Source organism: Hemiscyllium ocellatum, chromosome 35 (genome assembly GCF_020745735.1).
Source record: "Hemiscyllium ocellatum isolate sHemOce1 chromosome 35, sHemOce1.pat.X.cur, whole genome shotgun sequence".
Taxonomy (NCBI): Eukaryota; Metazoa; Chordata; class Chondrichthyes; order Orectolobiformes; family Hemiscylliidae; genus Hemiscyllium; species Hemiscyllium ocellatum.
The window spans coordinates 12,623,548-12,890,501 of NC_083435.1; the positions used below are offsets into that span (position 1 = coordinate 12,623,548).

The following is a 266,954-nucleotide window of genomic DNA, read 5'->3' on the forward strand; positions in this document are numbered from 1 at the left end:
CCTATGCCGTATCTGCTCCCAGGAGGACCAGTTCCACCGCAAAACACACCAAATGGCCTCCTTCTTTTGAGACCACAATTTCCCTTCCCACATGGTTAAAGATGCTCTCCAACGCATCTCATCCACATCCCACACCTCCGCCCTCAGACACCACCCCTCCAACCGTAACAAGGACAGAACCCACCCCCCCCTTCTGTGCTCACCTTCCACCCTACCAGCCTTCACATAAACCAAATCATCCGCCACCTCCAAACGCACCCCACCACCAGGGATATATTCCCCTCCCCACCCCTTTCCACCTTCCGCAAAGACCATTCCCTCCATGACTACCTGTTCAGGTCCACACCACCCCAACAACCCACCCGCCCATCCTGGCACTTTGCCTTGCCACCACAGGAATTGCAAACCTGCGCCCACACCTCCTCCCTCACCTCCATCCAAGGCCCTAAAGGAACCTTCCACATCCATCAAAGTTTTACCTGCACATCCACCAATATCATTTATTGTATCCATTGCTCCCGATGTGGTCTCCTCTACACTGGGGAGACTGGACGCCTCCCAGCAGAGCACTTTAGGGAACATCTCTGGGACACCCCTCACCAATCAACCATACCTTCCTGTGGCCCAACATTTCAACTCCCCCTCCCACTCTGACGAGGACATGGAAGTCCTGGGCATCCTTCACCACTGCTCCCTCACCACCTGACGCCTGGAGGAAGAACGCCTCATCTTCCACCTTGGTACACTTCAACCCCAGGGCATCAATGTGGACTACACCAGTTTCCTCATTTCCCCTTCCCCCACCTCACCCCAGTTCCAAACTTCCAGTTCAGCACTGTCCCCATGACCTGTTCTACCTGCCTATCTTCCTTTCCACTTATCCACTCCACCCTCCTCTCTGACCTATCACCTTCATCCCACCCCCATCCACCCATTGTACTCTTTGCTACCTTCCCCTACCGTCCTCTCACTTATCTCGCCACCCTTCAGGCTCTCTGCCTGTATTCCTGATGAAGGGCTTTTGCCCGAAACGTCGATTTTCCTGCTCCTCGGATGGTGCCTGAACTGCTGTGCTTTTCCAGCACCACTCTAATCCAGAAAGGATTAACACTCCAGTGCGTCCTCTATCGCCACCTCGCGTTGGATTCTGCGATTGATAGCCGGAACGGAACAAGTGACCATCTTTGGGAACGTCCAATTTTGATTTCGCGTTTTTGCTATCCGAAATTGAGCAGCCGTTTCTGTTGCTTGTTCATGTCCAACCCTTGTTCAAGTGTTGCCATTATTTTTTAGGTACATATATTTGACTTGAACGCGGGGGTGTCAGGACCATAATTTCTAAATGTGCAAACAACGGAAGTACTCTGAACTTGGAAAAGAATAGTGATAGCTATTCACTAGTGGCACGTCGGCATCGCTGGCTGGACCAGCATTTATTGCCTGTCTCTAACTGCCCGAGAGGAGGTGGTGGTGAGCTGCCTCTTCAACCTTCTGTAGGTAGATCCACAAGACATTGGGAGGGAGGTTCGGGATTTTGAGCTGGCGACGTTAAACTTAAGGTGATGTAACAGAAACAGGTTTCATAGAGCCCTTTGGATTCCTTTCCTCAGACTTGAGTGCTCATAGCCCGATCTAATTAATTAGAGACACAAAAAAAACTACTGCAGATGCTCGAATCCAAGGTAGACAAGCAAGAGACTGGGAGAACACAGTAAGCCAGGCAGCAACAGGAGGTGGAGCAGTTGACGTTTCGGGCAGAACCCTTCTTAGGGACTTCATGACGGTGGCACGGTGGTTAGCACTGCTGCCTCACAGCGCCAGAGACCCGGGTTCAATTCCCGCCTCAGGTGACTGTGTGGAGTTTGCACGTTCTCCCTGTGTCTGCGTGGGTTTCCTCCCACAGTCCAAAGATATGCAGGTCATGTGAATTGACCATGCTAAATTGCCCGTAGTGTTAGGTAAGGGGCAAATGTAAGGGTATGGGTGGGTTTCGCTTCAGCGGGTCAGTGTGGACTTGTTGGGCCGAAGGGCTTGTTTCCACACTGTAAGTAATCTAATCTAATCAATTCTCTGTGTATATTTAAGACACGTCCAAAGAGTGATATTCAGCCTTCGACCGAGAAAACGAGTGGAAGGTGAAATTGACCCGAAGGAAAGTTCAAAACGTTTGATAACGAAACGAAATCAATTTAAGATTTAACAAAAATTTGAAGACAGGCGACAAGAGAGATCGATGGTGTAGGGCTTGAGTCAAGATTAGAGTGCTGGAAAAGCACAGCAGGTCAGGCAGCATCCGAGGAGCTTGAAAATGGACGTTTCGGGCAAAAGCCCTTCACCACTTCCGCCTGTGTAGGGCTTGACCCAGCCCATCGATGAGTTGCAAGCTACTGACTGAATCATTCTGTCACCAAAAGGATGACACTATTGAGTTTGCCGACAGCCTTCTCTTTATCGCCCAGACATTTAAGCCACGAATATGGCAGTGGTTTCACCTAAAGTGGCCAAATCCTACATAGACCCCGACACAGATGCAGAGCGTGGATGTGAAATCGCCTGAGGGAAGTCTTGTTTGTTCCAGCGAAGAGCTGGAATTGGTTTGTATCACTTGTAACACCTTCCTCTCTCCCCTCCCACACCCGCGCCCCTCCCCCCACGTCCCCAAGAGTTTTGGTTTGACTAACCGCAAACACGTCCGACTAACGCCTCAACAAATGAAATTCAACTTTGATCATTGTCTGAGCATGTTTCAATGGATGTTTAAAAAGCAGTAGGTTCATCCCTCAACTCGGTCATATTGTGGCTGCTGATATTCACCTTTAAATATAATGAGGGCCTGTTATTTGCTCTGGCACATCGGTTTGCAGATTTAGAGCCATCCCTCACCATCATCACATTCCGATACGCAACACGCGCGACGCAATTTGACCAGTCATCGGTGCAAACGTTCTCGCTGTTTCTCGATGACGGTCACTTCGTTTAAGCTTGTTGAGATAATTTGAAATGCAACCTACGAATTCCGCATGGACGCTTTTAAACATCCAGATTCTGGATCGGCATGCAAAGTTTGCTACCTATTTCTAGACATCATTCAGCATCAACGTTTGAAAATTAAGTTTTGTTTTTTTTTCCAGCCAAGTTAAACGCACCGCGGCAGAGGTGTTGCTTTGATCGATCGCAAGCACGTCAGAGTACCGCCACCGTGCGTCTGTGGAGCAACATTACAGGCAGGAAGGACCCCTGGGCTCTACCCAGTCCCTCTCTACAATTGAGCTTCTATTTGTTTCTTCTCTCCCTCTCCTTCTTTCCCCCAGACTGAGACTGACCCCCATCAGTTTACAGCTGGCAGGAGGCAGGGGGACGGGGTGAAATTATGGAATGGATCTGTCAGTGCCCTTTAATCCCGCAGATTGTCAGCGGGGCGGAGTTTTTCCCGCCGTCATTCCCTCCCGGATTGAAGATGGGAAAGAGCCTCTCAGTGAAAGTGTGGGTGAAAGTGTGGAGATGGGACATGGTGTCCGCATTGTAAAATGACACCTGTCCACCCTCATAGTCCAGGAAAACCCCGATCTTCCGGGGATTCACACTCGGGAAGGGGGGGGGTGGGGTCAGTGAGGGGGAGGTGGTGGCTAAGTAATCACTTCCCTCGTAACAGCCTCACAATCCAGAATCCGGTCGCAATTCTAAACTCCACTTTTCCTGTTCATAGACTCTCGGTGTTGAAGAAAATGTCGAGAGGCGGACCTTGAGCATTAACCAGATTATTACAAGATGGATCATGGGGATATCCTCCGTCCGAACGGTGGCTCGATGGAATCCCGGAGTACAGCAGAAAGTTACTAACTTAGATAGAAATCAAGATAGAAATTGAGTATGATATGGAGCAAAAGTGTACTAGTTTATTTGAGGCGGAAGTCAGCATTTCTAAACAGAGAGATTGCAGAATTTAAGTCATAGAGTCATCGGGATATACAGCACAGAATCAGACCCTTTGGTCGAACTCGTCCAAGCTGAACAGATATCCGAAATTAATTTGGTCCCACTTGCCAGCATTTAGCACATATCCCTCTGAACTGTTCCTATTTACATACCGATCTTGATGCCTGTTAAATATTATAATTGTACCAGCCTCCACCACTTCCTCTGGCAGCTCATTCCATAGAAGCACCACGCTTTGCGTGAAAAAAATTGCCACTTAGATTTCAATTATATCTTTCCTGTCTCACTTTAAAAGCTATGCCCTCTAGTTTTGGACTCCCCTCCTACTGGGCAAAAGATCTTGTCTATTTACCCTTTTCATGCCCCTCCTGATTTTAAATACCTCTGAAAGGTCACGGCTCAGCCTCCAAAGCTCCAGGGCAAATATCACAGTCTTTTCAGCCTGTCTCCATAGTTCAAACCTTCCAATCCTGGCAACATCTTGCAAACTCATCCTGGAGTCCAGTGACTAGTGGTGTACCGCAAGGGTCGGTGTTGGGTCCACTGCTGTTCGCCATTTTTATAAACGGCCTGGATGAGGCCATAGAAGGGTGGGTTAGTAAATTTGCAGAGACACTAAGGTCGGTGGAGTTGGGGATAGTGACGATGGATGTTGTAGGTTACAGAGAGACATAGATAAGCTGCAGAGCTGGGCTGAGAAGCTGAGAAGTTTCATATGGACAAATATGAGGTGATTCACTTTGGTTGGTGTAACCAGAAGGCAAAGTACAGGGCTAATGGTAAGATTCTTGGTAGCATAGATGAACAGAGAATCTCAGTGTCCAGGTACACAGATCCTAGAAAGTTGCCACCCAGGTTGATAGGGTTGTTAAGAAGGCATACAGTGTTTTAGCTTTTATTAATAGAAGGATCGAGTTCCAGAACTATGAGGTTATGCTATAGCTGTACAAAACTCTGGTGCAGCCGCACTTGGACTATTGTGTACAGTTCTGGTCACCACATTATAAGAAGACTGTGGAAGCTTTGGAAAGGGTGCAGAGGAGATTTACTAGGATGTTGCCTGGTATGGAGGGAAGGTCTTATGAAGAAAGGCTGAGGGACTTGAGACTGTTTTCGTTGGAGAGAAGAAGGTTGAGAGGTGACTTAATAGAGACATATAAGATAATCAGAGGGTTAGATAGGGTGGCCAGGGAGAGCCTTTTTCCAAGTATGGTGATGGCAAACATGAGGGGGCATAGCTTTAAATTGAGGGGTGATAGATATAGGACAGATGTCAGAGGTAGTTCCTTTACTCAGAGAGTAGTAAGGGTATGGAATGCTTTGCCTGCAACGGTAGTAGATTCACCAACTTTAAGTACATTTAAGTCATCATTAGGCAAGCATATGGACGTACAGGAATAGTGTAGGTTAGATGGGCTTCAGATTGGTATGACAGCTCTGCTCAACATCGGGGGATGAAGGGCCTGTATTGCGCTGTAGTGTTCTATGTTCTATAAACCTTTTCTAAACCCTTTCAAGTTTCCAACATCCTTCCTACTGCATATTCCTATGCAGTATTCCAATAGTGGCCTAACCAATGTCCTGTACAGCCAAAACGTGACCTCCCAACCCCTATACTCAATGCACTGACCCACAAAGGCAAGCATTCCAAACACCTTTTTCACTATCCTATCCACCTGCAGTTCCATTTTGAAAGAACTATGAACCAGCACTCAAAGTCTCTTTGTTCAGCAGCACTCCCCAGGACTTTACAATTAAGTTTATAAATCCTGCTCTGATTTGTCTTTCCAAAATGCAGCACATCACATTTATCTAAACTAAATTCTATCCACCACTCCTCAACTCATTGGCCCATCTGATTAAGATCCCACTGTACTCTGCAGTAACCTTCTTTGCTGTCCATTACATCTTTAATTTTGGTGTCATCTGCAAACTTATTAACCATACATTCTATGTTCGCATCCAAATCATTTGTATAAATGATGAAAGGCAATGGACCCAGCACTGATCCTTGTACACCACTGGTCACAGGGCTCCAATGTGAAATTCCACCCTCCACCACCATTCTTTGTCTTCTGCCTGTGAGCCAGTTCTGTAACCAAATAGTTAGTTCTCCCTGAATTTCATGTTGTCTAACCTTGCTAACTGGTCTACTATGCAGAACCTTACTAAATGCCTTGTTGACTTCCACATAGACAATGTTCACTGGTCTGCCTTCATCAATCTTCTTTGTTGCTTCTTCAAGAAACTCAATTAACTTAGTGAGACATGATTTCTCATGCACACAGCTATGTGGACTATCCCTAATCATTCATTGCTTTTTCAAATACATGTCCCTCAGAATCTACTCCAGCAATTTACCCAACACTGACATCATGCTCATCAGTCTATTGTTCCTTGGCTTTTCCTGACCACCATTCTTAAATAATGGCAGTACATTAGCCATCCTGCAGTTTTCTGACACCTCACCCATGGCCATGATACAAATATCTCAGCAATGGGCTCAGCAATCACTTGCCTGGCTTCCCACAAAGTTCTAGAATACACCTGATCAGGTCCCGAGAGTTAACCACCTTTGTGCATTTAATTACATCCAGCAACTCCTCCTCTGTATTATGGACATCTTTCAAGATTCGCTATTTACTTCCCCAAGTTCTCTATCTTCCATATCCTTCTCCACAGTAAACACTGATGCAAAATACTTGCACTGATGCAAAGTGATTTGGATGTCTTGGTACCCTAGTAACATCATGCAACTACAGCAAGTGATTGTGAAAGCAACTGAAATGTTGCCTTTTATTATGAGAGGAGTGGAATATAAAAGTGGGGATGTTTTACTGGCATGACCATATCAAGAGTATTTACATTGGCATGACCATATCAAGAGTATTGTGCAAAGTATTTGTCTCCTTATTTGAAAACATAATTGATTTAGAATCTGTTCAGAGTAAGGTCACTCAACTTAGTGTTGGGATGAAGACCTTGCCTTGTAAAGAAATATTAAACTGGACAAAGCAGCTGAATTTACCTTGGCACTGAAATGGCAATGACAATGGCAATCACAGCACTGCAATGTCCTCTTTTATTGTCTGGCATGGTTGTGATGGTGATGGTGTTCCTTTGGGGGTGTCATGAGCTGAATTGCTGCAATCCTTGCTGCAAGAACACCCTCAGTGCTGTTAGGAAGGGGTTTCCAGGATTTTTATCTGTTGACTTTGACAGAATGACAATGTAGTTCCAAGTCAGGATGATGTGTGGCATGCAGGGGAAACTGAGATGATGGTATTTCTCTACAGCTACTGCTATTGTATTGCTGGAGTTTGACGTTGCTAGTTTGGAAGGTGCTCTTCTAGACTCTCCCCATCCTCTTACAATAGTACCAAATTTGAAAAGGTATTCCAAAGATAAGTCATATTCATGCTCATCCAATTGCATCTTAAAACATCTCAGGCACCATCATCATAGAGTCATAGTGATGTATAGCAGAGAAACAAACCCTTTGGTCCAACCCATCTATGCTGACCAGATATCCCAACCCAATCTAGTCCCACCTGTCAACACCCAGCCCATATCCCTCCAAACCCCCCCTATTCATATACCCATTCAAATGCCTTTTAAATGTACCAATGTACTAGCCTCCACCACATCCTCTGGCAGCTCATTCCATACTCGTACCACTCTTTGTATGAAAACGTTGCCCCTTAGGTCTCTTGTATATCTTTCCCCTCTCACCCTAAACCTATGCCCTCTAGTTCTAGACTCCCCCATCCCAGAGAAAAGACTTTGTCTATTTATCCTATCCATGCCCCTCATGATTTTGTAAACTTCTATAAGGCCACCCCTCAATCTCTGAGGCTCCAGGGAAAACAGTTCCAGCCTGTTCAGCCTCTCCCTATAACTCAAATCCTCCAACACTGGCAACACCCTTGTAAATCATTGGATATGTCCCATTTCTCTGACAGGACAGATTCAAGATCTCTGTCCAGCTGCATGCAACAGAACAAGTTGCATTGGAAGTGTTCCACATTTCCTCTGGGCCACATAAAGTCTCATTGTTTCAGGTAGAAACACTGGCATTGAAACATCCTGCTGATAACACCTACCTCACCACTCCCCTACCATTCCCTACCAAACCCAGGTAAAATACTTATGTTCATATTTCTCAAATAAACCCAATGGCAAAGGAACTAAATGGGCTTCAAAGCCCAACTTATGTGACCGTACTGTCTGGAAATGCTCTCCATTTTTACATTTTTGGTTCTGGTGGTTCCTCTGGAAACATTGTTGAACCCATCAGCACTAAGTGCAGTGTAATGAGAGATTTCAATAGAGCATGGAACTCACATTTGAGAGGACATTGGGCTAACCCATCAGGAATTGTTGATAGATATTTCAATAGGCTGATGATTCTAGACTCCTCTATTGTTAACACAACTTTGAAGAAGCACTGAGAGTGGTAAGGGCACACAATGTACTCCAAATCAAAAACTTCAAAGTCCATCAACAAGTATGGTTCCATAGCACCACTCTGAGCTAGAGGAGTACTAAAGGGCCTGTGGTAAATGCTAAGGGAACCAACAAAGGTGTGAGGGGGTGGCAGATGCTCCTTGAAGTTAATTTAACCAATCTACCTGTCACAAAAAGAAAATTCTAAGTTTAGAAGTGACAAGCAACAGCCCTTGTGGAGACAAAGCCCCTTCTTCACATAGAAGATACTTCCCATTTGTCATGGGGCAATACCATCAAGCTAAATGGAACAGAGTTCAAACAGTTCTAATAACTCAAAATCCCATGATGTTGTGGACAATCATCAGCAGAAATATATTTTTCCATTCTCCACCTTTATCACCATTTGTAAACTATTCTACCAAAGATGAATTCATAGCACTAACTGTTTAAATATTTAGAGAATTAGTACGGAGACTCAAACACTGTTAGCACCTGATGCCGCTCTGTCAATGGGAAGTTCAATGGCCCTTTACAATCCACAGCTTGATAGACACCATTCACCCAGGTCAAACTCTTACATTAATTTTCCTCATTATAAACCCAGTTGCAAAGGAACTAATTGGGCTTCCAAGCCCAAGTTATATGATCATACTACCTGGAAATGCTCTTCATTTTTACATTATTTTGTTCTGGGGATTCCTCTGGAAACGTTGTTGAACCCATCAACACTAGATGTAGTGCACTGAAGGGATTTCAGTAGATCATAGAACTCAGATTTGAGAGAACATTGGGCTAACTGTCAGGAATTTTCAGTAAATATTTCAATGAACCCGTTCAGGTCTCTCTGAAGTAGGAGAGACTTGAACCGAATCCCTCTAACCCAGAGATAGGTGCACTTGCATTGTGCCACAAGAACAAATTATCAGGAAGACAAACAGATACTGTAGCACATATGTTACTTGGTGGTTAATATGTCAAATGGCATTAGTCACCTTAGTCAAGAGAAGAGACTGTGGAAATTGCAAGTCTGAAATGTATACTCTTATTGGAGTATAGAGAAGATAATTCCCACCAAATGATTTAATACAGCCACAGACAGGGATAGCCTGAAACGTAGGAAAAGCAAGTTGACATGACAAGTAGGAACAGAAGCAGGCCAGTCACCCTATTTAGTCTGCTCGGCTATTCATTGAGATCACGTCTGATCTAATAATCCTCAACTCCACATTACTGTCTTTTCCCATAACTCCTAATTCCCTTTGTGATTAAAAATCTGTATCACATCCTTGAATATACTTAATGACTCAGCTTCATAGACAATAGACAATAGGTGCAGGAGTAGGCCATTCAGCCCTTTGAGCCTGCACCGCCATTCAATATGACCATGGCTGATCATTCCTAATCAGTATCCGCTTCCTGCCTTATCTCCATAACCCTTGATTCCACTATCTTTGAGAGTTCTATCCAACTCTTTCTTAAATGAATCCAGAGACCGGGCCTCCACTGCCCTCTCTATGGGAAAGAATTCCACAGACTCACCATACTCTGAGAGCCAAAGAGCCAAAACAATATTGCTATCTACACATCCCTGACTTCTTTCTACTATGGAAATGTACAAGGTAGAAGTGTGGAAGGGAGCAAGGAGTGGGAAACAGGGCATCTCCCTGACATCTCAGGCAAGAATGGCGTAAATAAACGGCAGGAAATGAAAGTGAAAAAAAAAGCAACAGTAAGATGAATTTATACCATCTCAAGAGGTATCATAAATTTACAAAAAAGAATCTTCGTGTCTGCAGTGTGACCCAAAGCCCTTCAGAGCCTGTGAAGTATTTATGAGCAATTGTCATTGCAGTAAAGTTGGACGTTGGGAAACCAAAATTCAAACTTAAAGTTTGGACAGACAGCATTGTGATGATGGCTGCTTTCTAGATTAGATTCCCTACAATGCACGAAAAAGGCCCTTTGGCCCAACTAGTCCGAAGAGTAACCCTTCCAGACCCATTTCCCTCTGCCTAGCACCTAACACCATGGGCAATTTAGCATAGCCAATTCACCTAACCTGCACATCTTTGGACTGTGGGAGAAAACCCAGAGAAAACCCACACAGACACGGGGAGAATATGCAAACTCTACACAGACAGCCGTCTGAGGCTGGGAGCGAACCTGGCGCTGTGAGGTAGCAGTGCTAACCACTGTGCCACCATGAGGAAGATTGCCGCAAACTAATTACTAGGCAGTGCACTAAGTCAACTAAATCCTTCAATTATGACAGATGGCCTCTCTTAGAAAGATTGTATTATCAAATCTGCAGACTTGTATTCAGTGGTACTTGGACAGGTCATACACAACTGCCCTTTGGATGAACAGTGGTGATTTCACCTGTGTGTTAAATGACTCCAGGTTGCACTTTGCTGTAATGTTCTATGTTGAGAATACCCAAAACATATTTTGCAGATGCCAGATAGTAGTTTGGTAGGTATTGGTGGGAATGAGGTAGTTTAGATTTTGGTAGAAATCTCTGGCATGATGGGACATAAATCATTCTTGAATACTTTGTGCAAAGGTTCCCAAATGGAGGAGTAGTATCTGACAGTAATAGTGACTGCAAGAGAGTCAATATTGTATGTGGGATGTATCAGGACTTGTGAACAGCGTGGTATATGGTGCATTCATCCATTTCTTGCTATCATGTGGTGTCAATTGAATTTGCAGAAAACTGCCATCTGTGATGCTGTGGGCTTCAGTCTAGATGGATCATCCACTTGACACATCAGGCTGAAAGTGATCACAAATACTTCAGCTGCACAGTTCCCCTATCATATTACGAGGACCTCCTCCTCATCCTGTAACTATTGCATGGTCAGGATTCATGCATTACTGCTACTGATCCACTCTTTGTGAGGAATATGAAGATGCCCCATCCAGGGTATATTTGCGAACGTGCTACCACTTGTGATTCATCCAAGTGATGTTTAAAATAAAGTACTAACTATAGGTCATTCTGCTATAACACGACGGTTGTGTTCCTCTTCAACTTTGCGCTATAGAAAATTATGCAATGGAAAGCTGCTATAGAAAATTGCAAATAGAAAATCACTCTACCCATTCAGTAGAAAGTTCACGTTATCCAAACAATGTCCACAATTAATCAATTTGCATTATAGCAAATTTGCACTGACGAAACACATGTTATAGCAGAACGGCCTGTATTCATTAACTAAGGGCAATCTATAAGTGGTAATCACAAGGAGGTTTCCTTCTTCCAGTTTGCTCCATGTCATGAAACTTTTCAGTCTTCATCAAAATTAAGAGCTACGAAGAATGCACTCTGTCTATTGGACAGCATTATGTCATTATCTCTTGTGGATCTACCTGGAACATGCCAGGTAGAGTGATGGAGGCTCTGAGGCATTGGTCATAAGGCATGCATCAGTGAGAATTACTATGTCTGGCATCCATGAAGTGGAGATGCCAGTGCTGGACTGGGGTAGACAGATCCAGAAGTCACGTGACACCATGTCATAGGCCAACATGTTTATTTGAAATCACAAGCTTTCGCAGCATTGCTCCTTCGTCACTTCACCTGACGAAGGAACAGCTCTCCAAAAGCTTGTGACCTTAAATACACCTCTTGAACTTTAACCTTGTGTCATGTCACTTCTGACTATGTCTGGCACTACTATTCTACATTAATCACCTTTTCAATTTTCCCAGAAGCGCCCTATATGATGGAAAGTATAATCTTGCATGGTTAATTCGGAAGAGTATGTCATTGTCATTTCAAAGAATGATATATCAACTTTACTGTACTGGTTTGAAATAACTAAAAGGTTGGCTAGGCCATTTCAAAGGGCAATTAAGAGTCAAGCATTATGTCTGAAACATGCAGGCATTGGTAGGTCAGTGATTAGCACTGTTGCCTCACAGCACCAGGGACATGGGTTTGATTGCACTCCCAGGTGACTGTTTGGAGTTTTCTTCTCCCTGTGTCTGTGGAGGGGGGTTTCTTCCCTCAGTCCAAAGATGTGCAGGTTAGGTGGATTGGTCATGTTAAATTGCCCTAAGTGTGCAGATTAGGTGGATTAACCACAGGAAATGCAGATTCACAGAGGTGAGATGTTCTCTGAAGAGTTAGTGAGGACTTGATGGGCTAAATAGCCTGCTTCGACACTGTAGGGATTCTATGATCTGCAGGGCAATGCAGATTGCAATGGAAATATATATTCCTTCAAAAACCTTTTAGACTACCTCCAATTTCCAAATTTGTCTCCAGTATTCCTATGCTCCTGCCCTCAAATAACTTCAAATTTTAAACAACTTGTTCTAAATTGAACTACAAGACTGCAATTTGCTGCACTACAGGCTTATCAACTTTCCTTTGCTATGGTATTAGATTCTGCACAGATGTCAACTCTCTTCTGAACTGAATTACAACTGATTTTACTATAATCTCCAGACTTTTTGCAGCTTATTACTGTGATGGACCCAACTTCTGGTCTACTGAAACTCTGCATTTTTTATCACTGCACACCGAACTTCCTGTTTCATAGCAAAATCAATGGATCTCTCAACTTATGTCCTACCAGATCTTTCCAAATTTTGGGACCCCCATCTCAAAAATGCCTACCCTCAAACCTTTTGTCTTTGCACTTGTACTTTCCAATTGTTGCACCATCGTAATTTCTTAAACAAAATCCTTTAACGAGCAGTTACTTCTGAAATTCAGATCCAAATTCCAGCAAAGTTAACCAGATATTCTTTGCTGCCATAACCCAAAAGTTACACTACTAAAGGTCAGAAATAACATATCATACTAAAGCAAATATCTTCATTTGGCCTTCCAATTTCTTGGACCTCTGTATAGTTGTTAAATTAGCATTTCCATTCACCTCCAAATGCTCTCCACTGTCCTATATAGTGGGACTGGAAGAAAGTGAGGACTGCAGCTGCTGGAAATCAGAGTCGAGAGTGTGGTGCTGGAAAAGCACAGCTGGTCAGGCAGCATCCGAGGAGCAGGAGAATCGGCATTTTGAGCATAAGCTCTTCATCAGGAATGAGGAATTCCTGGTGAAGAGCTTATGCTCAAAACACCGATTCTGACTGGCTGTGCTTTTCCAGCACCACACTCTTTCTTGCTCACACATTTTCCTATCTGACTAGTCTTTGTCAATGGCTTCTCATCCCACCTTACACTGCACTACATTATTTTATACTAACTGACATCTTAAAAATCTACCTGTAGCCACTTGGTAACCAAAGGTAGTTTTCAGATGTATATGAATGAATGAATGATTTATTGTCACATATATCTATGCAGATACCATGATAAGTGTTCTGTTGCCCACAATCCAGTACCATTTTGAGGTACAAGATGAAAATAAAGTACTTAAATAGAGTTCACCTTCATCGGCCAGGGTCCCAAACAAGACTCCAGGACTTCTGCAAGGTCCCGGCTCTGAGCCTCCCACAACCAATAGCTCCTGCTCCAGGCACCAATATTGCAGCATTCGAGACCCACCACCACAGAAAGAATCCACTGTCTGCACCTATTGCAGCCCAGGAGTCTCTGCTCTACCATCATTTTAGCTGGTGCCTCGCCACCATTCCAGGAGTCCATACATTGGGCCTATGAGCCAGAAATCACCACCAGTACCGCTCTGGCCTCCCTGTGACATCAAAAAAATGGGAAAAAATACAAAAGGAGCGAGGAAAGAAAGCGCCAGTCTGGAGTGAGCCAGTGTTCCACACTGTTTCACTTATCCACTATATCTCTTGAACAATCAATTGCCAAATTATTGTCAGATAGCTTACCAGTTACAGAGGACCCAGAGTTATTTCAGCTTATTATTGGAAGAGTTCATGTTTGGAAATTGTCAACAACTCTGTTGCATTTTTCTCATTGCAACCCTTCCTTTACCATTGTCTCATTGTACCAGACCTCTTGCTCTCCTTTTCATTCTGGAATTGCACAACAGAAAGCAATGAATCTAACTCTCTAGTACATAGTTCCAGAGATGTAGAGGAAAGGATAGCAAAGATTATTCTGGATGGGAGTCATAGTAATGGAATAGTTGTTGTGGGGGCTTTAACTTTCCAAATATCGACTGAAAATACAATAGTTCAAATACTTTAGATGGGTCAGTTTTTGTCTAATATGAACAGGAGGGTTTCCTGACAGGTCTTTAGACAGGCCAACAAGGAGCGAGGCCACATTGGATTTGGCACTGGATAATGAACTATGGCAGGTGTTAGATTTAGAGGTAGGTGAGCACTTTGGTGATAGTGACCACATTTTGATTATGTTAGTTTATCGATGGAAAGGGATAGATATGTACTGCAGGGCAAGAGTTATAGCTGGGAGAAAGGAAATTATGATGTGATCAGGCAAGGTTTAGGATGCATAGAATGGGGAAGGAAAGCAGGAGACGGGCACGATTGAAACGTGGAGTTTTTTCAAGGAATAGCTACTGCATGCCGTTGATAAGTATGTACCTGTCAGGCAGGGAGGAAGTAGTTGAGCAAGGGAGCCGTGGTTTACTAAAGAAGTTGAATCTCTTGTCAAGAGGAAGAAGAAGGCTTATGTAAAGATGAGACATGAAGGCTCAGTTAGGGCACTTGAGAGTTACAAGTTAGCCAAGAAGGATGTAAAGAGAGAGCTAAGAAGAGCCAAGAGGGGACATGAGAAGTATTGACAGATAGGATCAAGGAAAATCCTAAAGCTTTCTATAGGTATGGCAGGAATAAAAGAATGACTAGAGTAAGATCGGGGCCATTCAAGGAGAGTAGTGGGAAGTTGTGTGTAGAGTCAGAGAAGATAGATGCGCTAAATGAATATTTTTGTCAGTATTCACACTGGAAAAAGACATTTTTGTTTGCGAGAATACTGAGATACAGGCTACTAGAATAGACTGGGTTGAGGTTCACAAAGAGGAGGTGTTAGCAATTGTGGAAAGTGTGAAAATAGATAAGTCCTCTGGGCCAGATAGGATTATCCTCGGATTCCCTGGCAATCCAGGAAGGTGTTTGCAGAGCCTTTGGTATTGACCTTTATGTCATCTTCAACTACATGAATATTGCCAGAAGACTGGAGGATAGCAAATGTTATCCCCTTGTTCAAGAAGGGGAGTAGAGACAACCCTAGTAATTATAGACCAGCGAGCCTTACTTTAGTTGTGGGTAAAGTGCTGGAAAAGGTTATAAAAGATAGGATTTGTAATAATCTAGAAAGGAATAAGTTGATTAGGGATAATCAACACAGTTTTGTGAAGGGTAGGTCATGCTTCACAAACCTTATTGATTTCTTTGAGAAGGTGACCAAACAGGTGGATGAGGGTAAAACAGTTGATGTGGCGTATATGGATTTCAGTAAGGCACTTGATAAGGTTCCCCATGGGAGGTTATTGCACAAAATATGAATACATGGGATTGAGGGTGATTTGGTGGTTTAGATCATAAATTAGCTAGGTGAAAGAAGACAGAGGGTGATGATTGATTAGAGATGTTCATCCTGGAGTTCAGTTATGAGTGGTGTACCGCAAGGATCTGTTTTGGGGCCACTGTTGTTTATCATTTTTATCAATGACCTGGATCCGGGTGTGGAAGGATGGGTTAATAAATTTGCAGATGACACTAAGTTTGGTGGAGTTGTGGATAGTGCTGAAGGATGTTGCAGGTTACAGAGGGACATCGATAAGCTGCAGAGCTGGGCTGACAGGTGGCAAATGGAGTTTAATATGGAAAAGTGTGAAGTGATTCACTTTGAAAGGAGCAATAGGAATACAGAATACTGGGCTAGTGGTAAGATTCTTGGTAGTGTAAATGAGCAGAGACATCTTGCTGTCCACGTGCATTGATCCATGAAAGTTGCCACCCAAGTTGATAGGATTGTTAAGAAGGCATATGGTATTTTGGCATTTATTGTAGAGGGGTTGAGTTTCTGAGCCATGAGGTCATGTTACAGCTGTACAAAACTCTGGTGCCGCCGCACTTGGAGTATTGTGTGCAGTTTCGGTCACTACATTATAGGAAGGATGTGGAAACATTGGAAAGGGTACAGAGGAGATTTACCAGAATATTCCCTGGTATGGAGGGAAAGTCTCTTGAGGAAATGCTGAGGGACATGAGGCTGTTTTCATTAGAGAGAAGAAAGTTGAGAGGTGACTTAATTGAGACATATAAGGTAATCATAGGGTTAGATAAGGTGGACAGTGAGAGCCTTTTTTCTTGATTGGTGATAGCCAGATTGAGGGGACATATCTTTAAATTGAAGGGTGATAGATAAAGGACAGATGTCAGAGCTGATTTCTTTACTCATTTGTAGTAGGTGCATGGAATGCCCTGCCTACAACAGCAATAGACTTACTAACCTTAAAGTCATTTAAATAATCATTGGATAAACATATGGATGAAAATGGAATAATTTAAGTTGGATGGGCTTCAGATTGGTGTCACAGGTCGGTGCAACACTGAGGGCCGAAGGTCCTGTAATGCATTGTAATGCTCTATGTTCCATATTATCTCAAGTACATGTATATCATCTCGTCCCTATGTTCTCTATTGAGGCATTCAATTTAGATTCCTTCATTTGATACGTCATAGCTCTCTTCCTTTCTGTAGCAGTCAGCATCCCTCTCACACCACACTCTTTACCATCACCATCATCTGTGGGTGGGGGTTACCTTTTGTTATTTGAGCATGAGATGTCAGCATCGTTGACTACACCAGCAACTATTACCTATCATGTTTCAAGCTTGAGAAGGTACAGGTGAGCTTCCTCCTTAAACTGCCTGTATGCATGGGCTACAAGATCATCCACAGTGTTGTTTGGTGGGAAGATCTATAATTTCTAACTCAGCTACAGTAAGGGAATAGTTTATATCTTAGAGGTGAACTTTTACATGGTGTTTCTCATACATCTTTTATCCTAGACGTTCGAGGTGGTACAGGTTGTGTGTTTGGAAGACATTCTAGGATTCTACGATTCTAGTTGTGTTCCTAAAATGCATCTTACAACTGGTGCATTGATTTCTTCTGAGCCCCCAGAAAAACTGTGCTAACTAGTGCTCTGTGGATCGACTCTCTCCCAGAGAGCAGAAATACTGGAAAAATTTTGTCATCTTCCCACACTCACTGCCCTGTTTAGTCCTCTATCCTCCTGCTCCATTCCTTCTAGAGACTGTGTCACCAGGCAATGCACTATTTTCCACCACACCACCTCTCTTGAAACCTTCTGACACTTTGTCACTTGCTCTTCTAATCCTGTATCTTCCCTTCTTTCATATGAACCTCTCTCCCTCCCTTCCATACACCTACTCAAACATCCTTCTGTATCACTGTAACGCGCCCCTTCAAAGCCCCTCGTCCTATTCCCTCCCTGACCAATCACCCTTTTTCCCTCTATAGCTACTTACACAAATCGTTTCCATCATTCTCTGTAATCACCGACTATTTTCACTTTTCCCAGCTCCAGCCAGACTGACTTTGGATCCGAACACAGCAAATCCCCTGCTCATCCTGTCTGAGGACCGGACCAGTGTGAGATTCGGAGACAAATGGCAGCCATATTCTCAAACCCAGAAGACGGTTGTTAATGTGCCTGCATCTTGAAAATGGAGGGACTCATGTCAGGGAGGCATTGCTGGGAGGTAAAGATGGAGAACAAAACTGAATGGATTGTGGGAGTGGCTCAAGAGTCTGTGAACAGGGAAGAGGTGATGAATCTGAGTCCTAAGACAGAATATTGGACAATTGGGTTAAATCCTGGAAATGCTTATTTTGCTGCCAGCTCCCCAAGATCTAAACGCCTCGCCCAGGTATAAATCCACAAAAGATCGGGGTTTTTGTGGACTATGATGGTGGACAGGTATCATTTTACAATGCAGACAACATGTCCCATCTCTACACTTACACCCACACTTTCACTGAGGGGATCTTTCCCTTCTTTAATCCAGGACTGGATGAGGATGGAAAGAACTCTGCATCGCTGACAATCCGCTGGATAAACAATCATTAAGCACCCATATTTTTACATAATTGAATGATCCACTGAGACAGGATAAATGATTGAGATAAGTGTTTACACAAATTAATTGATTGGGTTAGATGACAAGAACTATGAACAAGAGTGGGCCATGAAGCCTATTCTATCAATCAGCTCCATTTTCATGTTCCTGGATTCCCTTGGAGGCCAATAATCTGTCTATCTCATGCTCATTGACCAAAAGGGCATTCACATGCAAAGTGGGACAGACACTTGCAAAGATTTGTAACTGAGTTGGAGTACTCATTTAAGCCATAAATAATCAGCCACTTCTGTCGTCTGCGTTTTAGACTTTCTCGACGAGAGAAAACAACCATCACTTTGTAATGAACCAGACTTTATAAAAGATCTTAAAGTAAGGGAACCCTTAGGAAGCAGCGATCATAATATGGTAGAGTTCAGGCTGCAGTTTGAAAGAGAGAAGGCAAAATCGGATGTAATGGTGTTACAGTTAAATAAAGGTAATTATGAGGGCATGAGAGAGGAACTGACAAAAATAGACTGGAAGCAGAGCCTAGCGGGGAAGACAGTAGAGCAAAAATGGCAGGAGTGTGTGGGTATAATTGAGGACACAGTACAGAGGTTCATCCCCAAGAAAAGAAAGATTATCCAGGGAGGGATTAGACAGCCATGGCTGACAAAGGAAGTCAGGAAATATATTAAAGAAAAAGAGGGATCCTATAAAGTGGCCAAGAGCAGTGGGAAATCAGAAGATTGGGAAGGCTACAAAAACAAACACAGGATAACAAAGAGAGTAATAAGGAAGGAGAGGATCAAATATGAAGGTAGGCTAGCCAGTAATATTAGAAATTGTAGCAAAAGTTTCTTTCAATACATAAGAAACAAACGACAGGCAAAAGTAGACATTGGGCCACTTCAAATTGATGCTGGAAGCCTAGTGATGGGAGATAAGGAAATAGCAGGAGAACTTAACAAGTACTTTGTGTCAGTTTTCACAGTGGAAGACATGAGTCATATCCCAACAATTAAAGGGAGTCAGGGGGCTGAGTTGAGTATGGTTGCCGTTATAAAAGAGAAAGTGCTAGAAAAGCTAAAAGGTCTTAAAATTGATAAATCTCCTGGCCCCGAAGGGATACATCCTAGAGTTCTGAGAGAGGTGTCTGAGGGAATAGCAGAGGCATTGGTTGAGATCTTTCAAGAGTCACTGGAGTCAGGGAAAGTCCCAGATGATTGGAAGATCGCTGTTGTAACCCCCTTGTTCAAGAAAGGATCAAGACAAGAGATGGAAAATTATAGGCCAATTAGCCTGGCCTCGGTTGTTAGTAATATTCTAGAATCCATCATTAAGGATGAGGTTTCTAAATTCTTGGAAGAGCAGAGTTTGATTAGAACAAGTCAACATGGATTTAATAAGGGGAGGTCATGATGAACAAACCTGTTGGAATTCTTTGAAGAGGTAACAAGTAGGTTAGACCAGGGAAACCCAGTGGATTTAGACTTCCAAAAGGCCTTTGATAAGGTGCCACACGGGAGGCTGCTGAGCAAGGTGAGGGCCCATGGTGTTCGAGGTGAGCTGCTCGGATGGATTGAGGATTGGCTGTCTGACAGAAGGCAGAGAGTTGGGATAAAAGGTTCTTTTTCGGAATGGCAGCCGGTGACAAGCGGTGTCCCGCAGGGTTCAGGGTTGGGGCCGTAGCTGTTCACATTATATATTGATGATCTGGATGAAGGGACTAGGAGCATTCTAGCGAAGTTTGCCGATGATACGAAGTTAGGTGGACAGGCAGGTAGTACTGAGGAAGTGGGGAAGCTGCAGAAAGATCTAGACAGTTTGGGAGAGTGGTCCAGGAAATGGCTGATGGAATTCAACGTGAGCAAATGCGAGGTCTTGGACTTTGGAAAAAAGAATACAAGCATAGACTACTTTCTAAACGGTGAGAAAATTTGTAAAGCCAAAGTACAAAGGGATCTGAGAGTGCTAGTCGAGGATTCTCTAAAGATAAACATGCAGGTTGAGTCCGTGATTAAGAAAGCAAATGCAATGTTGTCATTTATCTCAAGAGGGTTGGAATATAAAAGCACCATTGTGCTACTGAGACTTTATAAAGTTCTGGTTAGGCCCCATTTCTGGTGTCCAGTTTTGGTCCCCACACCTCAGGAAGGACATACTGGCACTGGAGCGTGTCCAGTGGAGATTCATACGGATGATCCCTGGAATGGTCGGTCTAACATACAAGGAACGGCTGAGGATCCTGGGATTATAATCATTGGAGTTTAGAAGATTAAGGGGAGACTTAATAGAAACTTACAAGATAATACATGGCTTGGAAATAGTGGACGCTAGGAAATTTTTTCCGTTAGGCAAGGAGACTAGGCTCCGTGGACACAGCCTTAAAATTAGCGGGGGTCAATTCAGAACAGAAATGCGGAGACATTTCTTCAGCCAGAGAGAGGTGGGCCTGTGGAATTCATTGCCGCAGAGCACAGTGGAGGCCGGGATGCTAAATGTCTTCAAGGCAGGTATTGATAATTCCTTGAGACATCAAGAATCTAAGGGCTACGGGGAGAATGCTGGTAAGTGGAGTTGAAATGCCCATCAGCCATGATTAAATGGCGGAGTGGACGCGATGGGCCGAATGGCCTTACTTCCACTCCTATGTCTTATGGTCTTATAACCATTCATGTCTATCCTATTTGAATCTGACAACTGAATCTTCCCTATTTCAGTTACATACTCCCTCGTTCCTTTGAACTCCAAATATTATTGGCCCAATTTGCTCAGCCTGCCAGCATAGGACAGCATAGTACATTCCTGATGAAGGGCTTTTACCCGAAACGTCAATTTTCCTGCTCCTCGGATGCTGCCTGAACTGCTGCGCTTTTCCAGCATCACTCTAATCTAGAATCTGATTTCCAGCATCTGCAGTCATTGTTTTTACCGAGCACAGGACAACCCTTTTCTCCCAGAAAGGAATCTATCATCAATTGCATCACTGAACTATTTCTCACACTTATTTTTTTTTTTGAAACTAGATCCGTGGCTGTTGACAGTCTGAACCATGAATTGACCATTTTATATGCTATCATTTCAATTGTTAAGAATCTTGAATTCAGTGTAATATTTATATATTTGCCTTGTATTGTAGAAAATAATCACAGTTTAATCTATATTATGGATTAAATAAGAAACTAAGCAAGGGAGGACATCAGGTTTAAGCATGTTTCTATATTGGGCTGATTAAATACTCCAAGAAACAGCTAGTCCTCTGCTGCGGGTTTGATTCTCTTCTTCACTGTTAATAGAAACAAAAAATATTTAACAGCAGTCAATAAAACAAACACTTCAATTTACTACTCAATGTTGCTCAGTTACTTTTAAGAATATGTTGCACCTCTGCTCCTGGAAATTCATTTGAAATTGAAAAACTACAAAATGGGATTATATGGCAGATGGATGGCAGCATACAAATCAGAGAAAAAAGTGACATTGCAGCCCAAAAGCCTGGAAAATAATAGTAACATGTCAAATGATTCCGATTTGCAAAAAAATTTAAGAAAAAGTTTCAAGAATGCACATAAACTAATGAAAATAAAAAGATGTAAATCTAATAACAAGGGTTGAGCCATTCACACTGGATAAAACAAACACAGGTTGAGTGGTCAGACTGGTACTTAATATCAACAGTGAACCATTCGGGATCTGTGACTGGAAGATTTACAAAGAGACACAAGGTCAGCAAGAAACAGATATAAGTGCTGGTGAAACGCAACAGGGAATGCACTGATGACAGGAAGAGTCGAGTCATAGAACCGTAGAGATGTACAGCACAGAAACAGACCCTTCAGTCCAACTCATCCATGCTGACCAGATATCCTACATTAATCTACTGCCATTTGCCAGCACTTGGCCCATATCCCTCTCAACGCTCTCTATTCATATATCCATTCAGATGCCTTTTAAACATTTTAATTGTACCAGCCCCCACCACTCCCTCTGGCAGCTCATTCCAGATATACATCACCCTCTGCGTGAAAAGGCTACCCCTCTAGGTCCGTTTTAAATCTTTCCTCTCTCACCTATGCCCTCTTGTTTTGGACTCTCCCACCTCAGGGAAAAGATCTTGTCTATTTACCCTATCCATGTCCCTGTTGTTAATTAATCTTGATCATAAAGATTATAAAGTTGTCTTGTTGACTCTGCACCAATTTGTTTGTGGTTCAGGTAGTAATCCACAGATTATTGCCTTTTTAGTTCAGCCCATGGCTGCTCATATTCTCTCAGCAGAACCTTTTCCTATTTATGATCCAGACAACTGGATCTTTCTCCTCCCACTCCAAATTCCTCTGCAGCTCATTGGTATTAGAACCGGATAAAAGCATTCCATTACGTTCTACTATACAGCTAGATTCTGACTGATTTCTACCTCACATATACCCGTTTTTGCTCTACATCACATGCTGATAATAAAGTGATTCTGAATGTGGTTTGACAACTATAATCCATGGCTGATCTGTGACATATTGCTTTTGTGCATCTTGATTTGGCAACAAAAATTTTGGCGGCTGTTGGCTCATGGGTTATGAGATCAGAAATACGAGCAGTAGAAGCCTTTTGATAATAATCAAAGTGAGAAACTTTCACAAAAAGTAACATTGGGAAAAGGCCAGGATTAACAAAGGATGTAAATGTATTAATTTTTGAATTAAATACTATCAGAGTGGAGTTTAAAAAAACAAAATTACCATGTTATCATGAGCAAGGTGAATACATTCTGTTCATTCAATTTCATCTTGAGCTCAGGGTCAAGGAATAGTTCAGCACAGAAGAAGCCCAATTTTCCCTGTGCTGGTTCTTTGGAACAGCTCATTTATTCCCACACGAACCTTCCTCCTCACCTCCCCGAAAACTCATTCTTTTCAAGTACAATGCAATTGTCCTACAATTATGATGCAAGTGTATGAATGATTAACACATTGGTTACAAACTGCTTTTTCTGTTGTCCAGTATTTTAATGAAGATATTGTTTCATTTAAAATAAGCAGTTTCCATTAAAATATGGATAAAGGAATTTTGAATGACTCGGGTTATGTTATTTTCACCCAATGCAATTACAGGGTCAAGGGATTCAATGTAGAGCAGCCACTCACCAGGTCTGAACCATTGTGCAAAACACAAAGTGGATTTTTAAAAAAAAAAGTTTCAATTTGTAAAAGCCTTTCGCCACAACAAAGTAACACATCTGATGGATTTCAAAATTTGGTTCAGACTTGGGAGAAAATACAATCTACAAGAGTAAATTACTGAGAAACAAGAAGAGCACATCATTTTAAACTTCTCTAGTGGGGGTTTCCATACACAGCTCGAGAACAACATGCAGGATTTTCAGTTTTCTTTACCAAATACCAAGATTTAATCTCTCTTTTTGGATTTCTTATGCTTGTGCTTTTTATGCTTTTTCTTCTTGTGTGATCGTTGAGTTTTTTCCGAATGTTTGTGCGCCTTGGGGGCTGAGCGGTCCTCCTCACTGCTCGAGTCTGACGATTCAGAAGAATTAGAATCAGAGGAAGACAACTTGCCTTTACTTTTCTTCTGCTTCTTTACTTTATCCTGTAGAAGATCAAACCTTTAGTTGCACCAATATTTCACAAATAGTCGCTGTTGCCTTTCAGAAAACAGAGACTGTACGTTGCTAAAACTGGGCTACGGTTATTTTGTCCTTTGAAATAACTCAGCAGGTCATAACTCTCCTGGTTCAAGGTTTGACAAACTAAACCAGATGGGTCACTGAACTGCCCTAGAAATAATGTTGCTTTCCTGGAATTAAACTAAACTTGTTTCTGCACTCAACTCTAGTGCTTAAACAAGAAGACTTACTTCTCGTAGATTCTTCTGAACTGAAAATAAAGCTATTGGCCTGACTTGTTTAACTGACTTGCCATAAACTCAATAATATAATTACCTCCTCAAAAAGCACGGGAGAGACTCCGCAGTTCTGGCAGCATTCATAGAGTGAAACAGAGGTAATGTTTAGGTCACTGGACTCAAAACATTAACTCTGTTTCGATCTCTCTCTCTCTTTAGATACTGCCAGATCTGCTGTGTTTCTCTTGCATGTTTTGTTTCAGACTTCTAGCATCTGTAGTTCTTTGTTTTTATATTAATAAGAATGTTTTTCTATTAACACGATAGGAATTAGCAGTCACTGCAATTGACAAATTCTGGACTAAGTCAATATCCCAGAACGATTTGGATGTGAACATAGGAGGTATGGTTAGTAGGTTTGCAGGTGACACTAAAATTGAGGTGTGGTGGACAACGAGAAAGATTACATCAGAGAATAATGGGGCCTTGATCAGATGGGCCAATGAATCAGGAGTGACAGGTGGAGATTAATTTAGACAAATGTGGGGTGCTACATTTTGGAAAGGCAAATCAGGGCAAGACTTATGCACATAATGGTAAGGCCCTGGGGAGGGTTGCTGAACAAGAGACTTGTGGAATGCAGGCACACAGTTCCTTGAAAGTCGAGTCCCAGGTAGAGAGGATAGTGAAGTAAGTGTTTGGTATGCTTGCCTTTGTTGGTCAGTGCATTGAGTATAGGAGGTGGGAGTTCATGTTGCAGCTGTACAGGACATTGGTTAGGCCATTTTTTGGAAAACTGCGTGCAATTCTGGTCTCCCTACTATAGGAAGAATGTTGTGAAACTTGGAAGGGTTCAGAAAAGATTTACAAAGATGTGGCCAGGTTTGGAGGATTGGGCTATGGAGAGATGCTGAATAGGCTGGGATTGTTTTCCCCAGAGCGTCGGAGGCTGTGGGGTGATTTTAAAATTATGAGGGGTGTGGCTAGGGTAAATAGGCAAGGTCTTTTCCCCAGGGTAAGAGAGTCCAAAACTAGAAGGCATTAGTTTAAGCTGAGAGGGGAAAGATTTAAAAGGGACCTAAGGGGCAATTTTTTCACACAGAGGGTGGTGCATAGATGGAACAAGCTGCCAGAGGAAGTGGTGGAGGCTGGTCCAATAACAACATTTAAAAGACATCTGGATTGGTATATGAATAGGAAGGGTTTACAGGGATATTTCCCAAATGCTGCCAAATGGGACTAGATTAAGTTAGGATATCTGATCAGCATGGATGAGTTGGACCATGCTGAACAGTTCTATGACTATGATTTCCTGACCATTTCTTGTGTACAAAAGCACTTCACAGAAATAACTAAAATTCATCTGTTTCTACTTTGAATTCCAAATTGTGCGTATACACACACTCACATATGTAAAATACATCTTTCATCACACTCTCTATTTAATTTTATTATAAACTTAAACTGGTTTCCTATAATCCTATGATTGTTGAATTCAGTTTTATAGATTCCTATGAAGATAATAAGGTCTTAAGACGTTGGAAAGTCAGACTCAATAAAGTATGGAGTTGGAAAAAGCACAGCAGGTCACGCAGCATCAGAGGAGCAGGAGAGTTGACATTTCAGATTGGGACCCTTCATCAGGACTGGGATGGGGAGAGAGAGGCTGAGAAATAAACAGAGGAAGGGGATGGGGCTGGGGGAAAAGGTAGCTGAAAATGTGTTGCTGGAAAAGCGCAGTAGGTCCTTGGATGTTGCCTGACCTGCTCCGCTTTTCCAGCAACACATTTTCAGTTCTGATCTCCAGCATCTGCAGTCCTCACTTTCTCCTGGGGGAAAGGTAGGCTGGATGGCGATAGGTGGATGCAGGTGATTGTGATTGGTCAGTGGGAAGGTTGGAATGGATAGCTAGGAAGGAAGATGATCCTTCTAGGTCCTACTAGTTGCTGTCCAATTCATTGTACTGGAAAGTGGATCACATCAAGAAGGGACTGAGCTGGATGATCATACTTCTGCAGTCAAAAAACACCTGACAATGATCTCTGACTGTCATTTCCTGTAAACAACTTCTTAAACAACTACTGATAAACACTGCACAACTACATTTTTGCATTTTAATTCTTCAAGAGGATTGTAGTTTGAATTTTTCATTGTGAATCTGCTCCTTAATTGAAGTACTGCATTCATTCCAATGTTGCAGAATGTATGTGACTCACCTTGCTAGTCTGCAGAAATATCAAATCAATAGGTTTCCTCAAGAATCAGTTCTACCACCAACCCTTTTTAGTTCACACACACAATTTTCTCCTGACTGGATGGTGGAATTTCACCTGTGCTGAGGCCAACGACTTTACTGTCGAAATATTCATTCAAATCAGTGAGTTGTCCATCTTGTAACTCACATCGATGAGAGATGTGAAACTTGATGCAAAATACTGGCTGAAACAACATTTTCAATACAGTATAGCCCAAACATAACTTTCCCAATGTTACAGCACCTCATGAATCTTTATTTTTCCATACCTTAAATGGTCAACATCGTAAAGAGCACAGTCTAAAGAGTGCATCACCCATGCCTGGCCATAGCCTACAATTAAGGAATCAATTTATTACATTACATTATTAATTTTTTCTGATTTGTAGCAATCATTAACCTGAACAACAAACGATCCTTGATTACATTCACTTTTCACTTCAATGGCAAGAATAGTGGTCAGAAGATGTTGACCAAGCCTGGAATACCTTCCAAACCCGGGAATTCTATCACTTACAAACAGAAGGGCAGAAGCATGGGAACACCACAATTTGCAAGTTCCTCTCTAAGCCACACACCATCCTGATTTGGGATGACATCACCATTCCTGCACTGTTGCTGGGTCAAATCCTTGAACTCCCTCCCTAACTGCAATGTGCATACTTCCACCACAGGGATTGCAGTGCTTCAAAGCAGTTCGTCACCACTTTCCCATGAAGCAACTAGTGTTGGGCAATAAATCATGATTTTTCTAAGGATGTACACATCCCAAACAAGAATAACAAAAAGAATAAGCTCAACATCATTTCTGACCCAATGGACCATGATTTCGCTGCTCAGGCTGCTGCCTGAACTGCTGTGCTCTTCCAACACCACTAATCCAGAATCTAGTTTCCAGCATCTGCAGTCATTGTTTTTACCTCGTTGATTTGGACCATGAACAAGGCCTTACTTGGCCAGGTCATGCTTCTAAACTGCATCTGAACAGGGCAGAGACAAAGCACATCAAATCTTCACCAGCTTTATGACACCAGCAACAAATATTCTGGCAATCAAACATAAACCTGATGAGACCGCATGTCGCTGAATCATGTCCATTAACTAAACTATCTGATGTTTTGCATGCTAGTGAGCACAGCTCTCTCAGATAGTTGGAATTATAGACTGAATATGCATTCGCTAAATAATGAGTACCTTCTTTTTCTTCTTTGGAGGCTGAAATTCAGATTGGCTGGCGCTGTCAGCTGGTTCCACCTCATCATCAGGAACGAGACTGTACTTAACGCCACCAGGCTGCATGAAGCAGTCTTTCGCAAAATGTCCTAGCAAAGAAAACAAAGTTAGCCTAAGGTCCTTCTGAAATTGTCAGGCATTTTCCTTAAACACAAAACATTTTGTTCAACACAGGAAAAAAGAAATGTGACTTAAATGAGTGAAAGTTAATTCAAACTCAATTGCATCAGGCTAATTTATCACAGAGACCATCAACACTGGGTCCAAACCTGCCCTTAAGCATGTATTACCTTGGTGCTATGGTGAGGCAGGTTGGATGGGAAATGCATCACTCAATCATCAGCTACAATAATCTAACTAAATTTCCACTTCTTAGCTTGGTAACAGTGAGCTTTTCACTGCATAACAGCATGTGCCAGGCAGCAGGACCTTGTGGTCTGACCAGCTTACAACCCCATTCTTACTATGTATGCTGCCATCAAATGAGAATTTTTAGGTCGTATTTCTTCTGGAGCAGTAATCCTGAGGTCAGGATAATGACTTTGCGTTCAAATTTAAGCACACTGCAGCTCATGGAATTTAAATTCAATTACTAGACAGGACCATGACAATTATCAGGGATTGTTGTAAAAACCCATCTCACGCAGTACTGTCTTTTGGGAAGGAATCTGCCATAAATATGACAGGCTTACGTGTGACACTGGTTCCACAGCATGTAGCTGACTGCCAATCTCTCTCTGAAATAGCCTAGCAAGACACTCAGCTCAGAGGCATTACTCATGAGGAATGGGAAACAAATGCTGGAATTGCACAGGCATTCACATTCCATGAAAGAACAAAGAAAACAAAACCATTAGCACAAAGACAAATTGCTCTGCACCTATATAAAAGGATAAAGCTGAGTTAAAAATTAAAGTTCTAAATGGGAGTAAGGCTAATTTTGACAATATTAGGCAAATAAATATGTACTTTATTGAAGATGATGTTTCAGCCAGTATTTTGCATGTCACTCATCGATGTGCGTTCCTGGGTGGATGACTCACTAAGATGAGTGAATATTTTGACAGTAAAATCATTGTCCTCAGCACAGGCGAACTTCTACAATCCAGTCAGGAGAAAATTGTGTATGTGAACTAAAAAGAGCTGGTGGTGGAACTTGATCTTGAGGAAACCAATTGATTATTTCAAACATTTATCAGGAGAGGCTATTCGCAGGTAAAGCGATGGTCGGAAAGTGGGAGATCTCCAAAAAATGAGGTAGCCAGAGCCCAGAGGCACTATAGCCCAGTTAGTGTGAAAAGCAAGGCTGGTAGGTATAGGGAATGCTGAATGACTAGAGAAATTGAGGCTCTTGGAAAGAAAAAGAAGGTGGTATACGGTAGGTATAAACAACTGGGATCAAGTGAATTCCTCAAGGACTGTTACACTTAATAGTGTGGGCCTGGGGAGTTGCTGAGAAAAGAGACCTTGCGGTTCTCAGTAGACTCACAGGTAGACAAGCTACTGAAAATGATATTTGGTATGCTTGCCTTTATTGGTCAGTACATTGAATATAAGAATTGGGATGTCATGTTGTGGTAGTACAGGATACAGTGGAACTTCAAAATTATCCGAATATCAATTATTGGATTAATTGGGGGTGGGACAGGGTGGGAGCAGGGGGGGGGGAAGAGGTTGAGGGATGGGCATGCGTGTTGGGGGCGCAGACAGGGTTGGAGGCAGGCGGGGTACCAGGGGCTCGCGTACGGTGTGCTGCTGACTAGTGTCCTGAACGGGGAGCAGACTTCACAGAAAATTCCGAGCTGCAGAGGAAAACAATTAACCGGATAATCAATTATCCAAATGAAATAGTGCCCATCCACCTCATTCAGATAATCGAGGTTCCTCTGTATTGGTTAGGCCAATTTTGACATACTGCATTCAATTCTGGTCTCCTCTGAAAGATGGCATAAAAGATTTACAAGGATGTTGCCAGAGTTGGTGGGATCTTTTTCCCCAAAGTAAGGAAATCCAGAACTACTGGGCATAGGTTTAAGGTGAGAGGAGAAAGATTTAAAGGGGACCTAATGGGCAACATTTTCATGCAGGTGTGTTGTTTCAGTGTGCCAGAGGAAGCAGTGGAGGCTGGTATAATTACAACATTTAAAAGACATCTGGATGGATAGATGAATAGGAAGGGTTTACAGGGATATGGGCCAAGTGTTGGCAAAGGGGACTAGAATATCTGATCAGCACAAATGAGGTGGACCAAAAGGTTTGTTTCTGTGCTATGCAACTTTATGGTGCTACAGGTGCAACGCGGTTTCATTCTTAGACGTGATTTGGAGATGCTGGTGTTGAACTGGGGAGTACAAAATTAAAAATCACACAATACTAGATGATAGTCCAACAGGTTTATTTAGAAGCACTAGCTTTCGGAGCACTGCTCCTTCATTAGGTGATTGTGGAGTATAAGATCGTAAGAGACAGAATTTATAGCAAAATTTTACAGTGCAATGCAACTCAAATGCTACCTGAAAAAGATTTGGATTGTTTGTTGAGTCTCTCATTTTTTTTAGAATGACTATGTTGGTTTCAGTCCTTTCATACATAAATCCCAGACATGTTTTAAAATTACATTCTCAAGTGAACTCTAACAATAGTGCTATGTCAGCTCAGATAACACATTAAATGTATACGGTTAAAGTCTGTTTGTCTGCGTTCCAATGTTCAGATTGATTCTGAGATGAGATTAGATTCCTTACAGTATGGAAACAGACCCTTGGCCCAACAAGTCCATGCTGAGTCTCAGAGTATCTCACCCAGATCCATTCCCCTACATTTACCCCTGACGATGGGCAATTTAGCATGGACAATTCACCTAACCTTCACATCTTTGGATTGTCGGAGCAAACCGGAGCACCCGGAGGAAACCCACGCAGACACAGGAAGAATGTGCAAACTCCACCCGAGGTGGGAATCGAATCTGGGCCCCTGGCACTGAGGCAGCAGTGCTAACCAATGAGCCACCGTGCCACCCCTGTATTCTATATCTAAAAAAGGGATTTACAGAATCTTAAATGGATTCATGCAGTTTTTGAACAAAATAAAATGTAATTCTGCAAGTACAAATTCACCCCACAAATCTTTACGCGTGTACGTGCATGGTGGGCTGTAAGTGTCTGTGAGAGTGCATGTGTATGTGTGCGTGAGTGTAAAGGGGTATACATCTGTGAGAGGTACCTATGTGGGTGTGAATGTGGAGGAGTGTGTGTGTCTGTGTCTGTGTCACTGTAGTGTTACATGAACCCAAGGTCCCAGTTGAGGCTAGCTCCATGGGTACCGAACTTGGCTATCAGCCTCTGCTCAACCACTTTGCGTTGTTGCCTGTCCCGAAGTCTGCCTTGGAGGATGGTCACCTGAAGGTCTGAGGCCAAATATCCTGGACTGCTGAAGTTTTCCCCGACTCAGAGGGAACACTCCTGTCTGGTAATAGTTGTGTGGTGTCCATTCATCTGTTACCATAGCCTCTGCTCGGTCTCGCCAATATACAATTACTCAGGGAATCCTTGCCTGAAGTGTATGAAACAGACAACGTTGGCCGAGTCACATGAGTACCTGCCACGTACATGGTGGGAGGTGTCCCCACGTGGAATGGTGATATCCATGTCAACACTCTGACGCATCTTGCAGTGTCTGCCGAAACAGGGTTGTATGGTGTTGTCCTGAAAACTGAGCTGACATGCCACCTCCTATCAGTAAAGTTCACTTGAGAATATAACTTTAAAAAAGTTCTGGGATTTACATTTGAATGAACTGAAACCAACATAGTCACTCTAAAAGATGAGAGACTTAACAACAATCCAGGTCTTTTTAAATGTATCATTTTAGTTGCATCACACTGTAAATGTTTGTTCTACTTTCTACATCTTACGATCTTATACTGCATAAACACCTGATGAAGGAGCAGTGGTCCGAAAGCTAGTGCTTCCAAATATACCTGCTGGACTATAACCTGGTGATGCGTGATTTTTAACTTTATACATCCTTAAATAAGTATCAATCTTAAAAAGGAGGCAAAACCACTTAACGTCCTACAGTTTGAGATTGACAAGAAATTTACTGACTCCCCAATTGACGCAGTTAAAATTACAAACTCAAAACAGAAACTGCTGGAAAGGCTCAGCAGGTCTGGCAACACCCATTAAGACAAATCAGAGTCAAAATTTCGGGTCCAGTGACCCTTCCTCAGAACCAGAATTAACAGCACTTACCAAGGTCCCCAAAAGGATGTATTTAAGCTATTATTTTAGAAACTCCTAACATCAAATAAAAACAATTAGGACATGTTGCATACCTTTACATCCACATTTTTTGCAAACTGTGTTTAGAACGGCTTCAAGTTTTATTTTCTGCCCTGTAAAATCTTTGAACTTGCGCTTCCTTCTTTCATCCTGGCTGCAAACAAAAATCCCATAAAAGGTAGTATTAATCCCCTGTGGACAATAATATCATGCCCATTTATCCTCCATTTTCTCTTCTACGCAGCCTCTAGTTGTAAGAGCGAAGCTCCATTTTTGCGTGTCACACACCATCATAAATCCGAAACTTTATTCATCTCATTCTGTTAAGCAAATTATTCATTTGAAACACAAAATTAAAACAGAAAACACATGCTGAGAAGGATCTCAGGTTTTGCTAAATGGTCAAAAAATTCCAAGCTTTGGGAAGCTGAGCGACAGATCATTGTGCACTGATTCAGTTTTTCACAATTATCATACTACTTTGTGGATCATTGGAATCTTTTCTGAATAGAAGCGACCTGTACAAGAAGGATGGATTGCACCCGAATTGAAAGGGGACTAATATACTGGCAGGGAGATTTGCTAGAGCTGTTCAGGAGGATTTAAACTAGTAAAGGTGGGGAGGTGGGGGTGGGGGTTGGGAAATAGTGAGGAAAAAGATCAATCTAAGACTGGTACAGTTGGGAAAGGCAGCAAGTCAAACAGTCAGGGCAGGCAGGAACAAAGCAGACAACAAGGTAGGACTGATAAATTAAATTGCATTTACTTCAATGCAAGAGGATTAATAAGGAAGGCACATGAATTCAGGGACTGGGGTATCATAGCAATTACAGAAACATGGCTCAAGGATGGAGAGGACCTTCAACTTAATGTTCCAGGATACAAATGCTATAGGGAGGATAGAAAGCGGGGGGGACAAGAGAGGGTTAGCAGTGGCATTTTTGATAAGGGATAGCATTATTGCTGTACTTGGGGAGGATATTCTGGGAATAATTCCAGGAAAGTCATTGTGGTGGAACTAAGAAATAAGAAAGGGATGATCACTTTATTGGGATTGTATTATAGACCTTCTAAAAGCCAGTGGGAAATTGAGTAACACATTTGTAAGGAGACGTCAGTTATCTTTATGAAAAATAGGGTGGTTATGGTAGGAGATTTTAACTTTCCAAACATAGACTGGGACTGCCATAGTGTTAAGGGTTTAAATTTGTTAAGTGTGCACAAGAAAGCGCTTAGTAGAGAGCAATCTGTTAAAGTACGGACAAGAAAATTTTCTGGTTAAGTATGTGGATGTACCGACTAGAGAGGGTGCAAAACTTGAACTTCTGTTGGGAAATAAGGCAGGGCAGATGACTGAGGTGCCAGTGGGGGAGCACTTTGGGGCTAGCAACCATAACTTTATTAGTCTTAAAATACTGGTGGAAAAAGAATAGACCAGATCTAAAAGGTGTAGCTCTAAATTGGAGACAGGCCAATTTTGACAGTATTAGGCAAGAGCTTTCAAAAGCTGATTGGGGATAGATGATTGCAGGTAAAGGGACGGCTAGAAAATGAGAAGCCTTCAGAAATGAGATAACGAGAGTCCAGAGACAATATTCCTGTTCGGGTGAAAAGAAAGTCTGGTAGGTGTAGGGAATGCTGGATGACAAGAGAAATTAACCTTCTTTTGGTTAAGGACAAGAAGGAAGTGTATATCAGGAATAAACAGGAAAAATTGAGTGAATCCTTTTAAGACTGTAAAGGGAGTAGGAGTATACTTCAGAGGGAAATCAGGAGGGCAAAAAGGAGACATGAAACAGCTTTAGCAAATAAGGTGGAGGAGAATCCAAAGGGATTTTATAACTATATTAAGGACAAAAGAATAACTAGGAAGAGAATAGGGCCACTCAAAGATCAGCAAGGCAGTCTATGTGTGGAGCCGCAGGAAGATACTAAATGAGTATTTTACATCAGTGTTTACTGTGGAGAAGGACTTGGATGATACAGAATGTGGGCAAACAGATGGTGACATCTGGAAAAACGTCCATATTAGAGGAGGTGGTGCTGGATGGCTTGAAATGCATAAAAATGGATAAATCCCAGAACCCGATCAAGTGTACCCTAGAAATCTGTGGGAAGCTAGAGAAGCGATTGCTGGGTCCCTTGAACAAATATTTGTATCATTTATAGTCACAGGTGAGGTGCCGGAAGACTGAAGGTTGGTTAATGTGGTGCCACTATTTAAAAAAGGTAGTGGGAAAAATAGGGAACTATAGGCTGGTGACCCTGACATCACTGGTGGGAAGTTGTTCGAGGAAATCATGACAGACAGGAATTACATGTATTTGGAAAGGCAAGGACTGATTAGTCAGCATGGCTTTGTGCCTGAGAAATCATGTCTCATAACTTGATTGAGGTGTTCGAGGAAGTAACAAAGAGGATTGATGAGGGCAGAGCAGTTGATGTGATCGATATGGATTTCAGTAAGGTGTTCAACAAGGTTCCTCATGGGAGACTGGTTAGCAAAGTTAGATCTCATGAAATACAGGGAGAAGCACTTATTTGGATACAAAACTGGCTTGAAGGTAGAAGACAGAGGGTGGTGGTGGAGAGTTGTTTTTCAGACTGGAGGCCTGTGACCAGTGGAGAGCCACAAAGATCGGTGCTGGGTCCACTACTTTTTGTCATTTATATAAATCATTTGGATGTGAACATAGGAGGCATATTTAGTAAGTTTGCAGATTACACCAAAATTGGAGATGTAGTGGACAGCGAAGATTACCTCAGAATACAATGGGATCTTGATCAGATGGGCCAATGGGCTGAGGAGTGGCAGATGGAGTTTAATTTAGATAAATGTGAGGTGCTGCAATTTGGAAAAGCAAATCAGAGCAGGACTTACACACATAATGGGAAGGTCTTGGGGAGTGCTGCTGAACAAAGAGACCTTGCAGTTCAGGTTCATTGTTCCTTGAAATTAGAGTCTCGGGTAGATAGGACAGTGACGAAGGCTTTTGATATGTTTTCCTTTCTTCGTCAGAGTATTGAGTACAAGAATTGGGAGGTCATGTTGTGGCTGTACACTACATTGGTTAGGCCACTTTTGGAATATTGCATGCAATTCTGGTCTCCTTCTCATCAGAAGGATTGTTGTGAAACTTGAAAGGATTCAGAAAAAAATTACAAGGTTTTCTTTTAGATTAGATTAGATTACTGACAGTGTGGAAACAGGCCTTTCAGCCCAACAAATCCACACCGACCCACTGAAGCACAACCCACCTAGACCATTCCCCTACATTTACCCCTTCACCTAACACTACAGGCAGTTTAGCACGGCCAATTCACCTAACCTGCACATTTTTGGACTGTGGGAGGAAACCAGAGCACCCGGATGAAACCCACGCAGACATGGGGAGAATGTGCAAATTCCACACAGACAGTCGCCGGAGGCTTGAATTGAACCTGGGTCTCTGGCGCTGTGAGGCAGCAGTGCTAACCACTGTGCTACTGTGTTGCCAGGGTTGAAGGATTTGAGCTATAGGGAGAGGCTGAATAGGCTGGGGCTGCTTTCCCTGGAGCATGAGAGATGAGGGGTCACCTTATAGAATTTTATAAAACCATGAGGGGCATGGATAGAATAAATGGACAATATCTTTTCCTGGGGTGGGGGAGTCCAGAACTAGAGTGCATAAGTTTAGGATGAGAGGGGAAAGCTATAAAAGGGAGCCAAGAGGTAACTTTTTCACACAGAAGGTAGTGTGTGTATGGAATGAGCTGCCAGAGGAAGTGGTGGAGATTGACACAATGACAACATTTAAAAGGCATCTGGATGGGTATATGCATAGGAAGGGTTTAATGGGATATGGGCCAAGTGCTGGCAAATGGGACAAGATTAGGTTAGGATATCTGGTCGGCATGAACAAGTTGGACTGAATGTACTGTACATCTCTATGACTCTATGTTACAAGAAAACAAGCCAAAGCCTTGATCAAAAACACATACTCAAGAATAACGTTATTTGGATCGAGGTCCTTCCCAGATCCCTGATTAACAGCCTTCATTGAAAGAGAAAGCTTGACTTTGCCATCCTTTACCTTAAAACAAAAGCTTAGTTTTAATTGTCGTCATATATCATACACAAGAGCTTCATCCCAAAAAGTAAACCTGCCGTCGTGTACATATAAAGAGCAGGGACAGTATAATGTAAAGAAGGATAGATTTAAGGATGACTGCCCACCCCAGCCTTTCCATGTCCACATGGATACTTACAAACCTGTTCCATTTGCAACTGTGCCCTGTTCTAATGAGAGGTCACCAAGCTGAAAAATTAACTTGGTTTTCTTTCCTGATAAACCGGCCAGACCTGTTGTGTATTTCCATAATTTCGTTGGGATAAATAACAAAAGTGAAGCTCTATGATGGGCTGGAACGCAGGTGAATTTAAATGACGAAAAGGATGATGGCACAAAGTAAAAAGAGATGGTAATCAGATGGATATAAAAAGATTGGTTTAAAAGGATGCAACACCTTGACAAACAGTTGCCACTAATTAAACAAAATGTGAGGGTGGTAGAGTTACTGTTCGGAATTAATTTTTCTCATTTTGTCATTTAATTTCTCCTACTTTCTGCCCTACCATTCCTTACATTTTGATCCTCCTTCCTCTCTCCCTGCTTTGTTGTGAGGAATGATTGCCAAACTTCTCTCGGTTAGCAGCTGACGCGGTAACCTCAGCATTTTCAAGTTCATTAAAAGTGCTTGAACTGAAAGAGTCTTACAAGCACCATGACAAAATTGTTCATCCATTTATAATCAACATCTACTAAATTCTGCTGCACTTTGGAAACACAGCAATTTATTCCACAGACCAGCAGAGGAAAGAAACTGGAAAAATGACCTCAAGATTGCATGCAGCTTCAACAGTATCCAGGGTTAGCACCTGTACCTCTTTCCCGATTACTTTAACCCAGACCCTTTCTCCAACATCAACAATCTCAGAGGGATTATCCACACGGCTTGCTGACATGTGTGACTTGTGGACCAGACCTGAAAAATAATACAAGCATTCCGTCAATTGATCCTAGCCACACAACATTGGGTACTGGGCACATCACTCAGTAACTTTCACTGCTATGGCAGAGCTCCCTATTCTGTTGAGATTTCTTACATATACTACTGAGACTGCTACCTTGCCTTAAAAGAGTGAGCTTTGAAAAATTCACAACTGGCATCAAGTATTGAATGAGGCAATTTCTAAAACAGGGAATATCAAATTTTGCAAGAGTCACAATGATGTTATATGTTTAGTATTATTCAGTGATTAGAAAGGATTTGTGAAGTTTACAAATGTCATCTAAGTATAAAACAATAAAATATACATATTGTGCACCAAATTGTAGCAACACCTTACCTTGTCGCTTGCAACCCGGAATTTTAATAAATGCTCCATATTCTTTTACAGATGCAACCTGAAAAATTAATTTGAGTTGAATTTTTTTGCCACCAGTCAGAACTGAAAGAGGGTTATGGACAGTGCACATAAGAATGTGTGTATACATCAAAAGATATACCTCGCCTTGTAATGTCATGTACAGTTCAGGCAAGTCCTCCATCTTTATACAACCTACAGTACATTAAGAAAAGAATAGAACCCTTGAAAGATGCTTGAGATGACGACCATATTCCAGGTAAACATTTATTTCAAACTGTCTTCTTCTATCAGAAAGCTCTGGATTAAAGAAACAAAAATATACAGGTTTTGAAAACATGCACTCAAGCATCTGGTGCAATTCTGACAAAGTTGCATTTCCTGATCACCCGCAAGTGACGTTGGGTCTTAGTGAACTGCTGTAAATCATGTAATTTCATTAACCTGCAATTCCTTCAGCAACAATTAATTATCCCAAATCAGAAATACTATGTACAGCAAAGTCCTATGGAGAAATTACTTGTTACATTATATCAGCTTATTTGGATCCAAAGAAAGGGAATTCATGGAACGGTGGATCCAAAGAAAGGGAATTCATGGAATGCTTATAGGATGGCTTTTTGGAACAGCTTGTCATGGAGCCCACAAGGGAGCAGGCTATTCTGGACCTAGTGCTTTGTAATGAACCAGACTTTATAAAAGATCTTAAAGTAAGGCAACCCTTAGGAAGCAAGCGATCATAATATGGTAGAGTTCAGTCTGCAGTTTGAAAGAGAGAAGGCAAAATCGGATGTAATGGTGTTACAGTTAAATAAAGGTAATTATGAGGGCATGAGAGAGGAACTGACAAAAATAGACTGGAAGCAGAGCCTAGCGGGGAAGACAGTAGAGCAAAAATGGCAGGAGTTTGTGGGTATAATTGAGGACACTGTAGAGATGTTCATCCCCAAGAAAAGAAAGATTATCCAGGGAGGGATTAGACAGCCATGGCTGACAAAGGAAGTCAGGAAATGAATTAAAGAAAAATAGAGATCCTATAAAGTTGCCAAGAACAGTGGGAAATCAGAAGATTGGGAAGGCTACAAAAACAAACACAGGATAACAAAGAGAGAAATAAGGAAGGAGAGGATCAAATATGAAGGTAGGCTAGCCAGTAATATTAGAAATGATAGTAAAAGTTTCTTTCAATACATAAGAAACAAATGACAAGCAAAAGTAGACATTGGGCCACTTCAAACTGATGCTGGAAGCCTAGTGATGGGAGATAAAGAAATAGCAGGAGAATAGCGGGCGGCACGGTGGCACAGTGGTTAGCACTGCTGCCTCACAGCGCCTGAGACTCGGGTTCAATTCCCGACTCAGGCGACTGACTGTGTGGACGTTCTCCCCGTGTCTGCGTGGGTATCCTCTGGGTGCTCCGGTTTCCTCCCACAGTCCACAGGTGAATTGGCCATGCTAAATTGCCCGTAGTGTTAGGTAAGGGGTAAATGTAGGGGTATGGGTGGGTTGCGGGTCGGTGTGGACTTGTTGGGCCGAAGGGCCTGTTTCCACACTGTAAGTCTAGTCTAGTCTAGTCTAGTCTAATCTAATCTAAAAACTTAACAAGTATTTTGCGTCAATCTTCACAGTGGAAGACATGAGTAATATCCCGAAAATTAAAGGGATTCAGGGGGCTGAGTTTAGTATGGTTGACATTACCAAAGAGAAAGCGCTAGAAAAGCTAAAAGGTCTCAAAATTGATAAATCTTCTGGGATACACCCTAGATTTCTGAGAGGGGTGGCTGAGGAAATAGCAGAGGCATTGGTTGAGATCTTTCAAAAGTCACTGGAGTCAGGGAAAGTCCCGGATGATTGGAAGATCGCTGTTGTAACCCCCTTGTTCAAGAAAGGATCAAGACAAAAGATGGAAAATTATAGGCCAATTAGCCTGACCTCGGTTGTTGGTAAAATTCTGGAATCCATCATTAAGGATGAGGTTTCTAAATTCTTGGAAGAGCTAGTAAGGGGAGGTCGTGATGAACAAACCTGTTGGAATTCTTTGAAGAGGTGACAAGTAGGTTAGACCAGGGAAACCCAGTGGATGTGGTCTATCTGGACTTCCAAAAGGCCTTTGAAAAGGTGCCACATGGGAGGCTGCTGAGCAAGGTGAGGGCCCATGGTGTTTGAGGTGAGCTACTGGTATGGATTGAGGATTGGCTGTCTGACAGAAGGCAGAGAGTTGGGATAAAAGGTTCTTTTTCGGAATGGCAGCCAGTGACAAGCGGTGTCCCGCAGGGTTCAGGGTTGGGGCCGTAGCTGTTCACATTATATATTAATGATCTGGATGAAGGGACTGGGAGCATTCTAGCGAAGTTTGCCAATGATACGAAGTTAGGTGGACAGGCAGGTAGTACTGAGGAAGTGGGGAAGCTGCAGAAAGATCTAGACAGTTTGGGAGAGTGGTCCAGGAAATGGGATGGAATTCAACGTGAGCAAATGCGAGGTCTTGGACTTTGGAAAAAAGAATAAAAGCATAGACTACTTTCTAAACGGTGAGAAAATTCGTAAAGCCAAAGTACAAAGGGATCTGGGAGTGCTAGTCGAGGATTCTCTAAAGATAAACATGCAGGTTGAGTCCGTGATTAAGAAAGCAAATGCAATGTTGTCATTTATCTCAAGAGGGTTGGAATATAAAAGCACTGTTGTGCTACTGAGACTTTATAAAGCTCTGGTTAGGCCCCATTTGGAGTACTGTGTCCAGTTTTGATCCCCACACCTCAGGAAGGACATACTGGCACTGGACCGTGTCCAGCCGAGATTCACACGGATGATCCCTGGAATGGTTGGTCTAACATACGAGGAACGGCTGAGGATCCTGGGATTGTATTCATTGGAGTTTAGAAGATTAAGGGGAGACTTAATAGAAACTTACAAGATAATACATGGCTTGGAAAGGGTGGACGCTAGGAAATTGTTTCCATTAGGCGAGGAGACTAGGACCCGTGGACACAGCCTTAGAATTAGAGGGGGTCATTTCAGAACAGAAATGCGGAGACATTTCTTCAGCCAGAGAGTGGTGGGCCTGTGGAATTCATTGCCGCAGAGTGCAGTGGAGGCCGGGACGCTATATGTGTTCAAGGCAGAGATTGATAGATTCTTGATGTCGCGAGGAATTAAGGGGCTACGGGGAGAATGCTGGTAAGTGGAGTTGAAATGCCAATCAGCCATGATTGAATGGCGGAGTGGACTCGATGGGCCGAATGGCCTTACTTCACTCCTATGTCTTATGGTCTTATTGGCTCTTGGCTAGCTTCATTAGAAAAATGTGCTGGAGAGAATAGAGATGTCAATATCTCCCAGTGTAGCTTTTATAAAGCTTCCATTCATGAAAAACTGTGCAAGTACCAGCCAGCCTTTTGACTGAAACAAAAGATGTTGCATTTCAAAATTCACATCATTTATCCTTGAATCATAGAATCTATACAGCGTGAAACAAGCCATTCAGCCCAACCAGTCCATACCAACTCTCCAAAGATGAACACACCCAGACTCATTCCCCTACCCTACTAATGCACCTAACCTCCACAACTCTGAACGCTATTGGCAATTTAGCATAGACAATTTACCTAACCTGCACATCTTTGGATTGTGGGAGGCAACCGGAGCAAACCCAGCAGACACAGGGAGAATGTGCAAAAATAAAGGGTACATATGAAAAGTAAATTCAGACTCTCACTATCTGAAGAGTTATTGGAGCCTACTGCAAAGGCTGAATCACTAGTTATAGTGTTCTACAATCTGAATCAATGTTGTTAACTAGCATGCAACTGCTTACCTAACACTTTTCAGGCTGTTTGTTTGTCATTGTGAGTTGCCTCTGAGCCAACCCATCTCAGCACTTTTCTCTTTATATCTATGGTTACAGGTACATTACTACAGGTATCCTAATAAGCAACAAGTTTTATTAACACTTGCTCTGATGTCATGGTCAGCAATGGCACTCACTACTAACTCTGAAGAAAGTTCTCCACAAAGATCAAGATATCTCAATGGCATGAGTTATCCTTTCCTAATCAATGTTGGAACCCGATGCCTCGGCATGCAGCAGCACTGATGTTCGTAAGTAGATCTGAAAGCAGATAAACCTCTGATCACAATTAAAATTTCACACACAATAAACCAGAAAATAAAAGTGCATGTCATGTCATTCAGTTTCTCTGAATACTCATATAAGAAAACGAAATATTGTAAATGGATTCAGGTGAATGTTAAATCAGAGGCAATGCTTTCATGGAATATATACTTTTTTCAAAAAGAAGTATTAATATGGAAAGATCTAATATTCCACAAACATAAAAGAAAGTTTCAAGTGCTTTTGAGGTTGAGAAGCAGTGTCCCTACTTATGGACCAAAAGGTTTAAGTTTATCCAACCTTCTATAGGAGTGTGTTCACAACATGCCTGATGACACTTTCAAAAAATATACAAGTAAGTTTTTTATGGTCAAGGAAGTGCTTAGCAGGAGCTGTGAAGTTAACACAACATTATCAATGCATTTACAGTGCACTGTATAGAATATGAATCTTTCAAAGGGTTTCCATTTCACAGAAGGGAGAAAGGCAGCCAGTGCTAGAGTGCAAATTCTCAATAATGCACAGAATTTTCCATTGATTGCACTCTGGGGAGTGATTCCAGCACTGTATGCCGTAGGGAACTGAATAATTACAGTCATGATTTGGAGGTGCCAGTGTTGGATTGGGGTAGTACAAAATTAAAAATCACACAACATCAGGTTATAATCGAGAGTGTGGTGCTGGAAAAGCACAGCAAGTCAGCAGCATCCAGGGAGCAGGAAAATCAACATTTCAGGCAAAAGCCATTTCAGTGGAGCAGCGCTCCGAGAGTTAGTGCTTCCAAATAAACCTGTTGGACTATGACCTGGTTTTGTGTGATTTTTAACTGAATAATTACAGGACTTTTGTGTTATTCTGCACCAATATGGACATGCTGTTAGATTAAGTGCAGGAAGAGAAAGTGAGGACTGAAGATGCTGGAGTTCAGAGCTGAAAATGTGTTGCTGGAAAAGCGCAGCAGGTCAGGCAGCATCCAAGGAACAGGAGATTCGACATTTCAGGCATAAGCCCTTCTTCAGGAATAGATTAAGTGCAGTAATGAGCACAAACACACAGTTTCTCCACTGTTACCAATTCAAACTCTGGGCAACAAATGAGCAACAAAAGATGTTCAAGATCACATTGCTCTCACATCCAAATCCTAATGCAAGTGAAGGGAAGAAACCAGTTTAATCAAACCTTACCTAGGCAAGCCTTTTATGTAATTTTGACACAGAAACATAATTTCACAAAGTGTCCCTCTGTTTAGTCTCTCCAGGTTCTGCCAGAGCTGCTGATTTTATCTCAGGCCTCCAGCATCTGAGGTCTTTTATTTTACTGTATTGTACTTTCACAGGGATTCCTTTGGGACTCCTGATGCACATTCTGCAGTATAACTGGAATCCAGCAGTTGTACATGATGCTTTCCAGCTACCAGTCACTACAAGGTGACCTCAAACTAAATTGCCAGGTTAAATAACTGGCCAGTTAATCAGAACATCACAGACAACACACACAGGTAAAGACAGAAACAAAAATAAGTTACAATATCATCCACAAACCAAGGGCCTGGTCAACCTGGAACCTTCACCAGCTGGAATCGATGGGGCGGGGCCTCACGCGATGTGACTTGCACCCCGTTTGATTGGCGTCGCGGTTCTCCAATCAGCTCCGGTGCACATGATACGTCTCCGCCCATCCCGTCTTGATCGATGTCGAGACTGACCAATTGGCGCCGGCTCCTCCCTGTTCCGGTGAACCAATGAGGAGCCTCGTTGTTGGGAGGTAGCGGCATGGTGACGAGCCTTGCAGCGGTAGGTACAGGAAGGTGATTTAATGGAGGCCAACATGTTCTGTTTAATGGCTTCTGACTGTTGGACGGCAAAGCAGTCAAATGATTGCACTTCGTCATCCGTGTGTCAATCTAGAACTAGGTGCACAAATTAATAAATGAGCGACTCGCTAGCACCCAGAGGCATAATTAAAAATCACACAACACCAGGTTATAGTCGAACAGGTTTATTTGGAAGTATTAGCTTTCAGAGCCTTCATCAGGTAACTCCACATCATGGCAACCCAGAGGCATGTACAGCAGCAGCAGCAACGACAACAACAACTAGCTCCGAAAGCTAGTGTGCTTCCAATTAAACCTGTTGGAATATAACCTAGTGTTGTGTGATTTTTTAACAACAACATACTTAGCGTCATCGAAGTAAACAGCCCCTTCAGTCCAACTCGACCGGATATCCTAACCTAATCATTTGGTCCATATCCCTCTAACGCCTTCCTGCTCATGTACCCATCCAGATGCCTTTTAAATGTTGTAATTGTATCAGCCTCCACCACTTCCTCTGGCAGCTCATTCCATACACGCCCCACCTTCTGTGTGTGAAAAAGTTGTCCCTCATGTTCCTTTTTAAATCTTTTCCCTCACGCCTTAAACCTATTCCCTCTATTTTTGTACACTCCTACCCTGGGAAGAAGACCTTGGCTGCTCACCCTATCCACCTCTCCCTCTTAATTTTATAAATCTCTATAATATCACCCCATAAACTCTGATGCTCCAGGGAAAATGACCCCAGCCTGTTCAGCCTGTCCCTTGTAAGTCTTTTATGCACACTTTCAAGTTTAACAACATCTTTCGCATAGTGGGGAGAGCAGACTTAAATGTAGTATTCAAAAAGCAGTCTCTCCAATGTCCTGCACAGCCACAACCTGACCTCTCTCTTAATGTATGCAATGTAATGACCAATAAAGACAAGTATAACAAACACCTTCTTCACTACCCTGTCCATCTGTAACTCCACCTTCAAGGTACTCTTATTCAGTCATCAGTGGGACTGCAAAAGTCCATTGGTTGTAAACTTAGAGTGAGGGAGATCAATGTTCTTGGACATTGAAACTCAGCAGGGCATTGCACAGTTTAGGTGGCAGTTAATTCAATAGAATAGATTTTGAGCAAGAAATGCATGGGAATAGATCTAAAGTAAGGTCAGTCATAGGGTGACAGACAGGAAAGATTAAATGACCAGAAATGACACCATTCTGATGATGGGCTTTTGCCTGAAACATCAATTTTTCTGCTCCTCAGATGCTACCTGACCTGCTGTGCTTTTCCAACACCACTCTAACCATGACCAGAAATGTTGTTCCACCGCAGCCAAAGGGAAGTGGAGGTGGGAGAAGGAAACGAAAGATGTCACATAGATGAGTTAACTGCAAGAAAGGTAAGAGAGATAGGCAGCTAGTGCAGGAGCCTTCTGTGGCTATACCCATTCCAAACAAGTATGCTGTTTTGGAAAATGTAGGGGGTGATGGATTCTCAGGGGAATGTAGCACAAACAGCCAATTGAGACTGCCTCTAATGCAATGAGGGGTATGTTGGGTTCTAAGAGATTAATTGTGTTAGGGGACTCTCTTGTGCAAGGTACAGACAGACGTTTCTGTGGCCAGCAGCGAAAAATCAGAATGGTATATTGCTCCCCTGATGCCAGGATCAAGAATGTCTCTGAGAGGGTGCAAAATGTTCTCAAGGTGGAAAAGGGCCAGCAAGAGGTCCACATTGGAACCAACAACATAGGAAGGGAAAAGGTTGAGATTCTGAAGGGAGATTACAGACAGTTAGGCAGAAATTTAAAAAGGAGGTCCTCAAGAGTAGTAATATCTGGATTACTCCCAGTGCTACAAGCTAGTGAGGGTAGGAATAGGAGGATAGAGGAGCTGGTGTATGGGAGAAGGATTCACATTTTTGGACCATTGGATCTCTTTTGGGGTAGAAGTGACCTGTACAAGAAGGACGGTTTGCACCTAAATTGGAAGGGGACTAATATAGTGACAGGGAGATTTGCTAGAGCTGCTTGGGAGGATTTAAACTAGTAAGGGTGGGTGGTGCAGGGAGATAGTGAGGAAAGAGATCAATCTGAGACTGGTACAGTTGAGAACAGAAGCGAGTCAAACAGTCAGGGCAGCTGGGACAAGGTAGGACTAATAAAGTAAAGTGTATTTATTTCAATGCAAGGGGCCTAACAGGGAAGGAAGAGAGCTTCTTCAAGGAAGGCATCCTTGCAAGAGGATTCGCAGTAGGTTAAAATGTTCGAGGAGAAAGTGAGGTCTGCAGATGCTGGAGATCAGAGCTGAAAATGTGTTGCTGGAAAAGCGCAGCAGGTCAGGCAGCATCCAAGGAGCAGGAGATTCGACATTTCAGGCATAAGCCCTTCATTCCTGGAGAAGGGCTTATGCCCGAAACGTCGAATCTCCTGCTCCTTGGATGCTGCCTGACCTGCTACACTTTTCCAGCAACATATTTTCAGCTCTGATCTCCAGCATCTGCAGACCTCACTTTCTCCCCGCCTAACAGGGAAGGCAGATGAACTCAAGGCATGGTTAGGAACATGGGACTGGGATATCATAGCAATTACAGAAACATGGCTCAAGGACGGGCAGGACTGGCAGCTTAATATTCCAGGATACAAATGCTATGGGAAGGATAGAAAGGGAGGCAAGAGAGGTGGGGAAGTGGCATTTTTGATAAGGGATCGCATTACAGCTGAGCTGAGGGAGGATATTCCTGGAAATGCATCCAGGGAAGATATTTGGGTGGAACTGAGAAATAAGAAATAGATGATCACCAAATTGGGATTGTATTATAGACCCCCTAATAGTCAGAGGGAATTTGAGAAACAAACTTGTAAGGAGATCTCAGCTATCTGTAAGAATAATAGGGTGGTTATGGTAGGGGATTTTAATTTTCCAAACATCGACTGGGACGGCCATAGCGTTAAAGGTTTAGATGGAGAGGAATTTCTTAAGTGTGTACAAGAAAATTTTCTGATTCAGTATATGGATGTACTGACTATAGAAGGTGCAAAACTTGACCTATTCTTGGGAAATAAGGCAGGGCAGGTGACTGAGGTGTCAGTGGAGAAGCACTTTGAGGCCAGCGACCATAATTCTATTAGATTTAAAATAGTAATGGAAAAGGATAGACCAGATGTAAAAGTTGAAGTTCTAAATTGGAGAAAGGCCAATTTTGCCGGTATTAAGCAAGAACTTTCAAAAGCTGATTGGGGGCAGATGTTCGCAGGTAAAGGTATGGCTGGAAAATGGGAAGCCTTTACGGGCGGCACGGTGACACAGTGGTTAGCACTGTTGCCTCACAGTGCCTTAGACCCGGGTTCAATTCCTGACTCAGGCGACTGACTGTGTGGAGTTTGCACGTTCTCCCCGTGTCTGCGTGGGTTTCCTCCGGGAGCTCCGGTTTCCTCCCACAGTCCAAAGATGTGCGGGTCAGGTGAATTGGCCATGCTAAATTGCCCCTAGTGTTAGGTAAGGGGTAAATATAGGGGTATGGGTGGGTTGCGCTTCGGCGGGTCAGTGTGGACTTGTTGGGCCGAAGGGCCTGTTTCCACACTGTAAGTAATCTAATCTAAAAAAAATGTGCTAACGATAATCCAGAGAATGTATTTTCCTGTTAGGGTGAAAGGAAAGGCTGGTAGGTATAGGGAATGCTGGATGACTAAAGAAATTGAGGGTTTGATTAAGAAAAAGAAGGAAGCATACGTAAGGTATAGACAGGATAGATCGAGTGAATCCTTCAAAGATATAAAGGCAGTAAGAGTATACTTAAGAGGGAAATCAGGAGGGCAAAAAGAGGACATGAGATAGCTTTGGAAAATAGAGTTAAGGAGATTCCAAAGGGATTTTACAACTACATTATGGACAAAAGGATAACTAGGGAGAGAATAGGGCTTCTCAAAGATCAGCAAGGCGGCCTTTGTGTGGAGCCGTAGAAAATGGGCAAAATAGTAAACGAGTATTTTGCATCAGTGTTTACTGTGGAAAAGGATATGGATGATATAGAAAGTAGCAAAATAGATAGTGACAACTTGCAAAATGTCCATAATACAGAAGAGGAAGCGCTGGATGTCTTGAAACGCTTAAAGGTGGATAAATCCCCAGGACCTGATCAGGTGTACCCGAGAACTCTGTGGGAAGCTAGAGGAGTGATTGCTGAGCCTCTTGCTGAGATATTTGTATCATCAATAGTCACAGGTGAGGTGCCGGAAGACTGCAGGTTGGCTAACGTGGTGCCACTGTTAAGAAGGGTGGTAAGGACAAGCCAGGAAACTGTAGACCAGTGAGCCTGATGTCGGTGATGGGCAAGTTGTTGGAGGGAAACCTGACAGACAGGATGTACATGTATTTGGAAAGGCAAGGACTGATTAGGGATAGTCAACATGGCTTTGTGTGTGGGAAATCATGTCTCACAAACTTGACTGAGTTTTTTGAAGAAGTCATTTACATAAATGATTTGGATGCGAGCATAAGAAGTTTGCAGATGACAACAAAATTGGATGTGTAATGGACAGCGAAGAAGGTTACCTCAGTTCACAACAGGATCTTGATCAAGTGGGCCAATGGGCCAAGAAGTGGCAGACGGAGTTTAATTCAGATAAATGCGAGGTGCTGCATTTTGGGAAAACAAATCTTAGCACGACTTCTACACTTAATGGTAAGGTCCTAGAGAGTGTTGGTGAACAAAGAGACCTTGGAGTGCAGGTTCATAGCTTCTTGAAAGTGGAATCGCAGGTAGATAGGATAGTGAAGAAGGTGTTTGGTGTGCTTTCTTTTATTGCTCTGAATGTTGAGTACAGGAGTTGGGAGGTCACGTTCTGGCTAGGCCACTGTTGGAATATTGCGTGCAATTCTGGTCTCCTTCCTATTGGAAAGATGTTGTGAAACTTGAAAGGGTTCAGAAAAGATTTACAAGGATGTTACCAAGGTTGGAGGATTTGAGCTATGTGGAGAGGCTGAATAGGCTGGGACTGTTTTCCCTGGAGCATCAGAGGCCGAGGGGTGACCTTATAGAGGTTTACAAAATTATGAGGGGCATGGATAGGATAAACAGACAAAGCTTTTTCCCTGGGGTGGGGGAGTCCAGAGCTAGAGGGCATAAGTTTTGGATGAGAGGGGAGAGATATAAAAGGGACCTAAGGGGCAACGTTTTCACGCAGAGGGTGGTACATGTAGGAATTAGCTGCCAGATGAAGTGTTGGAGGCCAATATAATTGCAACATTTAGAAGGCATTTGGATGGGTATCTGAATAGGAAAGGTTTCGAGGGATATGGACTGGGTGTTGGAAGTGGGACTAGATTGAGTTAGGATATCTGGTTGGCATGGACAGGTTGGACTGAAGGGTCTGTTTCCATTCTGTACATCTCTATGGCTCTATGTGCCTCGATCAGGTGAGCTGCCTAAAAGAAACACACCCTGATGGATTATGTATAAGAGAATTGTGCTGACTATGGTGCTTTAATGGCTAAAAGCCCTGTTGAGAGTCACACGGAGGCATTCACCTAGGCCAGCTTTGGAAAGTGAAACTAGCAACTTTATAGTGGTCTCAGAGTTTGTGGATTGCACTCTCAACAAATCACTAGATCATAAGTTCAAGTCCCTCGCATATGAGAATCTAGTCACAAAATACACTTCCTCTACGGTACTGACAGTATAATGACTGTCAGCATCATTATACCTTCCTCATCTGAAACTGAGGTCCTGTTTCAGGCAAGGCATAAAAGGTCACATGGACTTATTCTATGACGAAAATATAAAACAGTGAATATTATTCAGTCCCAGACCAAAATATAAGAGTGAACTCTTACTCCAAGTATGGAAACAAAAACAGACAGGTTACAAGTACGTAACAGTTAACAAATAACATGTGGAAAGGAACAGTGGATCCATCAGTTTTGTGATCTTTCATCCAAATTGGTAAAAGTTAAAAATAAAATAGACGTTTGAGCAAGAATTGGGTGGGGAAAAAGATAAAATGACGATGAGAGTAAAATGCTTCCAGATTAAACTGAATGTTGGGGCATTGAAAGAAACAACAAAATGTGCCAAAAGCAAGAGTGATTATGGTCTGAAATTGTTGAGCTCATATGGAGCCCAGATAACGTGCTATTTCTCAAACTTCCATTGAGCCTGACTGGACCAATACAGTAGCCGTGTGTGTGGTACTAGAAAAGCAAAGGAGGGCAGGCAGCAAACGAGGAGCAGGAGAATTGACATTTTGGGCATAAGCTCTTCATCGGGAACAATACTGAGGATTGAAATGCCAGTGTGAGAGCATGGACAAGAATTAAAATAACAGACCACTGGAAAACCTGGGTGTTGAATGAAAGTGTGACCATATGTTTGGTCTCCCATGCAGTGTAGGTCATATTATCAGCATAAGGCAGGATAGAAGAAAAATTAGAGAAAGGGTAAATGGCGACTGTTGGATGGGAGGGAGGCAGCAGCTGGTATCAGTCTTAGTGGTCAAGAGGTTGGTGAGTTCCTCACACTTGCTTTCAGTGACAAAACTGAAGGCAGCAAACCTTCATAGAAATAACTAATTAGTGTAATGTTTTTTAAAACAAAACAAGTTGACACACTGGGTTCAACACAAACCTTGTTTTAATAATGATTTTATCCAGAATACAACTCCCTTTAATTGGGTTTTTGATTACTAACATCTGCAGAAACTTATGCCAATGAGGATGGTTCTACCTTGGATATTACTAACAACAGGATATGGACATACAAACAGAAAACAAGTTTCAGGCATTTGGCCCATCAAGCTGACTCCACTTAATAAGTTCAATACTGATCTGATTGATTCTAACTACAAATCCATTTTCCTTTCTATCCCAATACCCTTTTACCTCCCCCAGCCCACTCCCATTTACCAATAATCTGCATATTCCCCAAAAGAATTGAAGGCCTTCTGCTTACACTACCTTTTCAGGAAGTGTTTCAAAGACTCATGACCCTTTGAGAAAATATCTTGCCTCATCTATTTTCAGTGGGTGACATCTTTTAAACAGTGACCTCTTGCTCTAGATTAACTGTTAAAGGAAACATCATTTCCACATGAAGCCCGTTGAGACCTCTCTGATCTTGTACATTTCAATCAAGTTACCTCTTACTCCAAGTTCCAGTAGATACCAGCTTAGCCTATCCAACTTTTCTCCATAAGACAACCCACCCATTTTATAGGTATTCTCTTATCTGATCTGAAAAATGTGTCACTGGAAAAGTGCAGCAGGTCAGGCAGCATCCAAGAATCGACATTTCGGGCATAAGCCCTTCTTCAGGAATGAGGAAGGTTGCCAAGCAGGCTAAGATAAAAGGCAGGGAGGAGGGACTCCTCTACAGGTGCTGCCAGACCTTCTGAGTTTATCCAGCATTTTCCCTTTTGTTGGTTATGTCTTTAGCTCCTAAGGCCATAAACTCTGGAATTCCTTTGATAAAAATCTCTATTTCTGAATCATTTCTCTTCATAAGAAACCCTACTATAAATCTACTCTTTGACCAACATTTTGGTCACCACACATAATATTTCCTTATATGTCTCAATATCAAATGTTTCTGTATGACACCCCTGTGAAATTGTTAAACAAAAGGAAGCATTCAGAGTCACACAGCACAAAAACAAACCCTTTGATTCAACAGGCCATGCCGGCCATAATCCCAAACTAAACTAGTCTCACTTGCCTGCGCTTGGCCCATATACCTCTAAACATTTATTCACGAACTTAGTGAAATGTCTTTTAAATGTTGTAACTGTACCCGCATCCACCACTTCCTCTGGAAGTCCATGCCATACATGAATAACACTCTGTGTAAAAAAATTGTCCCACATGTCTTTTTAAAAATCCTCTCACCTTAAAAATATGTCCCCAGTCTTGAAATCCCCACCCTAGGGAAAAACACCTGCCATTCACCTTATCTATACCCCTCATGATTTTATAAACCTCTTATGTCATTGCTTAACCTCCTACTCTCTAGTGAAAGAACTCCCAGCCTATCTAGCCTCTCCTTATAACTCAAACCCTCTATTCCCTGCAACATCCTGGTAAATCTCTTCTGAACCCTCTCCATCTTAATAATAACTTTCGTATAACAGTGTGACCAGAACTGGACACAGTACTCTAGAAGAGTCCTCACCAATGTCCAACCTCAACATGACATCCCAACTCCTCACTTCAAAGGTCTAAGCAAGAAGACAATCATGGTAAACGTTTTCTTAATCATACTGTCTACATATGACATAAACTTCAAAGAATTGTGAACTTCAGGATCTCTCTGTTCGCTATTACCCAAGACCCTACTTTTAATTGGATAAGTCCTGCCCTTGTTTGTTTTACCAAAATGCAATACTTCACAATTATCCAAATTAAACTCCATCTGCTATCCCACAGCCCATTCAACCGACTGATCAAGATCTCTTTGTAATCTTAGATAACCTTCTTCATTGTCCGCTATATCAGCAATTTTGGTGTCATCCACAAACTCACTAACTATGTCATAGAGTCAAAGAGATGTACAGCATGGAAACTTGTCCATGTCGACCAGATCCTTTAAATTAATCTAGTCCCATTTGCCAACACTTGGCCATATCCCTCTAAACCCTTCCTATTCATGTACCTAACCATCCAGATGCCTTTTGACTGTTGTAATTGTACCAGCCTCCACCACTTTCTCTGGCAGCTTATTCCATACATGCACCACCTTTCGTGTGGAAAAGTTGCCCTTTAGGTCCCTTTTAAATCTTTCCCCTCTCATCCCTAAACCTATGTGCTCTAGTTCTGGACCCACCCAACCCAGGAAAAAGATCTTGTCTATTTATCCTACCCATACCCTTCTTGATGTCTTCTATACTCTCATCTAAATCATTCATATAACTGACAAACAAAAGTGTACCAAGCACTGATCCCTGTGGAATACTGCTAGTAACAGGCCTCCAGTCCGAAAAGCAACCCTCCTCCATCACTCAATCTCTCCTGTCTTTAAGCTAATTTTATATCTAATTGACAAGCTCATCCTGAATCCCATGTGATCTAACTTTACTTATTAGTCCACCATGTGGAACCTTGTCAAACACGTTACTAAAGCCCAAGTAAACAATGTCTAGCGCTCTGCCCTCTCGATTCTTCTTGGTTACTTCATCAACAAATTCAATCAAGTTTGTGAGCCAGGATTTCCCTCACACAGAACCATGTTGATATCCCTAATCATTCCTTGCCTCTCCATACACATATCATTCCTAACTTTCAGAATTACCTCCAATAATTTACCCACCAAAGTCAGACTCACAGATGTATACTTCTCAGGCTTCCCCTTGCATTTCTTCTTAAACAAAGGCATAACATTAACCACCCTCCAGTCATCCAGTACCTCACCCATAGTTATAGATGATAAAAATATTCCTGCAAGGTGCCCCACAATTTCCTCTCTACCTTCCCACTTTTCTTGACTTTTTTTTAAAAAAAAACTACATGAACAGAAGATTATCTTGTTGACTCACGCATATATTAATGTTACTTCCTCCAGACGTTCCCAACCTACCAAAAAACATTGTCATCATATGGGCTGCAGTGGTTTAAGAAGAAGGCCCGTTTTCGTCTTCTCAGGAGGTAACTGGGGACTGATAACGTATGTTGCTTTTACCCGTGATGCCTATACCCCATAGATTGAGTTTGTTAGTTTAAAAAGCTGTATGTGCAAAATGCCTCACAGAGTTAGTTGTTTCCAAATAATGTTATTTGACAATAATCAGAGAGGATTCAATTTAGCAACCAGAAAACTTTGATAATAACCCAGGTAAAAGTGTAAGAGGTTTATATTTTTTTGTTTAAGATATACTTGCTTTGGAAGCAGTTCAGAGAAGATTGATCACGTTTTTTGCGGAACATTCGAAACATTACAAACAGGAATCCTACAGCCCAGGAAACCTTTGGATGGTAAGTGACGTCAGTGCGCAAGTTAAATGTTAAGTGACACGCAAGCACAGTTGGATTGACAGGGGTGTTTCCAAGACGTCCAATTTGGAGAGAGATACGCATGCGTGACCTTGGCTCAACACAACTTTTGAGGATCTAATTTCCCTCCGAAGCTGCTGAGAAACTGAGCAATTTCTGATTTTCAACATCCACAGTTTTTTGTTTACAACTGAAAAAAAATCTTGCAATTGGGCATGGAGGAACTGGAGCCAGTGGCTGAATGCAGAGGCTTCAGAAATGCCCAGAATCTAAGAAATGTTACAGCATGGAAGGAGATCCATTATTCCTGCACTAGCTCCTTCAATGAATATCATTACATTGTGCTAATCTCCTGCATTTGCCCTCCTTCACACACTATTTTTGTCCAAATAATCATCCAATGCACTCTTGAATACTACAAATAAACCTGCCATTGTTGCTCTTCTAAGCAGTGCATTCTACCCTAAACACTTGCTGAGTGAAAAAGTTTTTTCTCACTTCACATTTGCTTCTTTTGTAGATCATTTCAAATAGAGAAAAAGACAAGACCACCTTCTTGGTCTTGGTCCTTCTACAGGTGGGAAATCTCTCTCCCTATCTACTCCAATCCAGCCCAGTCATGATTTTGAAACCTCCCTCAGACTGCATCTCAGCTGGATATCGTTGCTATCATAGAGGTATGGTTCAACAAGGTACAGGACAGTTAGGTCAATGTTCTGGTGTGTAGAATCTTCAGATGAGATAGCGAGTGTAAAAGAGAAGGAAGTGTGGCAATATTAATCATGGAGTCAGTTACTTCAGTCATGAGGGATACTTTACGAAGTTCCTCAAATGAAACCACATAAGTAGAATTAGATCAAAATGGGGCAGTCACTTTGCCGGGGATATATGATAGACTCCCAAATAATCGGAAAGACCAATACTTATGCAAAGTTCAGTGTAAAAATAGCAGGATAAGGATATTTGGGGATTTCAACTTCTCCAGTATTAATTGGATTAAACAAAGTGTGATAGGCTTTGAGGGGGTGGAATTATTAAATTTGGTTCAAGACAGCTCTTTAAGCCAGCACATCTGAAAGGGCTACAAGACTTACAAGGTGGTGATGCACCTAGTTTTAGGGAAGAAAGCTAGGCAAGTGGTAGGTATGGAGGAGGGAAGCATTGCAGTGATCATGGCCAAGATTCTGCATGATTTAATATCAATAAAGTCAAAGATAGACTAGAAATAAAGGTGCTGGATTGGAACGAAGATGAATTTATTAAAGTAAGACATGATTTGGGCCCAATAGGGAACAAGGTGGCAATCTGTGTCTGGAACAGGAAGCTGAGGTTTTAAATGAATGCTTTACATCTGTATTCAATGTAGAGAAGGACAATGTAGATATAGAAATTAAGCAGGGGAAATATGAATGAGCATTGACATAGAGGAGGTGTTAGCAGTATTAGTAGGCTTGAAAGCAGATAAATCCCCAGGCCCAGCTGCAATGTATCCCACGCTCTACGAAAGGCAAGGGAGGAGATTGCAGGGGCTCTGACATTAATTTTCAAAAGCTCTATGGCCACAGGAAGAGTGGTAAAGGACAACTGATGTGGTACCATTATTCAAGAAGGGTAAACCAAGAATGTACAGGCCAGCAAGTCTAACATCTGTGGTAGGGGAACCATTAGGAAAAGATCTGAGGGACAAAATTAATCTTCACTTGGAGAAGCAAAGATTAATCACGTATCATCACCATGTCTTTGTCAGGCAGAGATCATGCCTAACAAATTTGATTGAATTTTTGGAGCAGGTGATTTAGTGCGTCAATGAAATTAATGCTGTTACATAGCCTTCAGTAAGGCTTTACACAGAGTCGTGCTTGGAAGACTGGTTGAGAAGTTAAGGATAATTGGGATATGGGGAAAATTGGATCTGAAATTGGCTTACAGGCAGTAAAACAGATAGTTATAGTCAAAGGGTGTTTTAGTGTATGGAAGCTTGTATCCAGTGGTGTGCCACAGGGTTCAGTAATGGATTCCTTGCTGTTTGTTGTGAATATTATTGATCTAGAAATGAAAGAACAAGGTGTGATTAGAAAACTCCCAGACAACATTGTAATCATATAAACTTCAGAACATTAATAACTGTTCACACATTGAAGGAAACAACAAAGATAGACTAAAAGCAGCAATAACTCTGTCTGGAATAAACTATGAAGGGAGAAAGACAAGCTCATGTTGGAATTGAAAGCCGTTAGCCACGCCTGGGAAAAGGAGTCGAAGCTACATGAACAAGCTATTTTGACACTTGCTTGATAATTGGATAGGTGGACGGGCAGATGGATGGATGGAGGGATGAGTGAATGAATAGATGAATGATTGAATGTTTTATTGTCACATAGAGTCATAGAATCATAGAGATATGCAGCATGAAAACAGACCCTTTGGTCCAACTTGTCCATGCTAGCCAGATTTCCTAAATTAATCTAGCACAATTTGCCAGCACTTAGCCCATATCCCTCTTAACCGTTCCTATCCACATATCCATCCAGACACCTTTCAAATGTTGTAATTGTACCAGCCTCCATCACTTCTTCTGGCAGCTCATTCCATACATGCACCACCCTCTGCATGAAAAGGTACTCCTTAGGTCCCTTTTAATTCTTTTTCCTCTCACCTTAAATCTGTGACCTCTAGTTTTGGACTCCCCCACCATTCAGGATGTCTAAGGAGATGCAGTGAAAAGTGTTCTGTCACCACAATCCAGCACTATTTTGAGGTACAAAAGAAGAAAAAGGAAGTAGTTAAATGGAGCTCATCTTCATTGGTTGAGGTCCCAAACGCAGCTTCAGGATTTATGTAAGGTCTCTGAATGGTCCTCATTCCAAGCCTATCATAGCCAGGAGTAGCCATTCCACCATCACTGCAGCTGATCCCTGGCCACCGATTCCAGGAAACCACACATTGGGCCTAAGAAGCCAGGAGTCTCCACCCCAGTCACCGCCAACACCACTTCAGCCTCCCCCAACATCAGGAAAATGAAGAAAAGAAGAAGGAAAAGAAAAAAGATGAAAAGGAAAAAGAATAAAAAGAACATGGATGGGCCTACCCTGCTGGTGCCACCATATTGATTAGCTGGTTTACACTCTCCTCCACACTGCTAGGCACTCTCTCTCTCCTCTGTGCTGCGAGGCGCATGCTTTCCTCCAAGCTGCAGGTCGCATTCTCCTGTTGTTGTTGCTGCTGCTGCTGCATATGCCCAGAGGGCCAGGCCCACTCTCACCTCATCAAAGATGCCGAAAAAGCTTTTAAAGAGGAGAAAATAACAAAAACAAAAGTAAAAGAAATAAAAAAGAAACAAGACCAGGAGCTTGAAAGCTGCAATCATCTTCCATTTCAATCTTGGAGTTCTTTACTGCACTGCTGAAGAACTGAAGAAGATAGTTACAAGAAAAAATGTGTCTTCAAACTGAGACTCAAATCCCAAATGTAACAGGCAACAGGGAAACTACTTATTGAAGAAAATAAGCTGCTGACTTGATGTTTCAAGAGGAGTAGTCAATAATTTGGATGAAAAACTCAAAAGAATCATGAATAATATCGCATCATAGACCTGAAGGATGAAAATCTGTATAAGAATATGACTCCATAATCCTTCATTAGGAGAACTTCAAAAAACAATTTTGCACAAGGATCGAACCATGGATACTTCCAGAGACAGACATTGTCGGTTGGAATCATACCTAAATTCCACTATGAAACAAGTAGTGGGAGAAAGTGAGTACTGCGGATATTGGAGATCAAAATCGAGAGTGTAGTGCTGGAAAAGCACAGCAGGTCAGGCAGCATCCAAGAAGCAGGAGAATCGATGTTTCGGGCATAAGCCCTTCATCAGGAATTAAGCTTATTCCTGATGAAGGGCTTATGCCAAAACATCAATACTCCTGCTCCTCGGATCCTGCCTGACCTGCTGTGCTTTTTTAATCAGGTAGTAGTCAACGTGAGTTGCGAGTGTGATCTTGCTAACTTGACGAGTCTTATATTGTTGCTACATGCAATTGTAGCAGCTTGCAACTGCTCAAATAAAAAATCATTAAAGAGGAAGACCAAAAATACAAGCACAACCAATGAAACAAAAGGTGCACAGAATTTAGCCAAAAAAGCAAGGCACACTGGGAATACCTCAGCCAAGACATACAGACACAGACAGACAAGTTCGGCAGGGGACAGACCTTTGCAAGGTTCAAGCCAAGACAATTGAAAACCAAAGAGGCATCAGAACTAATTAGTAAGTGTAAACGGACTGTTTAGCATTTCCTGACAAACAAAAGTAAGACTACACACGTGGGACAGACGAGTCTTTGTAAAACAAAAGACCAAGTGCATATTCTGGTCAAAAACTAGACACCCAGGTCCTCCAAAGCAGACTCATCAAAGGGTTCACTTGTTAGTAAGCCATTGAAAGCCACTTACAACATTTCAAGGTGATAAAACCAATTGTTTTAAGAGTCAGAGGCTGATTCACATATTGGGTGAAATTTCAGATTTTACATCAGGAGGAATGTCAAGATCTCGGAGAGGTTGCAGAAGAGATTAACTGAGTTGTTACCAGGACTTAAAGGCTTCAGTTATATAAACAGATGAGTGAAACTACAGCTCTTTTCATCAGAGAAAAGAGTCAGCGGGTATCTGAATGTGGAATTATTCACAATTTTTTCAAATAAATGAAGAAAAATGATGTGCACTCTTTGTTAGTCAGAAAGTAGAGAACATAAAATTAATATAACTACCAAAAGACTGTTTATCTTGAGCCCAGTTAGACCTGTTATGAACACCAGCAGAAACAAATTCAAATTTACATTGAAATCAAAGGGGTGGTGTGGTGACAAGGTGGTTAGCACTGCTGTCTCACAGCACCAGGAACATGGGTTTGATTCTACCCTTGGGTGACTGACTATGTTGAGCTTGCACGTCCTCCCCGTGTCTTTGTGGGTTTCATCTGAGTGCTCTGGTTTCCTTCCACAATCCAAAGATATGCTGGTCAGGTGAATTGGCCATGCTAAATTGCCCATAGTGTGAGGTGCATTAACCAGGGTTAAACATAGGACAGGGGAATGGGTCTGGGTGGGTTACTCTTCAGAGGGTCGGTGTGAACTTGTTGGGCCGAAGTGCCTGTTTCCATACTGTGCGGAATCTAATCATGGGCAGATTAGGTGGATTGGACATATTAAATGGTTTCTCCTCAGTGTAAACTTGATTGTGTGTGAGGATGCATAATGTTGTAAATTCTTTCTCATGCATACAGCAGGCTCACCCTTGTAGACTGTGCTCATTTGTCTAACAATCAAATTAATGGATCAATTTCTTCATGCAAGTAGATCCATCAGAGTGGTTTTGTAGGCAGAGTCCCCACAGGCCAAACCAAGTTCATTTCTCTATATTGAGAACACTGGTTTCCCAGCAGTGAATTGGGAATACCATTGGTTATATGCCTCCAGTCCGAAGAAAATACATTAACCATGACCGTCTGTTTACTGCCCTTTACCCAAAATCCAATGCTGCCTTATTATCTTTAGTACTGTGATCTTTAATTTAAACTTTACTTAATTTAAAGTGCCCAAACCCTGTAAAAGTCTCACATATCCACTCTGTAATATAATGAGCTGAAAATGCGTTGCTGGAAAAGCGCAACAGATCAGGCAGCATCCAAGGAGCAGGAGAATCAATATTTCGGGCATGAGCCCTTCTTCAGGATTCCTGAAGAAGGGCTCATGCCCGAAACGTCGATTCTCCTGCTCCTTGGATACTGCCTGACCTGCTGCGTTTTTCCAGCAACACATTTTCAGCTCTAAACTCCAGCATCTGCAATCCTCACTTTCTCCTGTAATATAATGAATACACTCTGTGCATCCTGTAAAGTACCTACTGATTCTTTACTTCATTATATTATCAATGTAAAATGGGATAAGTGGCATGATGGCTCAGTGGTCAGCACTGTTGCTTCACAGCACCAGGCACTTGGGTTTGATTCCAGCCCTGGGTGACTGTGTGGAGCTCTGATGTTTTCCCGGTGGCTGCATGGGTTTCATCTGGATACTCCGGTTTCCACCAATAGTCCATAGATGTGAAGGTTAGGTGGATTGGCCATGATACATTGCCCCAATATGTCTTGGGATGTGCAGGCTGGGTGGGTTGGTCATGGTAAACATGGGGTTACAGGGATAGAGTGGGGGTCTGGGTGGAATGCTATAAAGAGGGTCAGTGCAGACTCAATAGGCCGAATGGCCTCTTGTCCACTGTAGAAAGTGAATATAAGTGTGCACAAAGTAGCAGTTTTGACATATGTATTATTAATCTTACATGCTGCATGAAATGGTGAGCACCAACAAATTTTCTTATATACATTAACCCATATTTTGATTCATTACACTGCTTTTGAAGTCAGTGTGTTTTTATGTAGGTCTCATATCCATGGATTAGCCATGGGGAATGCAGGGTTCCAAGATTTGGGTGGGATGATCTTCATAGGGCTGGTGTGGACTCAATGGTCCAAATTGCCTTAGCAGGGGGCACAGTGGCACTGCTGTCAGAGTGCCAGAGACCTGGGTTCAATTCCTGCCTCAGGCGACTGACTGTGTGGAGTTTGCACATTGTCTGTGTGGGTTTCCTCCGGATGCTCCAGTTTACTCCCACTATCCAAAAATATGCAGATTAGGTGAATTGGCCATGCTAAATTGCCCATAGTGTTAGGTGAAGGGGTAATTGTAGGGGAATGGGTCTGGGTGGGTTGCAGGTCGGTGTGGACTTGTTGGGCCAAAGGCCCTGTTTCCACATTGTAAGTAATCTAACCTCTCTAACTGTCCTAAATACCAACAGTAACATAATTTTTAACCTTAAGCCTTCACTTGCCCCCAGACCATGATCCTAACATCTGTCATTGTTTCCTAGTTGAATCAGTCAAATTACTAATTGTGATGTGAATGGGACTGATATAAGACCAGAAGATATAAGAGCAGAATTACGTCACTTGGATCATCGTGTCAACTCTGCCAGTTGATCAGGACTGATATGATATTCAACCCGATTCTCCTGCCTTTTCACTGTCACCCCATATCCCCTTACTAACAGGAACCTATCTATCTCTGTCTTAAATATATTTGATGGCTTGGTCTCCACGGCAAATATCACGTTATTTTAAGTTCTGCTACTCACTGTAGGATGAAAATTATCTGTTTCACTGAAAGCACCTTCAGCTAAGACCGATCATATTCGGCAGGGCAAAAATTAGGACTGTAGATGCTGGAAACCAGAGTTTAGATCAGAGTGGTGCTGGAAAAGTACAGCAGGTCAGGCAGCATCCAGGTTTCAGGTAGGAGGAAAAACATTATGATCCTTTATTGCACAGAATGCATCCAGGTCCAATTATGTATTTTTGAAAGTATATTTTCGATATCAATTCATTCAGAGATGTTGGAACAAGTGGATCTTGAAACCAAATGGCCATGCTCAGAGGCAGGGACTCCACCACTGTGCTGCAAGAGCCCGAAAAGGGGAGATACGTATGTTTTCATTCGTTTATCCCTTCTCCAAACAACCCGTTCAGGGACGTTATAATACACCTCTGGAACAAATGGGAATTGAAGCCATGCTCAGAAGCAGGTCAAAGTACCACTGACCTCCAGGGGTGAGGGACCTTCAGAGCCAGTGGATTTGCTCCGCCACGATCGTTCCACACAGCCCATTGTAAACTGACTGAGTGCGCAGGCGCGGTCGGTTTTCGGGGTGGGGGGAGGGAAATGTGGTGTTTAGACATGCGCAGTGAGGAGATGGAGGCGGGCTAAAACTGCTGGAGTCCCTCGTTCGGCGGAACGGAGCACGTCACGGTCGTATCCGAACGGTTCAGCAACCATCCGGGGTAGTTCAGAAGCCGCTCAGTAACAGCCCAAAGGCTCTTTCTGCATTCAGCGGTGTGCCCTCATCGTCTGGCGTCGGGACGGATCAGGAAATGCGGGGTTCAGTCCGGACTGGGTAATCCCGGCCAGCCGGCGGCCATCTTGGTAAAGGAGGTGGTGTTTGAGGAGGAAGCAAGACTCCGCCGCGCTGCAGTACAGGCGAATCTCACGATCCGCGGGGCTAGCATAGAAAAACAATTGAAAGCAAGCAAAAAAACAATTTGCTGGGAAATTCAGCAGGTCCTCGCAGCACCTGTGGAGAGATGAAAACAGAGTTAACGTCTCTAGTCCATTGACATTTCTTCACGACATCGGTTTGTTAAATTTTGACAAACAGAGCAGGAGAACTGAAAACAGACCGCCTATACCTGGGTTCTGAGGAAAGAACTGGTGAGGATGGAGCAATGGAGTCTGATTTCGATGCCTGAAATTGGGAGACAGCATGGAGCACAGATTGTTGAAACAAATGGTGTTTTTTTTCTTATAGAATCCCTACAGTGCAAAGCAGGCCATTCAGCCCATCGAATCCATACTGACCTTCCAAAGACCACCTCACCCAGACACAACCTGTAACCGTAGCTTCCTCATCGCTAGCCAACACATCTCTGGATATTATGGGCAAGTTTGTTCCGTAGAAACAAGGCAAAAATCTCTCATGAATTTACGCGAAATAAACTTATAAACGCTTTTTAAAATAAGATTTTAAAAGATGTTGATTGCAGGTGGGAAATTCAAATTATGCATGATGTCATTCTCCGACAAGTTCATTCGATTCATCAGGGCCTGAATGCCATTGTTCAGCAATATGGAAAGTGAAATGTTTGCTGGTTGTAGAAATGTATTTCTCATGTCTGCCTGACTGGAAAAACAGTGGGATACATACAGCCGAGTAAGTGGGTTCCAGTACATGGACTGTGGAAAGAGCTTTAATCAGTTACAAACCCTGAAAAGACATTCCTTGCAAAAAGCACCTGTAGATGGATTCTGTGTGTTTATGAGGTTTCAACTGGTCATTCAACCTACAGAGAGGCAAAGATACATGCACCATGGAGAAACCATGGAAGTGCGGAGACTGTGGAAAGGGATTCAATTACCCATCTCTGCTGGAAAATCATCGTCGCATTCACACTGGGGAGAGGCCTTTTGCCTGTTCCATGTGTGGAAAAGGATTCACTCAATCATCCAATCTTGTAACACACCAGCGAACCCATACTGAAGTGAAGCCCTTCACCTGCTCTGTGTGTGGGAAGGAGTTCGCTCAGTCATCCAATCTCCTGACACACCAACGGGTTCATACCAAGATGAAGCCATTCACCTGCTCCATCTGTGGAAAAGGATTTAATCATCCATCCAATCTGCTGAAACACTGTCGAATTCACAGTGGGGACAAGCCATTCACCTGCTTTGTGTGTGGGAAGGGATTCACTCAGTCATCTACACTCCTGACACATCAGCGTATTCACACTGAGGAGAGGCCGTTCACCTGCTCAGTTTGTGAGAAAGGATTCAATCATCCGTCCAACTTGCTAAAACACCAGCGCGTTCACACTGGAGAGAGACCGTTCACCTGCTCCATGTGTGGGAGAGGATTCACTCAGTCGTCAACCCTTGTGATACACCAGCGAACCCACACTGAGGCAAGGCCTTTCACCTGCTCTGTATGTGGGAAGGGGTACATGAATTCATCCAAACTCCTGATACATCAGCGAATTCATACTGGGGAGAGGCCATTCAGCTGCTCCATATGTGGAAAGGGATTCATGAGTTCATCCATTCTGCTGACACACCAGCGAATTCATACTGGGGAGAGGCCATTTACATGCACTGTTTGTGGGAAGCGATTCACTCAATCATCCAACTTGCTGAGTCACCAACGACGTCACAAATGACTGCAGGAGTTGGATTGCGATTTCATTACTGCTACTAATGTTGTCTAGTACTGAGTGACATTTATTCTGACAGATTGGATTTGTTTCTGTTAATGTTAATGATCCTTGTAACTGGAAAGTGTTTCGTATTGCAAGCTGCTTTGATTCTGCCTCGGTCCCCAAGTTATTTGATTTCTTATCCAATAGCAAGAACTAGATGGACAGAAATTTCCTCCAACCAAAAAATGGTAAGACTAAAATAATTGATTTGAGCACTGGCTCTGAGCACCACTTCCTATCCACTGACTCCATCCCTTTTCCTGAAAATGGTCTGCGATTAAGTCAGTCTTCTGCTTACAGTGTCACATTTTAATTATGAGATGAACTTCCAACCTCATGTTCTTTCCATCATTTCGACCGCCCATTTCCACCACCATCAAACCACTTGAGTTCACCCCATCTTAGTCAAGATTAGAGCAGTGCTGGAAAAGCACAGCAGATCAGGCAGCATCCGAGGAGCAGGAAAATCGACGTTTCAGGCAAATTTGCTCAGTTCTGCTGAAATCCTTGTTCATACCATTGTTTCATCTAGACTCAATGTTTTTGCTTTAACTTTCCCAACTGATCTTCCATATCTTATCCCTTGTAAATTTTTGTGTCATCCAAAACTCAGCTGCCCATGTCTTAACTCACAGCAAATCCCAGTTCTCCTTATCTCAGGTGCATGGATGTGAATTGGCCTGCAGTCATCTTGACTTTAAAATTCTCAGCATCATTTTAAACATCTCTTTGGTTTTGTCCTTCCTATCTAATGTACTCCTTCCTTTGAAACCTATGCAATATTTGCAATCCTCAAATTCTGGCCTCTTGTGTGTTCCCAATTACAAATGTTTCTCCATTATCAGCCAGCTCTGCAATTTCCTCTCTATATATGTCTGCCTCTCATCCTCAGTTTCCTCCTTGCAGCCACTCCTTAAACCAAATCGTCAACTGAGCCTTTGGTTGTCTGACCTATTTGCTTCTTTGTGACTCATTGTCAAATGTTGTTTTATAGTGTTTCTGTGCAGTCTGCATTACATTAAAGGTACTATGTAAGTACAAGTTGTGATATTATCTGTTGCTGATTGGGCTGTCAAGGCTGCAGTTTCATGAGCCTGTCTTGAAGGACAACATCCATGATTATTGCCTATAACTGAGAGACTCTAATCAATAATAAGTTTGCAACTATAATAGCAGCTGTTAAGTTAATCCTTTGGTCTTTGGTACAGTTCCATGCCTAAAAGATTCCAAAGTTTAACAGCTGCAATTGGGAAGTGCTGCTTAATCCTTGTGGATAATTCTCACTGACTTGCATATTCTCATAGTAGCATTTCTGATATCCACCAGTAAGAAGGAAATTGAGAATTGGTGAAGAACTGGCAGCACCCTAGTTTTTCCCTTCGATCTGGTACAGAAGTCCAATTTGAACAGTAATAGAAAATGCTCATTCTGAGTTACAGACTGAAATTCATCTGTCTGTGCCCATGGAACTGCTTCATATCCAATAAGAGGAAATTTGTGTCTTTGGGTTTGGTTTATGTCATTCGAGAGAAGATTGGTGTCAATGTGCAGCAGGTAGTAAAGAAGACAAATGGTACTTTGGCCTTCATTGCAGGAAGTTTTGAGCACAGGAACAGGGACGTGATATTGCACTTATACAGGGCCTTGGTGAGGCCACACCTGGAATATTGTGTGCAGTTTTGGTCTCCTTTTCTGGGGAAGGATGCTCTTGCTCTAGGGAGTGCAGTGACGGCTTACCAGGCCGAATGTGGGGGTGGTGGGACTGACGCGAGGAGAGGTTGGCTAGGTTAGGATTGTTTTCGCTGAAGTTCAGATGAATGAGGGGGGCATTTCATATAAATTTATAAAATTCTAACAGGACTAGACTAGGTAGATACGGGGTGGGGGTATTGAGAGTGTCGACAGTTGCTGGAAACGCACAGCAGGTCAGGCAGCATTCGAGGAGCAGGAGAGTCGACATTTTGCGCCAGAGCCCTCCACAGGAAGGATGTTTCCAATGGTGGGTGTGTCCAGAGCCAGAAGTCACCGTCTGAGGAATTGGGGTATACCACATAGGACAGAGATGAGGAGATATTTCTTCACCCAAAGAGTGGTGAGCCTGTGGAATTCATTAATACAGGATATAGTTAATGGCAAAACAGTAACTGTATTAATGAGGTGGTTAGATATAGCACTTGGGGTGAATTGGATCAAAGATTATGGGGAGAAAGCAGAATTAGATTATTGAGTTGGATGATCAGCCATCATCTTGATGAATGGTGGAGCTGGCTTGAAGGGCAGAATGGCCTCCTCCTGCTCCCATCTTCTATGTTTCTGTGACTGTGGGATTGCTTTACATCTGTTAAGAGGTGTTTGGTACCAGTGATTGTGTGATTGGTTTGTGTCAGCTAAAAGGAGTTTGGTGTCAGTGATTTGTGGGATTGGGTTATATCAGCTGAGAGGAGATTGCTATCTATGATTTGTGGAGATAGTTTCTCAATTTAAATCACTCTGATCAGATTTCTGCCCCATGGAAGTTCTAATCTGTGTTACAATAACAGTTAATGTGACTGTGATGGCGGTAAAGCTTTTCTTCTCGACCTGTTCACCTTTCTACATGCGGTAATCACGTATGGTGCTATGGTCTACACGGACTTTAGCAAAGTTTTTGGTATGTTCGCTCATGGCAGACTGGTCAAAAGAGTAAGATTCTACAGGTTCCAAGGCAAAGTGGCACTTCGGATCCAAAACTGGCTGAGAAACAAGAAGCAGAGGGCCAAAATAAAGGGATGTTTCTGTGACTGGAAATCTATTTCCAGTGGGATGCTGCAGGTTGTGGTCTAAGTGATCAATTTAGATTTAAATATAGGGGAAATAGTGAAGGTGTTTATGGATTACACAAATTGCTCGAGTGGTAAATAGTGAGTAAACTGCAGGAGGTGAATAACAGATGGTCAGGTGGACAGAGCAGTGACAAATGAAATTCAGCCTAGTAAAGTGAGATAATGCATTTGAAGAGGGCTTACGTGTCAAGAGATTATTCTATGAATGAAGGATTTTGGAAAGTAATGATGGTCAACAGGACTTTGGTGTACATCTCCAGAGACAGTGAAGGTAACAGAGCAGTTAGATAAAGTGATTTGGAAGGAATATAGGATACTTGCCTTTATTAGCTGAGGCATAGAATAGAAGAGCAGGGAGATTATGTATAAAACTGTGCAAAACTTTGATTAGGCCACAACTGGGGTCCTGTGTGCAGTTATCATCACAAATTATAGGAAGGATATGATTACACTGGAGACGGTGCAAAGGAGATTTACCACGATATTGTCTGGGTTCAAAGTCCTGAACTATGAGGAAGGATCAGATAGACTAATGTTGTTTTCCTTACAGCAGCAAAGATTGAGGGGGATCCTTAAGTATGTCTGTGAGGGGCATAGAAAGGCTGGATAGGCAGGCCCTTTTCCCATTAGTCAAGGCGTCAATAATCAGGGGATGTTGATTTAGAGTAAGAGGTAGAAAGTGAGAGGGAAAATTGAGGATAGATTTTGTTTTCAGCTAGAGTGTATTGGGAATCTGGAATTCTTGAAAGGGTAGTTGAACCAGATAGTCTTGTAACATTTAATCAGTGTTAAGATATTCACCTGACATAACTACAGGGTCTATAGGTCATGAGTTAGAAAATGGTATAAAGGTAGCTGGATCTTTGTTAACTAATGCAGAGGTGATAGGCTGATTGTCCTCTTGGTCTGTAAACATCTGAGTTGTTAGTGCAATGCACTGGATTTGGCTTTGTTAATTAGTATTGCAACAGGGTCCTTGTATTATTTCTCATTTGCTGTCTCAAAGATCAAAACCATTTCATTCAGATTTTTGGCAGCTTTTGACAGAGGTTAGTTAAGATTTTTATTGTAGACCTTTGCGTTCTTTCATATTGTAACATAATCCTTACCAATCTACATCTGTTTGACAGTATAGGTAAGAATCACCATCGCACAGCCTTTGTGGAGATGAAGTCCCACCTTCACATTTTGTGTGGTATTATCACCTTACTAAATGGGACAGACTTCCAACAGATCTAACAACGCAAGACTGGGCATCCATAAGGCTCCATGGACCGACAATAGCAGCTGAATTGTATTCCAGAGCAATCTGCTGTTTTATGGCCTATAATATACTCCCACTCAACCACTTCAATCAAACCAGAGGATCAACCCTGGTTCAATTGAGAGTGTTGGAGGGCATTCCAGGAGCAACGCTGAAAATGTGTTGCTGGAAAAGCGCAGCAGGTCAGGCAGCATCCAAGGAACAGGAAATTCGACGTTTCGGGCATAAGCCCTTCTTCAGGAAGGCCTTCTTCCTGAAGAAGGGCTTATGCCCGAAACATCGAATTTCCTGTTCCTTGGATGCTGCCTGACCTGCTGCACTTTTCCAGCAACACATTTTCAGCTCTGATCTCCAGCATCTGCAGACCTCATTTTCTCCATTCCAGGAGCAACAGCAGGCATACCTAAAAATGAGGTGTCAAGGTGGTGAAGCTACCAAACAGGACCACCTGCATGTCAAATAGCATAAGCTACAAGTGATAGACAGAGCTAAGCAATCCCAATGGATGATATTTAAGCTCTGCAGTCCTGCCACATCCAATTGTGAATGATGGTGGACAACTAAAGAACTCATTGAAGGAAGAAGCTCCACAAATATTCCTATCCTCAAGGATGGAAGAGCCCAAAACATCAGTTCAAAATGATGAGGTATTCACAGACATCTTCAACCAGAACTGCCAAGTAGATATGGCCCTGAAGAAGGCCTCATGCCCAAAACGTCGACTCTCCTGCTCCTTGGATGCTGCCTGATCTGCTGTGCTTTTCCAGCAACACATTTTCAGTTCTGATCTCCAGCATCTGCAGTCCTCACTTTCTCCTGCCAAGTGGATAATCCATTTCAACTTTCTCCAGTAGTCTCAACGTTGCAGATATCAGTCTTTATCAAATTTGATTCACTCTACCTGATATCAAGAAATGGCTAGAGGCTTTGGATGCTACAAAAGCTACAGACCCTGACATTATTCAAGCAATAGTACTACAGACTTGTGGTCCAGAACTTTCAGCAAGTCTGCCAAGTTCTTACCTACATAACAATTTGGAAATTTGCCCATGTACATCTTATACACAAGAAGCAGGTTCCATCCAACCCAGCCAGTTACTGCCCCATCAGTCTATGCTCGAACATCTGTAAAGTGATGGAAAATGTCAACAGTATCAAGCAGCTCTTGCTCACTGACAGCCAGTTTCAGTTATGCCAGGGCCATTCAGCTCTTGATCTCATTGCAGCCTTGGTTCCAACATGAACAAAAGTGCTCAATTCCACAGGTAAGATGAAAGTGGCAGCCCTTGACATCAAAGCCATAGTTAACAGATGCAGCATCAAAAATCCTGAGAAAAATCAACAGGTACTGAGAGCCCATTCTCCCCCGGCTGGAATCATACTTGATAATAGGGAGATTGTTGTGGTGTTGGAGGTCAGTCATCTCAGCTCTAGGACATATCTGCAGGAGTTCCTTAGAGTAGTGAAATTGGCCAAACAATCTTCAGCTGCTTTGCCAGCCACCTTCCCTCTGCGATACTGTCAGAAGTGGGATGTTCACTGATTATAGCATAACGTTCTGCACCATTCATGACTCCTCAGATAATGAAGCAGTGCATGTTCAAATGCAACAGGATCAGGACAATATCTAAGCTTGGGCTGACAAGTGGCAAGTAATGTTCGCACCATACAAAATAGCAGGCAATGACCTTCATGGACTCATGGTGAAAATGGCAATAGCTTAAGTGTATTAAAGACATTTTATTCTCATTTTGGATTTTTAAACTCTGTATTCCCATGCTTTTTTTTTACTATTTCAATACTGTAACAACACTTTAAGTATCTGTACCTAGGTATTGCTGAGAGGTGACATTACAAACTTTTCATGGCAGTCATTCGAGTGCATGTGACAATAAACGCTGTTCAAATAAGAAATTATCTAACACTGCCCCTTGAGAAGCAATGATGCTACCATCATTGAATGCCCCATTGTTAACATCCTAGGGGTTACCATTGACCAGAAACTCAACTGGTCACCACACAAGAGCAGGTCAGAGGCCAAGAATACTGCATTGTGTAACTCATCTCCCAGTTCCCCAAAGCCTGTCTACCATCTAAAAGGCAGAAGTCAGGAGTGATGGAAGACACCACATTTGCTGGGGTGCGTGCAGCTCCAACATTACCCAAGAAGCTTGACAGCATCCCGGACAAAGCAACCTGCTTCATTACCTCCACACCCACAGGCATTCACTTTCTCCGCCATGGACTCTCAAGTAGCAGTAATGTTAAAAATCATACAACACCAGGTTATAGTCCAACAGGTTTATTTGGTCTATAATCTGGTGTTGTGTGATTTTTAACTTTTCCACCCCAGTGCAACACCGGCACCTTCAAATCATAGCAGCAATGTGTACTACCTACAAACGGCACCGCGGCAATTCATTAAAGATGTTTAGGCAGCTCCTTCCAAGTCCACAATCACTTCCATCTAGGACAACAGCAGCAAGTACATTGGAGCGGTATTGTTGTAGTCACTAAACTGATTAAACAATCATCACTTCATTGGGATCTTTCTACTTGCTTTGCCGCTACTTTGGCAATATGTGTTTAGTTTTCTGCTGGAATTCAAACTGTATGTGAGTTGTAGCAAGTCGTGTCTATGGTTGCATTGGTGGTTCAGTGGTAGAATTCTCGCCTGCCACGCGGGAGGCCCGGGTTCGATTCCCGGCCAATGCAGTGTATCCTATTTTTTTTTGCAGGGCATAATGGAGTTTAGCAAGACAGGATATCTGTTTCGCTTGCCGCGCACTCTCCGGTTTACTGCCTCGATAAAGATCAAGCAATTGTTCACTCAGCGTGGTGAATCTTACAGAAATTTCAACATCACACTCTGCAGGCCCAAGTTTTGAGCATTTTCAACACAGGATCCATAGGTTCCTAGGAACGAATGACTAAGTGAAAGGAGGATAGTGTCGGAAAATGGTCTTTTTCAGATGATCGGTCGTGATCCCGGAATGATGGGCCAGACTCGATTCGCTGAATAGTCTGATCCTGTGTGAGCCTGTCACTATCACTGAGAGAGGCACTCTTTTCGAGTGAAAGATTGTTGTGTTGTCAGTGCCTGACACAGGTCAGACTTTCAATGTACCCTCAAAGCAAATCAATTGGGGAAAAAATGTTGCTTCTGTCTGCTATGGAAAGAACTTTTCTATGCCAGAGAAAGTAGTGGATGCAGGTACAGTTTCAATGTTTAAAAGACATTTGGATAAGTTCATGAACAGGAAAGGTATGGACCATGAAAGATAGACGAGACAAGTTTAGTTTGGGAACATGGTCGACGTGGATTATTTGAATCGAAAGGTCTGTTGACTCTTATGACTGTATACATCATGTGGACTGCAGCGGTTCAAGTAGGCAGCTTGTTACCACCTTCCCAGCGGCGGCTAGAGTTACCAGCAATAAATGCTGGTTAGCCAGCCAGTTCCATAAGTAAATAAATAAAAGGTGTTGTGTTTCAACATTTATATTCCAGGAAAGTATGTCTGAGAAACAGAAAAGACACAGGCTAAAAAGAACTAAGCAACTTCACAAAGTAACATTTTGCACGTTTTATTTTCTTTTGTTAAAGGTGCTGTATGTACATTGTACGTGAAGAAGGCCCATGAAGCCAAGCAGAAGACAGTCTGTCTTTGGAAACATTTCAAAGATGCATTGTTTATAGAGAGTGGAGGTATGAAATGGATATTCTCACCCCTACATTCACACATCTTCTGTCATCTATACCAGAACATTTTCAATGTGCGTGACCACCTTTTATGATATTCATAGTAACTTGAAATAAATCAAATGTTACTATGAAATATTGAAGAATCATCGTTTAGAATGGAAATGATGACGAAAACGTTTTTAAAAAGAAAAAGGAAGCAAAAAATGCATATTTTCATGGGGCCTTGACAGTGCCAACATTGAAACGATGCTTCTGCCTTGGCTGATTAAACTGGGCACACAGTAAGGAGAATGTGGGGCACAGTTTGGTATAAGGGACCAACTATTTACAACTGAGATGAGGAATTTCTTCTTTCAAAAGGTTGTGAATCTTTGGAATGCTCTTCTCCTAGAGGGTTGTTGATGCTCCGTGATTAAATGTATTGTTGGCCAGAACAGATAGGTTTTTTGTTGCCCTTAAACTGGATGGCTTGCCAGGGTATTTCAAGGAACAGTTAAGAGTCATTGCTGTAGGACTGGAGTTATAGGTAAGCCATACCACGCAAGGGTGGCTTATTTTCTTCCTGAAAGGACATTGTTAACCAGATGTATTTTTAACAAAAAATAAACAGCGACAACTGTCTTCGCTGAGATAAACTTAATATTCCAAACTTTAATAAATCATCTTAAGTTCCACTTTTGCACTTAACCAGCATTTATGGACCATTCTTAATTGCTCAATAGGCAGTTAAGAGTTGACAACATTGCTGTGGGCCTGGAGTCACATGTAGGGATAACAAATAAGCATGGTTGTTTCCTTCCCTCAAGGACATTAGTGGACTAAATAGTTTTTCTCTCTGACAGTCAGGTTTCATGATCATTATTAGAGGCTTGGTAGAATTTGAACACATCATTGCTTGGATGTCTGGATTACTAACATAGCAATAATACCACTAGATGGTAGTGATGGAATCAAATCCTGTACCAAGAACTGGTTGCTGGATTATTAACAGTCACATCACCATCTCCCTTAATTCCTGCAGCTCACAGCACATTCTACCCAGTAAGTTCCTCTCTACAATTGAACTTAAATTTGTTTCTTCTCTCCCCCTCCTTCTTTCCCCTTCAGCCATATACAGTTCCTTGCTGATCTTTCAGTTCCCAGTTCGGATACAGGGTTTATTCCCAGAATGTTAACCTGGCTTCTTTCTCCACCTGTAAACGAGAGTGACCGACCCCCATCAGTTTACAGCTGACAGGAGACATGGGGCCGGGGTAAAATTATGGGATGGATCCGTTAGTAACATTTAATGCTGCAGATTGTTAGAGCTCCTGAGTTTTTTCCGTCTATATTCCATCCTGGGTGAAAAAAAGGAAAAATTCTCTCAGTGAAGGTATGGGTGAAAGTGTAGAGATGGGACATGTTGTCTGCATTGTAAAATGATACCTGACATCCTCGTAGTTCAGATAAACCCCGATTTTCTGGGGATTCACCATTGGAGTGAGATGGGTAGGTGAGGGAGAGGTGAGCGCAAAATAATAATTTCCAAATTCCAGCCACAGAGTCCAGTAACCAGATTCTGGGCTCAGGTCAATTTCTCCTTTCCTCGCAACAGACTTTCGAGCCACTCCGATAATCCACTGAGTCTTATTCCCCACCTTCACTTCCCAGTAATGTTGCCCTGATGTGAATCCTTCTGATCCCAGGACGGAAGGCCAGATATCAAACTTCCCTGAATGATCAGGGAGCCGCTGTGGTATATCTCCGAGTCTCACACTGGTCCGGTCCTCAGACAGGATGAGCCGAGGATTCTTTGTGTTCAGATCCAGAGTCAAAGAGGTTGGAACTATGGGAAAATACAAATGATCATGATGAAAGTCTGGTGGATAGAGTAGGTAGTCTGTATGAATGGAAGCTGAAAATTTGTTGCTGGTTAAAGCACAGCAGGTCAGGCAGCATCCAAGGAACAGGAAATTCGACATTTCGGGCCAGAGCCCTTCATCAGGAATGAATCAGGAATCATCATTCCTGATGAAGGGTTCTGGCCTGAAACGTCGAATTTTCTGTTCCTTGGATGCTGCCTGACCTGGTGTGCTTTAACCAGCAACAAATTTTCAGCTCTGATCTCCAGCATCTGCAGACCTCACTTTTTACTGTCTGAATGGAAAGAGAGAATGGGCTGGGAGCAGAATGAACAGGAGGAGGTGGGAGGAGAGTTGGAGAGCAACAGGGGAAGGTGCCAGATCAGGGAGTATGAGTGATAGGAGAGAAAGTGGTCTCAGAGAGGATGGAAGAGAACAAGTTTGTGTGGACAGGAAGTGGATTTTGGGAAGAGGAAGAAGAGGGACTGATAGCTCAGGAATTGTACAAGGGAAAGGAATGGGGCGTGGAAAGAGCACAAGGAAAGAGTGGGTTGACGGGTTGGAATTGGAGAGGGCAAGATGGCTGGAGTCAGCATGATAAATGGAATTGAGCTAGAGTGCATGTGAGACAGAAAATAAATTAGGAGCGAGGAAGGGATAGCTTGAGGCTGAAGACAGAACAAAATTGGAAGGAAGAGTGAAATATAGGGCAAGAAAAATGACAGAGGTGAGCAATATTATGAGACAGGACAGTAGAGTAAAAATATCAGAGAGGAAAGAGGGTTTGAGAGGAATAGCAGTGAGAGATGGTGTGCAAAATGAAAAATGAAAGTGAAAGGAAGAAGAAAATAGAGTATTGAGACAGAGAGAATAGAATGTCATAGAATCATAGATTCCCTACAGTGTGAAAACTGGCCATTCAGCCCAACTAGTCCACACTGACCCTCTGAAGAGTATCCTACCCAGAAGTATTCCCCATTACTCGACACCTACCCCAGATGAATGCACCTAACCTACTGAGCACTATGAGCTATTTAGCATGGCCAATTCACCTAACGTCCACATCTTTGGATTGTGGGAGCACCCAGAGGAAGCTCACATAGATACTGGGAGAATGTGCAAAGTGAGGCAGGAAGGAAAGTTGAGGAAGCAGGCGATAAGTGAAGAAGAGAAAGATAGCAAGAGATGAGAGAGCTGAAGGGAAGAGACATAGTGGAGGCTAGAAAGAGAATGGAAGTGGGAAACAAGAGAATGGGGAGGGATATTTAGTGATGGAGCACAGGACAAACTGTAATAGAATAGATTTTTAAAAGAAGTTTTTAACAATGAAAGAAAACAAAGCAACTGTGCCATGGTTTTGTGCTGCAGAAGGTGAAATTTATAACAAGGTCTGCAGTTATTTCCATTAACTTCACTGAAAATTTAAATTGTGTTCAATGGATGCAGAATGTTTTATTTAACCACTGATCTTGAAGTGACTGTTTGAATCCCCATCAGGACTATTGCAAGTGGTTATGATTAGATTAGATTCCTTATAGTATGGAAACAGGCTCTTCGGCCCAACAAGTCCACACTAACCCTCTGAAGAGTAACCCACCAAGACTCATTCTCCAACCCTATATTTGCCCATAACTGATGCACCTAACACCATGGGCAATTTAGCACAGCCAATTCGTTTGACTTGCACATCTCTGGATTGTGGGAGGAAACCCATGCAGACACAAAGGCAATGTACAAACTTCACACAGACAATCATCTGAGGCAGGGATCGAACCTGGATCCATGGTGCTAACCACTCATCCACTGTGCCACCATGGTTATACAGACAGTATAACTGTCTAGAAACCCAGTGGTTAATCTGAGCCTCCAAAATGCCTTCAGTCAATTCCAAAATATATTTATAGTGAGACAAATGAATCTAAAATGAATATGCAACTTTTACCGGGGTTAATGGAGTCTATCATTTATTTCCAGGCTGTGTACTGTAAAGGCCCATTAAACTTTCCAAGAGAAAAGGCGACATCTGTTACAGAGAATGTATGAGAGTCCACACTATTCCTGCGAATATTAAACAGATGATGTTGTAAATTTGTGTTAATGAAAATATTTCAGTAATGATGCAAATATGAAACCATGCCAATTTTCCTTTTGTACAGTGCTTTCCTTTTAAAGCAAATGTGAGAGAAAATGAATTGTTAATCTTGTTTCTATAACTGAGCAAAAGACAAAATTCAAGGACATGGAATCAAAATGCTCACGTTAAGGGAAAGGCTCATGATGTGATAACATTGGTTGCCAAGACACCACATACCACAGGGGAAGATAAGCATTTAGCCTGTGCACTTGTAAATGAAGATAAATTCTGAACATATTAGAAGCTGTTTTAGACATCTAAGTTGCAGCTTGATGTTTTAGCTTAATGTATACACTTTAACATCACTCCCATCATATTCCCTGCACTCCTCTACTTATGACTTCTTCACCATTTCTGATTTCAGTCAACACCACCAGCTCAGGGGTTCACTCTGAAAAATGCTACCTCTTCACAATTTTTTCCTCTAAAGCCTTCCTCAACCATTTGCATTAATATCTACTTACGTGGCTCAATGTTAATTTCAGTTTTATGATGTTTCTGCGAAGTACCTTCAGATATTCTATTTTATCAATGCATTTCTATTAAAAAGGATAGGTGTACAGGAGGAAAGAAGTCTTGCCAAAATTCTACATATTGTTTTGTAAGTTCTCATTTGGAGTACTATGTGCGTTTTTGACTCCGCATTGCTACAATAGAAGTAGTGTCTCCGGGATGACCAGATTGTTCAATGGTAAAAGTCTGAGTGACTTAGGTCTATGTTCTCTGGAGTTTACAAGAATGAGAGGCAACCTCATTGAGGCATGCAAAACTCCATTGTAGCATGATAGGGTAGATGCTGAAAGAAATTAATACATAGGGTACAGTCAGGACAATGGGCTGATCATTAAGGATTTTTAATCTTCCTTAACACAAAAATTACTTATTGAAGATTTCTAAACATTTTAATGGAGCACAGTGTAATCAGGTGGGGAGGGATGTACCATTTTCTTCGTATAGCCCATAATGGCATTTCTGCCATTAGCCATGATTGAAGACTGTTCAAGATGCCATTCCACCCTTGTGGCAGAATGTGACAGTAAAGCCTCTGGTTCTAAACAAGGACAGTAAATATAAAATGCCCTATTTACTTTAACTCACGCCGTGCCTGAGATCTGATTTATTTAAAGTAAGCCATTCTAAGATTTAATCCGATGATGTGAGGTCTGACTGCAGTATAACACAGTTGCATTCACTTGGTATCACAGGAAACTTGAAAGGGCTTAGAAAAGGTTTACAAGGATGTTGCCAGAGAGGACTTGAGCTGTAGGGAGAGGCTGAATAGGCTGGACCTGTTTAGCGAGAACGTCGGAGGCTGATGGGTGACATTTAGAGGTTTACAAAATCACGAGGGGCATTGATAAGATAAATACACAAGGTCTTTTCCCTGGGGTGGGGAGGTCCAAAATGAGAAGGTAAAATTTAAGAAACCTAAGGGGGAGGTTTTTCACACAGAGGATGGTGCATGTATGGAATCAGCTGCCAGAGGAAGTGGTGGAAGCTGGTGCAATTATAACATTTAAAAAGCATCTGGATGCGTATATAAATAGGAAGGGTTTAGAAGAATGTAGGCTAAGAGCTGGCAAATGGGAGTAGATTAGGTTAGGATATCTAGATGGCACGGACAAGTTAGCCTGAAGGTTCTGTTTCTGTGCTGTATCTCACTATGACTATAACTATGACTGATCGGAAGTGTGAAGGTTTTTTTTCATATATTCATGGGATGAGCATTTAATTGCTTGCTATGTCATTGTTATTGCCAATCTCAAATTGTTCTTGTGAAAATGGTTAGAGGTGGGCCATTTCCTGGCATTTGTATTGTGCAATCGTACTTGCTACTTAATAGTCAAATTCCTGAAGAAGGGCTCATGCCCATAATGTCGATTCTTCTGCTCCTTGGATGCTGCCTGACCTGCTGCGCTTTTCCAGCAACACATTTTCAGCTCTGATCTCCAGCACCTGCAGTCCTCACTTCTCCTACTTCATAGTCAAAGCCTGGACATTGTCTAGGTTAGATATTTTCTATACAACCTTTGCTGAAATGTTTTTAAAAATCTCTAGTATGACTTTAGCCCAGAAGTCCTGGCTCAGAAATAAGAGTTGCTCCCGTTGTATTGTCCAAGATATTGTCACAGACCCAAACATGTTCTGCTGCTTCATCATTGACCTTCCTTCCATCTTAAAGTCGGAAGTGGGCATTTTTGTTCATAACTGCATAATGATAGCACCATTCACAGCTCCTCAGATACTGAAGCAGACCATGTTAAATGCAGCAAGCCAATGTCATCTGACAAATACAACCGTATTCCTTTGTGCTAGGTATGAATCCAACCAACGGATAAGCAAAGATTGTGAACCTACTGAGTTCTTCAAAATCGAAGGTCATTAATGTTCTAGCATTCAATATATTTGAGGCTGGATTGTAGAAATGGTTGTTATAAGTACAAAACCAATGGATGGGCAGGAAAGTGAAGTTCATCATTAATAATAGTGGAGCAGGCTTGATCTGTGGGCTATTCCTACCACCATCTCTATGTTCTTGTGTTTATAAATATGAGTTGTGTTGATTGTGTGCACATAACATGTTTATGTTTTAATTAACAAAGAACTCATTTCCATTTTAAGAATAGCGTTCTCCACTTGGTCAGGAACCATGTAGGCAAACTATAATTTGCAAGTAATAATTTTGGGTCTAGAATCCAAGTTGTATTATTTACATTTTATGTTATGAAATTTTTAAAAAGTGTTTAGATAAAATCCAAGAGTGATGAATTATTGTAATAAAACATATACATAAAACATAGAGTTATACTTCTGATGTGGGTTTGCTCGCTGAACTGGAAGGATCATTTTTAGATGCTTCATCACCATACTAGGTAATATAATCAGTAAGCCCCTGGTGAAATTCAGTCAGCTATAGTTGCACAGCTAACAACTCTGTCGACCTGATTTTAAGTTTGAATGACTTAAAATTGGGCTCAAACATGAATGTGTCATGATAAACAGGTAAGAATTGTTGCAAAGCACCACTTTCTAAATTATTTTTCCAAAACAAATGTCTAATTTCAGTCAAGAAAATGTCCTACCTTCCATTCCAGGAAACGCTGTCCTAGAATTAACAAAGAAGAAAAGTTAGTAGGATGGTAACATATTGAGAGGCGCTACAAAAGTGTTGTTGAAGTTGATAATTTGGATTTGAGGGAAGCATAAATTGGTGCAATTTAGAAAGGGACTTGGTGAATTCAATTAAATAATTTTAAAAGAGAAGCAGGGACTGAGAGACCTGTTGGGTCACACACCCAAAACATCAAAATAATTAATCAAAGAACCATCCTTAAATTCTGATTTTTGATGATTTGGAATGTTTGAATTGACGAGAGAGTAGGGGGTAGTATTTTCAATAGTAATTTTCATAAAGGATTTAAATGCATATTTGAACAGATAAATCTCACGTTCTGGAGCAAGAGTAGGATTAGAGTCAGAGAGCGTGGAAACAGACCCTCCGGTCCAACCAGTCCACGAGACTATGTTCCTGAAGTGGACTATTCCCACCTGCCTGATTTTGGCACATATCCCTCCAAACCTTTCCTATTCACGAAGTTATCCAACTGCCTTTTTAACATTGCAACTGAACCAGCATTCTCCCACTTTCTCTGGCATAAGCCAGTTCTTTCAAAAGTAGACGGAAGCCCAACTTTTCTTTCCCCCAGTTGTTTTCTTTTCACGGCATTGCATTGAAAATCTAATCTTTGTGTCAGGCACTGAGACCGCAACAGGCTTTCTACTCGAAAAGCTTAGACAGCGACAGTGACAGCGGCAGTCACACAGGGATAGGCCATTCAACTATGAAGTCTGGCCCATCATTCTGAGATCACGGCCGGTCATCTCAAGACCATTTTATGACACTATGTCAATTTTATTTAATGCCGTTACCTTCCAGAGACCTGTAGATTATGGAATGAAAATATGAAAATGTTGAACCTGCAGAGGCGTGTGGGGTAGAGATTTCTGTTAGATTCCGTGAAGGAATACCGGCTTGGTCTTTATCGTGGCAGGAAATTGGAGAGTTTGAAGCCAGACGAAACAGGCATCCGATCTGGCTGAAGTAGATCATTTGAAGTAAGAAAAAGCGATACCATGCATTGGCCGGGAATCGAACCCGGGCCTCCCGCGTGGCAGGCGAGAATTCTACCACTGAACCACCAATGCAACTGCTAGCGTGAGTTACTACAACTCTCCTAGAGTTTGAATTCCAGCAGGGAATTAAACCGGTCTTGTTGAAAGAGTGGAAACCGACTGCAATCTCCAGCACCCCCAGCCCTCACTTTCGCCATTGCTGATATAGCGAGAAACCAAGTAGGAAAATCGCAATGAACCGCTGTTTCTTTAATCGGTTTGGTGACTACAGCAGAACCGGCCCCGAATACACTGACACAAGACTGGTTTGCTAAAAGGTTTCAGGGAGCTAAGCCGCGATAGTAGGATCCCTCACCTTCAAAAATGTCAGCTCGTCTTGCTGCTCCATTTGTTTCTGCAACTTTGAGAATTCATCTTCAATAGAATTTATATTCTGCTGGATAATCTCAAGATTCCTCTCAATAATCACCAGAATCCTCTTCTCTTCTTGTCTGAGATCTCTGAGTAAACGCTGCTCTTTCTCAGTGAGAATCTGGTGCATTTTAGTGAACTCGGATGTGATGTGGGTCTGCAGACTGCTCGCCTGTTCCGACCAAATGAAATGTGAAACCTCATTAACGTCCCGCCAGAAAGGGAACAGATCTCAGAAAACCAGAAACGAAAAACAGAAGTTGCTGGTTGAACTCAGCAGATTGGCAGCACCTGTGGAGACATGGTAGCGTTTACAAAAGTTAGTTAACAGAGTTAAAAGGTTGGGGTGTTTGTTAAAGCTAACGTGGGGGCGGGGGGAGGAGTGAATGATAGTGGAAGTGTAGGGGCAAATTACTGCAGATGCTGGAATCTGTGCTGAAAACAACAAATGCTGGAGATCACAGCGGGTCTGGCAGCATCCGTGGAGAGAGCAAGCTAACGTTTCGAGTCTAGAATTCACTCTTCACCAGGGTTGGACAGACAAAAGAATGGTAAAGGTCAGTCTGGGGTAATCACTATTTGCTAATTGGGTCGTGGTAGCTCCCCATGTGATGACATGGCCTGGTGCTCAAGCCAGGCCATTAATTAACTTGGTATTAAACTGCTGCAGGGTTCTCCAAGCGGAAAATGAGACCATGGATGCTTCATCTCCACCGATCGTTTACTCCTCCCTTCCTACCCCATCTACAGCACATACTGTAAACCAGTCTCGCTACTGTTCTCGCTACAACCAGTTCTGAAGAAGGGTCACTGCATCCACAACGTTAATATTGGCTTTCCCTCCACAGATGCTGCTGAGCTTTTTCCCATCAGTTTCTGCTCTTGATTCTGATTTTCAAAATCTCCACTTCTCTCTCCCTCCACTCGCCCCCTTCCCCTCTCCCGCAGAAAATATCAGCAGAGGAAGAGCTCACCTTAATTTGGGAAATCATCCGTTTCTGTTTCTGTTCCGTTTTTACAATGTGGGATTTCTTCTGTGTGAGAGAATCTAAGGAAGCTTTCAGCTGATCCTGGCATTGGGTGAAAAAAAAAATACGGGATGAAAGCGTTTGGGTGAAAATCTGTTGAAATCATCAGATGGTCAAAACTGTTTCCATTTTACCTTGTAGTTTTCAATCGCCGCTTTAATCGGCAGGAGGCGGTGGCCTTGGTGTTCCCGCAAATCTCTGCAAATGTTACAGATCAATTTCTTGTCCGTTTCACAGAACAGCTTCAGTTCTCTCTGATGCTCCTCACAGTGGGGTTGGCCATCCTGCTCTTTTGGTTCCAGCTTTATTTTTCGCGCTTTCTCGGCCAGGTTCGCCAAGGACCGGTTCACCCGGATACTTTGTTTTCCACACTTCTGTCTGCATTGCGGGCAGTTCATCTTCTTTTTCCAACACTGAGAGATACAGGAGCGGCAGAAGTTATTCCCGCACTCCAATATTACCGGATCGGTGAAGAAATCGAGACAAATGGGGCAGATTGCCTCCTCGGTCAAGCTTTCGGTCTCTTCTCTGGAAGCCATGCCGAGCCCAGTTTTCTGTTTCGATTTTTCTGCACCGCTGGGCGACCTGAGTTCGACGAGTGCCCAGTGAAATTATTTGCAATGCTCATAGAATTACACCGGTGGAGATCTTGTGGACTTTTGCTCAGAGAATCAAACCCAGGAACAACATCGAGGATGAACAGCGTTAGTTAATGGTGTTTAAGTAGAACTCTGGTCTAGAGGCTGGACCTTCAGGGGAGTGGCGACGGTGAGAGCCGGAAACAGGCGGGGATTGTTTGTACACTTTTGAACTCGCTGCTGATGACGAACGCTGCCGAAACCTCTAAAAGATGCGGATCCTGAAACTGAATTGAGCTGACGGCTGCGGCCCTAGATGTGCAATACTTCAATTAGTATTTGAATCGCTTTATATAACTGGGGCAATTAAAGCCTTTTCGAGGGTTTAGACCTGTGTGACATTCGATTTCATTTGCAAAACCAGAAGACTTCCATTTATGTAGCGCCTTCCTTGTCCAAAAGCAGCGTGAAAACGACCAAGCCCTTGCGAATTTCAATTATTGTGGTGATGTAGAAACCAGAACAAAGAAACTTACGGCATCAGAATCTGGCTTATAGGTATCAGTCTTTTTTTAAAAAACGTTTTTAATTACCTCTGTGGAATAATACCACAGAGAAAAAAAACTAGGCCTCAACATTAAATCTTGTGGGTTTGAAAAGAGACTCGCTCTGTCCCACATTCTGGGAGAAAGTGAGGTCTGCAGATGCTGGCCATCAGAGTTGAGAGTGTGTTGCTGGGAAGCACAGCAGGTCAGACAACATCCGAGGAGCAGGAAAATCGACCATTCGGGGCCGGGACTCTTCATCAGGAAGCACCGAAACGTCGATTTTTCCTGCTCCGTCGATGCTGCCTGACCTGCTGTCACACATTCTCTCAATCCCTCAATTGTTATTATATCCATAGGTCCCTCCATCTCTCCTATACTCCTCTCCCTCACAAACGATGCAACCACTATGCCATAGCTGACACGTCCCCTTTGCATAAGAGGCGGTGAGGCCCTTGCTTGAAGGTTTCTACGAGATCAAGTCTGATGGAGTACATTTTCTATACAAAGCGAATCCTGTCAAACAATGAATGAAGCTACGAGTTGACAGCAGGTGGAGAGCCCTCGAAACCCAAAAAGAATCAGAAGGTGCTGGAGAAACGCCACGGATCTGGCAGGACTAATGCAGAGAGAGAGAAAAAGATGTCAGCATTCTAAATCCAGTAACCCCTCAGAACAGGGGCACTGGGCGGGAAGTCCTTGGCTTTGTTTTTCTGTCCACAGTTGTCACCTGGTTTTCTGAGTCTCTACAGCTCCTTTTGCTGTTTTAGGTCTCCAGTATCGGCAGTTTTGTTTTAGTTTAGTAGGCCTTCCGGGTTTGTTCCACCATTGATCTTATTCCCCCACATTCCTCACCCCTCCCCCTCCCCCGACCCTGGTATGGTTTGCATAACCAACCCCACTACGCATGGGCTTCTGCGATCCAAGTAGTGGCGCAGTGGTTAGCCCTGCGGCCCCACAGCGCCCGAGACCAATTCTGGATAAAAGCAAATTACTCAGGATGCTGGAATCTGAAACCAAAAGATAAAATGCTGGAAAATCTCAGCGGGTATGGGCAGCATCTTTAAGGAGAAAAAAAGAGCTGCTCGCTATTGATCCTATCCATGCGCCTCATGATTTTTTTTAGATTACGCTCCAGATAAAACAGCCGCAGCCTATTCAGCCTCTCCCTATTGCTCATCTCTGGCAACATCGTTGGAAATCTTTTCTGAACGCTTTCAAGTTGCACAACATCCTTCCGAGAGGAAGGCGATCAGAATTGCTCGCAATATTCCATTTCTCGACTTGATCACTGGTAGACAAAATCAAGGACAGGAAAAAGGAGGCAGCAACTAACTGGACTTTGAAAATCTCCGTGAAGGTTCACAGGAGGAATGGGGAGAATGAGTGGAGGTTCTGTTGCTCTCGGCAACAAAGCAAGTACCCTGCCAACCATAAAAATCTCTGGTGTACAATCGCGGATCTCTAAACGAACTTGAGCAAATGAGCCCTTTGCTGGTCAGGTGAATTGGCCGTGCTAACTTGCCAACGGTGTTAGGTGATTAGTCAAGGGTAAATATAGAGTAGTGGAACCGGTCTGGGTGGGTTATTCTTTGGAGGTTTGGAGTGGACTTGTTGGACCCAAGGGCCTGCTCTGTACTGTATAGAATGTAATCTAGCTCTCCGTCGTTCATCCGAGATGATTAAGTGGTCCAAAATGAGATGAGAGGAGTCAATTTAGAAAATCAATTGTTCCAACAGTAACTTATTCCACCCACTCAACATGCAGTGGCAAACGCAATGAAAATATTTTCATTTGGACCAATTTTTAACTTTGTACATCTCAGTCCAACACCAGCATCTCCAAATCATTACATGTGGACAGCTGTCTTCCGAGATACCAGGATGGACAAATTGCTCCACACATCAGAGGATACATTTTTCAAGTACAAGAACGGAAGTTACTGGAAAACTGGTCAACGGAGCCGAAAGTATAACTTTGATTTCTCGTCACAGATGCTGTCAGACCTGCTGAGCTTTTCCAGCAAGGTCTGTTCTTGTTTCATTGCGATTTTGCTACTTGGTTTCTTGCTACATCAGCAATGGAGAAAGTGAGGGCTGCCGATACTGGAGATTGGAGTCAGTTTCCAGCGCCACACTCTTTCAACAAGACCGGTTTAACTCCCCGCTGCGATTCAAACTGTAGGAGCGTTCTGGCGAAGCCCGCAACGAGTTGCATTGGTGGTTCAGTGGTAGAATTCTCGCCTGCCACGCGGGAGGCCCGGGTTCGATTCCCGGCCAATGCATCGCCGAGATTATTTTTACTCCAAATGTTACATGGTGTAACAGAGTTCAGCCACATCGGATGCCTGTTTCGTCTGGCTGCAGACTCTCCTATTTCCTTCCACGATACAGACCTTGCAGGAACTTGTTCACTCAGCGTTTGGAATCTGACAGAATTCTCTACCTCAAACGGCTCTGCAGGCTGAACTTTTAAACATTTTCATAACATAATCTCTCGGTTTCTGGAAGGTAATGGCATTGAATAAAATGGACATAGTGCCATGCATGCAGCGGCAACTACCATGAAAATATTTTCATTTGGACAAAATTAAAAATCACACAACACCAGGTTGAAGTCCAACAGATTTAATTGGAAGCACAACCACCTGATGCAGGAGCAGCGCTCCTAAAGCTAGTGCCTCCAATTAAACCTGTTGATCTATAGCCTGGTGTTTTTTTGATTTTTAACTTTGTACACCCCAGTCCACTCCGGCATCTCCAAATTATTGCATTTGAACAGCTGTCTTCCGTGATATGTACAAAGTGCTCCACACATCAAAGGAAGCATTTTTAAGTACAAGAACGGAGGTTACTGGGAAAACGGTCAACGGAGTCGAAAGGTTAACTTTGATTCCTCTGCACAGATGTTGCCAGCCTTTCTGTGCTTTTCCAGCAACTTCTGTTTTCGTTTCTGATTTCCCGTATCCGCAGTTCTTTCGGTTTTCGTTTTCTTGAAGTGTTCTTGCTGTCGTCATGATGTGCAGGTGTCAGTGTTGGACTGGGGTGGAAACAGAATCAGTCAACTGGAGCAGAACACCCTTCCGTCAGGGGTAAATATAGCTTGGGGGAATGGGTTGCTCTTCGAAGGGTCAGTGCGGTCTTTTTTGGGCCGAAGGGTCTACTTCCACATTGTAGGGATTGTATGATTAATTGTGCCGCCAGTTTTGTTCAGTTCTCGTTGACGGAAGGGTGTTCTGCTCCTATGACTGATTCTGTTTCCACCTCAGTCCAACACTGGCACCTGAACATCATGACGACAGCAAGAACACTTAAAGAAAACGAAAGCCGAAAGAACTGCGGATACTGGAAATCAGAAACGAAAACAGAAGTTGCTGGAAAAGCACAGCAGGTCTGGCAACATCTGTGCAGAGAAATCAAAGTTAACCTTTCGGCTCCGTTGACCGTTTTCCCAGTAAACTCCGTTCTTGTACTTAAAAATGCTTCTTTTGATGTGTGGAGCACTTTGTACATATCACGGAAGACAGCTGTTTAAATACAATGATTTGGAGATGCCGGAGTGGACTGGAATGTACAAACTCAAAAATCAAAAACCACCAGGTTGTAGGTCAACAGGTTTAATTGGAAGCACGAGCTTACGGAGTGCTGTTCCTAAATCAGGTGGTTGTGCTTCCAATTAAATCTGTTGGACTTTAACTTGGTGTTGTGTGATTTTTAAGTTTGTCCAAACGAAGATATTTTCATGGTAGTTGCCACCTGCATGCATGGCACTATGTCCATTTTAATTAATGCCATTACCTTCCAGAAACCGAGAGATTCTGCTATGAAAATGTGCAAAAGTTAAACCTGCAGAGCCGTGTGGGGTAGAGATTTCTGTCAGATTCCAAACGCTGAGTAAACAAATTCCTGCTTTGTCTGTATCATGGAAGGAAATTGGAGAGTCTGCAGCAAGTCGAAACAGGCTTCCGATGAGGCTGAACTCCTTTACACCATGTAACGTTTGGAGTAAAAAAAAAGCGGAGCAATGCATTGGCCGGGAATCGAAACCGGGCCTCCCGCGTGGCAGGCGAGAAATCTACCACTGAACCACCAATGCACCGGCGGCCAGCTCCCGGCGAGAACTTTACTACAGTTTGGACTCCAGCAGGAAACCGAACCGGTATTGTTGATTTCCCGTACTGTGGCGCAGCAAAGTGACTCCAATCTCCAGCGTTTGCAGCCCTGACTATCTCCATGGCTGATATAGCGAGAAACCAAGTAGGAAAATCGCAGTGAAGCGCTGTTTGTTGGATTAGTTTGATTTTATCTGAACACTGTTTTTTTTATTTCACAATATATAAAGTAAATAATAAAACTAGGATTCTAGGCTCAAAATTATTACTTGCAAATTATAGTTTGCCTAGATGGTTCCTGACCAAGTGGAGAACGCTGTTCTTAAAATGGAAATGAGTTCTATTTTAATTATGACGTTAACTTGTTATGTGCACACAATCTGCACAACTCATATTTATAAACACGAGAACATAGAGATGGTGGTAGGAATAGCGCACAGATCAAGCCTGATCGCTATAGTTAATGATCAACTTCACTTTCCTGCCCATCCGTTGGATTTGGAAGCATACCAACCATTTCTCCAAACCAGCCTCAAATACAATATAGAACGTGGAACACAGAAAAGTACAGCACAGAACAGGCCCTTTGGCCCACGGTGTTGTGCCGAGGTTTAATCCTAATGTAATGTAACCTACGCAACCCTCAACTCACTGCTCTCCATGTGCACGTCCAGCAGTTCCTACAATGCCCCCAATGACTTTGCTTCCACCACCAGAGCTGGCAACCCATTCCATGCATTCACAACTCTCTGCGTAAAGAACCTACCTCTGACGTCTCCTTGATACTTTCCTCCTCATATCTTCAATCTATGACTCCGGCTATTGACTCTGTCTGTGCCACTCATTATTCAAAGATATTCAATGCTAGAACATCAATGACGCTCTGTTGTGAAGAACTGAGTAGGTTTAGAATCTGTGTTTATCCACTGGTTGGAGTCACATCTAGCACAAAGAAAGTCGACTGCGTTCGTCAGAGGGCATTGGCTTTCTGCATTTGAACCTAGCAATGTCTGCTTCAGTATCTGAGGAGTTGTCAGTGGTGCAATCGTGAACAAAAATGCCCACTTCTGAGTATATGACAGAAGGAAGGTCATTGATGCAGCAGCAGAAGATGTTTGGATGAAGGGGTCGATTTTGCTGGTCCTCGGATGCTGCCTGCCCCTCTGTGCTTTTCCAGCACCACTCTAATCTCATTCGGAGTATGGAGTCTCGCCCATCATTCTGGGATCGCGGCCGGTCATCGGTCATCTCACGATGTCGATTTTACTTTATGCCATCAAGAAAATGGGACCTGCAGAACGGCGTGAGGCAGAGATTTCCGTTGCAAGCCACACGCGGAGTGAACACATTCCCGCCCTCAGGAAATTGGCGAGCCGGCAGCCATGCGAAACAGACCTCGCATCTGGCCGAACTCCGTTATACTGTGCAGCATTTGAAAGACAGCAGGCTTACATGCATTGGCCGGGACTCGAACCCGGGCCTCCCGCGTGGCAGGCGAGAATTCTACCACTGAACCACCAATGCACCGGCGGCCAGCTCCCGGCGAGAACTTTACTACAGTTTGGACTCCAGCAGGAAACCGAACCGGTATTGTTGATTTCCCGTACTGTGGCGCAGCAAAGTGACTCCAATCTCCAGCGTTTGCAGCCCTGACTATCTCCATGGCTGATATAGCGAGAAACCAAGTAGGAAAATCGCAGTGAAGCGCTGTTTGTTGGATTAGTTTGATTTTATCTGAACACTGTTTTTTTTATTTCACAATATATAAAGTAAATAATAAAACTAGGATTCTCGGCTCAAAATTATTACTTGCAAATTATAGTTTGCCTAGATGGTTCCTGACCAAGTGGAGAACGCTGTTCTTAAAATGGAAATGAGTTCTATTTTAATTATGACGTTAACTTGTTATGTGCACACAATCTGCACAACTCATATTTATAAACACGAGAACATAGAGATGGTGGTAGGAATAGCGCACAGATCAAGCCTGATCGCTATAGTTAATGATCAACTTCACTTTCCTGCCCATCCGTTGGATTTGGAAGCATACCAACCATTTCTCCAAACCAGCCTCAAATACAATATAGAACGTGGAACACAGAAAAGTACAGCACAGAACAGGCCCTTTGGCCCACGGTGTTGTGCCGAGGTTTAATCCTAATGTAATGTAACCTACGCAACCCTCAACTCACTGCTCTCCATGTGCACGTCCAGCAGTTCCTACAATGCCCCCAATGACTTTGCTTCCACCACCAGAGCTGGCAACCCATTCCATGCATTCACAACTCTCTGCGTAAAGAACCTACCTCTGACGTCTCCTTGATACTTTCCTCCTCATATCTTCAATCTATGACTCCGGCTATTGACTCTGTCTGTGCCACTCATTATTCAAAGATATTCAATGCTAGAACATCAATGACGCTCTGTTGTGAAGAACTGAGTAGGTTTAGAATCTGTGTTTATCCACTGGTTGGAGTCACATCTAGCACAAAGAAAGTCGACTGCGTTCGTCAGAGGGCATTGGCTTTCTGCATTTGAACCTAGCAATGTCTGCTTCAGTATCTGAGGAGTTGTCAGTGGTGCAATCGTGAACAAAAATGCCCACTTCTGAGTATATGACAGAAGGAAGGTCATTGATGCAGCAGCAGAAGATGTTTGGATGAAGGGGTCGATTTTGCTGCTCCTCGGATGCTGCCTGCCCCTCTGTGCTTTTCCAGCACCACTCTAATCTCATTCGGAGTATGGAGTCTCGCCCATCATTCTGGGATCGCGGCCGGTCATCGGTCATCTCACGATGTCGATTTTACTTTATGCCATCAAGAAAATGGGACCTGCAGAACGGCGTGAGGCAGAGATTTCCGTTGCAAGCCACACGCGGAGTGAACACATTCCCGCCCTCAGGAAATTGGCGAGCCGGCAGCCATGCGAAACAGACCTCGCATCTGGCCGAACTCCGTTATACTGTGCAGCATTTGAAAGACAGCAGGCTTACATGCATTGGCCGGGAATCGAAACCGGGCCTCCCGCGTGGCAGGCGAGAATTCTACCACTGAATCACCAAAACACCGGCGGCCAGCTCCCGGCGAGAACTTTACTACAGTTTGGACTCCAGCAGGAAACCGAACCGGTATTGTTGATTTCCCGTACTGTGGCGCAGCAAAGTGACTCCAATCTCCAGCGTTTGCAGCCCTGACTATCTCCATGGCTGATATAGCGAGAAACCAAGTAGGAAAATCGCAGTGAAGCGCTGTTTGTTGGATTAGTTTGATTTTATCTGAACACTGTTTTTTTTATTTCACAATATATAAAGTAAATAATAAAACTAGGATTCTAGGCTCAAAATTATTACTTGCAAATTATAGTTTGCCTAGATGGTTCCTGACCAAGTGGAGAACGCTGTTCTTAAAATGGAAATGAGTTCTATTTTAATTATGACGTTAACTTGTTATGTGCACACAATCTGCACAACTCATATTTATAAACACGAGAACATAGAGATGGTGGTAGGAATAGCGCACAGATCAAGCCTGATCGCTATAGTTAATGATCAACTTCACTTTCCTGCCCATCCGTTGGATTTGGAAGCATACCAACCATTTCTCCAAACCAGCCTCAAATACAATATAGAACGTGGAACACAGAAAAGTACAGCACAGAACAGGCCCTTTGGCCCACGGTGTTGTGCCGAGGTTTAATCCTAATGTAATGTAACCTACGCAACCCTCAACTCACTGCTCTCCATATGCACGTCCAGCAGTTCCTACAATGCCCCCAATGACTTTGCTTCCACCACCAGAGCTGGCAACCCATTCCATGCATTCACAACTCTCTGCGTAAAGAACCTACCTCTGACGTCTCCTTGATACTTTCCTCCTCATATCTTCAATCTATGACTCCGGCTATTGACTCTGTCTGTGCCACTCATTATTCAAAGATATTCAATGCTAGAACATCAATGACGCTCTGTTGTGAAGAACTGAGTAGGTTTAGAATCTGTGTTTATCCACTGGTTGGAGTCACATCTAGCACAAAGAAAGTCGACTGCGTTCGTCAGAGGGCATTGGCTTTCTGCATTTGAACCTAGCAATGTCTGCTTCAGTATCTGAGGAGTTGTCAGTGGTGCAATCGTGAACAAAAATGCCCACTTCTGAGTATATGACAGAAGGAAGGTCATTGATGCAGCAGCAGAAGATGTTTGGATGAAGGGGTCGATTTTGCTGGTCCTCGGATGCTGCCTGCCCCGCTGTGCTTTTCCAGCACCACTCTAATCTCATTCGGAGTATGGAGTCTCGCCCATCATTCTGGGATCGCGGCCGGTCATCGGTCATCTCACGATGTCGATTTTACTTTATGCCATCAAGAAAATGGGACCTGCAGAACGGCGTGAGGCAGAGATTTCCGTTGCAAGCCACACGCGGAGTGAACACATTCCCGCCCTCAGGAAATTGGCGAGCCGGCAGCCATGCGAAACAGACCTCGCATCTGGCCGAACTCCGTTATACTGTGCAGCATTTGAAAGACAGCAGGCTTACATGCATTGGCCGGGAATCGAACCCGGGCCTCCCGCGTGGGAGGCGAGAATTCGACCACTGAATCACCAATGCACCGGCGGCCAGCTCCCGGCGAGAACTTTACTACAGTTTGGACTCCAGCAGGAAACCGAACCGGTATTGTTGATTTCCCGTACTGTGGCGCAGCAAAGTGACTCCAATCTCCAGCGTTTGCAGCCCTGACTATCTCCATGGCTGATATAGCGAGAAACCAAGTAGGAAAATCGCAGTGAAGCGCTGTTTGTTGGATTAGTTTGATTTTATCTGAACACTGTTTTTTTTATTTCACAATATATAAAGTAAATAATAAAACTAGGATTCTAGGCTCAAAATTATTACTTGCAAATTATAGTTTGCCTAGATGGTTCCTGACCAAGTGGAGAACGCTGTTCTTAAAATGGAAATGAGTTCTATTTTAATTATGACGTTAACTTGTTATGTGCACACAATCTGCACAACTCATATTTATAAACACGAGAACATAGAGATGGTGGTAGGAATAGCGCACAGATCAAGCCTGATCGCTATAGTTAATGATCAACTTCACTTTCCTGCCCATCCGTTGGATTTGGAAGCATACCAACCATTTCTCCAAACCAGCCTCAAATACAATATAGAACGTGGAACACAGAAAAGTACAGCACAGAACAGGCCCTTTGGCCCACGGTGTTGTGCCGAGGTTTAATCCTAATGTAATGTAACCTACGCAACCCTCAACTCACTGCTCTCCATGTGCACGTCCAGCAGTTCCTACAATGCCCCCAATGACTTTGCTTCCACCACCAGAGCTGGCAACCCATTCCATGCATTCACAACTCTCTGCGTAAAGAACCTACCTCTGACGTCTCCTTGATACTTTCCTCCTCATATCTTCAATCTATGACTCCGGCTATTGACTCTGTCTGTGCCACTCATTATTCAAAGATATTCAATGCTAGAACATCAATGACGCTCTGTTGTGAAGAACTGAGTAGGTTTAGAATCTGTGTTTATCCACTGGTTGGAGTCACATCTAGCACAAAGAAAGTCGACTGCGTTCGTCAGAGGGCATTGGCTTTCTGCATTTGAACCTAGCAATGTCTGCTTCAGTATCTGAGGAGTTGTCAGTGGTGCAATCGTGAACAAAAATGCCCACTTCTGAGTATATGACAGAAGGAAGGTCATTGATGCAGCAGCAGAAGATGTTTGGATGAAGGGGTCGATTTTGCTGGTCCTCGGATGCTGCCTGCCCCTCTGTGCTTTTCCAGCACCACTCTAATCTCATTCGGAGTATGGAGTCTCGCCCATCATTCTGGGATCGCGGCCGGTCATCGGTCATCTCACGATGTCGATTTTACTTTATGCCATCAAGAAAATGGGACCTGCAGAACGGCGTGAGGCAGAGATTTCCGTTGCAAGCCACACGCGGAGTGAACACATTCCCGCCCTCAGGAAATTGGCGAGCCGGCAGCCATGCGAAACAGACCTCGCATCTGGCCGAACTCCGTTATACTGTGCAGCATTTGAAAGACAGCAGGCTTACATGCATTGGCCGGGAATCGAACCCGGGCCTCCCGCGTGGCAGGCGAGAATTCTCCCACTGAACCACCAATGCACCGGCGGCCAGCTCCCGGCGAGAACTTTACTACAGTTTGGACTCCAGCAGGAAACCGAACCGGTATTGTTGATTTCCCGTACTGTGGCGCAGCAAAGTGACTCCAATCTCCAGCGTTTGCAGCCCTGACTATCTCCATGGCTGATATAGCGAGAAACCAAGTAGGAAAATCGCAGTGAAGCGCTGTTTGTTGGATTAGTTTGATTTTATCTGAACACTGTTTTTTTTATTTCACAATATATAAAGTAAATAATAAAACTAGGATTCTAGGCTCAAAATTATTACTTGCAAATTATAGTTTGCCTAGATGGTTCCTGACCAAGTGGAGAACGCTGTTCTTAAAATGGAAATGAGTTCTATTTTAATTATGACGTTAACTTGTTATGTGCACACAATCTGCACAACTCATATTTATAAACACGAGAACATAGAGATGGTGGTAGGAATAGCGCACAGATCAAGCCTGATCGCTATAGTTAATGATCAACTTCACTTTCCTGCCCATCCGTTGGATTTGGAAGCATACCAACCATTTCTCCAAACCAGCCTCAAATACAATATAGAACGTGGAACACAGAAAAGTACAGCACAGAACAGGCCCTTTGGCCCACGGTGTTGTGCCGAGGTTTAATCCTAATGTAATGTAACCTACGCAACCCTCAACTCACTGCTCTCCATGTGCACGTCCAGCAGTTCCTACAATGCCCCCAATGACTTTGCTTCCACCACCAGAGCTGGCAACCCATTCCATGCATTCACAACTCTCTGCGTAAAGAACCTACCTCTGACGTCTCCTTGATACTTTCCTCCTCATATCTTCAATCTATGACTCCGGCTATTGACTCTGTCTGTGCCACTCATTATTCAAAGATATTCAATGCTAGAACATCAATGACGCTCTGTTGTGAAGAACTGAGTAGGTTTAGAATCTGTGTTTATCCACTGGTTGGAGTCACATCTAGCACAAAGAAAGTCGACTGCGTTCGTCAGAGGGCATTGGCTTTCTGCATTTGAACCTAGCAATGTCTGCTTCAGTATCTGAGGAGTTGTCAGTGGTGCAATCGTGAACAAAAATGCCCACTTCTGAGTATATGACAGAAGGAAGGTCATTGATGCAGCAGCAGAAGATGTTTGGATGAAGGGGTCGATTTTGCTGGTCCTCGGATGCTGCCTGCCCCTCTGTGCTTTTCCAGCACCACTCTAATCTCATTCGGAGTATGGAGTCTCGCCCATCATTCTGGGATCGCGGCCGGTCATCGGTCATCTCACGATGTCGATTTTACTTTATGCCATCAAGAAAATGGGACCTGCAGAACGGCGTGAGGCAGAGATTTCCGTTGCAAGCCACACGCGGAGTGAACACATTCCCGCCCTCAGGAAATTGGCGAGCCGGCAGCCATGCGAAACAGACCTCGCATCTGGCCGAACTCCGTTATACTGTGCAGCATTTGAAAGACAGCAGGCTTACATGCATTGGCCGGGAATCGAACCCGGGCCTCCCGCGTGGCAGGCGAGAATTCTACCACTGAACCACCAATGCACCGGCGGCCAGCTCCCGGCGAGAACTTTACTACAGTTTGGACTCCAGCAGGAAACCGAACCGGTATTGTTGATTTCCCGTACTGTGGCGCAGCAAAGTGACTCCAATCTCCAGCGTTTGCAGCCCTGACTATCTCCATGGCTGATATAGCGAGAAACCAAGTAGGAAAATCGCAGTGAAGCGCTGTTTGTTGGATTAGTTTGATTTTATCTGAACACTGTTTTTTTTATTTCACAATATATAAAGTAAATAATAAAACTAGGATTCTAGGCTCAAAATTATTACTTGCAAATTATAGTTTGCCTAGATGGTTCCTGACCAAGTGGAGAACGCTGTTCTTAAAATGGAAATGAGTTCTATTTTAATTATGACGTTAACTTGTTATGTGCACACAATCTGCACAACTCATATTTATAAACACGAGAACATAGAGATGGTGGTAGGAATAGCGCACAGATCAAGCCTGATCGCTATAGTTAATGATCAACTTCACTTTCCTGCCCATCCGTTGGATTTGGAAGCATACCAACCATTTCTCCAAACCAGCCTCAAATACAATATAGAACGTGGAACACAGAAAAGTACAGCACAGAACAGGCCCTTTGGCCCACGGTGTTGTGCCGAGGTTTAATCCTAATGTAATGTAACCTACGCAACCCTCAACTCACTGCTCTCCATGTGCACGTCCAGCAGTTCCTACAATGCCCCCAATGACTTTGCTTCCACCACCAGAGCTGGCAACCCATTCCATGCATTCACAACTCTCTGCGTAAAGAACCTACCTCTGACGTCTCCTTGATACTTTCCTCCTCATATCTTCAATCTATGACTCCGGCTATTGACTCTGTCTGTGCCACTCATTATTCAAAGATATTCAATGCTAGAACATCAATGACGCTCTGTTGTGAAGAACTGAGTAGGTTTAGAATCTGTGTTTATCCACTGGTTGGAGTCACATCTAGCACAAAGAAAGTCGACTGCGTTCGTCAGAGGGCATTGGCTTTCTGCATTTGAACCTAGCAATGTCTGCTTCAGTATCTGAGGAGTTGTCAGTGGTGCAATCGTGAACAAAAATGCCCACTTCTGAGTATATGACAGAAGGAAGGTCATTGATGCAGCAGCAGAAGATGTTTGGATGAAGGGGTCGATTTTGCTGCTCCTCGGATGCTGCCTGCCCCTCTGTGCTTTTCCAGCACCACTCTAATCTCATTCGGAGTATGGAGTCTCGCCCATCATTCTGGGATCGCGGCCGGTCATCGGTCATCTCACGATGTCGATTTTACTTTATGCCATCAAGAAAATGGGACCTGCAGAACGGCGTGAGGCAGAGATTTCCGTTGCAAGCCACACGCGGAGTGAACACATTCCCGCCCTCAGGAAATTGGCGAGCCGGCAGCCATGCGAAACAGACCTCGCATCTGGCCGAACTCCGTTATACTGTGCAGCATTTGAAAGACAGCAGGCTTACATGCATTGGCCGGGAATCGAAACCGGGCCTCCCGCGTGGCAGGCGAGAATTCTACCACTGAATCACCAAAACACCGGCGGCCAGCTCCCGGCGAGAACTTTACTACAGTTTGGACTCCAGCAGGAAACCGAACCGGTATTGTTGATTTCCCGTACTGTGGCGCAGCAAAGTGACTCCAATCTCCAGCGTTTGCAGCCCTGACTATCTCCATGGCTGATATAGCGAGAAACCAAGTAGGAAAATCGCAGTGAAGCGCTGTTTGTTGGATTAGTTTGATTTTATCTGAACACTGTTTTTTTTATTTCACAATATATAAAGTAAATAATAAAACTAGGATTCTAGGCTCAAAATTATTACTTGCAAATTATAGTTTGCCTAGATGGTTCCTGACCAAGTGGAGAACGCTGTTCTTAAAATGGAAATGAGTTCTATTTTAATTATGACGTTAACTTGTTATGTGCACACAATCTGCACAACTCATATTTATAAACACGAGAACATAGAGATGGTGGTAGGAATAGCGCACAGATCAAGCCTGATCGCTATAGTTAATGATCAACTTCACTTTCCTGCCCATCCGTTGGATTTGGAAGCATACCAACCATTTCTCCAAACCAGCCTCAAATACAATATAGAACGTGGAACACAGAAAAGTACAGCACAGAACAGGCCCTTTGGCCCACGGTGTTGTGCCGAGGTTTAATCCTAATGTAATGTAACCTACGCAACCCTCAACTTACTGCTCTCCATGTGCACGTCCAGCAGTTCCTACAATGCCCCCAATGACTTTGCTTCCACCACCAGAGCTGGCAACCCATTCCATGCATTCACAACTCTCTGCGTAAAGAACCTACCTCTGACGTCTCCTTGATACTTTCCTCCTCATATCTTCAATCTATGACTCCGGCTATTGACTCTGTCTGTGCCACTCATTATTCAAAGATATTCAATGCTAGAACATCAATGACGCTCTGTTGTGAAGAACTGAGTAGGTTTAGAATCTGTGTTTATCCACTGGTTGGAGTCACATCTAGCACAAAGAAAGTCGACTGCGTTCGTCAGAGGGCATTGGCTTTCTGCATTTGAACCTAGCAATGTCTGCTTCAGTATCTGAGGAGTTGTCAGTGGTGCAATCGTGAACAAAAATGCCCACTTCTGAGTATATGACAGAAGGAAGGTCATTGATGCAGCAGCAGAAGATGTTTGGATGAAGGGGTCGATTTTGCTGGTCCTCGGATGCTGCCTGCCCCTCTGTGCTTTTCCAGCACCACTCTAATCTCATTCGGAGTATGGAGTCTCGCCCATCATTCTGGGATCGCGGCCGGTCATCGGTCATCTCACGATGTCGATTTTACTTTATGCCATCAAGAAAATGGGACCTGCAGAACGGCGTGAGGCAGAGATTTCCGTTGCAAGCCACACGCGGAGTGAACACATTCCCGCCCTCAGGAAATTGGCGAGCCGGCAGCCATGCGAAACAGACCTCGCATCTGGCCGAACTCCGTTATACTGTGCAGCATTTGAAAGACAGCAGGCTTACATGCATTGGCCGGGAATCGAAACCGGGCCTCCCGCGTGGCAGGCGAGAATTCTACCACTGAACCACCAATGCACCGGCGGCCAGCTCCCGGCGAGAACTTTACTACAGTTTGGACTCCAGCAGGAAACCGAACCGGTATTGTTGATTTCCCGTACTGTGGCGCAGCAAAGTGACTCCAATCTCCAGCGTTTGCAGCCCTGACTATCTCCATGGCTGATATAGCGAGAAACCAAGTAGGAAAATCGCAGTGAAGCGCTGTTTGTTGGATTAGTTTGATTTTATCTGAACACTGTTTTTTTTATTTCACAATATATAAAGTAAATAATAAAACTAGGATTCTAGGCTCAAAATTATTACTTGCAAATTATAGTTTGCCTAGATGGTTCCTGACCAAGTGGAGAACGCTGTTCTTAAAATGGAAATGAGTTCTATTTTAATTATGACGTTAACTTGTTATGTGCACACAATCTGCACAACTCATATTTATAAACACGAGAACATAGAGATGGTGGTAGGAATAGCGCACAGATCAAGCCTGATCGCTATAGTTAATGATCAACTTCACTTTCCTGCCCATCCGTTGGATTTGGAAGCATACCAACCATTTCTCCAAACCAGCCTCAAATACAATATAGAACGTGGAACACAGAAAAGTACAGCACAGAACAGGCCCTTTGGCCCACGGTGTTGTGCCGAGGTTTAATCCTAATGTAATGTAACCTACGCAACCCTCAACTTACTGCTCTCCATGTGCACGTCCAGCAGTTCCTACAATGCCCCCAATGACTTTGCTTCCACCACCAGAGCTGGCAACCCATTCCATGCATTCACAACTCTCTGCGTAAAGAACCTACCTCTGACGTCTCCTTGATACTTTCCTCCTCATATCTTCAATCTATGACTCCGGCTATTGACTCTGTCTGTGCCACTCATTATTCAAAGATATTCAATGCTAGAACATCAATGACGCTCTGTTGTGAAGAACTGAGTAGGTTTAGAATCTGTGTTTATCCACTGGTTGGAGTCACATCTAGCACAAAGAAAGTCGACTGCGTTCGTCAGAGGGCATTGGCTTTCTGCATTTGAACCTAGCAATGTCTGCTTCAGTATCTGAGGAGTTGTCAGTGGTGCAATCGTGAACAAAAATGCCCACTTCTGAGTATATGACAGAAGGAAGGTCATTGATGCAGCAGCAGAAGATGTTTGGATGAAGGGGTCGATTTTGCTGCTCCTCGGATGCTGCCTGCCCCTCTGTGCTTTTCCAGCACCACTCTAATCTCATTCGGAGTATGGAGTCTCGCCCATCATTCTGGGATCGCGGCCGGTCATCGGTCATCTCACGATGTCGATTTTACTTTATGCCATCAAGAAAATGGGACCTGCAGAACGGCGTGAGGCAGAGATTTCCGTTGCAAGCCACACGCGGAGTGAACACATTCCCGCCCTCAGGAAATTGGCGAGCCGGCAGCCATGCGAAACAGACCTCGCATCTGGCCGAACTCCGTTATACTGTGCAGCATTTGAAAGACAGCAGGCTTACATGCATTGGCCGGGAATCGAACCCGGGCCTCCCGCGTGGCAGGCGAGAATTCTCCCACTGAACCACCAATGCACCGGCGGCCAGCTCCCGGCGAGAACTTTACTACAGTTTGGACTCCAGCAGGAAACCGAACCGGTATTGTTGATTTCCCGTACTGTGGCGCAGCAAAGTGACTCCAATCTCCAGCGTTTGCAGCCCTGACTATCTCCATGGCTGATATAGCGAGAAACCAAGTAGGAAAATCGCAGTGAAGCGCTGTTTGTTGGATTAGTTTGATTTTATCTGAACACTGTTTTTTTTATTTCACAATATATAAAGTAAATAATAAAACTAGGATTCTAGGCTCAAAATTATTACTTGCAAATTATAGTTTGCCTAGATGGTTCCTGACCAAGTGGAGAACGCTGTTCTTAAAATGGAAATGAGTTCTATTTTAATTATGACGTTAACTTGTTATGTGCACACAATCTGCACAACTCATATTTATAAACACGAGAACATAGAGATGGTGGTAGGAATAGCGCACAGATCAAGCCTGATCGCTATAGTTAATGATCAACTTCACTTTCCTGCCCATCCGTTGGATTTGGAAGCATACCAACCATTTCTCCAAACCAGCCTCAAATACAATATAGAACGTGGAACACAGAAAAGTACAGCACAGAACAGGCCCTTTGGCCCACGGTGTTGTGCCGAGGTTTAATCCTAATGTAATGTAACCTACGCAACCCTCAACTCACTGCTCTCCATGTGCACGTCCAGCAGTTCCTACAATGCCCCCAATGACTTTGCTTCCACCACCAGAGCTGGCAACCCATTCCATGCATTCACAACTCTCTGCGTAAAGAACCTACCTCTGACGTCTCCTTGATACTTTCCTCCTCATATCTTCAATCTATGACTCCGGCTATTGACTCTGTCTGTGCCACTCATTATTCAAAGATATTCAATGCTAGAACATCAATGACGCTCTGTTGTGAAGAACTGAGTAGGTTTAGAATCTGTGTTTATCCACTGGTTGGAGTCACATCTAGCACAAAGAAAGTCGACTGCGTTCGTCAGAGGGCATTGGCTTTCTGCATTTGAACCTAGCAATGTCTGCTTCAGTATCTGAGGAGTTGTCAGTGGTGCAATCGTGAACAAAAATGCCCACTTCTGAGTATATGACAGAAGGAAGGTCATTGATGCAGCAGCAGAAGATGTTTGGATGAAGGGGTCGATTTTGCTGGTCCTCGGATGCTGCCTGCCCCTCTGTGCTTTTCCAGCACCACTCTAATCTCATTCGGAGTATGGAGTCTCGCCCATCATTCTGGGATCGCGGCCGGTCATCGGTCATCTCACGATGTCGATTTTACTTTATGCCATCAAGAAAATGGGACCTGCAGAACGGCGTGAGGCAGAGATTTCCGTTGCAAGCCACACGCGGAGTGAACACATTCCCGCCCTCAGGAAATTGGCGAGCCGGCAGCCATGCGAAACAGACCTCGCATCTGGCCGAACTCCGTTATACTGTGCAGCATTTGAAAGACAGCAGGCTTACATGCATTGGCCGGGAATCGAACCCGGGCCTCCCGCGTGGCAGGCGAGAATTCTACCACTGAACCACCAATGCACCGGCGGCCAGCTCCCGGCGAGAACTTTACTACAGTTTGGACTCCAGCAGGAAACCGAACCGGTATTGTTGATTTCCCGTACTGTGGCGCAGCAAAGTGACTCCAATCTCCAGCGTTTGCAGCCCTGACTATCTCCATGGCTGATATAGCGAGAAACCAAGTAGGAAAATCGCAGTGAAGCGCTGTTTGTTGGATTAGTTTGATTTTATCTGAACACTGTTTTTTTTATTTCACAATATATAAAGTAAATAATAAAACTAGGATTCTAGGCTCAAAATTATTACTTGCAAATTATAGTTTGCCTAGATGGTTCCTGACCAAGTGGAGAACGCTGTTCTTAAAATGGAAATGAGTTCTATTTTAATTATGACGTTAACTTGTTATGTGCACACAATCTGCACAACTCATATTTATAAACACGAGAACATAGAGATGGTGGTAGGAATAGCGCACAGATCAAGCCTGATCGCTATAGTTAATGATCAACTTCACTTTCCTGCCCATCCGTTGGATTTGGAAGCATACCAACCATTTCTCCAAACCAGCCTCAAATACAATATAGAACGTGGAACACAGAAAAGTACAGCACAGAACAGGCCCTTTGGCCCACGGTGTTGTGCCGAGGTTTAATCCTAATGTAATGTAACCTACGCAACCCTCAACTCACTGCTCTCCATGTGCACGTCCAGCAGTTCCTACAATGCCCCCAATGACTTTGCTTCCACCACCAGAGCTGGCAACCCATTCCATGCATTCACAACTCTCTGCGTAAAGAACCTACCTCTGACGTCTCCTTGATACTTTCCTCCTCATATCTTCAATCTATGACTCCGGCTATTGACTCTGTCTGTGCCACTCATTATTCAAAGATATTCAATGCTAGAACATCAATGACGCTCTGTTGTGAAGAACTGAGTAGGTTTAGAATCTGTGTTTATCCACTGGTTGGAGTCACATCTAGCACAAAGAAAGTCGACTGCGTTCGTCAGAGGGCATTGGCTTTCTGCATTTGAACCTAGCAATGTCTGCTTCAGTATCTGAGGAGTTGTCAGTGGTGCAATCGTGAACAAAAATGCCCACTTCTGAGTATATGACAGAAGGAAGGTCATTGATGCAGCAGCAGAAGATGTTTGGATGAAGGGGTCGATTTTGCTGCTCCTCGGATGCTGCCTGCCCCTCTGTGCTTTTCCAGCACCACTCTAATCTCATTCGGAGTATGGAGTCTCGCCCATCATTCTGGGATCGCGGCCGGTCATCGGTCATCTCACGATGTCGATTTTACTTTATGCCATCAAGAAAATGGGACCTGCAGAACGGCGTGAGGCAGAGATTTCCGTTGCAAGCCACACGCGGAGTGAACACATTCCCGCCCTCAGGAAATTGGCGAGCCGGCAGCCATGCGAAACAGACCTCGCATCTGGCCGAACTCCGTTATACTGTGCAGCATTTGAAAGACAGCAGGCTTACATGCATTGGCCGGGAATCGAACCCGGGCCTCCCGCGTGGCAGGCGAGAATTCTACCACTGAACCACCAATGCACCGGCGGCCAGCTCCCGGCGAGAACTTTACTACAGTTTGGACTCCAGCAGGAAACCGAACCGGTATTGTTGATTTCCCGTACTGTGGCGCAGCAAAGTGACTCCAATCTCCAGCGTTTGCAGCCCTGACTATCTCCATGGCTGATATAGCGAGAAACCAAGTAGGAAAATCGCAGTGAAGCGCTGTTTGTTGGATTAGTTTGATTTTATCTGAACACTGTTTTTTTTATTTCACAATATATAAAGTAAATAATAAAACTAGGATTCTAGGCTCAAAATTATTACTTGCAAATTATAGTTTGCCTAGATGGTTCCTGACCAAGTGGAGAACGCTGTTCTTAAAATGGAAATGAGTTCTATTTTAATTATGACGTTAACTTGTTATGTGCACACAATCTGCACAACTCATATTTATAAACACGAGAACATAGAGATGGTGGTAGGAATAGCGCACAGATCAAGCCTGATCGCTATAGTTAATGATCAACTTCACTTTCCTGCCCATCCGTTGGATTTGGAAGCATACCAACCATTTCTCCAAACCAGCCTCAAATACAATATAGAACGTGGAACACAGAAAAGTACAGCACAGAACAGGCCCTTTGGCCCACGGTGTTGTGCCGAGGTTTAATCCTAATGTAATGTAACCTACGCAACCCTCAACTTACTGCTCTCCATGTGCACGTCCAGCAGTTCCTACAATGCCCCCAATGACTTTGCTTCCACCACCAGAGCTGGCAACCCATTCCATGCATTCACAACTCTCTGCGTAAAGAACCTACCTCTGACGTCTCCTTGATACTTTCCTCCTCATATCTTCAATCTATGACTCCGGCTATTGACTCTGTCTGTGCCACTCATTATTCAAAGATATTCAATGCTAGAACATCAATGACGCTCTGTTGTGAAGAACTGAGTAGGTTTAGAATCTGTGTTTATCCACTGGTTGGAGTCACATCTAGCACAAAGAAAGTCGACTGCGTTCGTCAGAGGGCATTGGCTTTCTGCATTTGAACCTAGCAATGTCTGCTTCAGTATCTGAGGAGTTGTCAGTGGTGCAATCGTGAACAAAAATGCCCACTTCTGAGTATATGACAGAAGGAAGGTCATTGATGCAGCAGCAGAAGATGTTTGGATGAAGGGGTCGATTTTGCTGGTCCTCGGATGCTGCCTGCCCCTCTGTGCTTTTCCAGCACCACTCTAATCTCATTCGGAGTATGGAGTCTCGCCCATCATTCTGGGATCGCGGCCGGTCATCGGTCATCTCACGATGTCGATTTTACTTTATGCCATCAAGAAAATGGGACCTGCAGAACGGCGTGAGGCAGAGATTTCCGTTGCAAGCCACACGCGGAGTGAACACATTCCCGCCCTCAGGAAATTGGCGAGCCGGCAGCCATGCGAAACAGACCTCGCATCTGGCCGAACTCCGTTATACTGTGCAGCATTTGAAAGACAGCAGGCTTACATGCATTGGCCGGGAATCGAAACCGGGCCTCCCGCGTGGCAGGCGAGAATTCTACCACTGAATCACCAAAACACCGGCGGCCAGCTCCCGGCGAGAACTTTACTACAGTTTGGACTCCAGCAGGAAACCGAACCGGTATTGTTGATTTCCCGTACTGTGGCGCAGCAAAGTGACTCCAATCTCCAGCGTTTGCAGCCCTGACTATCTCCATGGCTGATATAGCGAGAAACCAAGTAGGAAAATCGCAGTGAAGCGCTGTTTGTTGGATTAGTTTGATTTTATCTGAACACTGTTTTTTTTATTTCACAATATATAAAGTAAATAATAAAACTAGGATTCTAGGCTCAAAATTATTACTTGCAAATTATAGTTTGCCTAGATGGTTCCTGACCAAGTGGAGAACGCTGTTCTTAAAATGGAAATGAGTTCTATTTTAATTATGACGTTAACTTGTTATGTGCACACAATCTGCACAACTCATATTTATAAACACGAGAACATAGAGATGGTGGTAGGAATAGCGCACAGATCAAGCCTGATCGCTATAGTTAATGATCAACTTCACTTTCCTGCCCATCCGTTGGATTTGGAAGCATACCAACCATTTCTCCAAACCAGCCTCAAATACAATATAGAACGTGGAACACAGAAAAGTACAGCACAGAACAGGCCCTTTGGCCCACGGTGTTGTGCCGAGGTTTAATCCTAATGTAATGTAACCTACGCAACCCTCAACTCACTGCTCTCCATGTGCACGTCCAGCAGTTCCTACAATGCCCCCAATGACTTTGCTTCCACCACCAGAGCTGGCAACCCATTCCATGCATTCACAACTCTCTGCGTAAAGAACCTACCTCTGACGTCTCCTTGATACTTTCCTCCTCATATCTTCAATCTATGACTCCGGCTATTGACTCTGTCTGTGCCACTCATTATTCAAAGATATTCAATGCTAGAACATCAATGACGCTCTGTTGTGAAGAACTGAGTAGGTTTAGAATCTGTGTTTATCCACTGGTTGGAGTCACATCTAGCACAAAGAAAGTCGACTGCGTTCGTCAGAGGGCATTGGCTTTCTGCATTTGAACCTAGCAATGTCTGCTTCAGTATCTGAGGAGTTGTCAGTGGTGCAATCGTGAACAAAAATGCCCACTTCTGAGTATATGACAGAAGGAAGGTCATTGATGCAGCAGCAGAAGATGTTTGGATGAAGGGGTCGATTTTGCTGGTCCTCGGATGCTGCCTGCCCCTCTGTGCTTTTCCAGCACCACTCTAATCTCATTCGGAGTATGGAGTCTCGCCCATCATTCTGGGATCGCGGCCGGTCATCGGTCATCTCACGATGTCGATTTTACTTTATGCCATCAAGAAAATGGGACCTGCAGAACGGCGTGAGGCAGAGATTTCCGTTGCAAGCCACACGCGGAGTGAACACATTCCCGCCCTCAGGAAATTGGCGAGCCGGCAGCCATGCGAAACAGACCTCGCATCTGGCCGAACTCCGTTATACTGTGCAGCATTTGAAAGACAGCAGGCTTACATGCATTGGCCGGGAATCGAACCCGGGCCTCCCGCGTGGCAGGCGAGAATTCTACCACTGAACCACCAATGCACCGGCGGCCAGCTCCCGGCGAGAACTTTACTACAGTTTGGACTCCAGCAGGAAACCGAACCGGTATTGTTGATTTCCCGTACTGTGGCGCAGCAAAGTGACTCCAATCTCCAGCGTTTGCAGCCCTGACTATCTCCATGGCTGATATAGCGAGAAACCAAGTAGGAAAATCGCAGTGAAGCGCTGTTTGTTGGATTAGTTTGATTTTATCTGAACACTGTTTTTTTTATTTCACAATATATAAAGTAAATAATAAAACTAGGATTCTAGGCTCAAAATTATTACTTGCAAATTATAGTTTGCCTAGATGGTTCCTGACCAAGTGGAGAACGCTGTTCTTAAAATGGAAATGAGTTCTATTTTAATTATGACGTTAACTTGTTATGTGCACACAATCTGCACAACTCATATTTATAAACACGAGAACATAGAGATGGTGGTAGGAATAGCGCACAGATCAAGCCTGATCGCTATAGTTAATGATCAACTTCACTTTCCTGCCCATCCGTTGGATTTGGAAGCATACCAACCATTTCTCCAAACCAGCCTCAAATACAATATAGAACGTGGAACACAGAAAAGTACAGCACAGAACAGGCCCTTTGGCCCACGGTGTTGTGCCGAGGTTTAATCCTAATGTAATGTAACCTACGCAACCCTCAACTTACTGCTCTCCATGTGCACGTCCAGCAGTTCCTACAATGCCCCCAATGACTTTGCTTCCACCACCAGAGCTGGCAACCCATTCCATGCATTCACAACTCTCTGCGTAAAGAACCTACCTCTGACGTCTCCTTGATACTTTCCTCCTCATATCTTCAATCTATGACTCCGGCTATTGACTCTGTCTGTGCCACTCATTATTCAAAGATATTCAATGCTAGAACATCAATGACGCTCTGTTGTGAAGAACTGAGTAGGTTTAGAATCTGTGTTTATCCACTGGTTGGAGTCACATCTAGCACAAAGAAAGTCGACTGCGTTCGTCAGAGGGCATTGGCTTTCTGCATTTGAACCTAGCAATGTCTGCTTCAGTATCTGAGGAGTTGTCAGTGGTGCAATCGTGAACAAAAATGCCCACTTCTGAGTATATGACAGAAGGAAGGTCATTGATGCAGCAGCAGAAGATGTTTGGATGAAGGGGTCGATTTTGCTGGTCCTCGGATGCTGCCTGCCCCTCTGTGCTTTTCCAGCACCACTCTAATCTCATTCGGAGTATGGAGTCTCGCCCATCATTCTGGGATCGCGGCCGGTCATCGGTCATCTCACGATGTCGATTTTACTTTATGCCATCAAGAAAATGGGACCTGCAGAACGGCGTGAGGCAGAGATTTCCGTTGCAAGCCACACGCGGAGTGAACACATTCCCGCCCTCAGGAAATTGGCGAGCCGGCAGCCATGCGAAACAGACCTCGCATCTGGCCGAACTCCGTTATACTGTGCAGCATTTGAAAGACAGCAGGCTTACATGCATTGGCCGGGAATCGAACCCGGGCCTCCCGCGTGGCAGGCGAGAATTCTACCACTGAACCACCAATGCACCGGCGGCCAGCTCCCGGCGAGAACTTTACTACAGTTTGGACTCCAGCAGGAAACCGAACCGGTATTGTTGATTTCCCGTACTGTGGCGCAGCAAAGTGACTCCAATCTCCAGCGTTTGCAGCCCTGACTATCTCCATGGCTGATATAGCGAGAAACCAAGTAGGAAAATCGCAGTGAAGCGCTGTTTGTTGGATTAGTTTGATTTTATCTGAACACTGTTTTTTTTATTTCACAATATATAAAGTAAATAATAAAACTAGGATTCTAGGCTCAAAATTATTACTTGCAAATTATAGTTTGCCTAGATGGTTCCTGACCAAGTGGAGAACGCTGTTCTTAAAATGGAAATGAGTTCTATTTTAATTATGACGTTAACTTGTTATGTGCACACAATCTGCACAACTCATATTTATAAACACGAGAACATAGAGATGGTGGTAGGAATAGCGCACAGATCAAGCCTGATCGCTATAGTTAATGATCAACTTCACTTTCCTGCCCATCCGTTGGATTTGGAAGCATACCAACCATTTCTCCAAACCAGCCTCAAATACAATATAGAACGTGGAACACAGAAAAGTACAGCACAGAACAGGCCCTTTGGCCCACGGTGTTGTGCCGAGGTTTAATCCTAATGTAATGTAACCTACGCAACCCTCAACTTACTGCTCTCCATGTGCACGTCCAGCAGTTCCTACAATGCCCCCAATGACTTTGCTTCCACCACCAGAGCTGGCAACCCATTCCATGCATTCACAACTCTCTGCGTAAAGAACCTACCTCTGACGTCTCCTTGATACTTTCCTCCTCATATCTTCAATCTATGACTCCGGCTATTGACTCTGTCTGTGCCACTCATTATTCAAAGATATTCAATGCTAGAACATCAATGACGCTCTGTTGTGAAGAACTGAGTAGGTTTAGAATCTGTGTTTATCCACTGGTTGGAGTCACATCTAGCACAAAGAAAGTCGACTGCGTTCGTCAGAGGGCATTGGCTTTCTGCATTTGAACCTAGCAATGTCTGCTTCAGTATCTGAGGAGTTGTCAGTGGTGCAATCGTGAACAAAAATGCCCACTTCTGAGTATATGACAGAAGGAAGGTCATTGATGCAGCAGCAGAAGATGTTTGGATGAAGGGGTCGATTTTGCTGGTCCTCGGATGCTGCCTGCCCCTCTGTGCTTTTCCAGCACCACTCTAATCTCATTCGGAGTATGGAGTCTCGCCCATCATTCTGGGATCGCGGCCGGTCATCGGTCATCTCACGATGTCGATTTTACTTTATGCCATCAAGAAAATGGGACCTGCAGAACGGCGTGAGGCAGAGATTTCCGTTGCAAGCCACACGCGGAGTGAACACATTCCCGCCCTCAGGAAATTGGCGAGCCGGCAGCCATGCGAAACAGACCTCGCATCGGGCCGAACTCCGTTATACTGTGCAGCATTTGAAAGACAGCAGGCTTACATGCATTGGCCGGGAATCGAACCCGGGCCTCCCGCGTGGCAGGCGAGAATTCTCCCACTGAACCACCAATGCACCGGCGGCCAGCTCCCGGCGAGAACTTTACTACAGTTTGGACTCCAGCAGGAAACCGAACCGGTATTGTTGATTTCCCGTACTGTGGCGCAGCAAAGTGACTCCAATCTCCAGCGTTTGCAGCCCTGACTATCTCCATGGCTGATATAGCGAGAAACCAAGTAGGAAAATCGCAGTGAAGCGCTGTTTGTTGGATTAGTTTGATTTTATCTGAACACTGTTTTTTTTATTTCACAATATATAAAGTAAATAATAAAACTAGGATTCTAGGCTCAAAATTATTACTTGCAAATTATAGTTTGCCTAGATGGTTCCTGACCAAGTGGAGAACGCTGTTCTTAAAATGGAAATGAGTTCTATTTTAATTATGACGTTAACTTGTTATGTGCACACAATCTGCACAACTCATATTTATAAACACGAGAACATAGAGATGGTGGTAGGAATAGCGCACAGATCAAGCCTGATCGCTATAGTTAATGATCAACTTCACTTTCCTGCCCATCCGTTGGATTTGGAAGCATACCAACCATTTCTCCAAACCAGCCTCAAATACAATATAGAACGTGGAACACAGAAAAGTACAGCACAGAACAGGCCCTTTGGCCCACGGTGTTGTGCCGAGGTTTAATCCTAATGTAATGTAACCTACGCAACCCTCAACTCACTGCTCTCCATGTGCACGTCCAGCAGTTCCTACAATGCCCCCAATGACTTTGCTTCCACCACCAGAGCTGGCAACCCATTCCATGCATTCACAACTCTCTGCGTAAAGAACCTACCTCTGACGTCTCCTTGATACTTTCCTCCTCATATCTTCAATCTATGACTCCGGCTATTGACTCTGTCTGTGCCACTCATTATTCAAAGATATTCAATGCTAGAACATCAATGACGCTCTGTTGTGAAGAACTGAGTAGGTTTAGAATCTGTGTTTATCCACTGGTTGGAGTCACATCTAGCACAAAGAAAGTCGACTGCGTTCGTCAGAGGGCATTGGCTTTCTGCATTTGAACCTAGCAATGTCTGCTTCAGTATCTGAGGAGTTGTCAGTGGTGCAATCGTGAACAAAAATGCCCACTTCTGAGTATATGACAGAAGGAAGGTCATTGATGCAGCAGCAGAAGATGTTTGGATGAAGGGGTCGATTTTGCTGCTCCTCGGATGCTGCCTGCCCCTCTGTGCTTTTCCAGCACCACTCTAATCTCATTCGGAGTATGGAGTCTCGCCCATCATTCTGGGATCGCGGCCGGTCATCGGTCATCTCACGATGTCGATTTTACTTTATGCCATCAAGAAAATGGGACCTGCAGAACGGCGTGAGGCAGAGATTTCCGTTGCAAGCCACACGCGGAGTGAACACATTCCCGCCCTCAGGAAATTGGCGAGCCGGCAGCCATGCGAAACAGACCTCGCATCTGGCCGAACTCCGTTATACTGTGCAGCATTTGAAAGACAGCAGGCTTACATGCATTGGCCGGGAATCGAACCCGGGCCTCCCGCGTGGCAGGCGAGAATTCTACCACTGAACCACCAATGCACCGGCGGCCAGCTCCCGGCGAGAACTTTACTACAGTTTGGACTCCAGCAGGAAACCGAACCGGTATTGTTGATTTCCCGTACTGTGGCGCAGCAAAGTGACTCCAATCTCCAGCGTTTGCAGCCCTGACTATCTCCATGGCTGATATAGCGAGAAACCAAGTAGGAAAATCGCAGTGAAGCGCTGTTTGTTGGATTAGTTTGATTTTATCTGAACACTGTTTTTTTTATTTCACAATATATAAAGTAAATAATAAAACTAGGATTCTAGGCTCAAAATTATTACTTGCAAATTATAGTTTGCCTAGATGGTTCCTGACCAAGTGGAGAACGCTGTTCTTAAAATGGAAATGAGTTCTATTTTAATTATGACGTTAACTTGTTATGTGCACACAATCTGCACAACTCATATTTATAAACACGAGAACATAGAGATGGTGGTAGGAATAGCGCACAGATCAAGCCTGATCGCTATAGTTAATGATCAACTTCACTTTCCTGCCCATCCGTTGGATTTGGAAGCATACCAACCATTTCTCCAAACCAGCCTCAAATACAATATAGAACGTGGAACACAGAAAAGTACAGCACAGAACAGGCCCTTTGGCCCACGGTGTTGTGCCGAGGTTTAATCCTAATGTAATGTAACCTACGCAACCCTCAACTCACTGCTCTCCATGTGCACGTCCAGCAGTTCCTACAATGCCCCCAATGACTTTGCTTCCACCACCAGAGCTGGCAACCCATTCCATGCATTCACAACTCTCTGCGTAAAGAACCTACCTCTGACGTCTCCTTGATACTTTCCTCCTCATATCTTCAATCTATGACTCCGGCTATTGACTCTGTCTGTGCCACTCATTATTCAAAGATATTCAATGCTAGAACATCAATGACGCTCTGTTGTGAAGAACTGAGTAGGTTTAGAATCTGTGTTTATCCACTGGTTGGAGTCACATCTAGCACAAAGAAAGTCGACTGCGTTCGTCAGAGGGCATTGGCTTTCTGCATTTGAACCTAGCAATGTCTGCTTCAGTATCTGAGGAGTTGTCAGTGGTGCAATCGTGAACAAAAATGCCCACTTCTGAGTATATGACAGAAGGAAGGTCATTGATGCAGCAGCAGAAGATGTTTGGATGAAGGGGTCGATTTTGCTGGTCCTCGGATGCTGCCTGCCCCTCTGTGCTTTTCCAGCACCACTCTAATCTCATTCGGAGTATGGAGTCTCGCCCATCATTCTGGGATCGCGGCCGGTCATCGGTCATCTCACGATGTCGATTTTACTTTATGCCATCAAGAAAATGGGACCTGCAGAACGGCGTGAGGCAGAGATTTCCGTTGCAAGCCACACGCGGAGTGAACACATTCCCGCCCTCAGGAAATTGGCGAGCCGGCAGCCATGCGAAACAGACCTCGCATCTGGCCGAACTCCGTTATACTGTGCAGCATTTGAAAGACAGCAGGCTTACATGCATTGGCCGGGAATCGAACCCGGGCCTCCCGCGTGGCAGGCGAGAATTCTACCACTGAACCACCAATGCACCGGCGGCCAGCTCCCGGCGAGAACTTTACTACAGTTTGGACTCCAGCAGGAAACCGAACCGGTATTGTTGATTTCCCGTACTGTGGCGCAGCAAAGTGACTCCAATCTCCAGCGTTTGCAGCCCTGACTATCTCCATGGCTGATATAGCGAGAAACCAAGTAGGAAAATCGCAGTGAAGCGCTGTTTGTTGGATTAGTTTGATTTTATCTGAACACTGTTTTTTTTATTTCACAATATATAAAGTAAATAATAAAACTAGGATTCTAGGCTCAAAATTATTACTTGCAAATTATAGTTTGCCTAGATGGTTCCTGACCAAGTGGAGAACGCTGTTCTTAAAATGGAAATGAGTTCTATTTTAATTATGACGTTAACTTGTTATGTGCACACAATCTGCACAACTCATATTTATAAACACGAGAACATAGAGATGGTGGTAGGAATAGCGCACAGATCAAGCCTGATCGCTATAGTTAATGATCAACTTCACTTTCCTGCCCATCCGTTGGATTTGGAAGCATACCAACCATTTCTCCAAACCAGCCTCAAATACAATATAGAACGTGGAACACAGAAAAGTACAGCACAGAACAGGCCCTTTGGCCCACGGTGTTGTGCCGAGGTTTAATCCTAATGTAATGTAACCTACGCAACCCTCAACTCACTGCTCTCCATGTGCACGTCCAGCAGTTCCTACAATGCCCCCAATGACTTTGCTTCCACCACCAGAGCTGGCAACCCATTCCATGCATTCACAACTCTCTGCGTAAAGAACCTACCTCTGACGTCTCCTTGATACTTTCCTCCTCATATCTTCAATCTATGACTCCGGCTATTGACTCTGTCTGTGCCACTCATTATTCAAAGATATTCAATGCTAGAACATCAATGACGCTCTGTTGTGAAGAACTGAGTAGGTTTAGAATCTGTGTTTATCCACTGGTTGGAGTCACATCTAGCACAAAGAAAGTCGACTGCGTTCGTCAGAGGGCATTGGCTTTCTGCATTTGAACCTAGCAATGTCTGCTTCAGTATCTGAGGAGTTGTCAGTGGTGCAATCGTGAACAAAAATGCCCACTTCTGAGTATATGACAGAAGGAAGGTCATTGATGCAGCAGCAGAAGATGTTTGGATGAAGGGGTCGATTTTGCTGGTCCTCGGATGCTGCCTGCCCCGCTGTGCTTTTCCAGCACCACTCTAATCTCATTCGGAGTATGGAGTCTCGCCCATCATTCTGGGATCGCGGCCGGTCATCGGTCATCTCACGATGTCGATTTTACTTTATGCCATCAAGAAAATGGGACCTGCAGAACGGCGTGAGGCAGAGATTTCCGTTGCAAGCCACACGCGGAGTGAACACATTCCCGCCCTCAGGAAATTGGCGAGCCGGCAGCCATGCGAAACAGACCTCGCATCTGGCCGAACTCCGTTATACTGTGCAGCATTTGAAAGACAGCAGGCTTACATGCATTGGCCGGGAATCGAACCCGGGCCTCCCGCGTGGCAGGCGAGAATTCTACCACTGAACCACCAATGCACCGGCGGCCAGCTCCCGGCGAGAACTTTACTACAGTTTGGACTCCAGCAGGAAACCGAACCGGTATTGTTGATTTCCCGTACTGTGGCGCAGCAAAGTGACTCCAATCTCCAGCGTTTGCAGCCCTGACTATCTCCATGGCTGATATAGCGAGAAACCAAGTAGGAAAATCGCAGTGAAGCGCTGTTTGTTGGATTAGTTTGATTTTATCTGAACACTGTTTTTTTATTTCACAATATATAAAGTAAATAATAAAACTAGGATTCTAGGCTCAAAATTATTACTTGCAAATTATAGTTTGCCTAGATGGTTCCTGACCAAGTGGAGAACGCTGTTCTTAAAATGGAAATGAGTTCTATTTTAATTATGACGTTAACTTGTTATGTGCACACAATCTGCACAACTCATATTTATAAACACGAGAACATAGAGATGGTGGTAGGAATAGCGCACAGATCAAGCCTGATCGCTATAGTTAATGATCAACTTCACTTTCCTGCCCATCCGTTGGATTTGGAAGCATACCAACCATTTCTCCAAACCAGCCTCAAATACAATATAGAACGTGGAACACAGAAAAGTACAGCACAGAACAGGCCCTTTGGCCCACGGTGTTGTGCCGAGGTTTAATCCTAATGTAATGTAACCTACGCAACCCTCAACTCACTGCTCTCCATGTGCACGTCCAGCAGTTCCTACAATGCCCCCAATGACTTTGCTTCCACCACCAGAGCTGGCAACCCATTCCATGCATTCACAACTCTCTGCGTAAAGAACCTACCTCTGACGTCTCCTTGATACTTTCCTCCTCATATCTTCAATCTATGACTCCGGCTATTGACTCTGTCTGTGCCACTCATTATTCAAAGATATTCAATGCTAGAACATCAATGACGCTCTGTTGTGAAGAACTGAGTAGGTTTAGAATCTGTGTTTATCCACTGGTTGGAGTCACATCTAGCACAAAGAAAGTCGACTGCGTTCGTCAGAGGGCATTGGCTTTCTGCATTTGAACCTAGCAATGTCTGCTTCAGTATCTGAGGAGTTGTCAGTGGTGCAATCGTGAACAAAAATGCCCACTTCTGAGTATATGACAGAAGGAAGGTCATTGATGCAGCAGCAGAAGATGTTTGGATGAAGGGGTCGATTTTGCTGGTCCTCGGATGCTGCCTGCCCCTCTGTGCTTTTCCAGCACCACTCTAATCTCATTCGGAGTATGGAGTCTCGCCCATCATTCTGGGATCGCGGCCGGTCATCGGTCATCTCACGATGTCGATTTTACTTTATGCCATCAAGAAAATGGGACCTGCAGAACGGCGTGAGGCAGAGATTTCCGTTGCAAGCCACACGCGGAGTGAACACATTCCCGCCCTCAGGAAATTGGCGAGCCGGCAGCCATGCGAAACAGACCTCGCATCTGGCCGAACTCCGTTATACTGTGCAGCATTTGAAAGACAGCAGGCTTACATGCATTGGCCGGGAATCGAAACCGGGCCTCCCGCGTGGCAGGCGAGAATTCTACCACTGAACCACCAATGCACCGGCGGCCAGCTCCCGGCGAGAACTTTACTACAGTTTGGACTCCAGCAGGAAACCGAACCGGTATTGTTGATTTCCCGTACTGTGGCGCAGCAAAGTGACTCCAATCTCCAGCGTTTGCAGCCCTGACTATCTCCATGGCTGATATAGCGAGAAACCAAGTAGGAAAATCGCAGTGAAGCGCTGTTTGTTGGATTAGTTTGATTTTATCTGAACACTGTTTTTTTTATTTCACAATATATAAAGTAAATAATAAAACTAGGATTCTAGGCTCAAAATTATTACTTGCAAATTATAGTTTGCCTAGATGGTTCCTGACCAAGTGGAGAACGCTGTTCTTAAAATGGAAATGAGTTCTATTTTAATTATGACGTTAACTTGTTATGTGCACACAATCTGCACAACTCATATTTATAAACACGAGAACATAGAGATGGTGGTAGGAATAGCGCACAGATCAAGCCTGATCGCTATAGTTAATGATCAACTTCACTTTCCTGCCCATCCGTTGGATTTGGAAGCATACCAACCATTTCTCCAAACCAGCCTCAAATACAATATAGAACGTGGAACACAGAAAAGTACAGCACAGAACAGGCCCTTTGGCCCACGGTGTTGTGCCGAGGTTTAATCCTAATGTAATGTAACCTACGCAACCCTCAACTCACTGCTCTCCATGTGCACGTCCAGCAGTTCCTACAATGCCCCCAATGACTTTGCTTCCACCACCAGAGCTGGCAACCCATTCCATGCATTCACAACTCTCTGCGTAAAGAACCTACCTCTGACGTCTCCTTGATACTTTCCTCCTCATATCTTCAATCTATGACTCCGGCTATTGACTCTGTCTGTGCCACTCATTATTCAAAGATATTCAATGCTAGAACATCAATGACGCTCTGTTGTGAAGAACTGAGTAGGTTTAGAATCTGTGTTTATCCACTGGTTGGAGTCACATCTAGCACAAAGAAAGTCGACTGCGTTCGTCAGAGGGCATTGGCTTTCTGCATTTGAACCTAGCAATGTCTGCTTCAGTATCTGAGGAGTTGTCAGTGGTGCAATCGTGAACAAAAATGCCCACTTCTGAGTATATGACAGAAGGAAGGTCATTGATGCAGCAGCAGAAGATGTTTGGATGAAGGGGTCGATTTTGCTGGTCCTCGGATGCTGCCTGCCCCGCTGTGCTTTTCCAGCACCACTCTAATCTCATTCGGAGTATGGAGTCTCGCCCATCATTCTGGGATCGCGGCCGGTCATCGGTCATCTCACGATGTCGATTTTACTTTATGCCATCAAGAAAATGGGACCTGCAGAACGGCGTGAGGCAGAGATTTCCGTTGCAAGCCACACGCGGAGTGAACACATTCCCGCCCTCAGGAAATTGGCGAGCCGGCAGCCATGCGAAACAGACCTCGCATCTGGCCGAACTCCGTTATACTGTGCAGCATTTGAAAGACAGCAGGCTTACATGCATTGGCCGGGAATCGAACCCGGGCCTCCCGCGTGGCAGGCGAGAATTCTACCACTGAACCACCAATGCACCGGCGGCCAGCTCCCGGCGAGAACTTTACTACAGTTTGGACTCCAGCAGGAAACCGAACCGGTATTGTTGATTTCCCGTACTGTGGCGCAGCAAAGTGACTCCAATCTCCAGCGTTTGCAGCCCTGACTATCTCCATGGCTGATATAGCGAGAAACCAAGTAGGAAAATCGCAGTGAAGCGCTGTTTGTTGGATTAGTTTGATTTTATCTGAACACTGTTTTTTTTATTTCACAATATATAAAGTAAATAATAAAACTAGGATTCTAGGCTCAAAATTATTACTTGCAAATTATAGTTTGCCTAGATGGTTCCTGACCAAGTGGAGAACGCTGTTCTTAAAATGGAAATGAGTTCTATTTTAATTATGACGTTAACTTGTTATGTGCACACAATCTGCACAACTCATATTTATAAACACGAGAACATAGAGATGGTGGTAGGAATAGCGCACAGATCAAGCCTGATCGCTATAGTTAATGATCAACTTCACTTTCCTGCCCATCCGTTGGATTTGGAAGCATACCAACCATTTCTCCAAACCAGCCTCAAATACAATATAGAACGTGGAACACAGAAAAGTACAGCACAGAACAGGCCCTTTGGCCCACGGTGTTGTGCCGAGGTTTAATCCTAATGTAATGTAACCTACGCAACCCTCAACTCACTGCTCTCCATGTGCACGTCCAGCAGTTCCTACAATGCCCCCAATGACTTTGCTTCCACCACCAGAGCTGGCAACCCATTCCATGCATTCACAACTCTCTGCGTAAAGAACCTACCTCTGACGTCTCCTTGATACTTTCCTCCTCATATCTTCAATCTATGACTCCGGCTATTGACTCTGTCTGTGCCACTCATTATTCAAAGATATTCAATGCTAGAACATCAATGACGCTCTGTTGTGAAGAACTGAGTAGGTTTAGAATCTGTGTTTATCCACTGGTTGGAGTCACATCTAGCACAAAGAAAGTCGACTGCGTTCGTCAGAGGGCATTGGCTTTCTGCATTTGAACCTAGCAATGTCTGCTTCAGTATCTGAGGAGTTGTCAGTGGTGCAATCGTGAACAAAAATGCCCACTTCTGAGTATATGACAGAAGGAAGGTCATTGATGCAGCAGCAGAAGATGTTTGGATGAAGGGGTCGATTTTGCTGGTCCTCGGATGCTGCCTGCCCCGCTGTGCTTTTCCAGCACCACTCTAATCTCATTCGGAGTATGGAGTCTCGCCCATCATTCTGGGATCGCGGCCGGTCATCGGTCATCTCACGATGTCGATTTTACTTTATGCCATCAAGAAAATGGGACCTGCAGAACGGCGTGAGGCAGAGATTTCCGTTGCAAGCCACACGCGGAGTGAACACATTCCCGCCCTCAGGAAATTGGCGAGCCGGCAGCCATGCGAAACAGACCTCGCATCTGGCCGAACTCCGTTATACTGTGCAGCATTTGAAAGACAGCAGGCTTACATGCATTGGCCGGGAATCGAACCCGGGCCTCCCGCGTGGCAGGCGAGAATTCTACCACTGAACCACCAATGCACCGGCGGCCAGCTCCCGGCGAGAACTTTACTACAGTTTGGACTCCAGCAGGAAACCGAACCGGTATTGTTGATTTCCCGTACTGTGGCGCAGCAAAGTGACTCCAATCTCCAGCGTTTGCAGCCCTGACTATCTCCATGGCTGATATAGCGAGAAACCAAGTAGGAAAATCGCAGTGAAGCGCTGTTTGTTGGATTAGTTTGATTTTATCTGAACACTGTTTTTTTTATTTCACAATATATAAAGTAAATAATAAAACTAGGATTCTAGGCTCAAAATTATTACTTGCAAATTATAGTTTGCCTAGATGGTTCCTGACCAAGTGGAGAACGCTGTTCTTAAAATGGAAATGAGTTCTATTTTAATTATGACGTTAACTTGTTATGTGCACACAATCTGCACAACTCATATTTATAAACACGAGAACATAGAGATGGTGGTAGGAATAGCGCACAGATCAAGCCTGATCGCTATAGTTAATGATCAACTTCACTTTCCTGCCCATCCGTTGGATTTGGAAGCATACCAACCATTTCTCCAAACCAGCCTCAAATACAATATAGAACGTGGAACACAGAAAAGTACAGCACAGAACAGGCCCTTTGGCCCACGGTGTTGTGCCGAGGTTTAATCCTAATGTAATGTAACCTACGCAACCCTCAACTCACTGCTCTCCATGTGCACGTCCAGCAGTTCCTACAATGCCCCCAATGACTTTGCTTCCACCACCAGAGCTGGCAACCCATTCCATGCATTCACAACTCTCTGCGTAAAGAACCTACCTCTGACGTCTCCTTGATACTTTCCTCCTCATATCTTCAATCTATGACTCCGGCTATTGACTCTGTCTGTGCCACTCATTATTCAAAGATATTCAATGCTAGAACATCAATGACGCTCTGTTGTGAAGAACTGAGTAGGTTTAGAATCTGTGTTTATCCACTGGTTGGAGTCACATCTAGCACAAAGAAAGTCGACTGCGTTCGTCAGAGGGCATTGGCTTTCTGCATTTGAACCTAGCAATGTCTGCTTCAGTATCTGAGGAGTTGTCAGTGGTGCAATCGTGAACAAAAATGCCCACTTCTGAGTATATGACAGAAGGAAGGTCATTGATGCAGCAGCAGAAGATGTTTGGATGAAGGGGTCGATTTTGCTGGTCCTCGGATGCTGCCTGCCCCGCTGTGCTTTTCCAGCACCACTCTAATCTCATTCGGAGTATGGAGTCTCGCCCATCATTCTGGGATCGCGGCCGGTCATCGGTCATCTCACGATGTCGATTTTACTTTATGCCATCAAGAAAATGGGACCTGCAGAACGGCGTGAGGCAGAGATTTCCGTTGCAAGCCACACGCGGAGTGAACACATTCCCGCCCTCAGGAAATTGGCGAGCCGGCAGCCATGCGAAACAGACCTCGCATCTGGCCGAACTCCGTTATACTGTGCAGCATTTGAAAGACAGCAGGCTTACATGCATTGGCCGGGAATCGAACCCGGGCCTCCCGCGTGGCAGGCGAGAATTCTACCACTGAACCACCAATGCACCGGCGGCCAGCTCCCGGCGAGAACTTTACTACAGTTTGGACTCCAGCAGGAAACCGAACCGGTATTGTTGATTTCCCGTACTGTGGCGCAGCAAAGTGACTCCAATCTCCAGCGTTTGCAGCCCTGACTATCTCCATGGCTGATATAGCGAGAAACCAAGTAGGAAAATCGCAGTGAAGCGCTGTTTGTTGGATTAGTTTGATTTTATCTGAACACTGTTTTTTTTATTTCACAATATATAAAGTAAATAATAAAACTAGGATTCTAGGCTCAAAATTATTACTTGCAAATTATAGTTTGCCTAGATGGTTCCTGACCAAGTGGAGAACGCTGTTCTTAAAATGGAAATGAGTTCTATTTTAATTATGACGTTAACTTGTTATGTGCACACAATCTGCACAACTCATATTTATAAACACGAGAACATAGAGATGGTGGTAGGAATAGCGCACAGATCAAGCCTGATCGCTATAGTTAATGATCAACTTCACTTTCCTGCCCATCCGTTGGATTTGGAAGCATACCAACCATTTCTCCAAACCAGCCTCAAATACAATATAGAACGTGGAACACAGAAAAGTACAGCACAGAACAGGCCCTTTGGCCCACGGTGTTGTGCCGAGGTTTAATCCTAATGTAATGTAACCTACGCAACCCTCAACTCACTGCTCTCCATGTGCACGTCCAGCAGTTCCTACAATGCCCCCAATGACTTTGCTTCCACCACCAGAGCTGGCAACCCATTCCATGCATTCACAACTCTCTGCGTAAAGAACCTACCTCTGACGTCTCCTTGATACTTTCCTCCTCATATCTTCAATCTATGACTCCGGCTATTGACTCTGTCTGTGCCACTCATTATTCAAAGATATTCAATGCTAGAACATCAATGACGCTCTGTTGTGAAGAACTGAGTAGGTTTAGAATCTGTGTTTATCCACTGGTTGGAGTCACATCTAGCACAAAGAAAGTCGACTGCGTTCGTCAGAGGGCATTGGCTTTCTGCATTTGAACCTAGCAATGTCTGCTTCAGTATCTGAGGAGTTGTCAGTGGTGCAATCGTGAACAAAAATGCCCACTTCTGAGTATATGACAGAAGGAAGGTCATTGATGCAGCAGCAGAAGATGTTTGGATGAAGGGGTCGATTTTGCTGGTCCTCGGATGCTGCCTGCCCCTCTGTGCTTTTCCAGCACCACTCTAATCTCATTCGGAGTATGGAGTCTCGCCCATCATTCTGGGATCGCGGCCGGTCATCGGTCATCTCACGATGTCGATTTTACTTTATGCCATCAAGAAAATGGGACCTGCAGAACGGCGTGAGGCAGAGATTTCCGTTGCAAGCCACACGCGGAGTGAACACATTCCCGCCCTCAGGAAATTGGCGAGCCGGCAGCCATGCGAAACAGACCTCGCATCTGGCCGAACTCCGTTATACTGTGCAGCATTTGAAAGACAGCAGGCTTACATGCATTGGCCGGGAATCGAACCCGGGCCTCCCGCGTGGCAGGCGAGAATTCTACCACTGAACCACCAATGCACCGGCGGCCATCTCCCGGCGAGAACTTTACTACAGTTTGGACTCCAGCAGGAAACCGAACCGGTATTGTTGATTTCCCGTACTGTGGCGCAGCAAAGTGACTCCAATCTCCAGCGTTTGCAGCCCTGACTATCTCCATGGCTGATATAGCGAGAAACCAAGTAGGAAAATCGCAGTGAAGCGCTGTTTGTTGGATTAGTTTGATTTTATCTGAACACTGTTTTTTTTATTTCACAATATATAAAGTAAATAATAAAACTAGGATTCTAGGCTCAAAATTATTACTTGCAAATTATAGTTTGCCTAGATGGTTCCTGACCAAGTGGAGAACGCTGTTCTTAAAATGGAAATGAGTTCTATTTTAATTATGACGTTAACTTGTTATGTGCACACAATCTGCACAACTCATATTTATAAACACGAGAACATAGAGATGGTGGTAGGAATAGCGCACAGATCAAGCCTGATCGCTATAGTTAATGATCAACTTCACTTTCCTGCCCATCCGTTGGATTTGGAAGCATACCAACCATTTCTCCAAACCAGCCTCAAATACAATATAGAACGTGGAACACAGAAAAGTACAGCACAGAACAGGCCCTTTGGCCCACGGTGTTGTGCCGAGGTTTAATCCTAATGTAATGTAACCTACGCAACCCTCAACTCACTGCTCTCCATGTGCACGTCCAGCAGTTCCTACAATGCCCCCAATGACTTTGCTTCCACCACCAGAGCTGGCAACCCATTCCATGCATTCACAACTCTCTGCGTAAAGAACCTACCTCTGACGTCTCCTTGATACTTTCCTCCTCATATCTTCAATCTATGACTCCGGCTATTGACTCTGTCTGTGCCACTCATTATTCAAAGATATTCAATGCTAGAACATCAATGACGCTCTGTTGTGAAGAACTGAGTAGGTTTAGAATCTGTGTTTATCCACTGGTTGGAGTCACATCTAGCACAAAGAAAGTCGACTGCGTTCGTCAGAGGGCATTGGCTTTCTGCATTTGAACCTAGCAATGTCTGCTTCAGTATCTGAGGAGTTGTCAGTGGTGCAATCGTGAACAAAAATGCCCACTTCTGAGTATATGACAGAAGGAAGGTCATTGATGCAGCAGCAGAAGATGTTTGGATGAAGGGGTCGATTTTGCTGGTCCTCGGATGCTGCCTGCCCCGCTGTGCTTTTCCAGCACCACTCTAATCTCATTCGGAGTATGGAGTCTCGCCCATCATTCTGGGATCGCGGCCGGTCATCGGTCATCTCACGATGTCGATTTTACTTTATGCCATCAAGAAAATGGGACCTGCAGAACGGCGTGAGGCAGAGATTTCCGTTGCAAGCCACACGCGGAGTGAACACATTCCCGCCCTCAGGAAATTGGCGAGCCGGCAGCCATGCGAAACAGACCTCGCAACTGGCCGAACTCCGTTATACTGTGCAGCATTTGAAAGACAGCAGGCTTACATGCATTGGCCGGGAATCGAACCCGGGCCTCCCGCGTGGCAGGCGAGAATTCTACCACTGAATCACCAATGCACCGGCGGCCATCTCCCGGCGAGAACTTTACTACAGTTTGGACTCCAGCAGGAAACCGAACCGGTATTGTTGATTTCCCGTACTGTGGCGCAGCAAAGTGACTCCAATCTCCAGCGTTTGCAGCCCTGACTATCTCCATGGCTGATATAGCGAGAAACCAAGTAGGAAAATCGCAGTGAAGCGCTGTTTGTTGGATTAGTTTGATTTTATCTGAACACTGTTTTTTTTATTTCACAATATATAAAGTAAATAATAAAACTAGGATTCTAGGCTCAAAATTATTACTTGCAAATTATAGTTTGCCTAGATGGTTCCTGACCAAGTGGAGAACGCTGTTCTTAAAATGGAAATGAGTTCTATTTTAATTATGACGTTAACTTGTTATGTGCACACAATCTGCACAACTCATATTTATAAACACGAGAACATAGAGATGGTGGTAGGAATAGCGCACAGATCAAGCCTGATCGCTATAGTTAATGATCAACTTCACTTTCCTGCCCATCCGTTGGATTTGGAAGCATACCAACCATTTCTCCAAACCAGCCTCAAATACAATATAGAACGTGGAACACAGAAAAGTACAGCACAGAACAGGCCCTTTGGCCCACGGTGTTGTGCCGAGGTTTAATCCTAATGTAATGTAACCTACGCAACCCTCAACTCACTGCTCTCCATGTGCACGTCCAGCAGTTCCTACAATGCCCCCAATGACTTTGCTTCCACCACCAGAGCTGGCAACCCATTCCATGCATTCACAACTCTCTGCGTAAAGAACCTACCTCTGACGTCTCCTTGATACTTTCCTCCTCATATCTTCAATCTATGACTCCGGCTATTGACTCTGTCTGTGCCACTCATTATTCAAAGATATTCAATGCTAGAACATCAATGACGCTCTGTTGTGAAGAACTGAGTAGGTTTAGAATCTGTGTTTATCCACTGGTTGGAGTCACATCTAGCACAAAGAAAGTCGACTGCGTTCGTCAGAGGGCATTGGCTTTCTGCATTTGAACCTAGCAATGTCTGCTTCAGTATCTGAGGAGTTGTCAGTGGTGCAATCGTGAACAAAAATGCCCACTTCTGAGTATATGACAGAAGGAAGGTCATTGATGCAGCAGCAGAAGATGTTTGGATGAAGGGGTCGATTTTGCTGGTCCTCGGATGCTGCCTGCCCCTCTGTGCTTTTCCAGCACCACTCTAATCTCATTCGGAGTATGGAGTCTCGCCCATCATTCTGGGATCGCGGCCGGTCATCGGTCATCTCACGATGTCGATTTTACTTTATGCCATCAAGAAAATGGGACCTGCAGAACGGCGTGAGGCAGAGATTTCCGTTGCAAGCCACACGCGGAGTGAACACATTCCCGCCCTCAGGAAATTGGCGAGCCGGCAGCCATGCGAAACAGACCTCGCATCTGGCCGAACTCCGTTATACTGTGCAGCATTTGAAAGACAGCAGGCGTACATGCATTGGCCGGGAATCGAAACCGGGCCTCCCGCGTGGCAGGCGAGAATTCTACCACTGAATCACCAATGCACCGGCGGCCATCTCCCGGCGAGAACTTTACTACAGTTTGGACTCCAGCAGGAAACCGAACCGGTATTGTTGATTTCCCGTACTGTGGCGCAGCAAAGTGACTCCAATCTCCAGCGTTTGCAGCCCTGACTATCTCCATGGCTGATATAGCGAGAAACCAAGTAGGAAAATCGCAGTGAAGCGCTGTTTGTTGGATTAGTTTGATTTTATCTGAACACTGTTTTTTTTATTTCACAATATATAAAGTAAATAATAAAACTAGGATTCTAGGCTCAAAATTATTACTTGCAAATTATAGTTTGCCTAGATGGTTCCTGACCAAGTGGAGAACGCTGTTCTTAAAATGGAAATGAGTTCTATTTTAATTATGACGTTAACTTGTTATGTGCACACAATCTGCACAACTCATATTTATAAACACGAGAACATAGAGATGGTGGTAGGAATAGCGCACAGATCAAGCCTGATCGCTATAGTTAATGATCAACTTCACTTTCCTGCCCATCCGTTGGATTTGGAAGCATACCAACCATTTCTCCAAACCAGCCTCAAATACAATATAGAACGTGGAACACAGAAAAGTACAGCACAGAACAGGCCCTTTGGCCCACGGTGTTGTGCCGAGGTTTAATCCTAATGTAATGTAACCTACGCAACCCTCAACTCACTGCTCTCCATGTGCACGTCCAGCAGTTCCTACAATGCCCCCAATGACTTTGCTTCCACCACCAGAGCTGGCAACCCATTCCATGCATTCACAACTCTCTGCGTAAAGAACCTACCTCTGACGTCTCCTTGATACTTTCCTCCTCATATCTTCAATCTATGACTCCGGCTATTGACTCTGTCTGTGCCACTCATTATTCAAAGATATTCAATGCTAGAACATCAATGACGCTCTGTTGTGAAGAACTGAGTAGGTTTAGAATCTGTGTTTATCCACTGGTTGGAGTCACATCTAGCACAAAGAAAGTCGACTGCGTTCGTCAGAGGGCATTGGCTTTCTGCATTTGAACCTAGCAATGTCTGCTTCAGTATCTGAGGAGTTGTCAGTGGTGCAATCGTGAACAAAAATGCCCACTTCTGAGTATATGACAGAAGGAAGGTCATTGATGCAGCAGCAGAAGATGTTTGGATGAAGGGGTCGATTTTGCTGGTCCTCGGATGCTGCCTGCCCCTCTGTGCTTTTCCAGCACCACTCTAATCTCATTCGGAGTATGGAGTCTCGCCCATCATTCTGGGATCGCGGCCGGTCATCGGTCATCTCACGATGTCGATTTTACTTTATGCCATCAAGAAAATGGGACCTGCAGAACGGCGTGAGGCAGAGATTTCCGTTGCAAGCCACACGCGGAGTGAACACATTCCCGCCCTCAGGAAATTGGCGAGCCGGCAGCCATGCGAAACAGACCTCGCATCTGGCCGAACTCCGTTATACTGTGCAGCATTTGAAAGACAGCAGGCTTACATGCATTGGCCGGGAATCGAACCCGGGCCTCCCGCGTGGCAGGCGAGAATTCTACCGCGGAACCACCAATGCACCGGCGGCCAGTTCCCGGCGAGAACTTTACTACAGTTTGGACTCCAGCAGGAAACCGAACCGGTATTGTTGATTTCCCGTACTGTGGCGCAGCAAAGTGACTCCAATCTCCAGCGTTTGCAGCCCTGACTATCTCCATGGCTGATATAGCGAGAAACCAAGTAGGAAAATCGCAGTGAAGCGCTGTTTGTTGGATTAGTTTGATTTTATCTGAACACTGTTTTTTTTATTTCACAATATATAAAGTAAATAATAAAACTAGGATTCTAGGCTCAAAATTATTACTTGCAAATTATAGTTTGCCTAGATGGTTCCTGACCAAGTGGAGAACGCTGTTCTTAAAATGGAAATGAGTTCTATTTTAATTATGACGTTAACTTGTTATGTGCACACAATCTGCACAACTCATATTTATAAACACGAGAACATAGAGATGGTGGTAGGAATAGCGCACAGATCAAGCCTGATCGCTATAGTTAATGATCAACTTCACTTTCCTGCCCATCCGTTGGATTTGGAAGCATACCAACCATTTCTCCAAACCAGCCTCAAATACAATATAGAACGTGGAACACAGAAAAGTACAGCACAGAACAGGCCCTTTGGCCCACGGTGTTGTGCCGAGGTTTAATCCTAATGTAATGTAACCTACGCAACCCTCAACTCACTGCTCTCCATGTGCACGTCCAGCAGTTCCTACAATGCCCCCAATGACTTTGCTTCCACCACCAGAGCTGGCAACCCATTCCATGCATTCACAACTCTCTGCGTAAAGAACCTACCTCTGACGTCTCCTTGATACTTTCCTCCTCATATCTTCAATCTATGACTCCGGCTATTGACTCTGTCTGTGCCACTCATTATTCAAAGATATTCAATGCTAGAACATCAATGACGCTCTGTTGTGAAGAACTGAGTAGGTTTAGAATCTGTGTTTATCCACTGGTTGGAGTCACATCTAGCACAAAGAAAGTCGACTGCGTTCGTCAGAGGGCATTGGCTTTCTGCATTTGAACCTAGCAATGTCTGCTTCAGTATCTGAGGAGTTGTCAGTGGTGCAATCGTGAACAAAAATGCCCACTTCTGAGTATATGACAGAAGGAAGGTCATTGATGCAGCAGCAGAAGATGTTTGGATGAAGGGGTCGATTTTGCTGGTCCTCGGATGCTGCCTGCCCCGCTGTGCTTTTCCAGCACCACTCTAATCTCATTCGGAGTATGGAGTCTCGCCCATCATTCTGGGATCGCGGCCGGTCATCGGTCATCTCACGATGTCGATTTTACTTTATGCCATCAAGAAAATGGGACCTGCAGAACGGCGTGAGGCAGAGATTTCCGTTGCAAGCCACACGCGGAGTGAACACATTCCCGCCCTCAGGAAATTGGCGAGCCGGCAGCCATGCGAAACAGACCTCGCATCTGGCCGAACTCCGTTATACTGTGCAGCATTTGAAAAACAGCAGGCTTACATGCATTGGCCGGGAATCGAACCCGGGCCTCCCGCGTGGCAGGCGAGAATTCTACCACTGAACCACCAATGCACCGGCGGCCAGCTCCCGGCGAGAACTTTACTACAGTTTGGACTCCAGCAGGAAACCGAACCGGTATTGTTGATTTCCCGTACTGTGGCGCAGCAAAGTGACTCCAATCTCCAGCGTTTGCAGCCCTGACTATCTCCATGGCTGATATAGCGAGAAACCAAGTAGGAAAATCGCAGTGAAGCGCTGTTTGTTGGATTAGTTTGATTTTATCTGAACACTGTTTTTTTTATTTAACAATATATAAAGTAAATAATAAAACTTGGATTCTAGGCTCAAAATTATTACTTGCAAATTATAGTTTGCCTAGATGGTTCCTGACCAAGTGGAGAACGCTGTTCTTAAAATGGAAATGAGTTCTATTTTAATTATGACGTTAACCTGTTATGTGCACACAATCTGCACAACTCATATTTATAAACACGAGAACATAGAGATGGTGGTAGGAATAGCGCACAGATCAAGCCTGATCGCTATAGTTAATGATCAACTTCACTTTCCTGCCCATCCGTTGGATTTGGAAGCATACCAACCATTTCTCCAAACCAGCCTCAAATACAATATAGAACGTGGAACACAGAAAGGTACAGCACAGAACAGGCCCTTTGGCCCACGGTGTTGTGCCGAGGTTTAATCCTAATGTAATGTAACCTACGCAACCCTCAACTCACTGCTCTCCATGTGCACGTCCAGCAGTTCCTACAATGCCCCCAATGACTTTGCTTCCACCACCAGAACTGGCAACCCATTCCATGCATTCACAACTCTCTGCGTAAAGAACCTACCTCTGACGTCTCCTTGATACTTTCCTCCTCATATCTTCAATCTATGACTCCGGCTATTGACTCTGTCTGTGCCACTCATTATTCAAAGATATTCAATGCTAGAACATCAATGACGCTCTGTTGTGAAGAACTGAGTAGGTTTAGAATCTGTGTTTATCCACTGGTTGGAGTCACATCTAGCACAAAGAAAGTCGACTGCGTTCGTCAGAGGGCATTGGCTTTCTGCATTTGAACCTAGCAATGTCTGCTTCAGTATCTGAGGAGTTGTCAGTGGTGCAATCGTGAACAAAAATGCCCACTTCTGAGTATATGACAGAAGGAAGGTCATTGATGCAGCAGCAGAAGATGTTTGGATGAAGGGGTCGATTTTGCTGGTCCTCGGATGCTGCCTGCCCCGCTGTGCTTTTCCAGCACCACTCTAATCTCATTCGGAGTATGGAGTCTCGCCCATCATTCTGGGATCGCGGCCGGTCATCGGTCATCTCACGATGTCGATTTTACTTTATGCCATCAAGAAAATGGGACCTGCAGAACGGCGTGAGGCAGAGATTTCCGTTGCAAGCCACACGCGGAGTGAACACATTCCCGCCCTCAGGAAATTGGCGAGCCGGCAGCCATGCGAAACAGACCTCGCATCTGGCCGAACTCCGTTATACTGTGCAGCATTTGAAAGACAGCAGGCTTACATGCATTGGCCGGGAATCGAACCCGGGCCTCCCGCGTGGCAGGCGAGAATTCTACCACTGAACCACCAATGCACCGGCGACCAGCTCCCGGCGAGAACTTTACTACAGTTTGGACTCCAGCAGGAAACCGAACCGGTATTGTTGATTTCCCGTACTGTGGCGCAGCAAAGTGACTCCAATCTCCAGCGTTTGCAGCCCTGACTATCTCCATGGCTGATATAGCGAGAAACCAAGTAGGAAAATCGCAGTGAAGCGCTGTTTGTTGGATTAGTTTGATTTTATCTGAACACTGTTTTTTTTATTTAACAATATATAAAGTAAATAATAAAACTTGGATTCTAGGCTCAAAATTATTACTTGCAAATTATAGTTTGCCTAGATGGTTCCTGACCAAGTGGAGAACGCTGTTCTTAAAATGGAAATGAGTTCTATTTTAATTATGACGTTAACCTGTTATGTGCACACAATCTGCACAACTCATATTTATAAACACGAGAACATAGAGATGGTGGTAGGAATAGCGCACAGATCAAGCCTGATCGCTATAGTTAATGATCAACTTCACTTTCCTGCCCATCCGTTGGATTTGGAAGCATACCAACCATTTCTCCAAACCAGCCTCAAATACAATATAGAACGTGGAACACAGAAAGGTACAGCACAGAACAGGCCCTTTGGCCCACGGTGTTGTGCCGAGGTTTAATCCTAATGCAATGTAACCTACGCAACCCTCAACTCACTGCTCTCCATGTGCACGTCCAGCAGTTCCTACAATGCCCCCAATGACTTTGCTTCCACCACCAGAACTGGCAACCCATTCCATGCATTCACAACTCTCTGCGTAAAGAACCTACCTCTGACGTCTCCTTGATACTTTCCTCCTCATATCTTCAATCTATGACTCCGGCTATTGACTCTGTCTGTGCCACTCATTATTCAAAGATATTCAATGCTAGAACATCAATGACGCTCTGTTGTGAAGAACTGAGTAGGTTTAGAATCTGTGTTTATCCACTGGTTGGAGTCACATCTAGCACAAAGAAAGTCGACTGCGTTCGTCAGAGGGCATTGGCTTTCTGCATTTGAACCTAGCAATGTCTGCTTCAGTATCTGAGGAGTTGTCAGTGGTGCAATCGTGAACAAAAATGCCCACTTCTGAGTATATGACAGAAGGAAGGTCATTGATGCAGCAGCAGAAGATGTTTGGATGAAGGGGTCGATTTTGCTGGTCCTCGGATGCTGCCTGCCCCGCTGTGCTTTTCCAGCACCACTCTAATCTCATTCGGAGTATGGAGTCTCGCCCATCATTCTGGGATCGCGGCCGGTCATCGGTCATCTCACGATGTCGATTTTACTTTATGCCATCAAGAAAATGGGACCTGCAGAACGGCGTGAGGCAGAGATTTCCGTTGCAAGCCACACGCGGAGTGAACACATTCCCGCCCTCAGGAAATTGGCGAGCCGGCAGCCATGCGAAACAGACCTCGCATCTGGCCGAACTCCGTTATACTGTGCAGCATTTGAAAGACAGCAGGCTTACATGCATTGGCCGGGAATCGAACCCGGGCCTCCCGCGTGGCAGGCGAGAATTCTACCACTGAACCACCAATGCACCGGCGGCCAGCTCCCGGCGAGAACTTTACTACAGTTTGGACTCCAGCAGGAAACCGAACCGGTATTGTTGATTTCCCGTACTGTGGCGCAGCAAAGTGACTCCAATCTCCAGCGTTTGCAGCCCTGACTATCTCCATGGCTGATATAGCGAGAAACCAAGTAGGAAAATCGCAGTGAAGCGCTGTTTGTTGGATTAGTTTGATTTTATCTGAACACTGTTTTTTTTATTTCACAATATATAAAGTAAATAATAAAACTAGGATTCTAGGCTCAAAATTATTACTTGCAAATTATAGTTTGCCTAGATGGTTCCTGACCAAGTGGAGAACGCTGTTCTTAAAATGGAAATGAGTTCTATTTTAATTATGACGTTAACTTGTTATGTGCACACAATCTGCACAACTCATATTTATAAACACGAGAACATAGAGATGGTGGTAGGAATAGCGCACAGATCAAGCCTGATCGCTATAGTTAATGATCAACTTCACTTTCCTGCCCATCCGTTGGATTTGGAAGCATACCAACCATTTCTCCAAACCAGCCTCAAATACAATATAGAACGTGGAACACAGAAAAGTACAGCACAGAACAGGCCCTTTGGCCCACGGTGTTGTGCCGAGGTTTAATCCTAATGTAATGTAACCTACGCAACCCTCAACTCACTGCTCTCCATGTGCACGTCCAGCAGTTCCTACAATGCCCCCAATGACTTTGCTTCCACCACCAGAGCTGGCAACCCATTCCATGCATTCACAACTCTCTGCGTAAAGAACCTACCTCTGACGTCTCCTTGATACTTTCCTCCTCATATCTTCAATCTATGACTCCGGCTATTGACTCTGTCTGTGCCACTCATTATTCAAAGATATTCAATGCTAGAACATCAATGACGCTCTGTTGTGAAGAACTGAGTAGGTTTAGAATCTGTGTTTATCCACTGGTTGGAGTCACATCTAGCACAAAGAAAGTCGACTGCGTTCGTCAGAGGGCATTGGCTTTCTGCATTTGAACCTAGCAATGTCTGCTTCAGTATCTGAGGAGTTGTCAGTGGTGCAATCGTGAACAAAAATGCCCACTTCTGAGTATATGACAGAAGGAAGGTCATTGATGCAGCAGCAGAAGATGTTTGGATGAAGGGGTCGATTTTGCTGGTCCTCGGATGCTGCCTGCCCCGCTGTGCTTTTCCAGCACCACTCTAATCTCATTCGGAGTATGGAGTCTCGCCCATCATTCTGGGATCGCGGCCGGTCATCGGTCATCTCACGATGTCGATTTTACTTTATGCCATCAAGAAAATGGGACCTGCAGAACGGCGTGAGGCAGAGATTTCCGTTGCAAGCCACACGCGGAGTGAACACATTCCCGCCCTCAGGAAATTGGCGAGCCGGCAGCCATGCGAAACAGACCTCGCATCTGGCCGAACTCCGTTATACTGTGCAGCATTTGAAAAACAGCAGGCTTACATGCATTGGCCGGGAATCGAACCCGGGCCTCCCGCGTGGCAGGCGAGAATTCTACCACTGAACCACCAATGCACCGGCGGCCAGCTCCCGGCGAGAACTTTACTACAGTTTGGACTCCAGCAGGAAACCGAACCGGTATTGTTGATTTCCCGTACTGTGGCGCAGCAAAGTGACTCCAATCTCCAGCGTTTGCAGCCCTGACTATCTCCATGGCTGATATAGCGAGAAACCAAGTAGGAAAATCGCAGTGAAGCGCTGTTTGTTGGATTAGTTTGATTTTATCTGAACACTGTTTTTTTTATTTCACAATATATAAAGTAAATAATAAAACTAGGATTCTAGGCTCAAAATTATTACTTGCAAATTATAGTTTGCCTAGATGGTTCCTGACCAAGTGGAGAACGCTGTTCTTAAAATGGAAATGAGTTCTATTTTAATTATGACGTTAACTTGTTATGTGCCCACAATCTGCACAACTCATATTTATAAACACGAGAACATAGAGATGGTGGTAGGAATAGCGCACAGATCAAGCCTGATCGCTATAGTTAATGATCAACTTCACTTTCCTGCCCATCCGTTGGATTTGGAAGCATACCAACCATTTCTCCAAACCAGCCTCAAATACAATATAGAACGTGGAACACAGAAAAGTACAGCACAGAACAGGCCCTTTGGCCCACGGTGTTGTGCCGAGGTTTAATCCTAATGTAATGTAACCTACGCAACCCTCAACTCACTGCTCTCCATGTGCACGTCCAGCAGTTCCTACAATGCCCCCAATGACTTTGCTTCCACCACCAGAGCTGGCAACCCATTCCATGCATTCACAACTCTCTGCGTAAAGAACCTACCTCTGACGTCTCCTTGATACTTTCCTCCTCATATCTTCAATCTATGACTCCGGCTATTGACTCTGTCTGTGCCACTCATTATTCAAAGATATTCAATGCTAGAACATCAATGACGCTCTGTTGTGAAGAACTGAGTAGGTTTAGAATCTGTGTTTATCCACTGGTTGGAGTCACATCTAGCACAAAGAAAGTCGACTGCGTTCGTCAGAGGGCATTGGCTTTCTGCATTTGAACCTAGCAATGTCTGCTTCAGTATCTGAGGAGTTGTCAGTGGTGCAATCGTGAACAAAAATGCCCACTTCTGAGTATATGACAGAAGGAAGGTCATTGATGCAGCAGCAGAAGATGTTTGGATGAAGGGGTCGATTTTGCTGGTCCTCGGATGCTGCCTGCCCCTCTGTGCTTTTCCAGCACCACTCTAATCTCATTCGGAGTATGGAGTCTCGCCCATCATTCTGGGATCGCGGCCGGTCATCGGTCATCTCACGATGTCGATTTTACTTTATGCCATCAAGAAAATGGGACCTGCAGAACGGCGTGAGGCAGAGATTTCCGTTGCAAGCCACACGCGGAGTGAACACATTCCCGCCCTCAGGAAATTGGCGAGCCGGCAGCCATGCGAAACAGACCTCGCATCTGGCCGAACTCCGTTATACTGTGCAGCATTTGAAAAACAGCAGGCTTACATGCATTGGCCGGGAATCGAACCCGGGCCTCCCGCGTGGCAGGCGAGAATTCTACCACTGAACCACCAATGCACCGGCGGCCAGCTCCCGGCGAGAACTTTACTACAGTTTGGACTCCAGCAGGAAACCGAACCGGTATTGTTGATTTCCCGTACTGTGGCGCAGCAAAGTGACTCCAATCTCCAGCGTTTGCAGCCCTGACTATCTCCATGGCTGATATAGCGAGAAACCAAGTAGGAAAATCGCAGTGAAGCGCTGTTTGTTGGATTAGTTTGATTTTATCTGAACACTGTTTTTTTTATTTCACAATATATAAAGTAAATAATAAAACTAGGATTCTAGGCTCAAAATTATTACTTGCAAATTATAGTTTGCCTAGATGGTTCCTGACCAAGTGGAGAACGCTGTTCTTAAAATGGAAATGAGTTCTATTTTAATTATGACGTTAACTTGTTATGTGCCCACAATCTGCACAACTCATATTTATAAACACGAGAACATAGAGATGGTGGTAGGAATAGCGCACAGATCAAGCCTGATCGCTATAGTTAATGATCAACTTCACTTTCCTGCCCATCCGTTGGATTTGGAAGCATACCAACCATTTCTCCAAACCAGCCTCAAATACAATATAGAACGTGGAACACAGAAAAGTACAGCACAGAACAGGCCCTTTGGCCCACGGTGTTGTGCCGAGGTTTAATCCTAATGTAATGTAACCTACGCAACCCTCAACTCACTGCTCTCCATGTGCACGTCCAGCAGTTCCTACAATGCCCCCAATGACTTTGCTTCCACCACCAGAGCTGGCAACCCATTCCATGCATTCACAACTCTCTGCGTAAAGAACCTACCTCTGACGTCTCCTTGATACTTTCCTCCTCATATCTTCAATCTATGACTCCGGCTATTGACTCTGTCTGTGCCACTCATTATTCAAAGATATTCAATGCTAGAACATCAATGACGCTCTGTTGTGAAGAACTGAGTAGGTTTAGAATCTGTGTTTATCCACTGGTTGGAGTCACATCTAGCACAAAGAAAGTCGACTGCGTTCGTCAGAGGGCATTGGCTTTCTGCATTTGAACCTAGCAATGTCTGCTTCAGTATCTGAGGAGTTGTCAGTGGTGCAATCGTGAACAAAAATGCCCACTTCTGAGTATATGACAGAAGGAAGGTCATTGATGCAGCAGCAGAAGATGTTTGGATGAAGGGGTCGATTTTGCTGGTCCTCGGATGCTGCCTGCCCCTCTGTGCTTTTCCAGCACCACTCTAATCTCATTCGGAGTATGGAGTCTCGCCCATCATTCTGGGATCGCGGCCGGTCATCGGTCATCTCACGATGTCGATTTTACTTTATGCCATCAAGAAAATGGGACCTGCAGAACGGCGTGAGGCAGAGATTTCCGTTGCAAGCCACACGCGGAGTGAACACATTCCCGCCCTCAGGAAATTGGCGAGCCGGCAGCCATGCGAAACAGACCTCGCATCTGGCCGAACTCCGTTATACTGTGCAGCATTTGAAAGACAGCAGGCTTACATGCATTGGCCTGGAATCGAAACCGGGCCTCCCGCGTGGCAGGCGAGAATTCTACCACTGAATCACCAAAACACCGGCGGCCAGCTCCCGGCGAGAACTTTACTACAGTTTGGACTCCAGCAGGAAACCGAACCGGTATTGTTGATTTCCCGTACTGTGGCGCAGCAAAGTGACTCCAATCTCCAGCGTTTGCAGCCCTGACTATCTCCATGGCTGATATAGCGAGAAACCAAGTAGGAAAATCGCAGTGAAGCGCTGTTTGTTGGATTAGTTTGATTTTATCTGAACACTGTTTTTTTTTATTTCACAATATATAAAGTAAATAATAAAACTAGGATTCTAGGCTCAAAATTATTACTTGCAAATTATAGTTTGCCTAGATGGTTCCTGACCAAGTGGAGAACGCTGTTCTTAAAATGGAAATGAGTTCTATTTTAATTATGACGTTAACTTGTTATGTGCACACAATCTGCACAACTCATATTTATAAACACGAGAACATAGAGATGGTGGTAGGAATAGCGCACAGATCAAGCCTGATCGCTATAGTTAATGATCAACTTCACTTTCCTGCCCATCCGTTGGATTTGGAAGCATACCAACCATTTCTCCAAACCAGCCTCAAATACAATATAGAACGTGGAACACAGAAAAGTACAGCACAGAACAGGCCCTTTGGCCCACGGTGTTGTGCCGAGGTTTAATCCTAATGTAATGTAACCTACGCAACCCTCAACTCACTGCTCTCCATGTGCACGTCCAGCAGTTCCTACAATGCCCCCAATGACTTTGCTTCCACCACCAGAGCTGGCAACCCATTCCATGCATTCACAACTCTCTGCGTAAAGAACCTACCTCTGACGTCTCCTTGATACTTTCCTCCTCATATCTTCAATCTATGACTCCGGCTATTGACTCTGTCTGTGCCACTCATTATTCAAAGATATTCAATGCTAGAACATCAATGACGCTCTGTTGTGAAGAACTGAGTAGGTTTAGAATCTGTGTTTATCCACTGGTTGGAGTCACATCTAGCACAAAGAAAGTCGACTGCGTTCGTCAGAGGGCATTGGCTTTCTGCATTTGAACCTAGCAATGTCTGCTTCAGTATCTGAGGAGTTGTCAGTGGTGCAATCGTGAACAAAAATGCCCACTTCTGAGTATATGACAGAAGGAAGGTCATTGATGCAGCAGCAGAAGATGTTTGGATGAAGGGGTCGATTTTGCTGGTCCTCGGATGCTGCCTGCCCCGCTGTGCTTTTCCAGCACCACTCTAATCTCATTCGGAGTATGGAGTCTCGCCCATCATTCTGGGATCGCGGCCGGTCATCGGTCATCTCACGATGTCGATTTTACTTTATGCCATCAAGAAAATGGGACCTGCAGAACGGCGTGAGGCAGAGATTTCCGTTGCAAGCCACACGCGGAGTGAACACATTCCCGCCCTCAGGAAATTGGCGAGCCGGCAGCCATGCGAAACAGACCTCGCATCTGGCCGAACTCCGTTACACTGTGCAGCATTTGAAAGACAGCAGGCTTACATGCATTGGCCGGGAATCGAACCCGGGCCTCCCGCGTGGCAGGCGAGAATTCCACCACTGAACCACCAATGCACCGGCGGCCAGCTCCCGGCGAGAACTTTACTACAGTTTGGACTCCAGCAGGAAACCGAACCGGTATTGTTGATTTCCCGTACTGTGGCGCAGCAAAGTGACTCCAATCTCCAGCGTTTGCAGCCCTGACTATCTCCATGGCTGATATAGCGAGAAACCAAGTAGGAAAATCGCAGTGAAGCGCTGTTTGTTGGATTAGTTTGATTTTATCTGAACACTGTTTTTTTTATTTCACAATATATAAAGTAAATAATAAAACTAGGATTCTAGGCTCAAAATTATTACTTGCAAATTATAGTTTGCCTAGATGGTTCCTGACCAAGTGGAGAACGCTGTTCTTAAAATGGAAATGAGTTCTATTTTAATTATGACGTTAACTTGTTATGTGCACACAATCTGCACAACTCATATTTATAAACACGAGAACATAGAGATGGTGGTAGGAATAGCGCACAGATCAAGCCTGATCGCTATAGTTAATGATCAACTTCACTTTCCTGCCCATCCGTTGGATTTGGAAGCATACCAACCATTTCTCCAAACCAGCCTCAAATACAATATAGAACGTGGAACACAGAAAAGTACAGCACAGAACAGGCCCTTTGGCCCACGGTGTTGTGCCGAGGTTTAATCCTAATGTAATGTAACCTACGCAACCCTCAACTCACTGCTCTCCATGTGCACGTCCAGCAGTTCCTACAATGCCCCCAATGACTTTGCTTCCACCACCAGAGCTGGCAACCCATTCCATGCATTCACAACTCTCTGCGTAAAGAACCTACCTCTGACGTCTCCTTGATACTTTCCTCCTCATATCTTCAATCTATGACTCCGGCTATTGACTCTGTCTGTGCCACTCATTATTCAAAGATATTCAATGCTAGAACATCAATGACGCTCTGTTGTGAAGAACTGAGTAGGTTTAGAATCTGTGTTTATCCACTGGTTGGAGTCACATCTAGCACAAAGAAAGTCGACTGCGTTCGTCAGAGGGCATTGGCTTTCTGCATTTGAACCTAGCAATGTCTGCTTCAGTATCTGAGGAGTTGTCAGTGGTGCAATCGTGAACAAAAATGCCCACTTCTGAGTATATGACAGAAGGAAGGTCATTGATGCAGCAGCAGAAGATGTTTGGATGAAGGGGTCGATTTTGCTGGTCCTCGGATGCTGCCTGCCCCTCTGTGCTTTTCCAGCACCACTCTAATCTCATTCGGAGTATGGAGTCTCGCCCATCATTCTGGGATCGCGGCCGGTCATCGGTCATCTCACGATGTCGATTTTACTTTATGCCATCAAGAAAATGGGACCTGCAGAACGGCGTGAGGCAGAGATTTCCGTTGCAAGCCACACGCGGAGTGAACACATTCCCGCCCTCAGGAAATTGGCGAGCCGGCAGCCATGCGAAACAGACCTCGCAACTGGCCGAACTCCGTTATACTGTGCAGCATTTGAAAGACAGCAGGCTTACATGCATTGGCCGGGAATCGAACCCGGGCCTCCCGCGTGGCAGGCGAGAATTCTACCACTGAACCACCAATGCACCGGCGTCCAGCTCCCTGCGAGAACTTTACTACAGTTTGGACTCCAGCAGGAAACCGAACCGGTATTGTTGATTTCCCGTACTGTGGCGCAGCAAAGTGACTCCAATCTCCAGCGTTTGCAGCCCTGACTATCTCCATGGCTGATATAGCGAGAAACCAAGTAGGAAAATCGCAGTGAAGCGCTGTTTGTTGGATTAGTTTGATTTTATCTGAACACTGTTTTTTATTTCACAATATATAAAGTAAATAATAAAACTAGGATTCTAGGCTCAAAATTATTACTTGCAAATTATAGTTTGCCTAGATGGTTCCTGACCAAGTGGAGAACGCTGTTCTTAAAATGGAAATGAGTTCTATTTTAATCATGACGTTAACTTGTTATGTGCACACAATCAATGCCCCCAATGACTTTGCTTCCACCACCAGAGCTGGCAACCCATTCCATACATTCACAACTCTCTGCGTAAAGAACCTACCTCTGACGTCTCCTTGAGACTTTCTTCCTAAATCTTCAAACTATAACTCCTCATACCAATCAATCCTACCCTTTGGAAATGTCTGCATGTATTGACTCTGTCTATGCCACTCATTATTCAAAGACATTCAATGCGATTGTGTTCGTCAGTTGCAGTTACTGAAGTGTAATTGGTTCTCTTTGAGAATAATATGAATTGTATCAAAGTTAATAAAGCACAGAACTACTTTTTTTCTATTCTCTAGTTTTCTGAAGTTAATCCAGTCTTGCTTTGCTTTTCTGCTACTCTCAATGTTTGAGCAGGATATAACGATTTGCGAGTACAGACATATTTGTATTCCATTTTGAAAGTTGTTAATTCTCCAAATGTGGTTCTATGAAATGGACATAAGCTAAATAAAGCCTTTTACATTTGTCCTGAAATTAACATTAAGTGTGTTATATCTACACTGTTTCATACCCTGTTGTGTATTGCTTTGTCAAGTGACACTCAGCCGACTCACATGATGTTGAAGTATTCAAGTCTCCATAGTTGCATTGTGTATTATAAGTAAGCCAAATTCTTCACGAAACCCTAATCCCTTAATTAGTCCTGCAGCTAAATGGGTCGTTGTTGTTTCTATGCTGCTGCCACAGTTTATTCCACCGCACATCAGTTGTTTTCTTTAATTTACATTCAATGCATCTTTCCGCATTTCTTTGGAATTTGTCTCTGTTGGTGAATGGCATATGCCCATGGCATATGGATGTTACTGGTAAAGTGTTGTAGCTCCCATCCCTGGCAAAGAACAATGATGAGCTCATAAATAATAGATGCTCAGGCCTGCTGAATTATCGTCATTAAAAACACTCCAACGGCATTTTTGTCAATTAGCTTGATGATTTTTCGTGGTTGAGGCCAAAACATTAAATGTTTTGAAGGAGTTACATATAGTTCTTATGGCTAAAGTGATCAAAGTGTATGAGAACAAAGCAGGAGCAGGATACTGAGTTGGCATATCAGCAATGATACATTGAATGGTGGAGCAGTCTTGCTGGTCTTCACCTATTTTCCATGTTTCTATGCTTCCAGTTCCCCTGTTGCTGTCCCCTCCCTCATTTAAAATTCTGCCCCTTCACTTGTGTTGTTTCTTCTGGTCGTCAGAGTGGAGCAGTAACTCAGTGATTCGCTCTGCTACCTCCACGTGCCAGGGATGCAGGTGTGATTCCATTTTCTAGTGGCTATGTGAAGTTTGTACATTCCTTCTATATCTGTGTGGGCTTATTCTGGCTGCTCTTGTTTCATCCCACAGTTCAAAGGCGTGCAAGTTAGGTGAATTGGCCATGCTAATTTGTCCAAAGTGTATCGATTTGGTGGATTGCAGTGTGAGGGTGAGTGTGGTTCTGATGGGCTGAATGGCCTACTTCCATGCTGTAGAGATTCTATGATTCGCATTCTCCCTTCCAAAATGACCCACTTACCAACTCCGAGTATTAAATTCCCTCTGCTCTGCGTTTACTCACTTCACGAACTTGTCTACATATTATACTTACTGTGTGTTTAGAACTCCTTCAGAAAGAATTTTTTTCGAAAGAGAAGGTAAGAAATGCTTTTTATCCTGAATCTCAGCAATTTTCTAAACAATGCAGAACATTGCTTGTGTTCAATTTATAATGCCAACCATTTCATGTTTGCAGAGTACGTGATCATCATCAAATCCTGTCATTGGCAGAAGATGCGCCGTGTACTTCCAAATTCAAAGCCACTTTACAGTACATAGTATGGAGAGAAATGATAGGTGTCATTAAGCCAGGTAAAACTGATTTTACTTTGCATCATATACAAATTCAGGTGAGAAGAGTATTCTCTGATATCTGGATTCAATTAGTATGTTGGTGAAGCCATGCATTTCACGGTTTTCGTATATTGTGGCATCGGCTGTGTGCACGTGGCTGAATCATTCAGCTCTACGTATCAAACTAATAGAGACCCGTGTAACAATGTTTGTACACAGGTTTCTTTGTCTAAAGAGCTGATCTGCAATCCTGTCATACACTTGTATTGTGTAACTCTATGTATCCCTTCCAAAAAATATCCTCACTCTCAAATTTATTTAAAGCTCTGCTTATTCAATTCACTGTGCAGTAGCTATTTAACGGTGCAAATGGAGTGTGGGGATGTAAATCCAGAGAGTGCCCAGGAGCATTAAAGAGATTTCATTCACAGCTCTCCCCTCCACCGTCACATGGAAATTATTGTAGTAGATAGAAAAATATATATTTTCTGTCATACTGAATAACCGAAAACTCGCTATAGGAAAATATATTTGAAATATAGTCACTTTTCTAATGAACCTTTGAACTTGAAATAAACATCCTGCTCATACAAATACCATCAAACCCTGATATTCCACTATATCGGGCTTTTGTATACAAAGTCTTTTTCAACTGACACTCTGATCCCACATTGCCGATTGCAGCCCTGAATACGTTCAAACGTACTTCTATCCAAATGAATGGATTCTGAGATTGTGACTGCAAAGCTAGCTTATCCATCTTAATCTGAAACTCTTATCCCTAATGTTTTCACCTCCTGAGTACATCTTCAATATTCACTTGATTGCTATTCAATCCTGCACCCCTGGCAGAAGGAAATGCTGCCTTTGGAGCCTCTTGAGCGGGCTAGAAAATACCCCTAGGATCCCTTCAGCCTTTATAGCAAAGCATCTCCAAGACTATTATGATGCATTGGCCAAAGGATACTCGAGAAGCTTGATGATGAGTCACCCACATGATTGGTATCATATCTAGAAACATTTACTCACTCTACCACTGATGCACAATAGCAGCATTGCGTGCAACATATAATGCAGAAATTTACAGCAGCTCCTTCGGCAGCACCTTCTAAGCAACAGCCATTGCTATATAGAAGGACCATAGCCATTCCCTTCAAAACCATTCGTTACCTTGGCTTGGAAGCATTCAGAATTTTTCTGACGCCAGATTGTCAAGAAACACAGAGGTAGCTGGTCAAAGTCCATTTGTTGAAGACACAATTAAAGACTAATTTCTGGAGGTTAGCATCTCGACCACTAAATGAAATAAATCTTTGCAGAGTGTATGTGGTGAATATTTTGTTGTATTTCGATGTGTTTATGTATTAACATGATTGCACTAAATCTAATCTGGGGCATTGTCTCATGTTTGGCCTTTGATTTTCAATCAAAGGTGGTTTAGGGACATGAGTATTTGTGCTCTGACAGATTGGATTTTTTTGTAACATTGGCTGGCATCTCAAACCTACAACTGATCTTCTCGTGACTCATGCATTCTTGCACACACATCCATCCATCTCCCTCTCATTCACCATCCCACCTTAAAACATCCATTGCCTCATTCTCAACTCGCACTGCCTCAAAACTTAAACCACCACCCGCTCACTCACAATAGTCCATCCCATCCTGTCCCTGGCCCTTGTACATCAAATGATTCGGCAATACATCCTAGAGATTCAGCTGGCCATATAAAACATGCATGATTGAATAAATCACAACAACATCAAAGAAACTACTGACTGTTGTATTTTAACCTCCCGCAGCTCCAGCCACTCTGACTCTGGATCCGAACACAGCGAATTCCCCACTCATCCTGTCTGAGGACAGGACAAGTGTCAGGTTCGGAGACAAAAAAACAATCAATTCCTGATGCCCCAAGGAATTTGATCTCTGGGGTTGTGTCCTGGGAATGGAAGGATTCACTTCAGAAAGACATTACTGGGAAGGGAAGGTGGGACACAACAGTTGGTGGAGTCTGGGAGTGGCTCAAGAGTCTGTGAATACGAAAGGGAAAATTGAACAGAGGTCACATTATTATTATTGCGATTCCCTGTTGCCTCAAATGAATCTGTTTTCAGTAAAATCTCATGTAGTGCATTTTAACTCCCAGCACTTGCAACATGGAAAGGATTTTCTTCGTGTCGCTCTTGATTTTTTTTTGCCGATTACCTGAAAATCTATGTCCTTCGATGTTTAGTCGTCCCCTCAGTAGAAGCATTTCTCCCTATCCATTCTGTCTTTTGGTTTTGAATAACTGTCAAATCCTCTCATTTTTCTGCAAGGAAAACATTCCTAACCTCTCCAATCTATATATGCAATTGGAGTTTCAAAAGAGTTTCTGTAAAACATAAGAGCGAGGTATAAGTGCCATAGGCCCATTCGAGCATCCTTCAAAATTCAATAGTCATTGTTGATGTAGTTGTCGCCCCAATTATACTTTCAAAAATATATTTAAATTGACCATGGATAAATTTAAAGATCCAATCTCCACTATCTAGTGAGGAAGAAAATTCAACAATGTAATGCCCATTTACGAGAAATAACTTGGGTTGAGTTGATTCATCTCTCACACTGTGATGTAGCGGCACCTTGCGCATGTAGAGAAATATTACAGACAGGAAAATACCCGGTTTCCTGCAATTTACAGCTCATTTAATCTTGTAAAACACAGTCGACAATTGAACTTCTGTTCCCAATGTTTTCTTTGTCGATCTAACGCCCTCTTAGTCTAGGTGCCGTGCGCACATCTGGAATGTTAAGTTGACTTCCTTCTCCACCGGTCTACCTAGGATTCGTGATTTTTAAAATCATTTTATTGCTCCGATTGCAGAAATTATTAATGATCTCTACGTTTTTTGGGTATTAGTTTCCCAAATGTTTAATGCTATAGCAGTGGAATAAATTCAAGAATCTGTTTTACAGTTAGAACTTCCCTCAGCAAGAAATCCAGCTTCCGTATATCCATAACAAAAAACAGACATTGCTGGTGAAACTCAGCAGGTTTGACAGATCTGCAGGCTGGAAAGATTTTGATGAACTAACAGCAGACCCGAAATGTTAGCTTTGTTTTCTTCTCACTTAACTTCCTAACCTGCTACGTACAACTAGAAATTCCTGGGATCTAGACTTTGACTTTGACTCTCAGTCCCAATGAAGTCTTATGACATCAGGGTCAAACACAAGAAGGGGGGAGGAGATCCAAGATGGCGGCGACTCAGCAAGTCTGAGTTTACAGAGCTCTTCCCAAAACCTGGGTAAAGTGAGTTACTCACCCCCACCACATTTACCAAACCACCCAAAAAAATTTTCTAACCTTAATTAGCTGCTTACTATTATATTTAAGCAGTTTAATATTAAGTGGATAATGAGTAAATCAAAGGGATCCCGCAGCTCTCAGAAAACAAAGACCCCGCCCCCACCCTCCTCTCCTCCTCCGGCTGCAGCTGATGTAAAAACAGGCCTTGAAGAGATGATTGCCAGGCTGGAAACGACACTCGTCAATTTCATCGCAGAATCCAGACAGAGATGGAATGCATTCGAAGAAAAGCTGCAGAAACACAGTCAGGCTCTCGAGGAATTACAGGGCCGAGTGAAGGGGGCGGAGCTAAAGGCCACGACCTCCGAGGCTGCAGCACAAAAAGCTGCAGAACAGGTGCGAGCTCTGGAGCAGAGAGTCAGGGCCTTTGAAATCTACATGGATGACCTGGATAATAGAAATCGGAGAAAGAATATCCGTCTTCTGGGCCTCCCTGAACAAGAAGGGAAAGGACAGTTAGTAGTATTTCTGGAGCGATGGCTGCCCCAGCTTTTAAACCTGGGGGCTGAAACTGACCGGGTAAGGGTGGAGTGGGCCTACCGGGTCGCAGTACGCGGATCTGGCCCAAACCAGCGCCCACGCCCGGTCCTGTTCCGGCTGCAGAGTTATAGGGAGAGGCAGATACTCCTGGATGCCTCCAGAAATCTTGGAAAGGATCCTAAAGCCATGATCCATGAAGGATCCAAGATTATGTTATTTCAGGACTTCTCCCCGGCTTTGGCACGAAGGAGGAAGGCGTTTGATGAGGTGAAGAAATGTCTAAGGAACTTAAATATTCAATACACCTTACGCTACCCAGCGACGTTATGCTTTACCCACGAAGGATCCGAGTATAATTTTAGATCACCAGAAGAGGCTAAGGAACTTTTAGACTCGTTTAAATAAATCGTAAGAGACAATTTATGTTGGCTTGCCTCTTCCACACTCCGTGGGGAGAAGTGGAGACTTTACTTTACTTTTGCTTCTGGGAGCAGGGTTGTCTTCCCTTGCTATTTTATGTTATTATACTTAACTGTAATCTGTTGGAGTTGTAATTTTATAGTTATGTGTGTTTGTACGTGGCATTGATGCTATCAGATATACTCAGGTATGGGTGGGGAGGGGTGGGGGTGGGGGTGGGGCGCTCACTGTTAACTCTAGCTCGGTATTATATCTAAATCCTATTAAGGACCGCCCGGGTCAAGGGTGGGACACTGTTTGGGAGAGGATATGGTGGACCTTTAGAAAGGAAGTAAGGCCCCCTGAGAACAAGGGGGAGGATCTCCATTCAAACATGTTTTATTTTTTTTGTTCTTATTGTTTGGAAATAGTTTCCTTTTTATTATACTGTTATGAGTGTATTAGAGAACATTTTCTCTTGTTTGAAGGATGTAAGTGACTCAACTATACACTCTGGATAATTGTGGATTAGATTAGTAGTTAACTGAGTTTCGTTGTTTTTCTTTCTTCTTTAGTATCATTCCTTTGAATTTTGATGATTATATATTTAAGATCTATTTTTATATTAATGTTTGTGCTTGAAAGTTCTGTTTATTTTTGTAAATTTGTCAAAATATTAAATTTCTAATAAAAATATCTTTAAAAAAACACAAGAAGGGAAGCATTGTGTTGATTATCACTGATGTCCATTCCACCCACTTGAGTTTGTGAATCAATACTCCTTCATATTGAATACAATTTGAGAGTAGCAAGGGGAACAGAATGTACTTTGGATAGGAACATTAATTCACTCTGAGTAGCCACGTAGCGTCTTGTCTGGCCAAGCTAGTAAAGTCCGAAAGCACACAACTGTTAGACTGCGGCTGCACCAAATCAGTCGGGGGAAGGGGGGTGGGAGGGGCGAGGCAATTGATCTCATCCTCACCGCTATGCCTACCATCATGCACCTAGACACAACTGTATTTGTAAGAGTCACCACACACTGAGCGCCACCAGGCACGCCCCAACACGTCTCCACATGCCACCACCCCAATCCTGCCCCACCATGCATCAGAAGATGGAACGCGCGCAAAAGGAGATTACGAGTAATCTGTCGTTGTATCTGTGCCGGCTCTCTGCCAGGCCCGTGCTGGCTGTAGTGTCGAGAAACAGCCTTAAGGCGGCGGTACATCCCCGTGTTTGCATTGAATCTTTGCTCGACTGCTCCGATAAAAAAATCCCTTTTGACGAAATCATAACCATCTTAAATAATTTCCACTGTGTAAGCATGATTTAATGCATTTAACTGCACTGAGCTTCAGATTCTGGATATTGATAGCGGCTATCACAGCTCATCGCTCCTGAATTCTTTCGCTCCTTCCACGTCACAGTCACCAAGAAAAGACAATAGAATTTACACTGGTGTTTCAGCCTTTGCCATATTGGTAGGATGCTGAGTAGGCTATAAGGTAAATTTGTTGTGTCACTCGGATTGAACTGTTGGGGATGTAGTTTGGTCAACCTAATCAGCCCTTAATCTCGTAACTAAGGATTTGCATTAGGCGAGACATAGAGCGAAATTAGCAGTCCCACGATTGGTTGGCTGCTGTCGAACAATATCTGGGAACTAGACGTTCATAGTAACGACGTATTAGTGGGGAATTCGATGATGGAATATATCTGACTGCTCTGTTGGATTGTTGAGAGAGTTCTGCAACAGGAGAATGGTTTGGCCTGACATCTTTCAATGGATACTGCACTGAAGATAAAAAAAATCACGCAACACCAAGTTATAGTCCAACATGTTTAATTGCACTAACTGCACTGAATATGACACTACAAACAAAGCACAAGCCTTACATTTCAAAAAGAGCCATTCATTGTCGATGCTGAAACCCAAGTAGACTGCAATGCAGGTAGACTGAGAAGGAAGGTAGATTTGCTACAGGAAGGATATCATTAAACTGGAGAAAGTTCAGAAAAAAATGATCAGGATTTTTCTAGGAATGGAGATTTGAGTTACAGAAATAGGCTTCATAGGTTGGCACGTTTTTTTAACTGGAGTGTAGGTGATTGAGGGTGACCTTATAGAGATTTATAAAATCGTGAGGGGCATGGATAGGGTGAATAGCAAGGACTAGGGTGGGGGAGTTCAAAACTACAGCGCATATTTTCAAGATGAGAGGTGAAAAAAACACGGGGGTGGGGGCAACTTTATTTTACACAGAAGATGGTTTGTATGTGGAATGAATTGGCAGAGGAAGTTATGGATGCAGGTACAATTACAACATTTAAGATACATTTGGCTAAGTACATGAGCAGGAAATGTTTGGAGGGATGTGGGCCAAACGCAGGCAATTGGGACGAGTTTAGTTTGGGAAATGGCCTGCTGGATTAGTTGGACTGAAGGCTCTGTTTTCATGCTTTGCAACTGCTGCTGGCATAGAGTAGGGTTGGGGTGGTGGGTATGGGTGGGATACTGTTTCGGAGTCCACTCGATGGGTTTGCTTCCACAGGGATTCTATGAAAAGTGAGGTGAGAAATTTTGTAACAAACCTAACCTGAAGACCGCGCAGCAATTTACTTAATGGACAAGAAGATAGTGCAAAACAGTGGAATCATTCGATCAAGTGCTCTGTCATTTGATATCCGAGACTCCCTGTCCTGTGGCTTGAAATAAGAGTGGACTGAGGTCAGGAAGCATGATTGCGGGAGGCGTTTAATTGTAGATGTGGGAGAGATGAGCCCAGTTTGCTCCGGGAATTCGAATTGTTGTGACAGTATGCGACGTGTAATCGGGAGAATGATAGCGAAGGCTCCAGTGGCAGAAATCTCCCTCCTACTCCCATCACCGCCTGTTATTGGCATTGGCGGTTTGATCCTCAGCTGGCTTAAGTTTTGTGATTAGCGCAAATTCTTCGATTATCAAGTCTTGAGGTGAGGCACAAATATAGAATCCATGGTTTAGCGGCAGAGATACTCGCCATCAGCCGTCCCTGAGTGTTTTCCAATGATATAATCACAACTGCAAAATCGCATCTAAATCACACGCAAATTCTCGCTTTAATTGCATTTTCCATCTTCATCACAGGAGCTTCAGCAGGAAGGCAAACGTGCATCAGCACATCAACTGTTCAACGACAGCAATGTTAGTTGATAGGCGTGTACATACACGTTAAAGTTGCACCTGACTGACTCTCATAGTGTATCTGAAATATTTCAACATTGCTTTCAATACTTTTATTTCCTTGTGGGACTTGGGCACCACTGGCTGCCCAACATTGCATTGCCAGCCCCTAGGTATTAGAATCCGTACAGTGCAGAAACAGAGCCCTTCGACCCAACAAGTCCACAATGACCGTCCGAAGCGTAACCCGCCCAGACCAATTCCCCTACCCTTTATTTATCCCTGACTAATGCACCTCGCCTACACATTCCTGAATAGCTTGGGCAATTTAGTATGCCAGTTCACCTAATCTGCACACCTTTAGATTGTGGGAGAAAACCCACAATGGGAAAGCGCCACACAAACAGTTACCTAAGGCAGGAATTGAACCCGAGTCTTTGGTGCTGATGAGGCAGCAGTGCTAACCACTGAGTGACCTAGTGCCCTATATAGTTGCCATTGAGAAGGTGGTGGTGAACTGCCTTCTTGAAATGCAGCAGTCTACATGTTGCAGCTGGATCCAACGTGTCCTTAGGGAGGGTTTTCCACGATTTTGACACAGCCACATTGAAGGAACGGTGATATAGTTCCAAGTTAGGATGGTGAATGATTTGGAGGGGGACGTGCAAACGGTGATGTTCTCATGTATCTGCTGCTCTTGTCCTTCTAGATGGTAATGGTGCTGGGTTTGGAAGGTGCTGTCTGAGAGTATTTGGTGAATTTCTGCACTGCCTCTTGTAGATAGTTCACACCGCTGCTACTGAGCGTCGGTGGTGCAGGGAGTGGATGGCTGTGGCAAGTGGTACCAATCTAGAGAGCAGCTTTATCCTGGATGATGTCAAGCTTTTTGAGATTTGTTGAAGCTGCATCCATCCAGACAAGTGTGTAGTATTCCATCACACTTTGCAAATATTTCGAAACGTGAATCAAAGTAATAAACTCTCTGGGAAAACTTATTTTATTCATTCGTGGCATGCGGGCGTTATTGGCTAAGTCAATATCTGTTGTCCAGTCCTGCAAAACAGAAGTTCATCTTTTGATGGAATACTTTCCACTTGAATGGAGGAATTCGGCTCCAACAGCATTCAGGATCTTGACAGCATCCAGGCAAAATTATTCGTTGACTGGTACCACAAGTACCAGTTTCAGCACTTATGTATTCCTTATACCACTGAAGGAGCATGGCAACAGCATGTCATTCATCTCTCACACAACTCTCCAAACCGGCGACCCACCACTTCAGAAGAAGACATTTGAATCCCTGGGATGCATTTAGATCTAGAATGCTGTTAGCAAAAGAGCTCCAAGATTTTGACCCACTGATGCTGAAGATACATTTCCAAGTCAAGATTATGTGTGGCCTGGAGAGGAACTTGTTGAGGTTAGTGTTCCGATGCATCTGCTGCCCTAGCCCTTCCAAACAGATTAGGTCATGGGTTCAGTGGGTGCCGCTGTCACTCACTTCCCCAGCCTCTCCCAACACGAAATGTTAATTTAACTTGGCAAATTTTCATTTTCTAATTTCATTTTAAGAATTGGTTCGTTAATTGATTACTCTAGATGATTTGACAGCTCATTTTAACTGGTATTCACCATAGTACAAACTATTGAGATGTCGTGCATCACGTCGACATTTCTTACGAATTCGCCGCCGAGTCGAATCACACAATCCTAACGTTTTCGGTTACTATTTGATACTTTTCATATAAAACAAATGAAAACGAGATTGCAAGCTCGGATATCACCCACGTTCTTTATTGAAGTTAGCATGCAAGGTTTGAACAGGCATTCCGGTGTGATTTTGTGTAGACTACATACGGATGGATAGGATGGGACTGAAATTCTACATGGTTCTTCAATGCGAGGTAATAGACAACTGCTTCCGAAAGACCAGCTGGATAGCGTTTCGTGTTCAGGACATTGTTATGCTTTACAAAGTCAGAATGGGGTCAAGTCAAATCAAAAGTACTTCATTTCGTCATCTTTGCACAGTCTATGAAAGAAAAGAATTAGCTTATTATAGACAGATGCGAGTAATTTTAAACATTGCACACACCATGTAGCAGTCGTTGCAGTTACAAAGCAATGGTGCCTCTTTCTATTGGTATATACACCATGTACAGGATCAGTTGGTTCAATGCATTTGACTTGAAAGTGAGATTTCTCATCTCTTGCACGTTTTAAACTGAGCTGTAGCTGCAGTTACTTTCACAATAACAAAACAGGGGAAGATCATTCGTCCGATTGAGTCCACTTTCTTGTTCAATGACATTACAGCTGATCAGGAATTGGCATTCGGCCTATTTTTCTGAATGCACCCAGAAATCCTTAACTCATTTGTAGATCGTAGATCTGCCTACCGCATCCCTGAAAACACTCAATATCCAGCCTCTACTGATGTCTGAAGAAAAGAACTCAAAAATTCCCACGTTCAGAGATTTTTAAAAAATGCTCCTCGTTTTCTTCTTTTACTAGCGACCACTTATATTCAAATTGTGCCACCTTGAGATTCCTCATTGGAAGGATAGGTCTGCCAGCATCTTACATGTCGTCACCTCAGAGTCAGACATATTTAACTAAAAATACTTATCATCCTTCTGAACTCCAAAAGGTATAAGCCCAACCAACTGAATAATTCTTTAGATAAGATATCCCTTTTATCTCAAGAATTAGCTGAGTGAAACTTCTCTAAAATGCCCGTAATGCAAATGGATTGCTCTTTAAGCAAGGGGATCAAACTGGTACACAATACCCTAACTGGGATCTCACCAGTCTTCTGTACTTCATAGTAAGGTTTACCTACGTTTATAATCCATTCAGCTTGCAATAAAGGTCGACAGTCCATTTGCCTTATAAATGTTTGATATACCAGCACTCTAACACTTTCTTATCTATGCATAAGAACACCCAGATCCTTCCGTACCACATACTTGCAGTTTCTCTTCATTTAGATAATATTTGGCTTTTATGATCTCACCAAAGAGAATAAAATTCTATCGACCAAGTTTTGTTTGCCCAGTCACTGAACCAATTGATATCCATTTGACAACTATTTACTTCTTCACAATTTGCTTTTCTTTTTGTATTTATGTATGTGTCAGCAGAAAGTTTGATCCCTTAAAAAAGGTATTAATATAAATTGCAAATATTTAAGATCCCAACACTGACCTTGGTGGCACCCCACTAGTTGCTTCCTCAATCTGAAGGTGACCCAACATGCTGTTGCTCCAACCTACTCAATCATCCAGCTATAGTACTACATTGCCCCAACTACATTGGCTACTGATCTCTTTTTAGTTTAACTGGAATTATGTGATGGCTACGACCAGTTATAATTCTTCTGAGCCCTGGAGTCGGAATATTTACCTTAATAAATATTAGTAGCACTTTGGAAACAAAGGGATCACTGAGTGTTTAAACATGATTCTGTTTGGAAATATTTTCACTTTTGCCCCGCATTCTCCAGTCTAAACGTATATTTTTATAATCATTCCTTCAATTACAGATACAGATTCGTGCCTAAAGCTTCTTCCTACCATTCTAAAACGTGAGGCTGTTATTTTTCACTTGCTCGCCCTCAACGATAGATTTGAAGAATGGATTAATCTTTTCTATCCATGGATTAATAAAACTGATCGAATTTTAATTATAATTTTGGGTATTAAAATGACATGCAGTGACATTCTACGGGGATCAGTGCTGTGTCCTTTATTGTTTGAGATATATAAGCAAAGCAAATGAGAATGTGGTATGCATGGATGGAACCGATGATAAGTGAGTTTGCAGGTAATACAAAGATTGGTTGGGTGGTTCACAGTGAGGAGGAAGCTGGTAGGTTACAAGAGGACATAAATGTTTTCGTCAGATGGGCAGATTGCTGGCAGTTGGAACTTAGTCATGGCAAATGTGAGGTGATAGATTTTGGCAGAAAGAACAAGGAAAGCAAATGCTCATAAAGGAGCAAGACGCTATGAAGCTCGGATGAACAGAGGATTCTCTAGATACTTGTCCACGGATCCCAGGTTGATAAGGTAGTTAAAAATAAATACGGGTTACTTACCTTTATCAGTCACGGCATAGACTTTGAGATCAGGGAGGTCATATTGGAGGTGTACAGAACTCTACTTAGGCCACAGCGGGAGTACTGTGTGTAGTTCTGAGCACTACACGATAGGAAAGATGTAATTGTACTGGTGGAGATATGAAGGAGATTTACCGGGATGTTGCCTAGGAAGGAAAATTCCAACTATAAAGAAAAACTGGATAAGCTCCAGTTCTTTCCTCTGCATTACAGAAGGTTGAAGGGAAGGGGTTCATAAAGATGTCAAAGTTTATGGGGGGTGTTTAAGGTGAATAGAAAGCAGTTGTTCCCTTTAGTTGAAAGTTCAATAGCAAGTGGCATAATTTTAAACCGAAGGCCAGTAGCTTTAGAAGGAAATTGAGGAAAGGTTTGTTTTTCACCTAGAGCGTTGAGGGAATCTGGAATGCATTGCCTGGCAGGTTATTTCGGGCGGGGAAGTTCACACCATTTAAGAAGCTCTTGGACGAATACTTGAAAAGTGATAATATTCAAGGGTATGGGCTCAGTGCTAGAAAGAGAGACTAAGGGAGGTGGTAGCATACCTTTGGTGGTACCTCCTCCATGGACAGAAGGTCTCTTCTGTATTAATGACTCTATGATTCAGGTTGTGTTACAATGAGTTTCACCAAATACATGCTACTCTTCTTTAATGTGGTTCTGAATAATATTTAGATTTTTATCCTCCGACCTGGTTTTCTGAGCATATACATATTTATTGAGGATATTGAAAGCTAAGACAAAGAACATATAACCACCATACCGGGGTTAAGCATTTCTATTACTTGTTTCCACACTCGATATTGGGTCGGTCCTTTAAATGCTCCCAAGGTCAGACTGCCTTCTGTTATTTTTGGCTGGTAGTCTTCTTCATTATTACTAGGAATGCAAAATATTTAACATTCTAATATCAAACAAACATTTCAACATGCAAAATCATAATGTTATTTTGGGGAAGGGGTAAGGTCATGCCATACCTCTGGTCCACGGACATATTCTCCTGAAACAGACAAAAACAGAAATGTTAGCACACAACAGCTCAATGGCAATGCACAAGTAGAATAAACAGGACACAAGTTGGCGGTAAGATGGCAATTGATATCACAGAAGTGTCAATGGACATCTGTGACAGAAATTTGTGCAAGCAAGAATAGGATCAGCAAGAAACAGGAATGTGTTTAGGAAGCAATCAAACTGTAAAATAATAGAAAAGTGCACAAGCAAAAAGAAGAATAGTAAAGACGTTGAAAGCACCACATCAAAATGTAAACATAAAAACATAAATCAGGAATAGACCCATCAATCTCTTCATACAGTTGTGCATCTTTAGGGTGATATAATGTTCAACTGTAAGATTAACTGCACATTGTGAGGCAAGACTAAGTTGGTTTGGATTTTACTCAATGAAGAAATGAAAGAGGAATGGGAAATTAGGCTGTAACACAATGATACGTTCATCAAGTTTAGATCGTACCTCTGCCCCCATGTTTGCCTCTGGTTCTGTGTTTGCTTTTTTTCTCATTTCTCTTTTATTTCCTTTAAGTTGCATTGGGCTGGCAGGTATACTGCCCACGAGACAGATCCTTGGCATCTTCACTGCTCTCATTACCACTCTTGCACCACAAACCTTTCTCTCTTATCTCCACCACCCGCCATATCACATTCCATACATTATTTTCCTTGTCCCATCTTAGTGTACCAGTTGCAGAATCACTGTTGCATTTGGAATTTTTTCAGATGATAGGTCATGGGCTTGAAACTTAAATTCTATTTTCTTCATCTTTCTGTCTATCTCTCTCTCTCGCTGCAAGCATGCCATCAGATCTGCTGAGCACTTCCAGCAGTTTGTTTTTCTTCTCCAAATTTCCACCATTCACATTATATTGCCTTTGAATTACTCTGATGTCAGTGCCTCTTTCCACCAATCAAATTGATTCCAAAGCAGTGCTAAATTTGCTTGCTGTAATCCAAGTTGGCCTCATTGCCCATTTTCTTAGTAAAAGACGGAAAACAACGCGCATCTTGCCCTGATGATAGTGAGTTCTGAAGCCAGTAATGAAGGTAGCAGAAGGTTTGGAGCAGGAACCAATGCATGCACTGGGATTGAAAACATAGTAAAGACCAGCAACAAGGGAACCTACTTTTAGCAACTGCTTGCATTCAGTGAGAGCACATTTGATCCAATTAGCGATCTTACCATGAGTAAAGTAATTCCGTCATCCGTATTCAATTGCATCTCGATGTCTGACATTTTTTGCTGAGTGTCCTGCGAGTTGCCTTGGATCTCTCTTAGGTTTGTCTCCATTTTGCCCAAAATGTCGTCCTTTTCCTCATTTAATTCTTTGACCAAGATGCGCTCTTTCTCGTCCAGCAGGCTCCGCAATTTGGAAATTTCAGTGAGGACGAGGGCCTGCAATTTGTTCGACTGCTCCTGGAAAGAGAAGACTGATTTGTTCAGGGACGAGCAGAAACTAACCGAGGTCACCAGGACATTGATGGCGCGTAGGAGGAGTTCAGGTGTGGACACATGGAGTGTCCAATACACCACCGGTACAGGTATTACGGTTTAACTTTTACCTTAATTTCAGAAATGGTTTCCTGCTGCTTAAGTTCAAAATCTTGAAAAGAGGTTTTCTTCTGCTTCAGAGAAAATATAATTGTGTTGATTTTCTCCTGAGGAAATGAAATCGACATGAAGACATGGTTAAAGGAGGGAAAGACAGGGAAAATTTATGTTAGTAATACGAATCAAAGTGCTTACCTTGTACATGTCAACAGCTTCGTTCACCAGCATGAAATTATGGGACGTGTGGCTATTTTCATCCCTCCTATCGAGACAGTTCACGCAGATTAGTTTCCGTTCCGTTTCACAGAACAACTTCACCTCCTCCTGATGCTCCTGGCAAAAGGCCTGCTGTCCCTTTTTCCCTTTCTTCTCTTCTTTCGGATCCACGCCTCTCACAACCAGCTCTTCCAGTGGGTGGCTGGACTGAGGCTTCTTTTGCTCAACAGTCGTCCAGCATTTCGAGCAGAAAATACGCCCTTCCCTTTGACTGTTGGACGCAAAGCAGTCGACGCAGGCGGTATGTCCGCACTCCAGGACCACCCCATCCGTAACCATTTTATTGCAAACAGGGCAGTCCCGGTCAACTGTCAAGCTCTTCCCGGGGTACTTAGAGGTCATCGTTCAAACTGTCTTCACCTTGGTGTCCGCTGGTCTATCAAACTTATGCACTGCGGACGAAGTGAGCGTGGATTTGCTACCGGTGTGGTGATTTTTTTTGTTCTTTCGCGCATGAGTGATTTAGATCGTTGGCTGTCTTTAGGCAAACTGGCAACTTTCCATATTGCAAATGCCAATAAGCTACCCCTGGCGCATCTGAGGGGAGGAGCAATGCGCTGATTGGAATCACTGTCAAATGCCTGATCCAATAGGTTTAACGCACTTAGATTGAATCCGCGTAGAACTCTGGTGAAAATGCTTCTGTAATGTCCCTTCACACCCCGCCCTATCGCCCACGTGAGAATAGGCAAAAGAGATTATCAGCACCTGTGCTCAATATGAAACGAATTCTACACTCCCAGAGGAAATGAATTGAATTGGAAATACACAGAGGGAGGGGAAATGTTTGAAATTCCCTCGATATCGGCGATGCAGAGATGCTGGAAAATAGGGAAACATCAGAGGGAATATGGGGGAAAGCTGCTTTTTCCCGACTTCTGAAGGTCTTTGCGCAGACAGGACAAGGGATGGGGGAGATAGAATTCCCGGGATAAACATCACCTGTTATCAAGGTGGATACCAGCAACATGCCGAGTGCCCTCAAGTGCCGCCAGTGTTCCTCTGGTTTCTCCATCCGCTTCCGCTCTGGACCCGGGAATAACTCCTCGACAAATTGCTTACAGATTCACTTTCACACTAACTATTTCACCTAAAATCTGATTGAAGATTTGTAGCTCGGGTATCCGTTGTTGTGGTTCTGCTCGCCGAGCTGGAAGTTTTTGCTGCAAACGTTTCGTTCCCTGGCTAGGGAACATCATCAGTGCTGTTGGAGCCTCGTGTGAAGCGCTGCTTTGATGTTTCTTCCGGTTTCTTACCGGAAGAAACATCAAAGCAGCGCTTCACACGAGGCTCCAACAGCACTGATGATGTTCCCTAGCCAGGGAACGAAACGTTTGCAGCAAAAACTTCCAGCTCGGCGAGCAGAACCACAACAACTATTTCACCGCCGAGATTTCTACTGCTACACCACCCTGGTGACCCAAGAGTGCATGATCCTCCCTTTTGCAGAAATTTCGGATCAATGTTCCCAGATGTTAGTTCATCTGGAAATTCTAGTTCGATATGTGAGGTCAGCTAGGGAATTGGATGGTGAGACCTAGATCGGACAATTTCCCATGAGCGCATGCAGTTGATGCTCAACACTCGCCAGCATCCAATGAAATAGCAGAGAAAATTTGACGAGTTAATAGAGTCAGAAAGTCATAGAGATGTACAGCACGGAAACAGACCCTTCCGTCCAACTCGCCCTTGCCGACGAGATATCGCAACGTAATCTAGTCCTATTTGCCAGCACTTAGCCCCTATCATTGTAAGCTTTAGTATGGAAAGTAATTATTCTTTTTTCCCCCTCTCTCTCTCATCCCACACTTTGCACCACGCTGTGTGGAAGCACAACCTTGGGGGCAGGGTTCGAATCAGGATAATTTCGCAGATAATCTGGAAAATTGAGTTACCGGTGGTACTTTAATAGATGAATCATTGGTGCGACTCAGAGCTGTCAGTCGAACAGGCATATTCAGGAGCAGCCTCAATGGTGTTGGATTCAGGAATCTAAAGCTCTGTCCTGAGATCTCTTGTTTCTACAGGTAATAATAATAAAAAAGAGATTGCTGAAGCAAAATTTAACGAGTTTTTTTACTTCGAAATTTGAATAGACAGATGTATGTTGTTTGTAATTTTAATTTAATGTGCAATTTAATTACAAGAATGTCTTTTCTATATACGTCAAGGCATTTTTTGTACCTTATCGGAATTTCAGTGGGAGGAGCATTTTCGTTCAGTACTGAATGCAGCAAAATAATCTGCTTCCACGATCCAAGTAGGTTGATTAATTTAGTGCAAAGAATGGCCATAAGCGCTGGTAATCGACCAGAGCTTGGCTCTAAACGTCCTTGCGATTTTGAAGTAACCATCGCTATGCAATGTTGCAATTCTAAACAGGCATTTTGTATCAACACTCAGTTACTTTGAGACTGTGCTGACCTTGCTGAGCAAGTTAACTGCATCAGCAGGGTCAGAAGTCATTAGTTTGAAGCAACAATGAAGCACGTCATCTTATCCAACACTCGAGATCTAAATATCATGGAAGAGGTCTATTCAACCCATCCAGATCGTCACCGTTGTTTGCGAGAGCAAGACAAAATACCAACACGCCCAGCCATTCCGCCCTTTATAATTCACGTACACCATAAGTTAGCACTTCCTCTCCAAGTATTTTGTGCAAAAGCTTCAGAACGTTACTATTGAATTGGCTTTCCGCCGTCAATTCTGGCAGCAATACATAAATCATATTAACACCATGCAAAATCTATGCCCAGCACCATGTCAGTGGTCTTTTGCTAATTGCTTTTGTTGGGGCAGCCGTTTGCCTATTGGTGTTATCGCTAGACTGTTGATCTAGAAATATTGGTAATGTCCTCGGGAGCCAAGGGTTTGGTCTACATGTGGTCCAGACAAACAGCATTATGGCTACCCTCTTGGCAGTTAGGCAGGGCCAATAAATACTGGCATGGCCAGCGATGCCCAGTCCCATGGACGAATTTTAAAATTGTTGGGTCTTCCGAATTACTCCATGAGAATCCTTCATTATTGTAAGTATGTCTGTTAAATGTTTACTTAAACCTCTCCAAATCCAATGTCCCAGCTAGAACCGGAAACTTGAAAGATATTTTTGAAAAGTCATGCTAATCGTGTGGCACACACTGGCACAGCATCAATCTTCTTTTGTAAACTATGTTCCCTCTATAGCAATCATTGGTGAATTCACTTCCAGATCAAGCAAAAATTGCAGGCTACTAAGAAAGTAATTGAATTTGTCCATTGCTTCTGAAATATGCTTTAAATATTCATAAGACGTTATAGGCCATTGCAACTTTAGACACTTAGCTTATCACAGATTGAGCAGTAGGATAGCTCAGAGACCAAGCCCAGAGCATACCACCACTATTCTCGCCAGTCTTACTATTTTGTGAATAAACGACAGATGTAATCGCCGAAAGTTTTGGCGCATAGTTAATCCAGTCGTTTTGGTTCTCCGTTTTAGAAAATATGGCCGAATCCAGGTCTTGGCGTATTTTTCTTGTCAAGGAATGCAAAAGGATTGTCCGGCAATGAAGGCCCGTTAATCGTCCCGTCGATATTCAGTTCCGTTGCGATCAACGGATGGCATGGTGTCTAACTGGAGGTCAATGGTCAATTTGACAGGCGAACCAAGTGGGAAGAAAAAAAATCTTGCTCCATTTCCTGCTCCTGTTCATCGACATTGGACTACCTTAAATTAGCAGGTAGCGATAGCACAGTCGGCCAATGAGTGCAACCTCAGACAAGATGACCAGAATAACAGGAATAAATGTAACAACACATTTTACACCTTTCCTCCAAACTTCCAAGCCAAACAAAAATCCCCTAGAAGAAACAAATTAAACGAAGTAAGCTTGTATATGAAGGGTCATTGAGAGGAAATATTTCCAAGACTTCCTTTCTGTACGTCCCTCAGGGACTTACAGACAAGAGAAAGCATTGGTCACAGTTGCACAGATGTGTGTATCTTAGAGAGGAAAACTGGAGAAATTGGAGTGAACTGATCTTTCTCCTTGTTCTTGCAAGCAGGCTGTTAGTTATAGGCGCGATATGAAGACAATCTGGAGTGGCAACCTCACGAAATAGGCTATGAGCTGAGCCAGATCGCCCAGCATGGACGGCAAGTAAGGAGCTGATAAATTCCTTAACATTTGTGCCAAATTGTCAGGGTGAAAACTGATGGTGATGTGTTGGCAACATTACTTAACTAGTGCTGCACAGACTCTGCCTGCAATCGTCTAGGGACACGGACTCGATTCCGATCACTTCAACTGGATTTATAATCATATTAATAACAAAATGCATGGGATTGAAAGCTGATCTCACTGATAAATACCATAGATTGTAGTGAAGCCAACACATCTGGACAACGTATCTGGTTCTCTGATGAACTTTCGGGCTAGGAGCAAACCATTGTTACTTGGCCTGGCCCGCATCTGAAATCATGCTCGTAGCAACGTAATTATCTCAAAACCCGGCTCAACAAGCTCCATGAGCTGTAGGGCAATAAGGAGGGGCACAAAAAAAATCAAAACCGATTGCCTCAGCATCCTTTCGACACGGGAGCTTCCCGAATGTACACATGCTTTAGGAGTAACGGCTCCTGAAAATCGTAAGTATTGGCGAGCGCAAGGCTGAAATTCACTACCACAGTAAGCAAAATATAAGCCATTGCAGAAATTAGATGACTATTGTGTTTTTTCAAAAAAGAAAACAAGCTAAAGTAATGGGACATTACAAACTCTCTCAGTAAAATTAAGTGCTTCAAAGGTCAAACAGGAAATCCGATGAATGAGCTAATTTCCCCCAAAATTGCGATCCGTTGAGTAGCGTCAAAGTTAAACTTAACACCAAAGTTGGCATTTCCAATAAATGCAGGAATGATGTAAACACGAGCTAGTGGTCGTGTCCCTAGCTCTGACCCCGAGTCGTGGGTTCATGTCCGACCTGTTCCAGTAATGTATCATAACATCATGAATTGGATGATTTGAGAATATCTTAAATAAAAAGGAAAAGCAACGAAGTTCACACAGTATAGTTATACCTGTATAACATGTACGAGGCAATTTGAAATTTTATTTCTTCAAACATTACTAGCTTGGGGAAGGTCAATCAATGATCTGGATTTTTTTTCTCTAACTTGGATTAATCCTGTTTCCGAACCAACTCTGTCTGAGCGCCGTTAATCCAACCACACCCCTTGCCTTGAATGAAAAAAAATGCGCAATTCGCTCGAGTCAAAACCAGGAACCATCTCCTTCCCTTCTCGAACCCCACCCCCTCACAAACGCGCTGGAGAAGTCGCGAGATAAGCGCCAGTTCTTCCCTGGCAATTCTTGCTGAAAGCTGCAAGCGATTCGGCCAAGCAACTATTATCTCTGATACCAGAGCGGAGAGCGGCGGGTCGGCCATCATTGCGCAGCAACAGCGACGGTGAATGCAATTGGAGGCAGGAAGCAGTGGAGCCGGCCATGGCTTCCGGATCATCAAGTCTAAGCTTGGGAGATGAACTGAATTGCCCCATTTGCCTCGATATCTTTGTCGATCCAGTGATGCTGGAATGCGGCCACGATTTCTGCCGTCAGTGTATCTTACAGTGTTGGGAGAAAGAGAAAAAAGCCTTCTGTCCAGAGTGCGGGGAGGTGTTCCGCGAAAAAAACCTGAAAGCCAACCGAGCTTTGGGAGTCCTGTCCAACAAAATTCGGAGCCTGAACATTAAGCAGACAGTGGAGACCAGCAAAGCTTTCAACCCCTTCTGTGACGAGCATCAGGAAGAGCTGAAGCTGTTTTGTGAAACTGACAAGAAATTGATCTGTGTGATGTGTCTGGACAGGAGAGATGGACGGAGCCATAAATCACACAACTTTATGCTGATAAATGAGGCGGTCGAGATTTACAAGGTAAGGGACGAAAGGTTGATGGTTTAGTTCTAAATTCGATGATTTGTTCATTATGTGCAATTTCACGATTCCCCTTCTCCCCGTCTTTCTGCTGTAGGAAAAAATGAGGGCGAACCTCCAGGCGCTGAACCAGAAAAAAACTTCCATCCAAAATGTCTTACTGAAGCAGCAGCAAAGTATCTCGGAAATCCAGGTAACATTGTTACCCTATGGAATTGCTCGGGTGGGGTTCTCTTGTGTTCACTCCAGAATCACAGGGCATGGTTGCTTCTTCTTTGTTTGACGCAGGAACAGTCCAACATTCTGCAGAAGCACATCTCGTCAGAATTTACCAAACTGCGCACGGTCTTGGAAGAAAAAGAGCGGGCGCTTGCCAAAGAGCTGGGGGATCAAGAAGAGGACATCTTAAAGAAAATGGAGTCCAATCTTCGGGACATTCAGGAGCATCTGAATGAGACAGATGAGAAGCTATCGAGCGTCCAGTCACAATTAAATCAACAAGATGCCTTTTCCTTGCTCAAGGTAAGAATCCTGACGGGTGGTAGCCAAGTTAAAGTGAATTGTCAGGGTGTCCCAGATGGTTAAGGGAATTCTGGTGGAAGTCAGGGTGACGTTGTTAACGAACAGCATTTAAAGGCTTTCAATAGTTGAGATTATTATTTCTCTAATTCCTTTCACGAGATTTTTCTGACTCGTTAAGAGTGCTCAGCGTTTGCAATTATGGAACAGAATACAGTAGTTCCAGTTCAGGTCTATTGGAAATTCTATGTTAAAAGAAATTGGCGGAAGTTGAAATGGGGGTTTGGCAGATATGTCACAGAATCACGGAATTGTTCCAGCGTAAGAGACAACTCGGCTCATCGCTGCTGCACCGGCTTTTGGCGTTTGCGTTTCAGTTAGTGATGTTGTCCAATTCCTTTCCTTCTGAGGCAATTACTTTACCAAGCCTCTATTGAAGCTGCCTCCACCATCGTCTCAGGTGGCGAATTACAAATCGTATCACTCCCTGTCTGCAAAGTTTTTTTTCCACCACATGTGGCTTTTACTTATTTTAACAATTCCTTTAAATCTGTTCCGTCACATTTTCCATCCCTGCATGAATGGAGACAATGTCCCTCAATCTGCTCTGCCCAGCTCCCTAGTGAATTTGAGTACGTGCGTCAAACCGACAAATTGCCATTTGGGCAATTTCTCCGATGTTCACACTGAATTCTAGCCGGAATGTTCGAGAATGGCTTTCTCCTGACATACTATAATTCTGCATCTCTCAGTTCAATTCTGTTCGTTTAAAATCCTTATCTATGCCTTTCACACTTAGAGTCGCAAACTGCTTTTCGAGACCCCTTCCCCACCTTTGAAAATACTCCCAGTGGTAAGTTCAATATAATTCAAAATCACTCAACCCTCAAACGCAGTCTTTGAAGATCTATCATAGCTTTCATGATGTTGTGGTATCTTTCCTCAGGGCGTTCTCTGACTTAAAGGATAACTCAGGCTTAAAGTCAACAGAGAGCTTGAAAAGATCCAGAAATTTCCCTTTGCTCCGGTCACTGCATTTCTCCATGGCTGCCATTGAATTTAAGATACCAGATCGAAAACAATAACTCAAGCATGGTACTCTCAATGTGTGGCTCTTAATTTTCGCCGCTCAGCTGAATAGCAGGCTTTAGAACAACAGTAGTTTTCCACAAAAGAAGAGGGAATCCATCCGATTCTGAGGTTGAATGCAGCTGGAGGAATATAGAAACAACTCCATTGCTCTATTCTCCCATTCAAGCTCTGTTTCCGCTCCTCCCCAAGTCCGCGCCCCCTCTTCCCCACAACCCGCCCGGGCTCCTCTCCACCCCAGATTCAGTTGTGCGACTTAGTGACTATATTTACCCCCCCCTTGTCCGTCTTTGAAAATCTTTTAAGCAAATTTACAAGGAAATCAACGAACTCTATCTGTGTAAGACATGTGGGCCAGAGGAGATTCCTGGCCATAGCATTGAAGTCACGATTGTTTGTCCGAGAGGATGGCCGATTAACTCATTCATGTTGGGTTTATCTGTGTCACTCCAATAAAGCTGAAATTCTGGCATCTGTTAAATTAAGAAATTGAAGAATGCAATACCCGGTTGTCCATGAATAACAAAAGCAACTATTCTAGAGCATTCGAATTGGCATATTTGTCCTTAACATATTGTTTTTATGAACACGTTTCTATCCCTTGGGAGTTTATTAACTGAGCTGGTGAGTTATTGACAATTTCACTTACACCACGTGCTCTACGGCCCAGCTCCCTCGTTAATTCGAGTGTATGCATCAAACCTACTCTCAGTCTAGCTGCTTAGACATTTGCAAAAGTTATTTCAAATGTGGAGAAGTGAATCCTTAAAGCTATTTGGGACTGTAAGTATGAAAGGCAGAGGTAAGGTTTTGCATGGCTCATCACTGTCATCTGTCGTTTGTTTATTTTCAGGAGGATCCAGATAAAGGGAAGAGGTATGCATCACATTATATTCAATTCTTGGACTCATGAACAACCGTTCCAAATTTTACTTCATATTTTCAGTACCTAACCTTTTCTTTTTACATTATTAGCGAAGGGGGTTATCTGAATACAGTCACTGAAGGCAAACTTCCTCTGGGGTCATTCAAAGGACCAATCCAGTACAAAGTGTGGAAAGATATAATGGACGTTATTAACCCCGGTAAGCTGGCATTTTGTTGCCAAAAAAATGAAACCATCAGTGAGTGCAGTAAATTCAAATACATGAGGCAATGGAAATTGAATATGACTTCTTGAAACCTGTATATTTAACTTAAAACAGGCATATAAAGGACCGACATGCAAATACACACAGTAAGTAGAAGAGCATAGCACAAAGGGAAAATAAATGGAGATCTAGAGTCCAAGATTAAAGTACAACAGCCTTAAGGTTTTTGGAAACAGAAAACACAATGGAATTCAATCTACAAGTTTTTCCTCACTTGGGGAATAACTAGCTAGTTGATGCAAAATAAATATCTCTGCTTCAATTTCTTGCAAAAAATGTAACAGAACATACCAATGCAATGGCACAGCAAATTCGGACTATCTTAACAGCGCCGAACTGCTGAAAGGTTAATGAACTCAATTTCAAGATGCCTTTGCCAATGTCCTGCATAGGTTTTCCCTTCAAGCTTGACACAATTTGTTTTTGAAAGACAACATAGACTCTGTTTCCATCGCTGAAATATATATATATTGATTTAAAACAAATATCTCTCCTTTCCTCAGGTGTTTTTGTTATAAGATTAGAACTTGTATAAGCTGGTTATTGAACCTTCTACAAATATTAAAGTTCTCTCTTTATTCGTTTTTCATTCAGGGGTTCACGGGAAGGCCCTTTTACGATTTCAGTGCACTTCCTAATTCTCTCCGAACTAACCGTTTCTATCTAAACAAAAACAACCAAACAGCGTTGGTCTCTTTGTATGGCTGATCACCCCTCTGACTGTCACTCTTGCAATGCAACTGCTATCAAACCCTTCCAAGGCCTTGGCATCTTTCTCATAACGTGCTGTCCAGAATTGGACGTAATATACCAACTGGGGCCAAACCAGGGATTTTCCGAAGTTGGGCACACTTGTGCCCCATATTTCTGTTTTAAAAGCCAAGCGTTGTTAAAAGGATACGCAGATTGCCCTCCCGTTTTTAAAGACATTTGTACCTGCATTTCTGGGCTTTGCTCTGGCCACACTCCCTCAAAATTTATGACAATTCCGTTTCTATGACATCTTATGCTACCTTCAAAAACAAATCACCAGCCCCTTTTTGGGTTAAATTTGAATCTACCACATTCTTGACATTTTGCCGGTCTTCCTGTGAACCCCTGAACTCTTTTACCCCCTCAGACATGGTTATATTCCGAGGTTTATCCCTCAAACAAAATTTGGCATCTATGCTTGCAGTGAAGTGTTGGTTAATGGGAAACAAGAATGCAAAACAGTTTGCTGACTTGGTCTTGTCCATTTTGCCCTACATACCAAGAAGGACTGGACACAAACCTGTTTAATTACATGAGTAGTCGCGCAAAGAAAGTACTGTAACGTCAAGAATTGTTTTTGCACCACCAATGGCGTTCGTACATTATATCTTGGGCGTGCGAAAAGGAAACTGATTAGATTAGCATCTACAAAAAAACAGGATGCTGGTCATCAGAAAACGTGCTGTCCAGTATCTAAAGGATAATTTTAACGTTTGACTAATCAGTGAATTGAGCGATAATAAAATGGTCATTGTCAAGTCCGTAACCGTTTTCACTTGAGTTAATGTATTTCTGTCACCCCGATTTAAGAATTTCTGTAACTGCAAACAATTATTATATCAATTTATTATATCAACACCTTTTCTGTTTAGTCAGGTCATTCCACACTTGTTTTTTGCACATCCCTAACATGTTGAATCTTCCTGCACAGTAAATGGCTGAAAAAAGAGGCCAACCTGTTGTTGCCTGCTTCCTGACACCAATAAAAAAGGCTTTTATCACAATAGCCAGTAAGGAGGATCAGAGAATCAGACACGTGCGTTACATTATTTGAATAGTAAATGTTAACTTTCTCTCAGAGACCTATTATTAAAGACTTACCAGCTCGGGACTAAAGATGGTGTCGAAGTGGCCGAATTTTATTTTTCAGATGAAACCTTGAACAGGCGTGACATATCCACTGGCGCCTTGTGGAATCCGACAAGGAATATTGTAAGCGTCCAAGCCTGATGGGAAATGAGTTTGTAATTGATTCCCTATTTCTTGTCGGTTCCACAAGGCGCCATATTTCCTAAGATTAAGACTTGACTGAATCAGTTAGGAACCAGATTCCCGCCTGAAAATGGCAGTCCTGTTATGTACCTTGAAGTTTAGTGCCATTTCCATGACAAGTGGACTGAGATGCGACTCTGTCAGTGTATATCAGTATGGAGCAGTTGGTAAAGCATGGGAGAGAAACTTTTTGTTCAACATCAGTGAGACCAGAAAGCACAGGGATATTCCGGACAGAAAATATCGAGACTCACTAAGGTTGGGAGATTTTACTCCCTATACGCTGAGCTACCAAGCACAGCTATTGGACTTCCAGATGCTTGGTTCACCCTGATAAGCCATGTTGCACGTGAACGCACGTGCGACATGGGAACAGTACAGGAAGTACAGTAGTGGTGTCAATCCCTAAGAATGGCTTCTAGTCTCTCGCCAACTGAAACGAACACGTGCGTCATCGCTGAAGGTAAAAGTCACCGCAGATTAATATTTCAAGGGAAAAGATAAAGCTTCCATCCTCGGTCATATCGGCACTTTTCAGCTACCTATAGAAACATAGCGAGTCCAACTCGACTTGGCTGTATTCAGTTTAGATCTGGTCCCAAAACCTGTGACGTTGACCGCTATGTCATTGAATATACCATGAATTTTGTCGAAGCTGGAAAATGGAATATCGATCTGTCTGCTGCCCCACTCACGGAATTTTGCTCCATTATTTATTGGTCTTACACATGAACCAAACTTGTTCGGCTGTTGTAGTGCTTGGTGTGCTCAAGACTTGAAAGGACTCTTGAAGGTCTTGAAGGACTTGAAGGTAATGCCTTTGCAAATAACAGCTATAGGCTCAACCCGACTTTCTTTCTCATTGTGTTGAATGCAGAGCTACTGTCCACGACCAATTTTTACATTTATTTTCATTTTTACATGTGCATGTCTGGAAAGGGCAACAACTGTTTCTATCCCCAATTTCCCTTAAACTCAGAGACCTGTCAGACTATTTTAGTGGGCAGTTAACATTAAACTACATAACTGTGTGTCCGGTATCATATGCAGATCAAACCCGAGCAAGGATGGCAGCTTTCCTATTCTAAAGAAAAACACCTGTTATTTTTTAAATCAATGAATGTCAGCCATCATAGTCACCATTATTAAGACTAATTTTTACTTCCATAGTTTTTTTTAAAAAAATGTTATCAGCGTGTTCTTAGGTGAGATTACAGACCTTTGGAGCAAGTGGAATTCGTACCCGATGGTCCTAGCTCAGCAGTAGGGACACCACTACTGTGCTATAAATGTCCTAGTTTCAGACTTGCTGTGATCGAAATCAACCTTCGCCAGCGGCAGTGATGGATTTCAACCCACGTGACCAGATTACTGGCCTGAGCTTCTCCAGTATAGTGCACTACAGCCGCCCCACTGCCAACACCGTCGACCCCAACCTCCAACGCATTCACATCAATAAATTTAGAATTGCCACAATTTCAAAACTTTATTTAAAAGGACAATTTAAATAGTTTACCCGCGCAACTACCCTCCCGATGAGTGTCAGGTAATTTCGGACAGTCAAGAGTGTGTCCTGTTTAAAATTAGATTCCCTGCTGGGTTCTTCCAGTAATTACTGGGTTTTTGTTTTCTTCAATGCACGATAACACGCTTCTTTACAAAATCGTTGACGAGCTATTTTCTTTCATTTTTTTTTCTCAGCACCTGCCGCCCTGACTCTGGATCCGAGCACAGCGCATCCCCAGCTGGTTCTCTCCGAGGACCGGACCAGTGTCAAAATTATGGAAAAAGCGCGGGCTGTCACGGAACCTGCGGAAGGGGTTGATCGCGAGCTTAGTGTCCTGGGATCCGTCGGATTCACGTCAGGACGACACTACTGGGAGGTGAACGTGGGAAACAAAACAGCGTGGGATTTAGGCCTAGTTAAAGATACCTTCCGAAAACGAGGGTCGAGGTCGGCACAAGATGCAGGATATTGGATTTTTGGGATGAAAAATGGCACCGAGTACTGGGCTTCCACAGCCAATCCCACACGTGTGTCCATAAATGCGAAGCCCAAGAAGATCGGGGTGTATCTGGACTACGAAGGTGGACAGCTGTCCTTCTACAATGCAGCCAACATGGCCACCCTGTTTACTTTCACTGACTCATTTTCTGGCAAAATGTATCCTTACTTCAGCCCTGGTTCTAACGATGACAGGAAAAACTCGGATCCTCTAACAATCAATCAAATCAGAAACCTTTAATAAGCACTGTCGTGGTATTTATTTCTTCAGAGCCCATTGTAGACACGTTTCACTCTCGAATATTTATGTGTAATTAGCTCAATTTTAGATAGGTTTTTAACTTATATGGTTCGAACATGCTTGCCTTCGGGGGCCATGCTTCATTTTCACGGTCTGCACCACCGTATTAGTGAGGTCAATGGAGGCTGAATTTTCTAACAGCCCCCTCCTACTGCTATGCGACTCCCTACGCTACTTAGTTAAAAATCACACAACACCAAGTTATAGTCCAAACGGTTTATTTGGAAGCACTAGCTCTCGGAGCACTGCTCCTTCATCAGCTATTTATTCTCTAAAGCATTTTTTTAAAAACTCATGACAACGCCCATTCACTTATAGAGTTCAAAACACTTTTTCTCTCACGGTCACCTAGAGATATTGCTTTCTTCCATGATTTACGTTGTTACATCTTCCCTGATACTACATACTATACTGGTGTCTCTCTTCCACTGTTCTTCCTAATACTTCCTTCAACTATTTTATAACACCATCTGTGTTGTTCTGGTCATCTGCATCTCTAATTTCATCCCACCTTCCCTCCTTAAGTAAATTCAGTTTCCTTTTATTCCATAGCTGTCTCTTGTTTGAATGCCTTCATCACCTGTCCGTGGTGATGCGTGCTATACCTCATTCGGGTAATGCGCGTTGATGTTGCAGTCCAAAGCTTAAGATAACGCTTGCAAACTTGCCTTGGCCCTTCCCATCACGTGGCTATTGATAAACAACCTGTTTGGCTCCATCATCGATACTCCTTCTTTGTTCATCAAGTTCTGAGCTGGGTCTAGGTCCCAGAGAGGTTGGATCAAGGCAGGGCGCTACCGACTGCGCCACTAGAACCTGCTTTAAGTATCGATAAACCTCTAAAGGTTTTCTTTCCCTCATCTGAGCTTCAAAATAGTTCCCTTTCTACTAGTGATTTCACGCAAAATCTGAAGTCCAATCGGGGAAATTGTCAAAAGAAATTTTATCTATACAATTTCTTTTGTAGCCGCCTCTTGATCATCAACACTATTGATAAACTACACAAGCCTATGATACTTACTCTTGTCTCCTCTGTAGAAAGCCATATGCCTGCCTTCTAGCGTTTGGTATTTTTGGTTATACTTGTTATTATCATTATTACAGGCCACCGAATATGAGTGTTTATTCATGAAACACATGATCGCAGAAATTGTAAAACCAGAAATTAGCATTGGAACAGCTGATATTCTTCTGTCCAGTATTTTAGTACTGGTGCTAAAACGTTTCAGCGTAAGTAGCAGTACTTCACATTTTGGTTCAACTTGGGATTCTAGTATTCACTTACGGGAACATTGATTTACGTCCACGAGTCATTGCCACTATGTAAGAGCATCTACAACATTTCGTCCTGGTGTGTTGTTAGGGTAGATTTGTCAGTGTCCCTCTGGTAGCTGTGTCCATAAACATTTGATAAATATCCATTCTCTCCATATTTCCACTGAAAACCTAAATACATTATTTTTGAAATAGCCTGACTATCAAATTATGCAGTGCTGCTTTGGAGAAAATATTCAGTCGGGAAATGCCTGTCTAAAAGCTGCATGGAGGTGTTTAATATGACAGAACAGGGAATTATCGGAAGTATTCTTAAGATTCCGAATATTACAACATTTTACCACATTTCCAGCTTAAACAAATGAAATTCCAGTAGGCCTGGGGAGTGTTACGCTGGGGCTAGAATTTGAACTAACTTGTTGCGTCATGAAACTAACGTGATGGATTTCACCATTGGTATTACACTCCACCCAATGTAAATCCGCCTTGAAAGTATTGTCTCTTTTTATTGGGCAGAACCAGATGCCCTTCAGAAAACACTTCTCTTGCAAGTGGAGTTATTCGGACAGTGTAACAGAGTGGGCTATCCGTTGCTGGAAAAATTGATCCGATAAAAGATTCACCACCCATGTTAATCTGGGTTGATAGGCCTATTGTGATCTTCATTTCCATGGACTATTCTCAAGGGAATGCACATTGTAGTAGTGCAGATACACGTAATAACAAAAATCTGACAAACGTGTAAGGTAGTTCTTACATTCATATTAACACTACGACACAGAACTCTTAAATTAGCAGCACTTTGTCGATGTCATATCAAAGCTTAAAATAAAGGAACAATTTACTATTTAGTTTGATGATACCTTAAGCTTGTGATTGTATTGAGAACAATAAAAATATTATGGCACAACACATTCTATACAATTTATGGGTTTTTTTTTGTTTTCTTTTACTTGTTTGGTGACAGGCATATTTTGACATTTTGTTTACTTTGGATTGAGATATTGAAAATGAGCTACTTTGATAAAGTTTGCAAGAATATCGACTTTCCAGTAACTTGGTCACCAGAGTACAAAATTAAGGTCTCCACTTAATCAGAAGTTAGGACGAATTTGGCTTTTAAATGCTGACTCTTAGGACGTCTTTTCATTATTCACTTGTTCAAGTTGAAAGGATAACTGTTTTTCAAAGGAAAGATTTATGGAATAAACATAGGAGAGAGCAATGAAGTATCAAAGTACCATTACGGTGCTTATTGGCAAATCGGCTTTTTGTGTTGCTTAGTTTCCTCCTCTGTTTGGATAAGATATAATTAATATCAATATACAAAATATGTAGCGTACCTCAGCACAATTTATTTTTCATTCACAAACAAGAGCAGAAAATGCTGGAAAACTCAGCAGGTTTGGTAGCTAATTGGAGAGAGCACCAGAGTTGACGTTTGAAGCCCGACATGACGCTTTTCAGACAAATATTCGCAGAATTTTGCTTTAATTATAGTTATCAATCTCGAGAATTACGACTGTTTTCCGTTTTGTGCGAAGTTAGTTGATCCCTTAAGGCTCTTAGAAATCACAGGAAGTCCCTTGTGAGGTTGGCTTTCGTCCAATCTGATTTGATGGATATATTTTGATGAATGTTAGATTCCTGCGTGTGATTTTCTTTTGTCAGTGGGTGGTGGGTCAGTCGTATTCATCAGATCTGGGCCTTAATCCAGCGACAAGTGATTTCAATAGAGCTTGCAGGGCGGGCTCTTACTGAAACCAGTAGTGCGGTGTGTGCATAATCCTGAGCAGCACCAAAGGAAAGACATCCAGCCGTTTCCCATAAGCAATGGCATATCAGCCATGTCAATGACAGAGTGAATCCTTTTCAAACAGTCCAAAAAGGTTCATGGCCTCTCTGCAGGGTGAATGGACCGGGTGTTGCAGCAGGCCACTGCAGTTTCACAAGATCACACAAACTAATGGGAAATGGTATTCAAAACATCTTCGCCCTCACCACTGACAACTGAAATGATGTCCTCCCACATGTGGATGCTTGGAGCAGATTCTGAATTCAAAACAGATGCCAAAAGGCTAATTTACTACGGGAAATTTGATGGGCAATAAAGTGCCAACACAAAACTTTTAGTGTTTCTTGTGGCCACGCAAAACCAAGAAATAGGTTTGTTAGGCGCTGAACACATCGAGGAAATGAACCCAAATTGCAAATTATCAACACCTCTCATGCAATCGTTTCGGACATTATTTGCAATTCAGAAAGTTATTGTGGGTTAAAGTCAGGGCAACCATGTGAAATCTTGCCTGCAAATGGAATTGGGCAGGAAAGCAGACGTCCAAACTTCGGCAGGACTTTCCCTGCTCAAAACCCTTTAAAAAATAAAACTTGGATTTATATCACGCTGCACCAGCACCTGATATGCAATCAATCCCTCTAAAGTGTAACTGTAGAAAACACGACAGTCTAGAATTCGCAACCCTCAACGAGACAATGATCTGTTTTAGTGGTCCTAGATGAGGGTTAAATATTGCCCGGGAGAACAGTAAATCCCTGATATTCTTTAAATTACAGCTGTGAAATTTCTTATATTTAAGAGAGAGGATATATAAATGCTCAGCAGAAGTCTCTTACAACAAGACAGTATTGCCAGCCCTGAGTTTCATGTTCAGGTACTGGGATGGGACATGATCAGAATCTTGCATTTGCAAGTGAGCATCCAACTGTCATTACAGCACTCAATGGCGGCATCAACTAGCTTATGTCCTCATTCTGATGTCAATGAATGTTCCAGTAAACAAGGGTACCTGGTGCTCTGACGTAGTAACATGTCAGCTTGCAACAATGGGTAGCACCCCGATCTGCGGACCGGAAGTTTCGTTATCGTGACTCCCTTTGATCATCTAACACGTTTCATTTCAACAGTGAGAGGGTGGTTGATTTCAACTGGCATGCAGATGAGTCTTCGCATCTGGAAAATGACCCCTTTACACCAGTTTTGAATTAGGGTAGTTTCTTTAACTTGGTGTCAATGGGTTCATAGTAATCGATCTCGGGTGAAAGACTACAACACCCCGCACTTCAGCTAATAGTCAGTTCTATTGAGGTTAATGATCAATGCAATTCCAATTATGTTTCAGCCGATGTCGCATTCCATCCCGATGTCTTGCAATTCTTTCCCCAATTCGCCCACCGTTCTGTTCCAGGCACTGCTGACCAGCTGTTAGGTGCACTGTGTATTGCAACCTTATTTGGAAACGGACATATCTGTGCATTATAGCAAACAGTGTGGTAAAGGTGGGCAGTAGAGTTTACCTAAAGCTAAAATGGCTATGCTGAAGAGCTGAGGAATTGGATTTGGATGGGGTTTGGGATGAAATAGCGAAAGACAGGCCTCCAAATTGGCAGCGTCCTTTTCTTTCTGTCACCGTAGTAACAGTTTAAGCTCCAATGCGGATGCGACTGTATCAAACATAGGAACTCTAAATGATTTGTGATTATGGTTACATTGATTTTTCTTTGACAGCGTCCACGGTCGCTGCCAGTCTTATTTCTAACTAGGATTAATGGGGTTAGGGTGAGGTGAGGCGCTGCCGAGGGCTGGCTTGGGGCGAGAAGAAAAGTTTCAAAAGCCATCTTTATAAAATAGCGGCAGAAGGCAAAGTTGACTTGTTCTTTGACACATTCAGCTTGAAGTTTTATTTGAAGTCTCCCATTTAAACCGCTCTACAATTATTGTACTGTTCTGTAAAGCCCTTTCAGGTTTCTTCCTCTGATTCCTTTTCACTAGTTGATAGTCTACTTACTTCTCTACCAACATATTGCATTTTGTTCCTTAGCTTTAGCTACATAGTTTCTGTCCTTGATGCCCCAGAACATACTTTCTTTCCAATGCTGTAATGTTCTCTACGTAATATGCTCCTAATTTTCTATCTTTCCTATGTTTCTAGAACATCTTGCTTCCAGGGACCTTTAACACCCAATTCTCCTTTCGTTATGTGAGATCTATGTTTATAGCTACAAAATCGTTTTCCTTACGTCAATATTGGCCTTTAACTCACCAACATAATTGAGCATCCACATGCACGCATATCAAGCTGACAAAGCATTCATTGCCCCATCCCCTCCCATCAATTCTCACTGTGCCACAGCTGCTAACTTATATTCACAATTCGAGATCTACCCGTCTCCCCCAAAATTGTATGTGATCTGGTATCCCTTTCAGATACTTCTTCATGAGTTCAACAACCCTGCCAAGTCTACTTAAATACTAATTTCCCTTTCTTTCCAGGAAACTCTGTTGATAGTATCATAAAACCCTCAGCAAGGCAATGCTTGCAAATGAACAATGTTGATCGACATAAAGCAATATTCCAGGGGTCGAACACATTGGTTCTTTACTTGCCCCTATTTTAAACGGTCGCTGTCAGTAAATGGTTAGTTATTATTCCCTCGTTATCGTTTACACATAAAAGAGAGATGAACTAAAATGAATAAGACGTATGTGTGGGGTTTTTTTTCCACTTTCAGTTTTGTTTTACGCTCACTGGAAATCCAGTCGCACTATGCAATGTGAATTGGGCAAAGCTAAAAGCAACATAAACTTTGCCACGCTGCATTATAATGTCAATATAAATGCAAACAAATGAGTATCAAACAGAGGAATATGCTAACTGCATCAATGCAAAAGTTTATTTAATGTGTGTAGGCGTTGCTGGCAAGGTCAGAATTGGTTACCCACTTATTATCAGCATGAACCAAATGGTTTACTCGTCTCTTTTAGAGGACGCCATAGTGATTTTCACTTGTGGAACAGATTCAGTAAGGAATTCCTTCCTTCAAGGGTATCAATGAATCAGATCAACATTTTGCAGCAAGCTATTTTGGTTTTAGATTTATTCTTATGGTGAATTGCTTCCATGTTCAGATTTTCGTTGATTTGTTGTCAGGGCATGATTTGAATCAGTGACTCCCGATGATAAGGCTGTGCTCAGTACGATGAGAGTGTGGTGCTGGAAATCGACGTTACCGGCAAAAACCCTTAATCAGCTCCTCCGATGCCTGACCTGCTGTGCTTTTCCAGCACCACATTCCCGACCCTAATTTCCAGCATTTGCAGTCCTCACTTTCGCCCTGTTCTCAGTAAAATTAACTCCGAGTCAGATAAGCCATGCTAACATGGGCACAGCGAACAGAATCGGTATGAAAATAGCCAGAAAAGACCCTTTCGTTCATATCTGAACTGCTGAAGCCTGCCTGGACAATGAGAATATCCTTGTATTTCAGATACAGTAATTTGAGAATAATGCTCATAGATGAATTGATTGAATGTGCTTTCTGTCTAGCTGTTACATTGTGGGTATTTTACAAGGATAACGCATTCCTCTCATTGAGCAACATGTTCCCTTTCCACCAAAAAAAACTATCAAACCTCAGCTTAACAACGTTAGTAGGACATTAGAACCATCAGTACAGTTGCTTTGGACATTTAGTTACTATAATCACATTGACTGTATAACTTTGTTGCTATGCGCTTGAAACAAAAGCGTCCTTAAGTTGTAATACATCATTGAACACTGAGGTTTGCAACAATATTCTGAATAAGACGAAACAAGCAGAAAATAACACATCCATTTGATTCACATCACAAACTCAGTTATTTTGTATGACAGCCTTTTCACAGCCCTATGGGTGCAGAACATTTCATATCATTTGAAAAGTCTTATTTCAGCTTCTCTCTCTCTCTCTCTCTCTGTTTAAATCCAGTAGCAGCTGTGATCACCCAGTAATTTAACAAAAATGATTTTGTAGCTCCTCCACTCTTTGTGACCATCGCTCTTCACATTCAATCCTCCTGCACACATTTGACTTATGTCGAATTACGATTTGTCACTTTGTCTTCAGCCACCGAAGCCTAGTACTAGAATTCTATCATTAAATATCCCCAACTCCCAGGCTCCTGCTTTTCTAATAAGATGCTCTTTAAAGTCTAACCATCTAAACAATCCTTCTAATTCCAGTCTCGTTAAGTGGCTTGGTGTCAATTTGTGCTCGTCACTGTTTCCGTTAAACTTGTGGGGCTTGTATCAACATTACATATAAAAGAGGATTTATATAAATGCACTTAGTTGTTGTTGCCTATTGCGTTGGTTCATAACTAAAGTGCCTAAGACATTGCAATTCTATGTTTCCTCTAAGTGCATATGTCTCAACTGAAGGCTCTTGTTGTCCACTGGCAATATCTCTCATTAGATGCTCTGGGTTCTAATCCGGTCTGCTCCTGAGGTATGTAATGACACCTCCAAATTTGGAAACTTTCTATCTATCTCAATGGCTGTTGCAGACAGACCATGGTCTTCTGGTTCAGATTTGCTAGCCAGTTTCCAAAAAGCACCATAGAAGGTGTTCATCCAAAAGGATCACAAAATTCAACAACACAACAAGAACAAGATGGCAACATAACATTCCTGTGCCTGGTGTGATGCATAGTTAATTCAGGCTAAGAAACTGAATTGAGATAAATATCTCAGTTTATATTCATTGAAATAAGTATTTCACCTCGTTCTCAAATGTGTTTTTTGTTGTTTTTCTACAACTGAGTTGCTTGAAATAATGCCTCACTGGGTCGACTGGCCATCTAATATCCATTAATTCAGCCTATCTAAATCTCTGCTGCAAGTATTCTTATTTGCATCACCTTCTGATCTCTGAGCTTGTTTCTAACATTTGCTGTTATTTCACAAACACTTTAATTTAATCAGGCTCATCCTCAACTTCAAATTCTTCCCATCTTCCCTGATTACTAAAATTTCCAGCATTCCTACATCTGTATAAGAACATTGAATTGAATGCTAACCTGGCTTGCTGTCTTTACTTCCTCATTGACAGCTGTAGTTTCAGTCACCAAGTTTTTACACCACTTCTCTTCTTTTCCTGCCAGTTTTTTCCTACATTTTATAAAACGTACATTTTGTTTAGTGTTGTTTTCCAAATTAGCTTTTTCTTTGATGTGGCTGCTGAGAAGCACCTGAATGAATATTATATTTGAGATATTTTTGAGACGTTGAAGGCTTGTGAGAAATTTATTTTGTGTGGATACCTGGACTGGTTTATTGAAAGAGTTCATTGAACGTTCACTGTGGGGATTAGAATATTTCTTTTTATTAAGGCATCTTACGAATGACATGACATTATAATTGCTTATTTCATTGTAGCTCTCCTGTTGGGACTGTTTGAACATTGCTTTGACTTGATGTTTGTTTTGTTCTTCAGTTGGGGTTAAAAGCCTTTGAGGATAGAACTAACAGATTTCAGACGGGAAACAACATTATTTTAGTACAGAGTAAAGGCCATCTGCTCTCCTGGAAGGGTTATTGAAGGAACATCTCAACATTATATTTCCTGAGCAAACCATGTCTGCCAAAATTTCAGAGGCAACTACACTTAATTAGTGACCTGTCTACAAGTAACCATACAAAGGACCAGAGGATAGTATGAACGTTCACGTCCAAACCTTTTCTGGACAACGACTTTAATCCATTGGCCAAATTTTTTTCTTTGGTTTCAGGGAGATAATTTCTGAAGCTACATCTGTGAAACTTTAAAATTCTTGGTAAATTTGTCACTCAGAAAATACTTCTATTGTACGTCGTGATCTGTGTGATAGCGTAGTAGAGCAACAGTATGCCCCTCCATCCTCAGCTGCTCAATGTCAAATGTTTAGTCTCTTCTGTTGCACTTTGTGGCATGTTATTAGTTAGAGTTTAAACTATACAAATATATGTTGCAGGTGTGAATTGGAGATAATTGTTACTATAATCAAAAAGCAAAAACAATAGCTTTCAGACATTCAGACAATTGATGAGCCTAAAGATAAAAAAAACTCCTTTAAAAAACGAAACGAAGTGTGTTGATTCTTATGATTTAATGACAATTTATCAATTTATTCTCCTTATCCTTGTCAGAAATCGCATTAACTTTATCAAAGTGCTGGCTTTCACTCTTCTGAATTATCTTCATATATTGGAGGATTCCTTATGAGTTACATTGACCTGCTTCTTCTCAAGGGGGAATATGTAACAGGTGTAATGTGAAATGAATTTATATATTTATAAAACACGGATTTAAACGAAACTAAAATCGCCTTAATTAGATGTTAAATCATTAGCTATGGATTTTCTGGACAAAATCTCCAATGTCGAAAAAACTCAACATTTTAAGTTAATTTAGACGTCATTTTCAGGCAAAGGAGGGAAACCGAATGTCAAGTATATATGATGGTTATTTCCAATTCAACTTGCGCGTAGCTGATGTTAATTGATGAAACATCTACAGTTGCATAGTTTTTTTATTGGCATTCACAACACAGGAGTGAGGTTCTCACATTAACAATATTAAAAATCATTCCTTGCAGAATATACCTGCCACATCCCTAAAAAAAGATCATGTTTGAAAATATCCTTTGTTGAACTCTGATATAATTTTCGGAAGATGTTACAATTTCACCAGTTAATGGGCAATCAATATAATATTAAACATGTGATCAGCATGCATGGTGAAGAATAACAGAGACTTGGAGTCATCTAGCACCAATGAAAAGAAACAAAAAGTAATAGTCCGGTTAACAAAACATTCAGTGTTTTATTGCATTTCCTCACTGAGTTTGAGTCGGTCAAATCAAAGGAGAAAGTGAGGGCTTCAGTTACTGGCGATCAGAGTCGAAAAATGTGGCACTGGAATAATGCAACAGTGAAGTGCACACTTTACAACAGCAGCATCCAAGGAACATGAGAGTCACACTTTTGAACTGAAAACAAACAAACGCCTCTGGTCTAATTTAGGCATGTGTTTTGCTAAAATTAAGAACAAAGGAATGATCTTCATTGCTCAGTTCAATTTATCATTTAATAAGGCCTATCACCACCATTTTCCCGACGACAATAAGTGATGGGTGACTTATGAGGGCCTTTCCAACAGCCTTCATATCCCAATGGTAGACGAAAAACGATTACATTTGTGTCCTTGTTACTTCAGGAAATTGCACCTCTTAAGGAAACTTTAACTTCCCATGAAGCTTGAAACGTTTAGTGCAAACGGGAGAAAAGGGCAATGGAAGAAACCGACAGCTGCTTAATTAACACGCGTGAGCAGGAAATATTGCCTAAACTCCTGCTTAAGTTCATAACTTCATCCATTAAATACAAAGGTGTAAGAGGCCATTCTATTAATGTGGATCTTAGGTGGTAAAAGGAAATATAAAACTAGACAAGGTATGTAATTGGCGATCAAATCCCTATGGTCTGATTTTCCATACAGTTCCAAATCCACTTTTAGCCACAGCACCTCCAGACAACGATGTTGCCCCTGACTGCAAGGATAATGTACTTCTCTCTGCAAGTATTCAGCATGCTTTACGCCCAAGAATAATTAATATAGAGTCATAGAGAGAAACAGACCCCTTGGTCCAACTCATCCCGCAGACCAGGTATACTAAATAGGCCGAGTCCCATTTTCCAGCATTTGGCTCATATCAATCTAAACTCTTCCTATTCATATACCCATCCAGCTACCTTTCAAATGTTGTAATTGCACGAGCTTCCACCACTTCCTCTGGCGGCGCGCTCCATGCACGCAGCACCCTTTGCCTGAAAAGTTGCCCCTTACCTCCCTTTTGAATCTTTCCCTTCTCACCATAAACTTATGCCTTCTAGTTTTGGTCTCCCTACTTAGGGAAAAGTATTTGTCCATTTACCCTATCCATGCTCCTCATGATTTTATAACCCTCTGTAAAGCTACTCCTCAGTCTTTGACTATCCATGGAACATAGCCCTAGCCTATTCAGCCTCTCCTTATAGCTTAAACCTTCCAAGTGCTTGTCGGTTAGCTGAAAAAGGAAATAAACAGCAAATTAAAGAATCAATTGCTCATTTAGAAATCAGTACTCTCAGATTGATTAATTATGTGAATTTCATTCCATATCTCATTATGTATTTTCCAGAGGCCAAGTGAGGAACAAGCACTCCACTATACTCTCAATGTATTCACGACAGAGCGTGGTCCGAGCTCTATGGCTTTCACGTCCAGTGATAAAACCTGAATAGCTGAGCAACTGTCCCTTACAGGCACTACACAATTTTAACCTCAAATGAAAAGTGCAGTGGAAAAGAGGGTGGGTCAACAAACGAATTTGGCATCCGAATAGCGATATGATAATTCACCCTAGAATTATTTCAACATCAACCCACACCAGTTTTAGGATACTTCAATGTGTGCCACTTCCATTTCAGTAAAAATTAGCAAAATGCCTTTTAAAAAAAGACAGTTAAATATTGCCAAAATTGAGGCGATAATTACTCCCATTGTCATTGTCGCAGCCCTTCACGGGATTTACAGCATTCATGAAAGAATTTGAGGCCGGTCTTGCAAATAGGTTTAGATGACCTGGTTTTGAAGTCTATTAAATTCAGTTGCAGAACATCCGACGAGTTATGTTAGCGGCTGACCCACAACACCATTTGGTACTGATTTGTTACACAATGCTCGAGATTTCGACATTCTTTCTTACACAGTAACTGAAATATCAACTTCACTTCCTGATATTTGTTCAATGTAGCCAGTTAAAAGGAAACTGAGCTTATTTTAACTGAAGGCTTTTTATTTAAACATTTGTTACAAATTTAATAAATTGTACATCATTCAATCGCTAAGAATATCCAAACATCCGTTCAACAGGCTGAAGGTGCAACATTTAAGCCTTCGGTGAAGGTCGTCATTGGAATAATTGCAGAGTCATTACAGGAACTGAAGACTCAATGTTATTCCGTAAAACAGTTAATATTACTGACAGAAACCTGACTCCGAAGAAATATTAGAGACTATTCCCAATGGTTATGAGGCCAAATGTACGAACGATGTGTCACGAAACTACCAAACATGACCATTACTCGATTTGCCCACCCGCAACTATCTCTGAAACAAGAAGGTGCGAACCCAAGTTCACACTCCTGACTTTATCCAGTGCTGACTGCTGCAAAAAAGTACATCATGTACTGGGATAAAGTTGGGATTCGCCACAATTTGCTCCTATTTCCTGAACCTAACCAAGTGCTGGCAAACAATTGTCATGCATCAATTGTTCCCTGGGCAAATCTGTCTGGTTCTGGAGATTATAGATAAATCATACCATCTTTTATCGTTTACACATTGGCTTCATTGAACGGGAACATCTGTCACATATCCTTAAAGGAGTTTGTCCGAGTCTGTTCATTGGGGTAAACAGAAATTTGTACAAATCACTTTAATGATTTACACACGTTCTCATCTCTATTTCTTGGAATGGCTATGGAGAGCAACAGACCCACTGTTCCCAGTGAAGTAACAAACATTCCCCACCCGACGTCACCACACCCCTCCCAGTTCAGAACATGGAAGAAATGGTGTCAAACTAGGCATTTCATGGACTCATGGAGTCACTTCCGTGAATATGGAGGCCATTCGGCTACTCAGAGCCATGCTAACTCTCTCTTTACAACATAGTCAATCCATTTTCCCCTGTTCTAATCCCGTAGTCATGCCAGCTTATTTCCTTCTAGTGTCCATCCAATTAGGGCCTGGTGACGCAGTGGTGGTGTCCCTACCTCTGAGCCAAAAGGCCTGAGTTCAAGCCCCATCTGAGGTGTGTCATAAAACCTCAAACCCATTTGAAATCATTGATCCTGGATGGTGAATTCCAGCTCACTACCACTCACTGTGTTAAGCAATATTCTAAATCACAATTGCATGCATTGTTGTCCAAAAGTTTTCATCTGTGTCCCAGAGAATGGTACAATCCGCTAGGGCACAAAGAAAACTTTTTCTTGTGTACCCTCACCACAATAGTCACAACCTTCTGCGTCCCCAGCAAATTACCATTTGATATCCATTAGCCTAAGGGGAATAACTTCAGCTCCTTCAGTTTAACCATGCAGCTAAAATTTCCTTCCCTGGTACTATTTTGATAAAACTCCTTGTCCCCATCTCCAGAACTTTCATGTCTATCCTAAAGGTTGGTGCCCAGAACTGGGGCGCAATGTTCTAGTTGTCGCCTGACCAGGGTTGCATACACGTTCAGCATAACTATCTTGCTCTTGCACTCATTGCCTCTATTTAGGAAGCTCAAGGTATGTTTTGCCATTCTCTCACGATGCCCTGCCTCCGCACCAAACTCTCATCATTACATTATTTCCAGAAAATCAGATGAAAATAAAAGTTTGAGGAGGAGTTCAAACAAAACTATAAAGTACACAGTGCTGGAGAGTTTTTACCTCCTCAACAGTGTCATTCTAAAATCACTCTTGCCTCTCCTACCTAGTAGCATTTTCAACATTAGCAAAGAAGTGGTGAATACATGCAAACACAGACGCAGTAGATTGAAATATGGAAGTTGGTACAATAACACGACGGCCCCATGCAGGGTGGCACCATACCTGCAATCAAGCGCTGATTAGCAACCAATCTAAAATGAAACATAAAGTTTGCTCAGGTTTAAAAAAGAACAAAAAATAAAGGCAATGCTTTGAAGTGACAAAATAATCACGCCCTAGGAAAGGCAAACACTGAAGAAATAGTCAAGTTATTCCTCGTGACATCTGACTGGAAGGATTTTGAGTGGTTCAGAGTTTTCTCCGTCATCATTAATGCCTGGACTGAAGTAAGGGAAGAGTTTGCCGGTGAAAGTGTCAATGAAAGTGTAAAGATGGGACATATTGTCCACGTTGTAAAAAGACACTTGTCCGCCCTCATAGTCCAGGTACACCCCAATCGCTCGGGGTTTTCTCGGTACGTTCAAGCGGGTCCGCGGAACAGTGGTTGCCTTGTATTCGTTCCCATTTCTCAGCCACACGATCCAATAGCCGGATTCCGGCGTCGCCGTGGTGTGCCCCTTCCTGTTTATGGACTCCCTGACCACACCCAGGTCCCACTCAGTCTTGGATCCCACCTCCACCTCCCAGTAGTGCTTGCCGGAGGTGAACGCTTCGGAGCCCAGGACACAGACGCAGGTGTCGAACCTCTCGGGGTTGTCCCTGACCTCTTGTTTCACGTCTCCGTAGGTGACCACGGTCAGATCCTCGGATAGAACTAACCGGGGATGAGCTGTGTTCGCGTTCAGGGTCAGATAGGTTGGAACTGACAAAACAGAAAAGAAGGAAACAAACGCACGATCAGCAAATGAGTCATTTCAAAGCACGTTATTAACTTAACGACAGGTTATTTAATGCTGCATGCGATGATTTAACATTATAATTTGCTGACGGTTCTTGGAGGAAACTCGGCGCTCTAGAGCTCCGAGATACTGGAGTGAAAATCGACTCCCTTCCCCCCAAAATGAAATCGAAAAACTATAAAGATCCTTGCTATCTATTACATTGTATGATATCATTATATAATTTATTACATTTTCTTTTATTCTCTTCGCTGCTATTTTTAAAGGAGCGTTTCCTTGGCGTGTCTTCGCTCGCATCAGTTCGGGAAGTAGGGTTACTGGCTGGTTCAGTGCAGCCTGCATATTTATAATCTATAGAATAACGGAGCAAGAAATTAAAAATAATCATTTTATTGCAAAGTATAATTCACGTTTCAGTCTAATATCAGCGGCTTATACGCGACCCCCTTTCGTTGCAGATCTGATTTCATTTTGGAACTGAGTTGAGCGGCTGAATTGAGCGGTGGCTCGGAGTCATACCGCGAAGGGTGCCTCCTGAAAGAAGCAGGCCATGGGCTTTATCGTTACATGTGCTGCGTTCACGGCTCTATGAGCATGCTCAACGTTTTGTTTTGCTTGGTACATGCTCTGAGCTTAATGCCTCCAAGAGCACAGAAATTGTGACAGGGGCACTCTTTTCTTTTTGGAAGACTTCTCTACCTTTGCTTTTCTAAAGAAAGAACACTCCCAAAAATCTCAAAGTACGGCTGTGTGCATAATATATATATGAAAAAGACTTCATCCCTGGTAGGGACAGTTCCATTGGAACGTGAGCCTTGGCTGGCTTTCGGAAATCGTAACATCGCTCATTTAATTCCCTGGACCATTGTTTAAGATTGTAACAGCATAAAATGGGCAGAAGAGGGCTATTCTGCCAACCAGACCTGCTCCCCACCCCAACCCCCCCCCCCCCCCCCCCGTTTAGGACTAATCTGATTGTCATTTGAACTCCACTGTCCTATGTGTTTCCCATAACCAATTATAGAATCACAGAAGTTTTACCGTGCAGTACGGCATTCGACACTCGACTCCCTTGCCAATCAAAGTTAAACATCACACAACACCAGGTCATAGTCCTCCGCAACCACCTGATGAAGGAGCAGCGCTCCGAAAGCTAGTGCTCCCAACTAAACCTGCTGGACTATAACCTGGCGTTGTGTGATTTTTAACTTTGTACACCCCAGTCCAAATCATGATTGTCAAACAAAACCTTGCTGAACTCATCCACTACACGTACAGCGAGAGAATTCTGACTAGAAAAGACCATCGCTCGGAAGAATTTCCCCACCTCTCTGTCTTAGCCGGAAAAGGCCTTATTTATTAAAATTGCACAAGAGCGGAAACACCGTGTTGAAACACGTCACATTCCCTCGAATCTTGCATGTGTCAATAATAATGGATTTAGTTGCTCAAAGGGATGCATATTGAAAGCGAAGGGGGCTGAACACGCTTTAAACGAGGGTTTCCCTGGAGATTTTCCAATTGCGATGGAAAATAAAATCAACGACTTGCATTAGTACAGGGGTTGGAATGTAACTGAAGCTTTAGGTTGTCTGCGTATAAAGTGTACCAAACAGATACAGCGCACAACATTCTACAAAAGGGACGACTAATCTTTCCACATAGAGGCGTTCTGAATATTTTAAAGTTTCTATCACCATTATTAGATTCCAGCTCTGATACTCTTCCGGACTATGGGAGGGATGAACCTCACCAAAGTAGCTGGAAGTCAATGTGAGAAATCTGTAAATATTTCCAGGGGAAGAAATAACTCCTGTTTGTGGACGCCTGCTCAGCTATTTGGTACTTCTAGGAAGTTATCATTCTTATCAGTAATTCCACAGATGAGTATTTTCCAGTACTCACAGGAACACCATACAAGCCATATTCTAGTGGATATCACAGGACAGCAAGTAGGTGCAAGCAGCAAGGTTAGTTTTCGACTCTAACGTCCAAACTAATCACGATTGCCCACCACCAACTCACATTGAGAGAAACAACGACTGCTAATATTTAATCCACAATAATAAACTCAAAGCAAACTCTAATCGGTTAAAATTGGCACCAAATTTGTTTAGGATGATGAAGATGAGCAACAAAAGTTCAAGGTTGGTAGTTCCCAAAGGATCACCTTGGGTGTAGGTTACCTCATTATACTGGTTTGCCATGCAGAGTGATACCAACAGTTCAGGCCCAAGTTGAAACATTCATCTGGGCATTTGATGATCGTTTCAATGCAAACAGCGTGCAGAGGTATCTAGAGAAGGCCGGAACAATGGCACTGAGTCATGGTGCTCATTTGAAGACTTGGTACAAACACAATGAGACGAACGACCACCGTCTGCACTCCAATAATTCTGCCCTGTGAATTCCCATGGTGGCTAGGGTCACGATGAAGGCCCCGCCTTCTCGACCTCCGCTCTCACCTGAGATGCAGTGACGGTCACGTTAAATTCCCGGACCAGTCGCCCCTCACCCATGAGGATGTAGCCTTCTGGAACTATGGCTAATTTGCTATCATCATTCTGTACTGTAATCGAACTTGTCATTGTTTTGTATGACTAACGAGTCGGTTAAAGGCTTCGCCGGTTTTATGTGAAGCTAGTCTGGGGATCATGGGGAGCTATGTTCTACCCTCCAGGTGTGTGATGGCTTCCTTGCACATTGTTTGCTCTAAAACCAAGCAACAAGCTCGGCAAGCCTTGAAAAGTTTTGTTTGAGAAAAGCAAACTCATTGGATTAGCCACTGGAGACTGATTTTTTAAAACTTCGATTCAGTGTCTGTCTTCAGACGGAGTAGGGGTTAAGGGTGAATTGGAGAATACTCCTGTCGAATTATCTTTCACACATCGACTGCCATCCAGGTATCCAACATGAATCGTGAACCTCCGCTTCCATTTAACATCCACTTCAAATTAGTTTAAGGGTCTATAACAAGGTGGTATAATGTAAGATGAAAAGCAGGAAGCTGACAATAAACCCTTTATCACGCAGCATATAAATCTGAAATGCACTACCTGGGAGATTTGATCAAGCGGGAAACTTCGCAACTTTTAAAAAGTGCGAAGTTTGGATGAGCACTTGAAATGTCATGACATTCAAGGCTATGTGCCAAGTGTTGGAAAGAGCAACTAGTGTAACTTATGAGTGGGTACTGAATCGTTAAGTCGGAGGCCTTCTTCTGCACTATTTGATTGTATAATCAAGACCCTCACTCTGTCCCAAAGACAGAGAGAGACCCTCATCCCGTGTTCGAGAGACATCCTCACCCTGTCCTAGCGAGATAAACCCTCTCCCTGTCCCAGAGAGAGCGGGAGGGAGACCCAACACCATCCCAGAGAGAGACCCTCACCTTGTCTCAGTTCCAAACTGGATCGGCTGTCTATGTAGGTATTGAATAAAATACAACCTGCTATTGCTACACCTGTGGATTAATTATATTTTCCCACTCATCACCTTAGCTTTCTGGTGGTGTAGGAATTCTGAGTGATCATTTGAGGTTACTGCACAAGGCCTGCAATGCAGGTGAAAGCCGTTCCTACCGCTGTCAATTGCTTGGTTCTGGATCACCTCAACGGGCCTTTTACTTCGGGAAGACGGAAGAATGATTAGGATGAAAAGAAAGAAGTGCGTCCAACCTCATAACATAAGAACAGGTTTTCCAGGAAAGAAGATTGCATCAACGAGATTGCATCACTGCCCTGAGAAAGAGCTGAGCTCGCAACCCAGGATCTAAACTTAATTAATTGATTCATTAACTAATTTGCCGCCATCCCGTGCAAGCCATCAAAACAAATGTGTTTAAATGTTTTCCCTATTCTCTCTATAGGATAGAATTTTTCAGTCTCCCTCTGGGTTTCCTCCGGGTGCTCCGGTTTCCTCCCACAATCCAAAGATGTGCAGGTCAGGTGAATTGGCCATGCTAAATTGTCCATAGTGTAAGATACATTAGTTAGAGATAAATATGGGTCTGGGTGAGTTACTCTTCGGAGGGTCGATGTGGACTTGTTGGGCCGAATGGTCTGTTTCCACACTGCAGAGAATCTAGTCTAATCTAAAGTACGACATTTTGACCATACAAATTGTAACTGACTCAGTGCTACAAAGTCACAGTCACTCTACTCAAAAAAGCAGCATTCAAGAAAAAAAGTGAAGCCATTTGCCTTATTTGCTATTACCTGTGAATGATTGATTCATCCGTCAAATTGATTGTAAAGTGCTTTAAGAGGGCGAGAAAAGCTTTATATACATACAGTCGGTTCTACCATTACGCGTGTTTCTTCAACGCGACTTGGCTTTAACGCGATTGAAGCGTTCAGGCCCTTATTTATGGAATGCGGACTCTTCTTACATGTTTCGGTTATAACGCGATTAACTGAAACGACGATTGCACAATTTTCGTATCATGTGAGATCGGGACTATCACGTTTTCTCAGAACATGAGTTCCAACACTCCAGAGAGATTGGGGCGGAGCACAACCATCAGCAAGAATATGCAACTGGGGTTGGGGGGCATGGGGTCAAGCACGGGAGGGGAGGGAAAGTGCCACATTTCATAACACACGTGCACACATATGAAAACAATGCAAAATGCAGACAGAGGGAGGCAGCTAGAGATGATCAGTTTGGAAGGGACCCTACATCTGAGTTGCAAATGTGTTGCTGGTCAAAGCACAGCAGGTTAGGCAGCATCTCAGGAATAGAGTTAGCCTAACCTGCTGTGCTTTGACCAGCAACACATTTGCAGCTGTGATCTCCAGCATCTGCAGACCTCATTTTTTACCCCTACATCTGAGTGCCTGCCTTATGGGAAAATGTATGTTGCCCCTTTCAATGAAATGTCCCTGGCATTTCAAAGTGAACCTTATATCAAGGCTATCTAAGTTCATTTGATGTTCACACCATTCCAGCTTTGTTAAAGTATTTCTAGCATCTAACTTTTGGCAATGGAATAGTTTTTCTTTGAAGATAAAAGGCCATAGAATTAGCAATGATGCAATAGTTAGATAGTCACCGAAGTCTAAGTTATTGGGGGGGTCATCCCTTTAGGCTTGTTAGACAGCTCCTCCGCTTTCAAGTGTTGGTATGCGCATGGTTGTCCTACTGACCCAAAGAAAGTCTACCTTGACAGTTCTCCCACCTGAATTTGCCCATGTCGAAGTCATACGAACATAGGAATACGAGTAGGCCATTCAGCCCCTCGAGCCTGTTTCACTATTGAATGAGACAGTGACTAATCTGTATTCAATAGCATAGCTTCAGCTTACCTCTGTCTGTATTAAACATGCAACTCATTCACTTGTTTTGTTCCAACAACCTCCGATCAGCTATAACCACACCATTGCAATAAAACATATCCTATGCTGGAACCTAGATTGACGCACTTGAGCGAAAGCTTTTTGAGAATCTTATTGACTTCGTGTTAGTTTCTCCAGCCCTGCCCTCCCCCACTGGCTTTCAACGGAACCTTGTATTTCTACTTCCAGCCCTGAAACAGTTGCGGCAACAATCAACCCCCGCGTGAGAATTGAAGCCAGCGCTCCTAATGAGGCTGCAAGGTTCATTAAGGCCTTGGGGTCAAAGTTCAGCAGCGGAGTTATGTGGCCGGGTGCTTTTCCCACCCAGCCGCTAACCTGCCACCAGCAGGAGAATTCAGCCAACCGGGTCCTTCAGCGTCTGAAAAGAAAAAAGATAGGTTAAAGTTTTGGTTAGAGACGGGAAGCTTCAAGATAAGGGGGCCCCTCTAAGACTGATCAAATGCAATTGAGGACGGGAGAGCAACAGGTAAAGGTCACACAGGGTGCTTCCTAGTTAACTTAGTAAATGAAATCTCTAATGGGCTTAATGACCTACAAAGAGGCTTAGGAGCAAATGGAGAGAAAAAAAATGTCACTGTCAGAGCACTGCCTTCACTACCTCTCCTCTCTGAGAAGCACAAAAAGAATGCAAAATACTATTTAGGATTGGGTGGAAAGTGTCCGTAACCATTCGACTCCCCTCAACCCATTACATGTAGTGTGCCTCATTTCCCAAAGTATTGACTTTAGACTGTATACAAAATGTCAGAGTGGACTTCCAAATTGGTATCTCCCGTTTTTAATCAGTTCCCAATGAAGCTGTATTTTATTCCTTTGGCTTTACCTACTTGTGCACCAAGCCTATCCGTCAAACATTGCTGAGATTTTTGAATTAAATTAGAGCCTAATCCAATTAGAATTTTTCTGATAATTTGCAAGGAGTCAGCAGCATATTATTTTCATTTTTTCATGAATTCCAGGAGTGATAAGGCACTCAAAGAGGCTTTTCTGTCCACTAACACTGGAGGTCCTCTCTATGGAACAATGCTGTCAGTATCATTTCGCTGTTCTATCCCAATGGCCCTACAAGATCAATTCTCCTAATAACTCAGCTAATTTCCTTTAGAAATCGTTGCTTTGTTTTCACTTACACCATGTTCTATATTCAGACTGCAAGCTTAATACTATGTTCTAATTGGCTTTATACAGTTAGGGAATGGGGACAACATTTTCTTGTTTATGCTGTCCAAACATGTCATAAATTGTACACTTCTAAGAAATCTCCTTTTCTCCAAGGTGAACAACCCTACCCTTTTCAACCTAACTTGCAGTTAATATTCCTCATTGTTTGATAAACATTTTCATAAATCCACTTGGCACCCTCTCATAAATCCTCACATCCTCCCTAAGATGTGATGACACACTATTCTAGTTGAGACGTCACCTGCACTTTGTCAAGTTCGATATTAGCTTCTGCCTTTTTCACTCTGCATTACTGTTGATGAAGCCAATAATTTGAAAGATTTTGCAAACTACTCTCACAATACGTGCTGTCAAATTATGTGCACATGGAGCCCAAAGTTTCTCGAGCCCTGCATACTCTTTAGGCTTGTGCCATTTAGTCTCTACTGCCTTCTGGTATGATACATCACTTCACATTTCCTTATTTTAAATTCTACTTGCTTCTTACCTGCGTAGCTCACTAGCTTTGCAGTCTATTAGTACTATCCTCACCTGCAAGTTTTAGATCATCAGCTTTTAAAAAATCCTTTGTATCTTAGCATTAAAACCACTCCTATATCAAAACAGTAGTCTGATGTGTGGCATTCACAGGTTAAGATACTATATCCTCAGGATGGAGAAATAAATCGAGGATTAGATGGGACTATTTCAACTGAAGACATGTTTTAATAATTTCATTGTGATCATTAATGAAAAGCTGACAGTTGGCTTTTATCTATTGTCCCCTCTAATGTCCATTTTGTTCAGTCCTATGAAGGGCATGCTTATCTTTTACATTCCAGTTCTGGAAAAGAGTCTGTATCCAAAACGCTAACCTATGGTTTCTCGTTTCAAATATTTCAGTGAATTCACAATTTTTTTTTAAAAAACTACGTTAACTTGAAACTTCCAAGACTTACATATTACTGAAAATTATAGCGACGGCCTTTTCCTGTTGAGGTAACTTTACAATCGATCGTTGCCATTTTCGCCAAATTGTTTTCTTCGTAGCTCTGATGAAGCCAAGAAATGGCTAATAGTATTTACTGCTTCACTGACGAGGTCATTCTCCTCATGTGAGCTTACTCTTGTTCGATATAGACTTGTTTTACAGCTGGAACTAAACAACTAAACCCAACGGGTTCCATACAAGTACACTGAGGTATTCACTGAGAGTGATTTTGGAATTGCTTTCCATCTTCTCCCTCCGAGATGAAGATGTGGAAACTCGACAGAATTGGCAATGGGAACGATTTTGCCAAGAGCCATCCACCCAATCTTTGGCTCAATGGCATATTATAAAGGGAATAATGGCTACAGCTGATAGAACTGTCAAAGAAAATGCTGTACACAGAGCACGATATTTAATGATTGGGAGGGGGGAAAGTCGCCAAAGTCCCACACTCTCATCAGAAAGAGAGATGAGTGGTGAAGTTTAAACCTCAGGGTCATCACGTCTCAGGCCAGTGGCGAGATTGAGAAGGTGGAGAATTGAACTTGCACTGATGGTGTCACTCTAAATTGCAAACCAGCCTCCAGTCAACTCAAGTAACCGACCCTCAACTAACAAGCGAACTACAGGAAGACATAATTTTAAATGACCGCCTACTGGAATCTGAGGACTTCGCATTAAATTCTAATGTTGCACCCAATGCAGGAGTCAATGAATAGGCTCTTAGTTGCCCTATGGGCAATTAGGGGTGGGTAATAAAAGCTGGCTTAAGCTACCCTATACATCCCATGAATGATTTCTTTTTATAATGATAATATTTGGCCAAAATATAAAACTGGCATTTGATCCAGCCATTGGGTTTCCCAGCTGGTATATAACGGGTAATACCTAATTAATCACCATACCAACTGTTCATATCATGAGATTTGAATGCCATGCAAAATGGAATTTCCTTCAATCCTCAGTGTATCACTGCACAAAGATAAAAGTAGCGCCAGAGAACGGGATAAATGTGAAGAATTAACCCTGCTGGTAATGCATATATTCTGAGGAATCATCTGTTTTCCCCCATCTCGTCCATAATTTGCAAAGAAACCAGAATGTAACAATGATCTGGATCTCTGCGAATCAGAGGCTGCCTTAAAGTATTAGTGTCTAGATTAGAGTGGTGCTGGAAAAGCACAGCAGTTTAGGCAGCATCCGAGGAGCAGTAAAATTGACGTTTAGGGCTAAAGCAGAAAGTCTGAAAGGTGGAGGGTTAAGTAAGAGGAGGGTGGGGGGGGAGAAAGTAGCATAGAGTACAATAGGTGAGCGGGGGAGGGGATGAAGGTGATAGGTCAGGGAGGAAGGTGGCGTGTATAGGTGGAAAAGAAGATAGGACAAGTCATGGGGACAGTGCTGAGCTGGAAGTTTAGAACTGGGATGAGGTGGGGGAAGGGGAAATGAGGAAACTGTTGAAGTCCACATTGATGCCCTGGGGTTGAAGTGTTCTGAGGCAGAAGATGAGGCGTTCTTCCTCCAGGCGTCGGGTGGTGAGGGAGCGGCGGTGAAGGAGGCCCAGGACCTCCATGTCCTTGGCAGAGTGGGAGGGGGAGTTGAAATGTTGGGCCACAGGGCGATGTGGTTGATTGGTGCGGGTGTCCCAGAGATGTTCCCTAAAGGGCTCTGCTAGGAGGCATCCAGCCTCCCCAAAGTAGAGGAGACCGCATCAGAAGCAATGGATACAATAAATGATGATGGTGGATGTGCAGGTAAAACTTTGATGGATGTGGAAGGCTTCTTTAGGGCCTTGGATGGAGGTGAGGGAGGAGTTGTGGGTGCAGGTTTTGCAATTCCTGCGGTGGCAGGGGAAGGTGCCAGGATGGGAGGGTGGGTTGTAGGGGGGCATGGACCTGACCAGGTACCTTTTACTTGCCTTAGAGTATGGAGCTACGGATTTTTTTCCCACGTGGGTTCTGGGGCTCCAACAATGTTCTTCCAATTTCATTGTCATAGTTTCAAGTTACAACCAAGAGGCTGATGCTTCAGTCTGTTATTCATGAATGTTGTTTCCCAATTATTAACCAAGGTACAGACAAATATCATCAAATAAACCACTTTCACTTGAAAGGTCCAGCTGACCAGCAATGTTATCACATTTAAGGCAGGGTGTCCTTCCAGGACCCAAACAGGCACTACTGCCATGAAAATGAATTCTGGCAGGAGAAGGAACAGTTCATCAACCTCTTTGACAGCACCTTTCAAGCCCACGTTTTCTGATACCTACTGGACAAGTAAAAACACGGCCACCTGTAAGAACCTGTCCAAACCACACACCTTTGTAACTTGGAAACGTGTCCATTACTTGGCCAAAATCCTGGATTTGTATGGTGGTTCAGTGGTTAGCTCTGCTGACTCACAACACCACGGACCCAGGTTTGATTCCAGTCTCGGTCTACCGTCTGTGTGGAGTTTGTACATTATCTCCATAACAGTGTGGGTTTCCTCCGAATGCTATGGTTTCCTCCCACAATCCAAAGATGTGTAGGTTGGGTGAAGTAGCCATGCTAAATTTCCCAGTGTTCAGGGATATGGAGATTAGGTGCATTAGTCAAGAGTATATATAGATTAATGGAGTTGGGGAATGGGTCTGGGTGGGATGCTCTTCAGAGCTTGGGTGTGAACGTTTTGGGCCAAATGGCCTGTTGCCACACTGTAGGGATTCTATGATTCCATGCAGAGCACTGCTTGTGGACCTACATCAACTGGATTGCAGTATTTCAAGAATGCAGCTCTCCACCAGCTTCTCAATGGCAATTGTAATTGATCAATAAATTCTGACCTTGTCAACAATGCCCACATCTCACAACAAAAGAGCCAGCCATTGGAGAGTTGTTAAGTCAGGTAAGTCTTGCCATAGGCAATCATATTCCAGGAATGAAGAGTACAGAGGGCAACAGCATCTCAGGTTTTATTATGGGCCGGAGAAGGATTAACCTTATAAGTCCTCTGAACTTGCATCATCTATTTTTTTCCCCTATCTAGAATTACTCCAATTGCAGTTTATCATATAAATCTCTGTTCTGTCAGCATTCAACGCTGCGATAAAAGCAAAAGGCACTGGAAATTGTCCCACTGCAGTTTGTTGATAGAAGGTTTTCTTCAAATTGGTTATGGGTTAATTCTTTCAAATTAACATTTTGTTTGTGATGTATTTACACTGAAGCAACCCTGGGCATTTCAGCAAATTCAAATCTTAACTGAAAATGTTGATTTAAGCAAGCAGTATTAACACCGAATTTTAATATTCATTCATGTCTTCACTACCACTTACAAAGAAAACACTACCCCCAAAAAATTGGATTCAACTTCTGAACTTCCAAGAAGGAAGTAACACTTACAGGTTGCATTCATTTGTGGGTTAAAGAACCTGCTTTCAGTTTGTGCCCCAAACAGTTGGAAGATATGATTTAATCTGTGTTTTATACATTCGATTGGCCCTCTCCCTTTTGCCGTTGGAAGCTGAAAGTTTCAGTTGCCAGTCCTTGGTAACATACTTCACTTAATAGTTGAAGCAAAGTTAGCCTAAACTATTATTCCAACTATCTCATACCGAGTGGTAATTTAAATGAATAAAAGTTTCAACGCTCTGGTCTTGAAATATTTTGGGCTACCATGTGTCACCCACTGTACAGGACAAACAGAAGTTGGCTGATTAATCCTTCAAATCTGATTCGACATTTCATGAGATTGTGATTGATCAGCGGCATATCGCCATATATCACCAGGACTGCTTCAGTACTAGACTGACGTACGCACAATGCAAATTGCAGAGTTCACAGTGTTCAGACATTCCATCCACCTTATCACAGAGGTAATGGTAGAAGACTGATGATAACCCTAAGGAATGCCAGACCATTGTCCAGGCTCAAATTTAAGCATCCCATATTGCGTAGATAATTATACTTACTGAGGATTTCATGGGTGCAAAAAGACTTCCTTACCAGGATTTATTATGTCTATTACTTGTTTCCACACTCTATACTGGACTGGTCCTTGGAAGATTCCGATTGGTAGGTTGCCCTCTGCTATCGTAGGTTGATAGTCGTCTTCAGTGCTGCGAGTAAGTATAGACAAAAAGTTAGCACTACAATGCACACAACAAACACTTCAATTAACTGTTTGATTATTCTACGTATTTTTTATGAAGAGCGTGCCATACCTCTTCTCGTCGAGTGGAGGGTCCTAAAAGGAAAATAAAATGGGTATTAAAGTCACAGAAGATCGATGTCAAGTTGCATTAGTCTGAAAAAACACATAGTCGCAACATAACAAGAAATAGACCTCGACAGAAAACGGACAGTTGTTTTCTAATGTCATGCAAATAAGCCAGACATTGCCCCGGAGACCTCTCTTTGTGTTTCTCTGCAACCTATGGAGACAGACCTGAATAGTATCCCAGCTTGGGCTGATAAGTAGCAATGAAGATTCAGGCTATGCAAGCGACAGGGAAGAAAATAACATTCCGACAATGAAGAATCTGAACGTTGTCCTTTGAAATTAAATGGCATTACCATCACTGGATCCGAGGACAACCGGAAACGGGATTCAACCGGCCATATAAACACTATCACTACAAGAGCAGGTCAGAGGTCAACTCCTGTCTCCAAAAAGATTGTTCATCATTTACAAGGCACAAGTCAGGAGAGTGATTTCATGTTTCCCATATACATGCAATTGGATATTCTTATTTATCGTGGACATGTGCAACACCAAGAACGCTCAAGAAGCTTGACCTCATCCAGGACAACGCAGCACCCTTGACTGGCATTCCCCTCCACTATCTTCAATGCATGACCCTTTCACCATCAAAGGACAGTGACAGCAGTATGTACCTCTACAAGATGCACTGTAACATCTCACTAAGGCTTCCTAGACAATATTTGCAAACCAACAGCCACTACCATTTAGATACAAGAATAGCAGATACTTTGGAACTACCAACGAATGGCTCCATTTCAAGGCACATCCTAGCCTGACCTGTGAGTATATAGCCATTCCTGCAACATTCCGGGGCAACCATCCCAGAACTCCCATCTTATGGGCACCTTGGGTGTCCCCTACACTCCAAAGAATACAGTTGTCCGAGAAGGTAACTCCCATCATCGATAATAATATTGGATGGAGAATGAATTTTAGCCGAGGATGCACATATCTCAAAAACAAATACAAAAAGGGCACATGCTTGGTGTCACTCAAGAAGAAAAAAATGCCATGTCCTCATGCCGACTTAACCTAGACTACCAAATCAAAGTCATGTAGAAACGAACACGTTTGAAACCACAGCGTAGCAAAAGGGACAATGAATGATTAGTGGGCCCTTCCACTTTCATTGCCTGGCCCTTAACCCTACCTTCGTGTGACAATATCTGTACATATATCTGCAAGCATTGTCAGGTCAAATTAGGTTTCTAGGGTGTGATAAAATAATTCCCATGATTTTACAGGAATCTACATGTCAAGTGGGCGAACATGAGTAAATTGACATTGGACAATTTCGGGACTATATGAAAGCATTTGTCAGCCTGCCAAAATAGAAAGAAAAGAGTGCTCACCGCCTTTGCCCCTATTGCACCTCACTCCATCTGGAATGGCTACAAACGACTAATTTATCGCCGTTCTCCAGATTCCATGGAAGGCTGTATGCTTATGAAACATGGGGAGGGATAATGCAATTGCACCCACCATCGGTGCTTCCGGGCGGAGTACCAGAATTTTAACCTCGACAACTTCATAAATGTGAACCCCTCTTCCACTCCATTTGCCTGTTCTCGCCGTCATAATGATAATTATGAATTCTAATGGGTTTAGCGATCATTCCACCTCAGCTGACAGCCCGTACCCTTTTCCAACTTTCCCCGTCCTCCAAAACCTCAATTCTGGACTTTCTAAGAATAATTCCACAAATGGCCAAATGAATTCATATAATCAGTGAGGAAACAAAGCGGGTCCCTGGGGTCCCGAACGCAAACATCGTCAAAGTGAACAAATTTTGACAACTTGCTTTGTTCTCCAGGCGCTGGGAGTGTTGCTTTGACTTCATGTTTTGTTCAGAGTGAATAAACCTAATCTTAGTTCACAAAACAAAGGGAAAATGGCGTGGAAATTGCGCCGCGTTTCTACTGCTGAAACAAGAGCGAGGGACAAGGAGGAAGCCAACAAGTGGCTGGGAGGCCAGTAGTGCAATTATTTTATGTTCTTTGTTCACCAACCGCTAACCTTCAGCATGGCGTAGACGTCCTGGTAATCTAACCGCTTCTGCACGTTCGAGAGCATTTGCTGCGTGCGATTTAGGTTCTCCTGAATCTTGCGAAGGTTGCTCTCCATCCTTGACAGAACGTCGTTTTCCTGCGTCGTCAGGTCCGAGAACAGATTCTGCTGCTTTTCGTCCAGCACGCTGCGCATTTTGGAAAACTCCGTCGTGATGTGGTTCTGCAGCTTATTCGACTGATCCTGCAAACACAAACCATGGTCAGTACAACTCAACGTGAAGGAACTTTCTGTAAGAAATCCCGGAGGCACCTGAGTCGTTACCTTGATTTCTGTGATCTTTTCCTGTTGTTTCGATTCGAATTCTTGGTAATAAGACTTTTTCTGCTTGAGGGAATTGAGACTCAGTTTCATCTTCTCCTGCAATTAAAGTCGAGATTCTTAGTGGCGGTGGTGTGGGAGTCTTTAAGGTGTTCCTGTGCATTCACCGTTATAGTGTCATAGTCATAGAGATAGATGGACAGTACGGAAACAGACCCTTCGGTCCAACTCGTCCATGCTGACCAGATATCCCAACCCAATCTAGTCCAGCACTTGGCCCATATCCCTCCAAACCCTTCCTATTCATATAACCATCCAGATGCCTTTTAAATGTTGCAATTGTACCAGCCTCCACCACTTCCACTAGCAGCTCATTCCATACACGCACCACCCTCTGACTGAAAATAGTTGCCTCCTAGGTCTCTTGTATGTCTTTCTCCTCTCACCCTAAACCTAGGCCCTTTAGTTCTCGACTCCCCCATCCCAGGGAAAAGTCTTTGTCTATTTATCTTATCCATGTCCCTCATGATTTTATAAACCTCTATAAGATCACTCCTCGGCCTCTGAAAGTCCATGGAAAACAGCCCTAGCCTATTAAACCTCTCCTTCTAGCTCAAATCCTCCAACCCTGGCAACATCCTTGCAAATCTTTTCTGAACCCTTACAAGTTTCACAACATCTTTCCGATAGGAAAGAGACCAGAACTTCGCCCAATATTCCAAGCCCCAAAGCTTTCCATTTACTCCCTTACCTTGTAAATCTCCACCGCTTCGTTGATCAACATGAAGTTGTGGGTTTTATGGCTTCTTCCGTCTCTCCTGTCCAGACACATCACACAGATCAGCTTCTTGTCCGTTTCACAAAACAATTTCAGCTCCTCCTCGTGTTCGATGCAATACGGTTTGTTGTCCTTGAGTTTGAGATTCAGGGAATGATTCCTACTCTTTTTAACCAGTTTTCCCAGCGCGCGATTCGCCTTCAGGCTTCTGTCCGGGAAGACTTGGCCGCACTCGGGGCAGGCGGTTCGATTCTCCTTCTCCCAGTATTTCGTAATACAGTGCCGGCAGAAGTCGTGCCCGCAGTCCAGTATGACCGGATCCGCGTAGAGCTGGAGGCAAAGGGGACAGTTTAGTTCATCTTCCAGGTTCAGGGTGGTGTGGCCTGAAGCCATGCTGAACGCCGGTGTGTCCAGCTTTATAACTTTATAGCTTCTTCAGCCACCACAGTAACACATCCGCTGCGGCCCACGGCGGTATCTGAAGTAACAGCCGTTGAGGAGGGAATTGAGGCGTGTGCCATTCAGATTGATTGCCAGGGAAAATAATTGTACTTCATCGCTCGATTTCCTCCCTGTGTGGGTGGAATAAAGCAGTAGCTGGTATAGTTCAACCTACCGGCGACTTTCGTTCCGCCCATGCATGGAAATAGAACATAATCTCTCCTAGCCTAGTGCATCCGGGGCGGAGCGGTAAATCCACGCGTTATATAGCGAAGTGGAAAACTCGGTTTCATTATTTCCATCTCTTATGCACGTTAGGTTTCTGATTCGCTGTCCACTAAAGAGTGGAACCGGCGATGGATTGTGGACGGAAATAGGTGGGGTTGGAGGGTAGTGCAAGGATTGACAGTTACTATCCCCATCCCGCTCAATCTCAGGATTGTCATATCCAGTATCTACTGGATTCAACTTCGGTGAAACACGGGACTGCTCTCCCCACCTTTACACTCCCCAATTTCACTCGCCCTCTCTCCCTTCCCAGCAGACCACTCATTCCAAACCGAGCATCCTTTCCGTCTCCTTACGATCACACGAACGGAATTGCGCCGCTTCTGAATGTCCATCAGAACGCCCCTCATTGAACTGTCATAGAGCGCCAAGCTAAGCATTCTCATCATCTTCGTGGCCGCAAAAGGAGGCCATTCGGTCCGACCTGACCGTACTGGATGCTTGAAACAGTTCCTACTTCGTTTTCTCGAACCGATATGCCTACCTTCTCTCCGCCGTGTCCCCCACCTAAGCCCAACCCTCAGTCTCCAAAGCGTTTAACAATTCCCTTTTAGGTATTTTATTGTGAATTTTGTTTCCATCCCCGTTACAGGCGGTCCAGACCGTGGTAACTCGCTGCGCAACTTTAACACAGTAACAACTTCATCGCCGACGTTGCTTCAATTACCTTTAATCGGTGTCGGCCAGTACGCGATTATTGCCCGAGCGGGAAGTGTTTCTCGCTCTTTACTAGAGCAGAGTGCTTCATGCTTTTGACAGTCATATTAAATTTACCTGCACCTGTCTCTGCTGGAGGGAGAACAATCGTCTCTTCTTCTCCTGCAGAACTAAAATTTCCATTTGTTACGTTAATAAAAGAAGCGTCAATGGTTTGAAACCTCCTACACAATAGTGCGCAGAGAAGCCATAGTCCTGATTGTGAGGACACATTGCAGGAATCTATTCCTACAGTCGCCACTCAGTAGCCCTATATCTTCGCGCTCTTCAGACTCTACCCATTTCTCCCTTGTCTGAAACACGCACGTAACATACATTATGGAAATGGATCCATTAGTTGCACAATTTCCTCAGTCAGGGCATTTCTGTCAACATTCGAAGAATGTGACTTTGAACGGCCGAGACACCGAAGCTGCAGACGGTTTAAGTCATCTTCGTTATTCAAACTTGCAAATCCATCTTGTGGAAAGTAAACGTTATTAAGTCTCATGAACAGTCTTTGGTTTAATACAAATGGTTCGTGTAATTTATGAATCCTAGCTCAAGCTATGCATCCAGGCTGATCCTTCACCTCCTTTTCGATATATTTTCTATAAAACGTTATGGATGGCTGAGCACCAATCCAATCTGTGTCACCAACTACCCCACAGATTGTTCTTGTGCTATTATACTTTATTGGTAAAACCTAAAGTGCTGTTGATCTGTATTTGTGTTCTATAGAATTGGTGGTGCAAGCTCGAAGGGCAAAATGGCCTACTCCTGCACCTATTGTCTATTGTCAAATAATTCTACATTCGAAGCTCCAGATTTCTTGGTTCAGACTGAAGTGTTTTCTCTATAAGTTCTCCTTGAATGCACGCTCACGCCCCTTGTTATTTCTCCCCAAATTTAATTGCGCGTGCGTTCATCTATTAATTTACACTTCTCATGCCTACATCTCTGCTATTCCCTTCATGCGTCATCCCTAAGTGACCGGGGCAAATCCTCAGTTCGTTGGTAAAACCTTCCCTTTGTATGGCCGATCAAATGAAGAAAGAAATGTAGGCACTGGATAAAGTGTTGGCTTATTGTTGAAATGTGCTGGCAAGAACGGCTTGAATGGACCCTTTCTTTTTACCCTGGATGTGCTATTGAATCCAAGCCCCAGGCGCATAGAGGACAAAAAATGGACTCCAGTAGTGATATCCAAACTTTCACACTGCACAGTTGAATTGGACTAATCCTTTTTGCCTTATTCCTCAAACAAATTGTTGTCATAAATACTGTTCTCGTGAATTATTCTATTTCTATGTGAGATACCGATTCGTGGGTCTAGTTGACTCTGTGACATTGAGTTCCATCGACTTGCCTGTGGTTTATCGGCGATATACTAACACATCCTCTGCGCACTTTCAGAGTTCCTGGTTTACAGAAATAAAAAAATGTATTGTTGGGGGGAGGGGGGGAGGGGAGGGTTGCTTTTATGAGCTGTTCTAACGCATATTAAATGTCCTATCATACAAGGTCATTTCAGGAAAATTGACTACATTGAAGGTTCCTGAAGAAGGGCTTATGCCCGAAGCATCGATTCTCCTTCTCCTTTGATGCTACATTGAAGGTTGTCCCGTTTTGTGGACGGGATGTTGAAACATGACACTAACAAGTTACTTTACAGGCTGCCTCTGGTACTGTCTGTGAATACCGGGAAGGATTTTGAAGTTGTTCTGTACAGTGCAAAATGAATCCTAAAGCAAAATACTGCTGCAATGTTTTCCATTTATTGTCAGCCTGGTTTTCCTAACGTATTGAAACATGTTACACATCTGAGGAGGTCAACTGATTCGATATGCCATAAATGCCCTCTTGATTTCAATGTAACTGTTTCGGCACAGCATGGGAATTTAAACTATGCGGCTGACGGCAACATTGTGTTACATTTCAATGCCAACACAGAACTCTTGAAGCAAGTTAACTGCACCATTCAGCGTTCATTGCTGCACAAAGATCTGTTCATGTCCTTTCAAGCAATACTGAATCCGGCCTTGCCAGTTGCTGGAATCATTAAACATGATCTGGCTGTAAGTTTCAAGCTTCCAACGAGGCATCTCATTAAGTATTCAATTCCGAAGAAGACTCATTCAATTCGAAATGTTAACCCTGTTTTTCTCTCCACATGTGCTGCTCGACATGCTGAGTTTGTCCAACGCTTCCTTTTTTTTGAGACCTCCAGCATCTGCAGCATTTTGCTCTAATTATGATGTCATGTCAATTGGTTTCAAATCTTGACGACAAGTTGCTCGAGACCTGTCGGAAATGAGATAAGATCCCCACTTCTGTACATAGTTCCTTAGTTTTTCAGTCACATGAGTGGAGTGTTGCTGACTAGACCAGCATTTACTTCCAATCTTATTAATTCATAGAGAGCGAATTCCAACTGCCCTCTGGAACTCCTCTGGTCCCCGTGGTGTTGGAAGGTCCACTGTGCTGTTTAAGGAGGGAATTGCTGGATTTTGTCCCAGCAACAGTGAGGCGATATAATTCCAAGTAATCACGAGGTGTGACTTCTATTCGCTGTCGCGGGCGAAGACTAGATCTGTCGGCGTTCAGTGGCCTGCCCAAGTCTCACACACGCTTATCGCCACTGGGACGCGATTGTCAGGAGCGCTGTTACTTGACGCGCTCAGAGGAGGCATGTAGAATTATATCTGTCAGAAACGACAGAAGAGAGATGAGAAGGAGGACAAGAAAATTTAACAGCTTCAGTGTTGAAATCTCTCGTTGGGTTTCCTGCGCACCTCCTCAAGCCTTCCACAAGGATATTGACCACTGCTGACATTGTCACTGAAGCTGACATTTAGCAGATTAGATCTCCATTAGATTCCTATTAAGTGAAGTGCAGGACAACACGGTGTTAACGGAATGTTAGCAGAACGCCAGAAATTCAATTCAACCCCAGGATAATGTTAATTATAGCGTCAGTTATCCAGCCACTGCACCATTGTAGAAATTTGCATGGAATGGGGTTTCAATGACTGCGGCAGTGCTAACTATCACATGGACAAAATACACAGAGGTTGCTGGCACTGTCCTAACAGAACATGTCTGATGCTCCCTTCTGCATGATAACACCCGCAGGATCTTGTTGTTAGCGCGGGATCTTCCCTATTTAAATTCGATTCTACACGTGCGTTGCCTGACAGTCCAATCCAGTCAGCGATAACGAAAATCCTAACAAGCACTGGGCATATTCTAGTTTTGCTGTCAACTTCCGGTGTACTGAGGCGTCTTTACTTTAACCAATAAGGAACATCAAAAATCTGCCGGCAAGTTTGACCTATCAAGGAACCTCAGAAGTCCTTTACTCTGTTCACTCCTTTCAACATTGCAGACGGACTCAACAGTCAGCCCGTCCGGAGCAGCACAAACATGATCATATGTTACACAGGATAATTCTGAAAAGAACTGAAATGAGATATAAACGTTAAAACCTGACAATAGGATCGAAAACATGCAGCATCACAGAATCATCCCAGCGCGACAGTCCGTTTGGCCCATACACCAGCTCTCTGAATGAACATTACACTTCGCGCCATCCTTCTGCCTTCTGCACATTCGCAACCCTGCATATTTGCCCTTCCAGATTGCAAACCACTTTCCATTTGAATGCCTCGATTGAACTGCCTCCACTGAACTCTCAACTAGTACGTTCCAGACAGTAACCATTCGTTGATTTAATTTTTTTGTCTTATCGCTTTTCGTACTTCATATAGTTCCGAACGAGGTGGGGGGAGGGGGCATTGAGACTGAGGGGTGTGAATGTCACCCCACCCCATCACACCCCTGCTGTCAGCTCTTTGGCAAATTCTCAAGGGGATTGATTTCTGTCATTGACAGCTCAACAGGGTTGACCTACATTGTCCAGTGGAGGTCGCTACAAATGAGGGCGATTAATGCTGTAAGGCCAACTTGTCAAAACGTTATGTATGATATTGGCTAAGTTAAGTGCTACTATTATGCAGAACCATTCAAACAACGATTTTTTTTTTAAAGCCTGCAGGGTGGTTTCTCAGAGGTCCTCCTTTCGACTGTTCTTTTTTTTAAATAAAATCTCCCCAGGCATGGTATACTATCATGTCAGTAATACTCAAGGGAGAGTTTGACCTGTAGGAACTCTACGGCTGGCCTGGGTTTAATTCTGTCGGAAGATCTCGGGAACCCATATAAAGTATTTCACAATTTCTCCAGCGTTTGTGCTTTTCGTGAACTGAAGTTAATGTGAACCAAACGTTACTATCCCATAATGGACGGAAAGGAATGACGGCGATGTCCAAGTTGACCCTCTAATCGCTCAGAATTTCTTTGATGTGTAGATAAAATAAAGTCAGGGTTTCTCATTATTAATGTGCCTGCCTGCATTATAAAATGGGACCTTTCGCGCTTTTTCTCCGGACGCTCTTAAATCCCCCAGAGTTCGAGCCTTGGCGGGCAGCAAGTGCGGTTCTGCTTGTTCAGACCACACCCGGTCAAGGGAGGCGATCTTAAAGACCTACAAACAGAATTGTATATAAGGAGGCGCTGACCTATTGGTATTTGCGCTATTAATGTCCACTGCAGATTCAGTTTGAAAATATCTTGAACCTATTGATGACCATGAAATCATTGCCGATTGTTGGAAAAACCTGAAGTCCTTCAGGAAAGGAAATTAGCCACCCTCCCCTAGTCTGGCCTACATTTGACTCCAGATCCACGGCAGCACGGTTAACTCTGAACTACCCTCTGAAATGGCGGAGCAAACAATTCAGTCCAAGAGCAGCTGGTAGGGTCATGAATACCCGTGTCCCATGCATGAATTTAAGAAAAGAGCACAATTTGCAACTTCATGACCCCTCATAGCCACCGCTCTGCCAATGTCAGTAAGCGAGGGTATCGGTCAGAGTTTGATGATGACTGCAGCAGGATTAATCAGCAGCAAGTAAACTGAAAAGTGAGGTATCAGGCTGGTGACTCTACCAAAGAGGGCGACTTGTGTGTGGAACAGAATAATGGCATGAGATTACTGGAGCTAAAACAAAAGGTCTGAAATATTGACACATCCAGTCGAGAATGTAGGTGGACCATTTAAGTACCCAGTTGGAGGTCAAGGGCTCCACAAACATCCTCATCGCCAATGATGTGGGAGCAAATCATATCAGTGCAAAGGATAAGGCTGAAGGAAGATTCCAAACAATCTCTGGTCAGAATTCATGAATAAATCCCCTTCGACCTCAACCCCAGCATCATTGATACCAGTGTCCTGCCAAACGGATACACTCCACAGGATATCAAGGAACGGTTGGAGGCACTGCAAAACTACAAAGACTATGGCCGAGAACAATAGTCTGGTAATAGTAATGAGAATGTGTGCTCCAGAATATACCAGCTCTAGACAAGCTGTTCCAGTTCAACACTGGCAACTCCCTGGCAGTGTGGAAAATTCCCGAGGTATACCCTTAACGCAAAACAAGGGCAAACTGAACCCAGGCAATTACCACCACATCAGTCATCTCTCAAACATATGTGATGGAAGGTGCCATCGACAATGTTAACAGGCAGCACTTACTAGCAATAATCTGTCACTAACGAAATCAGAGAGTTCGGTAGAAAGTCAGTATGTCTGGCAGCATCCGTGAATTTAAAACAGAGTTCTCATTTTGAGTCCAATGGCCCTTCATCAGAACGGCTCACGACCGCTTAGTTTGTGTTCTTCTAGGGTTAATCAGCTCCTGAACTCGTTAAGGCTTTGCTTCAATCATAGCCAAAGAGTTTAAATCCAGAATTGAGATGTGGTAAGAGGGATTGCCTTCAGTAAGGCTGCATTTGACCCGATGGCGTCAAGGAGACTTAGCAAAACTGTATTCAATAGGAATAAAGGAGGCAACATTTTCTTGGTTGGAATTGTGATGCCATAGTTGAAGGTTGTTGCATGTCAATTACCTCTGCAGGAATCGCTCTAAGCCCTGCTATCTTCAGCTGCTACATCAATGACATTCTCTCCATCTGAAGGTCAGAAGTGAGGATTTTCGTTGGTAATTCACAACTCCTTGGATACTAATTCAATGGTATTGCAATACTGTGGCTACAATGACAAGCCAGGCCTAGCAATATTGCAGCAAGAAAATCACCTCCTGACTTCACAAAGACTAACCATTAACTACGAGACACAAGTCTAGTGTGTCACATAATACTATCCATTTGCCTGAGCGAATGAACCTCCAACAACATTCAAGAAGATTGACACAAGCAGTCCATTTGACTGACACCACATCCACCAACATTCTCTCACTCCACCATTGATGCTCATTTTCAAGATGCACGGCAGAAATTTACCAAGTTTCCTTCGACAACCCCCAAACACATGACTACTTGCGTCTACAAGAACAAAGGGAACAGATAGATGGCAGAGTCGCCACTTGCAGCTTGTTCACATTTCCTTCATTGTCACGTAGATTAAGATCATAGAGATCCATCGTCACTATGGAAAGTATGGCTGCCAACTCCAAATGGACTGTAGAGGTACAAGAAAACAACTCACCATCACTTTCCCAAGTGCCAACAGGCATTGGTAATACATGCTGGTCCCGCCTGCAATGCCTACCTCCCACGGGTGACTTTTTAAAATATATCTTTTGCAGTTGATGGCTTCTCAGTCCAGATTGAAAATCCCTCTCACATCATGTTCCCCACCTTCAATGCCAATTATTACTGCACTGATGTCGTTCTAAAGTAATGTGGCTAACTTCGACAAAGCCTTGATTGAGGCTTTTCCAGTTTGACAAAGTCTTTCTGGGTTGACCAAAAGCCCCTGCCCTGTTTAGGCAACTATGGTACGGATCTTGGCATGAACCATTATGCCTTCATTAAACCTGAGTTCATCTCCCAGCTTGATGATAATGGTAGAGGTGAAGATATACCAAGCCATAAACTTGCAGATCATTCTGCTGCTAATGACCCACAGAGAAAGAGTTGCATATATTCGGATACCTCAGGGGAAAAAGAAAGGATTCTAAAAAAAATTTGGAAAATGTTCGTTAAATCCAGCAAAAGTTGGGTTGTGATGAACGAGAGATATTGAAGTCATACAGACAAATAGCTAAACAAGATGCAGCCAAATTCCTAGAGATATGCTTTGATTTTAATAAACCTCCACCAGTTTAGCTATATTTGAAAACAACCAGTATAATCCCTATGATTATTTCTCGTGATATATACCATATATCTTTCAATTATTTGTCAGTGATGTCAATGAACTACAATCAACTGAGACTTCCACTGTCATCCCTCCACCTTTAATGGCAATGTTCCATGTGATGTTATATGCCTACTAATTCATTTTCCTTCCTTATTCTTTCATGGCAAATGAGTGTCGCTGACAAGGTCAGCAATTGTTGACAACACTAATTACTCTTGAACTGAGTGAGGTGCACTGCTATGGGTCTGGCGCCTCATGTTGACCAGACCGTGTAAGAACAGCAGATTTCCTTTCCCGAAGAGCGTTGTTTCAGATGAAGGTTGTTAGAATTATCATTATGGTGACTAGCTTTATCTTTAAGTTATAGAATCATAGAGTCATAGAGATGTACAGCATGGAAACAGACCTGTCGGTCCGACCAGATATCCCAACCCAATCTAGTCCCACCTGCCAGCACCCGGCCCATATCCCTCCAAACTCTTCCTATTCATGTACCTATCCAAACAGTTCTACTTTTTTTTATTCGCTCATGGAATGTAGGCCAGCGAGCATTTATTGCTCATCCCTAACTGTGTAGGGGGTAGTTCAGGATCGGCCACATTGCTGTGGTTCTGGAGTCACATGTAGGCTAGACCAGGTAAAGATGGCACCTATTCTGGAATTTAATCCCATATACCGAGGTGTCCCTGGATTACCAGTAATGTTAGCAATAGGGCTTGCTTTTTAAATCTTTAATACTTGTTGTTACTTACATTAGGAAGAAAGTTTATTGGTCACCTGCGAGGCATGTGGGTTTAGTTCTACAACAACATCTTGAATTGGATAGCGTTTCCAACCCAGCACAAGCGACCTACTGCACTTGACTGGAGCAATGTCTGAACAAATCTCGATGATAAACATCGAAGATAAACATGGCATTAAGACGTGGCCATGAGTTCATCTGAGTGGCAAGCTCGAAAAAGACCATTAGTCTTTGGAGCTATCGTCCTCAAAGACAGTGTAAGAGTCTTTGAATAGCTTTAAGGAAGTAATAGGGAGATCCTGGATGAGCAAGGAGTAAAAGGTTGTCCGGAAAGGCGGGAAACAGATCAGCTATATGCTATGGAATAGGGGAGCAGACTCTTTATCCTAATGTCTCTATGATTGAAGCAGATTGAGAAATATATAAATGACTGACAACTATTCCACCAGTCAACTGTAACTTATGAACCTTGGCCGGAAGAGCGGCGGTTCATTCACTATTTTGTCAGTTCTCAGTCCTGCAGCGTCCTCTTCTGTTCCTTTCTTTACAGCACTTATCTGTTCGCTGTGTTGTTCCTGGGGCTTTCTCAGCATTGGTGAACTCTCTGTCGTGTTATGGACCAGGCCAGACCCCTCATGAAAGTAGCCCAGACCCTAAATTTTGCGAGTTGTTTTAGGCAGATGTACAGCGGAATTCAAGGAGAGATGCAGCTTGTCAGAAGGGAAGGGGGTGGGGGGTCGAGGAGGAACATTAGTCATTAGGAACTCCACAGTTAGGAAATTCTGTGGGGCTGGAAAAAACAGAGTTATTATCTCTGGCTTCTTAGCCGTGCCACGTGCTAGAAACCAACAGGGACAGCGAGCAGTTGAATATGTTGCTACATCCCTTGGCACAAAAGGTAAGATTAAACCCAGGGTCTTAGAGAACTCAGAGAGAGAGAGAAGAGGATCAGCCTTTTTCTTTGGGGGGGTCCAGCAGCTTTTTCAACTCTACTATGCTGAAACCAAACCAAACCAGAGTGAAGCTGAGCTGGGAGAACTGGCCACTCTCCTCTCATTGTACAAGTGTTTCTTTTTACTTAAAAGCATTTTGTCTGAAGCAGTGTCTGTTAGCTTTAATCAGATTGGCTCTAAAACCCCTCAACTGAGACTTTTCAGAAGTTGTGTTTTTTACAACCTGTCTGAAAAAAAATCACGACAAAGTCTTGTTAAAGGAGCAGCATTGACAGAGTAGTAACTAGGAATGCATCCCAGATCCGATGGTCCATACAGTTAACTGATAATTGATCAGTATAACCTGAAGTGAATACCATGATCTGAGCATTTAACTTCAATTTGAAACGTTTAAAGGCCTCTCGTGATTTGCTGCAATTCTTTTATACATTACACACAGAGATTCTGGCCAAACAATTGATTAATTAAAAGACAGAGCTAAAACACCTTCTCTGCTGGAAATGTGACGTAACCAGAATTGCTAGAAAAACCCAGTGAATTTGCCAACACCTATAGAGGCAGAAATGAGCTAACATTTCTGATTGGAGTCCTTTTATCAAAATTAGTATTTCACGAGAAAGGTCATCGAACTAAAGCATTCATTGTTCTCGTTGTACAAATGTTGCATAAACACCTGTATATTTGTAAACTTCCAGGTTTTTTTTGTTATTTCTTGCCATTGTTATTATAGTTGAACTTTATTTTCCCCTTCTATCTGATGTACAAAGAATGTTGCTGGCTTCACTCTGACCAAGCAACACAACAGATGCACTAATCCTCAGAACCCTCCTTACTCAACGAGGGAATTAAAATCAGCCACAGTCAGACAGAACGGAAATAGCCCCCAGTGCTGTTTTAACATTTCGCTGGCTCTACCTTTCCTCAGTATAAGAGCACAACGAATCTCTGGTTCATCCTACCTGAGGACTGATCTAGTGAGACTCAGAGCTAAATGTCAGAGGTTCCCTTACTCTCCGGAAGAGCACAAACTCGAAATCTAAAGAGACACCGAGACATGATATTGATTGTTAGCCAAGAGTTTATGTTATCCTGACTTCCCTCGACTAACCAACTACCTCTACCCTGCACCCTCAGATTGAGTGTAAATCATTTCTCATTCTTCAAATCTCTACGGAACACAGGTCCAATTCTTCAATCTGTCCTTATCCCAGGGATCAACCCATTGTATCTCTGTTACAAGCCCTCTATGGCAGGAAGATCCTTGTTGAGCTAAGAAGACTAAATCCACTTGTTTGGATTGTTGCAGCGCCAACACATAAGAATAATCAGCTCCCATGATTGTTCATTCGTCACTTTCAACAATCTAGCTCTTCAGCACTGTCGCACTGTCACAGCAATATGTGCAATTCATGAAGAAACACTGCAGCAACTTAACAAGGCTTCTTTGTAGGCACCTTACAAAGCTACAATCTCTACATATGGGGACCAGATGCATAAGAACATCAATCATTGCAGGTTCACCATCAAATCACACATTATTGTGATTTAATCTCTGTCCATTCACTGCCATCGGATCAAAATCCTGGGACTCCCTCCTTAACCTTTGATGTACCCACACCACATGCATTGCGGTGTTTCAAGAAGGCAGTTCACCACTACTTTCTTTCTGGGCAGCATACTGACTCAGTGTGGCCTCACAGTGCCAGGGACTGGAATTGAATTCCACCCTCGGGCGACTGACTGTGTGTAGTTTGCACATTCTCCCTGTATCAGTGTGGCTTTCCTCTGGGAGCTCTCATTTCCTCCCACAGTCCAATGATGTGAAGTTTAGGTGGATTGGCCATAGGAAATTCAGGGTTTTAGGGTGAGGGTGGTTCTGGGTGGGATGCTCTTCAGAGTCGCTATGACTCAATGGGCTGAATGCCCTACTTGCAGTCCGTAGGAACTCTATAATTCTCATGGGCAATGTCGGGTGGGCAACAAATGGTGAATATTCCAACAATGTTCACATCTCTTTTATATATAAAAAAGGAATAAAAGTACTAGGACAAGGCTTGGAAAAGCAATTTTCAGGATGTGGTCCTCTTATGCACCTGCTATCCTTGTCCTTCCGATGGTACAGGTTGTTGTTTTCGGAGTTGTTTATCAAGAAGACTTGTTAAGTGGCTGAAGTGCAACTTGCTAATGGTATATATGGTGATGGTGAATGTTTGAAGGTATTTGATGAGATGCTGATCAAGCAGATTTGAATTGTATTCAGCTCGGAGAGTGTTGTTGGAGCTGAATTCCTCCAGGTAGGTGAAGAATTTTCTATTATAAGCCTGGTTTGTACTTTCTTTTGGATGGCAGTGGGGCAGACGTTATGCACCCACTGCAAAAGAGAGTGAATCTGACAACTCTTACAGTGACACTATTTGGATATTGAGGTTTATTTTGTAACTGCAAACCTTCAGATATTTGTGATGACGGAAGCTTTGACAACAGTTATGTCTTTCAGTTACCAGGTACTACGTTTTCAGATGACTTCGAAGATAGACGAAGAGGATTATCTCAGAGTATAACGCGACCTTGATCAGATGGTCTAATAGATCAATGAGTTGCAGATGGTGTGTAGTTAAGATAAGTGTGGGTGTTGCATTTTGGTAAGGCAAACCAGGCCAGCAATGTACGCTTAATGGTAGGGCCCTGTGGAGTGCTGCCAAAGAAATAGACCTAGGGATGCAAGCGCATAGTTTTTTTTTAAGTGGAGTCACAGGTAGGCAGGGTGGTGAAGAAGGCATTTGGCACGTCTACCTTCATTGATAATAGCATTGAGTACAGGGGTTGGGATGTCATGTTGCGGGGGGCTGTACGGGAAATTGGTGGCGACACGTTTAGAATACCGTGTTCAATTCTGCTCTCCCTATTATAAGAAGGATGTTGGTCAACCTGAGAGCGTGCAGAAAAAAAAAACAAGGATGTTGCAGACTGCAGTTGTGAGCTATAGGAAAAGACTGAATAGACTGGGGCTTTCTTTCCTGGAGGCTCAGAGACTGAGGGGTGACCTTGTAGGGTTTATACAATCAGACTCCTCAGCCAGCACCTTTCAAACACACGACCACAATAAACTAGGAGGGCAAGAGCAGCAGCTATATGGAAAAACCTCCACCTGCAAGTTTCCCTCTAAGCTGTTCACGACCCCAACTTTGAGATCTTTCACTGTTCCTTCTGTGTAGCAGAGTTGAAATCATGGAAATTCCTTTTAACTGCATCGTGGTTCTGCCGGTACCAGATAGACTGCAGTGGTTCGAGAAAGCAACTCACCACCACCTCCCACCCAGAACCATCCTCACCCTAAAACCCTGCATTTCCTATGGCCAATCCACCTAAACTTCACATCATTGGACTGTGGGAGGAAATGAGAGCTCCCAGAGGAAAGCCACACTGATACAGGGAGAATGTGCAAACTACACACAGTCAGTCGCCCGAGGGTGGAATTCAATTCCAGTCCCTGGCACTGTGAGGCCACAGTACTAATCACTGAGTCAGTATGCTGCCCAGAAAGAAAGTAGTGGTGAACTGCCTTCTTGAAACACCGCAATGCATGTGGTGTGGGTACATCAAAGTAGGGATGGGCAATAAATGCTGGCTCAGCCAGTGATCGCCAAATCATGGAATGTAAAAAAGCAGCCCTTATTTCAGTGGCTTACAAATCAGACCCCATTTAAGAACCGACTGCATTTCTGCAGATCTGGGTAAAGATTACATATTTCTTTCCCTAAACGGCATTAGTGAATCAGAGAGAAATAGACAAAATCATTAATGGTTCTCATTTTTCAGACTAGCCTTTATTTCCAAATTTGAATTAACTGAAATTAGATTTCCCTGTGTTAAGATTAAACTGGTTCTGTGAATTATTAGTTCAGTGACACTGTACTTCCAGCACTATCTCTCCCTCGTATCGTTTTCACATTGTCTTGCACTGTCAGGGGCAATGTGGGGTAGCAGGTCCTATCGTGGATAAAATGTAGAGAATCACCAGGAGACGCAGAGAGTTCTTCAAAAAGTAGGTCTTTTGTTTGCAAACAAAAAACCTTGAACTTAACATTCAGAAAGCAGATTCTCGAATGCCCATGAACCTCAGGGTCTGTGGTTTTTAAATATTTTTTATCATATTTCTGTTAGCTTATTAGCATGTCCAATTATATCAATCAGAGTACCTCACTCTAGCTACACAATAAACCAGTGATATTAGTTCTCATTATCTCTTTAGTTGCCCCTATAATTTTTCTTACATTCTGCTTAATGTTATTCTAATGTCACGTTTAGATATTTAGTGTCAGCTTTTGCAACAATGGTCTTTCATTCCACACCCTACTTAATATTTTCCTAATGTCATGATTAGATATTTATTGTCGATAATCTCAAGCAGGCTGACTCAACTAACTACTAATTAGATACTTAATGTCATGTCCCAAATATTTATGGTCTCCATCCTGCGATAATGATACTCAGTAGGTGAGGCTAACTTTACTAACTGTGTTATCTCATCTTGCCAGCGTGACCTTTCGGCCTCGACCTTACTCTGCTAATTGGTGTAAGAGTATTCCACTATTCTTATCCCACCCTGCATTCCACAGACCCCTTTCAACAGATCGCCAGTGGTCTCCATGCTTTAACCCTTCCCATGCTTCCATGCTATTTATTTCCCATATCCCGAAGTCTAGCATAATTGGAATGCACTAAGATTTAATCCTTCTCACTTCTTGAAGGACCATCCACTTTTTCTTGCTTAGGTCTGAGTCTTTCAGTCTTTTATTCTACCGACTGCTAACACCAATGCCATTGATGCAGAAAGACTTGTCACGAACTTGAAGCTGAAGAAAAACAGAACAATGAAAACTGGCAAACAATAAAGATGTCCCGAAGTATATTGCAGCTTCTGGAAAAATGGACCACAATCCATGGAATTTTCCAGTGAAAACTCTTACATGCCATCCATGTCTGATCAGTAATACTCCCTCATTTAGACAGACAAATGGTTGTTGATCCTTGGTAACAGATTGGATAGGCAGTGCTGTTGAGTGTTGTCACTGAATTCTGATCATCTCTGCCCATATTTCTCCACGCATCCGTGTCTTACAGTCATGGAAGCAGACCTTGTAGTCCAACCAGCCCATGCCAACCATAATCCCAAACTGAACTAGCCCCATCTGCTTGCGCCTCGCCCATATCCATCCAAACGTCCTTTATTTCTGTTCTTGCCCTAATGTCTTTTAAACATTGCAATTGTTCCCAAATCCAGCACTTCCACTGGAAGTTCATTCCACACATGGATCACTCTGTGTAAAAAATATTGATTTTCATTCCTTTTTAAAATCTTTCTCATTTCACGTTAAAATATACCCCGAGTCTTGAAATCACCCATCCTAGAGAAAAGTCACCTGCCATTTCCCCACTCACCGTTCTTCTGGAGTGCTGTGTCTAGTCCTGGCCACCCCGTTATAAGAAGGTTATTACTAAGCTGGAGAGAGTTCAGAAGAGATTCACTAGGGTGTTTCCATGAATGGAGGGTTTGTGTTAGGGGTGGGGCGATGTGTTTGCTGGATAAACTGGGACCTTTTTAGCTGGAGCATGGGAGAATGAGGGGTGACCAGAACTAGACACAACCCTCCAGAAGAGGCCTTACCAATGTTATAGAGTCATAGAGATGTACAGCACGGAAACAGACCCTTCGGTCCAACTCGTCCATGCCTATCAGTTATCCTAACCGAATCTAGTCCCAACTGGCACCACATGGCTCATAACCGGTAAACTCTTCCTATTCATATATCCATCCAGATGCTTTTTCAATGTTGTAATTGTTACCAGCCTCCGCCAGTCCCTCTGGCAGCTCATTCCGTACACTCACACACCCCGCGTGACTATGAGAGTGAACATTTTACAATGCGGGACAACATGTCCACACTTTCACCCACACTTTCACTGAGATTATCTTTCTCTTCATTCTGGGATGGATTCATGGCAAGAAAGGTTCAGCGGCTCCCAAACCCCTCAGGGTTAAAGGTCCCTCAGAGTCTGCCTACATGGTTGTACATTTGGCGGTATTTATTCACAACACTGGCGGTTACTGAGTGTGTGTAATGCTTGGTGCACGTCCAGTTTTGAATTCACCTTATTCGAGGATCAGCCGAAGTTTCTTATTTCCTTTGTGTCGCAGTGCTGACTGGAGTGCCTACTATTCGCTCTTGTTGCAAGGAATACAACTTGCACCAAGAATATACCCCTCGTACACTCTCAGGTGTCCATAGAAAGAACGTAGAATTTGTTATTCTCTTTGTTATCTACTTTGCATCTGACTCTCTGAGCGGTGACTTCCGCTCCTGTCGGAAATTGGAATCAATCTGCCGTACCATGGCCCCCTCTCTCCCCCAGCCATAGAGCATCCTCGGACAATATCCGTTGGAATCGATTCTTCCCTGTTCAGTGAATTCCTGTTCGAGTTTATCACAAGGCGAGCCTGCCGCTAACACGAGAGATGAGTCCTGCGGCGACCGATTTGTGGAGCCGTCAATCCGTTTCAAGTTGACTGGTTTTCCCCACACGCTGGGGGAAAGCGTTGGGCCATTGTTGTCGATAAAGCACCGAAACTTGATTATTCAACCTATACATGGGCTAGAAAAAAGGTTAAACGAAAAGAAATAAAGATACTGAAGTCAGAAATCGCTAGAAAGGTCACTGGACCCGAAATGTTAATTCTGCTTTCTATCAAAAAAGCTATCTGACCCGCTGAGGTTTTTCCAGCAATTTTTGATATTGGTTTGGTAACAAGACTTTACTTCATGATGTTTCTTTAATATGATATGATCGTTGGCACTGTCCAAAGTAACTTCATGGGATTTCCTGAACTAATCGTGGAATAGGGGGAGCTCGATGTTTCACCGTTACAAATGAGTAGAAAGTGAATAATGTTCACTCGACAGAGACATTGCTCCATGTATGGCGTTTGCCAGCGACAACTGAAGGATAAGAGACCTAGACGTCGTTGACGACTTGGATTTAAACGGTGTTTATTTTGCACAGAACTTCCATGAAATGGGCAGAGGAATATCGAGGTACAAAGTCTCTCACCGTGGCTTCTACAATGGCAAAATGTGGAACCCCCCTCAGTTCCTTTTTTCCAAAGAAGCCTGTGAAGATTGATGAACAGTTAGCGGTAAAGGGGTCAGACATGTTATTTATTGATATCAACACATGGACTACAGCGGTTCAAAAAGGCAGCTCACCCCCACCTTCTCAAGGGACAGGCAATAAACATTGGCCCAACCAGCGACTCTCAATGTCAGTGGAAGAGCATTAGTCATCACATCAGAAGTCTGTGCTGTTCTCCACTAACTTTTGTCATCCTCCCTCATAAAGACATAATATGACAACTATCTGAACCAATCGCTTAGTTCCACAGACTACAACCTCCACGTTTCCCTGTTCGCACTATTAAGCCCATCTTGACTTTGAGCACAGAATGCTCATAAGTTGCTATACCTTGCAGCCGATGAATGGGAAATCTGTGCCTGAATTTGGAAAGGCATCAAGCACAAACCGTGGCTCTTGCATTTCAGTCATTTGACAGCGTTATTACACAGAAGGAAGACAGGGGGTGCCTTCCTATGTGATCCTGGAAAATATTTGAAAGTTTTATTCATTTTTCCGAACGATTGTAGAGAAGGTTAAACTCTGACAGTTGCTGGCATTTTTAGTCCCTGCTTATTAAAATTATTTTCCACATTCCTCAGTTTCTAGTCCTTTAAACCCTAAATCGATGGAGGATACCTCTTCTGTCCTATTCATCTGTGTCCTTGTTCATCCACTGTGCTGAGAATCCATGTTTCAGTCCCTTAGAGTGGAATAAATCAATTCAGTTGCCTTCAACTTGCAGTCCACTGTGATTTAAATTTCCTCCCTACAACTCAGCTCTTCTGAAGCTTTTCAGCAGAAATATATACACCTTCTGACAAAAAAGATATCCAATTGAACCACTAACTCCGTTTTTTCATTCTACAGGTGTTACTTATTCTCCATACTATTTCCATCATTTTCTGCTTTCATAACCTTCTCATATTTCTTTGCCAGTGAGGATCAGCTTGGAGTATTCCATCCTCTTGAACATATCAACAATTCCTCGCTGATACAATTAGTTTGTATTCATTGGCTAGCGAACTGGGCGATTTGGCCTTCATTGCAAACGACTTGGATTACAGGATTTTTTTTAAATTCAACTGGACAGGGCTTAGGTGGGACCACACCTGGAACACTGTACACAGTCTTGATCTCCATTTTTAGGGATGGGTGTATTTGATTTAGTGGCAGTACAAAAAAGGTTTAAAAGATTGTCCGTGGGAAGAGAGAGTTGTCATATGATGGGAGGATGAGGAAATTGGAGGCACATCTTCTGAATTTAAGACCAAGAGATTATCTGATTGAAATTTTCCAGATCTGGTTGACTCCTGCTCCCGTTTCTTGTACTTTTGCATTCCTGTTTCAAGAGATCAGCTGCTTTTTCTTTTCTTTTGTATTCCGAAGGGCTGTTAAGCACAACTGAGTGACTTGCTCATATCAAAATCACCCTGACTTCTTATTGTTTTTCTTCTTTTTACTACCTTATTAATCACCCCTGTCATCAAATGGCCAATTAAATATTTCCAACCAACGCTTTAAGGGCAATGCAAACCATCAAAAGTGAATCAGTTGCTATTGCAACAGTAAATGCAAACAGTTTGCAGCTGGTCTGAAAAAAAGTAATGCTGGGGCAAGTGGTTTAAAGAACCGCTGGATTATAGAACCAGTGGTTTAAGAACCGCTGGAGGTGGTGGCAGCACAGTAATATCATTGGCCTAGTATTCGAAAACAAAGCAGTCTAATGGGTTAGCGCCATGAGTTCAATCCCATCATGGCAGATAGTGAAATTTGAATTCAAGAAGTTGTAATTTTTTTACAAAATGACCTCAAGGTGACCATAGCAATGGTCAATTGTTGTTAAGAACCCACCTGGTTCACCAAGGCCTTTAGGGAATTCGTTTTGTCATCCTTACCTGTTCTTGCTTAATGTGACTCCTGTTCCATATTGATTTGGTTGACCCTTAACTGCCCTCTGGATGATTAGGGCTGGACAATAAATTAGGGCTTGCCAGTTATGTCCCCATACTAAGAACAAATAAATCTACAGTGCACAAGTGGACTTATCGGCCAATCAGGTGTAAGCAGGTGATTATGCTATTTCAAGCTTCCACTTTGTTTTAGGCATATATTTTTGATGTTCCCACGTGTGCATCGTTCTTATTCACTTCAATGATCCCTGTGGTAATGAGTTCCACAATCTTACCACAATCTGAATAAAGACATTTCCCCTGAATCCCTATTGCACTTAGAGTCATAGAGATGTACAGCGTGGAAACAGACCCTTCGGTCCAACCCGCCCATGCCGACCAGACATCCCAAACCTATCTAATCCCACCTCCTAGCACCCGGCTCATATCCCTCCAAACCCTTCCTATTCATATACCCATCCAAATGCCTCTTAAATGTTGCAATTGTACCAGCCTCCAACTTCTTGGTGTTTATCTTATATTAAGGCTACCAAGCTGTGGACATGTTTAAACACCTTCTCTCCATCCATCCTATCATGGAATCCTAACATAATTTTAAAGGTATCTCAAGGGCACCTTTTAGAATTTTAGTTTTCCTAAAACTTTTATGAATGATAATGTGGGGCAGAATGGGTCATTAATCAATTCTGTGCTAAGGAAAGCTATTAAAGGCAAATCATGCTTATTAAATTTGAAAAGAAATGGAGATGATGTGATGAGCATGAACTTCCAAAAAAACCTACTAAGCTTGTCAGTAGAGTTGAAGTCAATGTTACAAAAAGGATAGTGTCAAATGCACATAAAATAGCTGCTGGTCAGGAAACAGAGTAGTTGAATGAGTGTTCTCTGATTGAAGAAAATTATACTGTGAAGTTTCCCTGGGTCACTGCTTTGACAAAAGTTTCCACGATATGACATGACTATAAAAGTGTGTACAGGGTGAAGTTTCAAAAATTAGTGATAACATAAAAACCTTGAAGTATAATGAACCTTGAAGAGGATAGTATCAGCTTCAACAGTACACACAGGATGGTGAATGGGGTGACCACATGGCAGATTCAATTAAGTGCTGAGAAGTCACACGTCATGGTAGGAAGATCAAGCAAAATGAAAAATAAATGAAAGGATATCAAACATACAATTTTAAAGGAGCCGAGGGATCTGGGAGAACACGCTATTATGACACGGCAGTGAATCCTTTTGCTCATTAACCCAAACACACAGAAAAGCTCCCAACACCTCATAATCTGTTAAAATATGAATGACAAAGAACTACCCAAATTCCATTATTTAAAGGAAAAAAATAATACACATTTACTCTTTAACTCTAGAAGTGGACATTAAACAACTATTTACAACTCTAAGCCTCCTTTCTCTTGTAGATTTGTTATTTACTATCCACTCTACAACAATATACTGATCCAATAAAAGCCATTATTAATTTATAGTAACATAATTTTCAAATCCAGACAGCAACTGTCATCTCCGGTGTCAGTCTTCCTCTGTTTGTAGATCTCCCTGGGTCATCTTCAGTCTTCTGCTGCAAATATGTTTCATATGATAGAAATACCTTTAATACAGAGTGTTGCTTGGCAGTCTCTCAATGGGAGTTGGTGTTCTCTCTGGCTAACTCTCAAAATTCCAGCTTCATTTATACTCCAAACATTGGATTTTCTCATGGGTTCAATGTTCCCAAAACAGGGAAATTCAAATTTGATTGGGTTTTAGCATCCTGAGGCTGAATTTAAACTGACTGGTTAAATTCAAATGGTGGTCAAAACAACTGAGGCATTTAGTTTACAGCCAAATGTTACATATTTTAAATTTTCCAGTATACTCTGAGACTGTTAGTCAGTGACATTGGCAGTGGCCTGGAAATTGTCACTGCTAAAACAGCCTTCATTCTCTCTTAAAGGTATAGTACACACCTACAATTTCATAACAACACGTAAAAGCATTAAAAATGTCAGGAAAGTTTGACAAAATGGGTACAAAAGCATACGAGATCCTCCATTTGTAAATATTGGCTTAGAACATAAAGACAAAGATGTTTTCCAGTTTTAGGAATTGCACTGCAAGGGAAAGTTGAAGGGTTTTGAGAAGGCCAAGAAATGATTTGTGAGAATGTTTCTTGGTATGCAGAACTTCAGTTAAGTGAATAGATGTGAGAAACTAGAGTTGCTCACCTTATAGCAAAGAAGACTTAGAGAAGAGTTGATAACGTTGCTTTAAACCTGGAGGGGAGTGGATAGAAAGTAACTATTCCCATTGGTACATGAGTTGAGAATCAGAGGAGACTGATTTAAAATGATTGTCAAACATGTTAAACAAGGAAGCCTATTCACATAGCTAACATCAACCATCTGGAATGCAGTGCCTGAGAGGATTATGAAAGCAAATTTAATGAAGGTTTTCAAAATCAGATGAGATCAGTACCTGTGGGGAAAACAATTGCAGTGCTACAAGCCACTCAGCGGAGCTTTCTGAATAGCTCTTACTGGTGGTTGAAATAGATTCAAAATGTCAAATGCCTTTTCTCTGTTGCTACAATTCTACGAGCCTACAGCTGGTTGTTATTTTTTAACATGAACCTGAGAAGTTTAATACAGCCCTAGAATTGTGGGTCATTTATGATTAACCAGTCAACATTTATTAGTTGCTGTAAGCTGGGTTAACTAGTAAACTTTCTTTGACAAGTATTCAGTCTGACACAGGAAGGATAAAATAATCCCTTTTTTTTGCTGTATTAATCATGTCATGCCAAACACCATCACACAGATTAAAAAAAAACTGATGCAGAAAATAGCACAACAGGCATAAACCAGCATTACATATTCACAGTTGGTGTCAACCAATAACATTAAAATCCAATACTCAAACACTCATTAAACACACCATAGTCACTGAGTTGCAGAGGATTTTACTCTGATATACAAACTTCATCTTGTGTTCAAGAAATGAGTCAAATGAACTCCCATTATCGCAACTCAAAATGTTTGCTTGGACATCCATGAAATAATCCCCAAGTGTGTGTTTTTTTTAATTACCCGCCTCTAATTATACAGAGAACAAAGAACTATAAATGCTGAAAATCTGAAACAAAAGCAGAAGTTGCTGGAGAAACTCATCTGGTCTGACAGAGAGAAAGCAAAATAGCATGTCAAGTCTAGTAACCCTTCCTCAGAACATTGATGCTGCTTTCTCTCTACAGAAGCTACCAGACCTGCTGAGTTTCTCCAGCAATTCCTTTTTTTCTGTTTCTGATTATACAGTCTCTGTTGTTGGATTGGATTGTGAAATAATTGAGTGTAACTGAGGGTTATTACCCTGAATGCTCAAATCTACCCTGTGAACAACTACTGAATCAAATTTTGGCTGTATTTCTAATATTCCTCTCTCAGGCGCCAGGCAATTCCTCATCAAATCACTCCAATTATTCTCCAATTTAATTGGTGACAATCTCTATATTAATATTGTGGTTAAAGAGCTTGATGATGTTACAGATACATGAGATGCTTGTCTAATACATCATTGGCTCCCTCTCACTGCACTTCATCTGTCTGAAAGTGCTCAATTCACAGGCAATGTTCCACTAGGCAGTTGACCGGGGCCAGTCTTTTCCTTCACCCTCATTAATGTTGCTCTCAGTTCATCTGGTCTCCAGCACAGGAATTACAGAGACAATGTGACACATCAGCTGTAACCAACAGGGTGAGACTCAGAAAGTTCCCAAAAAATCTCAACGAATGGAAAGAAAAACATTCCACAGTTAAATGAATGTGATGTCATTGGAGTGGACTTTGGTGGGTACAAAGACATGCCCCTTGAGATTATAATTGCTCTGTAATATGCTAACAGAGTTGAAAACCTTGAAAATCATAAGTATCCGCATTGAAGTTAACTTCAAGTGTAATGGCCAAGTGGACAGTATGCTAACAAGAAGAAAAAACAAATAAACAGATTCTCATTTTTAGACCACACTCCCCCTCTGAGATTCACTGTCCATGGCGCTTGGCTGATCTAAAGTACGCAAATCCACTCTGTGGGCAACTGTACAAATCACTCATGTGGCTTCACTTGGAATATTGTATGTAGTTCTGGTCACCCCATTACAGGAAGGATGTGGAAGCATTGGAAAAGGTGCAAAGGAGATTTATCAGGATGTTGCCCTGGTCTGGAGCAAAGTTCTTATGATGAAAGGCTGAAGGACTTGGGTATGTTCCCATTGGAGAGAAGAAGGCTCAGAGGGGATTTAATAGAGACATACAAAATGACCAAAGGATTAGATAGGTGGACAGTGACAGTCTTTTTTCAAGAATGATTACCTCGGCTTATTTGAGGGGGCATGGCTGCAAATTGAGGGATAATAGATTTAAGACAGATGACAGAGGAGGTTTTTTACTCAGAGGGTGGCAAGGGTGTGGAATGCCCTGCCTGCCAATGTAGTTAACTCAGCCATATCAGTGGCATTTAAACTATCCTTGGATAAGCATATCAATAACGATGGATAATGTAGAGGGGTGGGCTTAGATTAGTTCATAGGTCGACTCAACATCGAGGGCCCAAGGACCTGTTCTGTACTGTATTGTTCCATGTTCTATGTTCTATGTCTGCTTGCATCTGTAGAGAGAGAAACTGAGGAAACATTTTGAATCCAATAACTCTTCTTTGTAACTATATTCTGTAGGTCACAGCTGCTATGCCTGTGAGGCACCCTGGTCTTTCACACACATACATGCACTTTAGATGCTCAGATCAACAAGAATACTAAAATGTAGTCTGAAATTGAACATCGGCCCTCAGGAGCAGCTTTGCAACATCACAATTCATATTACACAAGCTTGAAAATCTACAAATAAGAAGAGTCAAATATTGAATCAGGCTTATTAAAATCCTTACGAAATCTGCCTAATTTCAGAATTTGTTCCCACCAGACCCAGAGAAATCAGGGGCACTAAGACTTTCAACTCACCCTTCTTCAGTAACCTGAAGGATCACTGGACCTGAAATATTAACTCTGCTTTCTCTCCACAGATGCTGCCAGATCTGCAGAAATTTTCCAACAATTTATGTTTTTGTTTCTGAGTTCTAGCATCTGCAGTTCTTCATTTTTAAAAAATGATTATAACAGCAAGCCCCTGGTTGTGACTTCATAAAGTACTTTCAAAGAGGGATTGGGCACACCAAGATAATAGAAATAGGTTACAGGTCAACACAGAAATAAATAGCCCAGCAGAAATTTCCTAAGTCACAAAGGGTTAAACTCAGAATAAACTGCTTGGGAATGATAGATTACTGGTGAATGAAACCTATTGTTGGGCAAAGTTTCAGAGAATAAGACAAAACTGGAAATACTAGTTATATTACAAGTATGTGGGAGCGTAGAAAACCAGATGCCGAGAAAGTTTCTTTCCAGAGAGTAAGTACAAAAATGACCAATGTCTGGAAATTTCTCATTCACAGATATAATGAGCCAGAAACTGGGAATCTCCTTCACATTCACACCATGAGTAAATAGTGTCAATTTTTAGAAGCTCTTTGTTCAGGCACTATGAGCAATCAAATCAGAAATTTGGATTTTTTTCTGTTAGATAGAAATGAATAAGTAAAATCAAAAATATATATATGAAGGTTCTTTCACATACACCAAACAGCAAAGAGAATCACTACATGGAAATGTTACTACCGGAGGAAGAATAAGGGGAAGGGACACATCACTGTTCATGACCTTTATCCCAAAGAATTGTTAGTAGTCCTGAGTTTCTCTTGCCAAAATTCCATCCTGTATCAAAGAAGGGAAAGATTCTCTCAGTGAAAGTGTGGGTGAAAGTGTGGAGATGCGACATAATGCCCACATTGTAAAATGACACCTGTCCAACCTCACTGTGCAGGAAGACCTTGATATTCCAGGGTTTCATGCTCAAAGTGAGGGGTATCCATGAGGGGGTTGTGCCAGCAAAATAGTAACTGTTGCGAAAGAGACACACAGTTCAGTATCCAGTCTCAGGTTTTGTATCAATTTCCCCTTTCCTGTTGACTGACTCACAGACCACTCCCACACCCCATTCAATCTTATCTCCCGCCATCACCTCCCAGTAATGCCTCCCTGACATAAACACTTTTGAGCCCGGGATAAATGGAAGGTGATCAAACCACTCCACAATATTCGAGAGTAAGTGTTGTATGTTTCCAAGCCTCATACTGGTCCAGTCCTCAGACAGGATGAGCCAGAGATGTGCTGTGTGCTCAGATCCAGAGTAAGAAAGGTTGGAGCTGGAAGAAAAATTAAAACAAATTTAGTGTCCCACTATGATTTTATCAAACTCTGGAACGTTAAATACTCCTTCTACAATAACTTGATGATGGTTCATTGTGGGGACAATTCCAGTCTGAGATGAAATCAGCTCTGAAGCTAGCAAGGATTGAAAATGTTACTTTTAATATTTATATATAGAAGACAAATTTATGGTATGCGACAATTCTCTGTGACATTCCCTAAGCTGTATGTACATAACGCTGAAGGTGGGGCATTCCTCTCTGCACTCTAAGTCAAACTGCACTTTCTACCTTTGTAAAATTTACAGGTATTCCAAAACACTGTCATCTATATCCTCTCTTGCACTAAGCTCCTTTCAGATATCATTCCTGTGCTATATAAGCTCCAAGTTAAGATAACATCTTAATATCACAATCATGTGAGATAGCTGCTCTTATAATTCTGGTCACTTGAGCAGCTATAATTTTCATCATTCTTAACACTTAACAGTGGTGTGTCTTCAATTGCCTAGCTACGTAATTTCTTATGTTCCTTTATGTCACTCTTTCTTTATTTATTATTCTTCTTAAAGACCCTCCATTTGATATGACCAGTATCTGCCGCCATTTATACTTCAAGCAAGCCTACACTCATAATTCTCATCTCAAACTATCATTGTAACTTTCCTTTCCTTTCTCTTGCTTACTTTTAAATTTACCTTTAAATTATGCCTGACTGTCTTATTTTGATGGTCTGTAGTTTTGCTCTCTCCAACAAATTGAATCATCTCTGTATCCATTCTATCAAGCTGTCAATCCTTTCCTAACAAGGATATCTACACTTCTCTGGTATCTTGGTAAATCTTCCTCACAACTTCTCTAAAGTATCAATATCTTGTGCAATATGTCAACCAGAATTGCATATATTATTTCAAGTGTGATCCAACCAATTTTAAACATAGATTGAGCAGAAAATCTTTAATTTTCAGTTGCATTCTTTATGGAAATTAAACTCTGTTTGTTGTTTTTTATATTAACTTGTTAATTTGAGGTGCAAACCTTCGTGAATGGTATATATTTACTTGCATTTCTGTTATTTCTCCATCTAGATTTGCTCTTTTCCCTATACTTACTACCAAAACAAAATTCTACATTGAGTGCGGAATGATTAAGTACAGGAGCAGGAAAGTCTTGATGAAATTATAAAAGAGCTTGGCGGGATGACACTTGGGAGTATTGTGTGCAGTTTTGGTCTCCTTGTTTGTGGAAGGACGTTCTGGCTACAGAGGGAGTACAACAAAAGTTTATCAGAACAGATTCCTGAAAAGGTAGGATTGATTTATGAAGAGAGACTAGAGCAGTTGTAAATTACAGTTCCCTCTCTTACGTAAGACTGACTGATTTCCCCTTAACTGATGTCTTCGAATTTTATGTTGATAGTCTGTAGTCTTGCTGTCTCCAGCAAGTTGAATCACACTCCATTAATCCTCTCAGAATTATAAAGATTTTCATTAGATCAGTTGGATGATCAACTGCAGTCAATCTGAATGGCAGAACAGGTTTGAAGGGCTGAATGGCCTACATCTGCTTCTATTTTAGATATTTATATCTCATTTAACATGTCAAACTTCATTTGTTAATTATTTGTGCATTCTTCAAGTTTAATAAACTCTCATCTAATATATTGCAGTCCTCCTCATCACTGAATAGGTGCCCCCACCCCACCCCTAAATATCGACCATAAGACCAGAAGACATAGCAGCAGAAATTAGGTCATTCAGCCCATTGAGTCTGCTCCACCATTCAATCATGTTTGAGGCATTCAATAAGGTTCGTAACCCCATTTTCCCACTTTCTCCCTGTAAGCTTTGTTCCCTTTGGCATTCAAGAACTTATCCATCTCTGCTTTAAATATAGTCAGTGACCTGGCCTTCACAGTCCTCTGTAGCAATGAATTCCATAGATTCACCACTCTCTGGCTAATCTTTATCTTCCCTTTATTCTAAGGCTGTGCCCTTGGGTCCTAAACTCCTGTGCCAATGCAAACATCTTCCCAACGTTCACTCTATCCACGCCGATCAGTATTCTGTAAGTTTCAGTCAGATCATCCCTCAGTGGGGAAAGTATTGGAAAAGGTTATAAGAGATAGGATTTATAATCATCTAGAAAGGAATAAGTTGATTAGGCTTAGTCAAGGATAAGTTGTGCCTCACAAACCTTACTGAGTTCTTTGAAAAGGTGACCAAACAGGTGGATGAGGGTAAAGCAGTTGATGTGGTGTATATGGATTTCAGTAAGGTATTTGATAAGGTTCCCCTTGGTATGTTAATGCTGAAAATATGGAGGCATGAGATTGAGGGTGATTTAGCAGTTTGAATCAGAAATTGGCTAGCTGAAAGAAGACATAGGGTGGTGGCTGATGGGAAATGTTCACCCTGGAGTTCAGTTACGGAAAGAAGACAGAGGGTTGTGGATGATGGGAAATGTTCATCCCGGAGTTCAGACAGGAAAGAAGACAGAGGGTGGTGGATAATGGGAAATGTTCATCTTGGAGTTCATATATGGAAAGGCGACAAAGGATAGTGGATGATGGGAAATGTTCATCCTGGAGTTCAGTTCTAGTAGTACACTGCAAAGATTGATTTGGGGCTACTGCTGTTTGTCATTTTTCTAAGTGACCTGGACGAGGGATAGAAGGATGGGTTAGTAAAATTGCCAATGACACTAGGGTCCGTGGAGTTGTGGACTATGCTGAAGGGTGTTGCAGGTTACAGAGAAACATAGATAAGCTGCAGAGCTGGATTGAGAGGTGGCAACTGGAGTTTAATGTGGAAACATGTGAGGTGATTTAATTTGGAAGGAACAACAGGAATAAAGAGTACTGGGCTAAGGTAAGATTTTTGGCAGAGTAGATGAGCAGAAAGATTTCGGGGTCTATATAAGTTGATCACTGGAAGTTGCACCCAGGTTGATAGGGTTGTTAAGAAGGCATACAGTGTGTTAGCTTTTATTGGTTGAGGGATTCAGTTTCAGAGCCACTAGGTCATGTTTCAGCTGTACAAAACTCTGGTGTAGCCGCACTTGGAGTATTGCATACAGTTCTGGTTACCGCATTATAGGAAGGATATGGAAGCTTTGGAAAGGGTTCAGAGGAGATTTACTAGGATGTTGCCTGGTATGGAGGGAAGGTCTTATGAGGAAACACTGAGGGACTTGAGACTGTTTTCATTAGAGAGAAGAAAGTTGAGATATGACTTAATTGAGACATATAAATTAATCAGAGGATTAGATAGAGTGGATAGTGAGAGCCTTTTTCCTTGGATGGTGATGACTAACATAAGGGGACATAACTTTAAATTTAGGGGTGATAGATGTCAGCGGTACTCTCTTTACTCAGAGTGTAGTAAGCATGTGGAATGCCCCTGCCTACAACAGTAGTGAACTTGCCAAAGTTAAGGGCAGTTAAATAGTCATTGGATAAACATATGGATGAAAATTGAATAGTGTAGGATATATAGGCTTCAGAATGGTTCTACAGATAGGCACAACATCGAGGGCTGAAGGGCCTATACTGCGCTGTAATGTTCTATGTTCTAAGAACCTAGGTTCGATTCCACGCTGGGGCAACTTGCCTCGCCTGTCTAGAGTTTTCACATTCTCAGCCTGTCTGGGCTCTGGTTCCCTCCCTTAGTGTGCAGGTGAGCTAAATAAGCCATGATATTAGTGTCACAAAATGTGAGGGTTAGGTGTGGCGATAGAGAGGGGGCTGGGTCAGCGTGGATGCGATGGGCCCAATGGCCTGCTTCACAGGATTCTGTGAAAATGCTGGAAACTGGCGGCATCTGTGGGGAGGAAAAACTGATTTCTGATAATAAGTCATCGACCAAAAAGTGAAACCTGCTTCTCTCCGAATATCTTTTGTATTTCATGTGCTTTTCCTGGGTGGGGTGTGGGGCCGGGGTGGTGGATCGCTTCTTCTGCAGGATGTTGATAGTTTTCCTTCCTCCTCCTCCTCTGCCCCACCCCCGACGATAAGAGCCGGCCCACCTTTAGACAGTCATTCCGAACAACGAAAGTGAAACCAATAGGTCGATGAAATGGCTGACAGAAGGAAGGCGGAAAATTGGACCGAGGAGGCGATTTGTGCCGTCTGTTTGGATTTCTTCACCGACCCGGTCTCGCTGGAGTGTGGACACAACTTCTGCCGCTCCTGTATCACCCAGAGCTGGGAAAAGAAGGAGATCAACTCCTGCCCGGAATGCAGACAGGAGTTTCCGGATAGAAAGCTGAGAGCCAGCTGGGCCTTAGGAAACCTGGCCGAGAAAGCTCGTAATTTAAAACCGGAGTCGAAGCAGAAACTTCACTGCGGGAAACATCAGGAAGAGCTGAAGCTGTTCTGTGAAACTGACAAGACATTGATCTGCTTCATTTGCAGGGATTCGCGGGAACACAAAACTCATGAGTTCCTACCGATAGACGAGGCTGCGGAGATCTACAAGGTAGAGGAAAAAAAATAACCTGGAGGGTTTCACTTCGGTTATTTTTGCCTAATTTTCTATTTTTTTTAATTGTTGTCCAAAGCTCTAATTTTCCAATTTGGCTCTTCATTCTAGGTGAAAATGTGTTGCTGGTTAAAGCACAGCAGGTCAGGCAGCATCCAAGGAACAGGAAATTCGACGTTTCGGGCCCGAAACGTCGAATTTCCTGTTCCTTGGATGCTGCCTGACCTGCTGTGCTTTAACCAGCAACACATTTTCAGCTCTGATCTCCAGCATCTGCAGACCTCACTTTTTACTTTTCATTCTAGGATCAACTGAAACCACGTTTAGAATCGGTGACCCGTAGAAAAGACGCAGTTCAGGACACCGAACGGCGACAAAAGCGGCTCTTGTCTGACTTTAAGGTGAGGGCTCGACCCTGAGCAGATTTTTTTTTGGTATCCGCTTGCTCTTGATGGCGAAACGTTAATGACACTTCGCCTTTTATTCCCGTAGGAACAGGCGAGCGATGTGCAGGCCCACATCACATCCGAGTTCGCTAAAATGCACCAGATTCTCACTGAGAAAGAGCAGCGTTTACTCAGAGATCTCAGGGAAGAAGAGGAGAGGATCCTGCAAATCATGGAGAAAAATCTCAGTGGAATCAGACAGGAGTTAAGTTGCGTTGAAGAAGAACTATCAAAGTTACTGGATCAGATCAAGGAACATGACTCGCTCAGGTTTCTGACGGTAAGGAGTGGTTTTACTGAAGGAAACCCACGCTTCAAAAGTTGACAACATTTTCAATTGTCCATCATAACGCAAACTGGAGGAGCGACATCCCATCTTCAAACTAGGCACTTTCCAATCTTCTGGCCTCAATATTGAGTTCAGCACCTTCAGATTGTGAACCCATTCCTTCCCTTTCTTTTAGCTTTACCTGTTACATTCTCTGTCACCTTCTCTCCCCTCCCCCACCCGACTGGGACTGAGTCCTTTCCAGTCTGGCAGTTAGACACACCTTTGTTCTGCCATTCTGATCACTTCATCTGAACTAACAACATCCTTTCTCCCCTAGAACTTCAGTGCCAGAACCAATGTTTACAGCAAATTGCAGGAAAGTGGACTCGAGAAATGTCAAAGAGCCACGCAATCTCCTCCCGTTTTCATTTCTTCTTGTCTATCTCCTTTCCAGTCTCTGCCAGTCATTTCAAATCTATGCCATCTGATCTTTGAAGTTGAGTCATGCAGCATGGAAACAGAGTCTTTGGTCCTATTAGTCCACACTGACCGCGCTCCCAAACCAAACTAGTACAACTCCCCTGCATTTGGCCCAAATCCTTCCAAACTTTTCCTATTCATGTACTTATCCAAATGGCTTTTAAATGATGTAACTGTACCAGCATCCACCAATTGCTCTGGCAGTTCTATCCACATAGAAACCATTCTCTATTTAAAAAAATGTTGTCTCTCATGTCATTTTTAATGTTTTCTCTACTCATCTTAAAAAACATGCACCAAGCTTTGAATTCCCCCACCCTAGCAAAAAGACCCTTGGCTATTCACCTTATCTATGCCCTCATGATTTTATAAACCTCTGTAAGGGTCACCTTCATTTCCCTTTCTCTCTGTCCAGGTCAAAAGATCCTTCCCATTCACTACATTCAGGCCCCTCACACATCAATTAAGGTGCCCCTCGGCTTACCTTTATTCCAAAGAAAATCACTACAACCTGTCAAATGTTTCCACGTAGGTACTATTTTTTTTCAGTCCTGGTACCATCCTTGTAAATTTCCTTTGTACCATCTCTGGCGATTTAAAATCTTTTCTGGAAGGAGATGACCAGAACTAAACACAGTATTCAAGTTTAATCTCACTTACAATTTATGCATTTCCAACACTGCAGTTCCTCCTTGACCTGATTTCTAATAACTTTGTAATAAAGGAAAGACAACAGATATATCTTCTGAATCACCTTGTCCTGCTACCTTCAGGATCTGTGGCCATTTATGCTGAAAGCGATGAAACTAAGTGTCTCTGATGAAGAGTCATTGATCATTCTCTTTATTCATCACTACAGTTGCTGCCTGACTTGCTAAGTATTACCAGCATCTTCCATTTCACTAGATTAAATTAATGCCCTGGCTCTCTCAAACATGCAGTCACTGTAGGCAACACGGTCTATATTTTCATAACACTTTAGTCACAAGATACCCCTAAAACATTTCAAATTGGCATTGTAAATGAAGATGTGAGATTCAGCCATGTAAAGAGATACAGAATATATAATCAAAGGTTTGGACAATGAAATATTATTTAAGCAGAATCCTCAATGAAGAAAGTTAGATATGACAGAAAAGTTTAGTCAGAGAGCATTTAGGATCAAGTCAACTGAAAGCGTCGTCACCCCTAATGGGGTAAGTAAAATCAGGGTTAATGAACTAGTCAGAATTTTAAAAAAAGAACATATGGTTTGAAGAGTGTGGGACTGAGGATTCAGTTACAGAAGAGTAAGGCCTTGGAAAGATTTGAAATCAAGGCTGAAAATTTTTAAATTGATACATTGCTGTACTATGCAAGCCTGTGAGCCCAGGAATGGTAATAAAAAGGCACTTGGTACCTATTAGGACAAAGGCAATGGAGTTTTGAAAAACTAGCAAGTTTATGGAAGTTAGAAAGTCAGCTAGCAATATATTAGGAACATTAAGGTTTAGAGGTAATGAAGGCACAGCTGAGGCCTGTAAATTAGTTAAGAATGATTTTTCTTTTGTAGGCTGATGTTGTCCAAAAGAAACATTGAGAATGCTGGAGAAACTCAGCTAGTCAGGCAAATCTTCATGTCAAATCACTGAGAACTGAAATCCAGCGTTAACAGAAGTAAGCTGGTAATAATATCCGGTAACAACTTGTAAGCATCTATTAAACAGCAGAAGAGATTATAGAATCATAGAACCCCTAAAGTGTGGAAACAGGCCATAATGTGAGATGCTGCAGTTTGGAAAAGCAAATCAGATCAGGACTGATACACCTAATGTTGAAAAATGTGGCACTGGAAAAACACAGCAGGCCAGGCAGCATCCGAGGAGCAGGAGAATCGATGTTTCGTGCATAAGCCCTTCTTCAGGAATTCTGAAGAAGGGCTTATGCCCGACACATCGATTCTTCTGCTCCTCGGATGCTGCCTGGCCTGCTGTGTTTTTCCAGCACCACATTTTTCAACCCTGGTCTCCAGCATCTGCAGTCCTCACTTTTCTCCTGATACACCTGATGGTAAGGTCCTCGGGAGTGTTGCTGAACCTTGGAGTGCAGGTTCATAGCTCCTTCAAAGTATAGTCACAAGTAGATAGGATTGCGCAGAAGGCATTTGGTATGCTTTCCTTTATTGGTCAGAGTATTGAGTATAGGAGTTGGGAACTGAAAATGTGTTGCTGGTTAAAGTGCAGCAGGTCAGGCAGCATCCAAGGAACAGGAAAGCAGACCTCACTTTTTACTCGAATGTAGGAGTTGGGAGGTCATGTTGCAGCTTTACAGAAATTGGTTAGGCCACTTCTGGAATATTGCATGCAAATCTGGTTTCCTTCCTATCACAAGGATGTTGTGAAACTTGAAAGGGTTCAGAAAAGATTTACAAGGATTTTGCCAGGGTAGGACGATTTGAGCTGTAGGGGAGGCTGATGAGGCTGGGGCTGTTTTCCCTGGAGTGTTCAAAGCTGAGGGTTGACTTTATAGGCATTTATAAAATCATGAGGGACATGGATAGGTTAAATAGACAAAGTCTATTCCGTTGGGTGGGGGAGTCCAGAAATAGAGGGCATAGGTCTAGGTTGAGAGGGGAAGATATAATAGGGAACTAAGGGACAACTTTTTCGTGCAGAGGGTAGTGCATGTATGGAATAACAGCCAGAGGAATTGGAGGAGGCTGATACAATAGCAACATTTAAAAGGCATCTGGATAGGTATATGAATAGGAAGGGTTTAGAAGGGTATGGGCCAAGTGCTGTCAATGGGACTAGATTAGGCTGGGATATCTGGTCAGCATGGACAAGTTGGACCAAAGGTCTGTTTCCATGCAGTACATCTTTATGACTCTTAAGACCACACCGACCCTCTGAAGAGTAACCCACCCAGACCCATTCCTCAATCCTATTACTCTACATTTACCCCTGACTAATGCACCTAATCCACACATCCATGAACACGATGGGCAATTTAGCATGACCAATTCACCTAACCTGCACATCTTTGAATTGTGGGAAGAAACCAGAGCACCTAGAGGAAACCCACAGACACGGGGATAATGTGCAAACCTCACAAAGACAGTCGACCAAGGCTGGAATCCAACCAAGTCCCTGGCACTGTGAGGCAGCAATACTAACCACTGAATCACCATGTCACCCATAGTTGGGCACAGGTTAACTTTTAAAAATTTCTGTCTCCAACACATTTAACTAAGCCAATTCTTTGTTTTGTCTGATGTTGTGAGAAAAAACTGTCTCAAAATCATAGCATTAAAATATGCATTATTAATAGAAATAACAAATTCTCATTAAGGAATAACAACTGTCTCATTTCAATGTTATCCTTGAAAATATACAACATGAAACGGTGTCAAATAGAAATTTTCCATTATAAATTGTTACACTACACTCATTTTATTCTTAATTGATCTGAGACAGAATACTGATCAGTAACATGTTAGCTGCATCACTAACGTTTGATTATCCTCTTAGACCTGTGATTCTCTCTTATTTCAAGATGAGGTTTCAAAGGACAAAGGGTATGTATTCTCTGCCTTTCCATTTAATTTCATTCAGTAATATCAAAACTCTACAGTGGTTAACACTGTACACTTTATGTTCACAGGATTGAATCCCAGAATATTGGAGATTCAGTGATACCTGCCTCAATTTCACTGGGAAGATTCAAAGGGCCTCTACAGTATATTGTGTGGAAAGAAATGATAGGGAGCATTCACCCAGGTAAAAGGATTCCAGTTTTTCTATTCAAACCTTAAAAACTCTTGGCATGAGTATACAGTGAAGTTGTGAAAGAGTATTTATGTATAAAATGCAGAAGGTTGATGATGACAGTTGTGAGGCTGGTGTTATGTATGTAGACATCCAAATTCCTTTCCCAAAATATGCCATCATAATACTGCCAGCAAAATTGACAGGAGAGAAGATTGAAAGGATAGGATCAGAATGGTTACAAAAGTGAGAACCATCAGGAGGCATTGGAGAAATGTTTCTGGTTTGATGTTGTACATGCCACACTGGCTGCATAAAGGGAAGCTGTCAGAGATCAGAGCTTTATATCCTGTGTATAAATCATCAGCTACCCCAAGTTGAGGATTATGTCTACTTGGATTGTAAGTTTCTTTCAATGGATCTTCATGTGATTGAACAGGTCAATTCTCAATTCACTGATCTTTCAGCACATATAGGAAATTCCAAGAGGTAGTGAGATTCAGACTGTATGATTTGCTTCCTTTCCTTGTCGGATCTGGCTCATTGTTATGATGTTCGGAGCTAATCCTGATTCAACTTGATGGATAATTTGTCAGCATTCTGAAAGATAAAGGTATAGAATTTAATAGCTCTGTAGCATATTACCCGCTATGTGAAACCTCTTCCTTTTGAGTCTTTGCTCTGCACAGCACAAGGAATCAGAATCTGCAGCCACCTCCCCACTTTCTTGACCCATGATCAAAGAACAATTTGTACACAGCTCCTCTAATATCCCAAGATTCTTCACAGCAGCCTAATTGTGCTAAATTTGGAATCAAGAATCAACGGACAATATTAAGGTACACAAGCAAGGTTTAGTCAAGGAGGGAGGTTTTAAGAATGTGTTAGATGTGGAGAGGCTGGTTTGTGAAGATATTTCCAGGACATCGATCTCAGGTAGTAGAAGACATGACCACCAATGGTGGGAAGATTTTTAAAAATTGTTTATAGGATGTGTGTCACTGCTAGTTTCTGCAATGCATCTTGTAGATGATACACATGAATGTCTGGTTGCAGCCAGAATTCAGAGCTTACCTCTGATCTCTTGGTTGTAGGAACCGCTTAGTGCTGTTTATTCCAGGCTGCTCCTGTGGTTTGTTATGCAAATAATATTGTGTAGTAGCTTCACTGGTTTAACAACTCATTTTGGGTATACCTTGTCCAAGCATATCCTCCTACACTCCTCAATGTGATAAGTTTGATCTCTTGAGCTGATGGTAGGATGCAATGGAGGGTATACCAAGCCTTTAGGTTATAGATTTTGGTCAAATACAATGTTCTGTGGCTGATAGTCCATATCACCTCCTGGGTGCCCGGTTTTGAATTGCTGAATTTGTTTGAAGTTGGTCTTATTTAGACGATGGCTGTTCAATACAACATGTAGGTGGATTTCCTGAAGATGACAACTAATCATCAGTCGAAGGTTTGGGGGGAGGGGCGTGCAGGAAGGTTTGTTGAGAGGTGTTAATTAGCAGGAGGTTTCCTTGCTCATGTTTGACCTGCTGTCATCACATGTCATGAATTCCAGAACCAATGTTAAGGATTCCTACATCAGCTGCTTCTCAGCGTTATGCCACTATTCTGCTACCTCTGATAGGTCTATCCTTCAAATGGAACATGACATACCCAGAGATAATGGTGTTGTTTGGCATTGTCCACAAGCTGTTGCTTGACTTGTCTGTGGGACAGCTCTTCCCAATTTTGTTAGAAGTATGGAGGAATTTGTGTTGTGAATAGGGTTGCTGTCAATGTTGTGTTGTCCATCCAGTTTTATTCCTTTGTTAGATTTTTTGGTAATTTGATTCAACTGAGGGGCTTACCAGATATTTGCCAGGCAGTGAAGAGTCAACCAGAATGCATAATCTGGTGTCACACAGAGGCCAGATCAGATAAGGATGGCAAATTTCTTTCCCTAAGGACATCAATGGACCAGATAAGTTTTTACAATCATCAACAGGAATTAAATAGTTGCCATTACCTTAGTTTTTAATTCCAGATGCATACAACATTCGAATTTCACAATCAGCCATGGTGGGATTCAAATTCATGTCCTTACAACTTTAGTCTGGCATTCTCAATTAGTAGTCCAGGAACATTAGAGAAACATTTTATTTGAAGAGTCATGAAGCTGGAGATTACTGAGATAAAGAGGGGTAATGCCTTAGATTTTCTTGAATATAATTAAAATGAAGGAAACTTTACTTGACGGTGGGATACTTTAAATTACTAGAGTTTAGTAAGGCATTGCAAATAACTGTATCACTGAATATATTATTTTCTCCCAGTTCCAGCCTCTCTGACTCTGGATCCAAAAACAGCACATCCCCAACTCATCCTATCTGAGGACCGGACTAGTGTGAGACTTGGAAATAAAGCACTGTCGATCCCTATCACTTCACAGAGGTTTGATTCTTGGGCCTTTGTCCTGGGGTTGGAGGGATTCACATCAGGGAGACATTACTGGGAGGTGCAAGTGGGCAACAAGACTGAATGGGGTCTTGGAGTAGCCCGACAGTCTGCTCAGAGGAGAGGTGAAATTGACCCAAAACCTGAAACTGGATACTGGACAGTAGGACTAGGAAATGAAAATGACTATTTTGCAAGTACCTCTCCCACATGGACCACCCTCACACCCAATGTGAAACCCCAAAAGATTGGGGTTTACCTGGACTATGAGGGTGGACAGTTATCATTTTACAACGCAGACAACATGTCCGATCTCTACACTTTCACGCATGACTTCACTGAGAGAATCTTTCCCATTTTTGATCCAGGATGGAATTTTAGCAAAAAAAATTCAGCAGCTTTGAAAATTATCCAGATTACAAATCATTGATAGTTAGTTTCTATTATTTTGCCTTGAGTGGCAGAAGGTGGTGATGAGTTGTTTTCATTAGCCATTTCAGTATCTGTAGCATAGGCACACCCATAAGACTGTTAGTGAGGGTTTTACAGGATCTTCACCCAGTGCAGACTCTTCCAGGTTTGACCTCACTGGTGGCCTGCATACTTATCATAAGACTCTAGGTACACTTATATTCCAATTCTTTTGTAACAAAAGCTAATGTTGGTAATGCAATGTTATAGTTGATGTTAAGTATTGAGGAGAATACTATCAGTGAGCATAATGGCAGTGTAATGCAAAGTAGCAAAGCATATAGTTATCCATTTTGTATGGCAATGATAGACTGGGAAATGATTACAGTCAGAGGGGCTTGGGTGTCTATATGAATTACAGAAAGTTATCCAAAAACAATTAGGAAAACAAATATGTACTCTTAATTCATTCTGCAGCTCCCCACCACCTTCAATGCCAATTAGAGATAGGCAACAAATGCACATGAATACCTAAGTTACATAGATGGGAAATGTCACACCAAGAGGCCTTTGTGCCCTATCATTTAATACCTTTTGGATAACAAAAGTTATCCAAGTTTTAAAATTTCTACTTTTAAAATTAATAATTTGTCTAGCACATTTGCTAGTTCAAAATTTCTATTACACTCTCCTTTAACATCTTAAACTAAGAGGTCTAGTTTTAGCCCCATAATCAAAAGAAGAGGTCTCTTTCTGTCCTTTGAGTGGTTACTATTACTTTGTAAGCGGTCTTATGGTGGAATTCTAAACAGAAGTTTCAGGTTCAATTGTAATTACTGAAAACCATGGACATTCCCTCCTCATCAAGCTGTGGCAGTTTCCAGGGAAAGGTCTAACCATGGTTTTGTACAAAGCTGTATCATGACTTGCCTCTTGTATTCCCTCAAAATCCAAAAATAAAAACCAACAATTTGTTAGCCCTTTTGGCTATTTTCCAGATGGCGTCATGCCATTTTAATGATCTGTGCATCTTGACCTCTAATCTTCTCTTTGAACCTCCATTGTTTCCAGCTGCTCCCCATTTACAAAGTACCCTGCTCTACCCCTTTCAGTTTCAAAATGGATAACCTCACGTTTATCCACATTGAACTCTACTTGTCAGCTTTGCCATTCACTTAATCCAACAAAATCTCTTTGCAATTTGATATTTCTATCTACACCGTTTACAATGCTAGCTATCTTGGTGTTGTAACCACCAAATTTAGAAATGTGGCTTTTGATTGCAACTGAATTATGAATAAACTGGGTTGTGGCTGTAATTGAGGCCTCAACTCAGAACCTTTTATGGAACAATACTAGTCACATTCTGCCAAATAGAAGACCAGATTCCTTAATCTCCTTGACCTTCTCAAATATTTTAATCTTCTTGAAGCCAAATCAATAGCATTCAGAAACAATCCCTCATCTCTTCAAATATTGAAATGCAAAATGACCTCCCCAACCCCCCTCCCCCCGCTCCAACTCCATGCTCAGGCTCTGCATGCAGCTGAAATCTTGAAGCTGTTCAATTAATTTACCTTTAACTCTAGTAGAGAATATATCCAGTTACTGACATCGACCAGCTCTTTGAAGGAGACTATACTAAATGGTTGATGATCATCTTTATCACAAATTGATGAGTTGAAATTACCTTGTTAATTGGATATTTATCTTGAATACAAGTTAAATTTTGTAAAGACTAAAATATGTATGCCAGAGTAAAATACTTTGTAATTCGATTCGATTCCCTACAGTGTGGGAATAGACCCTTCGGCCCAACAAGTCCACACTGACTTTCTGAAGAGCAACCCACCCCGACCCATTCCCCTACGTTTACCCCTGACTAATGCACCAGTTCACCTAACCTGCACATCTATGGACTGTTGGAGGAAATCCACGCAGACATGAGGAGAACATGCAAACTCCACACACACAGTTGCTCAAGACAGGAATTGAACCTGGGTCCCTCGTGTTGTAAGGCAGTAGTGTCAACCACTGTGTTACCCCTTCTGGGATTGTGATGTTTAATCAGATTGTGAATTCTGGGATTTTAATAATATTGTCTAATGTTGGTTTATATCTACTGCATTATTTTCTGTATGAACTCATGTTTAACCTTGTTATGGTGTTAGAGAGGGCATCTGTGATATATCAATAAATGAATCATCCTTGATTTGTGTGTCACAGACCATACATTTATAAAAGGGAAGTCAACTGATTAATCAGCTCACTCAATCATGGGTCATTTGGTTTGTGCAACTGCTAACGTACCTCCAACTGGCTACTGAGGAATGTGCCACAAACCAGCTAGCATTAACTTGTACACACATGGTAAACTTTCAACCCAGTACTTTTGATTAAGATGAAAGTAAAGTTAAAAATAAAACTGCACCTATAAGTTCTTAAGCCACAGCACATTTAATAAGGAACATGGTCAGTAAGGGACTGCACCAATGAGGTAAAGGCCAAATTAGTTACTGACTATTGTTAAGAAATTTGGCTCCAAGTGGAAATTCAATGCAAAGGGAGTTTTGGTGCTTTTATTAGAATTTACCGCAAGAAGTAAACACTCCAGAGTGAGAAATAGTGGGAAATGAAATATGACATGGATCAGGAGGCCAACTTGCTGCAAAGTTACAGTACAGACCAGAGTTTGACACAATTACAGGAAGAGTTAAAAATTTCACAACATCAGGTTACAGTCCAACAGGTTTAATTGGAAGCACTAGCTTTTGGAGCAGCGCTTCAAATCATTACAGGAAAAGAAGCTGATTGGTGAGTAGAGGTGGTGAATATTTCTAGGGTTTCAAATACAATTAAGGTTAGTTTTCTGGTCTGCTTTGTTCTTCTTTCTTTTCTTAAAAATTAACTGCTTAAATATTAGAAGGCTACTCATTTTTTTATTTACAGTTTACAAAAACAATCTCAGTACAGTGAAGTGTAAAGAGCAGGAAATTAAGAGCAATTAATTTACAAGATAAATCAAATACAATAATGATGGCAAGACATGTGATGTGTTGATGCTGAACATGTTGGAGCAACTGGACAGCACTATCATCAAAAGTAGGCACATGTGTAAGAAGTGTTTGCTGCTTAAGGAACTTCAGATCTGAATTAAGGAGCTGGAGTCTGAGCTACAGACATTGCGCTATACCAGGGAAGGGCAAAGTTACCTAGACACTTCGCTCGAGAGAGTGACAACACCCTTCAGATTAGGTATCTAAAAGTTGGTTTATGATATAAGGGGTATAAGGACTTAACTGCAAATGAGGCAGGTATGACAACACAGGGGTTACAACTGAGGAGCCTCGACCTTGACAATTGTCCACCAGTTACAAGGCTCTTGCAAGCTGTGCAGAAAAGGTTGGGTACTCTCAGGATGAAGAGCAAACTGACCACGGCACAAAGAGCTTTTTAAGTGGAATAAGAAAATAGAAATGTAACTGTGCCAGAGGACAGTAAAATTAGAGAGAACAGGTACTGTTTGCTACTGTTCATGGCAGCTATGAGTGGGAACCCCAAAGGTTATATTGCTTGCCCAAGTGCATAACTTGGAGGGGGAGAGGAGACTTCCAATAGTCATCATCTGCATTTGTACCAATGACATTGGGAGGATGAGAAACAAGGTGTGGTTGAAAGACTTTGAATAATTAAGAACTAAATTAAAAAGCAGAACCTCCAAGGTAATAATCACTGGATCAAATAGAGTCATAAAGATGTACAGCAAGGAAACAGACCTTTCAGTCTAACTCATCCATGCTGACTAGATATCCCAAACCAATCTAGTCCAACCTGCCAGCACCCAGCCCATATCCCTCCAAACCCTTCGTATTCGTATACCCATCCAGAAGCCTTTGAAATGTTGCAATTGTACAATTCTCCACCACTTCCTCGGGCAGCTCATTTCATACATGTACCACCCTCTGCATGAAAAGGTTGCCCCTTAGGTCTCTTTCATATCTTTCTCCCTCACCCTAAAAGTATGCCCTCTTGTTCTGACCCCCCACCCCAGGGAAGAGACGATGTCTATTTATTCTTCCATGTCTCTCATGATTTTGTAAACCTCTATAAGGTCACCCCTCAGCCTATGACCCTCCAGGGAAAATAGCCCCAGTCTATTCAGCCTCTCCCGATAGCTCAAATCCTGTAATCCTGGCAATATCCTTGTAAATCTTTTCTGAACCCTTTCAAGTTTCACAACATCTTTCTGATAGGAAGGAGACCAGAATTGCACACAATATTCCAACAGTGGCTTAACCAATGTCCTGTACAGCTGTAACATGACCTCCCAACTCCTGTACTCAATAATCTGATCAATAAAGGAAAGCATACCAAACACCTTCTTCACTATCCTATCTACTTGCGACTCCACTTTCAAGGAGCTATGAACCTGCACTCCAAGGTCTCTTTGTTCAGCAACACGCCTCAGGACCTTACCATTAAGTGTATAAATCCTGCTAAGATTTGCTTTTGCAAAATGCAGCACTTTGCATTTATCAGAATTAAACTCTATTTGCCAATTCTCAGCCCTTGGCCCATCTGATCAAGATCCCATTGTAATCTGAGGTAACCTTCTTCACTGCCCACTATGCCTCCAATTTTGGTGTCATCTGCAAACTTACTAATTATACCTCTTATGTTCACATCCAAATCATTTATATAAATGATGAAAAGTCGTGGACCTAGAACTGATCCTTGTGGCACTCCACTGGTCACAGACCTCCAGTCCGAAAAACAACCCTCCACCACCACTCTCTGTCGTTTACCTTTGAGACAATTCTGTATCCAAATGGCTAGTTCTCCCTGTATTCCATGAAATCTAACCTTGCCAACCAATCTCCCATGGGGAACCTTGTTGAACACCTTACTGAAGTCCATTTGACAACTTATTCTCCCAAAATAGTGATAGAGAAATCAAGAAAAGTAAGAAAATCAAGAAATTCAGAGGTAGGCCACATGAAGGTATAGGAAGGTTAGAAATATAAAAGAAGGTGAGGTATTCTAGAGATGGTTTCAAAAGAAAATTATGATATAGTTCCGGGGATGAGGTGACTTCAGTCACTTGGATGGAATGGAGAAGTTCTCCTTAGATAAACAAGTTTCAGAGCTTTTCAAAATCATAAGGGGTCTGGACAGAGTAGATAGTGAAGATTGAGAACCACCAGAGGACGTAAATTTACGGTGAATGACAAAAGAACCAAACACAATAAAAGTTTGTTTTTAAATGCAGCATGTAGTTAAGCTCTGTAATGCATCGTAGAAGCACGTGGTGGAAATGGATTCAATTGTCACTGACAAAAGGGTAGATGAAGAAGTGCTATGCTATAGGAAGAGAGGAATGGGACTGGCTGAGTTGCTTTTGCAGAGAACTGAAATGGACTTAAAGTGTAGAATGGTTTTCTTTTGTATTGTAATCATTTGCAAATTCTGCTAGTGCAGTTCTGGTTGCTAAGGATGTCATTTAGATAAATAGAGAGGGTACAGAGAAGATTTTTGGTAATACTGTTGTCAGCCATAAGTAAAGATTATTTAGATTGGGATTGTTTACTTTGGAACAGAAAAAACTGAAGCAGCAAACACTTCTTACACATGTGCCTACTTTTGATGATAGTGCTGTCCAGTTGCTCCAACATGTTCAGCATCTAATTCCAAAATTTTATAGAAAGCTTACCGTCCACTGTGATGGGATTCCAACCCACGTCCCAAAGAATTTTCCCAAAGTAATGTCCAGTAGACATTACTATGACATCCTGTATATGTAGAGAGATTAGATAGATTTTGTATTTTTCCACAGAAACTCAAAGATTGAGAGGGTATTTCACCAAATAATATAAAATTCTTCAGATCTGATAAGATGAATGATATCAGAATGTTGCACTCAATTTTCAAATAAAACATTTGAATTTTCTGTGGATCTGTGAATGCTTTGTGGTTCATTATATTTAAACAAAGGAGCTGACTGGGTTTCTGGATACAAATATAGATAAAGAATATGGAGAGCGCGGAGAAAGATTGATTTGAGGAAGTAAAATCAGTCTTGATCATAATGAATGGGAGAGCATGCTGGAAGCATTGAATGGCCTTTTCAAAAAATGAATATGAGTAGAGCACACAGTGGACTGAAAACCAGCAATGGGAGGAAACAGTAACAAATGCCTTCAAGACCAAAACAAAATTAAAGCAAGTGAATGCATAAAGCCCACCATAAACTGGCAGAGACGGTATGTTAGGATACACTAGGCAACAAAGTAATTTCAATGATCCATTACCTGTGAGAATGAATCGCTCTTCTAACCCGGGCAAAGAGATCGGAGCAAATACTTTACTCCTATACATAACAATGCTAAATCGTTCATTATTGAGAGTATGTGTAAAATGATTCATCAGTGACACTGCGCTTGTTTGTGACATAACAAACCACCTCAGCTGAAAAAATATAAAATAAGTTGCAGGCTTCTTTGTGAGGAGAGTTTGACGCCTACATTTTTTTTAACGATAGTCACTTTAAAAGTCTTCATGGATCTTTCTACGTCAAAAAAAATTGATTCTTAAAAATACTTAACCTTTGAAGTGTAAATTATTACTTTGAATGTATTTGAAAATGTATGCTATGCAAAAGATGAGAACACAATATCAGAATTCAAAATTCCACCACCCACTGTCGAAAAAAATATACAACTTTTTTGGGCTCTAAGCTCTCCCTATCTTTATTCCCATCCTTGCCTTTCCTCCTCCAAGTCCTTTCATGGTGACCCTGATGGAATGGATTTCAGCTTGTGGGCCACTGCTTGGGCAAGGGAGCTGGTCTAGTAGGTGGGATCTATGCTGGGACCAATGTCCTGGCAAATCAAGTAACAGTGTTGGAGGGAAAACTTTAAACTAATTGACGGTGGTTGGGTGTTGGAATAAAGGAAACATAGGCTTACAAAGTAAAAGAATATGGCAGCACCAGAGGGCAGCCATTTGATTAATAATATCCAGAATGGGACAGGAATAGATGGTGTACAAAAGTAGAAAAACATATGATCCAACGGGTAAAGAAAGATAAAAAGGTAAAGTTAATGGCTCTTTACTTCAATATGTCTCGTGTTCAGCACAAACCAATAAATTAACAAGACCATACAGGTTACCGAGTATGATCTTATGACCATTATGGACACATAATTACAAGGAGATCAAAACTAAATATTCAGGAGTATATAACATTTTTAAAAGCCAGAAAAGCAGACAAGAGTGTTGAGGTAGCATTGATGGTATGGGATGAAATAATTATGATAGCAAGGAATGATCTTGTATCAGAAGATGTAGAATCCATTTGGGTTGAGGTAAGAAATTAAAAGAGAAAGTTGACACTGGCAGAAGCAGTCTCTCGGCTCCCTAACAATAGATATATGATGTTGCTGGGAATAAATCAGGAAATAATGAAGGCATCTAACAAAGGCAGTACATGAATCATGGGTAACCTTAAAATTCATGCAGATTTGGATAGTCAGATTGGCAGAAGAAACAATGAGGAAGAATTTTGATCGGAGTTTCCTAGAAAAACATGTTTTGGATCCAATCAGCAATCAGACTCTGATGTGTAATGAGGCAAGTTTAAAAAATTATGTAAAAGGTCCCCTAGGAAACAGTGACCATAACATGGTAGAATTTAACATTTAGTTTGGGAGGGAGGAGTACAAACATAAATAAGCGTAATTTCAAAAGAACGAGGGAGGAGCTGACTGACATGGTCTGGGTCAGAAGTTTAGCAGCAATTTACAGAACAGAGGAATCCAAATTCTGGAATAATAAGAAAGACAAATGGAATGTCAGACTTCATTTTGAAGGGAATAGTGTATAAAAGTTGGGAGGTTTAGCTAATACTATACAAGACATTATTCAAACCACCTGGAACAGTTTTGGTCCCCTTATCTAAGGAAAGATATACTGACATTCGAAGGTTCCCCAGGCTGATCCAAAGAATGGAAGAACTGTCTTGAGGTGAAGTGGAGTAGATTGAGCATGTACTCATTGAAATTTAGAAGAATGATAGGTGATCTTATTGATTCTTCAGTGATTTGATAGGGTATATGGGAGAGTATTGGACCAAAGGACATAATCTCAGAGTAAGGGATCACACATTGAAGACAAAGATGAGGAGGAATTTCTTCTATCGAGGGTATTGAATTGATGGAAATCTTTACTATAGAGGACGAGTCAGTGAGTATATTCAAGGCCGAGATAAGACTAATTTTTAATCAGTGAAGGAATCAAGTGTGAAAAAGACAGGGAAGTGGAGGTAAGGATTATCAGACTTGCATGATCTCATTCAATGCCTGAATAATCTAATTCTGCCTCTACATCTTGTTTTATAAGCTTGCTTTTTGGCAGATGAGCTTTTAATCAGTCTATTCCTTACAGCATACATATTTGCAGTTTCAGGCAGGACTGTTTTAGATACTAGTTCTTTGTGCATCTCATCTGCAGCATTAAATGATAAACTTATAACTTGTCCAAGCATAATGGACATGTCTCCATCTGTGCAAAGGGTGTGCATGTAATATCTATTCCTTGCAATTCTTTCTGGCAGATTTGGATGTATATAGCGAGGCCAGATTTTCTACCCTTCCGCAGTTGGACTTAAACTTGTGCTAGAGAGCTGTCTTCTTGAACCACTGCTTCATGGTATAGCTGTTCCAGTAATGCTGTTTAGTTGTGAGCTCTCTCTCTCTACAACTAATTTGCATTTTCTCATTCAGCTTCCTGAAAATAAATGACCTATTTCAAGTAGACTCATTCTATTTTGCTGACGGTATTTTATATACCAAGCCTTACATTTGGGGTGAATGTTCAATCACTCACCCATAACTTTCGCATGGAGCCTCCTCACAACTTTAGTACTGTTACCACTTTCTACAGCACCTGTGACAACTCTTATTAATCTCACATTGGCAATGCATTTGCTTATGTAAAGATAGAAGATAAAACCATAAGACATAGGAGCAGAAATTAGGCTGTTCAGCCTATAGTCTGCTCCACCGTTTAATCATGGCCAAATTCCATTCTCCTACTTTCTCCCCGTAACCCTTGATACTCAAGAACCTATCTATCTCAGTCTTAAATATACTCAATGACCTGGCCTCCACAGCCTACTGCGGCAATGATTCCACAAATTCACCATTCTCTGGCTGAAAACATTTCTCCTTATCTCCTTTCTAAAAAAGGTCCTCCCTTTACAATAAGGTCATACCCTCAGGCCCTAGTCTCTCCTGCCAATGGAAGCATCTTCCCAACACCTTATCTGTCCAGGAAAGACATGAGAAAATGCAAATTAGTTGTGGAGATGATAGCTTACAACTTAATGTTCTGTCACATTCAATCATTTTATATCCACCTTCACTGAAGAAGAGGGATGAAACTGTCAACATCGGAGTAACAGAAAAGATTGTAAAGAAATTGGGTAGGAGGAAAATAGATAAAAGAGAGAGATTTTTAAAAGGATAGCAGAATATATGAGCAGAGGGTTAAGATGGTGTGGAATGCACAACCAGAAAAGAAGGGGTAAACGCTAAATTCAATTAAATATCTCTCTTCCTTTTAAAAATATAAAGTCTTAAGGGGATAAGAGACAGGGAGCTTGCACAAGCACATTGGGCTTAATGGTACAACATTCTATATTATGGGTCTAAGAGCATCATACCAAGGTGCAGGAATTCTGATCAGGCTCTTGGAATGTGCAGTAAATGGTGTGCCAACAAGGAATTTCATCATCAGATGATCTAACACCAGAATGAAAGAGTTTCATTTCAATGTTAAGACAAGACATACAAAACTCCTACCCAGCCTATAACAGAACTCAGGTATGCAACAGCTGCTGACCTGGCTGCAATGCCCGACATGAATACATTCAATTTGATGACAAGGGTAATTAACTAGCTGACAAGATTCCTGAGATCCATGAAGTTCCAGATATTCATAAGCTGTTGTGACCGAGAAGAGTCAACTAAGTAGAGTGACAGGGACAACTTTAATAAGTGTTATGAAGATGTGGGTGAACTATACCTTTGAGAGTTAAAGCGTGACAGCATCTAGTGTTCTGAACTAGACACAATGTAATGTGCGCTCCAGCTACTGGAACAGCTGGTTGCCTGGAAACAAAAAACAGATTTGAATTAGCTCAGTTTAAGTTACACCCTGAAAAGTATCAAACTCCAATCAAGTTTGATTCGAGTATATTGACAATCTTAAAAGCCAATGACACACTGTGATGCTCTGGGGTATAAGACCGGGGGAAAACTGAACAGGTGGGAGGAGGACCACCAAGCCCTAGCATGTAAACAGACTGCCTGAAAAAATGTTTCTTAAACTGATTTCCAATCAGTGACCTGTGATGCAGAATTCCTAAGAAGAAAAGACACAGGAAGATCCAAATAGAAGAACTGAAAGTTTCCTTGTTGAGATAAGATGTTTTGTTTTGTAAACCTTAATTGGGAGTTTTATCAGACAAGAATTATAGAAGGGAAGGTAAAAGATAGGCTAAAGTAAGAACTTGTGAATAGTTGTTCGTTAGTTAATTATTTCTTAACGTATAACCGAATAAAGTTGTTAATTTTTACTTTAAAAATAGTTCTTGGCCACGCACGTTTTTTGCAGACGACTGCACAGGATAAATCTTTTCTGCGTTGCTCGTTTTAAATTAAGCAGGAGGGTTTACACAATGTCGTAACATGAGTGTGTTCTTCAACAGTGCAGTATGTCAAGCAAACTTGCCATACTAAGTCCTTTCAGATAAAATGCGGGGCTAGAACATATTGCCCAATCTAAACAGAATTTGCAATCAACCCCTATTCAGTTGAAATCACTGATGCAAATTTAATTCTTGTACTTCATTCACAAAACATATTCTTATCTATCTGGATTAACATTCATCCACAAAACCACCTGCCTTAATAGGGGTCATTGCACAGCAAGTTTGGCAGTTTATTTAAAAGTTTACACTCTACATAACAGGTACCACAGTTGAAAATATCAAAAATCCATGCTTTCACATAATAGGAGCTAGGCTCTTGGCAATACAGAAACTTCCCTCATCAGATAATTACATACTGACAAACTTCAGTAGTTACTTAGTGAGTTAATACAATCTGCAATTACTTACAGTTCCAGTTAACCACTCAACCTCATTACACGTCTTCAACTATTCATCAAATCATGCGTGATGACCAATTTTCATTATATGCACGACCGTTTGGGTTCATAAAAATGAATTTGTCTTATAACGATGTGAAATCAGTCTTCTTGATCTCTTATAAAAGAATTTTATAGCATTATAACCCAAGACACAATATAATTAATGAAACATCCTCGATACATTTATTAGTCCAAAACATGAAATTCTCCTGTGGTCAAGTACTACTCTGTTAATGAAAGAGAATGTTTTTCTGATTCATCCTGATGTGTACACTCTCAGATGAACAGCTTACTCATTGCTTTACCCATTTTTTCATTTTGTGCCTTGATCTGTTCAATAAGAACTCGAAGTTGCGCTGCAGCAGCAGAGTTTGCTGGTTCCAACTTCAGTACTCGCTTCAAATCACGTTTGGCTTTGTCAAACTCATTAATGGAGGCATAAGCCTGACCCCTTCGGTACAGGCATTTCACAGAGTCTGGCTCAATCTCCAGTGCCTTTGAGCAGTTGTGGATGACATTTCTGTACTGCTTCTGTTTTATCTGACAGGCTGCCAGGTTTGAATACAAGGCCTTTTTGGCCTGGACATACTCCTTGGTTTTCTCAAGAGGCACATCATATTTCACAGTCACCAGCAGCTTCAGAGATTTTGCATAACGTAGTGCAGCTCCAAAAAGATTCCCACTTTTAAAATGCTCAGTGGCTTTAGCTTTGTGATGCATAGCCATCTGCCATTTTTCCTCAAATCCAATTTCCCAGGAGTCCCGCTGGAGGGTGAACTCCTCCAGCTTCACAACTATTCTCAGTCCTTCTCTGCAATCTGTGAATGTTTTCATCAAGTCTGGAGCAGGAATTAGCTCACATTGCTCTCCCAAAAGCATAGTCTCAACACATTTCTCGATTAGTTCTACAAACTGTGTATCAGTCTCACCAAGAATCAGCTCAACTGACTGATTGATCCCGTTTTGGAAATGGGTCCCTGCATCAAAACTGCTGGAGGGTTCCACGTCCACACAAACACGACACGTTGAACCTTCTTTGGGTTTATCGAGACCACTACCTCTCTGCAGAATTTTCTTCACGAAGGAACCATCTGGGCATGTCCAAGTGAAGGGTTCAGGATTAGTCTGTTCTTCGGTGGGAGCATTTTCTAGTCTATCACTGAGAGTAGTGGCTGCCAAGGTCTCATTCAATTGGCTTACTGCCATGACTCCACAATTTAAATTATTACTCCCATCTCACCACTGTGCATTATGTACGAATTTGACAGTACTGATGGCTCCCAAGTCCAATATGGAAATCAAAAGAGAAAATGCTGGAAAATCTCAGCAGGTCTGGCAGCATCTGTAAGGAGAGAAAATATGGAAATCAATGCACTCAAAAAGGACCTGCAGTTTACTTCTGAAAAATAAAATATCAATGATGAGGATTTAAAATATGTTCACCACATTTCTTGATCACACTGCTTCCTGTTCATGGCTTCTTTAAAAAAAATTAAGAGAAGTCTAGCACCTAAATACCTAAAAATGGAAAATGGGAAGCCTTCAGAAATGAGATAACGAGAATCCAGAGAAAGTATATTCCTGTTCGGGTGAAAGGAAAGACTGGTAGGTATAGGGAATGCTGGATGACTAAAGAAATTGAGGGTTTGGTTAAGAATCCAAAGAGTTTTTACAAATATATTCAGGACAAAAGGGTAACGAGAGAGAGAATAGGCCCCCTCAAAGATCGTCAAGGCGGCCTTGCGTGGAGCCGCAGAAAATGGGGGAGACACTAAATGAGTATATTGCATCAGTATTTACTGTGGAAAGGGATACGAAAGATATAGACTGTAAGGAAATAGATGGTGACATCTTGCAAAATATCCAGATTACAGAGGAGGAAGTGCTGGATGCCTTGAAGCGGGTAAAGGTGGATAAATCCCCAGAACCTGAGCAGGTGTAACCCAGAACTCTGTGGGAAGCTAGAGAAGTGATTGCTGGGCCTCTTGCTGAGTTATTTGTATCATCGATAGTCACAGGTGAGGTGCCGGAAGACTGGAGGTTGGCTGATGTGGTGCCACTGTTTAAGAAGGGTGGTAAGGACAAGCCAGGGAACTATAGACCAGTGAGCCTGACATTGGTGGTGGGCAAGTTGTTGGAGAGAATCCTGAGGGACAGGATGTACATGTATTTGGAAAGGCACGGACTGATTAGGGATAGTCAGCATGGTTTTGTGCGTGGGAAATCATGTCTCACATTGAGTTTGTTGAAGAAGTAACTAAGAGGATTATGAGGGCAAAGATGTAGAAGTGATCTATATGGACTTCAGTAAGGCATTCGACAAGGTTTCCCATGTGAGACTGATTAGCAAGGTTAGATCTCACAGAATACAGGGAGAACTAGCCATTTGGATACAGAACTGGCTTAAAGGTAGAAAACAGAGGCTGGTGGTGGAGGGTTGTTTTTCAGATTGGAGGCCTGTGACCAGTGGAGTGCTACAAGGATCGGTGCTGGGTCCTCTACTTTTTGTCATTTACATAAATGATTTGGATGAGAGCATAAGAGGTACCATTAGTAAGTTTGCAGATGATACCAAAATTGGAGGATTAGTGGACAGCGAAGAGGGTTACCTCTGATTACAACAGGATCTGGACCAGATGGGCCCAATGGGCTGAGAAGTGGCACATCGAGTTTAATTCAGATAAATGGGAGGTGCTGCATTTTGGGAAAGCAAATCTTAGCAGGACTTATCCACTTAATGGTAAGGTCAGAGACAGTCTTGCTGAACAGAGACTTGGAGTGCAGTTTCATAGCTCATTGAAAGTGGAGTCGCAGGTAGCTAGGATAGTGAAGGCAGCGTTTGGTATGCTTTCCTTTATTGGTCAGAGTATGGAGTACAGGAGTTGGGAGGTCATGTTGCGGCTGTACAGGACATTGGTTGGGCCACTGTTGGAATATTGCGTGCAATTCTGGTCTCCTTCCCATTAGAAAGATGTTGTGAAACTTGAAAGGGTTCAGAAAAGATTTACAAGGATGTTTTCAGGGTTGGAGGAATTGAGCTATAGGGAGAGGCTTAACACGCTTTGGCTGTTTTCCCTGGAGCATTGGAGGCTGAGAGGTGACCTTATAGAGGTTTACAAAATTATGAGGGGCATAGGTACGGTAAATAGGCAAAGTCTTTTCCCTGGGGTCGGGAAGTCCAGAACTAGAGGGCATAGGTTTAGGGTGAGGGGGGTCGGGTGATGGCAGGTGGGACTAGGTTGGGTTGGGATATCTGGTCGGCATGGACGGGTTGGACCTAAGGGTCTGTTTCAATGCTGTATATCGCTATGACTCAAGTCACATGCACTGCAACATTTAAGATAGCTCATCATGACGTCACGAAGGCCAACTAGGCATGAGCAGTGATGTTAACATCTCAAACGATAAAGGGAAAAAGCACCCAATAACCACTCCCTGCTTTGAATGCAGTTTTAAGCACGGCAGCTACCATGGCTTTTACCAGGGACATTAAATATCTGATCTGTGGTGCTAAATCATTCCAATATTTCCTCCTACAGTGTTCCAGCAAAGCCCAATGTAAGCTTGAGGACCAGCGCCTTGTTTTCTGCTTATAGAATTTACAGCTTTTGGGACTCAATGTGGAGTTCAACAACTTCAGAGTATGAACATGGCCAGGTCCTCCATTTTGAGAACATTCTTGCTCCACATGTGTCTTGATGTCATGGTCTTGTTTTCAGATCTGACCTATTTTTAAACATTCACACCTATCAACTATATCTATTTTGCATAAATAGATCTCATTTACTACCATTAGCACTCCCTTTGCCCATGTTTGGGCACATTCTCCACTTGCTCCTCTTTCTCCTTGTCAATAGCATTACATTATTTTTCAACCCACAATCAGTTCCAAAGAAGAATCATTGGACTCAAAATGTTAACCCTATTTCTCTCTCCACAGATGCTGCCAGATCTGAGTATATCTTTAGTATTGTTTTATTTCAATCGCCATCATCTGCAACTTTTGTTTGTTTGTGTTTGTCTCACACACTTTTCAAAAGTGTATCTGGGTAACATGCAAGAGACGGAACCCTGGCTGACCTTACATTTTTTGAAGGAAAATAGCCATTGCAGCAGCAGCAGCAAATTTACCACAGTGAATGTAAACTATACAATATAGTACAACACCATGAAGTACGTGAATAATCAGAACTGTTAAAAGTCACTGACTTAAAATATTAACTCCATTTCACTACCTACAGATGCTGTATGACCTCTTGACCAACCTGGTCGTACCCTGTAACTGTCTTCATTTATCCCCACTTCACTACCTTGCCCCCACTTCCCCCTTTATCTGCAGCTTCCCCCATACTCCCAGTCCTGAAGAAGGGTTATACCCGAAACATCGACTTCTTCACCTCCTGATGCTGCCTGGCTTGCTGTGTTCTTCCAGCCTCTCTGGATCCCAGCATTTGCAGGTTTTTTTTGTCTCCTGAGTATTTATAGCATTTCTTCTTTTATTTCTAGCATTTTTGATATTTCACTTTTGTACCCATGATATAGGATTGTTTGCATATCAGAGGATAGTAGGCAGTGATAATCCCCAGCATTCAGTGGGGGAGAGGAAATAACTGCATTCTTTTACTATCAGCAGAAGGAATAGGGACAGCCAATACAGACTTAACAGAGCAATTTTAAAGAGATGGGGAATTGGGGGTTGTAGGCATTGAGCAGGTGTTATTGAATGTGTCAGAACAAAATGAGAAAATTAACAACAAAGCATTTGTAGTCCTGATAATATAAATTGAGGTATGTGTATAGGAGGAAGGATGTTATGGTAATCTTTAATAAGGTCTTGTTAGACCATAACTAGAATATTGCATCCATTTGTTTCCCTCACTTTAGGAAGGATGAGAGAGTCCCTGCAAGGGTGCAGACAACATTCTCAGAATCTATCCAAGAATGAAGGATTTTAGCTAAAAGGTTGGGTGGTCAACTATTTAGTGTAAACTGGGATCATGAGAGCAGGAGATGGGTCTAATGGACAGGATGAGATTGAAAAAGGGAGATAGGAAAGGAATTTGAGAAAGATGGTAGATTAGGATGAGTACCGACATCAGTATAATAGACAATAGGTGCAGGAGTAGGCCATTCTGCCCTTCGAGCCAGCACCACCATTCATTATGATCATGTATTATAACAAGTTTGGTCAGGCAGACCAGTGGGAGATTTAGTACAGGGACATCAATTCCACAACTTAAATTATTACTTCCATCTCACCATTGTGCATGGTGTACAAATTTGACAGTACTGAAAGGAACTTTCATCAAGTCTGGAGCAGGGATTAGTTCACATTGCTCTCCCAAAACTCTCTCAACAAAAGCAGCTGATCTGATGGTATCAGTCCAACAAATAATGAAATCCACAAGCCGCTGGCAGTTATTGCCTAAATGTTGTTCAAGACCTGAAACGTGATGCTTACGAAGGTGATGTAATAAGGGGAGATGATCAATACATTCAAATGAAATTAGATGAGCACTTGAGAGAAATAAATATGCAGGGTTATGTGAACAGAACAGAGAAATATGACAAAGCTAGCATGGTCTCCACAGGACAAATGATCTTTTTTGGGCTGTTATGTTCTGCATCTCTGACTCTTTGTTGTGACTTTGCAGTCAGAAAAAAAGGCACTGATTTACATACAAAGTTCACCTGACTGCATTACTGCATATGCTGGGAACTGTACTGGAAACAAAAAGTGCTGGAAATCACAGCAAGCCAGGCAACATCCATGGAGAGAAAGCAAGCTAACATTTTGAGTCTCGATAACTCTTCGTTTCCCCTCCGGCTAAACTGTTCCAAACTATCCAGCCTATGCAATTGTTTCTCTTGACAAATTCTCCATACCTAGCCACATCTTTGAAACTTCTTTCTGCTAATCCCGCTGTGCCCTTTCCAGTAAGGATTCTTATTTATTTTCAGGAATCTGCATTTCAGAGTCCCTCTGTTACTCAATACTTTTCAATATTTTATTATTTACATTCCATCAACTTATTTACTCTTCCCATATGAAATATTTATGGTTTCTGAAGGAAATTGTTTCTCATCCTGCTTCTCCAACTGAAACATCTGTGTGGAAAGAATCCTGGAGGTCAGAACCAGAAAAACATTTGGCTTCCCTATGAGTGACATTTTTCGCACTGCACAGGAGAAATTTATTTTCTTTAATTTCAGAAGACATTTGATCTCTTATGAAGAACCTTACAAATTATGAACAGGAGTAGGTTGTTCAAGCCCTTAAACCTACTCTACCATTCAAACTAGTTATATTTCAGAGTTCCCAATTTGCAAAAACATTCACACGATTGCAACAAAGTGGCAGAAAACCACCAATACTTACATAAGCAGCAATGATGGATTGGGTTTGTTTCCCCTCACATGATCTGCAAGTTCACATTAGAGCAATACACTCACTGGAGGCATGTATGTAGCTGCCATTATAGCACGAATGTAAGAGGTCAGGAAGACATAGAGAGCATGCATGAGAAAGATATGCTACATTTCCCTAAAAAAGATTTTAGAAGTAGCATAATTTTTAACTCTACCAAACTAAAAAAAATTAAATAAAACAAGTTACCCTAAAATTGGAAATTATGCGTTTTCATGTTGGGTCACACCCCACGCTTAAAATGTATTCCACAACCTCCAATAACATAATTACCTCCCATTTTGTTTAACCAACCCCTCCTCTTTTCCTACAGGAAATAAACCCATCTTGCTCCCTTCGGTAAATAAAACCCACCTTTCTCCCCTCAATAAATGCCCATCTGTATCCTGAATAACAAACACTCTGCTCAGTTACCTTCCTCCTCAGCAAATATCCTACTCAGTAATGACCCCACCTTCTCTCTGCTTCTAGTGGGAACCTCCCCCCTCAGTAAAAGTCACAGCATCCCTGCTGTGCGGCAAGAGGCCATCCGGTCCATCAATTATGCACTAGCCCACCCCACACAACCATTACTCCGCATTTCCCATGGCTAATCCAGCTCAACTGCACATCTTTGGACTGTGGGAGGAAAGCTGGACGTGCAAACTCTGCACAGACTGTCGCCCGAGGTTTGGCATAGAAACCGGGCCCCTACACAAGCCACAGTGCCCACCCTTTAAAAAGCCTACGCTCTCATGAGGAAGTCCTATTCCCCTCGTCCCCTCCCAGGCTTTGGGAAGCGTCCGCGTGCGGTTTTGTGCCAGCGAATCAGGGTCCTCCCCTCCCAGGGCGCGCGGACCCGGACCAACGACGATTCGAGATTCAAAAACAACCCCCGTGCCGCGAGCCCCCCTAACCCCTCCACTTGTCACCGACCCCCGGCATACGGGGTCTCGTCGACGTCACTTCCTTAACGACGGGCCTTCGGTTGCCACGACGACATCGGCCTGACAGAATTTCTTCCCCCCACCTCCGCACCGCACTTGCGGTCAGGATTACAGCTGAGCGGGGAATGGACTCCAACTCGGGGCTCGGGCGAGGGGAAGGTGCGCCAGCGGAACTCAAGTGTTGGTCCTGGTGCCAGCTGTGCCCTCGCACGCCTGTCGCTCGCGGATGACCTCGGGCGGGCTCTGGGAGAGCCCTCGCTCTGGACAACGGCGGCCACAGCCAGGGAAGGGAGGGTGGCAGCCGCGCCGAGCGACCCCCTCCGCCGCGACCCGCCTGGACCTGTTAGCGGCTGCGTTTGGTCAGAGCTAGGCCCAGGAGCAGCAGCAGCGCCGTGGAAGGGTGGTTATCCGGCCTACCCATTCCTCCCTCCCTCTCCCCAGCATGTGGGTACAAATCAGGAGGGGTGGAAGGCTGAAATGCAACCCAGAACTCGAGAGTGGCCCCTTCAAATGCTGTGATCCAAGGAGAGAGAAACGCTGAGGCGAATGGAGCAAGGAGCTCACGGTGTGATGTCTCGACTTTCCACATAGCAGCCCTGAAAAATCTGAAGCCAACTGTTCACTTCCTGCTTTGTCAAAGCTGTTGTTGTTGCCAAAGGCATTATGTTGGCAAACAGAAATAATAACGTTTCGAGCTGTGACTTTACCACGGTCCTGATTTTATCTGCATATTTCTTCAGAGAGTAAGGACACGGCAGAGAATACTTAAAAGTAGAAAAGGTATACCATACCCATGCAACAAGTTTGGACATTGCTGGAGAAGCTGCAAATCTGAAATAAAGGCAGCAAAAGCTAGAAATACTTAGCGGGTCTGGCAGTATCAATAGGGAGATAAACAGAATTAATTTTTCAGGTCGTGATGTTTTACACCAAAGGATCACTCAAGGCTGAATTGAAGACTTCATCCAGTTATTTGTACTTAAGATGAATAATGCAAGACTCACTGTATGTAAGCTAATAGATGCACAAAATCCTCATTTCATTGAAAAAATATCAAAATGTGGCAGCATCCTTGTAAGTCTTTTCTGAACCATTTCACATCTCATAACATCTTTCCGATAGGAGGGAGACCAAAGTTGTATGCGATATTCCTAAAGTAGCGTAACCAATGTCCTGTACAGCGCAACATGGCCTCCCAACTCCTGTACTCAATGCTCTGTCCAATAAAGGAAAGCATATCAAATACCTTCTTCACTGTTCTATCTATCTGCGACCTTGAAAGGTGCAGACTTGATGGGCCAAGGGGCTTTTTTTCTGTGTTGAAGACCTCTATGATTCTATAACAAAAGTCTCATGTCTGTCTGCCAGAGATTACACATTCAATTGTCTGAAATTACTTTACATCTAATAATGTACTCGTGAAATGTAGCCTTTTGTGCAATGTAGGGAAATGCAATAATTAATTTGTCCAAAAACATAAATAATGACCAAATCTTTTCTTGTTTAAAATTTTATTCTTTCATGGGATGTGGGATTTGCTGGCTCTGCCAGCATTTATTGCCAATTCTTAGTTAGTCTTGAGGAACTGCCTTTAGAACTGCTGCAATCCATTTGATGTTGGTGCACACAGAAATGATGATGATTGTGAGATAAATGTTAGCTAAGGAGCTATGGAAAACTCTTCTGATTTTCATCTAAATAGTGAGATGTTTTACATCGAACGGAGAAGGCAGACATGCTCTCAATTTATAAATGCCCTTTGAAAGACACCACCTCCAAAAAATTAGATTACTTACAGTGTGGAAACAGGCCCTTCGGCCCAACAAATCCACACCGACCTGCAACCCACCCCTAACCTAACACTACAGGCAAACTTAGCATGGCCAATTCACCTGACCCGCACATCTTTGTGACTGTGGGAGGAAACCGGAGCACCCGGAGGAAACCCACGCAGACATGGGGAGAACGTGCAAACTCCACACAGTCAGTCGCCTGAGTCGGGAATTGAACCTGGGTCTCAGGCGCTGTGAAGCAGCAGTGCTTGCCACCGTGCCGCCCATGAAAATGCAGCGCTTCCTCACCTCTGAGTGTTATCTGTTATGTGACAGTTACAATGCTAATGGTCTTCAGGAACTCTGTCTATTGACCTGTTTGACCAATTCTATTCCAGTCTGCTATATGTGCTGACATTGGGCAATAAAAGAGCTGCTATTACTTACATACAAAATGTTCAAGGTAATACTTTAATCATTGGCTAGGTGAGCATTTATTGTCCACCCATAATTGCCCTTGAGAAGGTGGTAGTGAGGTACCGGCTTGAACCACTGCTGTCGATGGGCTGTGTGTATACCCTCAGTGCTGGTAGGAATGTAATTCCAGGATTTAGACCCAGATGGAAGTAATGAAGATACAGCCACTACTTGATGTCAGTTTCAATATTTAAGTGCTAAAGGGCCACTGGGGATGTGATGCACCTCCCAGGAACAGGAAGAGAAGGATATCTAGTTTGAGGGAGCTAATACGCAGATAGTTCATTTGAGGTTAACGTCCTGATTGACAATTTGTTTTGGTGAGGGAGAGCTTTTGACACTATGGTGGGTCAATCCATACATTTCAGTTCTAACATTTGAGATCTAATCCCTTTAATTTGGCCTGTAGAAGCTGTATGAACAGGGAGAGCTTTAAGATCCCTGACCAAAAGTGCACTTGAAGCAAGCAATAAATAAATGTGGCTTTTATATTCACAATCTTCTCTAAGCTCTAATTTCCATTTCCTATTGATATCCCAGTAAGTTGTCCACTTCAACCTTAGGTAAAAACAAGGACTGCAGATGCTGGAAACCAGAGTCTAGATTAGAGTGGTGCTGGAAAAGTACAGCAGGTCAGATAGCATCCGAGGAGCAGGAAAATCAACGTTTTGGGCAAAAGCACGTCATCAGGAATACAGGATGGGTGCCTGGAGTGTGGGGAGATAAATGAGAGGGGGGATAGTGGGGAAAAAGTAGCATAGAATACAGTAAATGAATGGGGGTGGGGATGAAGATGATAGGTCAAAGAGGAGGATGGGGGAAGGTAGCAAAGAGTACAATGGGTGAATGGGGTGGGGATGAAGGTGATAGGTCAGAGAGGAGGGTGGAGTGGATAAGTGGAAAGGAAGATAGGCAGGTAGGACAGGTCATGAGGGCGGTGCTGAGCTGGAAGGTTGGAGTTGGGGTGAGGTGGGGGAAGGGGAAATGAGGAAACTGGTGAAATCCACATTTATGCCATGGGGTTGAAGTGTTCTGAGGCAGAAGATGAGGCGTTCTTTCCCCAGGCGTTGGGTGGTGTGGGAGCAACGGTGGAGGAGGCCGAGGACCTGCATGTCCTCAGCAGAGTGGGAGGGAGAGTTGAAATGTTGGGCACAGGACAGTGGGGTTGATTGGTGCAGACGTCCCGGAGATGTTCCCTAAAGCGCTCTGCTAGGAGGCGTCCAGTCTCCCCAATGTAGAGGAGACCGCATCGGGAACAACGGATACAACAGGTAAAACTCTGGTGGATGTGGAAGTCTCCTTTGGGGCCTTGGATGGAGGTGTGAGTGCAGGAATTGCAATTCCTGCGGTGGCATTTGTGGGGGGGGTGAGGGTGCCAGGAAGGGAGGGTGACTAGGTAGTCATGGAGGGAACGGTCTTTGCGGGAAGCAGAAATGGGTGGGGACTCTATGCTACTTTCTCCCCACCCCCACCCCCCTCTCATTTATCTCTCCACTTTGCAGGCATCCTGCCTCTATTCTTGATGAAGGGCGTTTGCCTGAAACATCGATTTTCCTGCTCCTCGGAAGCTGCCTGACCTGCTGTGCTTTACCAACACCACTCTAATCTACACTTTAACCTTAGTCAGTCACCAACTGTTTGCCGATTCAGGGATTGGGAGAGTGAAGGGGACTAAGGTAGCAGAATGGCGTCTTTTGTTTGTCTATGATCCAAGTATTCTTGTGTCATCTAGGAAGAAAAATATGCATGCTTGAATCCTGAATGATGATTATATATTCCCAGGTACAGTAGGACAATATTAAAATGGACAACTGAAACATAAGTGTCAAACTCGCTTGCCCATAGCCTGAATCCAGGTTTGTAAAAGATGATCCATTCACATATCCCTGGAGCTCATCAGCACAGGATGCAATGTAACAGTGTAAGCACTGCAATGGTACACTGGTGAGGCAGTGACTAGTGATATTGTCGCTGAGCTAGCAAGTGCAGAGACTCAGACTAATACTCTGGTAACATGAATTCCATCCCCATCATGGCAGTTGGTGAAATTTAAGTTCACTAAAAATATGGAATTACAAAGCTGGTGACCATATAACCACTGTTGATTATCATTAAACAAAAATCTAATGTCCCTCAGGGAAGGAAATCTGCTGTCCTTGCCTGGCCTGTCCTATACATGACTCTAGACACACAGCAATTCTGAACTGCCCTCTGGCTCAATCTTGATAAACAATAAAGGATTGTTACCTAGTGCTTAATAACTATGAAATCACATAGTTTCACAAAAGAACTTTATGAAAACAACAGGAAGTACACATTACTATTAGTTACATAGACTTCACACTTACAACTGTCACTGCAAAACTGCTTAAAGACTGGAAACAATTGGCTAACTCCTAGAAACAGTCCTATATATCCTGCTAGGCAGAACCTGTCTCATGATGTTAGCTATGAGGTACTACCAACCCTTTAAAATTTTCAATAGAATCAAACCAATCTGGGTCAACGTTTGTCATGTCATAGATGGACTTGATGTTGTGGTCTGAAATCTTTAGTGTTGGATTGGGCATTGATTACCTCATGGATCATTATGATATGTACATCTGTGTATGCTGTTAGACCAGTAATAGAAAATTTCATTGTATCAAAAACATAAATGTTTTCAGGTGTCCAGCCTGAGGAGCGATTTAAAATTGACAGTGCCAGGACATGGAAGGGCTTATGCCCAAAACATCGATTCTCCTGTTCCTTTGATGCTGCCTGACCTGCTGCGCTTTTCCAGCAACGCATTTTTAAGCTCTGATCTCCAGCATCTGCAATCCTCACTTTCTCCATCGATGTCAGATCCATTGTCAGCGATTAGTTTATGGACTGCACCACATTGTGCCAGTGAGCTGACTACATTTCATCTAAGCTGCATTAAAGGTAGATATTAGCACTTCCATCAATCTTTGAAACGTAACTCATGTATGGAGGTAAAGTTTTCAGATTTTCTGACCGCATCTATGTATCAAACTGAATATGTATATTGCATACCTGGAGTCTGCAAGCTGTTACTTCCTAGAATTTGTTGACATGTTTGCATAACATGGATAGATATTTGGAAACATCTTTCACACTGTTCCTTGGTTGGCTCTGCTTCACATGTTGCTGTGGAACATTGTGGTGCACTTTGGTTTTCCCCATGCACTTGGACTTCTTGAATACTGCAACTTAATGTGCTCTTGTAGAATGTAATACGTTTCACAAACTGCTGGATACTGTTTTGGTGGATGAGACAATCCACAATTTGGATGTTTTGATGTTCATGTTGACAGCTACAATAGTAGTTGCAGAGTCAAGTACCTATAAATGTTGCTGTTCTGCTATAATTGCTTCATATTTGTCCTTCGAGCAGTGTACCAAGGCTATGATCTTTAGGTTTGCCCAAAGTGTGTTTTGGAAAGAATTAATGAGTGCTGAGGCAATAACCATTTTCATCAGCACATCATCAAAGTCAGCTGCAGTGAAATCACATTCTCTATCTTAGTATCGGTATCTGACTATGAATTGGCCAATGTTTTCACCAGGCTATTAGTGGTATGACATTAACTCAAGGCTATGAATCTTGAATTTGACTGTGACTTAAGGTGATCTCCTAGGACTTGAAAAATTTCTCTAGATCTTTGTGGTCGTCACTTGAAATACAAAACATTTAATTCTTTTCAATACTTTGTTCCTCAAAGTGATAAGATGTTTGGCAACCTGTTTCTCATTGTCTCTGATCTGTTGATCCATAAAATTAAGATTCATTCTTTAAATAGCAAATTCAAATAGAATGCTGCTGGAATGCCATGATTAGATGTATGCTTTGCGTCATTGCTGTGCTTCTTTGTGTTCTTTCAAATTGCAAGTAAAGATTTCTGCTTTAACAATTGCAAACTTATGCCTATAGGTGGCATTCACACCCAAAGAAAGACACGTGTAGCCACATTTGAGAAAATTACATGGTGGACCATAAGACTATACTAGATAGAAACAGAAGTAAACCATTTGGCCCACCTAGTTTGTCTATCATTGAGATTAAAGCTGATTTGGCAACTCTACATTCCTGCCTTTTCCCCATAAGTTGTTTTTAGTACAGACTAAAATTCTGTCTCTCCCAATCTTGAATGTACTAAATGCCCAACCTCAGCAGTCCTCTGCGTAAAAAAAATTCTACAGCTTCACTATCCACTGAGAGATGGAATCCCTCCACACTCCTGCCGTAACTGGTTAACCCCTTACTCTGAGCATTTGGCTTCTGGCCCTAGAGTCTTCCATGAGTGGCAACAACCTTTCCACATCTACCCCATCAGACTCGTGACGAAACTTGCATGTTTCATAATCACATTCTCATTTGTTAAACTCCAATAAGCACAGGCCCAAACTGTTCAACTAGTGCCTTCTATAGTTTTAGCAAGATTACCCAATTTTGATATTTCATTCCCTTTGAAATAATGGCCAGCATTGCATGAGAGGCCCATCAATCACTTCTCTAGCTTCCCACAAAGTTCTAGGGTAAACCTGATCAGGTCCTGGGGATTGATCCACCTTTAACTGTTTCGACACATCCAGCAACTCCTCCTCTGTAATCTGGACATTTTGCAAAATGTCACCATCTATTTCCCTATAGTCTATATTTTCCACATCCTTTTCCATAGTAAATACTGATGCAAAATATTCGTTTAGTATCTCCCCCATTTTCTGTGGTTCCACATAAAGGCCGCCTTGCTGATCTTTGAGGGGCACAATCCTCTCCCTAGTTACCCTTTTGTCCTTAATGTATTTGTAAAAACCCTTTGGATTCTCCTTAATTCTATTTGCCAAAGCTATCTCACGTCCCCTTTTTGCCCTCCTGATTTCCCTCTTAAGTATACTCCTACTGCCTTTACAGTCTTCTGAGGATTCACTCAATCTATCCTGTTTATACCTGACATATGCTTCCTTCTTTTTCTTAACCAAACCCTCAATTTCTTTTGTCATCCAGCATTCCCTATACCTACCAGCCTTCCCTTTCACCCTGACAGGAATATACTTTCTCTGGATTCTTGTTATCTCATTTCTGAAGGCTTCCCATTTTCCAGCCGTCCCTTTACCTGTGAACATCTGCCTCTAATCAGCTTTCGAAAGTTCTTGCCTAATACCGTCAAAATTGGCCTTTCTCCAGTTTAGAACTTCAACTGTTAGATCTGGTCTATCCTTTTCCATCACGATTTTAAAACAAATAGAATTATGGTCGCTGGCCCCAAAGTGCTCCCCCACTGACACCTCAACCACCTGCCCTGTCTTATTTCCCACGAGTAGGTCAAGTTTTGCACCTTCTCTAGTAGGTACATCCACATACTGAATCAGAAAATTGTCTTGTACGCACTTAAGAAATTCCTCTCCATCTGAACCTTTAACACTATGGCAGTCCCAGTCAATGTTTGGAAAGTTAAAATCCCCTACCATAACTAACCTATTATTCTTACAGATAACTGAAATCTCCTTACAAGTTTGTTTCTCAATTTCCCTCTGACTATTAGGGAATCTATAATACATCCCAATTAGGTGACCATCCCTTTCTTATTTCTCAGGTCCACCCAGATAACTTCCCTGGATATATTTCTGAGAATATGCTCCCTCAGCACAACTGTAATGCTATCCCTTATCAAAAATGCCACTCCCCCTCCTCTCTTGCCTCCCTTTCTATCCTTCCTGTAGCATTTGTATTCTGGAACGTTAAGCTGCTAGTCCTGCCCATCCCTGAGCCATGTTTCTGTAATTGATGTGATATCCCAGTCCCATTTTCCTAACTATGCCCTGAGTTCATCTGCCTTCCCTGTTGGGCCCCTTGCATTGAAATAAATGCAGTTTAATTTATTAGTCCTACCTTGTCCCTGCCTGTTTGACTCACTTCTGTTGTCAACTGTACCAGTCTCAGAATGATCTCTTTCCTCACTATCTCCCTGGGTTCCCCCCCCCTCCACCTTACGAGTTTAAATCTTCTCAAGCAGTTCTAGCAAATTTCCCTGCCATCCAGGATGGAGGACGGGAAAAATTTCTGGCTGTAAGAGCTGTTCCTTTTTTTGAGGTATTTTAGGTTCTGGAGGTGATTTCCTCGAATTCCAGGAACAGCAATTACTGTTTTATATGCTGTTGCATTGTTTTGGAACTTTGGGGGAAAAAAGTCAAAACAACAGCAGTTTTAGAAGGGAGAAGAGCAGACAAAGGAAGCACATGGTGAGGACAGTGCAAGAGAGAGAGAGAGATCCTGCACAGTGACTGCCTTTGCTGTTTTTGAATTCATGTGTCGCTGGACATCGGAGTGCATCTGGGAAAATTAACAAAGTGAATTTCACAACTAATCTTGGAGGAACCGGTTTGGGCAAAGTTCACAACACAGAATCAGATAAGTTAATTGTTGTTTTAAGTCTGTCCAAGAAAAAGGCTGTATTAGTGAGTACAGTGGGTTCTTTCTTGATTATATGTTTTTGGAGATAAGTCTCTTGATTAAGCTTAAAATATAAGCCACAGCTATTAATTTAACCTGGTGCAGTATTTTGTAGAGGAATAAGACGGTGTTATTTTCTGGGTCTGTAGATTGTGAAGGAACTAAAATGGCCTTTGCAGTAATATGTACTTCTTGTCAGATGTGGGAGTTTAAAGAGAGTTTAAGGGTTACTGCAGATTATATCTGTCATAAATGTTGTTGGATGCGAATCTTATCAGATCAAGTGGATCGGTTGGAGAGACAGATAGAAGCGATGAGGAATTTGCAACAGCAACGGTATGTGATGGATGACAGTTATAGGAAGGGGGAAAGTCTCAGATACAGTCACATAGATAGAGCAGTAGATGTGATCTCTATGGACTTCAGTAAGGCGTTCGACAAGGTTCCCCATGGGAGACTGATTAGCAAGGTTAGATCTCATGGAATACAGGGAGAACTAGCTATTTGGATACAGAACTGGCTCAAAGGTAGAAGATCGAGGGTGGTGGTGGAGGGTTGTTTTTCAGACTGGAGGTCTGTGACCAGTGGAGTGCTACAAGGATCGGTGCTGGGTCCTCTACTTTTTGTCATTTACATAAATGATTTGGATGAGAGCATAAGAGGTACAGTTAGTAAGTTTGCAAATGACACCAAAACTGGAGTTGTAGTGGACAGCGAAGAGGGTTACCTCAGTTTACAACAGAATCTTGACCAGATGGTCCAATGGGCTGAGAAGTGGCAGATGGAGTTTAATTCAGATAAATGTGAGGTGCTGCATTTTGGGAAAGCAAATCTTAGCAGGACTTATACACTTAATGGTAAGGTCCGAGACAGTCTTGCTGAACAAAGAGACCTTGGAGTGCAGTTTCATAGCTCCTTGAAAGTGGAGTCGCAGGTAGCTAGGATAGTGAAGGCGGCGTTTGGTATCTTTCCTTTATTGGTCAGAGTATTGAGTACAGGAGTTGAGAAATCATGTTGCGGCTGTACAGGACATTGGTTAGGCCATTGTTGGAATATTGCATGCAATTCTGGTCTCCTTTCTATTGGAAAGATGTTGTGAAACTTGAAAGGGTTCAGAAAAAATTACAAGGATGTTGCCAAGGTTGGAGGATTTGAGCTAGGTGAGGCTTAACAGTCTGGGGCTGTTTTCCCTGGAGCGTCGGAGGCTGAGGGGTGACCTTATAGAGGTTTACAAAATTATGAGGGGCATGGATAGGGTAAACAGGCAAAGTCTTTTCCCTGGGGTCGGGGAGTCCAGAACTAGAGGGCATAGGTTAGGGTGAGAGGGGAAAGATATAAAAGGTACCTAAGAGGCAACCTTTTCACGCAGAGGGTAGTCAGAGTATGGAATGAGCTGCCAGAGGATGTGGTGGAGGCTGGTACAATTGCAACATTTAAGAGGCATTTGGATGGGTATATGAATAGGAAGGTTTTGGAGGGATATGGGCAGGGTGCTGGCAGGTGGGACCAGATTGAGTTGGGATTCCTGGTCGGCCTGGACAGGTTGGACTGAAGGGTCTGTTTCTGTGCTGTACATCTCTATGACTCTATTACCTGCTGAACTGTGAACTAGCTTTTTGTGATTTATGCATGAGGACTCCCAAATCCACCCATGCTGCAGCTTATTGCAGTATATTTCCATTTAGTAGAGATGCTGCTCTATTCTTCTTGCCAAAGGGCATAACGTTTCATTGTATTCTATCTGCCAAGTGTTTTCTTCCACTCACTTAACCTGTCCATATTTCACTGTAGATTCTTTGTGCCATACTCATCAATTGCCTTCGCACCTAGTTTTTGTCATCCACAAAATTGACAATAAAACATTATGTTATCCCATCCAAGTCATTTACAGTAAATAATTATATCTCCAACACAGATCCATGTGGCACTCCTCTGATTACAGTTTGTCATTCTGATGAGTATCAGAATTCAGTTTGCTACTTTCTCTGAAAATGTTGTATCTAACCAAACTGCAACACAAGCTGTAGACATGAGTTGCATACACCTGTTGTCTATGGACATTGGCATCTGGCATTTGCCAACCCCTCGCAAGGATAATGGCACCTTTCTGATACACTGGTGGTGTTCTATAAGCACAGGCTTGCAGGGTGCACTGGCAACTAATATTGAAAGGTTGTAGCAAGGACACTTTGCATGCATGGATGACTCAGCCATGCCTCAAAGTCTTAGGGCAATTATCCTCACTGAAGTTCATGGTAGCACGTGTCAATCAGAGGGTCTCAACACTGGCGCATGTCAGTCAGACGGTCACGGCACAAGAGCAGCCTTCCAAACTATCCTACTAGCCCATTGGACACAGTCAGGTATACAGCCGGGTGATTTTAGTCAGGCGGTCTGTGCCTTTGTTATCTGGGACTGGGTCACAATCAATCCTATGGAACTATAGGAATCAGTCTAGATGATAGACCTAGTACAGTTGGGAAGATGCTTAGCCACCAGTCAGGGAGTTGGGCATCTCTAATCTGGGGCTGTACAGTTTGGATGCTCAATGGGTGGGCTACAATCACTAGATCAAGAGAAATAAAGGGAATGGGGTATTCAAGAGCAGCCACTGTAGCAGGAATGAGTCTCGGAAAGTTATACCTTGGGATTGTGCTGCAGGTGGCAGAGGGTTTAAAATTGTGACACAGGGAGCAACAATATGTGCAAAGTAGGTAAACAGTAAAACATAGTTTGGAAAAGGGGCACACAGGACGGAAGTTTGCTCAGTTAGGAGCGTCTTGGCTGCAAAGGTGCAGGCAGGGCAGTGTTTAACTAAAATTTTCACCTTCTGCTGGATGATCCCAGGGACACTTGTATCTGACTGGGGCAGACATGGTGAAGGTTGTCTTGCCAGTTGACCCTCCTTGGCGCAAGCCTTCAAGGGTCAGAGGGGGCAAGTATGGGGCAGATGAAGGGCCCATTCACTTCTTAAATGTCCGAGTGGAATTTTCTGAGGGGGTCTTGCTCTGGCTGCGTGATCCTAGTGAGGAAGGTGCATCTGGAATATGCACCAGTTTTCTTATCCTCCTGTCACTATACCTTTAGGCCTGTGAACCAATGGCTGGTGTGATGAAGTTGCATTTTGTGCACCTCTCCAGCAGGCCCTAAGGGTGCTGGCCCTGGCTGTCTATGGCAACCTATACATAGAGGAAGTCAGACTGTGGCATGACCCACTGCACTCCTGCAGCTTCTGGGCAATAAGGTCATTGTGTCTCACATACCTGTTTATGTCATTATGTTCCACTCCTGTTTCTCCCTGTGCCTGTGGACAATGTACCCCATCATCAGCACCACTGGGTCCTGTCTTTCCTGTGGCTGAGCAGGTCTCTTGTGCCACAGTGGTCCACTACATGCCAGTCTGGCACATTTTTTCCTCGCATATTGAGTGTGATGAATTCCTGATGAAAGGCTTTTGCCCGAAGCGTCGATTTTTCTGCTCCTCAGATGCTGCCTGACTTGCTGTGCTTTTCCAGCACCATACTTTTGACTCTAATCTCCAGCATCTGCAGTCCTCACTTTTGTCACATTTTGTCCTCAGCCAATTTGTTGTAGTTCTCAAAAGACTGGACTCCCACACTTTCTAAACTTGACATTCTCATTGAGGTTTCAATGCCAAGGTGGTTGTATCTGTCAGACACGAGAGAGAAGCCAGTGGTTGCAAGTGGAGTGTAATGATTGAAAAACATAGTGGGGTTAATGTGAGAGGTTACAATTGAATGAAGAGTGGTACTTACTGATTTGGCCAACCCCGGATGTCTCAGTATCTCTACAGGAGGAGTCCAGGTTTTCTCCTGCAAGAGCCACGATTCTCATCTCGTATGTGATGAGGAGCCTAATATTCATCACCCCTCCACTCATGTGGTCTGCCTATGTCCTGTTTTGGGCTGTCTTTTCTTGCAGTGAGAGAAAGGGAGAGATTGAGTGTGATGAAAGTCAGTGGTGTGACTAACAGTCCTGATGCAGGTGGAAGAAAGATGGTGAGATGTTACAAAGTAGTGAAAAGGCAACACAGAGGCTATGCAGTGTTAATAGCATGGAATGCTGGGGAAGCAAGAACAATTCAGAGAAAATATTGCAGGAGATCATGAGCGTGGCAAAGCATGAGCTTTGGGAGAGAAATGGAGTGAGTGTGAGGTTGCAGGGAAAGGAGTGTAGCTCTTTCCATGCACCATTCCCAGAACAACTAGCCCTCAACGTGTCCCTGCCCAAAGAATAGCATTTCTTTCACATGGAACATCTTTGAAAGGCCACAGTGTGCCTGGATAAATGTTGGCAATCCATCATTGCCCCTTAAAGGCAATATTTTGACATAGCAGCCACATAGCCACACTAACTATGGCACATAGCCAAGACAGCTGAAACTCTCTCAAAATACAACCTCTTTCTCTCACCCTAGTCATTGTTTAACCACCATGCAACTCACATCATCTGTCCTTAACTGTGTCCTGTCTGAATAATTTGTACATTAGCATAACCCAAATGTATCCAATGCCGACTGGATAGCTGCAGCTTGTCATTATCTAGCAGGAGAACAATACACTCCGGCAAATAATCAGACAATTCCAGTCACAAATATGAGCTTTTATTTACACAAAGGGAAAGAGAACAGAAATGAAGCCAACAGAAGCTGAACTGCAATGACAAGTAGGTCTCAGCATTGTGTTCAAAAACTGAGACAGTCAACAATTGTGTGCTGTATCCAGCTCTCATCTATGGATGTTGGTATCAATGAGGTTCTGAGCTGAAAAATGTGTTGCTGGAAAAGTGCAGCAGGTCAGGCAGCATCCAAGGAGCAGGAGAATTGATGTTTCAGGAATTCCTGAAGAAGGGCTTATGCCCGAAATGTCGATTCTCCTGCTCCTTGGATGCTGCCTGACCTGCTGCGCTTTTCCAGCAACACCTTATTCAGCTCTGATCTCCAGCATCTGCAGTCCTCACTTTCTCCTAATCAATGAGGCTCTTTCTGTTTTGGAGCACCCAATGCAGCTGAGCTCTGTCATGGACAACATCTCCAAGGTTCTCATCCTCCTTCTCTGAATACTGCCCCCATTTCCCCAGTTCATCAGAATCCTGCACACCGCCTCTTTGCCAGCTCCGTTTGTACAGAGCACGGCATGTCGCAATGATGCACCATACTGAGTAAGAACTATGCTTGAGGAAGCCCAACCCCTCCAAATCCAGACCGAGCAGTAGATCTGCATTTTCAGAGGCCCTATCATTTGCTCTAATACAACACCAGTTGAAGCATGGGCAGCGTTGTAAAAGTCAAGGGTTGTGCAACAGTATCATAGACCCAGTTGCAGTTGGTAGCCCTTGTCTCCCAATAACCAGCCTTGTAAGTCCACTGGATCCTCAAGCATAACAAAGGATATGAGAGTGCTCAAGGATGTACAAGTCATAGCAGCTGCCTTGGTAGTCAGCACATGCGGGCAAAGTGATCATTACATGCCTTAATCTCCACTATTATAATATCAATGGCCTTCCACCCCATTAGCCTTGGCTCCTGTATCTCCCCACCACAAGAGCATTTCTACCACAAGTGCTTTGACAATAGTAAACATGCTGGCATAACACTAAGCTGATAACATTACTGAGAGCACAACACTGCTTCTCCTTTCAGCCATTTAAGGTTCTATGGAGACTTCTGCTCTTATTGGGAGTGGAAGACCCTCCTCAGTGAGTTGCCAGCCAATCTGATCACATGAAGAAGTCAACATAAGCCCACTTGGACTGTGCCAACATACTGATGTGTTAGCCATTTATTATAAATATATTGCCTCACATTGCAATTGCCCCTTTTACATGTCGCTTACCCATTTTGCAGGCTGCTGTGTTTAAACATGAGCTGCATATCATAACAAATGTCTCTCTGTATTTAACAGCATTATTTTGTAAACTATGAACCTTCTATATACGTAGTTTCCGTTTCAAATGGCCCACATGCTTTGTCATTGTAGTTTCCAAAACATCAAAGTTACACTATAGGAACACACTAACAGGAGGAGACCACTTAGCTCATCGAGTCTGTTCTCATACTAGATGAGACTATGTCTGGTTTTCATAACCATCTTTCCTCCCCATTAGGTATCAAAAAAATCACTCCCAGT

At 42.9% G+C, this 266,954-nt stretch overlaps 7 protein-coding genes and 36 non-coding genes across 54 annotated transcripts; 5 read left to right on the top strand and 38 right to left on the bottom strand.

Annotated features, from left to right (window-relative positions):
- Positions 1–23,374: 23,374 nt before the first annotated feature.
- zcchc17 (zinc finger, CCHC domain containing 17) lies at positions 23,375–43,130 on the bottom strand. Of its 7 annotated transcripts, none has more exons than XM_060850823.1 (9): positions 43,078–43,130; positions 41,417–41,533; positions 37,568–37,620; positions 37,408–37,465; positions 36,937–37,043; positions 36,000–36,091; positions 32,072–32,172; positions 27,697–27,824; positions 23,375–23,993 (listed from the first exon to the last, which is right to left on the bottom strand). In XM_060850823.1, exons 3-9 carry the CDS (start codon positions 37,607–37,609, stop codon positions 23,796–23,798), a joined length of 726 nt encoding a protein of 241 aa, XP_060706806.1. In that variant the 5' UTR covers positions 37,610–37,620; positions 41,417–41,533; positions 43,078–43,130; the 3' UTR covers positions 23,375–23,795. The 7 variants fall into 7 exon arrangements, with proteins under 7 accessions (XP_060706806.1, XP_060706805.1, XP_060706804.1 ...); XM_060850822.1 differs by having other exon boundaries at positions 37,568–37,725; XM_060850821.1 differs by having other exon boundaries at positions 41,410–41,533.
- A 138-nt stretch (positions 43,131–43,268) lies between these two features.
- Positions 43,269–74,880, top strand: LOC132832713 (zinc finger protein ZFP2-like). Of its 3 annotated transcripts, XM_060850816.1 has the most exons (4): positions 43,269–43,329; positions 44,607–44,742; positions 53,199–53,302; positions 61,739–64,220. In XM_060850816.1, exon 4 carries the CDS (start codon positions 62,298–62,300, stop codon positions 63,138–63,140), a length of 843 nt encoding a protein of 280 aa, XP_060706799.1. In that variant the 5' UTR covers positions 43,269–43,329; positions 44,607–44,742; positions 53,199–53,302; positions 61,739–62,297; the 3' UTR covers positions 63,141–64,220. The 3 variants fall into 3 exon arrangements, 2 of the variants coding, with proteins under 2 accessions (XP_060706799.1, XP_060706800.1); XR_009646971.1 differs by lacking the exons at positions 43,269–43,329; positions 44,607–44,742; positions 53,199–53,302 and adding exons at positions 70,873–70,974; positions 74,787–74,880 and having other exon boundaries at positions 61,133–63,367; XM_060850817.1 differs by lacking the exons at positions 43,269–43,329; positions 44,607–44,742; positions 53,199–53,302 and adding an exon at positions 61,133–61,641.
- On the top strand, positions 69,910–69,980 carry trnag-gcc (transfer RNA glycine (anticodon GCC)). Its single transcript has one exon. It is a non-coding gene; the product is annotated as a tRNA-Gly (tRNA).
- On the bottom strand, positions 72,659–81,264 carry LOC132832712 (zinc-binding protein A33-like). Of its 2 annotated transcripts, XM_060850814.1 has the most exons (6): positions 80,654–81,264; positions 80,466–80,561; positions 79,436–79,663; positions 78,030–78,052; positions 74,755–74,870; positions 72,708–72,796 (listed from the first exon to the last, which is right to left on the bottom strand). In XM_060850814.1, the coding sequence occupies exons 1-5, from the start codon at positions 81,056–81,058 to the stop codon at positions 74,777–74,779; spliced, it is 846 nt and encodes a 281-aa protein (XP_060706797.1). In that variant the 5' UTR covers positions 81,059–81,264; the 3' UTR covers positions 72,708–72,796; positions 74,755–74,776. The 2 variants fall into 2 exon arrangements, with proteins under 2 accessions (XP_060706798.1, XP_060706797.1); XM_060850815.1 differs by lacking the exon at positions 74,755–74,870 and having other exon boundaries at positions 72,659–72,796.
- trnag-gcc (transfer RNA glycine (anticodon GCC)) lies at positions 79,082–79,152 on the bottom strand. The gene has a single exon. It is a non-coding gene; the product is annotated as a tRNA-Gly (tRNA).
- Positions 81,265–83,856: 2,592 nt separating the features above from the next.
- trnag-gcc (transfer RNA glycine (anticodon GCC)) lies at positions 83,857–83,927 on the top strand. Its single transcript has one exon. It is a non-coding gene; the product is annotated as a tRNA-Gly (tRNA).
- A 1,740-nt stretch (positions 83,928–85,667) lies between these two features.
- trnag-gcc (transfer RNA glycine (anticodon GCC)) lies at positions 85,668–85,738 on the bottom strand. Its single transcript has one exon. It is a non-coding gene; the product is annotated as a tRNA-Gly (tRNA).
- Positions 85,739–87,207: 1,469 nt separating this feature from the next.
- On the bottom strand, positions 87,208–87,278 carry trnag-gcc (transfer RNA glycine (anticodon GCC)). Its single transcript has one exon. It is a non-coding gene; the product is annotated as a tRNA-Gly (tRNA).
- Positions 87,279–88,747: 1,469 nt separating this feature from the next.
- trnag-gcc (transfer RNA glycine (anticodon GCC)) lies at positions 88,748–88,818 on the bottom strand. Its single transcript has one exon. It is a non-coding gene; the product is annotated as a tRNA-Gly (tRNA).
- A 1,469-nt stretch (positions 88,819–90,287) lies between these two features.
- Positions 90,288–90,358, bottom strand: trnag-ccc (transfer RNA glycine (anticodon CCC)). The gene has a single exon. It is a non-coding gene; the product is annotated as a tRNA-Gly (tRNA).
- Positions 90,359–91,827: 1,469 nt separating this feature from the next.
- trnag-gcc (transfer RNA glycine (anticodon GCC)) lies at positions 91,828–91,898 on the bottom strand. Its single transcript has one exon. It is a non-coding gene; the product is annotated as a tRNA-Gly (tRNA).
- Positions 91,899–93,367: 1,469 nt separating this feature from the next.
- On the bottom strand, positions 93,368–93,438 carry trnag-gcc (transfer RNA glycine (anticodon GCC)). The gene has a single exon. It is a non-coding gene; the product is annotated as a tRNA-Gly (tRNA).
- A 1,469-nt stretch (positions 93,439–94,907) lies between these two features.
- trnag-gcc (transfer RNA glycine (anticodon GCC)) lies at positions 94,908–94,978 on the bottom strand. Its single transcript has one exon. It is a non-coding gene; the product is annotated as a tRNA-Gly (tRNA).
- A 1,469-nt stretch (positions 94,979–96,447) lies between these two features.
- On the bottom strand, positions 96,448–96,518 carry trnag-gcc (transfer RNA glycine (anticodon GCC)). Its single transcript has one exon. It is a non-coding gene; the product is annotated as a tRNA-Gly (tRNA).
- A 1,469-nt stretch (positions 96,519–97,987) lies between these two features.
- Positions 97,988–98,058, bottom strand: trnag-gcc (transfer RNA glycine (anticodon GCC)). The gene has a single exon. It is a non-coding gene; the product is annotated as a tRNA-Gly (tRNA).
- A 1,469-nt stretch (positions 98,059–99,527) lies between these two features.
- On the bottom strand, positions 99,528–99,598 carry trnag-gcc (transfer RNA glycine (anticodon GCC)). The gene has a single exon. It is a non-coding gene; the product is annotated as a tRNA-Gly (tRNA).
- A 1,469-nt stretch (positions 99,599–101,067) lies between these two features.
- trnag-gcc (transfer RNA glycine (anticodon GCC)) lies at positions 101,068–101,138 on the bottom strand. Its single transcript has one exon. It is a non-coding gene; the product is annotated as a tRNA-Gly (tRNA).
- Positions 101,139–102,607: 1,469 nt separating this feature from the next.
- trnag-gcc (transfer RNA glycine (anticodon GCC)) lies at positions 102,608–102,678 on the bottom strand. The gene has a single exon. It is a non-coding gene; the product is annotated as a tRNA-Gly (tRNA).
- A 1,469-nt stretch (positions 102,679–104,147) lies between these two features.
- Positions 104,148–104,218, bottom strand: trnag-gcc (transfer RNA glycine (anticodon GCC)). Its single transcript has one exon. It is a non-coding gene; the product is annotated as a tRNA-Gly (tRNA).
- A 1,469-nt stretch (positions 104,219–105,687) lies between these two features.
- trnag-gcc (transfer RNA glycine (anticodon GCC)) lies at positions 105,688–105,758 on the bottom strand. The gene has a single exon. It is a non-coding gene; the product is annotated as a tRNA-Gly (tRNA).
- A 1,469-nt stretch (positions 105,759–107,227) lies between these two features.
- trnag-gcc (transfer RNA glycine (anticodon GCC)) lies at positions 107,228–107,298 on the bottom strand. Its single transcript has one exon. It is a non-coding gene; the product is annotated as a tRNA-Gly (tRNA).
- Positions 107,299–108,767: 1,469 nt separating this feature from the next.
- On the bottom strand, positions 108,768–108,838 carry trnag-gcc (transfer RNA glycine (anticodon GCC)). The gene has a single exon. It is a non-coding gene; the product is annotated as a tRNA-Gly (tRNA).
- A 1,469-nt stretch (positions 108,839–110,307) lies between these two features.
- Positions 110,308–110,378, bottom strand: trnag-gcc (transfer RNA glycine (anticodon GCC)). Its single transcript has one exon. It is a non-coding gene; the product is annotated as a tRNA-Gly (tRNA).
- Positions 110,379–111,847: 1,469 nt separating this feature from the next.
- trnag-gcc (transfer RNA glycine (anticodon GCC)) lies at positions 111,848–111,918 on the bottom strand. Its single transcript has one exon. It is a non-coding gene; the product is annotated as a tRNA-Gly (tRNA).
- Positions 111,919–113,386: 1,468 nt separating this feature from the next.
- Positions 113,387–113,457, bottom strand: trnag-gcc (transfer RNA glycine (anticodon GCC)). The gene has a single exon. It is a non-coding gene; the product is annotated as a tRNA-Gly (tRNA).
- Positions 113,458–114,926: 1,469 nt separating this feature from the next.
- trnag-gcc (transfer RNA glycine (anticodon GCC)) lies at positions 114,927–114,997 on the bottom strand. The gene has a single exon. It is a non-coding gene; the product is annotated as a tRNA-Gly (tRNA).
- Positions 114,998–116,466: 1,469 nt separating this feature from the next.
- Positions 116,467–116,537, bottom strand: trnag-gcc (transfer RNA glycine (anticodon GCC)). Its single transcript has one exon. It is a non-coding gene; the product is annotated as a tRNA-Gly (tRNA).
- A 1,469-nt stretch (positions 116,538–118,006) lies between these two features.
- trnag-gcc (transfer RNA glycine (anticodon GCC)) lies at positions 118,007–118,077 on the bottom strand. The gene has a single exon. It is a non-coding gene; the product is annotated as a tRNA-Gly (tRNA).
- Positions 118,078–119,546: 1,469 nt separating this feature from the next.
- Positions 119,547–119,617, bottom strand: trnag-gcc (transfer RNA glycine (anticodon GCC)). Its single transcript has one exon. It is a non-coding gene; the product is annotated as a tRNA-Gly (tRNA).
- A 1,469-nt stretch (positions 119,618–121,086) lies between these two features.
- trnag-gcc (transfer RNA glycine (anticodon GCC)) lies at positions 121,087–121,157 on the bottom strand. The gene has a single exon. It is a non-coding gene; the product is annotated as a tRNA-Gly (tRNA).
- Positions 121,158–122,626: 1,469 nt separating this feature from the next.
- On the bottom strand, positions 122,627–122,697 carry trnag-gcc (transfer RNA glycine (anticodon GCC)). Its single transcript has one exon. It is a non-coding gene; the product is annotated as a tRNA-Gly (tRNA).
- Positions 122,698–124,166: 1,469 nt separating this feature from the next.
- On the bottom strand, positions 124,167–124,237 carry trnag-gcc (transfer RNA glycine (anticodon GCC)). Its single transcript has one exon. It is a non-coding gene; the product is annotated as a tRNA-Gly (tRNA).
- Positions 124,238–125,706: 1,469 nt separating this feature from the next.
- Positions 125,707–125,777, bottom strand: trnag-gcc (transfer RNA glycine (anticodon GCC)). The gene has a single exon. It is a non-coding gene; the product is annotated as a tRNA-Gly (tRNA).
- Positions 125,778–127,246: 1,469 nt separating this feature from the next.
- trnag-gcc (transfer RNA glycine (anticodon GCC)) lies at positions 127,247–127,317 on the bottom strand. Its single transcript has one exon. It is a non-coding gene; the product is annotated as a tRNA-Gly (tRNA).
- Positions 127,318–128,786: 1,469 nt separating this feature from the next.
- trnag-gcc (transfer RNA glycine (anticodon GCC)) lies at positions 128,787–128,857 on the bottom strand. The gene has a single exon. It is a non-coding gene; the product is annotated as a tRNA-Gly (tRNA).
- A 1,469-nt stretch (positions 128,858–130,326) lies between these two features.
- Positions 130,327–130,397, bottom strand: trnag-gcc (transfer RNA glycine (anticodon GCC)). The gene has a single exon. It is a non-coding gene; the product is annotated as a tRNA-Gly (tRNA).
- Positions 130,398–131,866: 1,469 nt separating this feature from the next.
- On the bottom strand, positions 131,867–131,937 carry trnag-gcc (transfer RNA glycine (anticodon GCC)). Its single transcript has one exon. It is a non-coding gene; the product is annotated as a tRNA-Gly (tRNA).
- A 3,010-nt stretch (positions 131,938–134,947) lies between these two features.
- trnag-gcc (transfer RNA glycine (anticodon GCC)) lies at positions 134,948–135,018 on the bottom strand. Its single transcript has one exon. It is a non-coding gene; the product is annotated as a tRNA-Gly (tRNA).
- A 1,469-nt stretch (positions 135,019–136,487) lies between these two features.
- Positions 136,488–136,558, bottom strand: trnag-gcc (transfer RNA glycine (anticodon GCC)). The gene has a single exon. It is a non-coding gene; the product is annotated as a tRNA-Gly (tRNA).
- Positions 136,559–158,660: 22,102 nt separating this feature from the next.
- LOC132832974 (zinc-binding protein A33-like) lies at positions 158,661–166,119 on the top strand. Its single transcript, XM_060851222.1, has 6 exons — positions 158,661–159,089; positions 159,187–159,282; positions 159,378–159,611; positions 161,551–161,573; positions 161,673–161,782; positions 165,575–166,119. Exons 1-6 carry the CDS (start codon positions 158,661–158,663, stop codon positions 166,117–166,119), a joined length of 1,437 nt encoding a protein of 478 aa, XP_060707205.1.
- Positions 166,120–180,064: 13,945 nt separating this feature from the next.
- Positions 180,065–195,905, bottom strand: LOC132832975 (zinc-binding protein A33-like). The gene is made up of 6 exons (XM_060851223.1): positions 195,486–195,905; positions 194,738–194,833; positions 194,423–194,656; positions 192,366–192,388; positions 192,148–192,260; positions 180,065–180,618 (listed from the first exon to the last, which is right to left on the bottom strand). The coding sequence occupies exons 1-6, from the start codon at positions 195,903–195,905 to the stop codon at positions 180,065–180,067; spliced, it is 1,440 nt and encodes a 479-aa protein (XP_060707206.1).
- Positions 195,906–225,312: 29,407 nt separating this feature from the next.
- LOC132832805 (zinc-binding protein A33-like) lies at positions 225,313–235,750 on the top strand. The gene is made up of 6 exons (XM_060850957.1): positions 225,313–225,736; positions 226,045–226,140; positions 226,232–226,465; positions 230,446–230,492; positions 230,579–230,694; positions 233,007–235,750. The coding sequence occupies exons 1-6, from the start codon at positions 225,335–225,337 to the stop codon at positions 233,555–233,557; spliced, it is 1,446 nt and encodes a 481-aa protein (XP_060706940.1). The 5' UTR covers positions 225,313–225,334; the 3' UTR covers positions 233,558–235,750.
- Positions 235,751–244,495: 8,745 nt separating this feature from the next.
- Positions 244,496–252,715, bottom strand: LOC132832746 (FK506-binding protein-like). 3 transcript variants are annotated; one of them, XM_060850872.1, is made up of 3 exons: positions 252,103–252,715; positions 251,129–251,219; positions 244,496–246,091 (listed from the first exon to the last, which is right to left on the bottom strand). In XM_060850872.1, exon 3 carries the CDS (start codon positions 245,953–245,955, stop codon positions 245,026–245,028), a length of 930 nt encoding a protein of 309 aa, XP_060706855.1. In that variant the 5' UTR covers positions 245,956–246,091; positions 251,129–251,219; positions 252,103–252,715; the 3' UTR covers positions 244,496–245,025. The 3 variants fall into 3 exon arrangements, with proteins under 3 accessions (XP_060706855.1, XP_060706854.1, XP_060706853.1); XM_060850871.1 differs by having other exon boundaries at positions 252,092–252,715; XM_060850870.1 differs by having other exon boundaries at positions 251,366–252,715.
- Positions 252,716–266,954: the final 14,239 nt, after the last annotated feature.

Coding starts and splice junctions, on each gene's coding strand:
- zcchc17 (XM_060850823.1), bottom strand. CDS start 37,609: ATGGAGGACTTGCCTGAACTGTACATGACATTACAAGGCGAG. Junction 27,825..32,071: donor CAAAAAATGTGGATGTAAAG/GTATGCAACATG, acceptor TTTCTTTGCTAG/GACATTTTGCGAAAGACTGC. Junction 23,994..27,696: donor CTCCAAAGAAGAAAAAGAAG/GTACTCATTATT, acceptor GATCTTCTACAG/GATAAAGTAAAGAAGCAGAA.
- LOC132832713 (XM_060850816.1), top strand. CDS start 62,298: ATGGAGAAACCATGGAAGTGCGGAGACTGTGGAAAGGGATTCAATTAC.
- LOC132832712 (XM_060850814.1), bottom strand. CDS start 81,058: ATGGCTTCCAGAGAAGAGACCGAAAGCTTGACCGAGGAGGCAATCTGC. Junction 78,053..79,435: donor ACGAGCTGACATTTTTGAAG/GTGAGGGATCCT, acceptor TGTTAATTCTAG/GACAGCGTTTCCTGGAATGG. Junction 74,871..78,029: donor AGCGTTTCCTGGAATGGAAG/GTAGGACATTTT, acceptor TAATATTCGCAG/GAATAGTGTGGACTCTCATA.
- LOC132832974 (XM_060851222.1), top strand. CDS start 158,661: ATGGCTTCCGGATCATCAAGTCTAAGCTTGGGAGATGAACTGAATTGC. Junction 159,090..159,186: donor AGGCGGTCGAGATTTACAAG/GTAAGGGACGAA, acceptor TTTCTGCTGTAG/GAAAAAATGAGGGCGAACCT. Junction 159,283..159,377: donor AAAGTATCTCGGAAATCCAG/GTAACATTGTTA, acceptor TGTTTGACGCAG/GAACAGTCCAACATTCTGCA.
- LOC132832975 (XM_060851223.1), bottom strand. CDS start 195,905: ATGGCTTCAGGCCACACCACCCTGAACCTGGAAGATGAACTAAACTGT. Junction 194,834..195,485: donor AAGCGGTGGAGATTTACAAG/GTAAGGGAGTAA, acceptor CTTTAATTGCAG/GAGAAGATGAAACTGAGTCT. Junction 180,619..192,147: donor AATAGACATAATAAATCCTG/GTAAGGAAGTCT, acceptor CTGTTTTGTCAG/TTCCAACCTATCTGACCCTG.
- LOC132832805 (XM_060850957.1), top strand. CDS start 225,335: ATGGCTGACAGAAGGAAGGCGGAAAATTGGACCGAGGAGGCGATTTGT. Junction 225,737..226,044: donor AGGCTGCGGAGATCTACAAG/GTAGAGGAAAAA, acceptor TTTTCATTCTAG/GATCAACTGAAACCACGTTT. Junction 226,141..226,231: donor GGCTCTTGTCTGACTTTAAG/GTGAGGGCTCGA, acceptor TTATTCCCGTAG/GAACAGGCGAGCGATGTGCA.
- LOC132832746 (XM_060850872.1), bottom strand. CDS start 245,955: ATGGCAGTAAGCCAATTGAATGAGACCTTGGCAGCCACTACTCTCAGT.